Consider the following 288,358-nt stretch of genomic DNA (forward strand, 5'->3'; position numbering starts at 1 on the left):
TAGCCATTCTGACAGGTGTGAGGTGACATCTCATTTTGTTTCTGAATTGCATTTCCCTACTGATTAGTGATGCTGAACATCTTTTCATGTGTCTGTTGGCCATCCATATGTCTTCCTTGGAAAAGATGTCTATTCAAATCCTCTACCCATTTTTTTAATTTGTTTTTTTTTATTTTTTTGATATCAAATTGTTTGAGTTCTCTATATTTTGAATATTAAACCTTTTTCAAATGTATCATTTGTAAATATCTTCTCCCATTCAGTAAGTTGCCTCTTTATTTTGCTGACGATTTCCTTCACTGTGCAAAAGCTTTTTAGTTTGATGTAGCACCATTTGTTTATTTTTTGCTTTTGTTGCCCTTTCCTGAGGAGAACTATGTGCAAAGGGTATTGCTAAGAGTAATGTCAAAGAATATTACTGCCTGTATTTTCTTCTAGGAGTTCTATAATTTCATGTTTTACATTTAAGTTTTCAATCCATTTTGATTTATTTTTGTATATGGTGCCGAAAGTGATCCAGTTTCATTCTTTTGCATGTAGCTGCGTCCAGTTCTGCCAACACCATTTATTGAAGAGGCTTTTTCCCTACTGCATATTTTTAGCCCCTTTGTTGTATATAAGTGTGAGTTTATTTTAGAGCTCTCTATTTTTTTTCCATTGATCTATGTGCCTGTTTTTGTGCCAGTATAATACAGTTTTGATCACTTTAGTTTTGTAGTATACTTTGAAATCAGGGAACATGATACCTCCAGTTTAGTTCTCTTTTAAGATTGCTTTAGCTAGTCAGGGTCTTTGTGGTTCCATACAAATTTTAGAATTATTTGTTACAGTTCTGTGAAAAATGCCATTGGTATTTTGATAGGGATTACATTAAATCTGTAGATTTCTTTGTGTAGAATGGACATTTTAACAATATTAATTTGTTCAGTCCATGAACATGGTATATGGTATATCTTTCCATTTATTTGTGTCATTTTCAATTTCTTTCATCAATGTCTTATAGTTTGCAGAGTACAAGTCTTTCAACTCCTTGGTTAAATTTATTCATAGCTATTTTATTCTTTTTAATGCAATTATAAATGGGATTGTTTTCTTAATTTCTCTTTCTGATAGTTCATTATTAGTGTATAGAAACACTAAAGATTTCTGTGTATTGACTTTGTATTCTGAAACATTACTGAATTCATTTATTAGTTCTAATAGTTTTTAGATGAAGTCTTTAAGGTTTTCTATATATAATATCACGTTATCTGCAAATAGTGACAGTTTTACTTCTTCCCTTCCAATTTGGATGCCTTTTTTTTTTCTTCTCTGATTGCTGTGGCTAGAAATTCCAAATACTGTGTAAAATAGAAGTGGTGAGAGTGGGCATCCTTGTCTTTTTCCTGATCTTAGAGGAAATGCTTCCAGATTTTCTCCATTGAATATGATGTTAGCTGTAGGCTTGTCATATATGACCTTTATTATGTTGAGGTATGTTCTCTCTATACCCACTCTGTGGACAGTTTTTATCATAAATGGGTGTTGAATATTGTCAATTTTTTTTTGTATCTATTAAGATGATCATATATTTTTAGCCTTCATTTTGTTCATGTGGTGATTGTGTTGAAGGATTAACGATATTGAGCCATCCTTGCATCTCTGGAATAAATGTCATTTGATTATAGTATGCAAACTTTTTAATGTATTGTTGAATTCTGTTTGCTAATATTTTGGTGAGGATTTCTGTATCTATATTCATCAAAGATATTGGACTGTAATTTTCTCTCTCTCTCTCTCTTTTTTTTTTTTTTTGTAGTGTTGATCTGGTTTTCCTATCAGTACTGCTGTCCTCATAGAATGAGTTTAAAGGTGTTCCTTACTCTTAAATTTTTTGGAGTTTGAGAAGGATAGGTATTAGCTCTTCTTAAATGTTTGGTGGAATTTTCCTGTGACTCTATCTGGCCCTGAACTTTTGTTTGTCAGACACTTTTTGATCACTGATTCAAGCTCATTACTGGTGATAGGCCTGTTCTGATTTTCTATTTCTTCATAATTCAGTCTTGGATGATTGTATGTTTCTAGGAATTTATCCATTTTTTCTTGGTTGTCCAATTTGTTGGCATATAATTCTTCATATTAATTGCTTATGATCCTTTGTTATTTCTGTGGTGGCAGTTTAACTTCTCCTTTTTTCATTTTTGATTTTATTTATTTGGGCCCACTTTCTTTTTCTTAATGAGTCTGGCTAAAAATTTATAGATTTTGTTTATCTTTTCAAAGAATGAGCTCTAGTTTTATTGATCTTTTCTATTTTAAAAAAGTCTCTATTTTATTTATTTCCACTCTGATCTTTGTTATTTCCTTACTTCTACTAAATTTGGGCTCAGTTTATTCCTCTTTTTCTAGTTTTTTTAGATGTAACCTTAGATTGTTTATTTAAGATTTTTCTTATTTCTTGAGGTAGGCCTGTATTGCTACCAAATTCCCCCTTAGAAGTGCTCTTGCTGCAACCTATAGATTTTGGACGTTGTGTTTTCATTTTCATTTGTCTCAAGGTATTTTTTAAATTTTCGCTTAGATTTCTTCAATGATCCATTAATTGTTCACTAGCATGTTATTTAGCCTCCATGTATTTGTGGTGTTTTCAGTTTTCATCTTGTAATTGATTTTTAGCTTTCATACCACTGAAGTTGAAAAAGATGCTTGATATCACTTAAATCATCTTAAATTTATTGAGACTTGTTTTGTGTCCCAATATGTTGTGTCCTAACTTGTGATCTATTCTGGAGAATATTCCATGTGCATTTGAAATGAATGTGTATTCTGCTGCTTTTGGATGGAATGTTCTGTATTAATCTACTAAGTCTGTCTGATCTAATGTGTTGTTTAAGGCCAGTGTTTTCTTATTGATTTTCTTTAAAAAAAACTTATTAATTTTCTTAACCATTGATGTAAGTAGGGTGTTAAAGTCCCCTACTATTATTGTATTACTGTCAATGTCAATTCTCCCTTTATGTTTGTTAGTATTTCCTTTATGTGTTTAGGTTCTACTATGTTGGGTGCATAGATATTTATTGGATTGATCCCCTTATCATTCTATAATGACCTTCTTTGTCTTTTTTGTAGACTTTATTTTAAAGTCTATTTTGTCTGGTATAAGTATCACTTTCCCAGCTTTCTTTTCATTACCATTTTCATGAAATATGTACTCTCAGTCTGTGTGTCTTTAGATCTGAAATGAGTCTCTTGTAGGCAGAATATAATGAGTCTTTTTTAAAAAATCCATTTAGTTACACTATGTCTTTGATTGGAATATTTAGTCCATTTACACTTAAAGAGATATTGACAGATATGCCCTTCTTGTGACTTTGTTAATTGTTTTATGGTTGTTTTTGTACTTCTTCTCTGTTCCTTTCTTCTTCTCTTCCCTTGTGACTTGATGATTTTCTTTAGTGTTATTTGTGTATTCTTTTATCTTTATTTTTAATTGCATGTTCATAGTTTTTAATTTCTCCTTCTTTCCCCTATGCACAACCATTAGGGCCTTGAGTGGAAGATAGGTTACTCCAAAATCTGTTGCCATAGAAGGTACATACATGCCACAGTCATTAGTTCTTCTTGCACTCTTCTCTCTATTTGCATTTCATCTCACGTTACAATAGTAATACTTTGAGTAATTGGGAAGCTGATCTGGCAGTCAAGACTCTTGGGTAAGTTACTATAATAATTGTTTAATCCAGCTACTTTCTGAGGTGTCCACTTGATCAATGGGATTTTCACAAATATAGAGGGGCTAAATTGCTAAACTTAGAGTGCTATTCTTAAATTTAATCAAAAATGAAAAGGTGAAAATTTAATCTAATTATAAGATATTTTTATTTATTTACCCTGAACTATTTAATAGCAGCAATGGGATCAAATAATTTTAAAATAAACATTTATAAACTATCTGAAATTTTGAACAGCTTGGTCTTATAAAAATAAGTTAAAAAGGAACACAGAAGGTGAGTTAAACAAAACATTTAGTAAGTAAAACATAGTTATACTTAACAGTCTTTCCCATCTCACTCCCAAGGAAAAATGATTCTGGACAACATGGATCATGAGATGATTCAGGCAATGTCTTAAATGTTACTTCCATAGACAAATCTGGGACTCCTTTTAATCATTGTTACAATAAGGTCAACTGGAGATGAATGTCAGGAGGAAGCACTGCTTTCCAGAGTAATGAAAACAGAAACTCAAATCCCAGATGTTTCTGGAAAGCTAGATAAAGATCACAGATTTTGTGGTTACGAAAGTGTTGCTCAGCCTCTGGTTTTGTGCTTTGCTTGTAAAAAGAAGACATCCATGTGTTCAAACATACAACTTTAGTAACTGGCTCCAAATCAAAAGGAAATGTTTTCATTAATATGTGTTCTTACTGAAGGCAAAGATTAGGCCATCTTCTTCGGCTATGAGAATTCTCAAGATACCTAGAATTTCACCCGGAATGTAATGGTTTTTTAATAAATAATGACAGAGTTGATAAGGATGGCAGGTTGAGTAGAGAGATAGTTCTTGGACTTGTACTTGAGGACTTCTAGATAGTTCAAGTGACTGTGCTGACTCCTCATGTTTTCTCTATTATGTGCTTTCCCCTCCTTGTGTTCAGGTTTTTGTGAGGATCATTCATCTCCACCCGGCAAAGGAATTTCAGACACCTTTAAGTCCTTAGCACAAATTAGTTCACAATTATGTCTCTAGACCAGTGAAAGCCTAATAATGCTTGCCCATCCCTCTATCCCATCTACTCCCTTTCTATCAGAACGTATTTAATTCATGTACCCGTATAGTTCCTACTGCCTGTTGCTCATCCTGTTAGTCATGCCTTTCTACTTTCTCACCCACTTAGCATTTTCAATTTGATCTTCTACTTTCCATTATAAACTCTCTAACTCATTAAATGGGCCACAGTGGAGGAAGTTCACAGTCCTGACCTATATAACCTGCTACAGCTTTTATTACCCACTTGATTTGAATTTAAAATGTGTTCATTGAATTCTCTGGTCATTTCTTGACTTCTCTTAGATTTGGATCTGTGACGTGTTACTCCTCTTCCACCTACTTTCTTTATCTTGGCACTTCTCAGACTACCATTTACTAGCTATGTATCTTTGCAAAGCCACTGCAACCTCTGTAGCTTCATCAGTAAAATGGGGACAATAATACCATCTATCTCATAAAATTGTTTTGAGGATTAAATGAGTCAATATATGTAAAATTCTTAGAAAGTTGCTTGCTATAGAGTGCTATATAAATATTAACTACATGTAAAAATTATAAAAAATCATATATGCATACACACACATCTATGTATATATACATAGATGTGCATATGTGTGTATCTGTCTATCATCTATCTATCCATCTACCCTTGTCTTATTTAGCCCCCTCATCTTGGATATTGGGGTTTTTTTCATTCTTTTTTCCCTTTGCATTTCAGTTTAAGAAGTTTCTACTAACATATCTTTAAACTCGCTAATTCTTTCTTTGGCCATGGCTAGCGTAAAGATGAGCCCATTAAAAGCATTCTTCATTTCAGTTATAATGTTTTTAAATTCCAGCATTTCTTTTTTATTCTTTCTTAGAGTTTCCATTTGTGTGCTTCCATTACCTATCTGATCTTGCATGTTGTCTACTTTTTCCATTAGAGCCCTTGACATGTTAATTATAGTTACCTTACATTTCCTGTCCAATAATTCCAAATTTCTGTCATATCTACATCTGGATCTGATGCTTCCTTTGTCTCTTCATACTGTAGTTTTACTTGCCTTTTAGTATGCTTTGTAATTTTTTACTGAAAGCTGGACATGATTGATCAGGTAATATAGTAACTGAGGTAAACAGTCCTTTAATGTGAAGTTTTATGATAATCTGGCCAGAAATTGGGCTGTTTAATTTTTGTTGCAGCTGTAGATGTCTGAGACTTCAAATTGTTCTGGTGTTCTTGTGTTTTATTTCCCCTGTTGTTTTTGAGTTTCTCTAAAAACTCCTCCTTAGGTAATGTCTTGATGCTCTTTTAGCTGTAATCCACTATTATTATAGTAGAGCCTTATTGATGTGGTATAAGGTGTGGGGAAGGGGAAGTGTTCTGGTCTATAATCTTGTAATTCAACCTCAGTCTTTCAGTGGGCCTGTGTCCCTGGGCTGTGACCTCCAGAAGCTTTTTTTTTTTTTATCTCCCCCTCTTCCTTAGAAGAAACATGAAGGCCACAGGGAGCTGGAGTTGGGTAACTAGCCTTCCCCCAGGTGGGATAAGACTCTCATAAAGTCTTTTCCCCTGTATGGTAGGCCTTGATTATGCCAAATGCTATGGGTATATTTCAAATATGGGATTGATTTTCCCCTCCTCTTGCCAGAAACACAAGAGAATTTTTCTTGGATCTTCATCATGAGCTCCTAATGGGATTCCTGTATGTAAAACCCATGAAAATATGTAAGGCCCCTACAACTGTGGCCCCCAGGAGTTTCTCATTCTCACACCAGCTTCTCATTCTCAGCCTCTAACAGTTCAGTAAAATTACCATTAAGGTATTTCTACCAGTTTATACCTCCTGTAGATTTTGCTCCAAGTATACAGATCTCAGCTGTGATCCTTTCTATTCTGTCTCCCCAGATTTCAGGATGGCAGTTTGTGCTGTGATCTCTATTCTCTAGTAGGTACAAGAAAAGACATTGATTTTTGGCTTGTTAATTTTTTACTAGTTGTAGGGACAGGAGTGACAACTTCCAAGCTATTGATGTGTCAGAACTTGGTAAATGAGAATATGATGTCAATAGAGCTTGGAGGGCTCGCTCCCTCCCCTTGTTCTCAGTTTAGTGTTTCAGTCTTTTGTGATCCCTCTTCAATAATAATACCATAGTCAGTCCAACCCAGGTTTGCTTTTTTTTTCCCCCCAGTAAGTATTTACTGAATGTCTACTGCATTCCAGGCACTGTACTAGGTTATGGAGATACAGTGTGAACAAACAGGTGAGATTATCTATTTTTCCTTTCAGTTAGAATTCTTACATAGCCCTGCTCTCTACCAGCTCCTTCAGGTTAAGATCTTGCCACACTGTCACAAAAATATATCACTTGTTCCTATAATCTCCCTCCACCACAGAAGTTCCTTTCCTATAATCATTCCACACAGCCCTTGGTACGCAATTCAAAACCTACATTCTCCAAGAAAACAGAATTTTTCTATTTATACAGGCATGCCTGTTTTATTGCACTTCACTTTATTGCACTTTGCAGGTATAATGTGTTTTATAAATTGAAAGTTTGTGGCAGCCCTGTGTTGTCAGATGATGGTTAGCATTTTTTAGCCATAAGGCATTTTTTTAGTTAAGGAATATATCTTGGGTTTTTTTTCAACATAATGCTATTGCACACTTAATAGACTACAGTATCATGGAAATATGACTTTTATGTGCACTGGAAAACCAAAAAATTTATTGTGATATTTACTTTATTGCAGGGGTCTGGAACCAAATCCACAGTATCTCTGAAGTATACCTGTAGTGACATTTTCCCCCATTGAATTCTTACCACTTTGTGTTTATTTTAAGCACATCAGTGGGGGCAAGGTAGAGGGGTGTTTGTCGATGGCTTAATAACATAATATCTTGAATTGGAAGTTACCTTTTTTTAACATCACCTATATTTCAGTTTTCACATAATTTGTAAGCAATTAGGATGCAAGAACCTGGTTGTCTTGTTCCTTGTTCATTTATCAGTTGACAGCTTTCATTAGTACAGAGGACACGATGGAGTACTACTGAAGAATTCAGTCACATCCATCACTACAACACAAAAAGACCAAAAACGAGAGCAAATACTTGATCTAGTAGGATCTATGCTGCATGCTGATGGGCATAAAATGGTGTAGCCAATTTCTCAAACACATTTGATTTCTCCACAAGCATGAGTCTCTCATTTTTCTTTGAGAGCATGGACTTTTTCAGAAACCAAGTGTAAAAGGTCTTTTTGTGCAATTCCTACTCCTTTGCCACATACAATAAGCAGTTGACGGTGAAGCTATCAGATAATCTGAAAGTGTGGGTTGTGTTACAATCAGTCATTTCATTTGTAAGGCCATTTATGCATCTGCGCTAAACAACTTCAACTCTTTCTTGTTAAAAATAACTGCGTGTTTCATAGGCATTTCTATAAATACATCCAATTTTTACAATGCTTCCTGTAAATAACCAATGTGGTTTCTGCACTATCCACCATGGAGACACATATGTGTCCTATACCATAGGCTTGGATTTGCCAAGAAGTGTTCTTGATGCATGTGTGGAATGCCCTTTTTCCAGAGTCAAACATCTGGTTTTGGCACCAGTTTTCAAGCCAGCTCCATGCTCAGCACAAAAATGGAATGTACTGGATTTGCTTGGGTAGAAGGTGCTCACGCAACCCACATTTCCAAATGCCAAAGCTATTGCAAAATTCATTTAAGTTGATTTTAGGTATGACATGGAATCAAGAAAAACACTCCTTGCTTGCTCTAGATTATTGCTAGTGCTACTATCCCATATAAATCGTTGTGTTACAAGTTTCCGTGTTAAGGGGAAGACCTAGTTTACCAACAATATCAAATAAGGGCTAACCAGTAATTTCCACATCAACAATCAAGAGAATACCTACAGATTAAAAAAATTGCAGCAGCAGCTAAGTTTTAAAGTTGTTATTGTTGACCTGTGTTCAGAGGTAAACAGGCAACATTTGGGGTTTATGCTATAATAGACAATTGTTCACACAAACCCTAACATTATTAAACCTTTGGATTATACTATATTATGGCACTGAACTTGAGTCTCTGGAGGAGAGCTTCTGTCATATTCTAGAGTCCTGCCGTATCCATTAGTGTCATCTCTTTTTTCACAAATATTTATCGAGGACTAACTATATGTCAGTCACTGTAGTAAGTGCTAAGAATATAGCCATGAATAGAAGAAAGCCCTTATAAAAAATGAATAGGAGTGGGTAGAGATGATAAAAAATACATGAACAGATAAATATATAATAAAGAAGTAATGTGAATCAAAATAGAGTGAGAGGATAGTGACAGGTAGGGTGCCTTCTGAGTACACCTCTGAATCAAGTGAGGGAGTGAGCCAGTCATGCAAGTATCTGGTAGAAGTGTGATCTGGATGGAGAAGGGGAGAGAGTGCAGAACAAATGCCCTAAAGCAGAAGCTTGTCCAACCTGTTCCAGCAGAGGCCAGGAGAGCAGTGAGGTTGCAGCAGAGTGAACAGGGGTAAAGGTGGTAATAAAAGAAGCAGCAGTGGTGAGATTCTTTTAGATCAAAGTAAGGCCTTGGATTGTTCCTACGTGTGATGGGAAGATATTTGGGGCTCAATCCCTAGAGCCTGGCAGAGCCTAGCAGAGTCAGCCTCATGGTAAATGTTTGTTGAATGAAAAAAAAAGATGAAAAACTTAATTACACACTGTATTCAATTCAACAATCAACAAAGACTTTAGCAAAACAAAATGAATACGATTATAATATCTCATTCATTGCCCTAAATCCTCTGCATCTATTTTTTTAAACATCTTTATTGGAGTATAATTGCTTTACAATGGTGTGTTAGTTTCTGCTTTATAACAAAGTGAATCAGCTATACATATACATCTATTCCCATATCCCCTCTCTCTTGCTTCTCCCTCCCACCCTCCCTATCCCACCCCTCTAGGTGGACACAAAGCACCGAGCTGATCTCCCTGTGCTATGCGACTGCTTCCCACTAGCTGTTTTATTTTGAATATGTTTTTGCTTCTTTTATATTTCTAGTAATTTTCCTTGTCTGAATAGTCACATTACTTATTCCATCAGCTACAACAGAAGGACGCAGATTTCATCTGTACTCCTCTGACCGATTTGCTATGGAAGAGCTTGGACTCTATTTCCATGTATATGTGCTTGACACTGTCTTGTTGTTTGAGCCCATTACTCCTTGTTGTTCTCTAGGACACAGCAAAAGCTCTCTGGGGTCAAAGAGAGAGCAAGCTGTCCCCTTGCCTAAACCAGAGTGTTTGCCTGTTTCCTTCATGGAATCAAAGTTGGTTTTTGAGCTTTAATTTCATTCTGGGTCTCTGAAACAGAGCAGGTAGCCAAAACATATTTTGACATCCCTACCCAACCTAGAGGGAAAAATGTAGGCTTAGAATTTAGACAGACATAGGCTGTAGTTCTGAATCATGGCCCTGGTGTGTGGGGAGGCAGTAAGTGTGCAGGATCTGCAGTTACACACTGCTGCTTGCTTTATGTGACTTTGGGAGCACTGCTTACATGCTCTGTGCTCTAGCTTCCCTACTGGCAAAACATGGAAAATAAAAGTATTTTCTTCACAGACTTAATGTAATGATTAATGAGCTAATGCTATATATATAAAGTGCTTAGGAAATGCCTGAAATACAGTAAGCACAAAATAAATATTAGTTATTACTCTTATTATACTCACTCTGTGCCTATAGAAATTATTGTGTCTATGACCCTCATCTGAAAATAAAGAATTATTGATACCTACATTACAATAGTCTTAAGAGAAACAAAAGAAATATGTAAAATACCTAGCATAGTACCTGACACATAATGGTAATGGTAATACTGAAATTGTTATTATTTGAGGTGCTTTTTTAGAGACTGATATTCAGGACATGGTTCTTCTGGCTCCATATACAACAGTAAAATTCTTCTGACTTATGATTTCTGCTTTTGAATATGATTAAATACTAGATTCTACAAACCTCACCATGGTCCGTTGTCCCCTTTTAATAACATATATGTTGACACGGTGACCCCCAAAACATTTGTTTGCAATTTTAAAATATCTGTTTCAATAAAAAAGCTATTACCCTCCCCGAATTGGCCATCCACAGGGGAGGTGGGGTTCAGCATTACTGTATTCTCTAGCTAAGGAAATTATCAGAGATTCAGGGTCCTTCTCTGCTCCATTTGAGTTTTTGCCAGATTTGCCCTCAGGTCAGTTATCCTCATGGTTAGAAGAGGTGTCATATCTAGGCCAGGCAATGTCCAGAGGCAAAAAACATAGCTGGGAAATATATCTCAGAAGTCCCCAACAGACTTTCCTTTACATCTCATTGGCTTGAACCAGGTCATATGCCCTCTTATAAACTCAACACTAGCAAAAGGAAAGGGCCCACCTTGACTGGTTTATACCAACCAGGATTTACCTCTGAGGTAAGGGTAGGGTTATTCTCCACTGAGTTCTACGGGGAAGTTGTGAACCCCAGAACAAAACCAGGACTCTGCCCACAAAGAAGAAAGGAGAATAGGATGCAGGGTTGACAACAGTGTCTGCTATAAGTGACCAGCAAACCATGCAAAACTACTTGTACTATCCTCTAAAATGCACTCATGCTTAGATCGTCTGTTTTTATGAGTTCTAAGGACTGACTGACTGCTTGGGCAGTAGCTACACTCATGTTTCTCACCCCAGACTATTACATAAGAGATGGTTTCCAAGCCTTGGATATTTTCAAAACAACCTTGTCTTTTTACATACTCAAAGACAACCAGAAGTTGCAAAAAGTCTCCCATGAACATTTCAAGAGTTCTGGGTCAGAGACTTTCTTATTGCCAGTTGAGTTGAATTTTGCCCTCAAACCAAGTTTCCACATTCCAGGATGCCAGTGGAATGTGGGATGGCCAATGTAGAAGGGAGAATTTGTTCTGAAGCTTGTCCTTTCTGTGTTTGTAGTAATACTGTTACTGCTTTAAGAGGGCAGGAAAATGCTAGCTTTGCTCCTTGTTTATTGAATACAGCCTGCCATAAACTTATTTTATTTTCCTCATAGGTGTGTTTGATTTTCATCTGTTTTGATGCCTCAAATAAATGTTTGGCAGGACCAGCTGGCAAGGATTTGATACCAACAGGAATCACTTTCTAAAAAAGTAGTTGAATGTAGGAGCAATGAAAAAGTTAAAAATTAAACAGCAGGGAACTCTTCTTACTGAAAGTACAAACTGTACCATCAGCACTGACCATGCACTGGCCACAAGGACAGATTTAGCAAGTGAGAGAGAACCTCCAGTTGAAATTTCCATTATAAAATCTTTTACAAAAGGTGTTGACGAAGATGCTGAAGAAAACTCACCTCAAATAAGTGAGTTTGAATACTTAATACTGAAGTATTGAGTAGTGGGTATTGATACTTAATACTTGCTTACATGGACTTAAATTCTGTAAAAGGAGAAACTCATTCTTCCTTATCTACTGTAACTTTTCTTCTGCTATCAACACTCTAGTGTCTCTAAACATCCATTATTCATTACCAAATGTAATAATCCTTTCCCTATTATCTTTCTCAACCTCTCTGTGGTATTTGATTTACTCATTCCATTTGTTAACTATTCTCCCCTCTTGGGATCCAGACTAAATATATTCAAACTAAAAATGTCAACTCTGCATTCTAAATGGAGTGCTGGAGCCAGTGGCCACCAGAAGCGAGTAGAGGGGCAGAAATAAGGGGTAATTGTTAATTTACATATAAGCATAAATAATGTGAGTCTGTCATTGTGTCCATGGTCCTAAGAGACAGACTCTCTTAGCTCAGAGATCTAGGCAGCTGGTCTGGAGTTTTGTTGGGCTCAATCCAGAGAGAAACAAATGGATCAGTGTATGGATCAAGTCACCAGAGGGAAGGGTTGGAGGACGGAGGGAATGAACAGTGTCCACCAAACTGAGACGGCATCTTGAGACCGAAAAACAAGGCAGGCAGCTCCATATAATCAATGGATCAGTTTATTATAGGGTAACGTACAGGGTAGGATGGGTATTGGGCAGACAATGATCCAGAATCATTTGCAGCTGCACTCCACACTTCTGAGGGGCCACTGGGACAATTTTATAGTTACCCTAGTGTATGGGGGGGTAGGTGCTTGGAAACAGGATGTGCATTCCTAAATCAAGATGTACAAATGGGTAACTAGTCTAGTGAGTGCCAGGAATACATCAGGGAAGATTTTCATCATTGGAGACTAACAAGGCATATAAGCTACCTGGTCCTACTGATTATGAAGCAATATCTATTAACTACAAAGCCCCTGATGACAGAGAAGCAATTCATTGTCCAGTATATTGTCCTGGGTAGGGTCAGTGAAAGGACAGGAGAAACTGTTAGGACCCAAGATGGCGCAAGTTATGCTAAAAGCCATATGTGAAGACACAAGAAGGATGAGGAAAGTAGATGAACCAGGGGAACTAGAGGGTAATCAGTAAAAATAGAGAGCTCTCCCTGTGCAACACAGCTAGAAAGAGACATTGGGGAATTATGGTCATAGGCCATTTAATCATCATCATAATTAATTTTCAAGAGCCAGAGCCAGTCTGGTGTTTGAAAGAAAGAAAATCTTCCATGACAGTCCAAGAATGTCCTTTCTGTTTATAAAATTGATAGCTCAGGTGAGTAGGAAAGATCTGAAGAGTCCTCTTCCTGGGAAGCATAACTGATGGAGGAGGGAACAGGCACAGGAGTTGTGCCACAGGGGTCATGGGATACTGACCTCTCCTATTTTACTCTTCTTACCTTTCTTGAGGATTATTCATTTTCTATCTCCTGATTTGTCTCACCTTCTCTCTTCTATGACATAACAGTAGGTCTTTTCCCATCTTCTCTCCTTGGCAATTTCACTCACTTTTCTGATTTCAGATCTACATCTCTGGTCCCAACCTCACACCTAAGCTCCTAAACCACTTGTCAAATATCTCCACTGAACTGTATCTAGATGTCACCAGCATCTCAAGGTGAACCCCCCTTCTTTGTCGGAGCTAAACTTCCTGATTTCCCTTTTCTTTTGTGGGTATTGCCATCTCAGACACTGTGTCTTGAAACCTCACTAGTTTTGGAATATACCTTTATCCTTACTCTTCACGAGATCCTGCTAAATTCTAGACATTCTAACTTTTTCCGTTTTCCGCATCCATTTCCTCCTCCATTCCCATGACCATTATCCTTATTCTGGCCCTTACTTATCATGTAGTCTACTATTCCAGCTTCCATTTGCTTTCCTTTCCATTCTGTCCTATACAGTACTATGATATTAAATTTCCTAAAGTATATTTCTGTTCATTTCCACTACTGTTCAAAAACCTTCACTGTTTCTCCATCACCATTGCCAATACTGTAGTCCAGGCCATCATCAACTTCTCACCTGGATTACTGCAATAGACTTTTGATAGACTATTTACCATTCCAGTTACCCTGCCTCTAATCAAGTTGGTAATGTGTTGCCAGAGTGATTGTTTCTAAAATCAAGTGTGAACTCATTATTTCCCTGCTTATAGCACTTCAGTGGTTCTCTATTCCTTTAAAATTGTTTTGAAGGCCTTTCAAGATCTAGCCCCTGTTTTTATCTCTGATCTCACCTCTTGCTATCAGTTGCCAACCCCTCCACCCCTCTACCCATCTTAGGATACAAAACAAAGTATTAACTAATAGCAGATTTTCCTCTTATCAGACAGGGCAGCTCATGTGGGTAGACACCAGTTTACTTTATAGCAATTGGCTTGAGGCCACTGTGTAAACAAAGCCTGATGCTTTTTTTCCATGATGCCAGAAACCATGTTGGTTGAAAATGAAAAATTCAGTCAATCATCTGGAGGCATCCCAAATACCCAGATGTTTGGCATCATGTAGACAAAATAGTCAGATGATTCAAAAAGAAATGTTCACTCTTCCACTTAGAGTATGTTTTGGTCTCCAGTAGTTATCAAAGGGGCAAACATGCCCAAGTGACTTTCCTGAGAAAATGAATTCCAGGTGGAATTAAAAACACCAAAAGACAAAGGAGGAGTGAGGACCGTGGTTATTGCACTTGTAAGACTCTAAGGACAATAAAATCGTTTGAATTGTTGCAAATTGTTGTTAACAATAATCTACCTTGTTATTACCTGATGCTTCCAACTTTAACTGTGGCAATGGCTTGCTTCCATATCAAGAACTTCCACAGATACTCTGATGTGCATTAGGCACGAGTCCACGTATATTACTCTAAAATGACTTGAGTGCCTTTTGTGTACAGGCCTATTTAGTTACCTGAAAGAATTAGCATTATATTAAGGGTTTTTGTGACTGAAGCTACATTTCTAAAGGTGTACCTCAGAGCCAAGACAACCTGAAGAACGGAAGAAAAACTAATCTAATGGCATAATTAATTATATAGGTTTTTCAGTCAATTGAAGAAGAAAAATAAGCAATGATTTAATTTACCTATCAAATTAATAGTAAAACAAGAGAATGTGCTTCCATTACTCTGAGTATTATAGGGAAGAGGCTTAAAAATTGTATCAAGTGAATTTATCTAGCCCAGAAAACACTGAAAAGTTAAATGTGAACAACCCCAAGGAAAACCAATGAAGACAGTTTAGAATTTGTGTCTGAATCTATTAAAAATAAAGTTCATTTAAAATTTAAGTTTACAAAGTCTGTTGGACATACTATAGATATTTGTTAGTGATTTAATTTTATCTAGGCAAATACACACTCATAAGGGAATCCGTTGTGACTATTTGTGACCTGGAGAACCCTTGGTTTAAAAATGGCTACTGTCTTAGATGCTCTCCAGGCAATGCGTGTGCAATTACTCAATGTTTAAATATGAAAAATTTACATTGCAAAATTTATCACCAGTTGGTTGAAGTTCATGGAGAGATTATTTTTGTCAAGCAGCAAATTGATGGGAAAATTTTCAAGGTAGGAGATTAGTGATGCACATAGTGTTGAAGATCAGCAAACATGACCAGAAGAACCTATATTATAATTGAACAGCAATGATAATAGCAACAACAATGGAAAAAACCTCATCTCAAAGCAGAATATAATCTAAGCAGAAAAGTGGTAACTCATTATATTTTTTCTACGGTATAAATGCTTTATCTTGTTAGGTTGTGTAGTAAGTCACATTATTGTGTTGTTTAAATGAAATTAATATTTATTTCTCTCATAGGAAAATTGGTTGAGCAAAAATATCTTGTGTATTCATTGCACCAATTGAATTTGTAGCAACATCAGTCATCTATCTTTTGGCATTCACCTGGCTAATAACAAAGGACCTTTAGATATTCCTTCAGCTCTAGAATTGCATAATATGATGGAGAATTGTCAGATGTGTCTAGTCAATATATAGGAAAGAGCTAGGCTTCGTGGGAACAGAATCCTTGTTTTTTAAATCATGACAGCCTTGACAGTCTTGAAGAATTTTGTAAATTCTAGGAAACAATATGTGGCTCTGCTTCTTAGAGGCCGATGAGGGTACTTTATTATTTTAGAGGGAAGGCAAAAGTTGATGACTTCCTGTGGGTATAAGTTATTCCTTGAGAATCAGGATGTAACTCAGAGCCCTGTTAATTTCCATAGATATATACATCCTGTCCACTCATGCACATGCATAGGAGTAATTAAGGTTTTGAGTGGAAAACTTTTTACCACATGGGATGAAAATATGATGTTGAGACCAAGGATATGGAATGCACACTCCAACATTTGGTTATGATTAGCCCCAGCTAGTATACAATAAAAATACATTCAAAAAAACTAGGGTGCGTGCTGAGCAGAAGGCTGATAGTTCTTTAAAGTTCTGTCCTATTATTAAATTTCTTCTGCTTTCATATTAAACTTCAGTTAAATAGTCTCATCGGTTCATTGGAGTAGGTTTCCATTCAAAATGAACATTTGTCAACAGATGCATTTATAAACAGCTGTGGTTTTCTTTGGGTATATACAGTGTTATTATCCAGACCATCTGGCCATTTTACTGACGGTGTTTCTTATTTGGGCTCTGTTTCTGACATAATAATTTATTATCTTTAATCTGCTTGATTTCTTCAGAGAGAGCTTTTCCTTCTCTCACACCTCATGAACGAACACCCCCGCAAAGAAAAACCAAAAATTAAAAAAAAAGAAGTAAACTAACAAATGAAAAAGTTTACAGGGAGTGAATAGATCTTTCTAAAGGTCACGGCTTGGCCTAGTTACTTTCTTCTCTCTTTTTACTATAAAATGTAGTCTGATTAGAAAGAAAGATCTATTTAAAAACAATAATGCTACATTAATATTTTAAAAATAAATTTCTTCCAAATATAAATATTTTCTGGGATTTATTTGTTTGATTTATTGTTTCTTTAATTTTAGAAGCTTTGGCCACTTCACAAATGATTAAGAAACAACAGCTTTATTTTTCCAGGGCTTATCATGCTAGCCCATGCTTTTCTTACCAGCATTTTTAGTCAGAACAATATAATCATGGGGAAAAAAAAGAGGAGAATAAATGTGTTTGCTTTAAAATACATGAGCAGCATAGGAGCCTAAAATTATGTACCCTTTTCTTATTCAGGTATAAGACGTAAATTTTAAAAATTCAGAAAGGTATAAGGAAGTGGCACTTTGCATTATGTGAGCCAAATATGTAATGAGTATATTGGTAGTCAAAAAATGTAGAAAAAAATGTAATGCACATTTTTATAATTACCTTATTATAAATATATAAATTATTAACTTTGATATTAAATTCATGTATAAATTTTAGGCAAAACTGTATTGGAAAGAAAAATATTGAATATGGAATAAGAATTTGTAATTTCCAAAGTAAGGACTGAGTCTATCAGTGACCTAGAAAATGCAGCAGGATAGCTTGATATTGTAAAAAAAAAAAAAAAAAAAAAAAAAAATGTAAATAAGAACATTTATTCTCTATAGGCAAATCATTCTCTGACATAAATCACAGTAATGTTTTCTTAGGTCAGTCTCCCAAGGCAATAGAAATAAAAGCAAAAATAAACAAATGGGACCTAATCAAATGTATAAGCTTTTGCACAGCAAAGGCAACCATAAACAAAAGAAAAAGACAACCAGCAGACTGGGAGAAAATATTTGTAAGTGATGCGACCAACAAGGGCTTAATTTCCAAAATAAACAAACAGCTCATACAGCTCAATATCAAAAAAGCAAACAACCCAATCAAAAAAATGGGCAGAAGACTTAAATAGACATTTCTCCAAAGAAGACATACAGATGGCCAATAGGCACATGGAAAGATGCTCAAAAAGTCTACAAATAATAAATACTGAAGAGGGTGTGGAGAAAAGGAAACCATCCTGCGCTGTTGGTGGGAATGTAAATTGGTGCAGCCACTGTGGAAAACAGTACAGAGGTTCCTTAAAAAACTAAAAATAGAGTTACCATATGATCCTGCAATCCCACTCCTGGGCATATATCTGGAGAAAACTCTAATTTGAAAAGATACATGCACCCCAGTGTTCATTGCAGCACTATTTAAAATAGCCAAGACATGGAAGCAACCTAAATGTCCATCAAAAGACGAATGGATAAAGAAGATGTGGTGTATATATACATATATATTTATATTATATATATATATATATATATATATATATATATATATATATATATATATATATATATATAATGGAATACTACTCAGCCATAAAAAAGAATGAAATAATGCCATTTGCAGCAACATGGATGGACTTAGAAATTATCATACTAAGTGAAGTAAGTCAGACAAAGACAAATAACATATGATATCACTTATATGTGGAATCTAAACTATGATACAAATGAGCTTATTTACAAAACAGAAACAGACTTACAGACATAGAAAACAAACTTATGGTTACCAAAGCAGAAAGGGATGGGGAGGGATAAATTAGGAGTTTGGGATTAGCAGATACAAACTACTATATGTAAAATAGATAAAGAAAAAGGTCCTACTGTATAGCACAGGAAACTATATTCAATATTTTGTAATAACCTATAATGTAAAAGAATGTATATATAACTTGAAAAAGAATGTATATATAACTTGGACAAAACCATTTCTTAGAACTGACTGGTGTTAGACTTGTAGGCTGTTTAAGCTGTTTGAGCTGTTTAAGCTGTTTGAGCTGTTTAAGCTGTTTAAATTTTTTTATTTTACACTAGAGAAAAATCTCTAAGAAATGGGATCACACTTATCTAAACATTTTGAGGGTGACTCCCCCCATAACCCCCCTACCCACAGGGACCCTAGCAGATTTTACTGTGTAAGAATGACAGTCCTTCCTCATGAGCATTTCTAACTAAATGGACCAACCTCACCAAAGGCAATTTAGAACATCAATGGCCATTATGGGGAACTTTTGAAATCCCCCAAATTTTACTTTTCTTAAAACTGAATTGGCAGAAGACCTAAATAGACATTTCTCCAAAGAAGACATACAGATGGCCAAAAAGCACATGAAAAGCTGCTCAACATCACTAATTGTTAGGGAAATGCAAATCAAAACTACAATGAAGTATCACCTCACACCAGTTAGAATGGGCATCATCAGAAAACCTACAAACAACAAATGCTGGAGAGGGGGTGGAGAAAAGGGAACCCTCTTGCACTGTTGGTGGGAATGTAAATTGATACAGCCACTATGGAGAACAGTATGGAGGTTCCTTAAAAAACTAAAAATAGAATTACCATATGACCCAGCAATCCCACTACTGGGCATATACCCAGAGAAAACCAGAATTCAAAAAGACACATGCACCCCAATGTTCATTGCAGCACTATTTACAATAGCCAGGTCATGGAACACCCTAAATGCCCATTGACAGATGAATGGATAAGGAAGATGTGGTACATATATATAATGGAATATTACTCAGCCATAAAAAGGAACGAAATTGGGTCATTTGTAGAGACGTGGATGGATCTAGAGAGTGTCATACAGAGTGAAGTAAGTCAGAAAGAGAAAAACAAATATCGTATATTAACGCATGTATGTGGAACCTAGAAAAATGGTACAATGAACTGGTTTGCAGGGCAGAAACAGAGACACAGATGTAGAGAACAAACGTATGGACACCAAGGGGGGAAAGTGGCAGGGGGGGAGGTAGTGTGATGAATTGGGAGATTGGGATGGAAATATATACATTAATATGTATGAAATGGATAACTAATAAGAACCTGCTGTATAAAAAAATAAATTAAATTTAAAAAAAATAAACTGAATTGGAAAATCATAGCTTTAAAATTTCCCAAACTGAATGAAGCACCTATTTCAATTGGTATTTTGAAGTTTCCAAATGTTGTCAGGAGCTTAAAATTACCTCTCTGCAAAATAAGATTTTAAGATTAACTGAGGCAAACAAATGATTAAAGAAAGATAAAATGGCTTCTGAAACCTCACGCTCCTCTTGCCTGTCTTCTTTGTCTCAGGCTCTGCCTCTGGTGCCATCTTCATTGTTTCCTTAGATGCCACCTACACCTTCTTTGTACCCTCAGTTCCCCCATACTAATTCTCTCACCAAACTTACCTTTTTGCCTGAAACTCTCCCCACCTCCTTTTCTTCTATCAGAACCTTGTCCTTTAAAATTAAGCCTTCTGAGTATCCAGAGACTAAACACTTAATTTCTTATATTCCCTGGACTGAACTGTGAGCCACAGTCAAAGATTTTCCCAAACTAACTGAAGATCCTCACAGATTTTCTGAGGAATTGAATGTAGTCATTCAGATTTATCACCTTGGTTTCTCTGACTTACATCAGCTAATTCACATGCATATTGGTGAAGACCAGGCCCAACACTGGATGGAAATCACTAATTGGGAAAAACCTGACAAGTTTTCTAGGATTACAACTGGCCAGCCCAACACCCTATTATATGATCAGGATCTGGGAATCACTAGGTGACTTCATCAGGCAATTCCTAGGGCTTTTCCACAGCCTGTTGATTGGAACAAAATTTAGCCTTCACACAAAAATCTGATGAACCTGTTCATGACTATTACAATCAACTTCAGATTATTTTAAAAGAAAATTCTTGTCTTCTTTGGATATTGATTTCACCCGGGTAGCTTTTAACTCTGTGTTTATTAATGGGCGAATCTGAGACCTTTCTTTTCTAGTAAAAAGGACAAAAATGGAATGGGAAACTATCTCCACGCCAGGTTTGGTTAATCTAGTAAACCAGCTCTCATACTCTAGATGAACCACCTAAAAGGAAGACCGCTAAAATTCTTAACCTTCAACTCTACCAAATGAAGGCCCCTAAATGAAACCAAAACTCTCCTATTTTCTGCTATTATTGCAAAGATCCAGGACATTGGAAAAGAGGTTGTTACAAATTTAAGTGCTTCAGGTGCCTCCAGTGCTCTAACCAGCCTTTCCAACGTCCTCCCAATTCTCAACTACAGAGGCTCTTCCCAATCCTCCCTCTTAATCAGCTGGAGAAACATTTCTCCAGATTGGGGATGAATCTCTTCCAGTCCTAATTGACACTGAAGCCACACTCTCAGTGGTCAACCCCACTACCATAAAGCAGCCCCTGACTCAGAGTACTGAAACAGTTCAAATATTCCCTTTTGTTTATGCCCTTTGAGAGAGACACTTCTGTCCCTAGTTCCTCTGCCCCTGTTCATTTACTAGGTTGAGACTTCTTCGGAAAGTATCATGTCAGAGATTCTTTCTCCCAAAAAGAAATAATTCTAGAATTTGACCATAAATATCAAAGCAGCCAAGCTGGTGAACTAAATGACACTTTGACATCTTTTATTTGCTACATCTCTGATGATACTAGAACCGATTCTGGAAACAGTGAACATTTGTCCATATTGAATCAGGTACCACATTCCTTACAGGCAAAGTCTCCAATTGATATTGGCAAAATTCACAGCATACCTCCCATCAAGATTCAAATAGACCCCTGAAAGCATCTTCCTGGAATTAATCAATGACCTATAAGTAATGGAGCCCTTCAAGGTATAAAGCCCATAATAGAAGATTACAAGGCTCAAGGCTTTGTTATCCCTTGTACTAGTCCCTGTAATACTCCTATTTTACTGATGAGAAAAACCTAAGGTCTTAGGGTGGAGGTTTGTCCTGGGCCTCTGAGCAATAAACAACATTTTTATCCCTCAACATCCTGTTGTTTCCAACCCTCATGTGCCACTAACATCCATTTTCACCAGAAGCAAATTCTTTATTGTAACTGATTTAAGCAGTGCTTTCTTTAGTATTCCAGTTGATGAAGCTAGCCAATACCTTCTGCCTTCACTTGCGAAGAAAAATCACCTGGACAGTACTGCCTCAGGATTTTACTGAGAGTCCTTCTTATTTCTCACAAATCCTGAAGGCTGATCTCATGATGTAAAGTTCCCTACTTTGTCATAATATATGGATCATTTGCTTCTTTGCTCTCCTTCTCAAGCCTCCTCATAGGAAGACAGCATCCACTTGCTAAAACTTTTAGAAATATAGGGTCACCACAGAAAAATTGGAGTTTCCTTAAACACAGCTTCAGTATTTAGGGCATCTGATATTAGACCAAGGGCTACATCTATATTCATATAGGCTTCATGGTGTTCTAAGTTTCCCAAAACCCAAAACTAAGCATCAACTGTGAGGTTTTCTCAAGCTAGCTGGATATTGCCAGCACTGGATTCCAAATTTCTCTCTTATGGCCAAAGTTTTGTATGTTTGACTAAAGAACAACAACCCCAACACAATTTTATGGGAAGAACTGGATGACACAGCTTTTAGTAAGGCCTTAAAGAAGACTTTGATAAACCCACCTACCCTTGGGCATTGCAATGATTGGATTCTCTTTTTCCTTTTTGTATATAAAAAACAAGGGAATGCCCTTGGGGTACTCATCCAAAACATTGGGACCACCGTTGACCCATAGGTAGTTACAGCCAGCAACTGGATCCCCCTTGCCTTAGAGCCATTACTGTCACTGACCTTTTGGTTAAGACCATCAAGAAAATCTATGTGGGATCCTCTTTAACCATTTTTGTACCTCATGAAATAAAAGCCCTCCTGAATTCTGATCTCATTCATCATTTCTCAGTCAGCCACCTCACATCCTATGAAGTTCTTTTGTTAACTGCTCTTCACATAACTTTTTTATGTTGTAATAGACTTAAACCTGCTACTCTTCTCCCCTCCATCTCCAATGACGTCCCTCATGACTGCTTAAGGCTGACAGATCACCTCCTGACTCCTCATAATGATCTGCAGGAAATAGCTTTGGGTAACGCCGACCTCTTATGTTTCATTTCCCAATCTGTGCACTTTCCCTCCAACATGAGACACTACACACAGGAGAGGTCCTTTCTGACGTGGAGGTACAAAAAACAACTGCAACTAGAAAACCTGATTCTTGATCAGTGATGCTTTCAGAGAAAGATCTTGATCAAAAGGGGAAAATGTAAAATATTAATAAGCAGAAACCTCCCTTACATAGAATTGAGAAAACAGAAGGGCAATCTCTCACATTCTTTGATGATAGCAGAGCCCAACGGGAAGTAGAAAGACTCTTCTTCTTTCTTGGCAGACACTCAGCCAATGAGAGACTGTCACAACTGTCACAACTCAGCCAATAGAAAACCAGTATACTTCAAACTCTTAATTCCTCCAATGGAGGAATCTTTGTTTACTATACCCCTTCCTATTTTCTTTTCCCCTCTTTAAAAGATTTCTCCACTCCTGTCTGCGGAGGGAATGGCACATGACTCTTCATGGCTGCAGACCCCAAACTGCAATTCTTTGCTCATTCTGAATAAACCCTTTCTTGCTGGAGAAATAACTGGCAGTCTATTTGTTATAGGTAAACAAAGCAAAAGGGAAACTATAATAAAATTATAAGATAATTGGGTATATAAGGATAATAAGGATTAATTATTTTGTTAGATGCAGTAATAGCATAGTGATTATATATTTTTTAAAAGTCCATTTTTTTTTTATTAAAAAAAAATAAAAAAATCCCACAAGGACTCAGAGGCAAAATATATACAAATCAATTTTCACTGCAAAGTAAAGGAGCTGTTACAGTGGAGGATTACTGGACTGAATGTCAATATTATGACATGGTATGAGTGTGTTTCATGTTTGGTAATTGCAATCATTGTTGCTTTTGTTGTGGTCATCGATTTACAATGCTTGCTGTCAGTTTATCTCTTGTAAAAATAAAATACAGTGTGTGTGTGTGAAAAAAAAATTTTTTTAAAGTCCATATTTTTTAGAGATGCATACTGAAGTATTTAGAGATAAAATAATATGGTGTCTAAAATTTTCTTTAATTTGTGGTGGGGAAGAGATAAAAGAAGATTGGCCATAAGTTGATACTATTCTCTCTACTTTTATATATGGAAGACATTCTCTATAATAAAACATTTTATAAAAAAGAAATGATCAGTCATATAAGAGAAATACTGTTATACCATATGCTCTTCAACACAGAGTATTTTTTTAAAAAAGTAATAATTTAATATACAGTTAGATTGTATTCTATCAAAACAGTATTACATTGTAATTTTAATGACCTTGTAGGAAGAGAATTTGCTCCCTTCCTTAGAAAACCAGTACATGACTTGTCTTCTATGTGCACCACAGTGGTTCAACAACTAAGGCAAATGCCATGAATATGAAAGCTGCAGTTTGCAATATATCACATCTAGAACCCAGGGAAGATAAATTAGACAAAAGTGGTAGTCATTCAATTACACAATCCTGACAAGTTGGTTTGCAGCAACAAAACTGTCCATTTAAGTTTCTTTTTTCATTTTTTTTCTTTAAAAAAAATTTTTAAACATCTTTATTGGAGTATAATTGCTTTACAGTGGTGTGTTCGTTTCTGCTTTATAACAAAGTGAATCAGCTATATTCAGGATATATCCCCATATCTCTTCCCTCTTGTGTCTCCCACCCTCTCTATCCCACCCCTCTAGGTGGTCACAAAGCACCGAGCTGATCTCCCTGTGCTATGCGGCTGCTTCCCACTAGCTATCGGTTTTACATTTGGTAGTGTATATATGTACATGCCACTCTCTCACTTAGGTTCCATGTTGTCTTCAGTCTTTTCATTGTGTTTTGCATGAAATCCATCACAGAATGAGAACTTTGGACCTCCAACAATGTTAGTACAAAGCTTTATCTCCCAAATCCTCCATGTCAAAAGCATGTATTATCTTGGGGTTGTCTTTCTGGATGTGAAGGTTTACCATAGATTTGCTGTGATGATATTTAACATAAAATCCCTTGTAAGTTAGATAACCAACTGCAGCTGTCCCAGCAGCAATGGTCACTGCTGCAATCCATTTTACATGGAAATAATGACAAATACTAAAAATGTAAAAAAAAATAATTGTTTTGTTGTTATTGATGTAAAAAAATTAATAGAAAGTTAACAAAAAGTAAAGTGACATGGAACCAATAGTAATTTAATTATCTTCTATTCAAACAATAAATCTTAAATGGAAGAAAAACTTTTTGCTCACTAAGGCTATAACTCTGTACATAACTGAATCATTCTTGTCAGGTAATGCTCTCTCCTGATATAAGAGGAAATCATGAGCTGAGGAAATGATCTAAAAACTTTTTAAATGTCTCCAGGATGTTTCCATCTAGACTCTTTGTGACATTGTGATTTATAATACAGAATATGTATGTAGTCTTTTCCCATTTCTGGCACAAAACTCCTAAAACCTTTGGAATTTGCAAGTGATGAGAGCAATCAAGGTGTGTTATGTTAATGAGGTGACTTTTGCAAAGCACCTCAGGATGGGTGCCAGTTGCCAGGAGGAAAAAGCTTGTGATTAGAGGGTTGGAACTTTCAGTCCCACGTCCTGATCTCCGGGGAGAGGAGAAGGGGTGAAGATCAAGTTCAATCACAAATGGATGATGATCTAATCAATTTTGTCTGTGTAATGAAGCCTCTACAAAAATCCAAAAGGGAGGGGTTCAGAGAGCTTCTGGGTTGATGAACATGTGGAGATTTGGGAAAAGTGGTGCACTCAAGAGAGAGCATGGAAGCTCTGTGTCCTTTCCCAGTACTTTGCCCTATGCATCATGTCCATCTGGCTGTTCCCAAGTTATACCCTTTTATAATAAACCAGTAATCTAGTGAGTCAATTGGTTTCTTGAGTCCTGTAAACCACTGTAGCAAATTAATTGAACCCAAGGAGGGGCTGTGGGAACCTTTGGTTTATAGCTGGTGGGTCAGAAGCATAGGTGACAGCCTGGGCTTTCAAGTGGCATCTGAAGTAGAGGGCAGGCTTGTGGGACTGAGCCCTTAACCTGGCAGAACCTCCAGGTAGATAGTGTCAGAATGGAGTTGAATTGTAGGTCTCCCAGGTGCTGTCAGAGAAATCTCGGTGGTGTGGGGAACACTCCTGATCAGAACTGGAGTGAGAATCATTACTCCTTAAAGTTCATTTCTAATGCTCCTATTCTATCAATGACACCATCATTCTCTTAGTCCCACACACTTCAAATTGTGCTATAATTTTTCATCCTTTCTTTCTTTCATTGCAGTTGCAGTCAGTTAACAAGTCTTGATGAATCTTGTTTGTCAATGTGTCATGTATTGCCTTCTCCCAACTTTAATTTCCAAGCCTTACATCTGAGTCCTGCTTAATAGCTGAATTTTTATACTACTGACATACTACCTCCTAAACTGCTAATTTTGTCACATCATCCTATACTAAAGAACCTCCAATCGTCCCTTATTATTTGATGTCAACCTTTATTTCTTTGCCTAACAGTCTACATTCTCCTTTGTCCCCACATAATCTATAGCTATTCCTTCCTTCCCACCATGAAGTTTTGCTCTGTACTCCAACTCCATTCTTTAGCTGCCTCCACTCTGTCCTCAAAGACTACCTTACATAATTCCTTGTCCTCTAACTATTAGGCTTGGTCAATAGGGAGTATTATTAAGGGATTTATGGGTTGAATAAAACCTAAAGGAGTTTAAAAGAAAATTTTCTTTAAGATAAAGTGGGAAAAAATCCCAAACAAAATTATTTTCTCTCCATCTTAATCAGAATCACAGTAAATTATATAGAATCTCAGCGTAAAAAGAGATCATAAAATTTATATACTCCAACCCCCTTCCAAAGCCAAAGTATTCTATAGAGTAGTCCCTAGTTTATGTTCCCTCTTTTCCAAGAAATTCTTTCCAGCCTTTGAAAGCTTTCACTTTTAGAAAATTCTTTCTTATATCAAACTTTCTATCTCCTCAGAGTTAACATCCATTGACCCTATCTACTACAATGGACCTTTAAAGATAAACGCCCAGTGTCCATCGATGATAGCACTTCAGCTATTTTATGATAGCTATCACTTTCTCTACTCTTCCCTAAGCTGGAAATTTCCAATTTTAAAAACTGTGCATGAGAGAACATGTTTTTAAGACCCACAGAGCCTGTTAACTAAGTCTTCCTTGTGGCACTCACTACCTTAAGAGAACTCATTTTTGGCAGGCACCTGTGCTACTGTCTTAGATGCCTGACTTTTCTGTCATAGGTGAGCTCCCTAGAATCAGTGGCTGTGTCATATTCATCCTGTGTTCCCAGTGCCTTGCCCAGCTTTACCACTTTCATTTTTAAACAAACAGATAGATGGATTCGCTTATTTCCTTTTTTTTTTTTAAAGATTTATTTATTTTATTTATTGATTGATTGATTGCTATGTTGGGTCTTCGTTTCTGTGCGAGGGCTTTCTCTCGTTGCGGCGAGCGGGGGCCACTCTTCCTCGCGGTGCGCGGGCCTCTCACTATCGCAGCCTCTCTTGTTGCGGAGCACAGGCTCCAGACGCGCAGGCTCAGTAGTTGTGGCTCATGGGCCTAGTTGCTCCGCGGCATGTGGGACCTTCCCAGACCAGGGCTCGAACCCGTGTCCCCTGCATTAGCAGGCAGATTCTCAACCACTGCACCACCAGGGAAGCCCCACTTATTCTCTTTTAATGCTTCAAGTGTGCCTCTCCCTCTCAGAAACAGACTCAACAGTTCAAACGAGGTGTGATTAGTATAGAGAGGATTAAAGCCATACTTGTTCAAATAGAATATCATACTTCCTATAATGCAGCTTGAGATTACATTAGCATCTTTTTTCCCTCAACTATATACACTATTGACTCATATCAAATGCATTTTAAATTAAACTCAAAATTTTTTACATATTACATCCAAATCATATCTTCCTAGCAAGTATTGGTGCAGTACATTTCTTTTCCTTATCTAAATATAAGAATAATGTTTATCCAGTAAACATAATTTATTCTTGCTGAACCTATCAAACTGTACTTTGAGATCATCTGGGATTCTGATACTATCATCCATTATTTTTGTTATCCCTCCTACTTTTTCTTCGCTAATTATGATAATGTCTTCATAGTTCTTTCTTCCAAGTATTGATAAAAGTATCAATTCATTCATTTATTCAATGACTATTAATTGAGCATCTAATAAATGCAAGCACTTATTCTAGGTGCTGGAGATGAAGCTTATATTCTAGGGCAGTGGTTTTCCAAATTTAGCATACATCAGAATAACCGGGAGAGCTTCTTAAAATACAGATTATTTTAATGGTCTCCAACCCCAAAGTTTCTGACTTAATAGGTCTGGTGTATGTGTGGCAGGGGAGAGATTTTGCATCTCTAACAAGTTCCTAGATGATGCTGATGCTGCTGTCCAGGGCCCACACTTTGAGAATCACTCTTATAAGGAGAGACTCACATTTAAATGCTAAGGACTTAATTATAGGCAAATATGAGTTCACAGGACTGAGGCTAGATCCTTGCCTATAGAATACTCCAAGGTTTATTTTATTTTATATGTTGCTTGTAAATATAACAAAACAATAGGTTGACAATTATGGTAAAAGAGATTATCCAATATTTGGGGGATGAGTAAAGAGCATAGTAATAGAAAATCAAGCTGTTCTTTTATAAATTACTCAGTTAATTCAGTTGAAATAAAATATTTAATATCATACTCAGAGTCCGTTTTTAAAATAGTTACTATTACATTATATTAAATAATATTCTCCCAGGTATTTTGTTCAGAAACTAGTAAATTTCTAACGTTCTATTAATATAACTATGAATGAATGAATAAATGATGATCACAATGTTAAGAGATTTTTCAGGTAAGTGATCCATAAACAAGTGGCAGAATCTGGACTTGAACTCAGATCTCCAAAGGGGAACAGAGTCAACAGTATATTTAGAGCAGTAAAAGCTTATTTCTAAGTCAATGTCAATCCCAGATAAATATATGAGTTGCCTAAAGTTTGAGCACTTATTTTCTTGTGTGGTTATGCTTAGGCATCTTGTGAGATTTGGACAATGATTTGTCTGAATCTCTTGGGAATCTCCCCTAATCACAGATCCTTAACTCTTTCCTGGAAGAAAGCCAAAGAATTGTACAAACTATACTGTTAACAGCTGTGATCTGGCAGACTGACTTTAAGGAAAATTCAAGGGCTGGGACCTATTTGCCTATTGAATGTATTTCCCCTCTGAATGTATTGAACCATCCAGGCACTTTAAATTGTCTCAGTTAGTGGTGTAAAATACTCAACATAAAATCGATTGCAGTTCACTTTAGTCTAAATAATATAAAATATGAAGCCTCATGGGACCTATTTGCCCCAGTTGAAATGTGTGCCGAATGCCCAACTGGAATAGGGCATTGAAGGGATGGATCGTGACTTTTAAAGGTTGTAATACAGGGCTCTTCCTATAGCCTGTATCCAGGTGCCCTGATTCCAAAGTGATAACTACACCATAGACCCACTACAATGGTTTGAGCCATCCCTTGTGCTGTTCTGGGAATAAACCTAATAATGTATAAATCATGCTTACTACTGAACTAAAACCTGCCTACACACTGTCAACATTTTTAGCATTTAAAAGCTCATCAGATGGATAGTTCAGCTCTCAAACAGCCAAATGGTTTAGCTTTCATTGTGTCAATGACTCCAAACTTTTTGAGGTAGAAATATCATGTTTGTGTTTGTTTTAGTCTTTGCCTATTACGAGTCCACTAATAGCTCCTACTCTATTATTTTATAGGTATTTACCTACCATGTTAGTCATTAATTTCCACAAGGATAGAGGCTTCATATTTTATATTATTTAAATTAAAGTGAACTGCAATCGATTTTATGTTGAGAATTTTGTACCACTAACTGAGACAATTTAAAGTGTCTGGATGGTTCAATACATTCAAAGGGGAAAGTAATGGTTTATATGCACAGTGACAAAGCAGGCTGCCATGGACTGAATTATGTTCCTTCTAAATTCATATGTTGAAGTCCTATCCCCAATATGGTGGTATTTGGAGATGGGGTCTTTGGAAGATAATTAGGTTTAGAGAAGTTCATGAGGCAGTAGGGGGGTGGCCCTCATGATGAGATTAATCCTTTTATAAATGGAGACACCAAAGAGTTTGCTCTTTCCCTCTCCTTGTCAAGTGAGGACACAGCAAGAAGTTGGCTGTCTACAAGCCAGAAAGGGAGCTCTCACTAAAACCTGACCATGCTGGCACCTCGATCATAGGCTTCTAGCCTCCAGAACTATGAGAATTCAAACTTCTGTTGTTTAAGCCACCCAGTCTGTGATATTTTGTTATGGCAGCCCAAGTTGACTAAGACACACAGTGTTTTAAATGAAACTTTTAAATGAATTAAACCATCGCCACTAATAACACTCAAAATTAGTCTGCAAATGAAACAGACTTAGTTGGAGTTTTTAAAGACTAATTGTACTGGAACTTTGAACATTACGAAGACATGACCTGATTGTTAATTTTCATTGTATATCATTGAAGATATATCCTGTTAGAAAATAACAAGATGACTCTTAAATGACTTTTGATGCAGTGTACAAACTCAGCAGCTATGAAAAAAAAACAGTGGAAAATATGCCTTTCTCCTTTCTTTTGCAAGAATATCATTGACATTCAGAACAATGCCCAGAATCATAACTAATTAACTTGAACATGCCATTCCTGGGGTATATAATTTGAAATGTCACAGGCACCCTCTTGAACTACAACTGAATCTTAATAGAACATGATAGCAGGCTAAGTTGTATAAAAGATTCTGAGGGCTGAAGAGGATACTGATTGGTAGAGAACCAAACAAAGCCATCCTCTGAGTCAGTCAGATGTTCAGATTTCCAGTAAAGGTCCCACAAACAACTACCTCAAGTTCATTGACAGTCAACTGCCAAAACAACAGCTTCTCTGTTTTCCAAAGCAGTACATGTATACGATCCATAAACAAACTGTCAAGGACCTTGTACATCTGGACAACACAGTTGCAAGGTTAATTTTGGTTGGAAGAAAACTGTGCCCCTGGTTTTAATTTGGATGGAATTTTGATGAGGGAAAGAATCCTATTGTGGGCATTTCTGATGTTTCTATGCTATGAGCTGCCAAACATAGAAGATTCTGGTAAATAAAACTAGCACTTTGAGTGAAGTCAAGGAGTGTCTGAAGGCTTTGTCTCATGGACCAGCAACCTGGGCATTCATTATCATATTATAGGCTTGGAATTTCAAGATTCATACTATCAAAATAGCACTAAATAGTGAATAGTGAAAACCACTAAACAGCTTCTCGTGTCTCACAGGACTATGGTGAGTTTCCCACTCTTAGAAAGGGGCACCAATCATCATCAAAATGGTCAAGGTCTTCTTATACCTTCACTTACTCAGAGCATTTGGAGTTGTCTACCCAATTCTTCTCTTATTTCCGATATTACTGAGGTCCATATAAATCCAGTGTTTCTAGGCAGTAATATCAGAGAACCAAGTATCTCTTTTCATCCCAACCTTTTTTAAAATAAGCATATTTGTAATGACAGGACTCATTGGAGAATCTTTGTAAGCACAGGTAAGGAAGAGTGAGTAACTTTCATGATGTTGCATAAGTGAACCCATACAAAAGTCAGATTCTTTTTACCATGCTCTCAATCTTTCCTACTTCTCCCCTGAGTAGGACATGGTCAGCTGCATCATACAGCTGCCTTCTGTTCTGTTGTCACAATGGACTCGTGATAGTTTCCATCTGCGGTTAGGACCACCTCCGAAGTCTACTCAGTTCAGATTACCACTAGAGGAAGAGTCTGAGGAGCATTCAACACTCAACTATCAGGTGTCACCCCTGAACACCTGTCTTAGGAGCTTTCATCACCGTTCTGACAGAAGTGGCCTTCCACTTGCCTGTGACTAGGCTAAAATGTTTTAATAACCTGGGCTTAAGATGTTGGCTTTTTAAATTTAAGAAAAGCCAACATACAAAATTCAAAATTATAAATAGATGCATTTGAGAAACTATTCATTTTTATGAGTCGAAAATTTGGCCAAAGGATTATCACAGTTACCCTAGATAATGACAGTTCTCAGTATTAAATGTACTAGTATATAGAACTTGTTTTACCTGCAACTGCACAGGAACACAAAAATATCATTTTTGTGTCAGTATTTCATACACTCCACGTATTGATTCATATTATCTTAATAACAATTTTATAAACAATATAGAACAAGAATGGTGTCAATTTTGTAGTTGTAGAACCTGAGAGAAATGAAATAAGTATAAGGTCGCATGGATTGGGAATTAAAATCAAAATTCGGATTTCAATTTCAAGCCCCATGTGCTTTCTACACTACAGTGTCTACCTCTGAACCTTTGCACCTAATAGAAACATTCAGGTAGATTAACACATGGTATCTACTGCTATTTAAAGATTAAGGATCAGGAATCTGAAGTATTAAGGATTATGCATATTAATTTATAATCAACAGTAATGGTGCATCTGTGATATACATATTTTTTCAACATCATCATAACTGTTTTTTGACCTCTACATGTCTTCACTATACTTTAAGCATAGGGGCTGGCTCCATCCCCATATAGGAAATATAATAGCCTATAGATTTTATGGTGAATCAGGAGGCAAAATTTGCTGTTAATCTCATATCAACCTGCCACTCATTTCTGATAACTTGGCTTCTTAATATATTCCATTCCTAACCCATGTTCCAAATCTCTTCCCTCTTGCCTCAGTTTCTGTCTTAATTCAATGCCAAGCACTTTGGTTCCTTTGGTTTGAAGGATTTTTCCTGTCCTGATAGGTCTTATTGCTTCAAACAGCACTCATCACCCCATGCCCAAGAACTTTCACTCTTTTAGCAACACTTTCTCAATACTGACGTTAGTCTGCCTTCTGGGATCAGGAGGGCTGCCTGGTGGAGATACCATGGACTTTGAAGTCTGACCGTGATGGGTCTGAATCACTCATTCTTCACTTTTAGCCATTAACTTTAATCTCTGCAACTACTCCATGAAGTCGTTTTTCAATTCCCATTTTATAAATTATAAAACCAAGGCAAGTCACTTAACCTCCTGAAGTCTCAGCTTCAAAATTCATAAAATGTGACCATTACTATTATTACTTAACCAGGGCCTCTCTAATATTGACCAGAAATTGAACTGCCCTCCATCATTGCTTTTCTGGCTTTGTGGATTCCCTACAGACCCTGAAGCATGTGTCAAGGCTCCAGGTCCCCTTTCTTCCTGGTCAGCTCTATTTTATGACAATCTGGGCTTCCAAATACCGCAGGAACAAATACAAATTGACAAAGCAAAGTACTGAAATTTAGATGAACACTTCTTGTTGTGAGTTTAAGACAGCAAGCAGATGTCATATACCATGAAATCTGAAACTATCTGAACTACTCAGTTCAATTCAGATTTCTATGTATCATTGTCCCCCTTTGTACTTGGAACAGTCACATATTCACTTTATCTTGTCTTGTTTTCCCTTCATAATACTAATCCATCTTTGCTCTCTGGTATTATGCTGTAGATCTGTTTGCTTATTGTCAGGTTACTCCTCATGAACAAAGCCTTGTTTTCATGCAAGGAAGGTTGACTATGTTGTTCATGTCTTTTTCTCTAGCACATAGAGGAGTACTTGGCACACAATAGTTCCTCAATAATATTTGTTAATAAGAAAGCAAAAAAGGAAGGAAGGAGGACAAGGAAAGAAGGAAAGAAGGAAGGGAATAAGGGAGGTAGGAAGGAAGGAAGGGAGGGAGGAAGAAGCATACTTGGAGTAAGGTTGGAAAGATAAAAATTTTAATACTTTTGATAATAATATCTAAGACTTATTGAGTGCTTACTCTATGTCCTGTCCTAAGAAGTTGATATGTGTTAATTAATCTACTGGTGCAAATACATATTAAGAAGTAGGTAAGATTAGGAAACTGGGACAAAGAGGTTAAATAACTCATTGATGGCCACAAAGCTCGTAATAGTGGAGTTAGGCTTCAAACCCAGGAAATTTAAGTCCAGATTCTATGCTCTTAATCTCCATGATGTATTGCTTTTTTTTAGAGTGTATAATTGATTCATGGAATAAAAAAATAAGGCTGAACGTTTACTGCTCTTAAAGCAAGTGACTTAAAGAAGGGGCTCTAAGAAGGTTCTCAGTAATTGGTATTAAATTGTGTAAACTAAAAAAAAAAAAAATCCTTCTTACTTAGGCAAATTTACAGCGAACCGTTGAGATAAGAGAACTTGGAGAGAGAGAAGGACCAGACTGGATCACACATTTCTTGTCCAGACCCAGTACAGATTAATAAATCACAAACAATTCAGAGAACATCTTCATGCAATTCCAAAGGTATTTCAAGGAACCTTCCCATCTGGAATCTGTGCTGATTCTTTTCATATTGTATTTCCCTAAGGATGACTCACAGGAAATTGAGGTTTCAGAAATATGTTGTGTTTTTTATGGCATTTCTCTACCTTCACTGCAGAAGTTTTAAAGATAAGTGATTTTGTGGTTGTGTTTTTTCCCATTAAGTTTAAAGAAAGAAACTCACTACTTTTCAACTTTTTTATAATTTCTCTAATCATAATAGCATTTAAGCTTATGTGACAATAGTGATGATAGTGATGAAAATCCTGCTGACTGTGGTACAAATATTCCAGTAAGTGAGGGTATGAAAAGGGTGAAAAAAAAAAAAAACCCTGGATAATATATAAAATTGCAGCCAAAAAATAGTTGTTGGATAACCACTATGTGTATTGAGCTATGCTACATATCATGAGGGGTATGACGATATATGGCCTCATCCCTGCCTCAAAGAATACAGTCTGTTAGAAGTGTCAGAGGTAGACCAAATGTCTCCAGCAGGGGATGAAGGCAGTGTGAAATAGACACAAAATACAATGATCACACATTTACTGGCATATGATTAATTCCACCTGGAGGATCCTTAGAGCCTTGTGGAAGGGTGGTATTTGAAATAGGTCTTGAGAGGTTGTAGAATTTCTTTAAAAACACCATGAAGAGTAAGGAAGAAATTCGTAAAGGTGGAGATGGCAGAGGATGGTGTGGGGAGAAAGCAGCCAACTCAGTGGTCTTTCTTCCTTCTTTTCTCCCTCCCTCCCTCCCTCCCTCTCTCCCTTCCTTCCTTCCTTTCTTCCTTCCAACAGCTACCACCACTAAATAGGTAATAGTCCAGAGTAGAGGTTCACAAATCCTCCCCCAGTATGAGGGGCAATGCCTGATGCATGTGATACTTGATAAATATTATTGAAAAAAATTGGGTATATTGTGTACAAATGGGAGCTCAGATAGGCGAACAATTCTAATTTGCAGATTAAGGAAACAATTTTGTGCTATATCACTTATCACATGGAAGTCAATTTTAAAAACTTGTGAGTGTCTATATGAACCACACATTGTATAACTTCAGGAGAGGTAAAAGAATGAACAAAAATTCAAAGAGTACAGTTAGTTTTCTGACTATCTCTTAATAGACTCTGAGACATCTAGAATGAGAATCATATCTTTATTCATTTAATAGGTATTTTATTTGATACCTATGATGTGTCAGCTGCTGTGTTAAGTATTGTGGTACAAAAATGAAAGATATGGTCCCTGCCAATGCTGTGCTTACAATTGATGGGGGAGAAAGATAGCAAATACAAGGCATATGATGCTGATGATTTTTAGATAATATCTACTGCCAGGCACTATGATGGGCAGTGAGGGCTAATACATTATTTATTTGGTGTACCCACCCTCTTGGGCAGATATTATCTCCATTTTACAGTTGAGGATTTAAAGCTTAGATAGGATAAGTAACTTGCCCGAGGCTACATAGTTGTTGTAAGTGTTAGAGCTGAGATTAAAATGTTCAGACTCCAAAACCTGTGCTGTTATCTGTTTATTACACAACTTTAGGGGTTGGCAGTACAGTTGACCCTTGAACAATGTGGGGATTAATTCACATATAATTTATAGTTGGCCTCAGTAACTGGGGCTCCTCCACATCTATAGATTTAACCAAGTACGGATTGTGTAGTACAGTAGTATTTACGATTGGAAAATATCCGCATATAAGTGGACCCGCACAGTTCAAACCCACGTTGTTCCAGGGTCAACTATAGTCACTTCCCAAATTGGTGTCTATGTTGAGTCTTAGAAAATGATTTTGGATTTGTAAGGAAGAGAAGTGGTGGGGAGAACATTAGAGGCAAGAAAGCAAGTATTTATTAAGACTAGGGCACGTGGTGTATTATGAGAAAGGTGTTGAACATGTGGTTAGAGAAATAGAAACGAGACAGTTTATAAGAAGCACTGGATACTTGGGCAGTAGCTCCCCTTGGCTGAACATTAGAATCAGCTGGGGAATGTTTGAAACATATCAAAGCCTGGACACCTGTCCAGACCAGTTTAAATGAAGCCTTTAGAGGTAGGGGTCAAGCATCTGTATTTTTAAAAGTTCCTCTGGTGATCCTAGCACAGATTTGGGTGACAACCACCAAGCTGAAGGAAACATTGAGGGACTTTACGCAGGGAAGTGGGGTAGATGGATTAGGGTAGAGGCAGGGAAGTGAGTTAGAAGGGGGTATTGAGTAATGATGATCATCTAAATAACGTTAGGGGCAAAACAAAAGAAAGTGAGGGAAGATATGTGAGAGAGAATGATTAGGGAGGAAGTAGAATACACAAATTTTGTTATCCTTCTGGATGCTCAGGCTGGAAAAGATGGGGAATGACTTCAGTTTCTAGCTTGGGTGACGATATAGAAGTTAATGCCATTTATTGAGGCAAATACAGGAGGAAGGGCAGGTTTGGGAAAGATACGGTGAAGCCAAAAGGCTGTGAATGAGGTTTGATAGAAGTCAGAGAAGGCTTAGAAAAACCAGGGGACAGTCATACCACAAAAGTCAGGAGAAGAGGAGCAAGTTGTCAGTAGTACCAAATGCCTCTGGAATAGGGAGCCACGTGATTTATCTACCTTCTAAACAGATTCCTGCTTTGGATTTATAAAGCCAATGGACATAAGAGCAGAACTAGAAGAATCCTGTGTCAGTTACATCATTGTCCTCAGCTCCAGACTCACCCTTCTCTACTCTGCTTTGTGATGCCAGGGCTGAACTCTGCAAACCACACTGGCTTTGCCAGCTACTCCCTATTAAACCCTGCCAAGAAGGGGTGCTAGTGGGAGACTGCAAGGCTGCAGGAGGAACAAGCAACACTCTTTATTGCTCCTGAGGGCAGTAGCTATGAACATCACTTCAGACTTGTTTTTTCAGCCCGTAGCAAGTTTCTTTCTTTCCCATGGCAGCAACTGAAACCAATTCGTAGTTTTTCTTACACTTGCAGAAGCAGCTTCATCATGTCCTCCATCCAGAAACACCAGCAAGAACTGTCTGATGCACCTCCCCTCCAGAGACCTGGGTCCCAAGCCCACAGGTCCCTTTCTCTGAGCTCAGATACACCGGCTCTAGCTGAGCAACATCTCCTCAAATGTCTGCATTTCAGCTCCACAGAGCCCCTATCTAAGTTTTAAGTTTTCATAATTCCACCCTCTTCTCATTGCCACCTCAGCCCTAAGGGTGGCAGCTATTTTCTGCAGCTGGTGTCTTAGATATCTTAGCATTATACTGTTATGCTTTTCTTTATCTATTTAAGAACTTTATAACTAGTTAATCATGATTTATATTAAAATTTTTCAAATAAGTAGTGTCGTGTCCATTTTGAGGCTGAGCCCTTACTTACTTACACAGAAATTACTAGTTCCAGGGGTCATTTTATGACACAGATCCTCAAAGTTATTTTGGGATTAGTTTGGTCATGTTCTTGACCTCCTTGCCAATGGGAAATGAGATTCTAATAACCCATGGCAAGTAGTCTCATTACAATTAATCAAGTTACTACTTACAATCAACCATTATGAAGTATTTACTGAATCAAGGGTCTTAGGGACTCAAGTGGCTACTACACTTGACTGTTGTGGGAATAAGGATGCCTATAAAGACTGTGGTATGGGTTGGGTTTTCATGAATGCATTGGAATGCTTATAGAATGGAAATGACAAATACACATCTTTAAATTTCCAGTTCAAGTCATGGTCTCACTTAGAGAACCATGAATCTTTCATGCCTACCCTAAATGAGTCTCTCTCTCTCTCTTTTTTTTTTTTTTTTTGGTAGGCACAGCACCAATATTTCAAAAAGCTAAACTCAAAATAGTGTGTGTTGCAGAATTACAATATGTGTTGAATTCAAAGCCTCACCAAGTGTCTCACAAGAAAGTTGGGGCCTTCAGGAAGAAGAAGGGCTCAGATATTTGAAATGGACACACCAAGTTAAAGGCAGATGAAGCTGAGAATCTTAGACCCAAGTCACTCTGAGTATCCCTTGTCAGTAGGAGCTGATTGCCTATCTGTGTCTGAAAAGATAAGCCTTCCTTTGCTTGAAAACCTTGCAGACATCTAGCCAGGGGCTGTTGCTTTGCAAGTGGAGTTTACTTTGCTCACGATTAATCTCCACCATCTCTTGTTGCCACTAGGCTTAAACTAGGGTTAGATCTCAGCACGCTCCATAGGTCAAGTACAAAATCTGACCCAGAGGGAAATAGTTTATACACCAAAATAATTGTAAGATTTTGCAAAAAATCTATTGATAGAAACCTAGGCAATATGTGTGGAAGTCAGTTCTAAGGGGGAGTTAGAATAAGGAAAATGGGATATAAAACAATATTAGACCTAACTTACTGATATGAACACAATCTTACATTTAGTTTTTTTAAATTGTTAATATGATTTTTAAAGGTTACACTCCATTTACAGTTATTATAAAATATTGGCTATATTCCCCGTGTTGTACAATACATCCCTGTAGCTTATCTTACACCCAATACTTTGTACCTCCCACTCCACCACCCTTCTATTGCCCCCCACACTGGTAACCACTAGTTTGTTCTCTATATCTCTGAGTCTGCTTCTTTTTTGTTATATTCACTAGTTTCTTGACTCTTTTAGATTCCAAATGTAAGTGATATCATACAGTATTCGTCTTTCTCTGTGTGACTAATTTCACTTAGCATAATGCCCTCCAAGTACATCCATGTTGTTGCAAATGGCAAAATTTCATTCTTTTTTTAATGACTGAGTAGTATTCTATTGTATATATACCACAGCTTCTTTATTCATTCATCTGTTGATGAACACTTAGGTTGATTCCATATCTTGGCAGTTGTAAATAATGCTGCTATGAACATTGGGAGGCATGTATCTTTTCAAATGAGTATTTTTGGATTTTTTGGGTATATACCCAGGAGGGGAATTGCTGGGTCATATGGTAGTTCTATTTTTAGTTTTTTACAAAACTCCATACAGTTTTCCACAGTGGCTGCACCAATTTACATTCCCACCAACAGTGTACGACGGTTCCCTTTTCTCCACATGCTCCCCAACATTTATTATTTGTGTTCTTTTTGATGATAGTCATTCTGACAGGTGTGAGGTGATATCTCATTGTATTATAGTTTTGATTTGCATTTCCCTGATGATTAGTGATGTTGAGCATTTTTTCATGTGCCTGTTGGCCATCTTCATTTCCTCTTTGGAAAAAAATGTCTATTCAGTTCTATTCAGTTCTTCCACCCATTTTTAAATTGGGTTGTTTATTTTTTTGATGTTGAGTTGTATGAGCTGTTTATATATGTTGAATATTAATCCCTTATCGGTCATATCATTTATCGGTCATATCATATTTTATCCCATTCAGTAGGTTGTCTTTTCATTTTCTTGATGGTTTCCTTTGATGTGCAAAAGCTTTTAAGTTTAATTAGGTCCCATTTGTTTATTTTTGCCTTTATTTCCTTTACTTTAGGGATGGACCCAAAAAAATATTGCTGTGATTTATGACAGAGTGTTCTGCCTATGTTTTCTCTAGGAGTTTTATAGTATATGGTCTTACATTTAAGTCTTTAATCTATTTTGAGTTTATTTTGTATATGGTTTTAGAGGATGTTCTAATTTCATTCTTTTACATGTAGCTGTCCAGTTTTCCCAGCACCACTTATTGAAGAGACTGTCTTTTCTCCATTGTATATTCTTGCTTTCTTTGTTGTAGATTAATTGACCATAAGGGCATGGGTTTATTTCTGGGCTTGATATGGGTACAATTTTAAAAGATTCTGGATTTAGTGTGTTAAGCCATAAAGCTAGAACTGATTCTAGCAGTTTTTTTGGTTTGTTGACTGAATTTGAACTTAACAGTGTCATATATAATTAGGTGGAAATGGCAAAACTTTCATGGCAATATGTAGTGGAAGGAATTCAAAGGCTTCCACTACAAAGATGTAGTGGAAGGAATTCAAAGGCTTCCACTACAAAGATGTAGTGGAAGGAATTCAAAGGCTTAGGGAGATATGAATGTTGGAGAAATTATATCATATGCAAACTGTACATCATTACTTTAACAACATCTCACAACAGGGCTCAGAAGACAATCCTTTCACTAAGCTATTAAGAAACACATGCATGTGTAAAGTACCTGTAACTTTGTAAAGCTCTGTGATGACTCTCTTCTGTAAACCAGGTATGAAAATAGGAAATACCATGTTTGAGATGGAATTCCTGATTTCATTGCCACTGATGGCATTTTGCTGATTGGATCTAATTTGCATAAGTAACAAGAATTTGAGATGCTTACTCATATGTGAACATGAGAGTGGCAGATAAACAAAGTGAAATATTGGAGGTGGCAGGTATCGGTATCTGCCACCTCAAGTGAAGTGGTCTGCAGACTATCAAGTTAGCTCTCGACCATGAAAATCAAGCTGCTGCTCTTTGTACACCTACCAGTAAAAATTAAAAGGCACAATGCTTGATGACCTTGTTTGTTTGTTTCGTTTTTGAAGCAACATATATCAAATTTGAGTGTGTTAGTTTGAAGCTTAAAAGGGTGCCTTTTTTGGAGAAGGGACCAGAGTTAAGAGAAGCCTTGGTGCTGTGCAGTGCAAACCAGCTCTTCCACTTTTACCTCATGACCCAGCAGATCCAATGATACTTGAAGAATCAGGGCAAATAGGGATGCTGTATAGAGCCTCTGATAAACACCAATAGGATAATTGCAGTGTTCACCTTAAGGATTTTGTAGAAAATCTGTACCCTCTTTTGCTGATAACTATTTTTCTTTTGAGAAACAGCTTCTGACTTACTACTGAACCAGGGGTAGAGACTGAACATGGAACCATGGGACTCTGAGTGGCCATGCAACCTGAGATCTCCATTATAATGAGGTGCTACTTGACTCACTAAGACATAAGTGAAGCAATCAGTTGGTAATGGCATATATGAGATTGTTCTTGAGCGGGTCCAAAAGACAAGCAAGTTGCATAAGCAGGTGCTTCATGCTTCTTTGACACTGACTTCTGCTGCATTGTCTTCTCATTTAAGGTCCCATAATTTTATAACAGGTGAGTGAGGGAAAAAAAACACTTAGTCCTAGTCTACAGGTAGTTCTACACAATATGCAGACCCCACTGAAAGTGGACAGATGCAGCATTATAGCATCATTCAAGAGGAGCCCTGAAAAACTGACAAAGCATAAACCACATAGTGGTCAAACACTGAGTGGTATATTTGGTTGTCCACTTTCTCTGGACTTAGAGATAATCAGAAGGATGGATCTACACTGATTCATGGACAGTTGCTAATGGTTGAGTTGTATGGTCACAGAACTGAGGGAAAAAACCCCATAAAATTGGAATATGAATGACAAGTCTGGGAAAGATGTCTGTAGATGAACTTCTCAGAATGGGCACAGAGTATAAAAATATTCATGTTACGTGTGACTACTCACCAAAGAACATCTATAACAAAGGTGAACAAAATGATACATTCTATGGATGTCATTCAGCCTCTATCCCAAGGACGTCCATGGATGCACACAGCAGCCAATTAGCCAATTATGGCAATGGTGATAGGGATGGAGACAATGCATGGCCTCAACAACATGGACTTCTCCTCACCAAGGCTAGATGCCTAACCTGCCCAAAGCAGAGACCAGAAGGACTATCTAGCTACCTGATAACACACTCATGACATTTTACTTCTTCCTACATGACTACAGATTTGTCCTCACTGGAACAGATGCATATTCTGAACATTGATTTTCTTTGCTGCACATCATGTTTTTCCCCGAACCACATTTCACGGACTTGCAAAAGGGTTTTTATTTTTTTCATCTGTCATCATATTTCATACAGCATTTCTACAGAAATAAAAATTAATGGAAAATTACTGCAACAACAACAAAAGAAAAACTCACTAAGGATTCAGATCCTTCAGGAATGAATTTGAGGGCCCTAACCAGGTAAATAACCTTGACCAAATGAGCCGAAACAAACAAAAAAATATGGAATGGGTATTGCAAGAAGAAAGTTACATATATATCTTCTGTGGCTTTTGACCAGTTACAAAATTAAAAATAGTAGCCAACATGCATATTTTCTTCTTTGCTTTACTTTGTGTGTATCTATCTATCTATCTATCTATCTATCTATCTTTGTGTGTTTATGTGTTTGTACAGATTAACTATTTTCTTCTCTCTCCTCCATCATTAATTTATACAAGTCTTGTTGGAGGTTAGCTTTACTATTTAGTCTTTAAGTAACAGAATATTTGGACATGATTGTGACTGAATTTAAGGAGTACTATATATAGCCCCAAGATGTATACACTGGTTATTAGACTTTGTAACTCCTCCTTTTTGGAGAGAGGGTGATAATGTCTTCATTTGTGAGGATAGTTGCATCATCTTAGGCGGAAACAGCAGATTTTGTTGTACAAAAGTAAAAATATGAGTAGGAGACCCTGCGTGGATGTTAAGTAGCCAAAGGGGCAGACTCTGCCAGTTATTACATTACTGCTCCCAACTCCAAATACACACTTGTGTAATCTGTTTTGTGATGCTGGGCATGGGCTTCTGTGAACCCCATTTTGGCTTTGCCACCTGGCTCTCTGCTAAGCTCTGCCAATAGAGGGCACCGGAGGTAGATTATACAATTGGATAACGAGATGGAAGAGACTTGCTCCTTCCCATCTGCTTCCTGTGGGCTATTTCTCTGCTTGCCATTTCTGTGAGAGTCACTGCAGCAAAATTCCTTATTTCAGAGAGGGAGTTCCTTCCTAGAGCAGTAGCTGAATGCAGTTTTCAGTTTTCTTGAGACCTGCAGAACTGGTCATTAAACTCTAGCACCTGCCAACCAGCACTTCCTCCTCAGAGGTCAGAGTTTCAACTGCATGGAGCTCCTTCCCTGGGTTTCTAAATTTTAATAATTCCACCATGATCCCTTTTCTATGTCAGTGCTGGAGGAAGAGTGAATTTTTGTGTTTGCTATCTCTACAATATCCTAAAGTTCTCTTTTTACCCTTTCATTTTTTCCTAGTTAACAATTTAAATTCTTTTTGCTCTTGTTTTTTTCTCTTGAGTGGACCTCTACTAATACAAAACCTTAAAAAGTCTGCAGTGAATTCTATTAGGAAGGGCAGGGAACCATTGGAAGAAAAAAAATTAAGATGGGAGAAGCAGAGAGAGAGGAAGAAATGTATTGGGAGAAATTAGGATAGTTGGAAGAGAGAAAGAATTGTAGGCATGGGGGGGGGTGGATGTCATACTGTGATAAAAAGACCTTTGAGGAAGTGGATGAATTTATGTGGTTTTGCTGAATGGCATGACATGAAATTCCTCTCCTTTCCCTGTCACATAAGATTTAAATTGCTTTACATTCATTTTGGACATTTGGGTGTATACTTCCTCTGAATGTAACACTTAGCTGAGACTGAACAGAAGGCACAGCTTTATACTGGTTATATTTTGGAGCTACTACGTGGAAGTTGGACCCCAAGTCTAGTGTCTGTAGCATCCCAGGCACAACAATGACTCCAGAACTGAGCCAAGAGGGAACTTTAACTTTCACTATGACTCTCTGGCTCCTTGCCTTTTGGTGTACGGAATCAAGAATTGACTGGGCATAAAATGGGATGGTCCTCTAAATGCTAGAGGCACATTGTAAAGGCTGAATAATTGCAAGTCAGTGGTTACATGACCCGGTAAGGCTGTACAGAGAATTTGACTTGTTTCGTGTTATGTGTGAGTTCAGGAAATTAATCAACTTTCAAAAGTCTGATATAAATTTTGTGGTTAGTTTTTTCACCCAGGTTCAACAGATTTATCAATTCCTTAAGAAATCAGTCCTCTCTGGAGGGGAAGAGAAGGTTTGTGGCAAACATGTTTCAATTAAGTAATTTTGAGATTATTTTTTCCTTTTTCTACCAATTGAAAATGTATCCCCTTGATTTGTGCAGCTAGTTTAGAGCATGCTATGGATCAAACTTTGGATTCACTGGTAGAGGATACCGGTTACCAACACCTGACAAATGTGGGAGGGATACAACCTGAGATGTAAGCGAAAGATTGAAAAGTTACATAATGGTACTAGAACCATGAGGTTCTATTACCACAGCACTTCAGTGGAGTGTTTCAGTGTCCAGCATTAGGAATTATCTGAGCCTTCAAAGCCATAAAAATCTCTATGTTTGTGGTGGCTGGTATGACTGTCTTTGGAAGAGCCTAGCGCTGAGTAGAGAGTTCATAATTACACGTTGAAAAAGACAGACATGGTCTACAAATTTCTTCCAGCATAAAGGAATTTTGGAGAGGCACATGTAACAGGAAGCCAGTCATGATGGCCAGCATTGTGTAACATGGCCACATCGATGGAATATTCTGATTGGGGGCACAAACACAATCACATGGAATGGGGGAGGAATATTTCTCCAAAGAAAGTTGGGGTGCTGTCATGAGAGGAAGGGTGGGAATGTTGCAGAGCAGACAAAATAATGGATAGCGCCCACAAAATTGCATTAAAGCAATTATAATAGATTCCCAGTTGCCTTGCAACTGACTTTTTCATACAAGCAACAAAGAAAAGTCGTATATTATAGGTTTGTAAGCTTTTTTATTTATTTGTTTAATAAGTCATTAGAGAAGAGTAATTTCCGAAATATTTCTTAACTCAGTTAGTGCTGTATATTTAAAAATATACTTGTTTTACTGTATTCTTAATTGTTCTGACATTTTCTGAATAAATAGTGTATTACCAAAGTAACCCTCTTAGGCACAACAGAACCTAGCCTAGAGTTAACTGTAACTAGTAATTCAGAGTTTTCAGGTGTAACCTTTGGAATAAACAAGAAGAAATCTAATTATTAGAATTTTGTTTATACATTGACTTACGGCAATAGTTTTTAAAAATTCACACTCCTTGAGACCTTTTAAGATTAAACTTGTAAACAGAGTGGTTAAAGATTCCCTAACATCAGGCAGTTTCTGTGAGGAGGCACTCTAACCCGACTGCAGGACACCCGACAGGGCAGAAAATATCCACTAGTGATAACGCTTAAGTATCCAGACACCTTTAGAGAGAGTAACTGTAAAACCAATTAAAGAGGAAACAAGGTGCCAGTAGTAGCCTGTTCACTTTCCAGACTCAGACCTCAAGCTAAACATAATTTGGAAAGAGAATTTGTCTGGAAATCTGGATGTCTGCACACATGCTAACCATAAGACTTCTGAGGTGCTCCAAGATGCAGGAAATAAATGATTATTTGTAAATACATTAAGGTGAGAGAAGAATGTAATACTGGTATCAGAGTTTAATAGTTCATTTCGAGTCTCTATTGAATGTGTAACTGAATGGTCTTTAATTAAGTTATAATCATACATTCAGACAGGTCATATGTATAAAATTGATTTCCTTTCTCCTTGAAGTGCTATATTAAGAAAACAACGATGGCCAAAATACCATTAAATATCAAACATTGTCTACTGAGCCCAAACTGGGGTCCACCCCATGGGGAGACCCTCATTAACAAAGTGTCTCCATTCTTCAGAAGCTACCCTCCTTTGGAGGAACTCCTGGATGGCTATTTATTCTTAAGTCTTTCTCTAATCAGAGTTTGCAGTACATTCTTCCTTAACTGAAGGCCTTATTTGTAAAAAGAAAAATGAGTCATGAGCATAGACAACAGACTTATGGTTGCCAAGGAGAAGGGGGAGCGCAGGAGGGATGGATTGGGAGTTTGAGATTAGCAGATGCAAACTATTATGTATATGTATAACTGAATCACTTTGCTGTACACCAGAAACTAACACAACATTGTAAATCAACTGTATTTCAATAAAATAAAATTTTAAAAAAAGAGAAAAAAATGCTAAAAATGAGTCGTGAGAAAGGGAGCTCCTGTCTTCTGCATACATTCCCCTACCCCAAACATACTACCCACAACTTGTCCTAAAACTTACACTTCACTTAAGGTTGCTACAGTTGCCACCAACAGTGGTCACTAAGTATAATCCCAGGGAACAAAATGATGATATTGACCTCCTACTACACCCATGGAAACTGATGTGCTTTCCTCCAAAGAATCCAATGCAGTTGCCAATGGTGGCACACAGCAATCCTGGACATGGAGCACTTGGAAGTATCTGCAATTCTAGCTCCCAAAAAGTCACATTTAGCTTGGTTCACAAAATACGCTTAGCTTCTGGGTGAGTCAAAGTATTTGGATATGCAAAAATAGATTGGCTCCAAGGTGATCAGAAGGGTGAGTTTGAAGTCACATATATCAGTGTAATAAGGAGAAATTGAGGACAACCTATGACAGAATCAATTACAGAAAACTGGAAAATTGACATCATAATAGAACCAGGGAAGGACCAGACCTTTAAAAAAAAGCATCTCATTAATGCTTCACTCTACATTTCTTCTTCCAGATTACTTAAAAAGTCTAAATTTCAGATAAATATATAATATATATGCATATACAAAATTAATGAGGAATAAAAATGAAGAAATACAATTCTTTTCCTTTTAGCAGAGAAAAGTTGAACAATTCTAACATAGAGATTACTTATACAGTAAGTAGAAACACTAAAACTCCAACAGATAAATGGGGGAAAGCCATTAACCGAGAGTCACAAGAAACTAATGCAATGTAGATAAGAAGTGTGAACTCACGGAGCCAGATTAACCTTTCAAATGTACAAATTTTACACCTTTAAAATGTACCACTTAAAAATGTACAACTGGAAATAATGAGGCTCAGCTCTTCTGGCTGCACCAACCGTCTTCATTGTCGTCATCTCCTTATATCTGTTCACTCTCCATGGATCCCCAAAGAAACGTGTTCCTTCTACTCCTTCTCTGGCTCAATTCCCAACAGCTCTCATTCCTAAGGCTCCACAAGGATGTTCTACTTACCGAATACCATGGCTTTTTTCTTCCTCAGCCTCCTTAGTGAAATACAATTCTTACTAGCCTATGGGTAGTTAGTGGGCATAAAGTTGATTCTTATCTCAACCAATGCTCAAACTATATTTTGTTTGAAACACCGGGGGTAGTGAAAGGAGCACACATCTTACAGTCCAAGGGCACTGGGATAGAATCTCAGTTCTTTCATTTATTATGTATATTACCTTAAGTAAATTAATTAGGGTGACTAAGAGACATAGTTTCTTTATATGCAAAAGGAGAAAAATAAAATCCACCTTCTTGAATTCTCTGGATGTTTAAATGTCAATATTCATAAAGCCTCTGATAATGCCTAATACATAAGTGCCCAATAAAATTTACTGCCTCTCTCTGGGTACAGAGGGAAACAAATAAATCTAACATGTCCCAATCTTTCCAGGCAGCCTATTCACAAATTTTTGCAGTTGGTCAAAGGAGTAAGATTGTATATGTCTGCCAACTCACTGTGAAAACTCTATGTAAATTTGAGTCTTGGCTATAATCTAATTCTTCTATTACATGTGAGCTTCCTCAATATTTTTGGAACATAATTTAAATTTGAGTAAAAATTAAAACACGGGGAAAATGACAATCAAAATGCATTTTCTACAAAATTGTTATCCCTCCTTAGTGTAATTGCTGAGACTGGGACCTGCTGGAAATGCAAGGTTTCAAAATTCAAGCAACTTTCACGTAATAATTACTGTAAGCAAAGCAAATGCCTCACTATCGAGGTTAAACAACATGTAGCTTAGTATGTATACTCTTGAAAAAATATATTTTAATAATTAAGAGGTAACTAGTCACTTCACCTCTATTCAGTAGTTGTTAAAATCTTTCATCTGTTTTGTTTTCACTCATATTTATTCTCTGACAACCATTTGATTACTTGGGTCCAGTAGGGCCTGCAGTCTTTCTTGACTCTAAACTTCTAATCTGCTTCTTAGACACTATGGTTAGAATTGCCTTGGAGACAGATAAATAGCTACTGTATGGGAAATTAGAGGAACAAATGTCCCACTTGGCAGCATGCCAGCATGCTTTCTAAAGCTCTTCTATAGGAAAGTGACAACTAAGACATGTCAAACATGTTTACAATTTCTACTGAATGGAATGCCACTCAAAATAGAACAAAAGTCATGACACCTTTTGTCCCAAATATTAATGATCAGAGTGCCCTGGATTTTTTCTCTCACAGCCTTGAATGGAAGGATCTTGCTGGCCTGAAATAAGGTTGGAAATGAAAATAACTGAGTTCTCTGATGTCAGGATGAACTAAGCACTCATTCCTTCCATGGGTGATAGGAATCCATGCTACTTTTCATCTCTGAATGGCTGAATTGGTCTGCCTTTGGTCCTTCTCCATTTGCATTTCTAATTCTCATCATGAAAGGTAGATCTTAATGACTCAGGAGTTTACAAAAGAAGGCACCTTGACCTTGAAGGCATTATAATATCAGAAACTTTAATCTTAAAGGGATTAGTCAGTCACAGCCCTGTATTTGCAGGATGGGGAAACTGAAGCTCACCTTGCTGGTCATCACATAGTCAGGCAGTGGCAGGATTAAGACTAGAACCAAGACTAGGACACTTTCCATTCCACCATGAATCATTCTTCTTAAGTTTAACTTAAGTACCCATTTTTCTGTGCCAATATCCCATGTGACAAATTTCAGCAAAGACAATCACTAGACAGATTTCCTAGATTAAAAGAAATAGTAACTTTCTAAAGGGCCCTTAATTCAATTCAATTTAATAAACATTGTTTAAAGACCAATATGTCAGGCATAACATACAGAGTCTGGTTCAGAAATGATTACCTTAATTATCTTTGACTAGAGCCACATAAGATAACAGATTGTCTTTGGCCAGTTAAAAGGCCTGGGGGTTGGTTTATTGTGTGCAAAGGGCCAGAACATGTGCTAGCCTCCATTCTGTGTCTTAAAATGGTGATGACATGCTATTATATTTGACTCCTTCAAGCGGTCAGAATACTTCCTAGGTCAGAAGCCTCTCCCAGCTCTTTAGTGTTCAGAAACAATCATCAGTCAAAAGCTGTATAGGAGTCAGCTTGCAGAGCCACCACAGATATGCCTTGTACCTGCACAAAATAAAGAGTTTGCACAAAAATAGAGCAAAGAAGAAACTGCTATATAATTTAGATATTACTTCAACAGCCTTTTAATTTGAGGAGAAAGCTCAGTCATTGTTTTTTTTACAGAAATTCAAGGGTCTGCCTATTCTGGCCTCCAGTATATTTGCTAGAGTGTATTTCTGTTTGGGGGGGGTGGGCGGAAGCTGGGTTGTGGGTGATGATGAGTTTGCAGGAGGAAGGTCACACTTTGCTGCTCCCCAGATACACGTCCTGGTTACTACTATGTCTGGTACCCCGGCTGATAGGTGATGAGATGGATCTGGGATTAAAAGAAAGGATGATCTTAGAGTTCAAGGCTGAGTTGTAAATTGGGCTTCTTCCTTGACCTAGGGCAGAATTAGAAATTGGCAGTAAAGCCACATGATCTGTGTTGAGTGGTCCTTACATATCTGGAAAAGCCAGAGCTACCCTCCAATGTCAGGTAGTACACAGTATGCTAACATAGAAGGAATCTTGGCTCAGAAAGGAGCTGGGTGTTTCCCCAGGATAGTTCCTCTGAGGCATTTTTGTAAGAAAAGTATTGCTGGCATCCACTGAGACTGTAACTTACCACGGCAGCCCTGTGACTCTAGGCAATAGGGCTTCCTAGGATATAGTTTACATAGTGGGAAAACCAGCTGCTGTGGAGTCTGACAGATCTGACTGTGGTATGTGGTTCTCCAGGTATATTTTAAGCATTCAATGGCTGTTATGAATATGATGGTAGCTATTCTAATGATAGAATGTAGTCCTGGGTGAAGAGAGGCAAGATACTCTTCACCCAGGTATGGCTTACCAAGGAACCTCACCTGTAGAATCTGATGCTCATTTGTAAACTGGAGTTTCTGAGAAAATACTAAACCCGGCAGGCACTTGAGGACAACATGGTGCAGACCCCTTCCAAAGCCTCTTAAGTATAACAAAATTACAAACTTGTGTCACAACCTTCTCCTGCCGCATTATTTTTCAAAGTCTGCTCCTCCCTCCCTCCTCTACTTCTTCCACCTGCCTGCCTCCCTCTCTTCCCCGCCCCCCACAAACGTACTTTCCACATGTAAAAGCTTAAGCCACTGTGCATTGTAGATGAACAGAGTGAAATAAAACAAAAATGTACCTGTCTTCAAGGTACAATAATTCCACACCCTAAGAAAATATGTATTATAAAAATGATATATGAACTCCCAAGTAGAGAAAAATATGTTTTCTATGAAAAGATTAGAAGATATTCCTATCTCAGGCCATCACAGGATATATATCAGTAGACCACTATTGTCTCAGATCTTTTTTTTCCTTTCCTCTTTGTGTACCTCGAATAGAAATATCTCTTATTCCCAGCGATCAATGGCTTACACACAGGAAACGCAAGCAGTCTTTTGACTCTGTTCTTGGACAACGTTTGAGGAGTCACTACTAAGTATACTCAGATCTTAAGGCTGCCTCCAGGGCAGTCTGATAAGCACATCTCTTTCACTTGAAGATGGGGTCACTAACACGTAATTCCTATACTTATTTTTAGCTTACCAACTTTTCCGTTCAACAGCCTTGGACCAGCTTTAGGTTTCTCCCTAAATTTTCAAAAAGATTTTAGGAAGTCTTGTAACCCTGAAAATCCATGAACGAAGACGGGTTGTTGCAGTTAATCAGAAGTACGCTTAGGGATTTTTCTCTTACTTTTCCTCTCTGAACATTCATTGGAGATTGTGACCTAAGTCATACCTTTGTGGTTTACTCTAATGTTTGTTTATTAAATATAATTGCATAATTGCCATATGCTGTACAGCTGAGCATATGAGCATACAGGTGTTTTAAGGGAGAAGAGTTAAAGAATTGAGAAGCTCTGAGAGTTTAAATGAGTTCAGAGCAAGCACAAAAGTCAATGTAGTTTTATAAGTTTGCTTTAGCTTCTGAATAAAGCCCCTGGACACTTCATTATGACACTCTAGGAAGAAACAAATATTGAAGCTCGAGTCAACCCAAAGCAAAAGCAAAAGGGAACTAATGTACCCCTGGCACCCTCCTTCCATGAGTCAAGATTTCAGCTGCCCCAGGGTCATACCCCAGTGTGGTCTCCCACCTTGGCCACTGCTCCCCCCGTTCTCTGGACCGGAATTACTTTCCAGGCTCTGAGACCATTTCTGTCTGCCCTCCCTTTCTCTTGGGATCATACTGAACTTTAGTGAACTGTTCAAGTGTCAGTGGGTTACTATACGTTTCTCTCTGCTCCACACAATAATTTTGAGAAGTACATAATTTTTCTTATATATATAATATAGTATAATATAGTATAATATAATATATATGTACAATATATATAATACATATGTACAATGCACTATATATGCTTTTGTATGGCTTGGTTTTTCACATATGCTTATTACTATCATCTTTGGGTATATAAAATGGGATTGCTAAGTAATTTTTTTATACCTAACATTACAGTGTATACATTACCATATTTCCTCATATATTTGCAATGCTTTAATATTTAGCATTTATTATATTCACATTTGACTGAATTTTTCATCTCATAATCTACTGAGAATTCACTTTGTTTCTAGTTTTTTGATAATGGAAATGTAGCAAAGATTTAAATTTGAGCCTCAATTGAAATTTAGATAGATCTAGTCATGTCTTGCTAACTGATATCCCATGCCCAACAGAAGCCTGTCTGGATGGGAACCTGGAAAAGAGGGACAGCGTGATGATTTTAGCATAGCAACAATACACCAAGATCAGAAAGGAATACTGATTTTCAGTTCAGCATGGCGGCTGCCACTCAAAATCCATACGCAGTTCAGCCACATGGACTCATTTCTATATATGGGAGGTAAAGGGCTGTAAGTAGAAACTAACATAATTTTTAAAAAATTCAATTTCTCAGTATTGAATTGAGTACTATTGAGGTCATGAAGCAAAATTGCTTTGGGATACTCTTCATTTTGCCACCATCAGTGGCCGAGATTAAGCAATGGAAGAGTCACAGATTTCTCAGGTGGAGTGTTTCATAAGAGCAGTAGAGGTAACAGCTGATGGGAGAGGCAGTGCCTGGGGGGAGACACAAAGCAAGAATGATGCTCACCAGGAGACTTGTTTGTGGGCATATGGGAGATACTTCCGGGGACTCCTAGGAATACCTGGGGGGAGACCATTTGCCAGAAGGTGAGAAAAAGACCCAAGAACTTCAAGTTCTTACTAACAGTGTGACCCCATCAGTTCTTGTGATCTAATGATAACTGGGGAATCTAGTTGTATAATCAACACTTCTAAAACATCTTCGAATTTATAGATTTTTTTTCCTCCCTATACTTACTTCCTCAGGACAATATCCCAGAAGTGAGAAGGATTTGTAAATACTGGGTAATATTTATATCTCTTTTGAAATTACATTTTATTTCTAATGGGGTTTTCAAGAGACAGTTCCTTTAGGTGACTAGTGGGAAATATATTTGGGGGCAAATGAGACTTCTGAAATCCCTAATACTCCAGGCTATATTAATCTTCATATTCTTCATTCTCAGAGGGCTGACACTAATTAAAGTCTCCCCTTAGTAACTTTAATTGATCAAAGAAAGAAATACTGCTTCCGAATAGATGTAATTGGATATGCTGTAATTATACCAACCCATTTGACATGATTACACCTAATCTAGTTTCAGAGTCATTAGACATATAGATTTGTTTAAAAGGTAAAGGAAGATTTCCTGGTATATTTGGCTTATGGTCAGCGTCATCCCTGGGCTATTCCAGAAACTTTCCTGCCTCTGGGTCAGTCCTGACTTGTACAGTTTTTTGTTTTTTGTTTTTTTTTTCCTTATCTAATTATCTACTCCCTTAAGATCTGAAAGATAAACAATTCCTTTCTTGCAACTGGGCAATGAGATTGAATAGAATATGTTCACCTGGAGAAATGATTTTTGGCACCAGAAGCAAAACTCTACGAATAACACATAGAGCTTTTCACCCAGATGCACTTTAAAAAACAGTAAGTAATGAAAATATTTATATTTTCTTTCATATTTAGTGTTCTTTTAAAAAACAGTAGACATCATTTGTACTTTTACTTCCACAGTGAGAAGCAGTTATGATTTCTTGCCTGTAGTAAAAGGACTCCTTTTCACTGAAACCGTAATTAATATTCCATAACAATTTGTAAACAGAATGAAAGTCCAAGAACCACAGTCTTAAGGTGTCCATGATCTAGCCACAGTTATCTTTAAAACTTACTCACTTTCTTCCTTCATATCAAATTATTCCCTTTGTCACAAATACATTTTGGATCATAGATGTCAAGACAAGAGTCTATATGGGATCAAGACTAAGGCCATGTCAAAATAAAAGTGGGAGAGTCTGGATTTTCTAAGAATGAGAACACAAGTTCTTGTCACCGTATTAACTACATTCAATTCAATAAGTCAGCGAAGATCTGGACAAAACCAAGGAACAAGGAACCATTTGATATCTTTATTGGTGCTTGTCCTCTTGCCCACTTTCCCACTCTCCCAGTTCCCCACAGGGTTTGTAAATTACCTGTGTCTGTCATGGAGGTGCCCCATTTGGATCTCACTTCAAGAAAACCTGCTGCACAGTGTATAGCTGATTGACAGCTTCTAGTTTACACATTTTTGGATCTACCACATAGTTCACTCCACGCTTTGCTTTTGTAGGGCTGCTCCCAGCCAGGAGCTGAAGACAATAGGGCTATTAGGACCAGACCATTCCTGCCTGAAGTGGATTCCTCCAACGGTAGCAATGGTCCAGGGTTTCCTACTCCTACAAATATTCCCAGCCAATAGCTGTACATAGTGGGGTTACTAGAACAAGGTCATTTCTGCCTGAGGTGGGATTTTTTTAATAGCAAACTTTGGGAATTCCCCATCAGCGTGGCCAGAACTTTTTAAAAACTGTATTGTGATTTGAGGTTCTTCCTACCCAATTTGTCCTTCCTCCCTCCTTTCATAGGTATCAGACTCACATTGAAATCAGAAGGCACTCTTTGAACACTCTTGCTCCCTCTCCATTTATATTTCATAAGTGTTGTTATAGGTTGAATTGTGTCCCCTCAAAAGATATGTTGGAGTTCTAACTCCTGGTACCTGTAAATATGATCTTATTTTGAAATTGGGTCTTTGAAGATATAATCAAGTTAGGATGAGGTCATTAGGGTGGGTCCTTAATCCAATAAGACTGCTGTCCTTATAAGAAGAGGGAAATTTGGAAGACAAAGAGGGAAGAAAGTCACATAAAGACAGAAGCAGGGATTGGAGTTATGATACCACAAGCTAAGGAAAGACTGGGGCTACCCGAAGCAGGAAGAGATGAGGAAGGATTCTCCCCTGAAGGCCTTGGAGGAAACATGGCCTTACCAACGCCTTGATTTCAGACTTCTAGCCTTCAGAACTGTGAGACAATGAATATGTTGTTTTAAGCCACCCAGTTTGTGATACTTCAGTATGGGAGTCCTAGGAAACTAACACAAGTATTTCCCCCCAAATAAATGTCTTGCATATCTAGCACTACTTGGGGGCTATATCTGATTCCTGGGGTTCCCTAATTGTGACACATATATTGTTAGGGGATAGAAACAATCTGACATGATGACCCATGGAAGTGGGGGGAGAGGTAAGGGGGAGAAGTGAAAAGACTCCAAAGATTTTCACTTCTCCTTAATGTTAAAACTTGTTCTTCCATGAGGTCTTCTGTGAACCTTGAGGTGAATGAGATCTTACCTCCACCCAATCTAGCCAGTGTCTTTATAACTCTGGAGGCATACACCATTTTATATCTTGAATTTTTTTGTACATATCTTAATGAAATTCCAATTCAAAACTTATACATATTATTTCAAAAGTGATATGTGCTTATGTGAATCAGTAGATCTGATTCTTTAAAATATTTGCTGTAGAATTTAATGTGTGACATCCAGCAAAAGCTAGTTTTATCTGTTTTCAAATAAATGAGAATGGCATTAATATGGGGTTCTGAGATTCTGGGATGATGAGTTGTGAGATCTTGGAACAATCTGTTTTAATTTGTGGTATGATGTAGTGCATTAGATACATTAGGATATGGAGTGATAAATTTATAGATTCTTTAAAATGAAGCATAAGGAATACATAAAATTAATGTTTCTCCCTTATCCAGTCCAGTTACGACTTGTGGTTTTTTATTGAGCTATCTACATTCTCTCACGTCATTTCTTAATTATTTCAAGCAAACATCTTTAAAATGACTGGTGAGGAACACTGGACTGTGCCCGTGAAATAGAGGACAATTCTTTGGCAATTAGGGACATTTGCATTGTCATCATTAGTATGCTTTGCAAGTGAGCAAATTCACCCAAACAAAAATTAGGCTAATCATTCTTGATTTTCTTCTCTCAAAAGTCATTGTCACATATTCACCTGTAACATATACTACTATTTGGATCTACAATAGATTTGTCAGGGTTTTCACTTAAGACACATACTAATGTCATCCAACTCTCACAGGGCAATTGATACCCATTTCTTGTTAGAAATATTGTTCATATGAAAAATATTTTCTGCTAATAAAGTATTTGTATATATTACCATATACCATATAGACATATTATATACCACATATATATAAGCATGTAATAAAGGCATATTTATGTAATGTAATAAAAGCATACTTAATCGTGCATCAAGATGGAATGTACTTCATGTATGGAGAACCAGTATAACCTACATCTCTAATAACCAGTTTTTCTATTTTTTTCAAGATTTACATTTTTAAATATGCAGAATGGATTATGAATTATCTGAGAAATAATGATCTATCCAAAAATTATGTTATTACCTCACATTGTCAAAAAGCTTGAATTCCTATGCAAAACCAAAAATGATTTTCTTAAAAATAGAATGAGCTTCAGCTGGTTTAATCAAAAGTATCAGTATCTAACATATCTGTGCATATGTGAACCTTCTACTTTCATTGTGAAGATTCATGTACTTACAAAGTCTCAACAACTCTTCAAAAGAACACTCCCATAGGCCATAATCATCACTTATCCTTCCTGAAACAGTTATTCTGTGTTGAAGCTGGGGAAATCCTTTGGTACAGAGTGTTGTTTAAACAACAAAAGTGCCTCCAACCATACGTAGAATGAGCATTACAAGTGTATGTGAGGAAAAGGATTGTTTTTGTATTGTGTAATTTTTTTCAGTAATATCAATTAACTTCTCTCTAAAAATGTGCGAGATATATTTGCAAAATTAGAAATGAAAAAGCAAAGATGACACTTTGTCAAATTACCATTTTATGTACATAATTTATACATACAAATATATATATATATCTTTTTTTTTTTTTGGTCCACATTCCTGTGAGTGAAAATAAAAAGTATAATATAGCATGCCCTCAATTATGTTCATTTCTACAGAATTATTAACCATGTTAGTAGGTATTATGGTCAAAGAGACTTCTGTGGTCAAATAAATTAAGAAAATGATGGATCAAACCATTTGATGAGGTGGTGGTTCAAAATAAGTCCATGAATTATTTGATGCTCCCTTCAAAGTGCTCCCTAATTCCCTTTTCTTAGCATGTTAGCTTGACTTAGTGATTCACTTCTAACCTATAGAATAAAAATGGAAGTGACCATGTATGATTTCAAAAACTAGGTCATAAAAAGTACTGTGGCTTCCTGCTTGCTCTCTCTTTTTCATTCTGTGGGGAAAACTGCCATGTCAGGAGGACACTCAGAAGTGCTGTGGAGAGGTATACATGGTAAAGAACTGAGACCTTCTGCCAACAGCCATTTGAGTGAGTCATCTTTGACATAGATCTCCCTGCCCCAGTCAAGCCTTCATATGACTGCAGCCCTGGCCAACAGCTTGACTGCAACCTCACAAAAGACCCTGAGCCAGACCACCCAGCTAAGTCATTCCAGGACTCCTGATCTTTTAAAACTTTGTGAGAGAATAAACGTCTGTTTTATGTAGCTACATTTGGAGGTAATTAACTAATACTGATTTGTTACTACAGGATTTCCTAAAGCCTTTAGCTTGCTGATGTTAGTTGTGGATCTGTAAGGAATAGGATATACTATACAGTGTATCCCCAATTTTTTGACCACAAAATATTCTTTTTTTCCCTGAAAATCCTGAAGGGTAGTGTTTCGCTAAATATTTTGGGGAAGGTTGACATAGAGCCTTGATTCTTCACAGTCACATTAACAAGAGATCAGATCCACCTAATTAGGTAACATTTTCAGAGCAGTCAATGAAGAGAAATTTGGAAAAGCCCAGATGCACTTGGCTAAGTAGGGCACAGAAGTCAAAGCATTCCAAATCTCTGCTCTTTGGTGCATTTCCTGTGCAGAGGGCATTGCAACACTTAATTGGCAGAAGTTTATCAGGATCTGATTAAATAGATATCTTTCTGCTAAGAGCCATTGCCAAAATAATTCAGAAAAATTAGAGTCCCTTGTTGTAATGTTGGTCATGTTCCATAGCTGATCATAAGAAATTAGCAAACTGCAAATGTTAAACCTTTAAAATTCAGCTCTGCCATGGGGAGAGCATTCACACATGAGTAGGAAATGCATTTTTTAATTCCTACACTGAAACTCAAAGATCCTTGTTTTGCTGAAGGAAATTGCTACTGGGATTCAGATGAGAGTAAGACCTTTACAAGGGAGTCTACACCACTGCAGTGGACTTCGTTAGACAACATGTGGAGGAAAGATTCAAAGAGGATTTACATGACTCTCAGGGGAAAAGGGTTTTGAGAAAGGCTTAGTCACAGGCTACTAACCTCCAAAATGCAGACCTAGCTTATGCAGGCTTTGGCAAGCACAGCAGATGGAACTGCTTACCACTTATCTGACCACTTCCCTTGGTTATATTGGCTGCCCATGGATGGGCAATGTGAGAATTTCAGACCACAATGTCAAAATGGTTTTAATTCCGCCTAATCTAAACCTAATCAAGGGAACTTTCTGTTTAGCACTTGAGTCAAGTAGAATCAGAAGGAATTGCAGGCAACTTGGCTAGCCCCCTTCATTCATTGGTTTGAACAAATTTTCAGTCTGAACCAGTTCTCTAACAACATTCCTTAGTTTGTATCTCAACTGCATATATTTAATTAGCTGTCCACCTATTTCTTTTGCTAGAGTATTTCTTTTCCTCTTGGTTGATGTTACTAAACTCCTTACTATAACATATACAACTGTGTAGTTCAGTGATTCTCAATTAGGAGTAATTTTGCCTCCAAGGGGACACCCTGTAACTGGGTAGGAACCTATGGGACCTTTCCAGGACAGACCACCCGCCCCCCCAAGTCTTCCACCTGCCTCTTGTCTGTAGAAAAACTTTAGCCTCCTAGGCCTTCTCTGAGTTCCAAAGAACAATTTTAATGAGAAATGAGAAAATGAAGAAACAAAGGAAAACAGTCAAGCAAGACAAAATAATAGTAGTTTAGCCATTAAACAAAGTCAAGGACTTTTAGTTCCTTCTCAAGGGCTATAGATAATATTCTCAGCCATATCCTTGAGCTATTTTGCAGACACTGAAACACCCAGCAGGTGGAAGAAGTTAACTGCATGCTGACCACAAGCAAGTAGACCCCAGAATGGTTGGAACCAGAAGGTTGATAATGTTGACTCCGATTACCTCACCACTAACCAATCAGAAGAATGTCCACTAGCTGATCATGTACCTGTAACCCTCTACCTCACCCTGTCTTTAAAAACCTTTCCCTGAAAGCCATCGGAGAGTTCAGGTCTTTTGAGCATTTGCCCCCCCGTACTCCTTGCTTGGCCTTGTAATAAAGGCTGCACTTTCCTTCACCACAACCCAGAGAGTGGACCCAAGTTTGGTTTGGTAACAATATGGCAATGTTCAAGGACATTTTTGGTTGTCACAATTTTGGGGATACTACTGGTATCTCGTGGGCAGGGGCCACTGATGCTGCCAAACATCCTACAACGTACAGAATAGCTCCCACAACAAAGAAGCATTCAGTCTAAAATATCAATAGCACAGAAGTTGAGAAACTCTGATCAATTCGAAGCCATATTGTTTTATTTTTCTAAGTTGTTGTGGTATTTAGCTGTTAATCTCTCTCCCTCAATCACAGTTAATATGTGGTTGAACTTCACTAATTTAGCTATTTTATGACTGGCTTACCCAGCTTGCTTCACTTTTCAAACTCTGTTGAAGCTAAAAGAAAAACTTTAAATCTCTCCAGCCTATACCACAGCTATATCACTTCAACACATCTATAATTCTGTGTGTCTTATGTTGCCATTTTATAACTATCCTTTTCAGAATCCTGAAAAAATATTCCAAATGGGATGCAGAAAAGTGATCAAACATGAAGGTGAAACTGGCTCTAGGGAACAGTTCACTATTAATTATAAACTATTAATAAGGAAGATTTTTAAAATTCCTACATGAATTCTTTGCTTTTTCCTGACCACACCTCCACAGAGGATTATCTCATGACCAGACTCCATGTGGGCTATGTCAAACTTGGCTGACTTCATTGTTCTCAAAGAAATTCTATACCTTCATCTGCATATTCAGTCTATAAAGTTTATCAATCCAGACTCAATTTACAATGACACATGCCAGTACTTTGGTCAAATTATCAGAGAATAACACCATGAAATTTTTGCTATCCAATGCTTATTAAAAACTGTGCTGAAATAAATAAAAATTTGGGAAACCATTTCTACCTAGTCTTCTACATTAGTTTCTCAAAGTGTGCATTCTGAACAATGAGCATACATATGAAAGTGCAATTTTCTGGGCTTCACTTTAGACCTACTTTACAAGCTTCCCTAGTGATGGGCCTCAGAAAATTGCCCTTTAATCCAACTGTCTGGTTATTCTTAGAGACACTGAAATTTGTAAAACACTGCTATGGAAATTCAAAATATTACCAAGACAGGTATCAGAAAGATGTGCACTTGAATCATATAATTTTGACTCATGGAGAAGAAATGCTTTCACTAAACTAAAATTGGTGATATTCCATTATCTTATATCTAGAACCAATATGAAAACAGTCGTAGAATCCCCTGCAACTTTTTTGGTTTGAATATTGTGTTCTGTTTCTCCTGCATCTCTCTCTGTTACCTATGTGAAGGCCCATATAAAATGTCTATTTTTAGAACTCAGCGCTGGAAAGTCTTTGTTCTCATGAGATGTGGGTACACTTTCTCATCATGGACAATGGGAAACAAGTCATTGGTTTACTGATAAATGTTTCACTTTTCAATGTGGCTGCCTAGAAAATAGAAGTGGAATACGTGCTCAGAGTTATCATGTCTGTACTAAAAAATTTATTTCTCCCCATCCTGCCCTTACCTTCTACTCCAATATATAACTCCTATAGTTGTCTTCAAAAGAGAACCTGAGGCAAGGATTTGGGTGCACGTGATATTTGGAGACTTGCGCTCAGGAGAAAGGGAGTGAGGAAAATGGGAGCGAATGGAGGAAGGTGCTAAGCAAGGATGTGGTCTCAGCTGGAATCTGGCCTCAGCCTGGCTCCACAGGGAGCTCTGGAGTGTAAGTTGCAGCAGAGTTAAGTGCCACCTGAGGCTAAGACGTCTGTGTTTTGTTTTCCCCATGTCAGTTACTGGCTGTGGGTCACCCATATTGGGGAAGGGCTGGAGCTGCATAAGGCTGAGGTGTCTTCTAGTCTGCATAGGGTTGCGTTGTAGAGAAGTGGGTGGCTGTGAAATGGATCATCCAACACTCAGAGCAGCTGGGGGCGGGGCCACTGGCCCACTAACACCAACGGTGTCCACTAGAGTTGTCATGTATGTTTTTGTTTCTGTTTTTCTATTTTAATGGATGACTTAGTTGTTATACTTCTCCTTTCCAAGAAGAGAAGATGTCCTGGGAACATACATTAAAATTAACAGAACCAAATGAAGTAGTGTAAGCAGGGCTAATATAAAGTACACACACACAAATATATATATATATATATATATATATATATATGCTTTGCTGATGAAAACTGTTTACCACAAAGAAAATGTACACAGTAATTGCTAGAACACCAGCCCACAAGTAATGCTTGATTAACATTTAGGTTGAAAATGTTCTCAGATCTTCTTATTTAACTCATATGAGAGGATTGTTCTCACTTGCATTGAAATACACCTAACCTACGTAACATTTAAAACTGTGTTAATATTTAGAAGGGGAATTTTATTTAACAATATTGACTGTGGTGACATCAACTTCTCATTTTCAACGTGCAGACTTCTAACGTCAGTGATTCCCACATTCATTTCTCTTCCCAGGATCCCTGACCTGACTCATTTGAGTATTCTAACTGCCCATGGAGGGTTTTTCATTTCGGTGACCCAGCAGGTGCCTTCAATTCAAAACCTTCTCCCCCTTCCTCCTAGCCCGCATCTACCCAGTGCCCTCGTGTGGTTCAGACCCAAATCTCTCTCTCAGGGACTTCCTGCCATACTCCTCATCTCATTCCCCTCAGCATCTATTCCACACTTTTGCCAGAGTGATTGTTCTAGAAGTATACATCTATTCACAACGCTCCCTATTTTAAGGTTTGAAATGACTTTCCTATGGCCAAATGCAAAATACTCCTAAAGGGATCACAGTTCTTTCTGAGGAGTCTGGCTCCAGGCCAAAATGCTATGTGTGATCTTTCAGCCCCCAGCATAGGCAATTTCATGGTTTTGTCTGGCAGTTGTCGTCTTGGAAGCTGCCCTTCCCACAGCCAGAGCACTGTAATCTTCTGCAGAGAGTTGTAGTCAAACAGATTCAGGCACCTCTATTCAGAGGCCTCTTTCTTGGGGCCTCAACTGAGGTACTTTTCTCCACTCTGACTCAGTAACTTTCCACTGCTAGCCCTTCTCCCTTCCCTTCTGCCTCAGCCTTCCAGGACCATAAACAGGCAAGAGCCTTTTTGCTCAGGGCTCCTCTGCACCGAGACATTCCCTCCATCTGTGCTGCATGTCCGTGTCCTGCCATCTCCTAGAAAGCAGACATTTAATTGGCTTAGTATTTCTAGTGATTGGCACATTAAAAGCTCTTGAAAAATGTTGACTTGGTAAACCATGAACAGAGTAATATTTTCTTTGCACATACAAAGTAATCACTGAAGAGATTCATACACTTGGCTAATCTGTTTGCATATATCTAGACCTTGGCAATATTAAACTTTCTCAGTGCATGCATAAACTCTTAATTGTTGCACCTGAGAGACAAAATGGGTTAGATAGATACCCTAATAGTATCTTGATGCTATCTTTCCAACTCTAAAATACTTGGGTAATGATAAAATTTGAATCTGCACCAGACATTACCACTTACTAATGCTCATTTAGAATTTTTAATAAAACTCCGAAAACATACAGTCTAATATCAATAACATTTAAAAGTCTAAAATGTTTTTTAAACAAAATAGGTAGTATGATAAAAATTGTCTACACAATACTCTTTCTTAATTGTATAGTGTAGAAACAGATGCCATCTACGAAAGTCAGGCATCAATGGGATAAAAACTAATGTTTACTCTATGAGTTGATTTCAAAATTATACCATGTAAGTGACTAATACTCTCAGTTGGATACAGTTCAAGATGTACCCAATAATGGATTTCTTCCCAGACTGCTTATAAATTTAAGCATGAAAAAGCTGAATTTTATTTGGTAAGGATAATAAATGTGCATTTAGCTTTCTACTAATAAAAGGCACCCATTTCCTAGTATTAGCAAATATGATTTACACTTAATTTCTAAACAAATTTTCAGGATTAGATTATAATTGAAAAGCTTTGATAGTATCTACTGGAAACCAAAATTTGAAAGTGAAAATAATGAAACCCTTGTTTAGAACAAGTAAGAGTGTATAATGACAAACTGCAAGTCTCCTTAGTTGAAGAATTGGTTTTGATTTTTTTATATACAATGAGTAACTAGTACCATCTTGTCAGTTAATAAGAGAAATATTTGTATCCCATTTACTACTAAGCCAGTAGAAGAGGACAGATAAATGTTTGCAGAGCTGAGAAAATGTGGGATATTTATACTTCAGATGTTTACAATACTTCAGATGGTTACAATAGTTAAGTCCCTGTTTTTATCTCCATTCATTTATTCATCATGTATTTTTTGAGCACCTACTATATGTACTTCGCTAGTATTTGGAAATAAAAGTACTTTAGTAAGCGAAAACAAATGAGTTAGATTCTAGTGGGAAAGATAGATAATAAAGAGGAATAGTGACGAATGTAATCATAAACAGGGAAATAAACAGGGTTTTATAGAGTGTATTATAAAGTTACCTGAATTGGAGTCAGGGAAAGCTTATCAGAGAAAGTGATACTTAAGCTGAGTTATGAAGAATGAGGAGGATTTTTGTTAGGTGAAAAAAAGTTGAGGAAAAAGAGCAAGCATTCCAGGCATAACTTCATGGAAAAAGACAAATCCACTGGGGCTAGGATACGGAGAGGTAGAGAGTGATACAATATGAGCTCGGAGAGGATGGTATAAGGGAGGCCAAAAGCAGGCCCATTTGAAGGATTCTGGTCTTATTCCTAAAGAAATGAAGGACAATTAGTGGATTTAAACTGGACAGTAACACAATCAGATTTGCATATGAAAAAGACCACTCTTTCATCTGGAGCAGAGAATGAAACAAAAGCAGTTAGTAGAAGGGGGAGCTATGGCGGTGGCTTGGATAAAGGTTATGGCTGTGTATAAACTCAAGACACATTCAGGGTGCAAGGCAATATGTCTTGGTGATAGGTGGGTATGGGGTTGAAGGAGAGACGATGACATCAAAGATGACTTGCCCAACCAAATGGACGGTGATGCCATTTGCTGAAATAGGTGACACCTAAGGAGGCCCAGGTCTGGGGAAAGATAATGAGAGTCTTAGTTATGCTGAGGTGGTGCCTTTGAGAAATGGAGATATCCAACTGGAGTTAGCTAGATGAATATGAAGCTCAGAGAGAAATCCAATCTGAGAGGGCAAAAGAAAAAGAATAAAGACCAGGCAGTGAGTCTTTGGTGAATGTACAGAAGTACTTTGGAAAAGAATGACAGATAAAAAGAAAACAAGCATAACACAGTGAACATATTTTATAATACTAATCCTAGGAAAATAACAAATGGTTTTATGAATATTAGAAATAGTAAAAACTGGGGCTTAGTGAACAAATGGTGTTGAGTCAAACAAAAGAGCAGAGTCAAAAGTCCTGGTTATTGGAACTAATCCCTGTCTTTTAGGAAGGGGTAGCTGAGATCTGGGAGGGGAAGTATCATGTGTGAAACAAAAGCTGTATAATCCTTTGAGGTGGGTGGGATGAAGGAGGCCCGTGGAGTTATGAAGATTTCCCCTTATTAAGATAGCCACAGTAAGTTACTGCCAAAAGTTTCTACCAAAAGTAACCAGGTTACTCCATGCCATCTCAGAACCAACAGATGAACATGTGCAAGACCAGTAAGTTTCTCTGGAAAAGAACATTTAAGTAAAGTCATGCTGAAGCAGAAATCATATATTAATTTTAATGCAGTTATGAGTATTCAAATAGAGACATCTTTTACTTTACACAAAAGCAAATTTATACTCACACTTTGGTAAGGAATGCAAACCACAAATAAGTTATGATTTCACTAGAACAGCAAACATTTTTTTTTTTAAAGGAAAACAAAAATAGTCCTTAGGCATAAACAGCTATCTCAAGTCTTCAGAATGTCTAAATATTTTTTTCGGTGTTCCATGTAAAATTTCTCTTAGTCTGAACTTCTGGCCTTCAGAATCAGTGAATTCTACAGATTTTTTGATACAAAGTTAGGTGGGATTTAGTCCTCCTTTTATGTCATATGTTCCTTAGAATTTGAGAAAAAGACCAAGCCTTACACCCTTCTCTCATTTTTTTTGACGGCCAAGACAAATTATTCAATTCCTTCTTGGCTTTAGAAGTTTCACTTTTTCCTGTATTGCAAGAGTGAAATAATATTGAAAAAAAAGGCAGTGTGACATGAACTATGGTAGCAAAGTACATAGATTTATGTAATAATAGAACTCCAAAACAGTCATTTTAAATGTACTAGTTGTAAGGTGGATAGAAAGCCTTGACTAGAACCCATGTCTAAGATTCCAGATCGGACAGTTCCTCATCCTTGCTGGGCTTGGTACTTTTTATTTTCCCAAATAGCCTTCAGGGCAAAACTACTCATTCTTAAACTGGTCCATTGAAAAAATAAACTCATAGACTATGTCAAACCTTTGTCAATATTCTCTCCACAAGAGGTAAACAAAATGAAACTTGAGAAAATAAAATTGATATAATACACGCACGTTTCCTTAGATTTTCCCCAATCTTAAGGATAATGCTGGGGATCAGTTTTAGGATATTTACTGAGTATCAAGGTGCCTGGGAATGAATAAATAAATTTATGTACGATACGGACAAGTCCAAATATTTGGGGTACGAGGTTTAGAAGATTAGTTGGCAACTACCTTCTTTAGGCTTCAACACTGCCAGGATGTTTGACTTTTCCTACAAAAAATATTCAGGTGCCCATGTTCGGCATTCCAATTACTTCAGTGTCAAGACAAGGTCTAACAATGATTTAAGATATGGATTGATATAACATAATTTAATAGAAACCATCTTGAATTTATATGCTCTTTAAAATATCATATTTTAAAAGTGAAATTTCAGGATTTTACTTTTGATTAACAGCCACCAAGAAGAACATCTGCATGTATTTAACAAGGGTAGTAATACTGCATCAAAAATATTTCTTGAATACTGTGAACAAAGGAGCCACAAAAACTCAGCATGAAAAGTGAAGTTCTGGAGTTCTGCACAGCCAGAATCAGATCTAAGTCCTCAGCGGCAAGCAGGAGACTCAGAAAATGCCGACTTTAATTACAAACTTTATTTGTCAATACAATTCACAGTTTATACATGGTGCATTCCACCATATGAACTTTCAGAACAGTTATTGAGGAAATGGGTGTAGCTTTCCTTCTAAAAGAGCCTGACTTTCTAAAATTTTGGTTAGAATTTTTTAAGTTTATAAAAGTACCTTCAACAAGTTAACTGAATATTTACATTTCTAGCTTAAATTTAAATTTTGGAAAATAAGCATCTATTAAGTTTTTTTTTTTTAAGATCCTGGGTTTATTTTTTAAGACCCTAATCTGAATGCCACTTATTCAGATACACCCCTGACCCCCAAGAATAAAAGTAATGTTTTTGCCATTATATTTAGGGAAATCATTTTCTTTCTGCATTTTACAAATTATATTTACAATGTACAGCAGATCTGTGTATGAAAATAAAAGAAAGAGTAGCAATCTACTAGGTGCCTTTACTGAATTTCTTCTGAATCTTGAAAACATCCAAAGAGTTGCAAGATATAAAATTAAACTAAAGAGGATTAACAGCCTTTACTATCTTTAAAAAAAAAAAAAACTCTCAAGATTTAAATTGTGCTATAACAGCTTTTTCTCTAATGTCAGAGATGAATTATGCCTGCAATCTGCATTTTTCCATGTGCAAAATCACAGTGGTCCCAGTTTCAACTCCGCTCTCACACCCAGCCGCAACTCCAGAGGTACACCCACAGAAGGCTAGGACTGTGCCCAGCTCTGCCTCCTACATTTCCGCCCCTCATCTGGCGAAAGTCACCCAAGGAAAGAAAATCATATGAGCTTTTCATACATCAAAAAGCCAATAGATGCTGGCAGTACAATGTTTATTAGCAAATGCTTGTAACACATTGTTTTACTATCTTCTTTTCATCCAAATGGCAATTCACACCAACTGTCTAAATTCACCTTCAAGAATATCCATTTTTGTAGTTTTGTCAGATCATTTATGTATATATATGGATATATATATATATATATATATATATATATATATATATATATGGCTTTTCTTCTTCCACCGTTAAAAGATATGTATATATAGTTAGTCAAAAATGATAAATTTTAAATACTGCCAGGAAAAAAGGGACTGATTGAGAGCAGTCAATTTTACTGGCCTGGTAATAATTACACTGTATATATGTACCACTGGTACCTGAGTCAAATAAATACTCAGAGGGGCCGTCTTTGCACCTCATTTCTCTGCAGTGCCTTTAACGCTAGGGTTTCTGAGTGTTGCTTCAATGTCCATCTAATTTGGCATCTATTCCTTCTTCGGGCATCATCACTTCGGTCATTTTACACACTGTTTCCAGCAAGGTATGGTATTCAAACAGGAGTTGTGGGGTAAAGGACTGCGGAGTTGAGCCTAGGGGTGGGGCGGGGAAGGAGAAACCACACATTAGCTAGAGAGGTTCTGTTTCTTCGTAAGATAAGGCACTGACAGAAAATTTCTTAGGTAAAAGGCTGCAAAAGAATTTCTTGCCATTTACAAAAAGAAATGTTGTCATCCATAAATGGTCCATAATCTAGGCTCAGTTAGGTAGACCCTGAAAAGTTAAGGACTGATCCCTCAAAGCTACATTATCACCGGAAACACTTATAATTCATTCTGAGGCCTTTTGGCACACTTGGAAAAGAGAGAGGAAAACAGTCTGGGCACAAAAAGGCATCAGACATTGCTTGTTTTATTCCACCGGTCAAAGAAAGTGGACCATTCAACAAGAATCATCAAAAAGATAGTGCTGGCTCAGAATTCAAATTCTCTTGATGGTAGATGACCATGATAGGTGTATCTATTTTTTTTTTTTTTTCCTTTTTGGAGCTCATGCACAATTTAAAAAACGCTACCAACAACAGTCAAAAAGAGCATATAGAGGTCCTCACCTATGGCTATGCCTAGGGCTCTTCAAAGAGAGGGCTACTTAATGTTCTCAATAACAGCAATTTCCTCGCCTGCACAGTGTGGCGTCAATCCGTTCAAATAGATACTTTCAGTTTTCAGTAAGGGAGGCAAGACGTCCCTCTCGCTGGCGAGGTGGTTCACTGACAGGGTCCTCCTACAGGGAGTCAGCTCCTGGTTGTGGTTCCCAGCCAGTTCTGCAGAGAGCTTCCGCTTTATGGAGGTGGCACGCTGGAACTTGTCGTAAATCTCCACGCTCAGCCGCCTCCTGGTTTCCTTGAATTCGGCCGTGACATTGGCTGTCCACTCAGCAGCATGGGCTCTGAACTCTCCCACCTGGAACGTGCACGCAGAGAAAAGACAGAGAGACACCAACAGGACAGTCAATGTTTTGTGTGCTTTATCTTCTGATCACTGTATTTGGGGGTTCTAAAAAGAAGACCGTAGCCTTTTGTAATATGAGAGATCTGAGAATTGAGGTACTTAGGCAAGTTGTGAGGAACAAGCTTCCATTTTATATAGATATGACTCTAAAAATGAATCTGTGAGCTTAAACTCTATTAACCAAATTATATTAGAGGTACTAGACGCCCTTGTTTTTGGAGACAAATCCTGTCATTGAAACTTCTGATCAAAAGGCAATCTCTAACTTTTTAAAGCTCTGTTTCTTTTTTAATCTGTAATTTAAAGAAGTATTTGAATGTAGAGAAGGCAGTAAGACATAGGAGAAGCAGCAAGACAGAGTAAAACAGCCTGGAGTGTGAACCCAGGTGACCTGGTTGGTTCTCATAGCAGTGATGCTGTTTGCTCAGGATATAAACAGAGATTTTAGAGAGCAGAAATGGTGTGTGCAAGAACTTTGACTCCAACCCCACACTGGTCATTTAGGAATCCTCTATTTACTAAATAAGCAATAAAATATTTTGTTTCTGATTCCAGGGAAAGCAAATAAACAAGGCCTGGCAAGTTCATTTTGAGGCCCATTTGGAGAATGATTAAGTCCAAGGAATAGTTTCTCAATGAATGTTTGTGGAATTAGTGAAGTTAACCTGTCTGAGCTGCCATTTCCTCAGCTGTGGAACAGGCATCTTCACAGCACACACCTAGCAGGATGGCTGGGTAATGCACTTCAACTGCAAGAGCCTATCACTATATAGTTATCATTGTGGCCTTTGTTTGAGGTTGAATAAAAAGACATTGCCAAGTGCTAAGCATTTGCATAATGTTTTCTTCAACCTCTTTAAAATTATATCTGCACTTTAGTGACCTAAAATAGAATAATGACCCATCCCGCAGGAAACTTTATAATCTTTTTCTTAACCAACTAGAATTTAATAATCTAGGATATCTCTTAGAATAATCTCCTAACGTGGAACAAGTCCCCCATTCCCTATTGCTAGCACTTCTGCTCTCGGATTAGGGAGCTCCACGGAACTCAATTTTTAAGTGACATGGGCTCCTTTTAACCTGGCAAGCAAATAACTACTGCTTTGTTTTGTTTTATTTTACCTCTGTCGCTTTTTGTTTTAAATATTGATGTGCGAAATATAACTGATGGTTTCTACTATAGTCTGAACGTTGGTGTCTCCTGAAAATTCATATGTTGAAATACTAACTGCAAAGGTGATTATATTAGTAGGTGGGGCCTTAGGGAGGTGCTTAAGTCATGAAGTAAAGCCTTCATGAATGAGATCAGCACTCTTACAAAAGAGGTTCCAGAGAGATCCCTCACCCCTTCCACCATGTGAGGACACAGTAAGAAGGCTCTGTCTACAAACCAGGAAGAGAGTCCTCACTCTGTCATGCTGGCACTGTGATCTTGAATCTCTAGAACTGTGAGAAATAAATGCTGTTTATAAGATCCCCAGTGTGTGGTATTTTGTTATAGCAGCTTGATCGGACAAAGTCAGGTTCTAAATATTTATACTAAAAATCTGATTTATAAGAGCACATATGTATGTACATCTACTTCAACATGATGTATACATGCACTCGGATGGTCATAGATATAAATTTGTGTGTGTGTATGTGTGTGTATGGAAACTGTTCAAATATCCTTAGAAGGTGGCACATGGCAGACCAACTCTTCCTCATCCATCCATAATCACATACATGCACACATTTGATGATCTACTTTTATTTTATAAAGGTCTTTTACTTCCCACTTGTATTGACCTAGCAAGAAATAATTGCTTGTTTTCTGGGTCTGGTTCTGAAAAAAGCAAACTGGAAAAATGAGAACTTTGTGGCATGCATAACTGGCAAGATCAAGCATTCCTTAATCACTGAGGCAACTTAAAGGGAACTTTCAGGGAAAGAAGAGCTAAATTTATAGTGATTCAGCCTGAAGATTCTTACTGTTCCCATAAGGGACTGTGTCTACTGTACTTAGCTCTAAAAGCAATTATTGAATTTTTAATTCTGCTTTGGGGGGACTCTCTGGTTAGAAAAGTATAGGCAGTATCAATCAGTGGTAAAAAATGCTAAATCACTCCAAATGCACTTATAAATAAACCCTCCAACTGTTGATATTCTTCTTCTATTTACCTAGCTGTCTTTTTGATTAGACTAAGCATTCTTGAGTTCGGAGTCTATACTACATTCATTGGTGTATATAAAACATCTAGCGTCTGGAATAGAGAAGGCACTGAGTAGAAACTTGATGAATTGCATTGAATTAATAAGTAAATACTATCAAGAAAGTTTCGAAATAATATTTTAACATAAACAGTTAAGAGATTCAGTTGTTTCTCTACCAGTTCCAATTTAATTTTAAAGACGGAAAATTGCAGCCTGCTTAAAGATGGTGCACAAACACAAAGAGAAAACCTGATTAATATGGTTTTGAACCATACAGTTAATCATTGTCCAACATGTTATTAAATTCTTCTAGTTTACAGTACAAACAGATAATCCTGAGCCGTGTTAAATTTGCTGTTTAAAGTAAAACAGTAGGAGATCTTCAAGATGGCAGAGGAGTAAGATGTGGAGATCATCTTCTTCCCCACAAGTACATCAGAAATATATCTACATGTGGAACAACTCCTACAGAACACCTACTGAACACTGGCACAAGACCTCAGACTTCCCAAAAGGCAAGAAACTCCCCACATACCTCAGTAGGGCAAAAGAAAAAAGAAAAAACAGAGACAAAAGAATAGGGACGGGACCTGCACCAGTGGGAGGGAGCTGTGAAGGAGGAAAAGTTACCACACACTAGGAAGCCCCTTCACTGGCAGAGACGGGGTGGTGGGAGGAGCTTCAGAGACACAGAGGAGAGCACAGCAACAGGGGTGCAGAGGGCAAATTGGAGAGATTCCTGCACAGAGGATTGGTGTTGACCACCACTCACCAGCCTGAGAGGCTTGTCTGCTCACCCGCCAGGACAGGTGGGGGCTGGGAGCTGAGGCTCAGACTTCAGAGGTCAGATCCCAGGGAGAGGACTGGGGTTGGCTGCGTGAACACAGCCTGAAGGGGGCTAGTACGCCACAGCTAGCCAGCAGGGAGTCCAGAAAAAGTATGGACATGCCTAAGAGGCAAGAGACCATTGTTTCGGTGTGTGCGATGAGAGGGGATTCAGAGCGCTGCCTAAACGAGCTCCAGAGATGGGCACGAGCTGCAATTATCTGCGCAGACACCAGAGGCAGGCATGAGATGCTAAGGCTGCTCCTGCAGCCACCAAGAAACCTGTGTGCAAGCACAGGTCACTATCCACACCTCCCCTCCCAGGAGCCTGTGCAACCCGCCACTGCCAGGGTCCCATGATCCAGAGACAACTTCCCCAGGAGAACACACGGTGGGCCTCAGGCTGGTGCAATGTCACGCCAGCCTCGGCTGCTGCAGGCTCACCCCACATTCCGTACCCCTCCCTCCCCCCTGGCCTGAGTGAGCCAGAGCCCCCTAATCAGCTGTTACTTTAACCCCATCCTGTCTGAGTGAAGAACAGATGCTCTCACGTGACCTACATGCAGAGGCAGGTCCAAATCCAAAGCTGAACCCCGGGAGCTGTGCAAACAAAGAAGAGAAATGGAAATTTCTTCCAGCAGACTCAGGAGCAGAGGATTAAATCTCCACAATCAACTTGATGTACCCTGCATCACTGGAATACCTGAATAGACAACAAATTATCCCAAAATTGAGGTGGTGGACTTTGGGAGCACTGTAGACTTGGGGTTTGCTTTCTGTATCTAATTTGTTTTGGTTTTATGTTTACCTTAGTTTACTATATAGAGTTTATTATCCTTGGTAGATTTGTTTATTGATTTGGTTGCTCTCTTCCTTTTATCTATATATAGATATATATATATTTTTTTTCCCTTTTCTCTTTTTGTGAGTGTGTTTATGTATGCTTCTTTGTGTGATTTTGCCTGTACAGCTTTGCTTTTACCATTTGTCCTAGGATTCTGTCTGTCCGTTTTTGTTTTTCTTTTTGTTTTTCTTTTGTTTTTTAGTATACTTTTTAGCACTGGTTATCATTGGTGGATTTGTTTTTGGTTTGGTTGCTCCTTTCTTTTTTTTTTATTACTTTTTAATTTTTTTTTACTTTTAATAATTTTTTTAATTTAATAACTTAATTTTTTTCTTTCATTTTTTCGTTCATTTTGTCTCATTTTTCTTCTGAGCTGTGTGGCTGACAGGGTCTTGGTGCTCCAGCCAGGTGTCAGGCCTGTGCCACTGGGGTGGGAGAGCCGAGTTCAGGACACTGGTCCACCAGAGACCTCCCAGCTCCACATAATATCAAATGGCAAAAGCTCTCCCAGAGATCTCCATCTCAACGTTAAGACCTAGCTCCACTCAACAACCAGCAAGCTACAGTGCTGGACACCCTATGCCAAACAACTAGCAAGACAGGAACACAAACCCACCCATTAGCAGAGACGCTGCCTAAAATCATAATAAGGTCACAGGCACCCCAAAACACACCACTGGACGCAGTCCTGCCCACCAGAAAGAAAAGATCCAGCCTCATCCACCAGAACACAGGCCCCAGTTCCCTCCACCAGGAAGCCTACACAACCCACTAAACCAACCTTAGGCACTGAGGGCAGACATCATAAACAACGGGAATTACAAAATGGCAGCCTGCGAAAAGGAGACCCCAAACACAGTAAGTTAATCAAAATGAGAAGACAGAGAAAAACACAACAGATGAAGGAGCAAGGTAAAAACCCATCAGACCAAAACAAATGAAGAGGAAATAGGCAGTCCACCTGAAAAAGAATTCAGAGTAATGAGAGTAAAGATGATCCAAAATCTTGGAAATAGAATGGAGAAAATACAAGAAACATTTAACAAGGACCTAGAAGAATTAAAGAGCAAACAAACAATGATGAATAACACAATAAATGAAATTTTAAATTCTCTAGAAGGAATCAATAGCAGAATAAATGAGGCAGAAGAACAGATAAGTGACCTGGAAGATAAAATAGTGGAAATAACTCCTGCAGAACAGAATAAAGAAAAAGAATGAAAAGAATTCAGGACAGCTCAGAGACCTCTGGGACAACATTAAACGCACCAACATTCGAATTATAGGGGTCCCAGAAGAAGAAGAGAAAAAGAAAGGGACTCAGAAGATATTTGAAGAGATTATAGTTGAAAACTTCCATAACATGGGAAAGGAGATAATCAAGCCCAGGAAGCACAGAGAGTTCCATACAGGATAAATCCAAGGAGAAACACGCCGAGACACAAATTAATCAAACTATCAAAAATTAAATACAAAGAAAAAATATTAAATGCAGCAAGGGAAAAGAAAATAATAACATACAAGGGAATTCCCATAAGGTTAACAGCTGATCTTTCAGCAGAAACTCTGCAAGCCAAAAGGGAGTGGCAGGACATATTTAAAGGGATGAAAGGGAAAAACCTACAACCAAGATTACTCTACCCAGCAAGGATCTCCTTCAGATTCGACAGAGAAATTAAAATCTTTACAGACAAGCAAAAGCTAAGAGAATTCAGCACCAACACACCAGCTTACAACAAATGCTGAAGGAACTTCTCTAAGTGGGAAACACAAGAGAAGGAAAAGACCTACCATAACAAACCCAAAACAATTAAGAAAATGGTAATAGGAACATACATATCGATAATTACCTTAAATGTAAATGGATTAAATGCTCCCACCAAAAGACAAAGACTGGCTGAATGGATACAAAAACAAGACCCATACATATGCTGTCTACAAGAGACCCACTTCAGACCTAGGGACACATACAGACTGGAAGTGGGGGGATGGAAAAAGATATTCCATGCAAATGGAAATCAAAAGAAAGCTGGAGTAGCAATTCTCATACCAGAAAAAATAGACTTTAAAACAAAGACTATTACAATAGACAAAGAAGAACACTACATAATGATGAAGGGATCAATCCAAGAAGAAGATATAACAATTTTAAATATTTATGCACCCAACATAGGAGCACCTCAATACCTAAGGCAAATGCTAAGAGTCATAAAAGGGGAAATCAACAGTAACACAATCATAGTAGGGGACTTTAACACCCCACTTTCACCAATGGACAGATCATCCAAATGAAAATAAATAAGGAAACACAAGCTTTAAATGATACATTAAACAAGATGGACTTAATTGATATTTATAGGACATTCCATCCAAAAACAACAGAATACACTTTCTTCTCAAGTGCTCATGGAACATTCTCCAGGATAGATCATATCTTGGGTCACAAATCAAACCTTGCTAAATATAAGAAAATTTAAATCATATCAAGTATCTTTTCCAACCACAACGCTATGAGACTAAATATCAATTACAGGAAAAAATCTGTAAAAAATACAAACACATGGAGACTAAACAACACACTACTAAACAGCCAAGAGATCACTGAAGAAATCAAAGAGGAAATCAAAAAATACCTAGAAACAAATGACAATGAAAACAGGATGACTGAAAACCTATGGGATGCTGCAAAAGCAGTTCTAAAAGGGAAGTTTATAGCAAAACAATCCTACCTCAAGAGACAGGAGACAACTCAAATAAACAACCTAACCTTACACCTAAAGCAATTAGAGAAAGAAGAACCAAAAAAACCCCAAAGTTAAGGAAAGAAATCATAAAGATCAGATCAGAAGTAAATGAAAAAGAAATGAAAGAAATAATAGCAAAGGTCAATAAAACTAAAAGCTGGTTCTTTGAGAAGATAAACAAAATTGATAAACCATTAGCCAGACTCATCAAGAAAAAAAGGGAGAAAACTCAAATCAATAGAATTAGAAATGAAAAAGGAGAAGTAACAACGGACACTGCAGAAATACAACGGATCATGAGCGATTACTACAAGCAACTATATGCCAGTAAAATGGACAACCTGGAAGAAATGGACACATTCTTAGAAAAGCACAACCTTCCGAGACTGAACCAGGAAGAAATAGAAAATATAAACAGACCAATCACAAGCACTGAAATTGAGACTGTGATTAAAAATCTTCCAACAAACAAAAGCCCAGGACCAGATGGCTTCATAGGCGAATTCTATCAAACATTTAGAGAAGAGCTAACACCTATCCTTCTCAAACTCTTCCAAAATATAGCAGAGGGAGGATCACTCCCAAACTCATTCTACGAGGCCACAATCACCCTGATACCAAAACCAGACAAAGATGTCACAAGGAAAGAAAACTACAGGCCAATATCACTGATGAACATAGATGCAAAATTCCTCAACAAAATACTAGCAAACAGAATCCAACAGCACATTAAAAGGATCATACAACATGATCAAGTGGGGTTTATCCCAGGAATGCAAGGATTCTTCAATATACGCAAATCAATCAATATATGCAAATCAATCAATCAACAAATGAAGGAGAAAAACCATATGATCATCTCAATAGATGGAGAAAAAGCTTTCAACAAAATTCAACACCAATTTATGATAAAAACCCTCCAGAAAGTACACATAGAGGGAACTTACCTCAACATAATAAAGGCCATATATGGCAAACCCACAGCCAACATCATTCTCAGTGGTGAAAAACTGAAACCACTTCCTCTAAGATTGGGAACAAGACAAGGTTGTCCACTCTCACCACTAATATTCAACATTGTTTTGGAAGTTTTAGCCAGAGCAATCAGAGAAGAAAAAGGAATAAAAGGAATCCAAATCGGAAAAGAAGTAAAGCTGTCACTGTTTGCAGATAACATGATACTATACATAGAGGATCCTAAAGATGCTACCAGAAAACTACTAGAGCTAATCAATGAATTTGGTAAAGTAGCAGGGTACAAAATTAATGCACAGAAATCTCTTGCATTCCTATACAGTAATGATGAAAAATCTGAAAGAGAAATTAAGGAAACACTCCCATTTACCATTGCAACAGAAAGAATAAAATACCTAGGAATAAATCTACCTAAGGAGACAAAAGACCTGTATGCAGAAAACTATAAGAGACTGATGAAAGAAATTAAAGATGATACAATCAGATGGAGAGATATACCATGTTCTTGGATTGGAAGAATCAACATTGTGAAAATGACTATACTACCCAAAGCAATCTACAGATTCAATGCAATCCCTATCAAACTAACAATGGCATTTTTCACAGAACTAGAACAAAATATTTCGCAATTTGTATGGAAACACAAAAGACCCTGAATAGCCAAAGAAATCTTGAGAAAGAAAAATGGAGCTGGAGGAATCAGGCTCCCAGACTTCAGACTCTAACACAAAGCTACAGTAATCAAGATAGTATGGTACTGGCACAAAAACAGAAATATAGATCAATGGAACAGGAAAGAAAGCCCAGAAATAAACCCACACACATATGGTCACCTTATTTTTGATAAAGGAGGCAAGAATATACCATGGAGAAAAGACAGTCTCTTCAATAAGTGGTGCTGGGAAAACTGGACAGGTACATGTAAAAGAATGAAATTAGAACACTCCCTAACACCATACACAAAAAGAAACTCAAAATGGATTAAGGACCTAAATTTAAGGCCAGACAGTATAAAACTCTTAGAGGAAAACACAGGCAGAATACTCTATGACATAAATCACAGCAAGATCCTTTTTGACCCACCTCCTAGAGAAATGGAAATAAAACCAAAAATAAACAAATGGGCCCTAATGAAACTTAAAAGCTTTTGCACAGCAAAGGAAACCATAAACGAGACAAAAAGACAACCCTCAGAATGGGGCAAAATATTTACAAATGAAGCAAGTGACAAAGGATTAATCTCCAAAATTTACAAGCAGCTCATGCAGCTCAATATCAAAAAAAACAAACAACCCAATCCAAAAATGGGCAGAAGACCTAAACAGACATTTCTCCAAAGAAGATATACACATTGCCAACAAACACATGAAGGGACGCTCAACATCACTAATCATCAGAGAAATGCAAATCAAAACTACAATGAGGTATCACCTCACACCAGTCAGAATGGCCATCACCAAAAAATCTACAAACAATATATGCTGGAGAGGGTGTGGAGAAAAGGGAACCCTCTTGCACTGTTGGTGGGAATGTAAATTGATACAGCCACTATGGAGGACAGTATGGAGGTTCCTTAAAAAACTAAAAATAGACCTACCATATGACCCAGCAATCCCACTCCTGGGCATATACCCTAAGAAAACCATAATTCAAAAAGAGTTCTGTACCATAATGTTCATGGCAGCTCTATTTACAATAGCCAGGACATGGAAGCAACCTAAGTGTTCATCAACAGATGAATGGATAAAGATGTGGCACATATATACAATGGAATATTACTCAGCCATAAAAAGAAACGAAATTGAGTTATTTATAGTGAGATGGATGGACATACAGTCTGTCATACACAGTGAACTAAGTCTGAAAGAGAAAAACAAATACTGTATGCTACCACATGTATATCAATCAAAAAAAAAAAAAGGTTCAGAAGAACCTAGGGGCAGGACCGGAATAAAGATGCAGACATGAAGAATGGACTTTAGCGCACAGGGAGTGGGAAGGGTAAGCTGGGACGAAGTGAGAGTGTGGCATGGACATGTATACACTACCAAATGTAAAATAGGTAGCTAGTGGGAAGCAGCCACATAGCACAGGGAGATCAGCTCGGTGCTTTGTGACCACCTAGAGGGGTGGGATAGGGAGGAGATATGGGGATATATGTATATGTATAGCTGATTCACTTTGTTATAAAGCAGAAACTAACACACCATTGTAAAGCAATTATACTCCAATAAAGATGTTAAAAAAATAAAATAAAATAAAACAGTAATTATTGATGAAAAACTAAACATTTCCTCTGAGTTTTACTCCCACTTTACCAATGATTTTATTAAAGAGGAATTAATCTGTTCCATTTGAGAATTCATAATTTTCTAAGTGTAAAAAGGACAAATACTAATATACTGTTTTCTATGATGAGCTTATCTTAGTAGTAAGGTTAATAGTATAAAGGGAACAGCTAAGAATCTACATTTTTGTTTAAATAAATGTCTGTGAAAAGTATAAGAATCAACTACTATATTCAATCTCCTCCTATATACAAGTGGGTAATGAGAAATAATCACTTACTTAAAGGACATCCATCTGAGTAAGCCCCTCAATCATGCCTCAATTCTGGAGGCACTGTCAGAACTGATGGACCTAAAATTAGGTCTATTATTTTTTTTAATTGATTTTTATTGGTATAGTTGATTTACAATGTTGTTAGTTTCTGCTGTACAGCTAAGTGAATCAGTTATACATATACATATATCCAGTCTTTTTTTAGATTCTTTTCCCATATAGGTCATTACAGAGTACTGAGTAGAGTTCCCTGTGCTACACAGTACGTTCTTATTAGTTATCTGTTTTATATATCATAGTGTGTATATGTCAATTGCAAACTCCCAATTTATCCCTCCCCCCTTCCCCCTTGGTAACCATAAGTTTGTTTTCTACATCTGTGACTCTATTTCTGTTTTGTTAATAATTTCATTTGTACCATTTCTTTAAGATTCCACATATAAGCGAAATCATGTGATATTTGTCTTTCTCTGTTGACTTACTTCACTCAGTACGACAATCTCTAGGTCCATCCATGTTGCTGCAAATGGCATTATTTCATTCTTTTTATGGCTGAGTAATATTCCATTGAATATATGTACCACATCTTCTTTACCCATTCCTCTGTTGATGGACATTTAGGTTGCTTCCACGTCTTGGCTATTGTAAATAGTGCTGCAACGAACACTGGGGTCATGTATTTTTTTGAATTATGGTTTTCTCCACATATATGCCCAGGAGTGGGATTGCTGGATCATATGGTAACTCTATTTTTAGTTTTTCAAGGAACCTCCATACTGTTCTCCATAGTGGCTGCACCAATTTACATTCCCACCAACAGTGTAGGAGGGTTCCCTTTTATCCACACCCTCTCCAGCATTTATTGTTTGTAGATTTTTTGATGATGGCCATTCTGACTGGTGTGAGGTGATACCTCATTGTAGTTTTGATTTGCCTTTCTCTAATAATTAGTGAAGTTGAGCCTCTTTTCATGTGCTTTTTAGCTATCTGTATATCTTCTTTGGAGAAATGTTTCTTTAGGTCTTCTGCCCATTTTTGATTGTGTTGTTTGCTTTTTTGATATTGAGTGCATGAGCTGTTTGTATATTTTGGAGATCAACCACTTGTTGAATTGCTTCCATTAGCTTTGTTTTGGTTACCAAACTTTTACCTCCAGAAAGGCCACTGACCTTCATAGGATCTGCCTCCCCTTTTCTTTGGTAATGGTCTTCTCATATTTTTATCTTAAAAATATCTTATTAGATGTGGTGTGTGTGTGTGTGTGTGTGTGTGTGTGTGTGTGTATACACATATACATATATACACACATATATGTGTACATGTATATACATATATACACACATATATACAATGGAATATTACTCAGCCATAAAAATGAACTAAATAATGCTATTTTCAGCAATATGAATGGACCTAGAGGTTATTATGCTAAGTAAGCCAAAGACAAATATCAAATGATATTGCTTATAAGTGAAATCTTAAAAAATGATACAAATGAACTTATTTACAAAACAGAAATAGACCCATAGACATAGAAAACAAGAAGGTGGGAAGGATAAATTAGGAGTTTGGGATTAACAGATACACACTACTATATATGAAATAGATAACCAACAAGGACTTATTATATAGCACAGGGAATTATACTCAATATTTTATAATAACCTATAAAAGAAAAGAATCTGAAAAAGAATAGATATATATATATATATGTATAACTGGATCACTTTGCTGTACACCTGAAACTAACACAAACATTGTAAATCAACTATACGTCAATAAAAAATCTTCTTATTGTTAATAATAATAGACTTTGCTTATCCAAAATTCAAATGTTAATACATTTATTTGCTAATTTTCTATCTCCTCCAATTAGGATGTAAGTTCTATGAATATCCTCAGCACCTAGACAGTTCCTGGTATGTAGCTGACTTCTAAGACATACCTGTAAAATGAATGAATATATGCCCCCAAATTCATGTTCTCTGTAATCTCACATCTCAATGATAACAATGAGGCACAGTGTAGCACACATACTGCCACTTGTTTTTCTCTGTGCTAACCTTACTTTATTCCTCCTCCATTTTGATGATTATTAATATTTTTGCAAAAATGGTCTTACATTAACCACATTGTTTTGCAAATGGCTTTTTTTCCCACTTAACCAATTTTAGTCATTTTTCCCATTTAGTACTCATTATACTAACTTGTAGTTTCTACCAGCTGCCTAGAATTCCACAGGATGATGTGGCATGCCCGTATTGATGAATATGGATTTGGTTTTTGTTTGTTTGTTTTTGCTACGGAAAATAATACTTCAGTGAACATTCTTATAACCATACCTTTGCTGATGTGTTCAAGTATTACTAGAAGTGGAAACACTGGGTCAAAAGACATGTATATTTTCAGATTTTGAGGACACTTTGAAATTTCCATCTAATCCCTACTGTTTTCAGACTCTGGGCTCCCAGTCACCCCACTATTTCCTCTTTCTGCACACTTAGGGAACCTCTGTCTTTCACAGCAAAAAGCACTAGATCATGGCACCTGCATAGAAAATTCTTTAGAAATTTTAATCATCTCTCTATTGCGATTTGAAATTTAACTGGTCATGATAAATTGGAGGAAGAATGAAAACCTTCCTTAGACTTGATCTGATTTTTCTCCAGACGCAGGTTTCACGAAGTCACCATGATCTCTCAGGTTGCACTAATGACACACACACAGCTTTCTGTAGAGCCAGGTGTTTCCACAAATTAGTGATTCCTGCAAATTAGGAAAAGGCTAAATGCAAGGAAAGCTCAGAATTGTCTTAATCCATAACTCTTTACTTTCTTATCTTTAACTGCACTCAAGCTCTGGCAGAGGCTGGTAGAATACCACTTTTGGGGACATTTTTTTTTTCTAATTTCTCTGGAGTTTCCAAGGGTGGAAAGGCAATCTCTGGAGGTCATAAGGCTGCAGCTGAAAATGTCAGAAAACAGAGGGAAGAGGGGTTAGCAGGAGGTGGGAAGAAGCCTCCAGTTCCAGCTCTGTCACTTACCTGTGTGCCTACAGGCAAGCAATTTAACCTTTTTTGAGTTTCAGATTCCTTATCTATAAAATAAGGTCATAACAATCTATTTCACAGGAGAAACAAGTATTGTGTGTGTGCATGTGTGTGTGCGTGTGTGTGTGTACATGTGTGGGGGTCTGTGTTCTTAAAATATAAAGGACTACACAATTAGTAATTATGATGATGAGGCTGGTGACAATGATATGGCTTGCCAAAGGTACTTAAAGAGCTTACAGGAGAATACCAGATACAGAATAAGTGATATAAAATTGAAAAAATGGGACACTTCTCCCTGGAATATAACTCACAGGTTCTAGGCACCCAGTGGCAGCATGGCCTGAGGTCTCTGAAATTCTCACCAGAAGTGCTACAGATTGCCTAAACTCAGAGTTCTGGAGATCTTTAAAGCATGAGGTGTTTTGAGAATGTTGAAGACATACATAAAAAATACAGCTGAACAATCATCCTGGCCAGATACGTTGAATGATGTATTTCATCAGTCAAATGAAGGTCAACGCAAGACAGTGTTCATGTTTACTCATTATTACAACTGGAATAATACTGTAAAATATAATAATGAATTCATTGTACCACTCAATAAACATATATAACTCATAATAAAAAGGATTCTCATTATTAATACAGGTCTATGTAATGAGACTGAGTAAAATCTTGTATGCATAGATAGTGCCTACTATGTGCTAGGCATTGCTCTTTTAAAAATATTAACTTATTTAATCTTTACAACAACTCTCTGGGGAAGATTCTATTTTTCACAGAAGAAACTGAGACTAGAGAGGTTAAAAAACTTAAGACACACAATGCATATGTGGTAGAGCCAGGAGCCAGGATTCAAACCTGGAGGTTTAACTACGACATATTATTTTTCCTCACCAGTAAAATCTTATTAACTCTAAAGACTAAATATCTTTAGGAGGAGTGCAAGGCAAATTCACATTATGTGGAAATCCACCCTATAGCAGGTTATATTAGGGTGAGGATCCACTGCCATAATTTCCTAAACATACTGGAAAGAATGAAAATTTACTCATAAAAATATGCACTAGGACTACTTATCTAAATCAATAATGCTATCTATTCCCTCTCTATTGTGCCTTATTTTTCTACTATTCTTCATGATACAAGACTTTAAGAACATAGCCACTCAAACTCAAAGCTTGAAAAAAAAAGAAAAAAAAAGAGAAAAATAAAGAAGAGTCCCTCAAAAACTAGACCAAGGCCATCAAAGTAAAGAATTATTTATTCCCATTTCTTAAAAAAATTCATGACCTTAGGGAATTGCCTATACCAATGTAGTCATTATTCATCAAATAGCACATAGTATCCTAAAGTACAGACGCGTATCTTTGAATGGTGATAAAACTGTATATTCAAACTCTGAAGGTGCTTTTTTGTTTTCTAAGGCATTAAAAAATAAGGTCCAGAGAGCATCAAATTTATATAAGTAAATATTTTTCTCAATTGAAACATTAATGCTTGTGGATAATTAAAATGAATCCTTATGCATTAAAACATGTTTGTTTTGTTGGATTTAAAAAAAAAATCTTTCAACAGTTTATTCAAATAGCATGTCATCTCCCTAAAACTAAGCAAATCTACACCACTTAGCAATAACAAAGCTGAGGACACCAAAGTGAGCAGAAATAGCTCCTAAAGGATCACCATGAATGTGATGGTGATAGCTCATGGACTTGACTCAAAGAAGAGGTCTTCCTCTGTATTCCATGTATTCTTAACTTTCACATAATTCTCACAGCCCAGTGATCTGATTTACAAGAAAAGGAAGAAAATGGAGTGCCACAAACAGTCGCTTGCCTTCTAAACACTACTGGAAATGCTCTCGTCCTTGTCACTAAATTCAGTGCACCATTCTCTGTCCTTCTTTTGCCTGATCTTTACAGCTGCAAATGGCATTGATGATGACTCCCAATCAGTCTTTGCTCTTAATTTCCAAATCAGTACATTTTCATGGTGGCTTTTTTTTTTAACCATTCAAGTTAATTATTTTCCATCAACCTCATGGGATCGTTTTCTTTCACCCTCCTCTTCACTACCTTTGTCCCTCAGGCTTCTATTCTTCTCATTTTCCCTGGATAACCATATCCCTTCAATTATTTCTATTACTGTGTATTTGCTGATGACTCTCAAATACATATTTCTAGGTCAAGTCTCCCTACTGAATTCTCTATCTATACAACTGACTGCTTATGAAACATCTTCACTTAAGATGACTCCTGGCCATCTCAAGCTCAGCACTTCTCCAAATGAAATCCTTTAACTTCTTAAACCTATTCTTACTTAATTTTTTTTATCACAATGAATAACACCATTAACCACTAAGTTTCCCAAGTGGAACTTCAGTATAATCCTTTATTCTTCCTCTCACCCAATCTTATCAAATCAACCCAAAGTCTTGCTGATTTACCTTTTTTCTCTCAATTCCTTTCACTTCTCTCCATTCCCATTGCTAAAACTATAGTCCAGTCCACCATTTTGTCTCATCTATATTATTTCAGCAGCTTCCTAACCAGTCTTGCTGACTTAAGTCCATCTCCCGTAAATGCATTCACACAGCAGCCAGAGTGCCCCTTAATAAACATAAATCAATCAAGTATTTTCCACTGCATAAAACTATTCAATTGATTCCCATTTCACTTAGTCCAAACTCTTTAAAGTGGCTCATATGTTCTAGGGCTTACCTACTGTTTCAGCTTCATTTCTAACCCCCAACCCTCTCAAAGTCTACTCTTGGGGCCCATACTGAACATTTCTTTTATTTCCTCAAATACGCCACTTTTTCTTTTCCTTCCTTCCTTCATTAGTTATTATTTGCTCTGTCCAGAATACTGATTCCCTGTCCTTCTCTGGGATATTTTTTACTCATCCTAAATTAGACATCCTTATGGAGCCATTTCCTGATCCCCTAGACAACATCAGGATCACTTGATATTTGTAGCTACGTCATCCTGTACTTCCCTAGCATTACTCTCATCACAAACTTATTACAACGATTAGTTTAAATGTCTTCATGGTAATAGAAAGGATTTGTCTGCCATGTCCCATTCGGTATTCTCAGAACCTAGAAGAGTGTACGTGTGGGAATTCAATAAGCATTTGTTAGACAAATGAATGAATGGCTGGCAAATCAATCATGTTTTGGGTACATACTCCAGTAAAAAGAGTCTGCTTCTTAGTTGACTCTGCTGGGATAATCTTGTTTCTCTCTGGAGGGAGACTTGGCCAGGCCTATTTATAGTAAAGGTTCAAAGTATGTTTCCTCAAGGGTTTTAGTCTTTGCAGAGCCTCCTCAGCATTCTAAGAAGCCTGTGATGCTACTAATGCCTCATCTCACGGTGAAGAACATCATGCCTCTTGTATAGACCCCTTAAATCAAACTTCCTTTTCTTTCCCTTCTCCTTACCAGCTCCTTAACCTTTGCCATTGTTCTTACAACTCTGCATGACAATACCTGAATAGGCTATCCCAGAACCTGGGCTTCCCCATCCTTACTGGATGTAACCTTTTAAAACTTAAAGAAGGTTTAACCCTTTCACTTTAGAAGAATCACTAACATCTTCATCACCAACTAGGAACACTTATTAAGCATCTGATAGCTTTTCAATGTAGCAAAATCTCATGGTTACAGAGGCCCAGTATTTTCCTCCCCAATAGTGATTCCAAACCCAAATTTAAGGCAATTTTCCTTAATCAGATAAGATCAATAGGATGGCCTAAGAAAGATGAAAGTTCACTATCTTAGAAACTTGCAATTTAGGAAGTTTACAGGAAGCTCATTTGTAACCATAAGGAGTATTTATCACTCCATTGATCCACTTAACCAACTACATAGCAGATTCCTTACCGCTAAGGATCAATGCCCAATTTCTTATCAAGCTCACCCTTACTTCCCACCCACTCCACATTGCACAATCTTGGACAGTGCTTTGAGTAGAGTCATTTAATAAAATAAGTTTGGTCTTCCCAACGAGATGGTAATGACAGTGACTATGCATCCTATTTATTTCTTCTCATTAAAGTACCCAACATGGTAATTTGAATAATGTAGATTCCCACATCCTTTCTGACTAACTAATGAGAAATCTGTTACCACTGACTGACAGCACTCTCCCTGCACAAACACTCTCAGGGCCTTTATATGAAGCTGATATTTGCCTAAGTTCTATTTCAGTGTGTTTTGGTATAGCCTGAAGAGAAAGCAATTTATAAATCGATTTTAATAATCACTAAAATGTTCATATCCTCAGATAAAAGTCAGTAATTCATAGAAATTTAACCTGGGAGAGGAGGAGCTTCAAGATGGCGGAAGAGTAAGATGCAGTCCTGCCCACCAGAAAGACAAGATCCACCAGAACACAGGCACGAGTCTCCTCTACTGGGAAGCCTACACAACCCCTGAACCAACCTTAGCCACTGGGGACAGACACCAAAAACAATGGAAAGTACGAATCTGCAGCCTGTGAAAAGGAGACCCCAAACACAGTAAGTTAAGCAAAATGAGAAGACAGAGAAACACACAGCAGATGAAGCGGCAAGGCAAAAACCCACCAGACATAAAAAATGAAGAGGAAATAGGCAGTCTACCTGAAAAAGAATTCAGAATAATAAGAGTAAAGGTGATCCAAAATCGTGGAAATAGAATGGAGAAAATACAAGAAACGTTTAACAAGGACCTAGAAGAACTAAAGAGCAAACAAACAGAGATGAACAACACAATAAATGAAATTAAAAATTCTCTAGAAGGGATCAATAGCAGAATAACTGAGGCAGAAGAACGGATAAGTGACCTGGAAGATAAAATAGTGGAAATGATGACTGCAGAGCAGAGTAAAGAAAAAAGAATGAAAAGAATTGAGGACAGTCTCAGAGACCTCTGGGACAATATTAAACGAACCAACATTTGAATTATAGGGGTCCCAGAATAAGAAGAGAAAAAGAAAGTGACTGAGAAAATATTTGAAGACATTAGAGTTGAAAACTTCCCTAATATGGGAAAGGAAATAGTTAATCAAGTCCAGGAAGCAGAGACAGTCCCATACAAGATAAATCCAAGGAGAAACACGCCAAGACACATATTAATCAAACTATCAAAAATTAAATACAAAGAAAAAATATTAAAAGCAGCAAGGGAAAGAAAATAATAATATACAAGAGAATCCCCATAAGGTTAACAGCTGATATTTCAGCAGAAACTCTGCAAGCCAGAAGGGAGTGGCAGGACATATTTAAAGTGATGAAAGAGAAAAACCTACAACCAAGATTAGTCTACCCAGCAAGGATCTCATTCAGATTTGAGGGAGAAATTAAAAGCTTTACAGACAAGCAAAAGCTAAGAAAATTCAGCACCACCAAACCAGCTTTACAAAAAATGCTAAAGGAACTTCTCTAGGCAGGAAACACAAGAGAAGGAAAAGACCTACAATAATAAACCCAAAACAATTAAGAAAATGGTAATAGGAACATACATATCGATAATTACCTTAAATGTAAATGGATTAAATGCTCCAACCAAAAGACATAGACTGGCTGAATGTATACAAAAACAAGACCCATATATATGCTGTCTACAAGAGACCCACTTCCCACCTAGGGACACATACAGACTGAAAGTGAGGGGATGGAAAAAGATATTCCATGCAAATGGAAATCAAAAGAAAGCTGGGGTAGCAATTCTCATATCAGACAAAATAGACTTTAAAACAAAGACTATTACAAGAGACAAAGAAGGATACTACATAATGATGAAGGGATCAATCCAAGAAGAAGATATAACAATTGTAAATATTTATGCACCCAACATAGGAGCACCTCAATACATAAGGCAAATACTAACAACCATAAAAGGGGAACTCGACAGTAACAGAATCATAGTAGGGGACTATAACACCCCACTTTCACCAATGGACAGATCATCCAAAATGAAAATAAATAAGGAAACACAAGCTTTAAATGATACATTAAACAAGATGGACTTAATTGATATTTATAGGACATTCCATCCCAAAACAACAGAATACACATTCTTCTCAAGTGCTCATGGAACATTCTCCAGGATAGATCATATCTTGGGTCACATATCAAGCCTTGGTAAATTTAAGAAAATTTAAATCGTATCAAGTATCATTTCCAACCACAACGCTGAGACTAGATATCGATTACAGGAAAAAAATCTGTAAGAAATACAAACACATGGAGGCTAAACAACACACTACTTAATAACGAAGAGATGACTGAAGAAATCAAAGAGGAAATAAAAAAATACCTAGAAACAAATGACAATGAAATCACAAGGACCCAAAATCTATGGGATGCAGCAAAAGCAGTTCTAAGAGGGAAGTTTATAGCTATACAAGCCTACCTTAAGAAACAAGAAACATCTCAAATAAACAACCTAACCTTACACCTAAAGCAATTAGAGAAAGAAGAACAAAAAAACCCCAAAGTTAGCAGAAGGAAAGAAATCATAAAGATCAGATCAGAAATAAATGAAAAAGAAATGAAGGAAACAATAGCAAAGATCAATAAAACTAAAAGCTGGTTCTTTGAGAAAATAAACAAAATTGATAAACCATTAGCCAGACTCATCAAGAAAAAAAGGGAGAAGACTCAAATCAATAGAATTAGAAATGAAAAAGGAGAAGTAACAATGGACACGGCAGAAATACAAAGGATCATGAGAGATTACTACAAGCAACTCTATGCCAATAAAATGGACAATCTGGAAGAAATGGACAAATTCTTAGAAATGCACAACCTTCTGAGACTGAACCAGGAAGAAATAGAAAATATGAACAGACCAATCACAAGCACTGAAATTGAAACTGTGATGAAAAATCTTCCAACAAACAAAAGCCCAGGTCCAGATGGCTTCACAGGCGAATTCTGTCAAACATTTAGAGTAGAACTAACACCTATCCTTCTCAAACTCTTCCAAAATATAGCAAAGGGAGGGACACTCCCAAACTCATTGTACAAGGCCATCATCACTCTGAAACCAAATCCAGACAAAGATGTCACAAAGAAAGAAAACTACAGGCCAATATCACTGATGAACATAGATGCAAAAATCCTCAACAAAACATTAGCAAACAGAATCCAACAGCACATTAAAAGGATCATACACTATGATCAAGTGGGGTTTATTCCAGGAATGCAAGGATTCTTGAATATACGCAAATCAATCAACGTGATACACCATATTAACAAATTGAAGGAGAAAAACCATATGATCATCTCAATAGATGCAGAGAAAGCTTTCAAAAAAATTCAATACCCATTTATGATAAAAACCCTCCAGAAAGTAGGCATAGAGGGAACTTAACTCAACATAATAAAGGCCATATATGACAAACCCACAGCCAACATCATTCTCAATGGTGAAAGACTGAAACCATTTCCACTAAGATCCAGAACAAGACAAGGTTGTCCACTCTCACCACTATTATTCAACATAGTTTTGGAAGTTTTAGCCACAGCAATCAGAGAAGAAAAAGAAAAGGAATCCAAATCAGAAAAGAAGAAGTAAAGCTGTCACTGTTTGCAGATGACATGATACTATACATAGAGAATCCAAAAGATGCTATCAGAAAACTACTAGAGCTAATCAATGAATTTGGTAAAGTAGCAGGATACAAAATTAATGCACAGAAATCTCTTGCCTTCCTATACACTAATGATGAAAAATCTGAAAGAGAAATTAAGAAAACACTCCCATTTACCATTGCAACAAAAAGAATAAAATACCTGGGAAAAAACCTACCTAAGGAGACAGGACCTGTATGCAGAAAAATATAAGACACTGATGAAAGAAATTAAAGATGATACAAACAGATGGAGAGATATACCATGTTCTTGGATTGGAAGAATCAACATTGTGGAAATGAGTCTTCTACCCAAAGCAATCTACAGATTCAATGCAATCCCTATCAAACTACCACTGTCATTTTTAACAGAACTAGAACAAAAAAATTCACCATTTGTATGGAAACACAAAAGACCCCGAAGAGCCAAAGCAATCTTGAGACAGAAAAACAGAGCTGGAGGAATCAGGCTCCCTGAATTCAGACTATACTACAAAGCTACAGTAATCAAGACAGTATGGTACTGGCACAAAAACAGAAATATAGATCAATGGAACAGGATAGAAAGCCCAGAGATAAACACACGCACCTATGGTCACCTAATCTTTGATAAAGGAGGCAAGAATATACAGTGGTGAAAAGACAGTCTCTTCAATAAGTGGTGCTGGGAAAACTGGACAGGTACATGTAAAAGTATGAAATTAGAACACTCCCTGACACCATACACAAAAATAAACTCAAAATGGATTAAAGACCTAAATGTAAGGCCAGACACCATCAAACTCTTAGAGGAAAACATAGGCAAAACACTATGACATAAATCACAGCAATATCCTTTTTGACCCACCTCCTAGAGAAATGGAAATAATAACAAAAATAAACAAATGGGACCTAATGAAACTTAAAAGCTTTTGCACAGCAAATGTAACCATAAACAAGATGAAAAGACAAACCTCAGGATGTTAGAAAATATTTTCAAATGAAGCAACTGACAAAGGATTAATCTCCAAAACATACAAGCAACTCATGCAGCTCAATATCAAAAAAACAAACAACCCAATCCAAAAATGGGCAGAAGACCTAAATACACATTTCTCCAAAGATATACAGATTGCCAACAAACACATGAAAGAATGCTCAATATCATTAATCATTAGAGAAATGCAAATCAAAACTACAATGAGATATCATCTCACACCGGTCAGAATGGCCATCATCAAAAAATCTACAAACAATAAATGCTGGAGAGGGTGTGAAGAAAAGGGAACCCTCTTGCACTGTTGGTGGGAATGTAAATTGATACAGCCACTATGGAAAAGAGTATGGAGGGTCCTTAAAACACTAAAGATAGAACTACCATATGACCCAGCAATCCCACTACTGGGCATATACCCTGAGAAAACCATAATTCAAAAAGAGTCATGTAGCAAAATGTTCATTGCAGCTCTATTTACAATAGCCAGGACATGGAAGGAAACTAACTGTCCATCAACAGATAAATGGATAAAGAAGATATGGCACATACATACAATGGAATATTACTCATCCATAAAAGGGAACAAAACTGAGTTATTTGTAGTGAGGTGGATGGACCTAGAGACTGTCATACAGAGTGAAGTAAGTCAGAAAGAGAAAAACAAATACTGTATGCTAACACACATATATGGAATCTAAAAAAAAAAAGAAAAGAAAAGAAAATGGTCAGAAGAACCTAGGGGCAAGACAGGAATAAAGATGCAAACCTACTAGAGAATGGACTTGAGGATATGGGGAGGGGGAAGAGTAAGCTGGGACAAAGTGAGAGAGTGGCATGGACATATATACACTACCAAACGTAAAATAGATAGCTAGTGGGAAGCAGCCGCATAGCACAGGGAGATCAGCTTGGTGCTTTGTGACCGCCTGGAGGGGTGGGATGGGGAGGGTGGGAGGGAGGAGATATGGGGACGTGTGTGTATGTATGGCTGATTCGCTTTGTTGTAGAGCAGAAACTGACACACCGCTGTAAAGCATTTATACTCTAATAAAGATGTTAAACAATGAAAAAAGATAAGAAATTTAACCTGGGCAAGAATTTCTAGCAAAGGAAAAAATCAGTATGAAAGAAGATATTTTCTGAACCATATTTTGAATAGCACAATATTGAGATAAATAAATGTCATTTAAGAAGTCAGTGTTTATGTGAAGTCAGTCAACTCTACTATTATGATTTTGTTAAGTGAAAGAGAAAACAAAGTTGTCTTTATTCTGATTACAACTATATAAAATAATGAATATATATAGGCAAGGATATTAAAGGTAAAATTATGGAAACTGTGGATTTCAACAATCACCTACTGAATATCTACCATGTACCAGACCTTGAGCTTAGTGCTAACTTTCTGGATGTGCAGAAATTTTTAGTTTTTTTCCTTTTAATTCTCCCCTTACTGATGCTATAACATTGCCTGCATAGGTTCAGCATATAGCATACCAGCCTTGAATAAACTTTGTGAGGGCAGAGATCTCTCAGGATTGCTATTTATTTGATAAACACACATGTCAAAATTGGACAGCAATTGCCAGCAGGAACCTTTCTAAATATTATTTAAATATCAAAGTAAAAAATATCTTGAAGGAGTCTAATTTTTTTTTTTTTTAAGAAATTCACGTTCTTTTATTTATTTATTTATTTATTTATGACTGTGTTGAGTCTTCGTCTGTGTGCGAGGGCTTTCTCTAGTTGCGGCAAGTGGGGACCACTCTTCATCGCGGTGCACGGGCCTCTCACCATCGCGGCCTCTCTTGTTGTGGAGCACAGGCTCCAGATGCGCAGGCTCAGTAATTGTGGCTCACGGGCCTAGTTGCTCCGTGGCATGTGGGATCTTCCCAGACCAGGGCTCAAACCCGTGTCCCCTGCATTGGCAGGCAGATTCTCAACCACTGCACCACCAGGGAAGCCCAGGAGTCTAATTTTTAATGTTATAAAGAAAATAAAAAATGATTGAGAATGTTTGAGTCAATATTTCTGAACCATAACTCTGTTTACTAAAGTATAATTTTTTATACCTTACTATACACCGCGGTGTGATGAAGGATAATTCTCTGCCCTGTTTTTCGTATTTGTTAATGATGCCACTTCTGAAAGTATCCTTGTCTTTACGCTTGGTCAGTCTTCATTGGAGTAGTCATTCTTAGTAACGGAAAGTATTGGGTTAGCCAAAAAGTTCATTTGGGTTTTTCATGTTCCGGAAAAACTCGAATGAAGTTTTTGGCCAATCCAATACAACATGAACTTAGAATTTTCAGCGTTCTCAGTGTGAAAAGTATATTTTAAACTGCAGGTCTTTTAAATGCTTGGTCTTTATCAACTGCATTTCTAAGATTATTTTCCTCCAAACAACTCTACAAAATGTCAGCGACATGTTTTTCCAAGAGAGTAAAGCTGATTTGTGAGGAGCAGTACTTCCTTATACTTTCTTTTTTCCCTCTGATCTGTTTCTGAGCCATGCTTCTGTGACAGGAAGTCTTAATCCTCCTCTGACTCTTGATAAGAGAACAGAATCCAGATGCATGTCATCTAAAATCGTTCTCTCCACATGCAAAAGGCACCGTCTCCCCACCAGCTGGGGTTACCTGGAATATCATGGTCGAATATTAGCTAATGTAAAAAAGGCTCTACAATTTTAAGCCATGCTATCCCATGAGTCCTGTTTTCTATAAAATTCAACAATCACCAAGAGGCTGAACATTATTTCATTATTTCATTTTAGATCTGTTGCTTCATTTATCTAGATGAGCCTGTGAAATTCCTCAAATTTAGAACAATTCTAACCCAAATTATTTGTTCATTTACATTAACTCTCTAGTTCACTATGACCTTCAGAACCACCCAAAACCTTGTCCTCTTGAACAAGTCTTTAGCCCTCTGTACACTTCCATTAAATCGGAAAACTCTGTATTTTCTGCTTCAGCTTTCCACCCAAGATCATGACTACCCCACTTTCCCTAACTACTTATTAGCTTTGAAATTCTACAATACTGTTTATAGTTTTGGGTTTTGATCATTAACAGATAAATAATAATCAAAATTTGCTAATATCATAATTGTCCATTTCCAAAGATGAATATCTCAGCAATTATTTGCAGGAAGCTACTTCAGAGTGGAAATTTGTGGTATAATTTGGAAATCTGGCAACAGCAACTCTGCTGGTCCTCCATGGTAAGATGACAATTTGGATTTTCTTTCTCTCAAAGTCCCTCCCACCAATCATTTTCCTTGAATCACTCCCTCCCCATTCTTACTTCATGTACAAGGCCATTTTTTTGCAGAGCTACAGTCTTTTCTAGTGATTTTTCCCTACAGATCTTACCCTGCCTTACCCATATTTTCTATTCTAATAGGCTTTATTTTTTCTTCTCTTGTTCACTCAATTAACTATAGATAATAATCACTCATTACAGGTAAGCCAGTCCCTTTCATGGAGTCATAACGGGATGAGGAATTTTTACCTGAAACACTGTAAGGTTTTTGTAAAGTTTTCACAATTACCAACAGCCAACTCAAGTACTGGATAATACTCAGAAGAGCCTCAACTTTTCTTTAAAGTAAATATTCTATTTACGTGCCGATCTAATCATTGTTTCCAGTGTGGGCAGAGTAACATGGATAGAGAACATTTCCCCAAAGATCTAAAGCAAAGCTGAACATTTAGGATTTAATGGCCATTAAGTAACTTTCTTCACCAGGCATAGGACTACTGAGGTTCTTGTCTTTGACCCCTGCTTTTTCCTGTCCCTTTTGACAGTGGTATTTTAATTTACTCTTCTCAGTATTCAGATGCTTATCTACCTTAATGACTTGAGGAAAGTTAAATATTAAAAGCAGGTAGCAGGAAAAAAAAAAAAAAAAGCAGGTAGCTTAGTTGAAATCATCCCTCTGGTTAAATTTGTGAAAATAATTTGAAGCCTACTTTGCATTCCAATTTCAGAGGTTGCCTAGACTGTAATTTCTGACAATTATCATTAATTCATTTTCTGAAGTATTGCCATTTCGTTGTATTGTTGAACTGAACTATTAAAAGAACAATTCAAATTATTCTCTTTACCGACCAGGTTAAAAAAAAAAACAACTAAAAGGATTACAAAGTGTCACATTATCTTGACAGAAGAGTACATGATGTTTTTCTCTGATTTTCAGGAAAGTATATGTAATATTCATAAGGTCTCCTTAATCTAAACTACTTTTTTTAGTTAGCAATTTCTTCACTTCTTAATACCACACATATTAACATAACTGTGTAAAGATTAAGTACGATAGTGTCAATAAAAACAATATCAAGAAAGATAATATCAATACCATGATTTTAAATATCTTTCATCTAAAATTACAAAAGGATAATATATAATATTAACTACACTAATAATGAGGTGGGGCTGCAAAATCAGACATTCACTTGTAGAGTAAACTCAGCTTCTTAATTTTTGTCATTGTAGTGACATATTGGCTTTGTGTCACTGAGCACCTTTGAAATTCTCCCCTTGGTCTGGGGTCACTTTAACAATCCGTATTATGGAACTTATCCAACTTATACAACAGTTTACTGTGTTGTAAGGATGGGGGTATTAAAATTCATGAAGCAAAATAAATTATACACTTTTTGGGCTTCCCTGGTGGCGCAGTGGTTGAGAATCTGCCTGCCAATGCAGGGAACACGGGTTCGAGCCCTGGTCTGGGAAGATCCCACATGCCGCGGAGCAACTAGGCCCGTGAGCCACAATTACTGAGCCTGCGCGTCTGGACCCTGTGCTCCGCAACAAGAGAGGCCGCGACAGCAAGAGGCCCACGCACCGCGATGAAGAGTGGCCCCCGCTTGCCGCAACTAGAGAAAGCCCTCGCACAGAAACGAAGACCCAACACAGCCATAGATAGATAGATAGATAGATAAATAAATAAACAAATAAATAAATAAATGAGAGTTTGATGATGAAAGAGACAATCATAAACTCTCACAATACCTCCCTACAATATATATATTAATTATGTAGCAAAAAGAGTAACTTCGTAGTGGAGAAGCCTGGCAACCACTACTTTATGTAATTGTGTACCATCTAAGAGGATGCAATGAGGAGAAGTTTTTCATGTGTTATTTAGATTTATGGTGGGTATCAATCACTGTGATATTCCTATTTCACTGGCACATTTTAAAAGATATATAATAGTCGTAGTTAAGTGTCAAGTGTTTCTGTTCACTGATAATTATGTCCTTTGCGATTATTTAACCTAAAATGGAATATTTTAGATTTTAACTTAAAAATAGGCATGGACAGACCTCACTTTTCAAGATACTTTCAGGGAATTCACACACACAATTGTGAAGACCGCTGTTCTGGACCAGTGTTTTGTAACTATGGTATCAGGCAGCAACGAGAAAAGGTTTTCTCCTATAATCCACTCCCTTCCCTTCCTCCAGAGACAGAAGTTGTGGCACACTTCTTTAGTCTCCATTTCACCTTTTTGTCTTTCTCTATCCCAGAGTTTTAGGAAGAGAATGTAAGTATTTTGATTCCCAAGAAGACGACTGATTTAAGAAGTGTCATCCAACTGTGAGCTTCAGGGGCTACATGAACCTCTTAAAACTGTATATACACTGTTAGGATTTGTGCATTTTTCACTGTGAAAGGGGATCAGAGCTCTTAACAAACTCAAAGAGGATGAGACCCAGTAAAGGTCATGGACTCCTGCTATATTAAGTGAATGCAACACTGATGTTTATAAGTGGAGTCTTCCTTTTTAAAAGTGGAAGACCATTCAAAGCAATATATTTCTAAGTTTCATGGTGTGTACTGTTTTATCTCAACTGCCTAGCACAGTACAGGCACACTGTTGACACTTATAAATCTTTGTTGAATAAATGTCCCAGAAGCCAAATGAATTTTAGGGTGTCACAAGGAGGTGGGTAGATAACAGAGAAGAGGATGGTAAAGAGTATTATGGAGAATGCCATAAATTTCAAACAAGGAGTGTCATGAAATAAAGGCCCATTGGAATGGGTTGGGAGAAAAGCTACTGCCCTCTTGGTGCTTCCTGAGTGAGACAGACAAATAACTTCATGAATAAACACATAATTACAAATCATGATTAAGTGCAGTTAAGCCAAAGTAAGACATGCGATGAGCGCATATAAGGAGGAGGAATAATTTAGATTGAAGGGGTCAGATGGGATGTCTGGAGAGATGTGACATTTGACCTGAGATCCAAAGGATCTCTGTGGTCAGCAAGGTGATGGGTATGGAGAAGATCATTCAAGGCCAGGGCATAGAGCATGGGAAGGGAAGGGACCGGTGTAAAAAAGAGCTTGGTGCAATCAGGGACCTGAAAGAAGGCCCATGTAGCATGATTCTAGTGAATCCACAAGATGAGTTTGAGAGGTAGGCAGGGTCCAAATTATGCATGAATACAGAAATCATGGTAATTAAAAGATTTTAAACTTTATTCTCAGAGCAATGGGAGGCAAATGAAGAATGGGCAGCAGAGAATAACTATCAGATTTGGGTTTTAATTTCTGTGCATGCACTACATATGTTGACTCCTGGGAATGCAGAGAAAAGAAACGCAATTCTAGTTTCATTTATTTTTATTAAACTGCCACTAACATTTACTGTATGGAATGACCCTAGTGCCTTCACTTGGTCCCTGTTCTCTAGAGGAATGCTGAGGGAAGAACACGATCTCCACGATGGGCAGGAGGACCGGGGCTCCCTCGTTCCATTGCTGTCAGCATATTCTGGTGCATTAGAATTTATGGGGCTATTGGATATCAGCAATGTGATTACTTTTATAAAACCAAGATCTTTAAATTGTAGAGTTTTTGTAAAAGTAAGTAATAAGATGGGGTGTGGCCATGAAAATCTTAGGCACCAACATACTGGTGGCACATGCTGCATGGTGTAACACTTAAAGATCATCTATGCATTTTTCTGTTTTAAAGTTTGATGACCTGCTTCGTGATGAGAAAGGTTTGCTGTAGGATGCTACTTGGCAGATATTTTGAAACAAACAAACTCATTTAGTCTACCCCTTTAAAGGATATAAGATATATAAGATGGCAACTGCTGTTCAAAAAAAGTTTTTTAATGCGTACAATGGAAGAAAAATTGTAAATGGGTGTTTGCAGATATTGTCACTGTTATATATGTTCCCCCAAATGGGGTGCCACTTATCAAATCACATGTCTTAATACTTAGCAAACTTGGAAGAAGGATTTTACCAACTGTAGAAAAGTCTCCCAAACAAAGGGTTTCGGTGGATATTGAACATGGGCTAACCTTAAAAACAATGGCTTGGCATTAGAGAAGATGGATACTTCCTAACTTAAGAAAATAATTTTCACAACTAGTGAATAATATGTAAAAATGAGTACGATGTTTAAACGGCAAAATTTAAACATGTACTTCTTTCATTTGTGTCTACATGAGTTACCTTTTTCTGACATGACAGCCATCAGATGAAGAATCAAAATAAACTGCACTATGAAGTAGAATTGGGAATTACCATAACATGGAATGTTAAATCCAGATCTGGAAAAGTAATGGGACATACAAATCGTACTGTTCTCATTATTAATAACTTTTAGTGACAGCAAAAAGGTTTTGTATTATCAGTAGGCACAATTAAAACATTTAAAACGACTTCATTTTCATCTTTTAACATTTCTCCCTTTGCATATGTTTTAAATATATATCTAGTATATTGGTACAGGAACACAGTAGTGCGTGTATGTAATTTATAACTAAATATGCATACTGTAGAGGCACATGCTCAAAATGTTTTTACTAATAATGATTCACAGTAAAAATTTTGGAGACCACTAAAGAAAGGCAAGGAATTGGTGGGAGGTGAGGAGGGAAGGAAGACATCTAGTTAGGATGCTAATTGTGATGGATCAGGCAGACTAATACAGTAGTTTTGGGGTGTGGAGACAGAGTGTACACGATAGCGTTTAAACGTGCTTTTGTGACATTATCACTAGAACGTGTGACGTATGCACCATGGAGGTGAGGAAAAGAAAGTATCAAGAATGACTGCAAAGATTTTGGCATGAGCAAATGAATACGTGTTAAGTGACATTTACTGAGGACTGGAGCCTGAGAGGAGGAGAATATTTGGAGGGTGGGGCTATCACCATCCCATGCGGGTCATGTTAAGTTAGAGACGATAAATAGGTGGTTGATTATAAAGTATCCCCTGCACAGCAGCTCCTGCCATCATCTTGGGGGAATTTCCACCTGCACTGAGCACAAGAGCCCCACCAGCCTCTACCTCTAGCATCTCCAGAACTTTAACCTTTGCTGTAGGTCAGCACCCACTCGCATGTCCCAACCCTGGTCTTAATCTCTGACCGTAACTCCATTCTCTCTAGCTCTTTTACTCTTACCACCAATATTCTATACAGAGACTGCACTGAGCGCGTAGGCACTTGGTCCATTAGTGTCTTAGTCCACTGGTCCCTCTCGACTCCTTCCTTCACTATTCTACTCCCCACGAAGCATCACCTCTATACTCTCCCAGCACCCCATAAATTCCCTCAAACACTATTTGCGTACATACTTTGATAGTCATACATTGTATCTTGGCTACTGGTTTACTTCTATTACGTTTCCTATTGGACACTCATCACCAAGGCCTGAGACTGTGTCTAACTGTGTCATCTTTTTATCTCCAGCATCAACCTCATTGCCTGAAACACAGAGGCTGCCCCATAGAGGTTTAAAACGACTGAACTGTGCAGATAAAATTAACTGCTTTTTCTTTCAACCATTTACCTTAAATCTGTCAAAATAGTTAAAGCACACCTATCAATGCTCAAAAACCCAGTTCAGTCGATAAACTAAAGGTGATTGTTTTAAATTTTAAAGCCATTAAATCCAGTTCATATTCATGAAATTTAAGCATACTGGAAATTCTATCCCAAGCAGTGCCAGCTATGTATTCTATTTTTTTCTCTGAAAGTTAAAAAACAAAGTTACTTAGGCTTCCAGGGATAAACCAGTGTCTGATCAGGTGCATTTCCAGAATCAGTGTCAGTGCAAGTTATAGATGAGCAGCTGGAGGGTTTCAGGGTGTGAAAAAGAAGATGAGAAGTGAGTAACAAAGAAGTGAGAGAAGAACAAGTCTTCATTTTTTTGTTGTCTGTTGCTCTTATTTTCAGAGGTTAATGCCTTTATCTCTGAATACAGGCTCTATCAGTTTAAAAATAGCTTTGTCATATTTAAACTTTTCATAAAGGAATGTGAAGACAATAGACAATATGGTCTAAGCAGATAGATCCAGGAAAATCACATTTCCAACTTCATTTTCACAGGGGAAATTGCTTCCAGAAAATCGCTCTTACAAAGTTAACTCTCCCATGTACAACTGCATGGGTGTGGGTGGTCGACATTTACAGCAATCCTTTGAAATAACTGGTGATCCACGTATAGCTAGCTGTTCACCTTGACACATTAGATGAAATGCAGAGGCGGCAACAGTAATCCTAATACTAAGCTAAAGATATTCTCCAAGAACTGCTTCAAATAGGGACAAGAGTAAGGTGAACTGACACGTTTACGTCACTGCCTTTGCAAATTGCCTTTTCCCCTTCTCCTTTCTAAGTCCTTGAAATGATATCAATTAAGGACAATAAAATTTCTAGAAAGAAAAACACAATCTATATCATTAGCACAGAAGAAGCAGCTCTGTTTTAAAACAGGTTATTGCCAGAGATGCTTAGTCTATATTCTATAATATAGGCTACAGTCTATATTCTCATCTTACTCTATAGCTGTGCTATCCACTTCAGTGGCAACTGTCATTCTGGCTATTGGACACTTTAAACGTGGTCGGTCTGATTTGAGATACACTGTAAGTATAAAATACATGCCGGATAATGAAATTTTATTACAAAGACTATAAAGTATCTCACTTTTAAGTTTTCTATTTTCAACACTTACATATCAAAATGACAGTAGTTGAATATATTAGGTTAACTGAAATGTATTATTAAAATTAATTTCATCTGTTTCTTTTTACTTTTGTAAAGAGGTTATGAGAAAATTTAAAGTTACATATGTGGCTTGCATCTGTGCTTTGCATTATATTTCTATATGGCAGCACTGGTTCACAGAATGCCCTTCCACTGCCATCTTTAAATTGGACTCAAAAAATCATGCTTTTATTCTTTTATGAATGTATAAAAAAACTTTCAGAAAAAAAGTAAAATCGGTCATGTACTTTTAGAAAATAATACAAAATCAGAAATGTCCCCCCACTCTCTTACAACAAGTAAAAGTAGCAGAGAAGGTCTGATAATGCAGTGTTCACTGCACACGAAACCAGTGTTCACAGCTGCTTTTCCTAAACCGACTGTAGCGCTGCCAAGATGGTCCTACGGACAGGCTGCTCACTGTGTGGGACAGGCCCTGTCTCACAAGCATACCACTGCATTCTGATTAAGTTGGCCAAACTGTGATGAGGCTGCCTAAGAAACAGGAAGGAAATACAGAAAATTAAAGACGGGCCAATGGAAATACTGAGGATGGGACAGCAAGACACAGCTAGTTTTCTGCCCCAGCAGAGTGCAGGGGATTTCCCTGGGTGATGTATATACATCAGAAATGCCATGAACCTATGTCCCCATCTGTGTCTACTGATGGCTTATGGATTTAGAATTTAGGGAAAAACAATGCTACTGAACGTAAGGATAAAACATAGGAAAGCCTCCATTGTGAAAGAAAAACCAACAAGCAATATATCAATCTTCCTTCAATAGATGCTTCTAAATAATATCTGGAAAGGCAGCACGATGGACACGCACGCTCCTTGCCTGTGGCAGTCAGAGCGTCCAAAGCATCTACTCATACCACACAAATAGTAAAGAATTCTACCGAGAGAGAATAAAATGGAACCTCTTCACTTTCGCCGCTAACCTCCTCCAGGCTGACTTTCCTGTATAGCACGTATGATATCACTTCATGCTTTTGAGAACACGATTTGACCTATTTTTGCTTGTATCCATTTAACAGAGAGCTGTGTTATAGTGGGTCTCTATTATACTTTGGTCTGGTTATTTTATGAAGCTTGTATTACATCAAGTCCTAAAGGGGCAAGGAATATTCAGGAATGTGAGAAAAGGCAGGAAGAAGCAAGGACAAATCCAAATGTCTCTCCAGGTATCATGCCAGAGTTACCTATTGTTTTTGATTTGATACTGACTAAATAAACCCAGATTCATTATCTTTCAGATTTGAGATCCAGCTTTAGTGTATTACTATTTAACAATAGCCATCATTTCTAATAATTCTATACCTTAAGATGATTGTAAAATTGGGGAGAACTTTTTTATAAGCTTAAATCTGCTTATTTAAAATAAGAAGAGTGTTCTAACTTGTTCATATTTCATTTCATTAAGCCTCCTTCAATAAAACATGGATGATGCCATCTCCCTCCACTACATGAAAAGAACTCCATGAACAGGGACTTCCCTGGAGGTCCAGCGGTTAAGACTTCGCCTTCCAATACGGGGGTGCGGGTTCGATCCTTGGTCGGGGAGCTAAGATCCCACATGCCTCGCGGCCAAAAAACCAAAACAAAAGCAATATTGTAACAAATTCAATAAAGACTTTAAAAATGGTCCACATCAAAAAAAAAAAAAAAAGAACTCCATGAAGCATGTGAGCTTTCCCATTGGTCAAATGTAGGAAAACAAAACTTTTGTCTATCTTGGATATAAGACTATATAAAATATTTTCACTTTTGATAGGCTTTAAACTACAAGACATCTCAAGCCAGGAATGCTTTTCTTCCAGCCAAGCATAAGCATCCCCATATGTTTCCCCCTCAAATTATGAAAAGCATAGAGACTTTATTTTATATATAGTCATTAATGTAGCACAAATATAGATTATCTAATTTAGCATTTAAGTGCTAAATGTTCCGAGGATCTTTAGTGTGTAAATTGGTCAAGGGGAGGGGAGATAGTACAACTTCTTTCCCTAAACTGCTCATTCAGAATTCGCAAGGAGATCTAACTGAATCTCAGACACACCATTCCCAATAAAGGACACTCCTGCTAAGCGCCAGAGGGAGAAGAAAACCTGTACTATTTGAAATTAACAACTATTGTGAAATCAGCATTTCTGAGCAAAAGATCTCTAATTAAAAAAACAAGCAGCAGATTATTCAGCATTCTGTGTTGGAGGTAACTATATTTTCTAATTGGAGATCTTGGAAAAATACTGACTCTTCATTTGGAATTTCATACAGATTTAATTTCACATTAAGAAAACAACTTCTCTAAACCCCCTTCCTTACTTTACCCAATACTATTATTATGTGTACTGTTCTTTAGAAACAGGTCAGTTATATACAAGTCACCCTTCCTGCCTGCATTTTTCTTCTCTCATGCAAACATTCTACTTTTCAAATCAAATAAGTGTCCTTCAAATTAGAAAATGTGCAATTTTACAGAGCCTAGAAAGATTAAAAGCATTAAAACCTTCTGGAAAATGTTTTTAATGCTTAAAATAGTATCAGCTGCCACAAACAATATTTCACATGGGGCGTGGAGGTATACTCTTTAACATAGCAGCAAGGAATAATAAGAACCAATTATTTTATTTTTAAAATAAAACAAAACAAAAATATTAAAATTGTCAAGAAATCAGCACATCAGAAATAAAAATGAAAATTTCCTGACATTTGGTTGTGAGAGACTAACTTTTGAATTAGCTTCTAGCTTGATGGTATCAAATTTCATACTACGTCTTACAGTAATGACTCAAGTTTTTTTAATTGAAACATGAATTGTTTTAGCCTATGGAAAATTCTAACCAGCTTAAATGTCAAGCTATTTCATTATGAAATTAGTCATCTCTTAAATATTAATTATAATTTATTTTGTATCTGTAAGCAATAATAGAATGAATAAAAGCCACCAAAGTAAGTACCCTTGAGTTCTACTGAAAACGTTAAAAAAATGAACAAAATTAAAATCATCTCTCTGATTTGACAGAGAGGAAAACTACCCCTTTCTTTCCTCTTTTATCACCGAAGAAATACAAGATACACTAAAATTGAAAATCAGCATGAGAAGTAACTCCCTATGTTATTTTAGATCTCTCCAAATTTTTCCAAATTCCAAATTATACCCCTTCCTCTGAATTCTGAATCATTTTATCTCTACACTTTTTCATTCATTCAGCTCAGCAAGCATTTATTGAGTGTCTATTATATGCCAAGGACTGTTTTACTTCATTTCGATAGAGTAAAATAGCAAAAATCCATTCCTTATGAACAATACCTTCTGGAAAGAGAAATAAGCAATAAACAATGAAACGATCAATGAATAAACCACATAGAATGTTAGAAGTTGGCAGGTATGATGAAAAACTAAAGCAGGGCAAGGAGAATCAAGACCGCTGTGGGGAGAGGGGTTTCAACTTTAAATAGGATGGTCAGATGTGGCCTCACTGACGAAATGGCAGGTGCCGAGGATGTTCTCCTCCACACGGGTCACTGCAGCAGCACTTTTAATGTAAAAGAAGGAAAGCCACTACAAAGATTTTTAAAAAATCATTGTACAAATTCTTATGGTTAAATTAAACTGTCAAGCTCTGCTGTAAAACTGTTTCTCTTCAATATGTGATGGTACAGGAAAGATGTTGAATGGAGGGGTAGAACTGCAGGGGAGCACTTTAAACTGAAGAAGTAAAAACTTATACTATTTATAATTTTGATGAGTTTGTTTTTATAGAGAAGAGTTTTCTCCCCTAAAGTTGTTTCTGAAATGGCAAATCATTTTCACTATTAAAAATTAAAATTGTTTTTTTAAAAAAGACTAGAAAATATTAGGAAGTGAGTCAGGCAGATAGATAACCTGCAAAAGAGTATTCCTGATGCAGGAAACCATCAGTGCAAAGGCACTGGAACGGGTGTGCCTAGTGTGGGGAGGAATAGTAAGAGAAGAGGTCATGATAACGGGGACTAGATCATATAGAACCTTTTCTGCTATTTTACAGACTTTAATTTTTACTCTGAGAACAATGGGGAGACACTGGGAAACTTCTAAGCAGAGAAATTACGATATGACTTGTTTCAAAGGATTACTCTGGCATCTTGGTTGAGTATAAACTTTACAGAGAGCAAAGGTGGAAGCAGGGAGACTGGTTAGGAGGCTTTTGGAATAATCCAGGTGTGAGCTAATGACGGCCCAGGAAAGGATGATGAGAAAGTGAGAAGTGGTTTGAGTCTGGGTATGTTTTCAGATCAATCCCATAGGACTGAATGTAAAATGGGAAAGAAAGAGAGGTCAAGGATATCACCTTCTTTATGTAATTTTCTCCAATTCACCCAACTAGATTTAGTAATTCTGTTTCTGTACACCATTGAACACAAAGCATCTCTTTTATATCTCTATCATAGTTCCTACCCTGGAGTAATTATTAGTAGTTATATACCCCCACTTACCTGGAAATTTCTCCTTGAGGGCAAATGCTATCTCTTTTTTATGCCTCTCTTCCCAATACCCACACCACGGACAATCAAAACATGTTTGATGAACAAACTAGTTAATGAGTCCTTGTGGAACGAAGCCACTTGTGCTACGCATCTTTTGTGGGGTGGCATAACAGTCCCCAACTTGCATATTAGAAGCACTACTCAGTGAGATCCTTATTTCCCCTCTACTCAGACTCTACTGCCTTTTGATCACGTCACATTTATGACAAAGTTTGCATGTTGCTGTCCATGTGGCTTCAAAATACGAAAGTAATTTTTATCCTGCCCTGCTTATATATGTCCTTGCAGACTTTATTGCTCCTTTGGAAATGCATATGGAATGCAAAACAGTAATCCTTAAACTGAACTTATATTTAAGCAAAATCTGTCCAGCAGGCTCTGAAAGCACGGTAGAAATGGCACAAATTGGAGTAAAGATGAATATATAATATATATATTGTATCCATATATTTTTGTATAAAGATGAATACAGACGTGTATATATAAAGCACTGGATAACATAAAAATACCCGCACTAACAGAAATGCTTTAGCTTCTCACAAATAGGCACCAGGAAACTGAAGGGGCCACCAACATATTCCAAGTTGTGGCAATTATGAGAAAGACCATGAAAAAGTCGTCATATTTATACACATAGCTTCCAATTTTGGAAATAAATTGCTTTGTATAGTAAGATTTCCCAACATGATTGATTTTCTACCTAGAAAGAAAACTAAGTGCTTGTTGATATGGAGAGATTATGAAACAGTAAAACCAGAGTGGTTATGAAAAACTAGGTGTAGTAGTGATAAACAGCTATAAGATGTGAGAAGCTTTTTGTTTTGTTTTGTTTTAATTCTAAAGGTGAAAAAACAGACATTTCAGAGATCATGTGCAGCCTGATATTCTGGAGCTAGAGTTTATCCTTGTAGTGGGACCTCCTTCATTATAAACGTGACTATTTTGGTGACCATGTCTGTTTGTTTGTTTGGTTTGTTCAATCACAGAAATGTAAGTTAAGTACACATCCACAGTTACTAAGAACAACCTTACCTGAAGAGGCAATCCAAATGGAGTTGCTTTAGACTGAGATATCCAGTATCACGTTTAAGAATTTAAACAGCCATCTCCATTTGTGGGAGAGTATATTTGCATATATTGTGTGTGTACATGTATATGTCTATATACCTTTACATCTATACATCTATATGTGTATAGCATATATTGTATTATTATTGTGTCAACTTGTCTTCTGCTGGTTTGGTCCCTGCACTCAGGATAAGGAACACCCAATAGAATGAACGGGTCTAGAGTGATAAGCAGACCCCAGCAATATGCTACAGAGCCAGGGGTTGAGGAGTAAGATCACCAAGAGGGGACCCTTTGAGAAGATGACCAATGAATTCTACGAGCAATATTGTCTAATTGCCCAAGCATAAATTTTTCCCTTTTCTGCTCTGTAATTCCCTTAAGTTATCCTCAAGCTTTCCTCAAAGTTTTATAAATTGTGTCAGCCTCATATTAGCTGCCTTATGGGAAATAAATTGAGGAGTTTATAACTATGAATGCAGTTAAGTAGCCCCAGTGAGAGCTTCCGCAGTTATGACATGGCTGGGTGAGAAAAGAAGAGGGAAATCCAGAGCTACAGTTTGGAGTGACAAGTGACAAGTGACAGGGATAGATTTGTGAAACATTCAAGTACAACAAATTAGTCTGTCTTTGAGTTGAGATGAGATAATCAGTCTATAGTCTACACATAATAAAACAGACTTTGGAAAAGTTCTAGCCAAGTACTGAATAAAGAAAGTATACCAGAAATGTCTAGCCATATATGATTTTGCATAATGTACAGGTCATAATGTAATGATAGATTATAATATGAAAATTATATTATTTGTAGAAACTGCTTTGTAAATATAGTTAAATATTAGAATATTAGGTTCAACCATATGAAATTGTAATTCTTAAGGTCAAAACTAGTTGAATGGCAACAATTTCATACAGTTCAACCTAATAAATTGCAAAAATAATATTATATAAGGAGACCCTGCTCTTTTATATCTGTGATTACTCTGGTATTATGCATTGGTTTTATGAAACTTAACATCAGTTCAAATTTCTTTATTTCAGAAAGTTTACATATACAACAGATTTAATATCATTGGACCCAATTTTGAATGGGTATATAATCCCGAATGAGTGGAGAGACTGCTTTTTTATAGGAACAGGAATATTTGGTCTCTGGACAATTTAAAGCCCATCTATACTTTCTTTAAAAAGCAGGTTGCTCTATTTTACTTCAACTCTTACCTTGATGCTTGTATTTTAATAAAACCATTAGCGAGTCTTAAATAAGATAAATACAGATAATGTATCTTAAATAATATAAATGCAGATAATAAATCTAATCCTATCCGAGATTTGGAAACTAATACAAAACTCACCAAATACGAGTATGGCACATAACATTTAAATCTTCTAAATTATTATTGTTAGTTTAACTCTTTCCTCAAGTTAGAGCAAGTGCATTTTACTGGATTAGTCAGGACAGAGGAGGTTATAACGTAGAACAAACAGCTCCTTAATATCAGTGGCTTAGAGCAACAAAGGTTAATGCCTCACTCGTGCTGAATGCCCATGACACGTCAGAAGCAGCTCTGCTCATTGTGGTTACTCAGGGACCCAGGCTGACACAGCACCGTGATCTTTATGGTCACTGAGCCAGAGGCAAGTAAGCACTTGAGGGGTTCACAGGTGCAATTAAATCTTCTTCCCATTCTGCCCACAACTGGTGGCCAGAACTATTCCTATGGCTCGCCACCCACAAGGGAAAGAGAAAGTGCAATCCTACCATATGTCTGGATGGAGAGACAAATGAAAATATTTGTATAATAAATAATGTATAATATTTGTGTAATAAATGAATAGCACTGATGACTAACTCTTTTACTGGAGGAAAAACAGGGGTTCTTCCTTGTTCAGAAACAGGAGATTTTGTGTATCTGTGTACGCACATACGCACACATATCATTAATTGGAAACCATTCTTTTGGTTCAAATCAAGATTGAGGCAGGAAGATGAAATTCCCTTACTAAAATTAGGGTGCCATCCACTAAACACTGAACAATTCACCATATTTTGTTGCTAAAGATGATTGAATAATCCCTGATTAAACTTCAAAGTGTTCTACCTACTCTCAACTCTGACTGACCACAAACTAATATTCTTTCAGAAAGCCATCTACAGAGGAAATTTTAAAAATTATTTGTGTCAATCCATCTTTGAAAACACACTTGCTTGTGTTTTCAGAAAACACAGGTTTGATTTTTTGTAAAATGTGATTGATTTTAGCCCTGAATACAGGCGAGCACAATACTTTGGTTTGATGAAGAAAGTCCGAAAACAATTTTGAAAGCCAAGTTCATGGCGGTCACTTTTCCTAACACAAATTCTCAGAACAGATGACATTATCAAAACAGTCAAAAGAGATAGATAATATTACATCTGGATGCATTAAATCCCCATAATGTGCTCTCTAACTAAAGAATACTAAATTACTTATAAAGTGCTTTGAGGCAAAAACTATTATCTTAAGTTATTTTCCTATTGTGTACAAATGAATAGAAAAAAGTACTCTGAATTTCCATTACCACATGACATTCTGTGAAATACCTGAAGCAAAAAGAAGTTACAGAAATAGTGAGGGTTCAATCTAAAATCTAAAACAGAAAAAGAGGAATCTTCCTTCATGTTTTTATTTTTTAATGTAACAGTTGAGCTACTCACTCTCGGTTTAATAAAAGGAAAAATAAAGGTGGATTCTACCTCAGTCCACACATCAGGACACCAGAAAATCTGTGGCTCTAAATCAAGAGAGGAATTAAGATAACAGTGATCTAGGTACATTAAAGGAACATTTAATGCAAAAACTAGTTTTCAAATCCATAGAACCTCCAACATACTTGAAATCCTTGAACCCACTTTTTTTCCTAGGCTATTTTGGACCCTGGGTTTATGATCAAATTCTAGCAATGTACATAATCTTAATGTTGTCTTGTTTATCTTTTCTTTTGTGTTTATTTATCATTTCAACCAGATAAGACGTTTAGACATATAAGCACGCACAGCATATTATATTCTATGTAGAACAATATATGATGACATATAGATGATAGTCTTAGAACTTTACAGGTCATTTGATTTGGGACAATATTTTGATACTAATTCCTTCCGAAAACCCATGAGGAAAAGAACAAGCATTCAGTAAGCATTTAGCCACATCCCACACTACCCACTGAATCTTTACAGCAGCCTCATAAAGGAGGTTAAATCTCACTTTATAAGAAAATGGAGACTCAGAGATGAGGTATTTTGGTGAAGTCTGCAGAGCCAGAGCTAGTAAATAGTTAAGATAGAATTAAACCTCAGTTTTAAGGGTTCCAAAGCCCATGAACTTTTCAGAAACGATACAAATCATTTCCACTCATTTAAAAGAACGTCAAAACTTTAGATTTCAAGATTTCATTGATCTATACCATAACACAACCAGTGACCAAACTAAATTCACAAAGCTCTTTTTTGTAGCTACAGATGGGTATCCGTTCTTTGTAGTAACAGAAGGGTCAGATTTGGGTACTTATTTCTAATGTGTCGCTATTACCTACATATAAAATAATAAGAAAAAAAGAAAAGTAACAAAAATACATAACCAACCCTTGAGCACTTGGGAGGCAGCAGAGGAAAAAAAGTTAGTTTAACAAAAAGGCTGGGTGGGCCATGTAGTCAAGCCATCTGGGTTGACTGCTGATTCTATCACGTACTAGCTGTATAACCTTAAGTAAGTCACCTTACCTCCCTGTGTTTCAGTTTCCTTATTAGCAATTCTTATTTGACAGCTGAACACTTTATCTCATTTAAGATTTAAAAAAGACATAAAGCATATTCTAGAAGCAAAGTATTTCCATTTTCACCACACTCAAACCCTGTTTTGGTTTTAACATATATTTTGCCTTCTAAGAACTTCCTAACATTAAGACTCACAAAGGTTCACGGTATGCAACACAATACTGAGATGATACACAGACACAATTTGGGGTGTGGGTTCTACAGGAATGACTGTCCATAAAATTGATTTAGAAACTAGACATATCCCATTGTGTGAGAGTTACTACTGTCTCAAAACATAATTTAAGTCATATTGTTATTCGTTCTTTTCTTCTCCTTTCCAATTGCCTATTTACTAAATAAGTAATAATTTGCTGAGCTGAGGGTGGGACTAAAAAAGAGAAGGAACTTCCTTTCTCCTTGGCACTACTAGGCAAAGTGAAATATAAACCAGCAGACAAAGCTCGAAGTCTGCTCTGATCTTTTCCCCAAAGCAATAGCGAGGGACACTGCCTTCCCCATGGGACGGAAAACAAGGGCCCTTTAAATATGCCTTATTTTAACAACACATTGTGATACTGCTTCTATTTTATTCTATTCCTACCCTTTAGTCAAAGAAGAGCTACATGCATTAAAAAATAAACCTGAGAAGTCTTATGATCATTGTATACTGTGCCCGTAGTCCAACTTCAGTCATTCATAACTACTTTAGCACCTCAACAGAGGAAAACAAAAATATACCACCCCTCCCCCAAATATGTTAGAAATCAAAGCAACAACTACAAAGTCTGATAGGCTGTCTGAGGATTAAAGGAAGGAAAGGAGAGAAGAAGGGAAGGAGGAAGAGAAAAGAAAAAAAGTAAAAGTAGGCTATTTTGAGAAGTAATCAAAGACTAGGTGCCTCCTTTTTCAAAATTCCTTTTTCCATCTCTAGAAGAAGAAAAGTAAAAGCATTATAAAGAAACATTATAAAAAGCATTATAAAGAAACATTATAAAGATCAATAAGGGAATGCACCACCTATGGAATCTTCCCAATAAAGAGATCAGCCTCAAACTCCCACAGACGGAAAGTTACTCCCAGAACCTAATATAGTGCTCATCAGATAGTACTTAGTAAATCTGTTTTTTTCATGAATGAATGATTTAGGAGTGAATTAGACAGTAAATAGTCTCCTAACTGGCCTCCGTGAGATCAGCTTTCCTTTTCCTGCCACCTGACACCGCCATTCCACAGTTCACCTGCCGCGCCACCACTGTCCACATTTAGCACGTATGCGTGCCCAGCAGCACCCAGGATCGGGGCTGCACGCTGCTCAGGCTCCGGGGACACTATTCATGCAGGGTTTTGTTTTGTTTTAATTACTTGTGCTCCAAGGGTCCCATTTTCATAAAATATTCTGTGACTATTACCCTTTGGAATTGTGCTTGATGTGCCCCAAGAACTATCTTAGGATATACCCAGTGTATTGCACAATTCCAGGGGGCAATATTTACATTTTGTGCTACAGGAGTGGCACCCTTGGAGCACAACCTTATAGAGAATTCTAGTTAATTTATTTATCTATTTTATGTTAGTGTGTCAATCTTTCCTTGGATTCCTTTTCTTCCCCGTTGTCTTTAGCCAGTCTGATCCATCATTTGGTTTTGTTTTTTTTTTTACCTTTAAAAAAAATATTTATTTCTTTATAGGTTCTATTGAACAGCCATAGAAAATTTTATTTATTATTGAATTTATTATTTTCCTTTGAGTTTTTTAAATTAATTTTTATTGGAGTATAGTTGCTTTATGATGTTGCATTAGTTTCTACTGTACAGCAAAATGCATCTGCTATACATATACATATATCCCCTCTTTTTTGGATTTCCTTCCAATTTAGGTCACCACAGTGCATTAGGTAGAGTTCCCTGTGCTATACAGCATGTTCTCATTAGTTATCTATTTTATACATAGTATCAATAGTGTATATATATCAATCCCAATCTCCCAATTCCTCCCACCCATCCCTTCCCCCTTGGTATCCACACATTTGTTCTCTACGTCTGTGTCTCTATTTCTGCTTTGCAAATAAGATCATCTGTACCATTTTTCTAGATTCCACATATATGCATTAATATACAATATTTGTTTTTCTCTTTCTGACTTACTTCACTCTGTATGACACTCTCTAGGTCCATCCACATCTCTACAAATGACCCAATTTTGTTCCTTTTTATGGCTGAGTAATATTCCATTGTATATAGGTACCACATCTTCTTTATTCATTCCTCTGCTGATGGACATTTAGGTCGCTTCCATGTCTTGGCTATTGTAAATAGTGCTGCAATGAACATTGGGGTGCATGTGTCTTTTTGGATTATAGTTTTCTCTGGGTATATGCCCAGTAGTGGGATTGCTGGCTCATATGGTACTTCTATTTTTAGTTTTTTAAGGAACCTCCATACTGTTCTCCATAGTGGCTGTATCAGTTTACATTCCTACCAACAGTGCATGAGGGTTCCCTTTTCTCCATACCCTCTCCAGCATTTATTTGTAGATTTTTTGATGATGCCCATTCTGACTGGTGTGAGGTGATACCTCATTGTAGTTCTAATTTGCATTTATCTAATAATAAGTGATGTTGAGCATCTTTTCATGTGTTTGTTGGTCATCTGTATGTCTTCTTTGGAGAAATGTCTATTTAGGTCTTCTGCCCATCTTTTGATTGGGTTGTCTGTTTTTTTGATATTGAGCTGCATGAGCTGTTTGTATATTTTGGAGATTAATCCTATGTCAGTTGCTTCGTTTGCAAATATTTTTTCCTATTCTGAGGGTTGTCTTTTCATCTTGTTTATCCATAATTTGGACCATCCTCTCTTCAAAACCTCAACGTCTTTGCCCTTCCATGAATCAGTTTCTTTGACTATATTATTTGCTTTCCAGTCCTTTACAGTCTCTATGCCCACCCCCTAAAATGTGTTACTCTGGGTTCCATTGTTAGCTTTATTGTTGGCTTACTTTACAAATCTTCACTAGGTGAATTCATCTATACTCACAACTTCCATTGTCATGTATGTTGTGATGTGCACCCCCCCACCCCGCCACTCTCTCTCCAGCTCCCATCCTTCCTAAATTCCAGGCTTGCATATCCAATTATCTACACTTGAATTAGCCACCTGGATATCCAACACAGCCCTCAATCACAATATGTCCAAAATGACATTCTCATTCCTTCTGTCAACTCAGAGTCTCTTATTCTCCTGTGTTTTGTAATCCCATCCAAAGCTAGAATCATGAATGTCATCCTCTCTTTCTCTTTATTGCCCATGGCTAAAGGGTTACCTATCTCTTCTATGCCCCAAATCATTTTGAAATCCATACTTTGAACTCTAGTCCACTGCCACCATAGACTTCATTCTGTATTACCTGGATTCCTGCAATAATCTCTCCCAACTGATTTCCCAGCATCAGGCTTTGTTTCTAATCCATCTTCCTCACTGTTGACAAGATATTTCATTCCACTTTTTTAAAACTCTTCAATGGCTCCCTGAGGTTTTCAGAATAAAGGCTAAACTGTTTCAAAAGGAATATAAAACCTTTCATATTAAAAGTACTTCTCCCTTAAGAAATAGTGATAATGTACTCTACTGTAACCTTTCCAGGGCTCAGGCTGCAACTGCTCTTTAATGCCCCATCTCCAGACAAGATAAAGAGCCATTAAGTCCCAGCTCTTTTCACTAAAGGGAGGAATTGCCACCCTGAGTGAAGTTCAGAGAAGAACAAATGCTCTTCCCAGGTCATCAGCAGAAGAAAACTATGTATCTCCATATTCTCAGGTCCCTGCACAATGCTGGGGCCAAATACAAGTTCCAGGGACAATCTTTCAAGGTTTCTAGACACTAGAAATCAAAGGGAGTTTTCTTAATATGATGTAAGGCCAACTTACTAAAGTGAACATCTCCATTTGCATGAATACCTTCAGAGGCTAAAGAAATTATACTGGTAAAGAAGTGATGCTTGGTTATCCACTCATTGTGGTCAGCTGTAGTGCCACATGGCCTGAGAACACTGGGATGCTGATGTAGGGGCTGAGGTAGTGTTTGTCTCACATATGGACAGGAACACCCCAAACACTGTGGTACATGTACATTGATACAAGAACTATATAGAAATCACAGGTCTTTCAAACTCAAGGAATGTCAACAATAGCAAAATGAACTATGTCTGTACATAATAAGGATGCACTACTCCCTGCTTGCTTAGGAATTTACTTTCTGAATTCTGTGGTCACATCTTATTTTTATTCTACCTGCCTCAGATATCAGTATTGTTGTATTATTTAGAATACATAAATAATATTTATTTTCTAAATGGAAACATCATTTCCTCAGAAGAGGGTACGTGGCTTCATAGAAAAAGATAATTAGTCATATCAATTCTTAATATTGAAAATGTGTTATTCTCCATTAGAGCTTAAAAAATAATGAAACAAATAAATGCTTTTACAGAAGCTCATATGGCTCCATGGAAAAATTATTAAGGTCATTATTCTTTTCCTTGAGGGATGCAGATCAACTCTAATTATATGTGACATTTCTGAAACTATGCAGTGTTGCTCCAACTAACCCTTTCCTTTCAAATATTTCAGATAGATTAGCTATACCAACATGTTTTATTTCAGCATGTTCATCAAAAACTATTCTTCTTACTCCAAAACATAATATTTTCATTGAAATCAGTCTTCATTGGAAACAGAATAGACTTTAACATGAAAAACAGAAATAAGGCCACATATGATTAGAGCTCTATGTTTACACTTAACCAATATCATTTAAGAAGATTTGTTTTTGAAAAAATAATGTAAGACTGGAACTTACTATTAGCCAGAATCTTTTCTTTGGGGGAAATCTTGTGTTTTTGTATCATCACTTGGAAATTTGATACTATATATTACTTTGTATTTTTTATATTTTGTACTACTTACACTTTTAATAGTGAGAATTCCAAGTTATCAAAAAAATTTAGCATTTTTATGGAATTGAGAACTAGAAATATTCTTGTTGCTTCTGAACATTCAGGTAGTTTTTAAAAGTTGGAGTATCTGGAATGGTTTAGGTACAAAAGGTAAGGAATATATTGTGAACAGTCATACACCATGGTTCATGTGTGTAAAGATGACAACCAGAATGTATTTAGTTGGTTTTTATTTAATTATGTCCTTTAGTAAGTTATTTCAAGACTAAAATGATCAAATAATTTTTTTTCCCACTGCTGTTGAAATGTTAGTAGAATTTCATTTATAAAAATTTTGGCCCTATTAATCTATAGATAAATTACAAATTGTCTTTCCCTTTCTTTCTTCACGTTCTCTGTTGAATTTGTGACCCAATTTTGTCATTTCCCTAAACTGCATTATAAATTAGAAAATACACATCTGCTCAAAGTGACAGTTCCATTGTAACTGGCTCAACTGTCTGGAGCAGCTGCAGCTCCAGAGGGTTCCCATAAACTTGCTCATGGCCTTTACTCACATGAGCTTTCCCCAGATGCAGTCACCAGAAAGTACATGTCACACAAAAGGCTAGGGAGGACACAGCCGCCAAAGTATCCAGCACAGCGTTTCTATGCTGGGAACGCTAATCCAACATGTTCAGTGCAAGACTTCTGCACGTGGCTTCTACAGACAGGTTAAACTAGACTAAGCACAGAAGAAGGTAGACCTTATCACCTAGATTCCATTGTATTTTTCCTGGGGACCCCGGGGGCTTTGCCAGTGACACCATGGATGCTACGGATTTTCCTCTTTCTCACTGCCCTTGACTCAGCAGAGAGGAACTGGAACACCATAATGACATCTATTGTCACACCATCTTCCTCTGGACTGTGACACACAACAGAAAGCCACGTGGCTGACAGGGTCTTGGTGTTCCAGCTAGGTGTCAGGCCTGTGCGTCGGAGGTGGGAGAGCCGAGTTCAGGACATTGGTCCACCAGAGACCTCCCAGCTCCACATAATATCAAATGGCAAAAGCTCTCCCAGAGATCTCCATCTCAACGCTAAGACCCAGCTCCACTCAACGACCAGCAAACGACAGTGCTGGACACCCTATGCCAAACAACTAGCAAGACAGGAACACAACCCACCCATTAGCAGAGAGGCTGCCTAAAATCATAATAAGGTCAGAGACACCCCAACACACACCACCAGATGCAGTCCTGCCAACTGGAAAGACAAGATCCAGCCTCATCCACCAGAAAACAGGCACTAGTCCCCTCCACCAGGAAGCCTACACAGCGCACTAAACCAAGCTTAGGCACTGGGGGTAGGCAGCAAAAACAATGGGAACTATGAACCTGCAGCCTGCGAAAAGGACATGCCAAACACAGTAAGTTAAGCAAAATGAGAAGACAGAGAAACACACAGCACATGAAGGAGCAAGGTAAAAACCCATCAGACCAAACAAATGAAGAGGAAATAGGCAGTCTACCTGAAAAAGAACTCAGAGTAATGATAGTAAAGATGATCCAAAATCGTGGAAATAGAATGGAGAAAATATAAGAAATGTTTAACAAGGACCTAGAAGAACTAAAGAGCAAACAAACAATGATGAACAACACAATGAATGAAATTTAGAATTCTCTAGAAGGAATCAATAGCAGAATAACTGAGGCAGAAGAATGGAAAAGTGACCTGGAAGATAAAATAGTAGAAATAATGATGGCAGAGCAGAATAAAGAAAAAAAAAATGAAAAGAATTGAGGACAGTCTTAGAGCCCTCTGGGACAACATTAAACGCACCAACATTCGAATTACAGGGGTCCCAGAAGAAGAAGAGAAAAAGAAAGGGACTGAGAAAGTATTTGAAGAGATTATAGTTGAAAACTTCCCTAATATGGGAAAGGAAAAGGTCAATCAAGTCCAGGGAGCACAGAGAGTCCCATACGGGATAAATCCAAGGAGAAACACGCCAAGGACACATATTAATCAAACTATCAAAAATTAAATACAAACAAAAAATATTAAAAGAAGCAAGGGAAAAACAACAAATAACATACAAGGGAATCCCCACAAGGTTAACAGCTGATCCTTCAGCACAAACTCTGCAAGCCAGAAGGGAGTGGCAAGACATATTTAAGGTGATGAAAGGGAAAAACCTACAACCAAGATTACTCTACCCAGCAAGGATCTCATTCAGATTCGACAGAGAAATTAAAACCTTTACAGAGAAGCAAAAGCTAAGAGAATTCAGCACCACCAAACCTGCTTTACAAAAAATGCTAAAGGAACTTCTCTAGGCAGGAAACACAAGAGAAGGAAAAGACCTACAATAACAAATCCAAAACAATTAAGAAAATGGTAATAGGAACATACATATCGATAATTACCTTAAATGTAAATGGATTAAATGCTCCCACCAAAAGACAAAGATTGGCTGAATGGATACAAAAACAAGACCCATACATATGCTGTCTACAAGAGACCCACTTCAGACCTAGGGACACATACAGACTGGAAGTTGGGGGATGGAAAAAGATATTCCATGCAAATGGAAATCAAAAGAAAGCTGGAGTAGCAGTTCTCATACCAGAAAAAATAGACTTTAAAACAAAGACTATTACAAGAGACAAAGAAGGACACTTCATAATGATCAAGGGATCAATCCAAGAAGAAGATATAACAATTGTAAATATTTATGCACCCAACATAGGAGCACCTCAATACATAAGGCAAATGCTAACAGCCCTAAAAGGGGAAATCGACAGTAACACAATCATAGTAGGGGACTTTAACACCCCACTTTCACCAATGGACAGATCATCCAAAATGAAAATAAATAAGGAAACACAAGCTTTAAATGATACATTAAACAAGATGGACTTAATCGATATTTATAGGACATTCCATCCAAAATAAACAGAATACACTTTCTTCTCAAGTGTTCATGGAACATTCTCCAAGATAGAGCATATCTTGGGTCACAAATCAAGCCTTGGTAAATTTAAGAAAATTTAAATCATATCAAGTATCTTTTCCAACCACAACACTATGAGACTAGATATCAATTACAGGAAAAAAATCTGTAAAAAATACAAACACATGGAGACTAAACAACACACTACTAAATAGCCAAGAGATGACTGAAGAAATCAAAGAGGAAATCAAAAAATACCTAGAAACAAATGACAATGAAACAAATGACAATGAAAACACGACGACCCAAAACCTATGGGATGCAGCAAAAGCAGTTCTAAGAGGGAAGTTTATAGCAATACAATCCTACCTCAAGAAACAAGAAACAACTCAAATAAACCACCTAACCTTACACCTAAAGCAATTAGAGAAAGAAGAACAAAAAACACCCAAGTTAGCAGAAGGAAAGAAATCATAAAGATCAGATCAGAAATAAATGAAAAAGAAATGAAGGAAACAATAGCAAAGGTCAATAAAACTAAAAGCTGGTTCTTTGAGAAGATAAACAAAATTGATAAACCCTTAGCCAGACTCATCAAGAAAAAGAGGGAGAAGACTCAAATCAACAATTAGAAATGAAAAAGAAGTAACAACTGAGTGCAGAAATACAAAGGATCATGAGAGATTACTACAAGCAACTACATGCCAATAAAATGGACAACCTGGAAGAAATGGACAAATTTTTAGAAAAGCACAACCTTCCGAGACCAAAGCAGGAAGAAATAGAAAATATAACTGATCAATCACAAGCACTGAAATTGAGACTGTCATTAAAAATCTTCCAAAAAAAAAAACACCCAGGACCAGATGGCTTCACAGGTGAATTCTATCAAACATTTAGAGAAAAGCTAACACCCATCCTTCTCAAACTCTTCCAAAATATACCAGAGGGAGGAACACTCCCAAACTCATTCTATGAGGCCACGATCACCCTGATACCAAAACCAGACAAAGATGTCACAGAGAAAGAAAACTACAGGCCAATATCACTGATGAACATAGATGCAAAAATCCTCAACAAAATACTAGCAAACAGAATCCAACAGCACATTAAAAGGATCATACACCATGATCAAGTAGAGTTTATCCCAGGAAGGCAAGGATTCTTAAATATATGCAAATCAATCAATGTGATAAACAATATGAACAAATGAAGGAGATAAACCTTATGATCATCTCAATAGATGCAGAAAAAGCGTTTGACAAAATTCAACACCCACTTATGATAAAAACCCTCCAGAAAGCAGGCATAGAGGGAACTTACCTCAACATAATAAAGGCCATATATGACAAACCCACAGCCAACATCCTTCTCAATGGTGAAAAACTGAAACCATTTCCTCTAAGATCAGGAACAAGACAAGGGTGTCCACTCTGACCACTATTATTCAACATAGTTTTGGAAGTTTTAGCCACAGCAATCAGAGAAGAAAGAGAAATAAAAATGGGAAAAGAAGAAGTAAAGCTGTCACTGTTTGCAGATGACATGATACTATACATAGAGAACCCTAAAGATGCTACCAGAAAACTACTAGAGCTAATCAATGAATTTGGTAAAGTAGCAGGATACAAAATTAATGCACAGAAATCTCTTGCATTCCTATGCACTAATGATGATAAATCGGAAAGAGAAAATAAGGAAACACTCCCATTTACCATTGCAACAAAAAGGATAAAATACCTAGGAATAAACCTACCTAAGGAGACCAAAGACCTGTATGCAGAAAACTATAAGACACTGATGAAAGAAATTAAAGATGATACAAACAGATGGAGAGATATACCATTTTCTAGGATTGGAAGAATCAACATTGTGAAAATGACTGTACTACCCAAAGCAATCTACAGATTCAGTGCAATCCCTATCAAACTACCAATGGCATTTTTCACAGAACTAGAACAAAATATTTCACAGTTTGTATGGAAAAATGAAAGATCCCAAATAACCAAAACAATCTCAAGAAAGAAATATGGAGCTGGAGGAATCAGGCTCCCTGATTTCAGACTCTACTATAAAGCTGCAGCAATCAAGACAGTATGGTACTGGCACAAAAACAGAAATATAGATCAATGGAACAGGATAGAAAGCCCAGAGATAAACCCATGCACATATGGTGACCTTATCTTTGGCAAAGGAGGCAAGAATATACAGTGGAGAAAAGACAGCCTCTTCAATAAGTGGAGCTGGGAAAACTAGACAGCTACATGTAAAAGAATGAAAGCAGAACACTTCCTAACACCATACACAAAAAGAAACTCAAAATGGATTAAAGACCTAAATTTAAGGCCAGACACTATAAAACTCTTAGAGGAAAACATAGGCAGAACACTCTATGACATAAATCACAGCAAGATCCTTTTTGACCCACCTCCTAGAGAAATGGAAATAAAAATAAACAAATGGGACCTAATATAACTTAAAAGCTTTTGCACAGCAAAGGAAACCATAAGCAAGACGAAAAGACAACCCTCAGAATGGGAGACAATATTTGCAAATGAAGCAACTGACAAGGGATTAATCTCCAAAATTTACAAGCAGCTTATGCAGCTCAATATCAAAAAAACAAACAACCCAATCCAAAATGGGCAGAAGACCTAAATAGACATTTCTCCCAAGAAGATATACAGATTGCCAACAAACACATGAAAGGATGCTCAACATCACTAATCATTAGAGAAATGCAAATCAAAACTACAATGAGGTATCACCTCACACCGGTCAGAATGGCCATCATCAAAAAAATCTACAAACAAAAAATGCTGGAGAGCGTGTGGAGAAAAGGGAACCCTCTTGCACTGTTGGTGGAAATGTAAAGTGATACAGCCACTATGGAGAACAGTATGGAGGTTCCTTAAAGAATTGAAAATAGAATTACCATATGACCCAGCAATTCCACTACTGGGCATATACCCTGAGAAAACCATAATTCAAAAAGAGCCATGCACCACAATGTTCATTGCAGCTCTATTTACAATAGCCAGGACGTGGAAGCAACCTAAGTGTCCATCAACAGATGAATGGATAAAGAAAATGTGGCACATATATACAACGGAGTATTACTCAGCCATAAAAAGAAACGAAATTGAGTTATTTGTAGTGAGGTGGATGGACCCAGAGACTGTCATACAGAGTGAAGTAAGTCAGAAAGAGAAAAATAAATACCATATGCTAACACATATATATGGAATCTAAAAAAAAAAAAAAAAAAAAGGTTCTGATGAACCTAGGGGCAGGACCGGAATAAATACGCAGATGTAGAGAATGGACTTGAGGACATGGGGAGGGGGAAGCGTAAGCTGGGACAAAGTGAGATAGTGGCATGGACTTATATACACTACCAAATATAAAATAGATAGCTAGTGGGAAGCAGCCGCATAGCATAGGGAGATCAGCTCCGTGCTTTGTGACCACCTAGAGGGGTGGGATAGGGAGGGTGGGAGGGAGATGCAAGAGGGAGGGTATATGGGGATATATGTATGCGTATAGCTGACTCACTTTGTTATACAGCAGAAACTAACACACCTTTGTAAATCAATTACACTCCAATAAAGATGTTTAAAAAAAAAAATGGGCTAGGGAGAAGCCGAAAGACTTATGTTAGGAAAAAAGAATAGCTTTCTACTTTTCAGTGTTGAAAACACAATGATACATCTCATATTTGGCTAAGAATCACGAAGATCGCTCATAAGCAGGCAAACAAACTTGTTTTTCATATTAAATAAGCCAGTTAATGTAGAAATTTAAATTTTTGAAAGGATTCAATTATAGCCTGCATTGGGTCCTCCAACAAGTCATATGTTGAAGCCCTAATCCCCATTATGACTTTATTTGGAGATAGAGCCTTTAAGGAGATAATTAAGGTTAAATGAAGTCATAACGGTCAAGCCCTAATCCAATAGGACCGGTGTCCCTATAAGAGGAAGGGCCTAGAGTCCCCCCTCTCTCCGGGCACATGTGCAGATACAAGGCCCTGTGAAGACACAGCAAGAAGGCACCATCTACAAGCCAAAGAGAGAGACCTCATCAGAAACCAGTGCCTTAATCTGGTACTTCCAGCTTCCTGAATTGTGAGAAAATAAATTCCTGTTGTTTAAGTCACCCAGTCTATGGTATTTTGTTATGGCAGTCCAAGCAGACAGATGTTTATCTCACTGCTCTGGAAAAAATGTGCTAGTGCTTTGTACAAGTTAATCCTATCAAAAAAGCACTGGTTTTTAACAATACAAGTTTTTAAACTTTAATCAAATATATTATATCAACGGCATAAAGATAAAATTTCCCCCTGTTCTATATATGCCTTGGTTGCTTTCAAACTTTTGGACTGTGACCCATAATAATATTAGTATATATATGCACATATGTATATAATATATATTTATTGTATATATGTGGGTGGAAATATATATATATTTCCACAAAACAACACTTTTTAAACTATCTAACAGCGATGTGCTCTGTTCAATTCTATTTTACTTAAAAAAAAAATGGTCTGTGTGTGTTTTTAACATGCATTTCAATGCCAGTTTATGGCTGGAAGTTTGAGAAGTTCCCTTTTCAGCTATGTTATCCAGAATATTTCCTAGTTACAATTTCCTTTGTTCCCCTTAGCATCTCCAGACCCTTAAAAGTACACTGAAGTTAAAATAACCATAATTCTCTCCCTCCCCTACCTCATTCTCTCCCTGTCTCTGTCTCTGTCTCTGTCACACACACACACACACACACACACACACACACACACACAAACACACACACAAAATGAGCCTAACTAAGACTGGGGCAAATCAGTTGAAGTCCTATTCAAAGCAGTACTTTTCACATGATTTAAACTAGAATGTCAAGCATATTGTCTTGCTGATTTGTTTATAATAATGTTTTTGGTTTTATGGTATAACTAAGATATAGATTAATACACACAAACTGAATATATGAATTACTAGTTGAGAAATAGGGTATCGATGAAGAGAAATGTTGGATAACTTACACTCCTAATTACCATAGGCATCTTGGGTATTAATAAGAAATTATATGGCTTGATGTGTTTCAAAGAAAATATTTGTTTGTAGAGCGAAATTAATTTTATCATTTCCTATCTTATTCTATTTCATTTGGGTGTATGTTTAAAGAATCATGCTTGTTGTATCAATCAAAGATTTTGACACTGATGTCTCTTGGTGTATGAACACCAGATAATGAAATGGAGGGATAATTAAAGGAAGATAGTGGGTACTATAGTTGCAGGTCTTACAGATTTGCTGTGCTCTGAAAAAAATTAGTAAAGTTGGCTAAGACCCAGAAGCAAAAAACACAGAAATCATAATAAAACACTACTTTGTCACACTCAAACTAAAAGTACTTCTGGATCCTTCTATATGAAATCAAAAGTTAATTTCTAAACTATAAAAAATTTCAAAATCAAGATTTAAATTTCAAACTTTCCAAAATTTCATGAGTCAAAATTCTAATGGTCATTTCTGTATATACAGTTGCACAAAATAGATAACAAGATATCTTTTTGAACAGCCAAAGTCAGTACACAGGGAAATTGGTCATAATGCAAACTAGCTTTGGGGAATACATGCATGTGTATACTTGTGCACTTGCACACACTTATACAGACCTAAGAAAAAAGAAAATAATTGAATACAATAAAAATTCAATATTATATAATACATTCACTTTTTCATGCTACTGGTATCTTGACACAAATATTTCCTATTGTCTCTTTATGGAATAAAATTTACTCTGTGTCCTTGAGGAAATAAAGAAATAAAAGAAAAAAAGTAAAAGAAATAATGAAGAAAATGTTTTTAATTGCATCTTTTTTCATTACAAATTACCCTCAGCACAAAGATATCATCTGGCATGTAGAGATACTTAGTAAGCTTTGGTTAAATCAATAAATTATACCTCATATGATTGATAGCCTCATACAGCAAATTCATGCCAAACATAAACATTAAAAATTTTAAGTAATGTTTAAATATTTTAAAAAATAAATGTTAAAAAAAACGTTTAAAAATAACCTTTACTGAATTAGCTAAATAACATTGTTTTTGCACACTTCTTATTTCTCACCTCTTCTTTTGTCTTTTTTGATATCACTCGGAGCCAGTCTCCAATCATGCTCAGGACAGCAGCAAAGTAAGCAAGCCCTACAAGGATCCAAAACCATACGACAGGCTTATAGAAGTCTAGATATTCAATATCTGATCCACCTGTGAGAGAAAAACAAAGTAGGACAAAATAAGTTCATATTCATACAAGTAAATAACACAGATTCCTGCTAAAATTATCAACTAAATTTTGGCTTTCTAAACACAGAAATCTTCTTGTCAGTTGATCCATGTTATTTTGTTCATATGGAATTCCTTGTTTTCACTCAATTAATCCTTATCTATTTTTCAAGAACCAGTTAATTCTTTTTTAAATTGAAGTACAGTTGATTTACAGTATTTTATTAGTTTCAGGTATTAGTAAGTTCTTAATAAGACCTTTCATTACTTCTCCAGATAATAACAATTTTTCCTTGTCCCATGTTTCTTTTTTATTATAACTGATCTCAACTAGTGTAGCACTTAATTATTCCATGTGTATTAGTTTCTCTTTCCACCTCTATTGCAACAAATGGGAAACAGAGATGACACTTTTTTTGGTATGCATTTAACTTTGTATCTTTATCTTATTGCCCATCAAGTCATGCTAACCAATCAATACATGCAAACCAATCAATTCGAAGTCAACTTGGACAGAAAGTAGTTCTTATTTTAAAACATCAATACAATGGATTGATAACAAATGCCAGAGACAATGCCTTGGTGGGTCTACTTTGAATAAATAGTAACTTGCAGGTGATATTGCCATTCATTATTCTCTGACTTTTCAGAGGAATTCCCATGTTTGTCATAAATTTAAATCCGTAGCTCTCAAGAAAAAAATTGGCAAAGGAGTTCTTTCGCTTTAATCTATGTTACTTCTCCATTCGTTTGGTATAGTAACTGCACCTACGAGAATCTGAATACATTTCAATACATCCCCAACTTTAGCACATATTAATAGGGCACTTAAATTAAGTTTCAAATACTGAAACAGTTGTGTTTTTTTCACAATAGAGGGAAGCATGTCTCTCTCTTGAGAAATTCATAATTTAGCCTGAGAAAGCCTCACATAGACAATTAACCACAATGGGGTATATCAAGTGATAGGGAAAAATAATAAAAAGTTCTATGAGAGGACATAGAAGAAATGATTTTTACTTCTGGAAGGGTGAAAATGAGAAGACAGAAGGTGAATCTTAAATAATGAGGATCAAAACAGAAAAGTTCAGTGTGAAAATATTTGATATATTCCAAGGACTGTTAGTATCGACTAAAGCTACATTTGGAAGGGGGTCAAGGGAGCAGACAGGTAGAAGAGGGGAACCTAGAAAAAATCAGTTGTATCAGGTTGTAAAGACTTGCTCCTGAAGTAATGGGGAGTAGGTAAAAGTTTATAGGCAGATTCGTGTTTGACTATATGCACAGAAAGATCTAGTGGCAGAGAGAGGAGGAGTGACAGAGAAGCCCCATGAGAAACTTTGTTCTGAACTAGCTAAGCAACGATTGTGCCTGAGTTAGACTGGGATGGAGAGAAGGGACATTTGAGGCAGAATTGTCAGGGATTGACAACTAGATAGTTGGTGTGATAAGTGAAAGGAAGGGGTCTAGGATGACCAGAGACCACAGACCCTCATTGGGAGATGGTACCAGCAACTGAACAGGAAACACAGGGGAAGGAACAGTGACAATAAAAGGAAAAGTCATTCAAACTGGGACATCATAAATTTGAAGTGCTTGAGGTACCAACAAGCAAGATAGCCAGCAGGATCCTTAAATACTAATCTAACACTTAATAGGGCAGAGCAGGAGATAAGATTTTAGGATCAACAGCACAGAGACTAGGGCTGCTTAAACAGGGGTGGTGGACACACTCAATTCACAAAATTTAACCTGTACATTCAGAAGAACAGCTAATAAACAGCACATACACATTAAAAATCAAATATAAAATTTGGAATGTAACATTACTCTCTAATTATAAATTGGACTGTGAATTGCCCACAATGACATTTTCAAATACTAAAGGGTCAGAGTAAAAAGAGAACCTTTTTCTGTGAGGCAAATAATATGAACAGATACAAGTTCAGCTTGCTTTTGGGACAAAGAATAATTTTCAAGATTCAGTTTATAAAGTCAGTAATATTACCCTCAAAATATTGTAAAAATTTTTACCTTGTGCAGCATTTATTAAAATGTAATTTCTGGGAAGGATTGCAAAGGTTAAATGCATCTTGTGATGGTTAAGACTTGGCCCATGGGGGATGCAGCTCTACAAATTCACAAAGTGACTTAAGAAATGTGTGTGGAAATTTGTTATATGATAGGCTCACTAGCGAATTCCATTTTTAAAATGTTTCCATTTCAATGAAACCAAAATGACATTTTTTCCCAAGTACTTTCTCTTTCAAAACCAGAAAATCCTCATCCAAATAGTTGTGACTCACTTAACACATAAGTTCACCAAAATGTTGATTTTAGAAGTTAGTTCATGCTCAAGATGACTTTTTATAAGTCTTCTTTCTTATAAACAGGATGTCACAGTTTGAAAACAGTAAATTAACTTAATCACAAAAAGGTCTATATTTGGGTAAAATGTTCATCCCACAAGTTTTAGCGGATTCTAAGCCTGGGGAGGGGTGGGATGGGGGATGTTTTCCCATTCTTAATTGCCACTCTTAAGATGAAATACTGGCAGTCAAGTGATCCAGGAAAAGCTAATGTATATAAATAGAAGTATTATCCAACAACTCACAAATTCTTTTCACTTTCTGATATCTAAGATTTATGAATTAATTTTCACATTATTCATTTGATTCAAGAGTCTTAACCAAATTAAAATATCTGTAATGTTAAGATAACTTACTAAAAAGTTATTAGTTTTATTTTTAAATTAGGAAGTATTTTTTAAATGCATTGGTTATTATAAGCATTACTCTTAGTCTAGCACATTCAAGAAACCTGTGCATGGGTCTCTTACTTGTTAAAAACCTAGGGCAATTTCTCTGTCCTGGATTCCCTCCCTATATGCCCCCTAACCCCATACGAGGCTTTATACTCATTGCAGCTGATTTACAAAATGTTCAAACTCTGATGGAGAGAGAAGAGTGAAAGCTAAGACTTACTGATGGCCTACCTAAATGAAATCATGCCATCCTAAAGCCCTGAGGGGGTAGGTGTTGAGGGGAGTTGTATTCCTACTCCTCATATTTCCATTGATTTAGGACAAGACTATTAGCAAGACCATTTGGTCATAGAGTTAAGCCGTATCTCCAGCTGCCTTTATCAGACGCCTTTTAAGCTGACATTTCAATTGCCATCATTCTTACAGCCTGTTCAGAACTCATGGGTGAAAGACTGGTATTGGCTCCCTGAAATCCCAAGAGTAAATATCCCCATTTTACAATAGAGAAACCATACTCTCAGTAGGTAAAATAACAGTTGTCTGGTTACACAGGAAAGAGGGCATCAGAGCTAGAATTCAAAGCCAGGCCTGCCTAGCTTCAGATCACAGGCTCTTTTCATTGAACCAGGCTGTCTATGTCACCTATGATCTCAGCTGATGTCCTTCCCATCATTTATCCACTATCCATTTTTTGTCCATACTGTATGGTAGACACATAGCTAGGGCTGGAAACACTAAGTCAAAGTGTTCCTCTTCCCTTCAAGGTTCCTACCTAGAAATCAGGTGGGTCTGAAGGTCAGCACTGTTTTACCAGGAGCCTCCTTACCTTGCTTATGTCCTCATTCCAACAGTTTCCAGAAGTTGGTCCTATTATGCTCTATAGAACTTGAATATACAATGCCCTCTCCTCCTTAAATTTAATTTTCTTTCTCTTGATGCTGCTGAACCACAGAATATTTATAAAGAAAAAAAAGATATAACCTGGATTTAAAGAATCATCTAGCCATTTTGGACTAAACTTACCAACTCAATGCCCCTCTTCTGGTTTTCTAAAATGTGTATTATAGAATACACATATACATAAATGTGTATACACATACAACTTTGTTCTAAAGAAAATAAAGGTCATTTCTTTACATGGGTCTGTAACTATTTTAGTTTAGATATCAAATGTGGATTTCAATTTTTTTTCGTTTGACTTTCTTTTTATTAATGAAAGCTATTCTGTCTTAATGTGATGGGGAAAAATATATTTTGCTTTAGTATATTTTTCTTTTTTTATAGTAAAGCAATTTAACTGAATGAAGTGTTTTGGGTTTTTTTTTTAACATCTTTATTGGAGTATAATTGCTTTACAATGGTGTGTTAGTTTCTGCTTTATAACAAAGTGAATCAGCTATACATATACATACATCCCCATATCTCTTCCCTCTTGCATCTCCCTCCCTCCCACCCTCCCTATCCCACCCCTCTAGGTAGTCACAAAGCACCAAGCTGATCTCCCTGTGCTATGCAGCTGCTTCCCACTAGCTATCAGTTTTACATTTGGTAGTGTATATATGTCCATGCCACTCTCTCACTTCGTCCCAGCTTACTCTTCCCCCTCCCCAGGTCCTCAACTCCATTCTCTAGTAGGTCTGCATCTTTATTCCTGTCCTGCCCCTAGGTTCTTCAGAACCATTTTTTTTTTTTTTAGATTCCATATATATGTGTTAGCATACGGTATTTGTTTTTCTCTTTCTGACTTACTTCACTCTGTCTGACAGACTCTAGGTCCATCCACCTCACTACAAATAACTCAATTTCATTTCTTTTTATGGCCGAGTAATAGTCCATTGTATATACGTGCCACATCTTCTTTATCCATTCATCTGTCGATGGACACTTAGGTTGCTTCCATGTCCTGCCTATTGTGAAGAGTGCTGCAGAAACTAACACAACATTGTAAATCAATTATACTCCAATAAAGATGTTTAAAAAAAAAAAAAGAAGTAGTTGTCCACTTCCTGCCAGGTACTTGGTCTAAGATTAGGAAAACTGCCATTGGAAGAAGGGCAGTCTCAATGATCATAAAGAAAGAAAGATCAACACATTGTCTTGCTCATCCTTTACAAGGATGGAAATCTATAGGATATAGGATGTACATTATTGTTACCCTTAGAAATTACCTTTAAGTCTCAATATAGAGTAATTCGGAGTCTTTTTCATTAAACTTAGTACAATTTACTGCCTGCCTCACTGACTTAACTGTCAATCACTAAATGTTTTCCTTGTCATTTTTTTCTCCACGTGCTTCTACAATTCTTCTATATATCCATTCTGAATCCTAGAATTTAAATAACTTCTTGGTTTGCCCACAGTCCCTAGGACTTCTGAACAGTTTGGGTCAAATCCCATTTAATTAATTACACAGATAACTCTCAGTTTTCTGATGAGTTCTCTGAGAGTCACCAGCTGAATCAGGGGGTGACCAGATGCCTTGCAGAATTTTCCCATATTAACACAGAACCATCAAGAAGAGAAGACAATTTCCTATTTAATTTAATTGTTACTCCTGGATTTCAAACATTCTGTCCCATAGGAACAGGAACTAGAGCAATCATTATCACTAAGTGCTAAGCACAGTATGTATTATAAAATATGTGCTCACTAAACAACAGAATGAATGAACATATGAATGATGAATATAAGACATCTCCCTAACAGTCACATAAACACTCTCTTTTCAATCAAAGCAATTTTTCTGAGCCATTGTGGTGGTGGTGGTAATGATTGTTCTTCAGTTCACCTCACTTCTTTCTCATCAGGTAGTTTCCTTGTTATTTGTTAAATTCCTGGCAAGTTTTTGCACAGTGATCAGCTCAATAATAGCAATTTTAATACCTGGCCTTTGACATAGTTGCAAAATTTAGGCCACATCAGGAACTGTTTCCTCCAGGTGCTCTATAAGGACAAATTGCTTTGAACAAAAAAAAACTTGCCATGGTATTTCAATGAAGATTTATATGTTTTCATGATAAAATCTCCTTCCATTAAGCAAGCTCTGAGCACTCCATGACTAAATGAGTCAGGGCTTTGGTTATAAGAGAAAGCAATAGTTTGGTTACTAAAAACTGCATTTCCGTTAATGACTATGAAAACATAACTCCAAGAAAACTTAATTCCTTTTTAAAAATTAATTTATTTATTTATTTTTGGCTGAGTGGGGTCTTTGTTGCTGCGTGCGGGCTTCCTCTAGTTGCAGCGAGCGGGGGCTACTCTTCGTTGCAGTGCACAGGCTTCTTATTGTAGTGGCTTCTCTTGTTGCAGAGCATGGGCTCTAGGTGTGCCAGCTTCAGTAGTTGTGGCTCGCAGGCTCTAGAGCGCAGGCTCAGTAGTTGTGGCGCACAGGCCTAGTTGCTCCACAGCATGTGGGATCTTCCCGGACCAAGGCTCGAACCCATGTCCCCTGCATTGGCAGGCAGATTCTTAACCACTGCACCACCAGAGAAACCCGAAAACTTAATTCTTAATATGAGATATACAAAAATGTTTTTTCTCAAGTCAAAAAATGTGAAGACAAATGATTCTACAAGTGTGAAAACCGTAAAAGTTTAGTAAACATACCAGAAGGGGAATTTATTCTGTTCAAAGTCCCAAATTATATTTTCTATATAGAGGAGCATAAGGCATTAAGCGTAAAGCCTGACTAACCCAGTCAGTATTCAAAATTACATGTGAGATGAAGAAAATTTCATTATTGAACTAAATATACTAAATTTCACTGATCGAAATTCCAAGAAGATATATTTGGATGGCAAAGTAAATTTATGCTCAGAAGGAAAATGTGTTTTCATAATATCAATCATAAGGGTTTCTCAGAATACATCCAAACTTTTGGCTAAAAGTTTTGGTTTTTATTAAAAAAGTAGGTAATGTGAGAACACTGCTTTGTGAAACTATATATTTGTACCTGGCTTTCACTCAATCATATTATCTCTTATGAACTAACCTGGTTTACAAAAAGGAGTGTTTCTAAAGACTTCTTTGGGCAGCTTCTAAACAATGACTCACTGTAATCCTAACAGTATATATATATATTTTGTTTGCTAGTATTTTGTTGAGGATTTTTGCATCTATATTCATCAGTGATATTGGTCTGTAATTTTCTTTTTTTCTAGTATCTTTTTCTGGTTTTGGTATCAGGGTGATGGTGGCCTCATAGAATGAGTGTGGGAGTGTTCCTTCCTCTGCAATTTTTTGGAAGAGTTTGAGAAGGATGGGTGTTAGCTCTTCTCTAAATGTTTGATAGAATTCACCTGTGAAGCCATCTGGTCCTGGGCTTTTGTTTGTTGGAAGATTTTTATCGCAGTTTCAATTTCATTACTTGTGATTGGCCTGTTCATATTCTCTATTTCTTCCTGCTTCAGTCTTATTGGCACAAAGTTTCTTGTAGTAGTCTCTTAGCATGCTTTGTATTTCTGTGGTGTCTGTTGTAACTTTTCCTTTTTCATTTCTAATTTTATTGATGTGAGTCCTCTCCTTTTTCTTTATGAGTCTGACTAATGGTTTATCAATTTTGTTTATCTTCTCAAAGAACCAGCTTTTAGTTTTATTGATCTTTGCTATTGTTTTCTTTGTTTCTATTTCATTTATTTCTGCTCTGAGCTTTATGATTTCTTTCCTTCTGCTAACTTTGGGTTTTGTTTGTTCTTCTTTCTCTAGTTCCTTTAGGTGTAACGTTAGATTGTTTATTTGAGGTTTTTTTGTTTCTTGAGGTAGGCTTGTATAGCTATAAACTTCCCTCTTAGAACTGCTTTTGCTGCATCCCATAGGTTTTGGATTGTCGTGTTTTCATTGTCATTTGTCTCTAGGTATTTTTTGATTTCCTCTTTGATTTCTTCAGTGATCTCTTGGTTATTTAATAATGTATCGTTTGGCCTCCATGTGTTTGTGCTTTTTATGTTTTCTTTCCCTGTAATTCATTTCTAATCTCATAGCATTGTGGTCAAAAAAGATTCTTGATATGATTTCAATTTTCTTAAATTTACTGAGGCTTGATTTGTGACCCAAGATGTGCTCTATCCTGGCGAACGTTCCATGCACACTTGAGAAGAAAGGGTAATCTGCTGTTTTTGGATGGAATGTCCTATAAATATCAATTAAATCTATCTGGTCTCTTGTGTCTTTTAAAGCTTCTGTTTCCTTACTAATTTTCTGTTTGTATGATCTGTCCATTAGTGTAAGTGAGGTGTTAAAGTCCCCCACTATTATTGTGTTACTGTCAATTTCCTCTTTTATAGCTGTTAGCAGTTGCCTTATGTATTGAGGTGCTCCTATGTTGGGTGCATATATATTTATAATTGTTATATCTTCTTCTTGGATTGATCCCTTGATCATTATGTAGTGTCCTTCCTTGTCTCTTGTAACATTCTTTATTTTAAAGTCTATTTTATCTGATATGAGTTTAGCTACTCCAGCTTTCTTTTGATTTCCATTTGCATGGAATATCTTTTTCCATCCCCTCACTTCCAGTCTGTATGTGTCCCTAGGTCTGAAGTGGGTCTCTTGTAGACAGCATATATATGGGTCTTGCTTTTGTATCCATTCAGCAAGCCTATGTCTTTTGGTTGGAGCATTTAATCCATTCACGTTTAAGGTAATTATCGATATTTATGTTCCTATGACCATTTTCTTAACTGTTTTGGGTTTGTTTTTGTAGGCCCTTTTCTTCTCTTGTGTTTCCCACTTGGAGAAGTTCCTTCAGCATTTGTTGTAGAGCTGGTTTGGTGGTGCTGAATTCTCTTAGCTTTTGCTTGTCTGTAAAGCTTTTGATTTCTCCATCGAATCTGAATGAGATCCTTGCTGGGTAGAGTAATCTTAGTTGTAGGTTCTTCCCTTTCATCACTTTAAGTATATCATGTCACTCCCTTCTGGCTTGTAGAGTTTCTGCTGAGAAACCAGCTGTTAACCTTATGGGAGTTCCCTTGTATGTTATTTGTCGTTTTTCCCTTACTGTTTTCAATAATTTTTCTTTGTCTTTAATTTTTGCCAATTTTATTACTATGTGTCTCATCGTGTGTCTCCTTGGGTTTATCCTGTATGGGACTCTCTGTGCTTCCTGGACTTGGGTGGCTATTTCCTTTCCCATGTTAGGGAAGTTTTCGACTATAATCTCTTCAAATATTTTCTCTGGTCCTTTCTGTGTCTCTTCTCCTCCTGGGACCCCTATAATGCAAATGTTGTTGCATTTAATGTTGTCCCAGAGGTCTCTTAGGCTGTCTTCATTTATTTTCATTCTTTTTTCTTTATTCTGTTCCGCAACAGTGAATTCCACCATTCTGTCTTCCAGGTCACTTATCCGTTCTTCTGCCTCAGTTATTCTGCTATTGATTCCTTCTAGTGTATTTTTCATTTCAGTTATTGTATTGTTCATCTCTGTTTGTTTGTTCCTTAATTCTTCTAGGTCTTTGTTAAACATTTCTTGCATCTTCTCGATCTTTGCCTCCATTCTTTTTCCGAGGTCCTGGATCATCTTCACTATCATTATTCTGAATTCTTTTTCTGGAAGTTTGCCCATCTCCACTTCATTTGGTTGTTTTTCCGGGGTTTTATCTTGTTCCTTCATCTGGTACATAGCCCTCTGCCTTTTCATCTTGTCTATCTTTCTGTGAATGTGGTTTTTGTTCCACAGGCTGCAGGATTGTAGTTCTTCTTGCTTCTGATGTCTGCCCTCTCCTAACAGTATATATTAAAGAGGACACTAACTTTGAAAAATAATGTTAAACTGTGTTAAATTAAGTAATTATTTGACTTCACTTCTGAAGAATCATCAACTAATTCTTTTTATTGACGTATAACTGACATATGTAACATTAGTTTCAGGTGTACAATATAGTGATTCGACATTTATATATATTACGAGATGATCACCACAGTAAGTCTAGTTACCATCTGTCACTATTTAAAGTTATAAAATATTAATGACTATATTCCCTATTCTGTACATTGTATCCCCATGACTTATTTATTTTATAACTGGAGGTTTGTGCCTCAATCCCCTTCACCTATTTTGCCCATCCCCCCAACCCCTAGTAATTTTTTTAAAGCATGGATTTAGAAGACTAGTTTTAAAAGCAAGCCTAAATAAGTAGAACTCAATCTTTCACACACTTCCATATAATTAATATAGCTTCTTAGATTTTAATGAAGAAGGACTGATCTAGCTCTCAGCCTATAATAGCAAGCATGATTTAACAATTTATCAAGTCAGACTTCTTATCAAATAAAAAATAAAATGACAAAAGTTAAGAAACAAAACATAGGAAGCCAGCAGTAAATTGTCAAATATAACTTTTACCGTTAACTTTAACTTACCGCTACAAATTTGACTATAAATTATTATAGGCATTGCTAAAATCAAGTAAATGAACTTTGCTAAATAGTTTACTTTCTCTTCTCACCTCTGTGTGAACCACAGTTAGCAATAGGGGGTCTGTTTATTCATATGTAAAATAAAAGTGCTCCAGGGCTTCCCTGGTGGCGCAGTGGTTGGGAGTCTGCCTGCCAGTGCAGGGGACACGGGTTCGAGCCCTGGTCTGGGAAGATCCCACATGCCGCGGAGCAACTAGGCCCGTGAGCCACAACTACTGAGCCTGCGTGTCTGGAGCCTGTGCTCCGCAACAAGAGAGGCCGCAACAGTGAGAGGCCCGCGCACAGCGATGAAGAGTGGCCCCCACTCGCCACAACTAGAGAAAGCCCTCGCACAGAAACGAAGACTCAACACAGCTAAAAATAAATAAATAAATAAATAAAAATTAAAAAAAAAAAGGGAACAGTAATAGCAGTAGCTGCCTCATAGAATGTGTTGAGGATTAAAAAAAAAAAAAAAAAAGTTCTCCAGTGGACCTGTGGCTCCCAGGCCTTTTTTAGCTCTAGAACACTGAGCACTGGTAAAAGAACAAAAAGGGCCATCAGGAAGGAGTACATAAGAATTACTAAGGTAACCAACCAGCCAGTAAAACATATCCTTTGCATAAATATAAATAAAAAACTAAAATTTGCTGGGAGAGCTCTTCCTGCCAAAAAACTACTAAATGTTGAATTCTTATGTTCAGTCACATACACAGAGAAACCTGAACCCTTGTACCTATTTGTCTTTACAAATCTGTCTCTAAATGCTTTTGATCCAATATTGCCAACAGTGAAAAGGATTTGCTCATACAAATGTAAATTTATATTTATTTATGAGTTAGAAATCTATTATGCTCTAATATATTATATCATGAACATTATGACATATAAAAACAAAAAGTAAGAAATGAGGTTTAAAAATACAAAGCAACAAGGGTTGTCCTGTTTTCTTCCTATGGCAGAAGGTTCACCTGCATGGATTGTCTTGCTCATTCCCTGGGGATGAGCACACTGCTTCAGAGTTCTGGTCTAAACTACCACATCATCACTTGCTGCTTTTGAGATGCTCCTAATAATTACACCAAGGTTACAACCTGTGTCCTAAACATTTATATATCACTTTCCAAAATTTACTCCTTTTCCTTTAATAACACCACAGTTTGAAGAACATGTCTTTCAATTTGTCTTCAAAGAAGTTCAGTACAGCAGTGTAACTGAACTCTAATCCCATTCAGAGTAGGGTTTGCAGGCTTGAGAATGGCATCAGGCAATGAGTGTCTATTATGGGAAGTGCATCTCTCTTTTCTTTGGAGATTTATAGCCTAATAGAAAGATGAGAAAGTTCAAGCTAGAGCAGTGCCTCTTGCTCTTCCCTGGCAAAAATATCAAAATTAAGTGAGAATACTATCTGTCAGGACATCTAATAGCAAGAGAGAAAGTTCTAAAAAATAAACAACTGATATTTCCCAGATGGGGTAGTCGTCTTAACTTAGTGGCTAATTTTTACTTTATTGTCACAAGGTACCCAGAGGGAAAGACTACTTTTATGTACTCTACTTAACTATAAGAGGCAGTTATTTTCTAAGATCCTTAAAAAAAAACCCTCATAATTTTTGTTTTTCCAAAGACTCTTGCAAAGGGCATGCATTTCCTAGCCAGCCTTTGCCACATCTGCCCCCTTGTTCACATTTTCATTCCAAAAATGCTCCCTGGCCACAAAGATCTAGCATGTAAAGACTATCGTACTAGGAATAGGGTTCTACAGTTTCACAAAGACCAAAACAGCTACAAAATGCATAAATTAAGGAGAGAAAGATGAGTCAACAAAAGTGGTATCCATCTGCTTCTCTAATTTTCTCAGCATTTGTCGCTTTGAACACATCAAATTCCTTTGCAAGTTATTAGCAAAGTGTATTTCTACCATTTTTCATTATTCCTCTGTAAAACACAAATACAATTAAAATAATGGGTTTAAAGAGAGGTATAATAAAAATAAAATCCTAGTAATAATAAAGATGTTTATTAGACTACACTTAATGCCACGCAAATATTTTGTTTCCCTGTTCCCCTACAGTACTGTGACCATGACTCTGTATTGAGGGTCCCTACTGATATACAAGATATTTTCATTGAACTTAACTGCTCAGGCAGCTGAGAGTGGCTACTAATAGACTCACATAATCTAACCAGTGTCAGAGTGTGGATCTCCTAAAGGAAATTAAAAAAGAAATTTTTTTTTCTTCATCTACAAAACCATAAGTAAAACTATTTGTTCGTTTTTTTCTAAGCCAGTTTATACTGTGGTCAAAAATAAACACTATTTTAAGATTCCACCCACTTTTTTTTAATTTATAATTTCTGTTTTTTTAGAGAGTCTCAGATTATGAGGGTCACACACTAGACTGACACGTATTTAAAATAACATGCACTGTATTATATCATTGAAATTTGCTAAGATAAAAGAACGTAAATGTTCTCACTAAACAAACAAATAAATGAATAAAGTGAGGTAAGGGATATATTAATTAATTGGATCCTTTCACAATGTATATGTCTATGAAAACACCACAGTGTGCATTTTAAATATCTTACAATTTTGTTTGTCAACTGTACCTCAATAAAGCCGAAAAATAAATACATTAATAAATAAACATACCTATGCATTACCATAAAACATTAAAAATTAAATTGAATACAATAACATGTGTAATACAAGGCTGTTGGCCTGAAAATGGAAGACTCGTCACCTAATACTTATATATTCCACAGTAATTATAAGACCTTGTTAATTATATTTATAAAGTGGTACAACAGCCTAAGACTAACATGCCACAGTATACATTTTGTTATCATCACTGTGTCTCACTTTCTGCTACATTAAATTACTTTCAACTTCTACTTAAGCGAATTATATCTATGTTGTCAATGAAAGGTAGAAAAATGGGTATTTTAGGACAGAAGCTTATCGTCCTACATGGAGCTGCAAATCTCTGAGATTCTTCTCTCTGCATTTTGCTAATTAGAAAACTAAAAAATCTCCATCAGCATGATGTACCCTCCTTTCTCAGGGCCTCCATCCAGCACAGAGATGTGTACGTAGTGTTTTTGACCCAAAGCAAAGCTTCGCTTGTAAAAATATCCCCATCTTCAAGGGTATTATACATTCCCCAGAAAGAAGGGCTTTGCCAGGTTAAACTGTAATTAACAAATAATAAAAACAGATGCCTTCTCTGAGATTTTTATAAAACTACACAACATACTTTCTTTTCTGATAATATTTAAGTAAGAAGTTTGAGTCAAGAAAGAACAGTAAACAACCAGAAAGTATAAAACCCTCAAAACTGAATTAGCCTAGTGAGTTTATTCTGGGAAATTTAATAGCACATTCCTACTATAATGTTTATTAGCATGTTTTTGTAACACTTCAAACTGATTTTTTTTTTTTAAAAAAAAGAATGGTTTAGATTTTCAGGAGCTGGTCAAACTGATTCATGTTAGAGCATTATTATATTACTTTTACCACTATTACCACAATTTGTTTAATATTGGAGTTAGAACAGTAATAATAATTGGATAACATAACCAGAAAAGAGAGAGGTGAACTGACAGGAATGTAAGACCTAAGAGATACAACAATAAAGCAAACAGCAACTGAAATAACATATATAGAGAAGGAGAAATTTTTTAAAAACCATATATTTAAAAATGTGGACAAAATATTAAAAAGGTCAGAACATTGACATTAGAATTGAAAATTAAAGGAGAGAAATATCTTAGAGAAGAAGGTTTTAAGTAGCTAAGAACATCTTCTAAAGTTTGCACGTGTTTCTAAAACTAAAGCATAAGAGAGTGATGTCACCAAGATGGTGACATAGCTTGTTCCTGACTTTGCTCCCCCTCATGAGAAGAACAACTAACAACTATTCGAGGGCAAGACACAACTGACAGAATCCTAGGACGTGGAAGTGAGGCTGAAGCACCCTCGGCACCCCAGAGATCAAGGCAGACTGCATTAGAAGAATGGATGTTACCTGAACCTATTATGGTAATCATTTCATTTCATGATCAAACCATCCTGCTGTACACCTTAAACCTATGCAGTGATGTATGTCAATTATTTCTCAATAAAACTGGGGGAAAAAAACTAAGACATGAAAAGGCCTAGTAAAAAGAGCAAAGATGGTTTAAACTTGAATTCTTGTACCACTAAAAAATAAATAAATAAGAGGCAGATAAATGGTTTCTGAAATTAGGGTGGGACTATAAATTCTGAACAACCAGCAATTTAAATTTCTTTCATAGAATGAAAAATAAATATTCAACTGTACCTTTTTGCTTACCTTCACTGTCATGGAATGACTCCCCCCCCCCTTTTTTTTTTTGGCTCTGTCACTGCTATGGATGAAATTGTGTTTTCCAAAAATATGGGTCGAAGTCCCTGGTACCTTGGAACATAACCTTATTTGGAATAAGGCCCTTGCAGATGTAATTAGTTAAGATGAATTCATACCGGAGTAGAGTGGGCTTTTAATTCAATATGACTGGTGTCTTTATAAGAAGAGGGAAATTTGGGCACAGCAACAGGAAAACAGGGAGAATGCCATGTGATGACAGAAACAGAGATGGGAATGACACAGCTGCAAGCCAAGGACCAGCAAGGACTGATGGTCTCCTCCTCCAGAAGCTGGGAAGAAGCAAGGAAGGATTCTACCAGTCTCAGAAGGATCCTGCCCTTGCTGGCATCTTGATTTTGAACTTCTATGAGAGAATGACTTTCTTTTGTTTAAAGCCACCCAGTTTGTGGTACTTTGTTACGACAGCCCTGGGAAACAAAGACAGTCACTGTGTTGTCCTGCAAACCCAAGAGAAAAGTCTAACTAAAGGAGAAGGGTTAGGAGAGCAGTGTTAGTACCAGCAAAAACTTACCTGCAACGTAGTCGCCAAAACCAATGGTTGTTAAAGTGATAACCACAAAATAAATGGCGTCCAGGGCACTCCAGCCTTCTATGTGCTTGAATATGATTGCAGGCAGAGCAACAAAGAGTACACAGCCAAACAGTATAAATATGATTGTTGAGATGATTCGAATCTTGGTTTGACTAACATTCCACTTCTAAGGATGAGAGAGAGAGAGAGGGAGAAATCGATTGAGATAGATTATCAGTGTACCTGTGAAGTTGACCTATATATCAATACACTGTTATTAGCAAATTAGTAAATGAGAATGGTATTTTATTCCCTCTTATAATTAATTTTAATTGTTTTTACTTACAAATATTGGGTATAACATGAATAACTGAAAACAACCAATGCTAATAATGATGCTACTTTACCCTTACATAGCTTTACAACAGGTAAATTACTTTCTAAAGTAAATTACATTTGCTCTGAGAATAAAATTTCAGATTTACATTGTTCTTTGTTTACCCGAACTACTTTTGAAATATTTCTATTCTATAGGCATACAACTCATTGCATGCCAAAGATAATCTAGAAATATATGAAATGGAGAAAACTAAACCATGAATTAAATATCTACTGTTGATAATTGATAAAATTATTAATTTCATGAAGACTTTTCCCTCTCACTCCTACCACATTTTCCTAGCATTCTTCAATTGGTTAAAGTGAAATACTAACAGACTTAAAGTCCACAGTTGATTCCCATGTGAACCAGATGAACTACCTCTCTGTTCTATGGCCTTAAGCTGTACAACTAAATATACCAGACATGGTATGTAGGCAAGGACAAGTCTTCAGCACCCCTAAGCTACAGCTGCCCTCAGAGGACCCATATTTTTTCACTCCTTCCCTTCTCAGAAATCTCTACAGCATAACATAGTAAGTGAAGTATGTACATACAGCCATTTATCTCCATATCTCTTTTTGTCATTATCACTATATATTTTCATCTCCCTGGATCTGTCTTATCTACCATGACAATTATATGTCACATCCCCACCATATAAAAATCACTGAATTTTAGAGCTTGAACATTTTCTAGAGATAAAGATCTATAAAACCATCAAATGGAAAGTGGAAATAAAAGTTTCTCTAGTCTATCACCCTTATCATATACATGAGAGTTAAATGAATTCATGTTTGTAAAGTTCTCAGAACAGAGCTTAGTACTAAATGTTGAACCTTGACTACTGGGATGTATTCACTACCAGAGCATGGGATTTATTTTATGCACTGATGTGGATACAGCATGAAAAACATTCTCCAGCATCCTGTAGTCACTCAAACATCTGTTGAATGAATGAATGAAGAACAATTCAGCATTATCAAGTTCATGCCACTAACCTGCCCTCTAAGTTAATGTAATACAAGATACTTTTAATATCAATATAAGAAAAGTATAACACCCAAAAAAGGATAAAACAACTAGTTTGGAAGAACCATGCCTTCTTTACTCTAACAGTAAAAATATTTGAGAATGAACTTTGAACTTAATATGAAACATATCTAATGCTAAAACTGGAGTTATAATTTAAATTGAAAAACTAATACTCAGTGGTCTTATTTCATCAATAGAGTTAAATACTTTGTCGAATTTTTTATGAAAAGATAAATTATTGAATAATAAATAAAATGTATTGTAATAGTAGTGACAGTACTAACAAACCATTTATAATCTCAGTCTCTAACACAATTATTTTCTTTATTCATAATTTATTTTCAAGAGTAGAAGCCTGTCATCATGATACTATTTTTCATTTAAAATCTAATTAGAGCATTTTCATTTTTTCTATTGAATATAATATACCCATGAACATCTTCATGTGTATCACTTTTGGTTCTACTAAATTACATCCCTTAGTTAAATCTCTATCAATAACATTATTAAATTAAGTTATATGATCCCCTTTATCGTGTTTGCTATGTATTATTTGATCCTTCACAAAAGGGCTATTTGAAGTTTACTAGCTATGTTAGGCTTTCACTTATAATATCTCTAACTCTCAGAGTAATGCCTCATCATCAGTACCACTGTTCACATTATATAAATGGCAAAATGGAGATTAAAGGGTAAAATAACTAGCTTAAGTGAATATAGCTAGGAGACAATACATCTGGAATTTGAACCCAGGACTGCCAGATTTCTACTTCTTTTCCATATATTTTGCTTTTTCTCATTCATTAATGAGAAAGTATAAAAATTCTTCATTTGAAGAAGTATAAAAATAACTATACAGTGAGTTACTTACAAATAGAGGTACATATAAATTGTTATAGAAAACCCAGTAACTGAACATCTAACTGTATCTGAGGTGAACAGAAAAGTTATAATATTTTTAAAATTTAAATGATTAACATATGTAGTTAAAAGGCTATTGTACTCACAATAAATGTATCTTCCACTTTTGCAATTCCTTTTCCAAATATGGTTCCTAGTTGATCTCCAACTCCAGCCAACAGAAAACCAAAGAGGGGAATTCCCAGTAAGGCATAGATGATACAGAATATTTTTCCCCCTTCTGTGCGTGGTGAGATGTTTCCAAATCCTAAAAAACACAAAGAAGAAGAAGAATTCAGCTGTTTATAAATGAGTAAATGAGTACTCATGAGTAAATGTTTATAAATGAGTAGTTTAAAACATATGACCTCAAGATTGATTCAGAAATTCCCAAATATTATAAGACATCAATCCTAGATTTCAACTAATTAAGAATCGCTTTATACCACATAAGCTTTTAATGTAAAATCCTCTTATAAACAAATATTTTAACAATCTACAAAATATAGCTAATGCTCCAATTAAACTAGATGATGAAAACTGAGGGAGTAACACATGTAATAAAGTCAATGTTTTCATTAAATTTACCTCTACCTCTCTATACTGCTAATCCTGTTGACTACAAAGTTTTCGTTGCCATTTACTAAGAGTGTATTGCCTTCATTTAAGAGTATTCAAATATGCTTAAATTATTTAGTTTAAAGTTTAATAACAACTTTTAAATTTTGTTTCCATTCAAGTACCTACCAAAAAGCAATAAATAAAAACTTAAAATTATCAAACCTTTTTAAAGTTCTGAGGATTCTGAAGGCTTTTCAATTTTGTGCAAGGATGGCTCTACTTGTTATGATTAAATCAGCTCAACTTTATTCCCCCCCTTTTTAAGAACAAAAGCAATGTCTACAAACATGTTTGAGGTAAAGAATGCATGTTCTCTAGAAGTACATAGAGTATCTTTTTTGATACGTAATCCTCTCATTGTCTTTCACATTAAATTAATCTGGAATTTTAGTTTTAATTTCCTCTTTTACTCAAGAATGTGGATCGGGATTTTAAGATTGGCATTTTGTTGCTACTTTCTAGTTTTACGACTATTACTGTCAAAGAGTATGGCCTGTATGATTTTTACTTTTTGGAATCTATTGAGATTTTCTTTGTGGCCTTATAATGGCCAATTTTTGTATTTGTTTCATTGTTTTTTGAAAATAATCTGGATGTTCTATTTGTTGGAAACAAAAAGGGCATATATTATCAAAGGGATTCATATCATCCCCCCAAATCCAGTCCTAATGTGGTTCCCTCACAAAACTTGCCCTGGGGGAGGAGAGGATGGGCTAATATTTGGTTATTTTAGTGCATACATTTTTCTCCCCATAATATTTCCATCTTTCTCTTCTTCCTACTCAGTCAATTTGGTATTCATTGCTAGTCAATTCATCTATTGAGGGTTGTGGTTTTTTTCAAATGTATCTAATTTTCAAGAACTTTGCCTGTTTTCATTAGTTGGTTCTTATGCCATGAAAATAATAATTACATTCATTTCTTTGTTTTAACAATGTTGTACCATATATTAACTCTATTCCTTGAGAGAAATCCTATACTTCCTTTATTTAGGTGACTTTCTTCAAGTGTCTGAGAATTCCTGGTCATATTTTCATACTTGTAAGCACAGTATAATAGTAGTTTGGTTAGTTTTTGTGGCTGAAATGTATTTCCCAGCCTCAGGGAGAATCGTGGTTGATCTGGTGGTGCACGTAAGATTCTCTTCAAAGGAGTGTGGTTCAAGTAGTGTTGGTCGGAAAGAAGGGGGCTGGCGTCTGATTGGCCTTTCACATAGATGTGCACCTCACAGAACTTGATAGCAGGGTTTCCTAACTCCTCATGGCAGCCTCCAGTTCACAGCTGCCTTTCTGCTTCTCAGACCTGCTGACTGCTTGGGGAACATGATGTAAGCTGTCTACACATTTAACTCATTTACCTTCCATCTGCTCTTATCTACTAATGCCTTGGAACGCTGAACATCAGGGCAATATGTACAAAGGTCCATCCAGGGCAAGTGTGAAAAAGGCCGAGAAGTCTTGTATCAAGGTAACTTGAAGAAGAAAAAGCCCATCACAAAGGTTAGACAGAATGCTTAAACTGGACTATTTGGGACGGTGCACCATTTCTGTACACTATCCAAGATGGAACTCAACAATTTCAACCCTGTCCTCTATTCTAGCATCAATAAGCAGAATACCAATAACAAGAGAGCCTTGCTAAATCAGCAGTGTGGACTGTTTGTTTGTTTTTTTTAATTAATTAATTTATTTATTTATTTATTTTTGGCTGTGTTGGGTCTTCATTTCTGTGCGAGGGCTTTCTCTAGTTGTGGCAAGCGGGGGCCACTCTTCATCGTGGTGCGCGGGCCTCTCACTATCGCGGCCTCTCTTGTTGCGGAGCACAGGCTCCAGACACGCGCAGGCTCAGTAGTTGTGGCTCACGGGCCTAGTTGTTCCGCGGCATGTGGGATCTTCCCAGACCAGGGCTTGAACCCATGTCCCCTGCATTGGCAGGCAGATTCTCAACCACTGCGCCACCAGGGAAGCCCCCAGTGTGGACTGTTTTGACCTGCGTTCTCTGATTATTCCAGAGAGTCCTGCTAAGATCCAACACTATTTTATTGCCTCTCCAGATGAATAACCATGTGACCTGAAGTAGGGCAGGCATCTGAGTTATCCCATACCATCCCATTTTCTCTTTTTGCATAAGAGGACGAATGTCTTCAAAGTTATATCCATAAGAAGTAACCTACTTCCAGAAAGGGTCAAGGATCAAAAAGAAAAGATACAACGTTTTTTTTTATACTGACTGTGGCATTGCTATAAATAGGCTCTGCAGTTTGTTTAAAAAATAAAAGCCTAAGTATCAGAGGGCTCAATTTGATCTGCCCCACACAAGTTAAAAGGGTATAGGAAAAAAGGGCTCCAACTTTTCATCCATCACTGACTCAGATTTGGCCCAGAAGCCACTGGAACATCTTCAGAAAAGGGGACAGAGGATTTCCTCAGAAAGTCTGTTTATATCACAAATGAAATGGCCCCAAATCCAAAGAATTCTAGATGTAAGGAAAGCCAATCACCTTTCATGGATCAAAAAACAGAGACCAGTTCCTTGTGGCATCTCTGTACTTCCTCTTTATCATCTCCAAAGTTAGCAGAAGGGAGAATGAAGGGAGTAGGGTTGAAGGATCCTGATATGATTCTTCTCTGAGTCTCTTCCTGCTTCACCTTCCAAATGTTTCTCTCGACACCGTTACGCTGAGCTCTCCAGCTGACTCTGTGCCTCAGAGGTCGCTGCCCTCACACAGTCATCCAGTGCACACACACAAAGTCACCTAGCCATTTTCTGACATAAAGGGCATGCCAACGACACCCTAAACATCTGCCCAGGTGAGAGGATCACGTGGTTGTTCAGGGGATGTTCCTCACGTTTTCTCCTCTTCCCTGCGTAAAATAAGAGTGGTCTTCTCTCCACGGATACACCACAGGGTCTAACCCAAGAACAGACCCTGGTTAAATGACTTGATGTTATTAATGGACTTACAAAAAGTGTCCATTGACTCTAAGCCATACAGTATGCCAAGCTTTTAAAATATTAATCTTAGTGGTTGTCTGGACTTCCTGACCCTTCCCCGTGGCTAGTCAGCAGCACCTTCCTTGCCTCAGGGTGAAACAGACTGTTTTGGCAAGAAGAAAACAGAAAAGAAACAATATTAAATTTTGTTTTCTTTTAACTCCTAAATTAAGGTGTTCACACTCAAAATGCTTCGCCTGAGGAGAGCAGCTGTCAGTTTATAGCATCGCATATGCGTGGCAAAAAAGTTATAAGAGCGGCAGTCAATCCAGCTTCCAAAGAGCTTAAGGGAACAGACAAGACTGAAGATGGATGGGGCCTGACCTTGGAGGAGGCGGGGTGAGGCAGAAACCAGAGGATAGGACCTGGGAGGAGGAGGGGGTTTCAAAGATACCCTGAAGCTGTCTTGAGAGATCAGTGGTTAAATTCTCAGGAATTCTGCAAGTCAGCTGACTTCACATTGATAGTTTGAAATCAACTGTAGTAGGAATACTTACACCTCAGAAATTGGCAAGCGCTACAGTTTAGGGCTCCCCCCCACCCCCAGCTACCTAATATTGGCCAATACACTACAGAATAAGACAGGGTCAAATTTGAGAGACCGTACATAGTCTGTGCTAGACATCTGGAAGGAAGCCTGTAGGCCAACCCGTGACATTTATATAAATACAGCACCAGAATAGCTATCATCTCGTCTTCACATCACTTAAGGGAAGGGCTTTCCGTGGAAAGCTATTGCAGGTCCATTGTAAGTGGATTACCTAGCAGGAGGCCCATACATGTCACCCCATCTGAACAGCCCCAAGTGGACAGGTCACTTTTCTGCCAGAATTTATTAATACTACAAATAAATAATACCCCTTCAAACACTGTGCACACTTGCAATTATTTAATTATTTGCAACAATTGATTTAATACCTATATTCCTCACTTGACTATGAGTCCCATGAGTGTAGAGATGGATTTATTGTTTACTTATATGTTGTTAAAACTATAACTCCAAAACCTTACTGGCTTATTAATTAGTGCATTAATTGACAATCAATAAATATTTCTTGACTGGTTGACTGACATATAAACCTAAAAAATTCACAAAACTTTAGAAAGAGGGTAGAGAAAAATAAAAGCATACAGAGAAATACAATGTTTCTGTATAAGAACTCATAAAAAAACTAAAATTCTCTCCCACTAGTTACTAAATTTACTATCTTTGCAATCAAAATTCCATAGTTTTTAAAATATTTACAACCTAATGAAATGATCCTAAAATTCATCTGGGATAAAATTAACAATAACAGTCAATAAATATTTAAAAGCATGACTAACATGAGGCAAAATTTACTTCCAAATTAAAACTACATTATCTATAGTTTTAATAATTAAAACTATGTGGAAAATTAATGAATGAAAACAACAGAAAGCATAGAAAAGACCCAGCATATAACTGAATGTACTGTTTGATAAATATGACATTTCATATCAATGTAGAGTTAGAGAATCAATTAGAATTGATTATTAAGTAAACAATGATGGGGTAAATAGTAAGCCACTTAGTAATAAATTATGTCCTTGCCTCATGGTATACACTAAATACTACCAGATAGATTAAATAATCAAATATAAAGAAAATGTGACCATAAAATATACATGAAAGGACAGGAGAATGATTCTCTAAATATAACTCCTAGGACAGAACCATAAAGAAATGAAGGATAAATACAACTACACAACAATATAACGATGCTGTATGTCAAAAGAAGAACACAAATTCTATGTAGAGGCAAAGTGTTTTTATCGAGAGGCAGTGCAGAAAAGACCCAATCGCCTCTGCTACTGGTCCTGCCAGGGTTCTTCTTGATCAAACAGGCAAACTTTCACTTCACTTTCAGGGCTGAAGTTGTCCTGAACCTATCATGTCTGCATTTGTGATCTGAGATGTTCAAATTTAGACTTCTGCCTTTCGTCTCCAGCCTTAATATGTAGACCTTGGATTGTTACTTACAAATATACCTGTTACTGGGAAATATCAAATATCCATAATGATACATTGATAAACCCCAAATACATTATTGGTTATGAGTACTTGGAATATTTACTGAAAGACAGTCAAGTGGCCAACTTTCACAAATAAGTTCACTTCTACTGAAAAACGTCAGGCTAAACCTGTAATAAGCAATACTATTGGATAATAGCAGCCTTTCTACCCTCTGCCTCAGACTGCCTGAAATTAAGTAACATAGTTAAACTGTTTAGACTTGTTGGCTGCAGCATACATACTCTAGATTTAAGAGCACTATTTGACTAATAGGCAGTTCATGCAGATCTTTAATCTCTTAGTCAGCTTCCAATGTGGAAACAGTAGTTTATGATTACATTTACTGACAATAGCAAGGATAAAAGCAACAATAAATTGAAATTGCATTCATATAGTCCATTCTAAAGTTAAATCCAGCTTAAAATACACATCTAAGTAATTCTGACCAAAAATTTAGGAAGTAGGTTCTATTACCCCAATCTCACGGAGAAGAAATTTAGATAAGAAAAAATGCATTACTATTATTTTACTTTTGATCAATTTTATATCATAAGGTAGCAAGCTCTACACAGAAATCAAATATCACCACAGCAATAAGTATGATTTAATTCTGTCTGATGAAAAAGTATTCAATAAATATTACATGCCAAGCACTGTGCAAGATACTGCAGACACAAAAATGAAGAAAGCACTGCTTCAAAAAATTCCAAGTTATGAATAAAATCAACTAAATACGATATCTACCAACTTTTCTTTAAACATTAATGAAGGTACACAAATAGACAAAGATTTGCTACACTGAAAACCAAAATAGCAATGTGTGTGTGAGGAATACTCCCATTAAAACACTGCACTTATGCTGGGTTAGCATAAGTTTGGTCCCATATTTTACTTGGATCTCTGTAATATAAGAACAAGCCAGCTAGGAAGTGGCTAAGCTAGGTCTATCCAAATACTAAATCTACTCAGAGGCCACAGGTACTCTCAATATGCAGCATTTAAGCACTGGTAGTAGGACAGACCCAAGAAAAGCCTCGAAATAGTCTATACTGAGACATAAAATGTTAATGTCATGTGTCAGGAAATTCTGCAAGGACCCGTAGATAAATAAAGAGTGAGAAGTAAAAGGAGAGTGAAAAAGAGTAGAATATAAACCACTCAACATAAGCCTCTAAACAAAAGTCTATGAATAATGCAAATGCTAAGAAACAAAAACACAAACAACCACTAAAGCAGTAATTTATCTAAATGAGAATAATTTCATGGGACAGTCTGAACTTAAATTTTGAAAGAGGTATATTAGAATATCCAGAGATAAAAACAAAATTTTTAGTGAAATTATGCAATAAAAAGGTATAAAGATATGAATAGACAGATAAGAAAGGGGATGTGTAAGAAATCTTGGAAATGAAACATACTAATTTTTAAAGAAATAAAATAGATGAAATAGACTGATAGAAGTGAAGAAAGAATTAATGAATTTGAAGGTGATGTTGAATAATTCATGAAGAACACAACTCAGAAAGGAAAGGGGACTTAAAATTAAAAACATGAAGGAGGCCTTTAGAGACAGAAAATTTACAACATGAAGGAGGCCTTTAGAGACAGAGACATGAGAATTACAATCATGTAAGTCCAGAAGAAGAAAATGGAATGACTAAGATGGAAACAGTATTTAAACTGAGAATTTTCAAGAATTGAAGATCTGTGGATCCATATTGAAAGTGCACTCAGTATTGAATATGGTAAATAAATGTAAAATCCACACCTAGACACGTAATAGAGAAACCAAAGAATATAGGAATCAAGGTAAAATCCAAAAAGCTATCAGCCACATAACAGAGAAACCAAAGAATACAGGAATCAAGATAAAATCCAAAAAGCTATCAGCTAGAAGGAGGGAAAAGATTACTTAAAAAGGAACAATACATGAGCAATAATAGTCATTGTAAAATAATGGAGTAACATCTTCAAAGTGCTGATAAAACATAACCATCATCCTGAAAATTTCTATTTAGCTAAACTATCAAAAAATAATGAGGGACCTATTTTAGCAATTTTCAGACATACAAAATCCAAGAAACCTTACCATCCAGGGAACTCCTACTAAAATAACTATCTAGGTGTGCTTGAGAAATTGTATACTTCAGAAAAAAGAAAGGAGCCTAGCAGGAAAACATAGCATAGGAGAAACAAAAGTGGGCAGAGAAATGGGAAAAAAAGTCAAAAATTTAGTCAACTACTAACTGCAAAACATGTGCACACACAGAAACACACACATGCAAACACTAAAAGTAAACAATGGACAACAGTAAACACAATGGATGGGAAAATAGAGGTTCAATAAGTAAGTTAACTGTTGTTTGGCTAACATATAGAATTAAAAGTATTAGCTAAAAATGTGTTAAAGAATAATAGCAACCACTATCAATACAACAAAAGGTAGAAAAATAGGGAAAGAAGAAACAAAGAAAGAGGATGACATAAAGTAACATGAATAGAAGAAAACCCAAATATATCAACAATCACAATTTATGTAAATAGACTAAAGGCAAAGACAGGGATTATTAGAGTTTATAAAAATATCACAGTTCAGATAAAAACAAAGGGATAGAAAAAGATTTGTTAGCAAATTCTTATCCAAAGAAAATCAGCATAGCAATATTAATATCGATCAAATAGATTTAAAGGCTACACATATTTCTAGTAATAATGAGAGTGACTATGTACTCTAATAGTAGAGATGTTATAGTAATCATGATTCTGTATGTGCCAAATACCATAACTTTGTAAACTATTAAGCAAAAGCTGACAAAATTATAAGAAAGTGACAAACCTACATTCATTCAACATCAGAAAAGCAGCTAAAGCAATATACCACATTTGCAGATTGAAAGGGAAAACAATATGACAATCTCAACAGATTCACTCATTCAACTTATTCAAGTAATATTTATTGACTGCAATGCGTTAATCATTATAAATACAATAAGTGAACAAAAGAAGAAAGTCTTCTTTGTTCAAATGGAGCTACTCTAGTTTTGGACAGTAAAGAAAATAAACAGAATAAATTGTAATTGTTAGAAATCATTACATGGTGTAACAAATAGAAAAGAATGGGAGTTATTAGGAATATGGCATGTAGGATTGTAATTTTAAATGGTGTGGTCAGAGTGGGCTCCACAGAGAAGGTGACAGTTGAGGAAAGATTTGAAAGAGGTGAAGGGAGAGGTCCATGGAAATATCTGGGGAAAGAGAGGAATGAGCTGGTGCAAAGGACCTGAGGCAGAAGTGAGCCTGGCACATGTGAGGGAGACTGAGGAGGCAGGTGAGGCTTGAATGACAGGGGACGGTGGTAGGACCTGCCAGGGTCTGATTATAGGGGTCTAGTGTAACCTCGAAGGCCTCATAGGTATAAGGATGCAGAAAAGCATTTGATAAAATTGATCACTCTAAAACAAACCTAGAAACTAGAAACGGAAGGAAATTTATTAACCTGGTTTTTGTTTTTAAACTCATTTATTTTTTGGCCACACCACGCAGCATATGGGATCTTAGTTCCCCGACCAGGGATCGAACCTGCGCCCCCTGCAGTGGAAGCATGAAGTCTTAACCACTGAGCCGCCAGAGAAGTCCTTAACCTGGTTTTTAATCAAAAAACTAATAGCCAACATATACTTAAGGTGAAACTTCCAGGCATTGGGTTTAAGATCAGGAACATGAAAAATACATCATCATTATGACTTCTCCACTGTATTGTATTGTAAGTCAATGCTATAGAATTACGGAAAAAAAGGTATAAAATGAGAAAGTACAAGTTGAAGCTATTACTATTTTTTGTACAACATGCTTGTCTATGTAATAAAGCCAAGAACAGGTATACTGGATTCAAAGTCAAGAAAACAACAACCCAATAATAATAAATGCTCATATGTGCTTATTATGTGCCAGGCACTCTTACAATCAATTAAACATATTGATTTGTTTACTTCTCACAATAACCAAATAACATATGTACTCCTATTCTCATTTTTCAAATGGAGTAACTGAAGCACAGAGAGGTTAAATAATTTTCCCAAGATTACACAGCTAATAAAGTAGGGGAGGTGGGATTTAAACCCAGGTATTTTAGGTCCAGTATCTGGCCTTTTATCATCCACATCACAACATTCCTATACCCCCAGAAAAACCAACCAGCAAATGCAATGCAAAATCAAAAGATCTCAATAACAATATTAATAAATATATCTAAGAATAAATATAATAATTAATATATAAGTATTTTCTAGATAAAATTATCTAAAAAGTTACAAAATGAATGACATAAAAGGCCTGAAGAAATGAAGAGAGCTACAGATATCAGCTTTACCAAGTGTATGTTAAGTATAAGGCAACTGCAATAAATATTTTGAAGGATTTTCAGTGCAAGTTGATGGAATTTTATAAAAGTAATAAAAGAAAGTAAAGGACCAATAGCTAAGAATATTTGGGGAAAAAGTGAGGTGGGAAGATTTGCTCTACATGATATCAAGACTTACTATAGCTATTAAAAAGCAATCTGATTAACCATCTGTACCATTTATTATAGTTCTTAAAAGCTAGAAACAGAAAATTACTGTCTTATCATGACAAAGAATATCTATCTCAAAACATTTAATATCATACTTAGTATTAAAGGTCAACAAGAAGAATCTCCTTAAAATCAGGGGAAAAAAGATATCCATTTTACAACTATTATTTTTTATTATTCTGAAAGTTCTAGCAGGTTTAACGGCAGTGAACATATAAAAGGAATAATTATTATAAAGAAGACAAATATTCGTTGTGTATGGAATTAAATTTTTTGTAAATACAGGAGAATATTGAAAATTGTCGAATAGAGAAAAGCTCAGCCAAACAGCTGAATGCATGATAAATATGCAGAAACCAACAGCATTATTCTGTTTTAGCACAATCTCAAATGTGCTAAATGAAATGGAAAAATACCTTATTTTCAATATTTAGGGAAATATGAAATACCTAAAAGTAATCTTATCAAGACATATGGAAGAGCTTTAGAGAACAGCTTGGGCTAGTGTAGAATGGGATGTAACAAAACATAAAAGAACAAGAAAGACTAGAATATTCTTTTTTTTTTTTAAAGCATCATGAATAAGTTAGAAATTGAATAATTATGCAATTAATAATGCTGAGCAAATTGGTTACTATTATGAAGAAAAAAATTCACACTATGTGAAAAGTAAGTACCATGTAAATGAAAGATACAAATAAATTAACCAAACTACTTCCTTATTGATCCCCTCTGATTATGTTTCGTCCTTTACCTCAAATGCACACCCTCCCCCTCCCACCACTCTTCACCTGGCTGATCCCTAAAATTCCATCATTACTTAGGTTAGAAATTAATTTCTCCAACAAGCCTTCCTTGAGCCCTCACTACATACCCCAAAGATTGGGCTTGGTCCCCCTCCTGTGTACACATTTCCTTTAACCTAAGACTTACCTCACTAGATTGTAATCATCAGTTCTACAATTAGAAGTTCTGTGAGGGACCATGTTTTAGTTCTCACTGTAGCCCTAGTGCATTTCCATTGGACATCTAAATAAATATATTCTTTTTGAAACTCCCGTTCTACTCTCTGCCCCTCACTGTAGCCCTCTCTCCATTCTACTGAGGCAGTTTCTCATTTTTTAAGTGTGGAGGATTTCAAGAGTACCTGATTCGCTTTTAGAGCTTGGACCTAAAATGTTTTCAAACAGCTGGTTCGTTGTGGCTCTCGTGAAACCGTGGGGTTATGGAAAGATGCTCATAAAGGTATCCCTCTACTAACTCTCTTGTTATCCATAAAAATCTCTTCTGTGCACAGGTTGTGATTTGAGGTTTCTCTTTATTGTGTTGACTTCTGAATAGTACTTTTCCTTTTGAAATAATCAGATTAGCATATTTCATCTCCCTCCATCCAGTAATTCAGGATTTTGTTCTTAGTGGAAGACTAGCAGGTAACTATCATGTTAATTCACTTTGTCTTGCCACTCTTTTTTAGTGACCTTTTTCTTGAATAACTTATGGATTGTCTGATAAAGACTTTCTTTAAGGAGCATTTTTTCACAGAAGCCTGCCCCTTCCCCAGCCCTGACATCCCCATATCAGGTGTGCTGAGGAGGCTCCTGAACTCTGTGTCATGGGGACAATACCCTGACCCAACACGTACGGCCTCACCACCATCTGGTTAGATTTCAATCAGTCACCAAAGGGCCAGAGTCCTCAAGTCTCCCTCAAGCCCAGATCCCAAAGCCGTATGGCTCTGCAGGCAATGAAGCAGATCCCCTCTCCATCACAACCCTTCCATTCTCCTTCTCTGCTTCTCAGTGGTTACAATGCCACTACTTCAGGGCATCAAAATAGACTGACTGTGGTCTTTTCTCACCCAAATCCATCTCATCACAGTCTATTCTCCCTAAAGCACTGTTTCAGTCTTTATACTCCATAGTTTGTAAAACCCTTAGGTGTTCCAAGGCCTTTACTTGCAAACCACCATTCCTACTTCCCCAAAACTCCCTGTTATGCAATTGTTCTATCAATACCTTCTGGTTACACCAGAGTCATCATTACTCACTGAAAAAAATAAACTAGACTCTTCTGATTCCTTACATTTTTTATGTTGTGTGCTCCTTCTAACTGGTACACATGTGGCCCTTCAATTGTCATTTGCAATCGTTTCTGTCCTTTCTGCCCCCACCCCATACACCACTTTAAACACACAGTCATTCCTTTCCCTTTCAACCAGCTGTGATCTTGCCTTCTTTCCACACACATAGTACTTTCTATTTCCTTTGGAGGGATTATGTATGACCCTGACATGAATTCTTACCATTTGGTTACATGCTTTTTTCTCTCTTCTGGATGACAAATTTCTTGGGAGCAAAGACACTGTTTTAGTCATTTTTCTTTCCTCTACATACAATGTGTGGTGTTTTGCTCGTAGCAGATGTTCAAGAAAATAAGTTGAATTAAAAAGAAATGCCTACGGATTTTATTAATATCCTACATTTTATTTAATAGACATGCTCAGATCTAAATGGTTCTGCTATACTAATTTTTTTACTCCTTTTAATTTTATTCAGGACTGACAAGAAAAAAGAAAGTTATTGATTTGTGCAAATTTTATTTAAAAAAAACCCTAAAAGTAACAATCAAAATATTTTAATATAAAACAATTGAAATTACTTTAGAGGCAGAAAAACATTAATACTGTAGGGCATAAGAATAAAATGTTGGAGGTGGGGTGAGGAGAACAACATAAGTTCAGAGTGTACTCTGTTAGCAACCTAAGAAAAAGAGGCAGCTGTTCAGAAAACATAGTGAAATGATAATCACACCTGGTCTTTTTTAAAAAGCTAGTCAAACCCACATCTCTGCCATATAAGCAAAGAAGCTAATCGAACACTGAAGAAGAAATATAGTTCCAGAAAAGTATGATTCTAATTAAGAGACAACTAAACAATGTCTTGATAAAAAGATGCAACCATTTCAGAACTTTCACAAAGTAGTGTATTGTTCTTCTAGATCACTGGTTTTAAACCAAGGGTACACATCAGAATCACATAGGAAATTTTAAAAATCCACCCCGGAACACCAAAATTATTGTCTTTCACTGGGAGAGGAGGGGAATGTGCATATGTATTTTAAAATATCTACAGAAGTGATTCTGATTTACACCCTGTGACAGAAGTAGGGTTTTACGGGTCTAAAGCTATACAATATGGGGGGAGAGTCTCTTCAGGAGAAAAGAATACAAAATTAGGAAGCAAACTGTATGTAGGATGACCTTGATTAGAGTTCCTCTTTTATCCCAGCTATGGTATTACTTTATTACTATATTTTCATTACCAAAAAAAAAAAATAAGATAATTGTCATTACCAATAATAAAAATAATGGCCAACACTATTATTTATTGAACATTGTCTCTCTCTGTCTCTCTCTCACTACATGACAGATACAATGCTAGTCCCTTCATATGTATGCTTAATTCAACTTTCACAACCCTATGAGATGAAGTACAACTAATTACCTTCACTCTGAATGTTGAAACTGTTTATTGAAGCAATGTGTTCAAGGTTAAACACTTATTAAACATTAAGGCTGAGATTTAAACTGTTAACTCAATCACTAAGAGCACGTACTTGGGATCAAGGCTACAAATACCATTCCTCAAACTTATGGGCTCAGTTGTTGAATAACCTGAGTACGAACTATACACTGGACATACTATTCTGCAGGTACTTGCTGTTGTACCTAGTCAGGCTGGGAAAGAATGTATAGGTGCATCAAAACAAACATGTCAGTTAAAGGAATTAAATCAAAGGGTTGTTCTGACCTTTTGTTTCACCATTAACATCACCAGCCTTCCTCTTGGCCCAGAAGCCACTGGCCTGCAGTTCAAACAGTATTTCACAAGATGGCTCCCTTGCTATCTTTAGCTGCGACTTACATCATAAAATCCTACATCACGGTTGAATAATGGCAAATCTATAGGAAGTTACATATTTCTTAAGTTGCTTTTTGATTTTTTTTTGTTCACAAGATATAGTTATAAAATCTACAACTGCAGCTACATGTTGAAGGAAAATTCTCTCACAAAAGAATTGTGCCAAAGAACAACAATAATAATCTACCTGCATATTGTTTCCAGCTTCTTATTTAATACATTGGAACTGCGTCCTATCCTCTTTTCACCTATGCAAACATGTGTGAGGAAGGAGAGAGACCCAGTGAGGGAAGCAGGAGTAAGAGAGCGCATTTAAGTAGCACTAGAGCCTCACCCACCATCCCCCTGGTGAGAACATCCTAGAGTGCACAGGACAAGGTAAAACAGCTCATTTCAAAGTCCTTCTCAGTCCCCACATGCCTCTCACAGTGAGAGCATCTAACTGTTCTGGACTGGATTCTAAGTGTTTAAGATGTGCATTTTGATAAAACATGACCACTAAATGTTGGCCAACTATTTCATCTGAAGCTCAAGCCAATAAACAGAAATCTGTTCAAGGTGTAATGAAATGATGTTTCTATAAATGGCAGCAAATTCATGTGCCATTTAACTGCCTCTTATTATCTGGTTCTCCTCTTATCCCAAGAGGGGAGAAAAATGATCCAACAGCATCAAGGAAGTAGGGAACTATTTCTTAGCAAGAAATCTGGATAACTTACATTTTCCCACATAGAGAGAGAGATTATAATCAGGGATCTGAACTGTGATAATGCATTTTCTGGAAATCACACCTTAAAGGTTATTGTTAAAAGAATCTTCCTATAAGAACTTCAGTATAATTTGATCTTATCTTCCTGATCATACATGACATCAAACAATAAAACAGCAATAAAGAAAAGCAATAAAGAAAACCATACTACCTACTGGAAAACACTCTGTCTTTGACCAAACTTTGGTCCGGCTCTTCTGAGCTCCTGCTTTGACTGAGCCTTGGGTTCCCGTGTCCTTTTTTGTAAAGTCCAGTTCTAGTAAGAATCCTGTTGAGTCAGTTTAGCCAGAATCCCCCATCCTCAGTATTTGATCACCCTCGATATCTGATCAGTTTCCTTATCCTCCTATCATCGTCGCCCAGGTGATATCTGATTACCTCTGATAGGCCTTTAGCAAGAATCCTGTTAGGTCGGTTTGGCTAAAATCACCCCTTACTCCCTGCGTTTCCTTTCAGTAATTTTCTATCCACTGATTCCCCACCCTGCTCCTTGGCTATAAATCCCTACTTTGCCTTGTTGTATTCAGAGTTAAGTCCAATCTCTCTCCCCCACTACGAAACTCTATTGCAGTGGTTCCTACACCTATCACAGTGGCCCTGAATAAAGTCTGCCTTACTATTCTTTAATGAGGGTCATTAATTTTTTTCTTTAACACTGTAAACAGTCAAATGATAAAACTATACAATCCCTCTAAAAGGAATATATTAGACATAATAAATGCAAATTTTTTTTCTTTTTTCATTTTAGAAAGTTGGATCTTGGAGGACATTCATAATCTGAATTGCCAAGAAAGCTACACTATCTTTGATATGCAATAATTTTCCTCAATTGCAAACAGACTTACTCAAATCTACCTTCAAGGATACTGAGGGTGGTATAGCATAGTGACTAAAACTGTAGGCTCTAGAGCCCAAATATCTGGGATTGAATCCTAACTTTGCCACTCTGTCACCGAGAAAACTACTAAAACCAAACAAAAAACTCTCTGTGCCTCAGTTTCCCCATTTGTAAAGAGTAATGAGGATTATGTGATATACTACACATAAAGGACATGGTATGGTGCTTGGCACATGGCAAGTAGTCAGTGAGTATCCGCCGGCTAATGTTACTTTTCCGGCCATAAAGCATGGCTCAGGTACTGCCAGTGGTGCTCTGAAGAAATGTCCACTGTTGATGAAAACAATGGTGGTAAAGATGGTGAAGCTCATGCTGACACTACTTTTCCCACTGAAACACGTTTAGAGTAAGGAGGAGTTGAGCCAATATTCTTTTTCACGCATTTCACTGCGCAGATTATGCCATGGAACAAAAACAGCTATTTGATACCAATCAAATAATAGACAAAGCACTCTATGTTACTGCAATTCACCGTTTACTGTCACAGCCAAGCAGGCACTGGCAGCTATTGGATATTTCATCCTTCATTAGCAAGTGGTAAACATAATAATTGTATCATGGCAAAGCCTGTTATTTTGGAGGAACTACTTCAACATCTCTCACAGGATTGATGGAAAGTATCTTGTCCGAGATGGCCTAGTATTTTTCCATATTCACAGTATAAACAACCACAAATTGAGAGGGAAAAGGCACCTGAAGTTTTTAAACAAAATTATAAAATGTAAGAATTGAAATGGCCAATAGAATTCTAACCCCATCATTTCACAAATATGGAAAGCTGAGACTAAGAAAATTGAAGTATTGGTAGTAATTAGGTAGCAGAGGTTGAAGAGACAAAATGCAAAGTTTTCAAGTGTTGAGTGTCCATATTTAATACAATTTAACATGAAATTATGGTGTAAGGAACTATGCTTGTCTTGGCTATTACCTTGGGGCAGTAATTCAAAACTCATCAACTACTGTCAGTGTCAGAAAGGAAAAGAGAGAGAATGTGACAGCCAACCTACCTGAAAGATGTATAATTATCCAGATACTGAACTTGAGTGACGACAGCTGAAGTTGGGTCATTTAGATGAAAGAATACATCACCCAAACCATTAAGGGACATTGGTTAAACTCAATTTAAATTTAACATCCAACATCTTTTAAGATTCACCTCAAATATGAGATTAGATTTCCATGCGTTCTTTGATTTTGACAAATTAAGTATCTTCAAACTAACTTATTTGTGTATCTTAGTTTTTAAAAAATACACTAAAAAAGAAAATTAAGGAGGTACATTTTCATGTTTAAAAGCTTCATATCCTCAACATCAAGACAGTAAGGCCATTCAGTCTAAATATCATACAAGGTTTTCTCACACATGGTAAAGGTATACCTTGCTCAAGATATACCTTGCTCAATTCAATATTTACAAGTAAAAAGTGTTGGAGGATCCATCAGAGCCCAGTGCTTTTCAAGCTGATTTTCTGCAAATTACTTGTACATTTTCCAAAGGTAATAACGGCATCATCCTTTCACCTAGAAAGGTAGAGTCTTGAAACTAAGTCCTTAACCATTAGGAGGGAGAGATGAACAAATACCATCAGTACACAAAAAATTTATGGTAAAACACATATACCTTGCTTTTCTCAACATATGACACAATACAGGTCAGAGGGTATGAATGCTGACCTTGCAGCCACGCTCTGTGGGTTTAAAACCCCACTAATGCCACGTACTCACTGCATGACTCAGGCATGTTATTTAAACTTCTCAATGCCTCCCTTTGCTTATCCCAAAATGGGAAGAATGACAGTAACTCCCTTATAGGGTCGTGGCAAGGATGACAATGTTTGAATACGTACATAAAGTACTGAAAACAGTACCTGGTACATACTAAATGTTATTTTTTTTGCTATTATTATATTATTACACAAGGGACCATACAAAAGACAAATCTTTCAGTCCGATGCCACAATTTTCCTGACTTCTCAATGTCTCTTGGGTTTTATAGGTCTTACCAATCTATACCTCTTACATATTTCTGTCAAGGAAAGAACCATCAGAAGCTCAAAGAATCCACCTAATAATAGTTGGTGACTCACTGATCATGTGCTATTAATTTTTATTGGTTCTGTCCTACCTAATGGAAATCTTTGCTTTATGTGGGTAATTTCCTTTGCTGTCTAGAATTTATTTTCCACAATTTCCCACAGATAGTAGAATATGTGCTCTAAGCCTTGGGACTAGGAGAAGATGGTGGGGAAAAGTCCATCCCCCAAACTCTGGGAACGTTTGAACTGGAAAGATGTGTAAAAGGAAATTAACACTGACTGAGAATCTACTATAAGGGCAGGACTGTGGTATCCTAGGCACTTTGGGTATATTTTCCTCAATTAATTCCCAAAGTAAAAATCCTGGAAAAGATGTCTCAAAACTTATTTATACTAAGGCTCGGAAATGTTAAAACACACGTGAGCAATTGAAAGTGACACAGTCAGCGTTTAAATGCACACCTATCTGACCTCCAAGCCTTGTCCTACTATGGAAACAGGCTGCCTGCTCTTGGATACATCCCACTACCCCTGCCCCACCACGGACAGACACGTACACGCACAAATAGTTCCATTTTCTGTTTTATATATTTGACATTCATAAGGTTTAATTTAAATGAAGGATTTCTGGGGTGAGGGACAGGGAAGGAGTACGAACGTCACTGTTCCACACTACCTTGTATCCTTACTTAATTTCTTACACAGTCTCATTTGAGCTTGAAGTGAAACACGAACACAAAAAAAGAAAATTACGAGAAGGCCTGATCGTGCCCTAAATGTGAACCCTTAATACATTTTTCTCTTTTCTGTGATCTCTTCACAGCTATGAAGACTATCTCTGATTAAGTCCTTTACCCTAAATTCAGCCTATTAGAAAACCTAATCCTGGAATGCAAGTAAGAAATCAACAAGACACTCCTAAAGATAGCTCAGGACAACAGCTATAAAAATATTGTTTCCTTGTTTCCATAACAATCCAGAGCCTATAGATAGAGAATATGGGAGGATTTTCCACTCAGTAGAAGGAAGTGAACTGAAATGTACTAACTGGTAGCTAACTATACTTATGTTATCCTGCTACTAAGCCTGCCCACGTTGAATTAAGTGGAAAGAACTTCTGAGGCCCCCATTCACACTGTATGTTCACAGTTTAGAAACACAAATCCAAAGTGAAAACAAGTAATATAAAAAACTGGAAAAGAAATATCATCTTTTAAACTCCTTTAAAATTGTGCCTTCCCATTCCCAGCCTATTTTCCTGGTCTAGTTTTTTTTTTTTTTCCTTTATCCAGTACTACTTTTTAAATTCTTATACTTACATTTGCATGCTTTTCTTGTTTTTGTCCTGTTTAATTTTTATTGAAATATAGTTGATTTACAATGTTGTGTTAGTTTCAGGTATACAGCAAAGTGACTCAGTTATACGTGTGTGTGTGTGTATGTGTGTGTGTGTATATATATATATACACACATATATATGTATGTGTGTGTGTGTATGTGTGTGTGTGTGTGTATATATATATATATATATATATATATATAGTCTTTTCCAGATTCTGGCTTTGCAGGCCATATAACCTCTGTTGTACTATTCAACTCTGACATTATAGCGTGAAGGTAGCCAAAGACAATACTAAAACAAATTGATGTAGCTATATTCTAATAATTATATAATAGGAGCAAGACTGAATTTTTAAAACCCAGAATGTCAGGAATGGGGATGGTAATACTCTAGTTTTCTAAAACGTAACATTTCTTATCATGTTTACAGAAAACAATTCAGAATCTGCAGGAGTTTGGAAGAACTGAAAATATTTGACACTATAATATCACTCAGAGCTCAGCAGGAACATAAGATTTTCTTATTTTTAGAAATGTATTTTCACATGGTTTCTTTCTGAGCACTATACTCAGTTCTCTAAGCAGTTAGTTGGCCAGCATCTACATGAGCATATTGCTATGATGTTTCTAATATGGTATTTTTTTCTCAATTTTTGAAGTGCTACAAAATGTTACTTTCTATAAGTCTGAAAATTAAAACAGAAATTATTCAAGCCAATGGCTTTAAACCTTTTTGAGAATGACAGGCCATTTTGAGAATCCGATATACATTATGGGCCCTCTCTCCAGAAAACAAGATTATAAGCCCTTGAGGGTTACCCTTTCAGAGGTTCATAGGAATTGAGTCACAAAGCTCACTTCAATCTTTATTGGACAATGAGGAAAAATGGAGAAATACAGAATATTCTTTTAAAATGATCAATTTTAACTGCACAGTAGTTAATTAAGCATTATGAAATATATTATCCTTTGAGTTTTCATAAAATCCTGGGAGATGGCAAGCACAACTATTATTATTCACCTACTAGGAAGTCATTTGGACTATTCACATGAGGAAATAATTCAGAGAAGTTCAATGATCTGGTCAAAATCACACAGTGAATAATGTTAGAATCAAGACAAATCCAGGTCTTCTATTTACAAATTGTATTTTTTTCCTTGCTTTACACTCTTTTCTTTAGTCCAGTGGTTGGCAAACTTCTTCTGTAAAGGGCCAGATAGTAAAAATTTCAGCTTTGCACGCCATATAACCTCTGTTGTACTATTCAGCTCTGCCATTATAGCATGAAGGTAGCCAAAGACGATACTAAAATAAATGGACGTAGCTGTGTTCTAATAATTATACAACAGAAAGAAGGCGGGATTTTGCCCACAGGGTCATAGTTTGCTGACCCCTGCATTATTTTGCTTCTACATCAAAAGTAAACTCAGTCGTTTAACTTACTTTCCTAAACGGTTTGACTGTTTTTGTATCATCATGATAAGTGATCACTACTAAAATGCAGTTGGCCCTCCATATCCTTGGTTTCCATATCAGTAGATTCAACCAACCATGGATCAAAAATACTCAAAAGAAAAATTCCAGAAAGTTCCAAAAAGCAAAACTTGAATTTGCCACATGCTGGCAACTATTTCCATACCATTTACGTTGTATTTACAATTATTTCCATAGCATTTACATTGCATTAGGTATTATAATTAATCTAGAGATGATTTAAAGTAAATGGGAAGACATTCGTAGGTTATATACAATCACTGTGCCATTTTATTTTTTTTAACATCTTTATTGGAGTATAATTGCTTTACAATGGTGTGTTAGTTTCTGCTTTATAACAAAGTGAATCAGCTATACATATACATATATCCCTATACCTCTTCCCTCTTGCGTCTCCCTCACACTATGCCATTTTTTATGACTTGAGCAACCATGGATTTGGATATCTGTGAGGGTTCTGGAATCAATTCGCCCTTGGATATCAAGGGGTGACTTTACTCTAAATGCTAATGGAATCCCTATATAGTATCACCAGTGACAGCAAAATCTCTGCCAAGAAGCTAAAATTAGAATTTTACATATTGATTTTTATTTTCATTTTGAGATAGTTTCACTGATGAAACCACTGTATAGGGAGATAATTTTGGAACACAATCTCCTTCACTAGCACTATATTAGATGTGAAAAATGAAAATCCTATTGCAGTGCTGGAGTTAAGGAGACATAGTTTGAGAAAGCAAATTAAAATATAAACTATTTTATTTTATTATAATGTTTAATTTATATTATATGTTGCCCTAAAATATAAATTATATGTTGCCTTAAAAATATAACATATATATTCCACAAAATATTATATTTTATTATTATGTTAATTACTTATTTTATTATAATGTTTAATTACTTTGTATATCAAAGAACATTCAAGGAGGTATCTAATTAGTATATTTGTTTATGGAAGTTATTAGAGCTGTCACAAAATATCCTGGTTCTCCTGAGCATAAGGTAGGATAGCATTTCCCCACCTACACTCTTGAAGTTGGTCTGGCCAATGTCACGTGAGTAAAAACAATGTGTGCACGTATATGAAGTATGATTAGCCAGTGTTCAATTTCCCATGGTCTCCTTCTTATGAGCAAGAACAATGGGCAGGGCCCTCCTGTTGACCCACACAGGACATACAATGTGATCAGGAAATAAACTTTTTATTTTGTAAAATCACCAAGATGTGAGGATTGTTTACTACAGAAAATAACTTAGCAGATCCTAATATAGAGGCATGGATTTTTTTAAAAATCATATAGAAAAAAGATTTATAAAAATATTAATTTTTATTCTACTCAACTAAGAGTAACACCTTGTTTCATTATATGTCATTCTGATGATCACATTTTGGATTATCTAGATATCATTAAAATCAACTTGTTTCATTAGATCAAAACAAATTAACTAGATGAAGAAACTAGTCAAATCTAACACTTTGCATTGTGAGAATAACTGGTTTGAGCAAACCTTAATTATGTGAAGGCAACATTATATATATTATAAGAATTAAAATGTGTGGATTAAAGCTTTAGGAAAGAATGTATTTTCTTTCTTTGTTAACATTAGTAATAGAAATAAATGTAGTATAAATTTTAATAAAAATTACTTTAGTAACAAAATTAGCTTACTTTAAATTAGTATACTGCCATTCAGTGTACAAGCTCTTTTTACATACATTATTTAACCTCCACAACAGTTCTGATTGTGAGAAACACTAGCCCCATGTGACAAATAAGAAAATTAAGGATAATAGAAGAACTGTGATTTGCTCAAGAATATAACCCTAGCTAGTAGCAAAGGCAGAAACCTAAACTTAAATTTTGTGAAATGAAATCTGATGTTCCTTCTACTGACTCACTCCTTTGAAAAAAATAAGGAGCAATATTTTCATTCTAAGCTGTACTATGTAAGTACAACTAGGTTAAGTGTCTGCATGAATATGTACAGCACTTTATTTACTTGCAGTATAATATTTATTAGGAGGTCATGTCTACATCTATTTTTTTATGCATCAAATGATATTAAAACAGAGTTTCCCAAGAGTTAAAAAGATGATGCATGACATCTTTGTTAGTTTTATTAAGTAAGTAGGACATGCGCTGATCTCACAGAAAAGGATTTACCATGAGAAGGAATTGTTAGTACAAATGAATTATAATACTCACTATTTTATATTCATGTACATTCCATTGAGTGAATGGACCATAATTTACTAAAGCATAGCCTTTATGTGGGAGAGTTTGAGTGGTTTCCATTTTTATATAGTATAAATTACACTGGGATAAACATTGTCAAGTATATGGTATTTTTTAATATTTTGGATTATTTCCTTAGGATAGATTCCCAGAAGTAGAATTACTAGGTTAAAGGGTATGAACATTTTTATGACTCTTGAAACACATTGCCAAATTGCTTTCCAAAAAAAGGTTATATCAATTTACAATGCCACCAGCAATATAGGAAAGTGCCCTTCTTATAATATTCTCACAAGTATTTGGCATCATACAGCTTTTAGATTCGTAAATTTTGTAGAATAATATATATCTTAGATTTTTAAGGCAACATATAGTTTAAATAACCTCCAATTTCTAATCTGTCCTTTAACTGTCTATGATGATTTGATATTTTTATAAGTCTATTTAGAATTATATGTGATGTATATTAATCTTTTTTCATAGTACAAACTGCTTTGTCTATTTTGATGTTTCAGCTTGGTGACTGCATGTGTATGTGTGTCAGGAAGCATATGGAGGGTTCAATTTTTGTACCTGGTCATATACATATTTTCTTCTGTGATTTTTTTTTCTGTTGGTTTTTAGCTTACCAGGGGTAGCTTATCATAACTCATCTCTATCTATATTAAGTAATCAAATTATTCTAACTTTCCCAAGGAGTGATTTTTTAAAAACTTAACTCTTGAATTCAACTGTAATTTATGTTGTTGTATAAGGCATGGTTCTAAGTGATCTTCTCCATATTGGGAACTAGTTACCTCAATATCATTAATTGAATAATCCTTCATTTTTCTACGTTTTAGATTAAGTCTCACTTGTTATATATTAAATCACCTAATTCTTATTCAAAAAAACAAACAAACAAAGAACAAAAAACAGAGTTTTCATTAAGTTATCTACAGGTACCACTGAAATTACCTATTAAAACCTGCACTCTTTAAACAGGAGCTACTTAGGCTGATTATGATTTATTCCATACCCTTTCTTTCTTTTTCCTTCTCCTGCTGCTTGCCTTTGGGGATTTCACTCTTTGTTAGCATCTCCAGTAAGGGAAACTTAAGCTTAAAGAGGAGAGGTACAACACATCAACCAAATTTGCCCACATGTTTGCTGTTTTTGCTTCAAAAATAAAGTTAGAAGGGGAAGGAGTTTAAGATTAGTAATTAACTTGCATTTTTTGCTGACTTGTGACTTTCAAAAGTTCATAATATCAATATTTCCCCCAGTGGTACTTTAGAACCAAGAGATGGCTGCATGGAATTCCTTTGTGTTCAGAATTAGTCATTATCTGCATCGTACCTTATGTGCACACAAACCGCAATACTTACACATGGACCTCATTTGGCACAGGTACTTCTTTTGTAAATACCATGTTATTTTTACAGTACCACATAAATAACAATGCCAATTTTCCAAGAGTAAGATTGCACAAGTCTAGATTTTTTTTTCAAAGGATTGGGAAGAAAACAAATATGTAGCATAATTACTAGCTTAAAGTAGACAGGCCCAGACAAATGTTATTATGTTTGTTCCCTATCAAATGCAATACTTGAGACAATTACAAAAATATTTTTCTGATAATCATCTCACCTAGTTTTAATCACATTCCGAGCAATACTTGCATACCTAGTGGTCAATCAGATGCTCTGTAAAATCTATAATCTATGACAAGCGTGCTACATTTCATATAGTGGTTGGGAAGGGGGAAATGACAAGATTAAAAATAGACTCTGTATTTATTCAGGGCATGAACTTCATGACAATTCTTTGCTTCCAATTTTGGGGTAATTTCACGATCACATCATTTGACAGTGACTGATTTCCCGAAGATTAAAAATACGTTATCGCAAACTTTTCAAAAGTAGGCAAAAATATCTAAAAGCATATTTTGTTACAGAATGCAAGCAATTCCTGCCTTGAACACACCCAAGATACGGATGACTACTATGCAGATACCATAGCCAGCCCTCCTCTCACTGGCACTTCCGGTTTCTTTTATATCTATACTTTCTTGCTCTGTGTTCTACTACCAAATAATAATAATAATAATAATAAAAACACTGCCTCACTCCTGGGAAGATTACATCCTTAATGCTCCCAAATCCCTGTCCAACTAGCACAGGATTCTGAGTACCTAGGTGTTCTGAATTAAACCTCTTTGTGCTGATTAACATACATACATAATGAGAAAAGATTTGGAGTCTATAATACTATTTATGCAATAATTCTGCTTTATTGCCTATCAAATATAGTTTTGCACTCTGCAATCTTAACTACCGTTCAGAAGGCATTTTCTCTGAAGAATAAATGCATTTTAACTTAGAAAATAAACCTATGTGAAGGTTCTGAATGGTAGGAATTTATGTTAATATCCTGAGATAGGTTTTATTTTCATTAATTTTAGTGGATGGGAAGAGAAACAGCGTATCAAAGACCCAAAACAATTTCTTAATTTCAACTTCTGTATTTCAACTGCACAACACCAGAATTACAGATTTTGGAAAAAGAATTATCTACTTTAACAAACTGACATAAAGAAAAATGCAACGAGATTATGGAGTCAGAGCTGGAAGTCACCTTGCAAGATTATCTGCCTTTTAAGCTGCCTGAAGGAAGCTCAACTTTCCTTTAAAATGTGTTTCCAAAATCCAATATGCAGTTCTCAGAGAACAGCCAAGAGACTAGTGAAATGCCACAGAATTATGAGTGTACCAAATTAATAAGCTAGCACCCAACACCCAAACCTGCAATGACATCATCCCCTGGGAAAATGCTGACTGTCAAATTCTACACCACTGCTTCAAGTCTGTTCATGTCCAAGTTCAGGCAGTGGTTTCATGAGATTACAAAATTGAACAAAAAAGATCTTACACCTTTTCCCTCACCTTTTAAGTTATAGCTTTTTTACTGACAGAAAGGTCCTAGACTCTCTGCTAAAGATATGCATAGGCTTTACAGTTTTCAGTACAGTCTTGGCATTTCCAAAATTGACCTCTTCTTTTTATCTGGAACTGTTTGTTAAAACTTTAATTTGTTTCCCTGTTTTTTTCTAATCTTTCTTTAATTTTTTCCCCTGTTTTCTAATGCATAATTAAGCATTATGCTAAACAGGTGAAATAAGAGTTGGCAGAAAATCTGTGACCATTGTCGTAACAGCTTCAGCAATTCAATAATTCAATCTAGGTAAAAGGAAACTGAAAGTCCCAGTGGCTGGTTCAAAATACAGAAAAACTAAACACAGAAACTATATACCTGAATCCAATCTCTATAACTCAAGGAGTGGAAAACAAGAGTGCTTTGTAAATACGAGAAATGTTACTCCAAGGAAGTTTTCCATAAGACCTAACATGATGCTTTGGGATCTTAAAGTTGCTGTAGACCACAGCGGTGTCTTGTTATTTGCATTCTGACACTCAGAGATCAGGATGATTCAGTGATAAGCTTGGGCAAATCCGGTCCCTGGCATTCCGATTTACTATCCACTGGGGAAAATTTTATTATATTTTAATGCCTTCAGGGAAGAAAATCACCTTACATCTTATTCTAATCTTTAAATTGACCTCAAAATAGAATACAGTTTTCCATTACATCATTTTTGCCAACAGCCTTTCCTAGAGTTTAAGTGATTTCTTATTATTCTTTAAAATAAAATTTAAAACACTAACCCCACCCCCACCCATGGCCCCATTCTCAGAGATAAGTGTATCTCCATCCATAAACTGTCTTTTTAAGATCATGCATCCGTCCACTTTTCATCTTCACTGCCACCTCCATAGTTCAAGTGAACATCTTCTCTCATATGGAGTAATGCAATAACCTTCTCATTCGCCTTCCTGCTTTCCCTTTTGCCCTCTGAACTGCAGCCTGAGTCACATCAGGACTCCCTTCTGCTTAAATCTTTCAATGGTTTCTCACTGAATTGAGGCTACTGTCATGACCTACCAAGTCCTACATCCGCTGGCCCCTGTTCATCTTGCTAATCTCGCTTCTTCTTTGCCATGCTGTGCCCCCTGCCTGAACTCATCTTTGCACTCTTCTTTCCCTGGCTGATTTCTTTTCATCCCTTAGGCTTCCACTTAACTGTCACCTGCTCTGAGAGCTCTTGAATTAGTCTGCTTTAGAGCACCTGCCACTCCCTGCTCCGGCTCCACTACCTACTCTTGATCACGCACATGAACTTCTTGTAGAGCATTTACTGCCATTGATAATGGTCTTGTTTTTAAGTGCACTGACTGATTGTTGGGTCTCCTCAAACCCAATGTGAGCTCCGGAGGGAGCCTGTCCACCTTGTCTTTCTAGTCTGTCTGAATCAAAGAATAAACCAACAAATAAAAATTGAGGTGGGAAAACAACTAAAATGAAGCTTCCTAATATAACACCATGTATAAAATCTTGGCCATTTTTTTAAACTCCTTTTTCTTCACAGGATCAACTAGGACTGCTTATGAAATACCAGCCTGCTGCCTAGATATTCATTTCATTTCAATAGTCAACATTTAGATGCCTCTCTCTTTGTTGTATTAGTCACCAAGGCCTGTTGATTCCCGCATCTAATTATTTCAACCTTTTGTCCTAATCTCATCTTTCAACACCAACTCCAATCCTCCCAGTCAACACTCTCACTTCCCTTCCGTGGATCACAGAAATGGTCTCCTAACTGTTCCCTCACTGTCAGTCTCCACGTATCCTCTTCCTGACAGATGCATCTTCTAATGTCACTTTTAACCTGTCAGTTCGCTTTCCAAAAAATCCATGTTCTTAGTACAGTAGATCCAAAATTCTCAAAAACCAAATTATATTCAACTGTATTCTTCCCATGTGAATCAGTCAGTAATATTTCCCATTACTCCTTTAAACAATTCCTCTGGTCTACTCAAATACTTACGTTTCTATCCTTGAAATAAGTCAGGCTCATTCTCTCTTGGTGTTTTTGCTTAGCTATCTCACAGACTGGGGAGCTTTTTCCCCTCCATCAATCTAAACCAAAACAATTTCTTCAAAGCATAGTTCAAATCCAACTTCTCTAATTAAGCCTTTCCTCCCCATTCCAGCCCACATGTTCTTTCCTTTTTCTCAATTCTTATAGCACTGAAACCATTGTTCCATGTAATATTTGATTATACAAGACCTATTTTTGTTATTATTCCATTATTTCCTAATTGTAAATTTTATCTCCCAAATTTGATTGCAAATTGTGTTCTTATTTCCTTTTACACTCCCAGCAGTGGCAAAAGTAGCATAGATCCAATAGGAGCTACTACGTTGACTTAATGATTTACATGGTTCTAAAGATGAATCCCTTCAACTACAAACAACAATTTTAGATGACCTGTAATTCCTAAACAGACCATATTCTCTCTTACCCCTAATCTTTCCCACATGAACTCCTGATGCCTGGAATGCTCCCATTCTACCTTTATTCATCTGGGAAATTCCTAATTCTTTTTCCAATCTCAAATAGGACATTTATCAAGGAAAGGGAAGTATTCCCTGCTCCCTTTTTACCCACCCACCTACCCCAGTATCTATGTACAGTGTCACTCCTATACATTCTCACTGAATGCTCTTAAGCCATAGCACCTGGCATGCTATATTGTAAATGACTATCTGCCCACGGGCCTCCCTGACTGGTCTGTGTGCCACCTGGGCTCAAGTAATTTATCTTTTATCTTTATAGTAGCAGACTGATCATGTTTTATTATTTTTTGAATAAGTAAATGAACAAACAAAAAAAGTTAGTAATGAAGCCTGTTTAAAGACCTAAGAATTTAGTGTAATAAGTTATCCATTTAGTGTTATGTAATTTCCAACAAGGTGCAGTTCATATCATTTAGAATCCCCATTTGTTTTTAATTCCAAAAATAATTATTAAGCACCCACTATGTGTCAGGCACTGAGGATACAGAAAAGACTCAAACACATAAGAATCCCAGAACTTGCATCTTTTTTTTTTTTTTTAAGGATTTTTTTTTTAAGATTTACTCATTTTTATTTATGGCTGTGTTGGGTCTTCGTTTCTGTGCGAGGGCTTTCTCTAATTGTGGCAAGTGGGGACCACTCTTCATCACAGTGCGCGGGCCTCTCACTTTCGCGGCCTCTCCTGTTGCGGAGCACAGGCTCCAGACACGCAGGCTCAGTAATTGTGGCTCACGGGCCCAGCTGCTCCGCAGCATGTGGGATCTTCCCAGACCAGGGCTTGAACCCGTGTCCCCTGCACTGGCAGGCAGATTCTCAACCACTGCGCCACCAGGGAAGCCCAGAACTTGCATCTTATTAGGTGCGATAAGCAGTGGGGTATGGTGTTTGCTCTGAATGAGTTGGAATCCAGAGAATATTTCTTAGAAGAAGGTTTCTTTCTACATGGATGCTGGCACTGAGATGATGCTGGCTTGGACCAAAATGGTGGCAGTTTGAATGGTGAGCAGTAGTTACATTATAGATCTACTGTAAAGGCAGAGCCAACAGGACTGACTGATGAACTGGAAGCAAGGAATGAGAGAAAAAGAATAGTCAGGAATGGATGTTAGTCTGTGCAACTGTGAAATGGAATTTGTGAAGGGCTTGGAAGGGTATGGTTTTGAAAACAGTGTGTAGATATATGAAGAGATTCTCTAAAATTAGGTCTTAAATTTTAATATTCTATTTTGTATAACTGAACTTCTCTTGGGCATATTTCTAATGAATAATAAGGGTCACTTTGGCTTCTTAGACAAACTGTTAACACTGAGTAGAAAATTCTGGGACAGTTCAGCCAATGCAGCTCCATGAAGCACTGCCTGTATCAGACACCCTACAAGAGCAACTGCAACTTTTTCTCCCAGACTGTCTCAAGTTCTGTTTTTTAAACAGCTAATACAGTGTAGCTTAGTGCTAGAGGTTACAATTTCTATGATTTCTAAAAACCACTTCAAAGATCACACAATTATTATCATTAGCAATATTAATAATTACACTTTGAATTTTATTAAATAATGACTTGGATATCTCTCAAATGGAGACTTATGAAAGAGGCCAAAATTTTTACCTTGCCCTAGACCATAATCTAGTCCAAGGTCAGAGGAGATGGCCTTGACCTAGGAGTAGAAGATCATGGAGTAAATGTCAGTGACCTAGAATGACTTAATCCACCTAAGACTGAGATAGAACAGTAAGAGATTTGGGCTGTCAGGCAGCTACCTAAACAACCTAAATAATCAGCTACTGTGCTTAATGGCTGTAATTTGGGGGTAAGGCTGGTAATAAGTTTATTTTTTTCATGTGTTGAAGTATATGTCTGCAAAACTTACTGAATTTGGGATTCAAAATATGAGACTGTTTATAAACATAGGATGCAACACTAAGTCTGTATAATGACTAAGTCTCTTGGAGAATAATTTAGTGGTGGTCATGATGAGTTATAACGTGGACATTTGAGTTTTCATTGGGCAGAAACAAACCATTCTCACTCAGTCTGTGAGCTTTCTTTTCCTTCCAGACTCTAAGTAGTTTACACAATAAACAGTTATTTCCATAGTAGAAATGGCCAAGATGTCTAAGCTCCAAAGTTAACCTGTTATTATGGTTAGATATCAAGGTTGCCATTCTTCCAGATTTTCGCAGCCACACAACTTTTGACCTAGCTGATGGAGATGTAAGAGTAAACATAGCTCTTTGACTTCTTAACAAAGGCAAAAATCAACATGCTAAGGTATTTATTTCACTGGCAAGTGTTCCAGCACAAAGAGGCATTACAGTGGATTCACATAATGACAGGACACTACAAATTCCTCTCAAAGGAAAATTCTAAGCAAGAGTTCATCCATAAATTGTCCATGTTCACTTATTTAGGACTTTGATATAAGGTACTCATTTGAAAACTGTATACACTTCATAATCTATCAATGACATCGAAGAATAAAATTAAAACTTTTAGAATCTTAATTCACACACCCAAATCAGAGGTCAAGCCCATGAGAGGAAATCTCATCACAAGCATGTGTGGAAGGGGAGAATTCCCTTTGCACACATATTTTCTTCATAACTGTGATGAGTCAATTTCCTTCTCTTTATTGAAAATTATGCTTTAAACCCACCTCCTTCCATGAAACAAGACAGCTGTAATTCCTCCCAATCCTCACAGCATGGCAAGCATGGCTTTCACTATGGGGTCTGCATTTATATCCTCTGGATATTTCTTGGGCACTGAAGGACTAACTAACAGAAGAGAAGTCATCTACATGTACCCATTCTGCTGCCTAGTGGGTGCTGACTGGATGCACAGTCAATCCCAAAAAAGAGACCATGTTCCACTGTGACCCTTTTTAACAGTATGACATACAATGTGATTAAAAGGTAAAAGGGCAAGGGCTTAAACTTTCATTTTTTTGTAATCTTAATATTTCAGTGTTAATTTTTTATACATTTGTGTTATTAGAAAAACATAATGCATGAAAAAGGCCAGAAATAATCATAATAGACAAGCATATAAGAATAGGAACAATCTGTTCAAATGTTAAATTTTACAAGTTGAAGAACGTGATATCAAATAAGAACTTCATGAAAAGAATGTCAAAATTGTACTCAAATCGTTTCTTTCTGTACTAAAGAATCAAAGATGCAGGAAAATTTTAAACTACTTGTCCCCCCAAAAAATCATCATTTCAAGCTATTTCTTGATGTTCTTATCCTTTAGTCAAATGACTCAAATGAACTGCTCTTGAGTTTCACATGGATTTTAAACAACTCAGTATTCTGAAACAATAACTAATTCATTTCCATCATTCCTTTGTTCAAACCTTTAAACTCTCTTTTCAAAATCAATTTACTAAAATCTAGTTTTCTACCTTAAGTAGACCATTTTGACCAACTGTAAAAAAATTCAAACAAGTGAATTTTAGCTCACAAGCTGTACCAAAATTAAAAAACAAAATAAGTTGTCTCCTACCTATGGTTGTAATAACAGTGCCAGCAAAGAAGAAGGAACTTCCCAAATCCCAGTGACTGATTTGATTGGAGGTGTTTCCTAAAGGTATAATCCCTGCATTTATTGCTGCCACTATTTGCTGCAAGTTTAAAAAGAAATTTATCAGTACACATGAATCACATGGAGGCATCAAACAGCATATATTCCACCCCAGATGACCAATTAGACAAAGAGCATCAACTCTGAGGTTTGCTTTTCCATTTAAAGTATACAATATAGATTAAAACTTTACACTAAAGAATTTAATACATTAAATTATAAGAAAATTATATTCGATATCGAGTGAATGAATCTGCATAAAGCTTATCATATTGTGTTATGATATGCATTCATATCATCATCCAGTACCATATTTAGCAACTTATTTGAATTAACAACTAAATATAGCAATAATTTTTAGTAAGCACCACAGAGTTAAAATATCAGATTGCAAACTACAATTTAAATACTATATAATAGCTTCATCAAAAAAACAAGTATTTCCAAAGTGCTAGTCATTTTGAATGGTAAACACAGGTATCTAAGCCTGGGTTGTGTATAGCAGTAGAGAGTATAATATCAGTAAGGGCCAACAAAACAGGCTAAAATGACAAGGAACAGACAACAGCACTTCATCATCAAGCTTGAGTCAGTTCATTTATATCGAGATTCTTAGAATCTCTACAGATTTTTATAAATTCTATGACAATGAGTATCATCAATGACCTGTAGATGACAGTCAACAATATTCATATAGGAACACTAGAATCTGGATGCTGCTTTGAGTAGTACTGGGAGACAGGCAGAAAGATGATATTATAATCCCTTCTCAATCATCAGATGTTAGGAAGGGAAGAGGGAGCTCCAGAAACACAAACATAGAAGAGAATAAGTTAGGAGAAAATGTGTAGTAAAAGAGAGACATATATATGGTGGCAAAAGACATTTCTGTTGGAAATACAGTTTTTAAATCTTTATCACTTAATTTCCAGATTTTAAAATTGGAAGGACCTTCATTTGATAGGCAAGGAAATTAAAGACCAAGAAAGGTAAAGTGACTTGTTTAAAGTTATATAGTTTATTAGCAAATACACAAAAACTACACTGTGAAAATGGAGGCACTATCTGAAGTTAATGACAGGTAAATGACATGTAAGTTAATGACAGTACCTATCTGAAGTTACTGTCAGATGTAAAAGAACAGGTAATCCAGAGCTGAAATGCAATATAAAATCTGTTGTCTGACTCGTCTTAAACTATAAATTGAAACTTCAACAGTTAATTGAATTGTAATGTTTTTATTTACTTTAACAATGATATATATTCATTATTTTAAAAACTTAGGAAAATACAGCAAGGCATAAAGAGGATAATAAAAATTTTTCATAATTCCAGAATTCAGAGACAACCACTGTTAATGTATTAAGGTATCTGCTCCTGGCATTCCGCTACACATTTTACATAGCTGGATTTATGAACCATATGAAATGTATTCTCTATTTTTATTTAATATTATTCTATATGCGGTTTTCCTTGTCATTACCATATTTACTTAATCATTGCCCAATATGTAGACATAAATGCTGTTCTAAAATTTGTCTTATTATAAAAAGTGCTGCTATGAACACATTTGCATATAAATATTTTTTCATTTCTGAATATTTTTGTGGGAGAGATTGCTAGAAATAAATTTGCCACATTGAAGATTATGAATATTTTAAAGCACTTGATGTATAGTAGCAAGTAGCTATCCAAGAAGGTTGTTACAATTTATAATTGCCCCCCAGCAATTTACAAATGCTTAGCAATACTATTACCTCTGATATTAATATTTTATCTTTACTAAACTGATAAGAATTGTTTACATTTACGTATCCTTTAGTGAGTGAAGTTGAACACTAATGTTTCCTTTATCATATATTAAATGCACACAAATACACATATATACACATATATGCACAACACACAATGAAGCTGGTTTTGAGATAACTGATTATTTGACTCTCTACTGTAAATATAATATCAGATAAGGCAGGTCTCCCTGATTATCCTTCTTTGAAAAATGTTTTTTTGCAGTTACTAACCTATTATTCTTGCATAAACTTAGGAATCATTTAGTTAAATTTTATAGAAATTTTCATTTTCACAGGTTTAATATATTTCTGTTGTTTGGATATATGTGAAATCTATAAATTAATTAAGAAAAATGAGCACTATTATAATAGTGAAACTTCCCATCAAAGAACATGGTGTGAATCTCCATTTACTGAGTCTCCTTTCATATTCTGAAATAGACCATTTTTTGTTATACTCCACATAGGACTGTAAGGTTATTTTTAGATATTTTACTTTTTTTCCATTTTATATTATAACTGGTTATTGCTGTTGTATACACAAGTATATATTGCCCATTCTTTGAGCCAGCAACTTTCAAATTTTTTTATCTCAGAACCACTTTATGGTCTCAAAAATTATTGTAGACATCAAGGAGCATTGGAATGTGAGTTGTAACTATGGTTATTTATATTTTTGAATTTCTAACTTTCAAAATGTTTTGATTAATTCATGTAAAAATTACAATAAGCCCATTATATGTTAAAATAAATTAACATACTTTTATGAAAAATAATTATGTTTCCAAGGCAAAGATTTAGTGAGAAGAGAGGCATTGTTTTAGAATTTTATAAATCTCTTAAATGCCAGGCTTAATAGGAAACAGATTCTAATATATGCTTCTGCAACCAATCTGGAAAAACAGTATGGCGAGTCCTCAAAAAATTAAAAACAGAACTACCATACAATCCAGCAACTCCACTTCTTGGTATTTATCCAAAGAACATGAAAAACATTAATTCAAAAAGATACGTACCCCTATGTTCAGTGCTACATTATTTACAATAGCCAAGACATGGAAGCAACCTAAGGATCCATCAACAGATGGATACATATATAATGGAATATTGCTCAGCCATCAAAAAGAATGAAATATTGCCATTTGTAACATGAATGGACCTAAAGGGTATTATGTTAAGTGAAATAAGTCAGACAGAAAAAGACAAAAACCATATGATTTCACTTATATATGAAGTCTAAAAAACAAAACAAACAAAGCAAAACATAAACTCATAGATACAGAGAACAAACTAGTGGTTGTCAGAGGGGAAAGGGAAGGCAGCTGGGTGAAATAAATAAAGGAGATTAAGAGTACAAACTTCCTCATAAAATAAATAAGTCATAGGGATGTGATATATGGCAAAAGGAATATAGTCAATAACACTGTAATAATTTTGTATGGTACAGAAGGTTACTAGATTTATCATGATGATTATTCTGTAATGTATTTAAATGTTGAATCACTATGTTGTATACCTGAAAATTACATAATACTGTATGCCAACTGTACTTTAATTTAAAAGTATATTTTTATATTTTATAGACATTTCTTCAACACATTCATTTATTCAAAAAAATATTTATCAAGTTTTTATGGTGCTAGACAATGGGGAAACAACAGAGAAGTGAAAACATGGATGGTACAGATGAGAAAAGATAAGGCATGTCTTTAGACTCCACCCAATTAAGTAAAATTATTTTATTTAGTAGAAGCAAGCTAATTCCTCCAACAATTGACCTAATATAGCCTCCATAGCCAGCATCATCATTTTAGCCTATTCTTTTGCTTGTCAGTGACGAGGTTCAGCATTACCCAGACATTTGGATAAGTTCCACAAATTATTTAAACCCAAAAGAAGCAAATGTAGACTTAGAGACAGTAATGTCTGGCAATGTGTGGGTTGTAAATAGTTATCACAGAGCTGTGATTATTGCAACACAGGCTTGAGATGGAACCAGGAATATGTCAAATCACTATGAGAATGAGTCTACCGTGAGGTCCTTTCTCTGGAAGATTCTTGTAAATTTCTATTTTTAAAGAGGATTATTTATTTATTTATTTATCTATCTATCTATCTATTTATTTATTTATTTGGCTGCGTTGGGTCTTCGTTGCTGTATGCAGGTTTTTCTCTAGTTGCGGAGAGCGGGGGCTACTCTTCATTGTGGTGCGCGGGCTTCTCATTGCGGTGGCTTCTCTTGTTGTGGAGCACGGGCTCTAGGCACGTGGGCTTCAGTAGTTGAGGCACGTGGGCTCAGTAGTTGTGGCTCACGGGCTCTAGAGCACAGGCTCAGTAGTTGTGGCACACGGGCTTAGTTGCTCCACGGCATGTGGGATCTTCCCAGACCAGGGCTCAAACCTGTGTCCCATGCATTGGCAGGTGGATTCTTAACCACTGTGCCACCAGGGAAGCCCTATTTTATATTTTTGTATTAGGTCCCCTGGTCAACATCCACAGGAAATTGGATGCCCTTGACAAGTGCACTGACATATCTAAGAGTCCCTACAATTTCAATGTCAATTCAGGCCATCAGAGCACTTAACAAATGTCTTCATGAGAACTGTTTCTGTATGTGCCATATTATGTGATTAAAGTAACAATCACTTCATCTGTAATAAAAATGCACTTTTTCACTAACTGCAACTTTTTTGGACAATCAAGTCATGTTCATAATTTATGAATAAGTTGAATTTTTTATGTTAGGGTAAAGAGAATGTGGGATCCTAGGCATTTAATCCTGAAGTATTGATTAAGGGAGGACTTCCAAATTTAACATACAATAGAAATAGTATAAAATAACCTTGATTGGATTCACACTCAATTTTTGCTTTTCAGTTAATTGACAATCATAGAATGTACATTAAGGAAAGGCAATTGGATACACGATTCTAGTCAAGAATAGGAGTTTAAACTTAAGAAATAGAGCTCTGAGAGGCTTATAGTTCTAGAGAGGATAAAGGATAAATTACTCATAAAAGTAATTATAAAAAATCTTGGTTTCCATGACAATGATGGCTTTAGAATCAAAGTTCACTGAGTTCTAATGTGAATTTGTGTATTCTTGAATTGTAGGAAGTTTCTGTCTCGATGTCATCTAGTGTTTTGGAACTATATCGAGTTTTAACACCGAACAACAATAAGACACACTTATTTGTAATTGTAAGAGACTAGTATAGCCTTGGAACTCAAGACAATCAATGACAATCATTAAAATTTTCCTGTGTGTCCAATGCCTCGGAACAACTTTAGCATGTGTTATAAAGTACTTGACTAGCTATTTTTTCATTGAAGGAAAAGATATTATAAAGTAAGTAACCCCGGGGAAGGCCTGAAGAATATATTATTTTCAGAGTAGGTTATATTGTGGATCTTAAAATACAAGTTCTGATTTCATGGGTTTTTTTCCCTTTGCTCAGATGCTCAGATGTTCATGTTCACCAGAACAATACAGACTGTTCTGAATTGCTTCCATGAATTCCTCCTGTTAACATCATAACCAAGATTTCATTAAAATATGCTATCATACCTATAATCCTAAAAGTAGGGTCACATTAATAATTTGAAATTTTTAAGTGATATAAGAATTCTAAACTTCAGGTACAAGGCACTGGCATCTAACAGGGCTACATCAAAGATGTATGTGTAACTGGTTCAATGACAACTTCTTTTAACTGGATATTTAAGATTGATCTCATTTCTTCTCCTCTGAAAAAGGACATTATTTCAAATAAATTGATATAGTAGCTAAATCCAATTATAATTATACTGATATCTGTATAATTATACAGTTCCTCAAAGGGGAACAAGTATTCTCTTGCCAAATTTCTGTAAGACACAATTTTATATCTTTTTTGGTCACTATTTCCTTGTGGAAGAACTAATTTCATCCTGAGTGGAGGCTAGCCTTTAGGAAAGAAGTCAAATCACACATTCACAACACTGCATCTGACCATTTCAACCATATAAACAAGACTATCTTGACGTGAAGAATGCATAATAAGGAAAGCAAAATAATGATGCTCTTATTGCCAAATGACTTTGTGGGAAGATGTTATGTAGGTATCACTGCTATTTATTGTTACACCACAAAAAATCATCATCAACTGTCAATAATATGCAGCAATGTTTGAAGACTGTTGCTAAAGGCTGCAGGGTCCTTATGCATCTTATCCTTAACCTTCTGGCTATGCAGCAACATCATGATTACCTAATGCCAGATGATGTGAACTGCTCTGAAAAGTGCTGCTAATAAAACCAGAGAGTGTCTCAAGATGGCCCTTACTCTTACAGGCTCAGAATTCAAATACAGCACTGGGAGATCCTAGGCAACCTCGATCAGCATATTTGAATCAATGAGTAGTCACATTTGTTTATCCATTTCCTAGGTGCTTTTCAGAAAATCTTTATTAGCCGAACATATTTGTCTTAAATGTTATTTATAGACATCTTTTGCAGAAGAAGCTTCTCTTCTAATGTCAGTGACATATTGTAGTCCTAATCACTGGGGCTGCTTCTTGGGCCATTATACCTATTAAGTTCAGCCAAGAAGTAGCATTATAGGGCTTCATTGCAAACTTACATACAAAGGCAGCCCATAACATCCTTTGTACCACTGAGAAAAATCCCCAGAAACCAAAACCATCTTCTTCACATTTGTGTCCTTTCTTGGTATTCTGGAGACTAAAGCAGTGCTATAGGCTTCCCTGCATGAGATAATATTTCTGTCAAATACTTCTGTCAGAGTATCAACTGGGACTGTTAACAATCCAACGAGGAAGCAAACAACTTCCTAAAAACCATACCATATTAGCATACTGCCCCACAAAAATATTCCAGTAGTAGCTCTCAGCTAATAATACTGGTTGAACCATGTAAAATTGCCAATATCCAAGCAGTTTTTGGCCTATAAAATATCAATTCCATATTAGCATACAAGAGAATGGTATTTATGTTTTCATTAACAGTGTGTAAAAACATGCTTTCACTGAGTGCAACACTTATTACTGCAGAATTAAAGTTAATATGAGGAGGACCTTCAAGATGGAGGAGGAGTAAGACGTGGAGATCAACTTCCTCCCCACAAATACATCAAAAATACATCTACATGGGGAACAACTCCTACAGAACACCTACTGAACGCTGGCAGAAGACCTCAGACTTCCCAAAAGGCAAGAAACTCCCCACGTACCTTGGTAGGGCAAAAGAAAAAAGAAAAAATAGGGACGGGACCTGCACCTCTGGGAGGGAGCTGTGAAGGAGGAAAAGTTTCCACACACTAGGAAGCCCCTTCACTGGTAGAGATGGGGGGTGGCGGGGGGGAAGCTTCAGAGCTACGGAGGAGAGCGCAGCAACAGGGGTGCAGAGGGCAAAGTGGAGAGATTCCCGCACAGAGGATCGGTGCCAACCAGCACTCACCAGCCTGAGAGGCCTGTCTGCTCACCAGCTGGGGCGGGTGGGGGCTGGGAGCTGAGGCTCGGGCTTCAGAGATCAGAGCCCAGGGAGAGGACTGGGGTTGGCTAGGTGAACACAGCCTGAAGGGGGCTAGTGCACCACAGCTAGCCAGGAGGGAGTCCGGGAAAAAGTTTGGAACTGCCTAAGAGGCAAGAGACCATTGTTTCGGGTTGCGTGAAGAGAGGGGATTCAGAGCACCGCCTAAATGAGCTCCGGAGACAGGCGCGAGCCGCAGCTATCAGCGCAGACACCAGAGATGAGCATGAGATGCTAAGGCTGCTGCTGCAGGCACCAAGAAGCCTGTGTGCAAGCACAGGTCACTATCCACACCTCCCCTCCCAGGAGCCTGTGCAGCCCACCCCTGCCAGGGTCCCGTGATCCAGGGACAACTTCCCCGGGAGAACACACGGCGCCCCTCAGGTTGTTGCAACGTCACACTGGCCTCTGTGGCCGCAGACTCACCCTGCATTCCGTACCCCTCCCTCCCCCCGGCCTGAGTGAGCCAGAGTCCCCTAATCAGCTGCTCCTTTAAGCCCCTCCTTTCTGGGCAAAGAAGAGATGCCAGAGGGTGATCTATATGCAGAAGCAGGGCCAAATCCAAAGCTGAACCACAGGAGATGTACAAACAAAGAAGAGAAAGAGAAATTTCTCTTTGCAGCCTCAGGAGCAGTGGATTAAATCTCCACAATTAACTTGATGTACCCTGCACCTGTGGAATACCTGAAGAGACAACGAATCATCCCAAAATTGCTGCAGTGAACTTTGGGAGCAACTGTAGACTTGGGGTTTGCTGTATGCGACTGACTAGTTTCGATTTTTAAATTAATCTTAGTATAGTTTTTAGCACTTCTTATCATTGGTGTATTTGCTTATTGGTTTAGTTGCTCTCTTCTGTTTTTTTAATTACTTTAAAATTTTTTTATTAAATAATTTTTTAATATTTTAATCACTTTATTATTTAATTTTATTTTATTTATTTTTCTTTCTTTCTATTTCTCCATTTTGTTCTGAACCGTGTAGCCACACATTCTTTGCAAGTGCACATGGAACATTCCACAGGAGGGATCACATACAAGGCCACAAAACAAGCCTCGGTATATTTAAGAAAACTGAAATTATATCAAGTATCTTTTCTGACCACAATGCTATGAGACTAGATATTAATTACAGTAAAAAAACTGTAAAAAATACAAACACATGGAGGCTAAACAATACGCTACTAAATAACCAAGAGATCACTGAAGAAATCAAAGAGGAAATCAAAAAATACCTAGAAACAAATGACAGTGAAAACACAATGACCCAAAACCTATGCGATGCAGCAAAAGCAGTTCTAAGAGGGACATTTATAGCAATACAATCCTACCTCAAGAAACAAGAAACATTGCAAATAAACAACCGAACTTTACACCTCAATCAATTAGATAAAGAAGAACAAAAAAAAACCCCAAAGTTAGCAGAAGAAAAGGAATCATAAAGATCAGATCAGAGGGGGCTTCCCTGGTGGCGCAGTGGTTGAGAATCTGCCTGCTAATGCAGGGGACACGGGTTCGAGCCCTGGTCTGGGAGGATCCCACATGCCGTGGAGCAACTGGGCCCGTGAACCACAACTGCTGAGCCTGCGCGTCTGGAGCCTGTGCTCCGCAACAAGAGAGGCCGCGATAGTGAGAGGCCCGCGCACCGCGATGAAGAGTGGCCCCCACTTGCCGCAGCTAGAGAAAGCCCTCGCACAGAAACGAAGACCCAACATAGCAATCAATCAATCAATCAATCAATAAATCTTTAAAAAAAAAAAAGAAAGCAGGTGGATTCTTCTTAAGCCGCTGCCCTTTTAAAAATATCAGATCAGAAATAAGTGAAAAAGAAATGAAGGAAATGATAGCAAAGATCAATAACGCTAAAAGCTGGTTCTATGAGAAGAAAAACAAAATTGACAGACCATTAGCCAGACTCACCAAGAAAAAAAAGGAGAAGACTCAAATCAACAGAATTAGAAATGAAAAAGGAGAAGTAACAACTGACACTGCAGAAATACAAAGGCTCATGAGAGATTACTACAAGCAACTATATGCCAATAAAATGGACAACCTGGAAGAAATGGACAAATTCTTAGAAAAGCACAACCTTCTGAGACTGAACCGGGAAGAAATAGAAAATATAAATTGACCAATCACAAGCACTGAAATTGAGACTGTCATTAAAAATCTTCCAACAAACAAAAGCCCAGGACCAGATGGTTTCACAGGCGAATTCTATCAAACATTTAGAGAAGAGCTAACACCTATCCTTCTCAAACTCTTCCAAAATATAGCAGAGAGAGGAATACTTCCAAACTCATTCTACAAGGCCACCATCACCCTGATACCAAAACCAGACAAAGATGTCACAAGGAAAGAAAACTACAGGCCAATATCACTGATGAACATAGATGCAAAAATCCTCAACAAAATACTAGCAAACAGAATCCAACAGCACATTAAAAGGATCATACACCATGATCAAGTGAGGTTAATCCCAGGAATGCAAGGATTCTTCAATATATGCAAATCAATCAATGTGATTAACAAATTGAAGGATAAACACCATATGATCATCTCAATAGATGCAGAAAAAGCTTTCAACAAAATTCAACACCCATTTATGTTAAAAACCCTCCAGAAAGTAGGCATAGAGGGAACTTACCTCAACATAATAAAGGCCGTATATGACAAACCCACAGACAACATCGTTCTCAATGGTGAAAAACTGAAACCATTTCCTCCAAGATCAGGAACAAGACAAGGTTGTCCACTCTCACCGCTATTATTCAACATAGTTTTGGAAGTTTTAGCCACAGCAATCAGAGAAGAAAAAGAAATAAAAGGAATACAAATTGGAAAAGAAGAAGTAAAGCTGTCACTGTTTGCAGATGACATGATCCTATACACAGAGAATCCTAAAGATGCTACCAGAAAACTATTAGAGCTAATCAATGAAGTTGGTAAAGTAGCAGGGTACAAAATTAATGCACAGAAATCTCCTGCATTCCTATACACTAATGATGAAAAATCTGAAAGATAAATTAAGGAAACACTCCCATTTACCACTGCAACAAAAAGAATAAAATACCTAGGCATAAACCTACCTAAGGAGACAAAAGACCTGTATGCAGAAAACTATAAGACACTTATGAAAGAAATTAAAGATGACGCAAACAGATGGAGAGATATACCATGTTCCTGGATTGGAAGAATCAACATTGTGAAAATGACTATACTACCCAAAGCAATCTACAGATTCAGTGCAATACCTATCAAACTACCAATGGCATTTTTCACAGAACTAGAACAAAAATTTTCACAATTTGTACGGAAACACAAAAGACCCTGAATAGCCAAAGCAATCTTGAGAAAGAAAAATGGAGCTGGAGGAATTAGGCTCCCTATTCCTCCAGTTCCCTGACTTCAGACTATACTACAAAGCTACAGTAATCAAGACAGTATGGTACTGGCACAAAAACAGAAATATAGACCAATGGAACAGGATAGAAAGCCCAGAGATAAAGCCACGTACATATGGTCACCTCATCTTTGATAAAGGAGGCAAGAATATACAATGGAGAAAAGACAGCCTCTTCAATAAGTGGTGCTTATTGGGAAACTGGACAGCTACATGTAAAAGAATGAAATTAGAACACTCCCCAACACCATACACAAAAAGAAACTCAAAATGTATTAAAGATCTAAATGTGAGGTCAGACACTATAATACTCTGAGAGGAAAACATAGGCAGAACACTCTATGACATAAATCACAGCAAGATCCTTTTTGACCCACCTCCTAGAGAAATGGAAATAAAAACAAAAATAAACAAATGGGACCTAATGAAACTTAAAAGCTTTTGCACAGCAAAGGAAAACATAAACAAGACAAAAAGATCACCCTCAGAATGGGAGAAAATATTTGCAGACGAAGCAACTGACAAAGGATTAATCTCCAAAATATACAAGCAGCTCATGCAGCTCAATATCAGAAAAACAAACAACCCAATCCAAAAATGGGCAGAAGATGTAAATAGACATTTCTCCCAAGAAGATATACAGATTGCCAACAAACATATGAAAGGATGCTCAACATCACTAATCATTAGAGAAATGCAAATCAAAACTACAATGAGGTATTGCCTCACACTGGTCAGAATGGCCATCATCAAAAAATCTACAAACAACAAATGCTGGAGAGAGTGTGGAGAAAAGGGAACCCTCTTGCACTGTTGGTGGGAATGTAAATTGATACAGCCACTATGGAGAACAGTATGGAGCTTCCTTAAAAAACTAAAAACAGAACTAACATACGACCCAGCAATCCCACTACTGGGCATATACCCTGAGAAAACCATAATTCAAAAAGAGTCATGTACCACAATGTTCATTGCAGCACTATTTCCAATAGCCAGGACATGGAAGCAACCTAAGTGTCCATCGACAGATGAATGGATAAAGAAGATGTGGCACATATATACAATGGAATATTACTCAGCCATAAAAAAAATGAAATTGAGTTTTTTGTAGTGAGGTAGATGGACCTAGAGTCTGTCATACAGAGTGAAGTAAGTCAGAAAGAGAAAAACAAATGCCGTATGCTAACACATATATATGGAATCTAAAAAAAGAAAACAATGGTTCTGAAGAACCTAGGGGCAAGAGAGGAATAAAGATGCATACGTAACGAATGGACTTGAGGACACGGGGAGGGGCAAGGGTAAGCTGGGATGAAGTGAGAGAGTGGCATGGACATATATACACTACCAAATGTAAAACAGATAGCTAGTGGGAAGCAGCCGCATAGCACAGGGAGATCAGCTCAGTGCTTTGTGACCCCCTAGAGGGGTGGGATAGGGAGGGTGAGAGGGAGACGCAAGAGGGAGGGGATATGGGGATATATGTATACGTATAAGTGATTCACTTTGCTATACAGCAGAAACTAACACAACATTGTAAAGAGATTATACTCCAATAAAGATGTTAAAAAGAGTAATAAAATTAAAAAAATAAAGTTAATGCCCATAAACAGGAAACTATTAATAGCAAATTAATCTACTATGGTCTTGCTTACAGTGAAGGATATATATGTTTTAGTTTAAGTAAAACCCTGTATGTTTGAGATCGCTTTTGTGAGAAAACATGGACTAACCACTGCGTCCTTATTGGAAATTCAAGTTATGTCCAACATTTGCACGTATCTCAGAAATCAAGGGCTATTATCTACTATTTAAGATGATTACATTTCGTAGAAGTAAATTTGTATATTCATCATTTGATATCCAATATTTCATACATTCTAGCCTCCAGTTTGATAAATGAACTTAGTTTTTCAGAAATTCTATAGTTATACAGAGATGGCATTTTTTTTTTTTTTGGTTATTTTTTTTGTCTAGGAAAATTAGAGGCACCTACATAAATCCAAAATAAAAAAATAAATCCCCAAATTTTATTCCACAATTAAATGAACTGTAATAAGTATTGACAAAGGTCAGATTTCTAAATCTAACATCAATAATCTTTTCCTTTTTAAAAGATATATTTCTGATTTCATGTGTAGAAAAATGATGGAGCAGTACATTTGCATATTTTATACAGAACACAGGTGATTACATCATTCTATATTTAGAGTCTGGTAAAGAAGGAAGTTTTCAAGGTTTCCCCAGAGTATATCTTTTAAGTCAGAAAGGTAATATGCAGTACATTTTTAATGTTTTGTCTTTGTTGGAAACAATTTGAATGAAAACACATTTCCTATCTTAAATAGGCTTTCAAAGTCCTTAGCGTGTGTTTCCAAATAATGCATTACCTAAGTTTAACCACACATTAATTAGAAACTTCTTATAAAGAAGAGTCCTTTTTGTAAAAAACACAAAAAGCTTAATTCTTATAGCTTAGAAAGGATAGTATTACCTACAGGAAGCAGTTTCCACAAACCAGATTTTAGAAAGCACCTCTAAAAGTAAACATCTCGCTTACCTTCCCAAGACTTCCCTTCTATTTAGGGATAATGCCATGGCATGTCAAAACTATTTTTATACAGAGTAATGAAGTGTACAGCTTTTTTCTTGCTCTATTGAAAGTGTAAATTTATTTCCTATCAGTAGAAACAAAAGCTTAAAATCCAAAGTCGGAACCAACAGAGAGCTGGAGGTGGATGTTATCACCAGGGCCAGAAGCAAGAGACACACCGCAGGGTATGAGGGTCATCTTCCTTGTTTTATCCACTCTGGAAGCTTTTATTAATCATAAAAGTAATATATATATATATTACTGAACATTTGGAAAAATAAGAATTAAAAAAATCACTCGCAGTTCCTAAAACAGTTTTTACAACATGCATATATTCAATTTTTGGTTTTAATAGTTATCATAACAAATGTGCTTTCAACTATTTTCATCTAACATAAGCATGTCCTAAGGCATTTTGAAGTCATCAATATCTCGCTGAGTAGCTACATGTAAAATAGTTTACATACCACTCTTCTATCATTAAATGAATTTGTATAAGAGAATCCAAGATCAAGTAACCATTTGCAAGGTGATTATAGAGATGATTTATACATCAGACAAGGATTGAACTGGAAACAGTGAAATTCTGTTATTCTTTGTGGTCTGTATGAAACGACACTGCACTGTAGAAAGGATAAAACATGGTCAAGACCACTGAGTCCTTGCAACTCAGAAGGAGCCAAAAAAAATACATGTAAAGCAAGCAGACTGAAACCTGCACTCCCCCAGCTGTGCTATTTTCCATGAATTTTCCTAAGTTCCATATTATTACATTGTGTATTAATATTCTATCAGAATGTCAATTTCTATCCATCCCCCTTCCACCTCATCTCAGCATAAGTCGGGGGTGGGGAGAGGTTAATAAAAGTAAAGGAAACTTTGGAGAGAGAAGGAGATAGAACAAGAAGTCAGAAAGAAACAAAAGGGCAAGTAGAAGAGAATAAAGATAAAGGCTGTTTAGATAACAAAGAGACAGTTCTGGAAGAATAAGATAGGAACTTAGCGAGTTACAGTCACTCTGTCTAGGAAGTTCTTTTGAAAGAAGTTACCCTTAAAATAGGATTTGAGTAGGTGCAAGAGTGAGATCAAGGAGACATAGCACTAGGCAATATTTTTACACCAGTTTGCCCAGGCACACCACACTAACCAACATTTATTCATGCTCTGTTTTTAAGGCCTGAAGTTCTAAACTGATGAGAAAACAAAATAGCCCAAAACAGAACAAAGGGAGTTTTACAGTGTCACTTACACGCATCCATAGAATTCCCAAATTTGGAGATTCTGTTGGCCTTTTTAATAGAATGTCACTGGTTTCTATTCATTTGATTTTCCAATACACTTAAGTGTATACTTCCATAACAGATACCAGTTTAAACAAAAATATGCTTTATACCAATATAAAATTAATCATAGGGGAAACAGGGAAACTATTCAGGTTTCCACAGAAAGGCAATCTCGTTTTTATTAGAGGTTTTGAAAACAAGTGAATTTTTTTTCCTGCCCTTCCTGAATATATAGTAAAAGATCATGACAAGGATTGAAAATCTTAAGGTCTGTATACACACTCACAACCAACAAAGTAAGCTGTTAACCCAACTTGTATTGAAGGTAAACCAAACTTCCCACACCCCAAATTAGTCACCAATAAAGGCAAAATATCACAATACTAAAACATTCCAATAATATTCTGATAAACAGTTCCTCTGTTTCAGGCCCCGTAAAATTTACGTATTTCTCACTGCAGCTGAATTGACTCATTGCCATTAATAAATCTACAAGAAATGTCTGTGCTTTTGGGATCCAGGTAAAATTTCTTAATACACTGCAGAGTAAATTTACTAATGACTTGCTAACATTATGCAGAGAAAAGGAAGTCATGCAAAACTGCTTAATATGTTTATATTTCTTGGCTCTTTAGGTCACAGAATCAAGACAGAAAAAACAATATATGAATAACTTCCCAAAGTGTAGTGATTCGTACTCATCCTGTCTTAGCTTCTTAGCTTTTAAAACTCCAAGTTTCCCCCATCTTTCTCAATTACACACCCATATACTTACCAGTTACAGCAAATTTGAACTGGTTGAAATCCATTTTGTTGAAAAATAGAAACCTGAATTTCTTATACTTTTTCAAGCCAACTGGAATGATTGAGCTACCGTTTGACACCTGTCCAGTAGTTACTGCACAAAAATGCAATTAAATCCTTCCCTTGGGCACTTCTCAGCCTGACTTAAGAGTGTCACACCACACTTCAGCACTGAAAACGAGCCTGGCATCTCTCCTCATGTTTTCTACATTCGTCATTCACATATGCAGCATTGTTCATCTTCATTCACACAAAGATACCAATCCCAAGAGCATTTCAGAGCACAACAACCTATGAAAGGAAAGATGCCCCAAAATCTACATGATAAGCACAAGACTAGAGGATCTCCTCTGTTCAGAGGCCCAAAATGTGAAGATGCCATTAGCAGGGCAGTCTTTGCCAGAGGATGGGTCTAATGCCTGGAAAGGTACCAAGTTGGGCTAAACATCCTTAGTGATCTTCACTTCTCCTGCCCCCAAACTCCCTCAAATCAAGAATGTGTTTATGCTGGTAGAATGAGCAGGATAGGCTATGTTTAAACTGGGCAGAGAGAGAGAAAGGAATGAAAAGTCACAGTAAAACAACACAGAGTCTCTTGAGGATTCAGAGGGGGCATGGGAGGGGCAAGAGTGCTGGCATCAAGAGATGACTGAATACAGCTGAGCCTCACTCACTTTTTCATTTTTAATCACCTGCTGTGCATCTATTGTACGTCCTCTAGACAGCTACCTCTCCTTAAGTAACTACTGGGAACCAGCAGTGCAAGACCTGAGATGCTTCACCATCTCACAAAAATAACCCTGTGACCACTATCAGTAATGGTATCATTTGACAGGAATCAGATACATATAATTTATCTTCCACAAAAGCTGAGGCATAGAGAATCTAAATGGATCACTAGTTCAAAGTAAAAACAATAATAAAATAACCTGGAAAATCAGTCACAGGTCTTGGTGTTACTGTTTAGCTGTATTACATCTTTGGTTGCCTAGCTTCAGACATAGTTATCATTTATAATATTATTTCTATGTGATAACTTTGAAAGTTCCAAGTAGCAAATATATTTATAAATGAATTTTTTGAAAAAATAGTCCATTCATAAGTTTGAAGCTGGGTGAACATCTTGTTTATTTTGTCCACATGTATATAATGTATCCCAAATGATCATCAGGCCTTGTCTTATATCTTTGTGTCACATATGGCCTATATGTCTAGCATAATGCTAACTGCTCAAGAATTATTTGTGGCATATGCTGTGCTTACTGATTTCTAAGTACATATAAAATCACTAACATGAGCTGACTGACTAGAGTACTAATTGCACATTACAGGTCATGGTAAAGAGAGTAAGACTTTGCAGTAGCATTTGACACAGCTAATCTCTCCCCACTGGCAACATGTCTTAGCTCACAGAACACCACACTCTAGCTTTCCTCCAGTCTCCCTGACTGCTGTCTCATCCCCCTCACCTTTGAGCCCATGGTTCTGTTCTCTACCCATCCACACTCTTAGGTGATTTTATTTAAACTCAAGGCTTTAAATATTGTCAATATGCTGGTAACTCCCAAAGGTATTCTTCATCCTGGACTGTTCCCTGCTTGGATGTCTGGAAGGCAGTTCAAACCAATCATATGCCAAATTGAACTCCTAAGCTCCTTCCTGAAACTGTTCCACATGAGTTCTTCCCATCTCAATAGTTGGCAACTTTATTTTTCTACTTCTTCAGGCCCCAAACCTATGAATCATTCTCGACTTCTTTCTCTCACAACTCACATCAAATTCTGTTAGCTTTACCCTCAAAAGATCCCAATTTGACCACATCTCATCACATTCACTGCTTCTGTCCTCACCCAGGCCACCACTATCTCCCTACTGGGCTCTTGCAGTGGATTCTCAACTTCATCCACCTACATTCTCCTCCTCACAGGGCAACCGCAGTGATCCCTTTAAGTTACAAGTCAGATCATGTCCCTGCTCTGCTCCAAGTCCTTTCATGGTCCTGCAACTCACTCTGAGTAAAATCTAAGATCCCAAACACCAATTTACAAGGCCCAATTGGATCTGAGCCCCTGTTACTCCTCTAACCCTTTTAAATATAAATTTCCCCTTCATTCATCCCCTGTAACCAGATGGCCTCTCTGCCAAGAATGTGCCTACCTCTGGGCCTTTGCTTTTGCTCTCCTCTCTACCTGGAATGCCTTCCTCCAGTTATTCACGTGTCTATGTATAGCTATTTATTACCTTCCAGATACATGCTAAAATATCTGAGTTCCCTGATCTGCCAATTTAATTAGCCCAGGCAGCGACTCTCTATTTTTTCAAAACACTTAGAATTATGGTTTTTCATTTGTAATTACCTTATATGTTTATTAGTTTACTTATTTATTGCTGCTATAATTATAAAAATCTTACTTGAGTTGTTCATGGCTTTAAAGTCCATGGCTTTAAGTGGGGTGACATCAGCAAAATGGTGAAATAGAAATCTCAAGACCCTCTCCCCCTCCCCCAGAAAGAGGTACCAATTCAACAATGCACAGACTAGTTCCCTTAGTGAGAAATCCAGAAATCAGTTAAGAGGCTCCTAAACCTCAAATGAGCATGAAACCAACCACATCAAAGCTCGTAGAAAATTTCATGGCACTCGCCAGTTCAGTGTGGTGCAACTGGAAGAAAACCAGCCTCTGGCTTCTCCTTAGAGAGGAAAGAAACTGGAACATGCATCATCTAATGTTCTGGATTTTGGGGTACCACCCAAGGGACAGGTTTCTGTCTTGCCTATCTTAGAGCACTTACAGGACTCCGTACACTCTAGATGCCTGGAGGACACTGAGAACCAAAGTGAGCTGGGCAGCTTGCAGCTTGCTTATGCCCCAAAGGATGCATAATACAGGTGACAGAGTCTATTACAGCTTAACGCTCTCTCCCTCAGGGGACAGAAAAGAGTGGAGCATGTGTCTGACACTCCAGCTTTTTGGGACTGGCTACCCAAAGGACTGGTTTCTATCTCATCCAACTCAAAGCACTGATGGGATGCAGCATATTCTAGAAACATTAGGACCACTGAGAATAAAAGAGACCTGGAAGCCTTGCAATAGCTCTAGAAAACCTGCAGTACTAGACTCCAGAAGTAGCAAGAGATTACAAACAGACAAATCCATCTAATTGGAAATTTATATGCACAAGTCCAGAGACTATGCAACCACAGAAAAGGTTTGAGAGGCCGACCAAATCTCATGCTGGGCAGACTGGTGAAAGTCTTTTCCTGTACATAATCAGTCTGTAAAGAATGAGAGAGGTGGCTGTTTTTTCAAATGTGTAGATCACAACACAAAGTAACACCACACACAAAGAAACAGGGAAGCATGGCTCAATCAACGGAACAACATAAATCCCCAGAAACAAATATTAAAGAAACAAATGTATATGAATTACCTCAAGGAATATGAAATAGCTATCATAAAGATGATCAGTGAGCTCAGGAAAACAATGCATGAACAAAATGAGAATGTGCACAAAAAGAAAGTATAAAAAAAAGAACCAAACAGAAATTTTGGAGCTGAAGAATACAATAACTGAATGGAAAATTCTCTAGAAGCATTCAACAGCAGACCCAATCAAGCAGAAAAAAAGAATCAGGGAATAGAAAGACATGAGATTTGAAATTATCCAGTCAGAGGAACAAAAAGAAAAAGAATGAAAAAGAGTAAAGAGAGGGAATTCTCTGGTGGCCCAGGGGTTACTACTTGGTGCTTTCACTGCTGGGGCCTGGGTTCAATCCCTGGTCAGGGAACTAAGATCCTGCAAGCTGTGCAATGTGGCAAAAAAAAAAAAAAAAAAAAAAAGAGTAAAGAGAACCTAAGGGATTTAGGGACCACCATCAAGCAGACCAGTATACATCCAAAGACCCAGAAGTAGAAGAAAGAAAGAGGCAGAGAGCTTATTTGAATAAATAATGGCCAAAAAATCCCAATTCTGGGGAAGACAATAAACATACAGATTCAAGAAGCCCAAAAGATTCTCAATAGGGTGAATCCAAAGAAGTCCCCACCCAGAGACATATAATCCAATTGTCAAAAGTCAAAGACAAAGGGAGAATTTTGAAAGCAGCAAGAGAAAAGTAACTCATCACATACAAGGGAACACACATAAGACTATTAGTAGATTTCTCAGCAGAAAACCTGCAGGGCAGAAAAATATATTCAAAGTGCTAAAAGAAAAAAATGCCACCCAGGTACACTATATCTGGTAAAACTGTCCTTCAAAAATGAAAGATAAATAAAGACTTTGCCAGATTAAACAAAAATTAATGAAGTTCATTACCACTCAGGCTGCCTTACAAGAAACGTTAAGGGAGTCTTTCACGTTGAAATGAAAGGACGTTAGAGAGCAACAAGAGAGCACATAAAAGTATAAACTTCACTCTTAAAGGTAAATATATAAACAAATATAGAATATTTGAAGGTGGTGCATAATTATTTTAATTCTGATATAGAAGTTAAAATACAAGAGTATAAAAATAACTATAACCACAAAAACGTTAATGCATACAAGATAAAAAAGATGTAATTTGTGACATCAATATATAAAGCATGTGTTTGTGAGTACTGGTACACAATTGAGGTTGTTATCACCCTGAAATAGACTATTATAGCTGTAAGATGTTTTGTACAAGCCCCATAGAAACTACAAAGAAAATATGTATAGAAGATATACAAAAGAAAAAGAGAAAGAAATCAAAACATATCATCACAAAAAATCAGCAAAAAGAAAAGAAGACAGCAAAGAGGAAAGAGTGAAAAAAAGCTATAAGATAAACAGAAAGCAATGAACAAAACAGTAACAGTAAGTTCTCGCCTAAGATGTAGAGTGGCTGAATTGTTTTTTTTTAAAAAAGGGATCCAACAATATGCTGTCTACAAGAAACTAGTTTAGATTTAAGGTGATACATAGACTGAAAAATAAAAGAAGAGAAAAATATTCTCACGTGAATGGTAAAGATTGTAGGGGTGGCCATACTTGTATAGAAAAATAGACTTTAAGTCAAAAACTGTCACAAGAGACAAATAAGGGTATTATATAATGATAAAAGGGTTAATTCACCAGTAAGATATAACAATTATAAGTATGTATGAATCTAACATCAGAGCATCCAAATACATGAAACAAACACTGACGTAACTAAAGGGAGAAATAAACAGCAACCATAATTATAGTAGTAGAGTTCAATGCCCCACTTTCAATAACTGATTGAGCATCCAGACAGAAGATCAATAAGGAAACAAAGGACATGAACAACACTATAAACCAAAGACCCTAACAGACATGCCCCTCAATTGCAGCAGAATACATATTTTTCTCAAGTGCCCACAGAACCTTCTCCAGGAAAGAGCACACGTTAGGTCACAAAAAAGGTTTTAACAAAATTTAAGAAGGCTGAAATCATACCAAGTATCTTTGCCAACTAAAATGGAATGAAACTAGAGATCAGTAGCAGAAAAAAAACTAGAAAATTCACAAATTGTGGAAATTAAACAACATACTCCCGAACAATGAATGGTTCAAGGAAGAATCAAAAGGGAAATCAGAAAATATCTTGAGCCAAATAAAAATGAAAACACACATAACAAAGCATATGGAATGCAGCAAAAGCAGTACTAAGAGGGAAGTCAATAGTGGTAAGCACCTTTATTAAAAAAGAAAGCTCTCAAATAAAGAACCTAACTTTATACCTCAAGGAACTAGAAAAAAACAAACTAAGTTCGACATTAGCAGAAGGACAGAAATAATAAAGATCAGAGCAGAAATAAGCAAAATAGAGAACAGAAAAACAGAAAAAATCAGCAAAAATAAGAGTTGGTGTTTTGAAAAGATAAACAAAATTGACAAACCTTTAGCTAATTGATTAAGAAAAAAAGTAAGAAGCCTCAAATAAATAAAATCAGAAATGAAAGAGGAGACATTACAACCAACGCCACAGAAACAAAAATGATTATAAGAGACTATGATAAACAATTATACCCAACAAATTGGATAACCTAAAAGAAATGAATAAATTCTTAGAAACAATCTACAAAGACTGAGTCATGAAAAAACAGAAAATTAAACATACCTAAACTAGTAAGGAGATTGAATCAGTAATTGAAAACCTCCCAACAAAGAAAAGCCCAGGCCCAGAGGATTCACTGATGAATGCTACCAAACATTTAAAGAAGAATTAACACCAATCTTTCCCAACCGCTTCCAAAAAATTGAAAAGGACATTTCCAAACTTATTTTACAGAGTCCGCATTACCCTGATATCAAAGCCAGAAAAAGATACTACAATAAAAGAAAATTATACACCAATATCTGTGATGAATATAGATGCAAAAGTCATCAACAAAATACTAGCAAACTGAATTTAATAGCACATTAAATGGATCATACACATGACCAAGTGAGATTTATCCCTGGGATGCAAGGATGATTCAATAAACAAAAATTAATCAACATGATAACATTAAGAGAACAAGGAATAAAAATCATATATTCATCTCAATAGATAAAGAAAAACCATTTGAAAAATTCAACACCCTGTCATGACAAAAAGTTTTCAGCAAACTAGAAATAGAAGGAAATTACTTCAACATAATAAAGGCCATATATGAAAAACCCACTGCTAGCATCATATTCAACAATGAAAAAAAAGTTTTTCCTCAAAGATCAGGAGCAAGGCAAGGATGCTCACTCTCACCACTTCTATTCAACATAGTACTGGAAGTCCTAAATAAAGCAATTAAGCAACAAAGAGAAATAAAGGCATCCAAATTGAAAAGAAAGAAGTAAAAGTATTTCTGTCCAGATTACATGACCTTATATGTAGAAAATCCTAAAGATTACACACACAAAAAAACTGTTAGTACTAATAAACAAATACAACAAAGTGGCAGAATACAAAATCAACAGAAGAAACAGTTGTGTTTCTACACTAACTGAACAATCAAAAAAATTAAGAAAACATTCTCATTTATAATAGCATCAAAAATGAATAAATACCTAGAAATAAACTTAACCAAGGAGGTGAATGACTTGTATAATGAAAAATACAAAATTTGCTGAAAGAAATTAAAGAAAACAGAAATAAATGGAAACATGTCCTGTGTTCATATATTGGAAGACTTAATATCATTGAAATGTCCATACTACTCAAAATGATATGCTGAGTCAATGAAATCCCTATTGAACTCTGAATGTTATACTTTGCAGAAATAAAAAACAATTCTAAAATTCGTATGTTATTACTCTAGGAGGTGGGTCAAAAAGGATCTTGCTGCGATTTATGTCAAAGAGTGTTCTGCCTATGTTTTCTTCTAAGTTTTACAGTGTCTGGCCTTACATTTAGGTTTTTAATCCATTTTGAGTTTATTTTTGTGTATGGTGTTAGGAAGTGTTCTAATTTCATTCTTTTACATGTAGCTGTCCAGTTTTCCCAGCACCACTTATTGAAGAGACTGTCGTTTCCCCAGTGTATATTCTTGCCTCCTTTGTCCAAGATAAGGTGACTAATGAAAATAAAAACAAAAATAGATAAATGGGACTTAATTAAACTTAAAAGCTTTTGCACAGCAAAGGAAACCATAAATAAGCCAAAAAGACAACCCTCAGAATGGGAGAAAATATTTGCAAACGAAGCAACTGACAAAGGATTAATCTCCAAAATATACAAGCAGCTCATGCAGCTCAATATCAAAAAAACAAACAATCCAATCAAAAAATGGGCAGAAGACCTAAATAGACATTTCTCCAGTGAAGACATAAAGATGGCCGACAACACATGAAAAGATGCTCAACATCACTAATTATTAGAGAAATGCAAATCAAAACTACAATGAGGTATCACCTCACACTGGTCAGAATGGCCATAATCAAAAAGTCTACAAACAATAAATGCTGGAGAGGGTGTAGACAAAAGGAAACCCCCTTGCACTGTTGGTGGGAATGTAAATTGATACAACCACTTTGGAGAACAGTATGGAGGTTCCTTAAAAAACTAAAAATAGAACTACCATATGACCCAGCAATCCCACTACTGGGCACATACCTTGAGAAAGACATAATTCAAAAAGATACGTGTACCCCAGTGTTCATTGCAGCACAATTTACAATAGCCAGGACATGGAAGCAACCTAAATGGCCATCGACAGATGAATAGATAAAGAAGATGTGGTACATATATACAATGGAATATTACTCAGCCATAAAAAGGAACAAAATTGGGTCATTTGTAGTGATGTGGATGAACCTAGAGTCTGTCATACAGAATGAAGTAAGTCAGAAAGAGAAAAACAAATATCATATATTAATGCATATATATGGAATCTAGAAAAATGGTACTGATGAACCTATTTGCAGGGCAGGAAAAGAGACACAGACATAGAGAACATACTTGTGGACACCGTGGGGGAAGGGGAGGGTGGGACGAAGTGAGAGAGTAGCATTGACATATATACACTACCATGTGTAAAACAGATAGCTAGTGGGAAGGTGCTGTATGGCACAAGGAGCTCAGCTCGGTGCTCTGTGATGACCTACAGGGGTGGGATGGGGGGTTGGGAGGGAGGCTCAAGACGGAGGGGATATATGTATACATACAGCTGATTCACTTCACTGTACAGCAGAAACTAACACAACATTGTAAAGCAATTATACTCCAATAAAAAAATAATTCGTATGGAACTACAAAGGACCCCGCATAGCCAAAACAATTTTGAGAAAGAACAAAGCTGGAGGTCTCACACTTCCTAACTTCAAAACATATTACAAAGCTGCATTAATCAAAACAGTATGGTGCTCTGAAGGGGGAGGAGAAAAGATGGCGGAAGAGTAAGACGCGGAGATCACCTTCCTTCCCACAGATACAGTAGAAATACATCTACACGTGGAACTGCTCCTACAGAACACCCACTGAACGCTGGCAGAAAACGTCAGACCTCCCAAAAGGCAAGAAACTCCCCCCGTACTTGGGTAGGGCAAAAGAAAAAAGAAATAACAGAGACAAAAGAATAGGGACGGCACCTGCACCAGTGGGAGGGAGCTGTGAAGGAGGAAAGATTTCCACGCACTAGGAGCCCCTTCGCGGGCAGAGACTGCGGGTGGCAGAGGGGGGAAGCTTCGGAGCCACGGAGGAGAGCGCAGCCACAGGGGTGTGGAGGGCAAAGCGGAGAGATTCCCGCACTTCCCGCACGGAGGCTCGGCGCTGACCAGCACTCACCAGCCCGAGAGGCTTGTCTGCTCAGCCGCCGGGGCGGGCAGGGCTGGGAGCTGAGGCTCGGGCTTCGGTCGCAGGGAGAGGACTGGGGTTGGCGGCGTGAACACAGCCTGAAGGGGTTAGTGCACCACAGCTAGCCGGGAGGGAGTCCGGGAAAAAGTCTGCAGCTGCCGAAGAGGCAAGAGACTTTTTCTTCCCTGTTTCCTGGTGCGCGAGGAGAGGGGATTCAGAGCGCCGCCTAAACGAACTTCAGAGACGGGCGCGAGCCGCAGCTAACAGCGCGGATCCCATAGCAACAGGGGCGCAGAGGGAAAAACGGAGAGACTCCCGCACAGAGGCTCGGCGCCGAGCAGCGCTCACCAGCCCGAGAGGCTTGTCTGCTCCCCCGCCGGGGCGGGTGGGGCTGGGAGCGGAGGCTCGGGCTTCGGTCGGATCGCAGGGAGAGGACTGGGGTTGGCGGCGTGAACACAGCCTGAAGGGGTTAGCGCACCACAGCTGGCTGGGAGGGAGACCGGGAAAAAGTCTGCAGCTGCCGAAGAGGCAAGAGACTTTTTCTTGCCTCTTTGTTTCGCGGCGCGCAAGGAGAGGGGATTCAGAGCGCCGCCTAAACGAACTCCAGAAACTGGCGCGAGCCGCGGCTATCAGCGCAGACCCCAGAGACGGGCGTGAGACGCTGGGGCTGCTGCTGCCGCCTCCAAGAAGCCTGTGTGCGAGCACAGGTCACTCTCCACACCGCCCCTCCCGGGAGCCCGTGCAGCCCGCCACTGCCAGGGTCCCGTGATCCAGGGACAACATCCCCCGGGAGAACGCACTGCGCGCCTCAGGCTGCTGCAACGTCACGCCGGCCTCTGACGCCGCAGGCTCGCCCCGCCTCCTCTGTACCCCTCCCTCCCCGCGGCCTGGGTGAGCCAGAGTCCCCGAAGCAGCTGCTCCTTTAACCCCGTCCTGTCTGGGCGGGGAACAGACGCCCTCAGGCGACCTACACGCAGAGGCGGGTCCAAATCCAAAGCTGATCCCCAGGAGCTGTGCGAACAGAGAAGAGGAGGGGAAATCTGTCCCAGCAGCCTCAGAAGAAGCGGATTAAAACTCCACAAACAACTTGATGTGCCTGCATCTGTTGAATACCTGAATAGAAAACGAATCATCCCAAATTCAGGAGGTGGACTTTGGGAGCAGGATATATTAATTTTTCCCCTTTTCCTTTTTTTTTTGTGAGTGTATATGTATATGCTTCTGGGGGAGATTTTGTCTGTATAGCTTTGCTTTACAATAGCTTTATTTTACTTCACTATATTATAGCTTCTTTCTTTCTTTTCTTTCTTTCTTTCTTTCTTTCCTTCCTTCCTTCCTTCCTTCTTCCTTCCTTCCTTCCTTCCTTCCTTCCTTCCTTTCTTTCTTTCTTTCTATTTTTTCTCCCTTTTACTCTGAGCCGTGTGGACGAAAGGCTCTTGGTGCTTCAGCCAGGCATCAGGGCCGTACCTCGGAGGTGGGAGAGCCAACTTCAGGACACGGGTCCACAAGAGACCTCCCAGCTCCACGTAATACCAAACGGCAAAAATCTCTCAGAGATCTCCATCTCAACATCAAGACCCAGCATCACTCAATGACCAGCAAGCTACAGTGCTGAACACCCTATGCCAAACAACTAGCAAGACAGGAACACAGCCCCATCCATTAGCAGAGAGGCTGCCTAAAATCATAATAAGGCCACAGACACCCCAAAATACACCACCAGACGTGGACGTGCCCACCAGAAAGACAAGATCCAGCCTCATCCACCAGAGCTCAGGCACTAGTTCCCTCCACCAGGAAGCCTACACAACCCACTGAACCAACCTTAGCCACTGGGGACAGATACCAAAAACAACGGGAACTACGAACCTGCAACCTGTGATAAGGAGACCCCAAACACAGTAAGATAAGCAAAATGAGATGACAGAAAAACACACAGCAGATGAAGGAGCAGGGTCAAAACACACTAGACTTAACAACTGAAGAGGAAATAGGTAGTCTACCTGAAAAAGAATTCAGAATAATGATAGTAAGGATGATCCAAAATCTTGGAAATAGAATAGACAAAATGCAAGAAGCATTTAACAAGGACGTAGAAGAACTAAAGAGGAATCAAGCAATGATGAAAAACACAATAAATGAAATTAAAAATACTCTAGATGGGATCAATAGCAGAATAACTGAGGCAGAAGAAAGGATAAGTGACCTGGAAGATAAAATGGTGGAAATAACTACTGCAGAGCAGGATAAAGAAAAAAGAATGAAAAGAACTGAGGACAGTCTCAGAGACCTCTGGGACAGCATTAAACGCACCAACATTCGAATTATAGGGGTCCCAGAAGAAGAAGAGAAAAAGAAAGGGACTGAGAAAATATTTGAAGAGATTATAGTTGAAAACTTCCCTAATATGGGAAAGGAAATAGTTAATCAAGTCCTGGAAGCACAGAGAGTCCCATACAGGATAAACCCAAGGAGAAACACGCCAAGACACATATTAATCAAACTGTCAAAAATTAAATATAAGGAAAACATATTAAAGGCAGCAAGGGAAAAAAAACAAATAACACACAAGGGAATCCCCATAAGGTTAACATCTGATCTTTCAGCAGAAACTCTGCAAGCCAGAAGGGAGTGGCAGGATATACTTAAAGTGATGAAGGAGAAGAACCTACAACCAAGATTACTCTACCCAGCAAGGATCTCATTCAAATGTGATGGAGAAATTAAAACCTTTACAGACAAGCAAAAGCTGAGAGAGTTCAGCACTACCAAACCAGCTTTACAACAAATGCTAAAGGAACTTCTCTAGGCAAGAAACACAAGAGAAGGAAAACACCTACAATAACAAACCCAAAACATTTAAGAAAATGGGAATAGGAACATACATATCGATAATTACCTTGAATGTAAATGGATTAAATGCTCCCACCAAAAGACACAGGCTGGCTGAATGGATACAAAAACAAGACCCATATATATGCTGTCTACAAGAGACCCACTTCAGACCTAGAGACACATACAGACTGAAAGTGAGGGGATGGAAAAAGATATTCCATGCAAATGGAAATCAAAAGAAAGCTGGAGTAGCAATTCTCATATCAGACAAAATAGACTTTAAAATAAAGACTATTACAAGAGACAAAGAAGGACACTATATAATGATCAAGGGATCGATCCAAGAGGAAAGTATAACAATTGTAAATATTTATGCACCCAACATAGGAGCACCTCAATACATAAGGCAAGTACTAACAGCCATAAAAGGGGAAATCGACAGCAACACAATCATAGTAGGGGACTTTAACACCCCACTTTCACCAATGGACAGATCATCCAAAATGAAAATAAATAAGGAAACACAAGCTTTAAATGATACATTAAACAAGATGGACTTAATTGATATTTATAGGACATTCCACCCAAAAACAACAGAATACACATTTTTCTCAAGTGCTCATGGAACATTCTCCAGGATAGATCATATCTTGGGTCACAAATCAAACCTTGGTAAATTTAAGAAAATTGAAATCGTATCAAGTATCTTTTCCGACCACAACGCTATGAGACTAGATATCAATTACAGGAAAAGATCTGTAAAAAATACAAACACATGGAGGCTACACAATACATTACTTAATAATGAAGTGATTACTGAAGAAATCAAAGGGGAAATCAAAAAATACCTAGAAATAAATGACAATGGAGATACGACGACCCAAAACCTATGGGACGCAGCAAAAGCAGTGCTAAGAGGGAAGTTTATAGCAATACAAGCCTACCTCAAGAAACAGGAAACATCTCGAATAAACAACCTAACCTTGCACCTAAAGCAATTAGAGAAAGAAGAACAAAAAAACCCCAAAGCCAGCAGAAGGAAAGAAATTATAAAGATCAGGTCAGAAATAAATGAAAAAGAAATGAAGGAAACAATAGCAAAAATCAATGAAACTAAAAGCTGGTTCTTTGAGAAGATAAACAAAATTGATAAACCTTTAGCCAGACTCATCAAGAGAAAAAGGGAGAAGACTCAGATCAATAGAATTAGAAATGAAAAAGGAGAAATAACCACTGACACTGCAGAAATACAAAAGATCATGAGAGATTACTACAAGCAACTCTATGCCAATAAAATGGACAACCTGGAAGAAATGGACAGATTCTTAGAAATGCACAAACTGCCGAGACTGAACCAGGAAGAAATAGAAAATATGAACAGACCAATCACAAGCACTGAAATTGAAACTGTGATTAAAAACCTTCCAACAAACAAAAGCCCAGGACCAGATGGCTTCACAGGTGAATTCTATCAAACATTTAGAGAAGAGCTAACACCTATCCTTCTCAAACTCTTCCAAAATATTGCAGAGGGAGGAACACTCCCAAACTCATTCTACGAGGCCACCATCACCCTGATACCAAAACCAGACAAAGATGTCACAAAGAAAGAAAACTACAGGCCAATATCACTGATAACATAGATGCAAAAATCCTCAACAAAATACTCGCAAACAGAATCCAACAGCACATTAAAAGGATCATACACCATGATCAAGTGGGGTTTATCCCAGGAATGCAAGGATTCTTCAATATATGCAAATCAATCAATGTGATACACCATATTAACAAATTGAAGGAGAAAAACCATATGATCATCTCAATAGATGCAGAGAAAGCTTTCGACAAAATTCAACACCCATTTATGATAAAAGCCCTGCAGAAAGTAGGCATAGAGGGAACTTTCCTCAACATAATAAAGGCCATATATGACAAACCCACAGCCAACATCGTCCTCAGTGGTGAAAAACTGAAACCATTTCCACTAAGATCAGGAACAAGACAAGGTTGCCCACTCTCACCACTATTATTCAACATAGTTTTGGAAGTGTTAGCCACAGCAATCAGAGAAGACAAAGAAATAAAAGGAATCCAAATCGGAAAAGAAGAAGTAAAGCTGTCACTATTTGCAGATGACATGATACTATACATAGAGAATCCTAAAGAGGCTACCAGAAAACTCCTAGAGCTAATCAATGAATTTGGTAAAGTAGCAGGATACAAAATTAATGCACAGAAATCGCTTGCATTTCTATACACTAATGACGAAAAATCTGAAAGTCAAATTAAGAAAACACTCCCATTTACCATTGCAACAAAAAGAATAAGATATCTAGGAATAAACCTACCTAAGGAGACAAAAGACCTGTATGCAGAAAATTATAAGACACTGATGAAAGAAATTAAAGATGATACAAATAGATGGAGAGATATACCATGTTCCTGGATTGGAAGAATCAACATTGTGAAAATGACTCTACTACCCAAAGCAATCTACAGATTCAATGCAATTCCTATCAAACTACCACTGGCATTTTTCACAGAACTAGAACAAAAAATTTCACAATTTGTATGGAAACACAAAAGACCCCGAATAGCCAAAGCAATCTTGAGAACGAAAAATGGAGCTGGGGGAATCAGGCTCCCTGACTTCAGACTGTACTACAAAGCTTCAGTAATCAAGACAGTTTGGTACTGGCACAAAAACAGAAATATAGACCAATGGAACAGGATAGAAAGCCCAGAGATAAACCCACACACATATGGTCACCTTATCTTTGATAAAGGAGGCAAGCATATACAGTGGAGAAAAGACAGCCTCTTCAATAAGTGGTGCTGGGAAAATTGGACAGGTACATGTAAAAGTATGAAATTAGAACACTCCCTGACACCATGCACAAAAATAAACTCCAAATGGATTAAAGACCTAAGTGTAAGGCCAGACACTATCAAACTCTTAGAGGAAAACATAGGCAGAACACTCTATGACATACATCACAGCAAGATTCTTTTTGACCCAGCTCCCAGAGAAATGGAAATAAGAACACAAATAAACAAATGGGACCTAATGAAACTTAAAAGCTTTTGCACAGCAAAGGAAACCATAAACAAGACCAAAAGACAACCCTTAGAATGGGAGAAAATATTTGCAAATGAAGCAACTGACAAAGGATTAATCTCCAAGATTTACAAGCAGCTCATGCAGCTCAATAACAAAAAAAACGAACAACCCAATCCAAAAATGGGCAGAAGACCTAAATAGACATTTCTCCAAAGAAGATATACAGATGGCCTACAGACACATGAAAGAATGCTCAACATCATTAATCATTAGAGAAATGCAAATCAAAACTACAATGAGATATCATCTCACACCGGTCAGAATGGCCATCATCAAAAAATCTACAAACAACAAATGCTGGAGAGGATGTGGAGGAAAGGGAACACTCTTGCACTGTTGGTGGGAATGTAAATTGATACAGCCACTATGGAGAACAGTATGGAGCTTCCTTAAAAAACTACAAATAGAACTACCATACGACCCAGCAATCCCACTACTGGGCATATACCCTGAGAAAACCATAGGTCAAAAAGTGTCATGTACCACAATGTTCATTGCAGCTCTATTTACAATAGCCAGGACCTGGAAGCAACCTAAATGTCCATCGACAGATGAATGGATAAAGAAGATGTGGCACATATATACAATGGAATATTACTCAGCCATAAAAAGAAATGAAATGGAGGTATTTGTAATGAGGTGGATGGAGTTAGAGTCTGTCATACAGAGTGAAGTAAGTCAGAAAGAGAAAAACAAATACAGTATGCTAACACATATATACGGAATCTAAGGAAAAAAAAAAAAAGGCCATGAAGAACCTAGTGGCAAGACGGGAATAAAGACACAGACCTACTAGAGAATGGACTTGAGGATATGGGGAGGGGGTGGGGTGAGATGTGACAGGGTAAGAGAGTGTCATGCACATATATACACTACCAAATGTAAAATAGATAGCTAGTGGGAAGCAGCCGCATAGCACAGGGAGATCAGCTCGGTGCTTTGGGACCACCTAGAGGAGTGGGATGGGGAGGGTGGGAGGGAGGGAGATGCAAGAGGGAAGAGAAATGGGAACATATTGTATATGTATAACTGATTCACTTTGTTATAAAGCAGAAGCTAACACACTATTGTAAGGCAATTATACTTCAATAAAGATGTTTAAAAAAAACAAAAAAAAACAAAAAAAAAACAGTATGGTATTGGCACCTAGACAGACATATAGACAATGAAAGAGAAGAGAGAGCCCAGAAATAAAACTATGCATAGATGATCAAATGATCTTCAACAAGAGTATCAAGATCACAAAATCACAAACAGGGAAAATACAGTCTCTTCAACAAATGATGTGGAAAACCGACAACCACATGCAAAAGAATGAAAGTGAACCCTCATCTTACATCATACACAAAAATCAACTTGAAATGGATTAAAGACTTAAACATAAGATCTGAAACTATAAAACTGTTAGAAGAAAACATAGGAGACAAACTTCATAAACCTGGTCTTGGCAATGATTTCTTGGAAATGTTGTCAAAAGCACTGGCAACAAAACAAAAATAGACAAGTGGGACTTCATCAAACTAAAAATCTTCTCCACAGCAAAGGAAACAATCAACAGAGTGAAAAGGCAACCTACAGAATGGGAGAAAATAACGGAAAACCATATATCTGATAAGGGGTTAATATCCAAAATACATAAGGAACTCCTACAAATCAACAGCAAAAAAAGTTAATAAATTTAAATTTTTTTAAATGAGCAAAAGACTTAAATAGACATTTATTCAAAAATGATATACAAATGCCCAACAGGTACATGAAAAATGCTCACCATCACTAATCATGGAAATGCAAATCAAAACCACAATGAAATATAACCTCACATCATTAGGGTGGCCATTATAAAAACAAAACAAAACAAAAAAACAAAAAATAGAACATAACAAGTGTTGCCAATGATGTGGAGAAATTTGAACGCTTGGGCACTTTGGTGGGAATGTAAAATGGTGCAGCCACTATAGGAAATAGTATGGATGGTCCTCAAAAATTAAAGATAGAACCAGCTATTCCATCTCTGAATATTTAACCAAAAGAATCAAAAACAGATTCTCAAAGAAATATCTACATTCTATGATCACTGCAGCATTGTTCACATTAGTCAAGAGGTGAAAACAATCTAAATGTCAATCAATGGAGGAATGGATAGAGAAAAAAGCGGTATATGCATACAATGAAATATTTTTCAGCCTTAAAAAAAAAAGGCATCCTTGTCACATGCTACAACTTGAATGAACCTTGAGGACATTATGCTAAGTGAAATAAGCTAGTCACAGAAGGTCAAATACTTCATGATTCCATTTACATGTGGTATCTAAAGTGGTCAAACTCAACAGAAGCAGAAAGTAGAATGGTGGTTACCAGGGTTTGGATGGGGGCAGGGAAGTGCAGTTGCTTTCTCAATGGATATAGAGCCTCAGTCATGCAAGATGCAAAAGTTCAAGAGATCTGCTGTACAACATTGTGCTTACAGTTAACAATACTGCACTTCACACCTAAGAATTTGTTAACAGGGTTGATCTCATGCTATGCACTTTTTACCGCAATAAAAAAATAATAATAAAAGGTTAAGTCCCTGACATAGGAGAATAGTCTTAAAAGACTATGGTATATCCATAAAATGACATACTATAAAGCCATTAAAAAGGATTTCATAAATCTATAGTTAAAGATATAGATATAGATTCATAATATATTGTGAAGTGAGACAATTAGGATATAAAATAATATGTATTATAAAGTACAGTTTTGAGAGAAAAAGAAACCATAGTCTCATACAGTGCCAGGTACATAATAGGCATTCAATAAATATTCACTTAACATGTAAACATTCATGGAATTTTCTTTCATTTATCAGATAAAATTTTTTAAAATTCTAAGTTGTCTCACTTCTCCTTCCTAGTTCATTTTGATTTATCATCCCCTAATTAAAAGGATTAATCCTTTTAAAAATCTATTTATAACTTTATCTGGTAATTTTGGTGGCAAGAACCTTCAAAAGGACACTACTCACTTTAATTTTTCTCAAGATTCAGAAGGATTCTCCGTAATCCTAAAATTCTGAGATTTTTTTTCATTCATTCATCCATCCATCCATCCAGCCAGCCAGCCATTCACTCATTCACCATAAGAGGCAGCAAGCAATGGACAGATGCAAAATAATGAGTCATCTATATGGGTATACAGACTGTATACAGACTGAAGCTCTGGAGGGCAGAAAACAAAATATCTGCACTACTTACTTCAACAAAATAAAAAATGTTAGAATGCATCTCTGATCTTGGAAAGATGTTTATATTTATAAGAGAAAGAAAAAGGAGAAATTGGGAGGTGGGGGATAAGGTGTAGGGAGCTAGAACTCACGGATCCAATAGTGTTCTTTTACTAACTGGTAGCAGGCTCTTAGAAAAATTACTGAACTGTTTATTTTCTTAGCTCTAAAATGACAGAGTTTGACTAGGCACTGTAGATTCCAAGTTCCAAATTCAATTAGTTTATTCCTTAAAATGTTGTATGCAATTAATACAAAATACATTATGATAAAATTTTGCTGACACTTTTCAGAAATTCCCTGATTTTCAGATATAGTTACCACTTTTGCTTGCTCTTTGCATTTTCTTTGAGACTCAAAGACACATATCACAGTTCAGTTTATATATGAGATTAACTTATTTTTTTCTTTTCCCTCAAGAAAGGAATCTCATTAGGTCCCTAACAAGAAGGCTATCTGAAACAATTTAATCCTGCATAAGGAAAGGATTACAGAGGCTAAAACACAGACACAAACACACAAACATACACACAAGTTCTCTATGGATCAAGAAATAAGGCTATGAGGTACTGACTAAAGAGAATAAAGCAGCATGTCTTGTCCTATCAAAAAATAGTTTTGCATTATTTTTTGCATAATAGCACCATACAGCTGTCCATGAAAAATATGCCTCAGGAATGATATCATTATCATAAAATAAGATTATTTTAATTAAGCCAACTTATTTAAAACTAGCCTCATGTAATAGATCTTTCAGGCCTGCTCAAATCAAGAGCCAAATGTCATCATCTGATAAAACATCTTCCAGAAATGAACACTGCTGTGAAGCTTTGGAACTTGTTAACCAGAGAGAAAAAAAAGGAAATCGTTATTTATCAAGGAAAAACTAATTACACAATTATTTATGGTGACATGTAAGCTGTAATATGCCTAGAAATATTGCTATTGTGGAAGATTTTAAATAAAAAATAATTTTTAAAGGTAATAAAATATACATCTTGTATCCTAAAATGGATACTAGAATGTATTTTGATAAAATAAAAATAAAATAAAGGGCTTCTGCCACACAGAGCCCGTGCAAATCATCTAGCAATTATCTATGCTCATTAAAATGATCTTCTTTTCAATGAATCTTAGACACATTAAGTTGACTATCTAGTATCAGCTTCAGAACACTCAGCCATCTCCCCTCTCCCTTATATTTCCCTCAAAAGTACACACATTTCCAGGATCATCGCCCTTGAGCACATCTTCCTGAAGGGCTCCTATCCTACTAGCCCAAACCCTGTTTGTCCCCCCTTATTTAAAATTCTTCACAAAATCAACTTTCATTAAAATTTCTCCAACTAATCTTTCTAATCCCCCTAAGTCACCACATTATTTGCCTAGCACAATTATGATATAATTATGTTTGTTTCTTTCTAAACTTTCTATTTGTCAATTTCCATTGCATGCAAAACCTAGACCACTAATGAAGACCTATGAGGCTTTGGCCTGTTTCCCTCAACTCACGAATGATGGGCCAACCACACCGATGTTTGCATAGGCCCTAGGACACACCAAGAATGCTCCCACCTTTGCATTTGCTGCCTACTCCTCCTCAAACGCTTCCTCCCAAGATCTCTACATGACTGACTCCCTCATTCAAACCTCATCCCAAGGTCACCAGCTCAGAGAAAACACAGCCCTTCTAGAGGAGCCCTGCTCCCATCATTCCATCTCACTGGGTCATTCTTTAGTCTTCGGAACATTTGTACTTCCTGAAATTATCTTGTTCAGCTACTTCTTAGTTTATTTTTAGTCACTTCCCACTAGGATAGAAGCTTCATGAGAGCAGGACTCTGTCAGTATAGTTCTATGTTGATGACTCCCCTTGCTTAAAACTACACCTCTTAAAAAACATTACATACAGAATGAATAAATGACTGAATGTGCATTTTAACTACCTCTTCCTTTAGATGAGTAGGTCTTTACACCGTCTTACCTCAGGTCTCTCTAATAGCTGATATGCTACCTGAATGTGATAGATGAATGCAAAAATGTTTCTGAGTGAGGATGCAGAAAGAGAACTCAGGATGGCCAGTGTGTGTCCAAATGTCCAAAAAAATTCAGATTCACAAAACTATGCTGCAAATCAATTTTGTTTTCCTGTATGAGTGATAAGTTACTTTGACTTATCAACATGTAATTTTGTCTTATAAAATTTTATTTAATAAAAACTGGGAATAAATCATTTGATGATTTGTTCATGGACTAGGACAAATGGAAAATAGCAGCAGCCTGCCTACCTCCTGAGAAGCAAGAGAAAAACAGGTGTTCAAAGAAACCCTCACTAACCCCTCCCTCATGCAACAGGAATTCAGAACTGCACCCAGCAACATATAAATTTCCTTACAGACTGGTAGGTAATTAACATTGTAAATTCTACTTTACCAGATAAAAGCACAAGCGCTAGAGCAAGCTTTAAAGTCAAAGCTAAGAAGACTTCTGCCATATTCACTAGCTTCTTCTTTGCTCAACAAACACCTGGGTCCCGATCATCTGAGATGCTGCTATGTGAAAATATGCTGCCCACTAAAGAACATAATTTGTATGCATCTCCGTGGCTATTTTAAGGAAAATAAGACCTTCCCTTTACTTCCCCTGCAAAATAAAAGATAAGAATCCTAAATCCATCTAATAAGGATGTTTCTCCTTTCTAGTCCATTTGGGCTTGCCTTGCTTGGAAATCTGTTAGTGAATCCTGACCACACTATCACTCTGTTGGAAACACACAGCACCACAGACCCATGGGGTGGTGACTCTTGGGTTAACAGAAAACCTCCCTAAGGTCTCCCCTTCAAATATGGAGGAGAAGTGAGGTACCTCTGCTCTCGGGGTTAACACCAAAACGTCTAAATGGACACCAACCAGTGTCTCTTCACCCATAAATCTCAGAATCTGCTTCCCTGGTACCATTAGTTTCACTCTTGTGCTGATCACACATATGTCCAAGGACAGTGGAGTTCATTTTATTGTACCTGTCACTTAAACAAACGTTTTCAAATCACCCTCTATAGTATATGAATAACAGTGACAGGAAAGGAGAACTTTTCATTTGCCCAAAAGGAACATGTCCTGTTTTAGCAATTACGAGTTTCTGATGACTCCCCATACTCCTCTAAGTGAGTTTTAGCAAAATAAGAAGAGATGCATAACTGTAGAAAAGGGACTTTACAACAGCCAAGAAACTATTTTGGGACCCTAAAAATGGAAAATTTAAGAATTAAAGATTCTTTTTCCTGAAATATGCATCACTGCAACCCATGTGGCCATGTAACGGTGTCTACTGAGATTCTTCTCCCTTTTCACAGTACTCACATTCATTGCTTTACTTATTTCCCAAAGTCCCCTGAATTGCTACATCACTAGAGAACACATTTTACTTCTACAAGCCTCTGGTAAATTTTGATTCCTTAGGTACCCCTAAAAAAATACATACTTTTAACAATCTGCCAATATTGGCACTTTCACTTAACATTACTATAAACCAAGGACTAATTACAGACTAATTGGAGCTCTCTCACTTATACGTAACAGTAAGTTCTAAATAAACTGGAGTTTTCTGAGAAAAACTAAAAGCAAAACAGAGTGAAAGCACATAAAGAATATTTCTGAACACATATGCAAGTTAACTAATCACGGGGTAAAAATAAAGCAGTACTGTATAGAGAAAGTATGCTTCGCCGATCCAAAAGCTATTATGAGGGAGTACGTAAGGACATAGAGAAAAATTAATTAGCAAAATGTAAGTAGTCATAAATAGAAAAGTATGTACTAAAGACTGAGAAAAAATGTTCTTTATAAAAATGGGAAAATAAAAAAAAATGGGTATGTTTGGTTACAGGTCTAAAAGAAAAGGTTTTAATAGTTTAAAAATTGTAGGTATAATAAATATATATTTGAAGGGATAAATGTAAATCTAAGTATCTGTTCTGCAGTTTTAATTTTACACTAAAAAGGAAATATCAAAGTGTGGAAATACTACCATGATCTGTGAAATGCCTGATGTTCAATTAAATTTTTAAAATCTCACATGCCTGGGTAAAGAGGCACACAAATGAGAACTGAGGGTCATCTTTGTCAAGTGAAAACTAATGGATTTGGGAGAAAATAACCCAGGCTACCCTTTTCAAATAGTGTTTTCAGTAACCTACAAGAAGCCTCAAGTCACTGCAATTCTTTGCCTGAGGACATCATTCAACAACAACAACATACGAAACACTAGGCATCATCAGAGAGGTAATAGAAATAAAACAGGGGGAAAAAAGGACAAGGAAAGAATTAAAACAGAAAGCCACTTTTGTGCTACATTATGATTCCTCCTCTTCTGGAATACTGCCCACAGCTCTAATTGACACTTCTCAAAATGTTAACTGAGCAGAAAGCAGTTCAAAAAAGGATAAGTAAAATAATCAAGAAGACACTGTAAGTGCTAAGGAAGAGATGAAAAAACAAGACTACCAGAAAGGCAAAGACCCAAGACACACAATATCACGGATTACAAAAGCATACAGAGTTGAGGAAGAATGAATTCTACATGCGGTAGGGGATGAAGATAAAAAAGACAGTGTCCCTCTCCGTAGAAGGGAATTTCATGACTTTGCTAAATTCGCTAAGCAAATGGCTTAAAACTTAAAGGAGGTAATTTTACAAAAGAGCAAATAAAAAGAAAAACTTTATTGAGTAGAATGTAAGACGCTTATCTCAAGAGAAGGTACAAGGTGAAATGTGGTTATATTCAAACAGTTTAGATAAATTAAGCTTATGAATATTAGATCCATGACAGATTTTTCATAATGTCATGAGGCACTGGGTACAGCTGTCCTTTCTAAAGCTGGCTTTATAAAGGGAACTGAGGCACTGTTTTTATATGTTCCTTAGATAGTTAAGAGTAAGAAATACTAAGCTAGATGAACTACTATTCTTGATTCAGCCAAGATATTCAAATGTTCATAAAAATGAAAGGCAGGGAAATAGCTGAAAAAGTTAGAAAACATCATCTCATTCCCTTACTGAAAAGGATATTACCTAACCTATGTGAATACTTAATAAATAACAAAATAGGAGGATCCCAATAGCACGACTGAAAGGAACCATCATTTATTTCCTGAAATGAAAACATTTCAGGATGTAGCAGTTCTACTACTACAAGATCTACAAGTAGATGAGCAGTTCTCCTCTTTTGCAATGCCACAGGTTCTATTCTTCTATACTCTTCAATACTCCATACTTGAACTCTTCAGTCAATACTTCGGTTTCTTCTATTCATCACTTATTAAGAGAATGAAGCTTTTTGACCAAAGGACCATAAGGGAATCTAAATCCCCCACCACAAGGGATGTGGGGAGTGGTAGTACTCTGTGTCAGGTCCTCTATGTCAAAACCCTTCAGACAATAGCTAACATGAAGACTTGGAATATTCCTGAATCATCCCCTACACAATGGTGAGCAAAAACTGGAGATGGCAAAATGGCATGCATATGTGATCCCATGTGTGTACAATTCTGTGTGGACAGATGCATATGTGTGTGTATACACCAACACACACACACACCCTTCAGTCTATTCCATTTGTGTATAATGCCTAAAGAGAGGTCTTGGCCAACTCTGGAGGGAAGGATTTCAGATCTTACTTTCTTCTTGATACCTTCTGGTATCACCTGGATTTTGTACAAGATACTATTAATACTTTGTGAATGTTAGAAACCAAGAAAGGAGTAAAAGTGCTATAATCCTATAGATAGAATGTTAACTTAGTGTGTTCTTATAACTATTTCCCTCTGCTCTTTCTCTTTCCACTCCTGTCCACCTCTTCCATTCAGGTAAGAATCCTCCAGCTTGAAATCACCTTCCCTGACCTCACCTGCTCAGGCTTTCCTCCCCTGCTCAGGCTTCAGCATGACTAGTGTCCAACCACACACGTTTCTGCATAATATTTTAGTTGCTCATTGTGGCCTTATAATTGTACTCTCATTCTCCACAAGTATATATTTTGCCTTCACATTTACAGACCTGCTGCGTCTTCTGCTGCTGGTCTTTGCTACTACAGCATGGATGTGCCAGATGTACCAGCAACTTAAAATGAAGCAAGTGTACCCTAGGTGCACAAGTCAGAAATCTGACTTAGTTTGTGGGGTTAGATAAAAGGGGATCCCAGGGAGAAAACACAACAAAATAATGTCACTCCTAAAAAGGCCTTCTGGAACAATGGAAACGAGCTATAGAGTCACCTGAACGACAGCTCTGCAACTGTAATGCTCGCTGTGCCACTTTCAGCATCTCAAGCCAAAAAAGGCTGAGTGACCTGGGGTTAAACATTCTGTGCCTCAGTTCGCTTATCTACAAAAGGGGGATGATGAAGAATAACCTCTCTGTTTCCTGACCAAACAAAATAGAATACATATATAAGTACTTTTTAAAGAGATATAGCCTTGAACTAAATATTTATTGGGTATTTACTATCACTAGACATTGTGGTACACACATTCCTGTGTTAAGTATCTAAGCAAAAGGTCCTGGAGATGGAGTCACAAGGAAGAATCATCTAATCAAGGTACCATTCTGTCTCTTTCTGAACTGCAAGGCACCTAATCTGTCTGTGCCTCAGTTTCCTCACTTTGCAAATGTGAATTAATATATACATGTCAGGGGATGTGTGAATTAAATAATATAATATACCTTACCATGCAAAACGGTATTCAAATATATGATAAAATGAAAATATGGAATGTACAACTCTAAGAATTTTAGAGCCACCATCATAATAGCTATGGACAGATCTATACTAGTCAAACTTCACTCTAATACTATTTGACTGAGCTTTACATTTGTCATGTTTTAAGTTTAGACCAAAGAAATTGTCAGCCAAAAAATATTTTTAAATGTATTACAATGTATATGCAGAATAATTTTGCTCACTCTGCAATAACCATTCCAGCTATCAAATAATGTCCTAGCCATTATTTTAAAATAATATTCCTTTTTAATCATATCAGTTTGGGTGATATTTTATTGATATATAATATTCATATAGCACTTTACTATTTTTTTTACCAATATTAACTAGTTAAGTTTCATATATCCTTTGGAGATAAAATCATTTTCTGACAACTACTTTTATGTTTTATAATAAAAACCTAAGTATAATTAGAAAACAGTGAATGAAACTATCTCAATTGTTACTGGATGTACTTACAAATGGAAAAAGTGTTTCCCTTTTCATTCTTTCACTCTGAAAGTCAAGATAGCATGAAAATAGAGGCTGGGATGGGAGGCAAACATAAATTATCCCACTAAGAAAGTAGCAAATGGGAGAGTCCCAGGAAAACTGGAAACTGACAAGGTTTTCTTTAAGACTTCTGTATCACCCTTGATACCTAACTCCCTCTTCTAACTATGAAAACAGCACTCTTGAGTAATCCTCACCCTTGTAGCCCAGTCCTTTAAGTGACTCCCAGATAAACTGCTAAAATAATCCAAGCTACTTGAAGTTTACACATTACGCCATCTAAAAATGCTTTTTCCAGAGATTAACCCAAAGGACGTAAAGTATTTATGGGATGTTTAAATATTTTTCAGGCAATTTTTTTGTTAGAATCGGGTTCCTAAAGTCTAAATTCATCCAAAATATTGAACAGGAAAAGTAAAATCACTGATAACAAAAGACAGCCCTTTTAGATGCTTTCTGGACAACATGATTTTGTGTCCATAAATAAAATGATCGAAGATGAACATACGCTTTCCAAAAGTGAAGCCAAATATTTAATATACCTGGATGCTTATACAAACTAGAATAACAGCCACCAAACCATTGTATACAGAATCAAATAGTATCACTCACCACCATATACAATCAGTTCTAAGCACGCTTTTCATATGCTAAACCATCCCATTTGCCATTAAGAGAGCCATAATCCAAAACATAATTGGGCTCCCCTATTCAAACACTTTCAGTGGCTCCCATGCCTAGAGACATACTTTTTAAATGTTTCTTTTAAAGGGTTCCTACAGGCAAAGAAAAAAGAAACCTTAAGAGGTCTGGGGGCATAGGGTGATACAGCTTGCTAAAACAAGAGGAACATCCTTGAAATCTTAGGTTGTAAATCAGTCATTCACGCAGACTTTGGATCTGTTCCTCAGCAACCTCTACATGTTGAAGTGCTCCTGGGGTCATACTAGAATCTCTGCTCATCTCAACCTGCACTCATTCTCCAGGTGATTTCATCCAACGTCTTGACTTTAAATGCTTTTGGTATAATGATGACTTCCAAAAGTATATCTTTAGCCTGACCCCTCCCCCAAAGACCAAACTCGCATTTCCAGCATCCTACTCAACATCTACCCTTGGATGTCCTCACAGGCATTTCAAATTTAACTTGACTGTGCTGGCCTGGAATTGGCCTGAGCCGTTGGGCTAAAGTACCCACACAACACTGTCCCTTGGTAAAGGCATGAGACACTCTGATCAAGAGTATTGTTTTATAACCATGACCTGAGGAGCTTCAGGGAGGTTAGCACCAGCTTGTCAGCGTTATTTATGGATAACATTGTGGTGGATGATTTGCACCTGGTCTCAGAGAGACTCCTGGAAAGCTCTGCCACTGAGGCTGGTTATGTAGCAAGAAAATGCCTATGTGACTGGCGGGGGATCAGAAACTCCAGCCAAGATGCCATTTTGGTCTCCCTGGCCCACAATGTTCTGTGCACACACTGGTGGTTCTTGATCCAAGAGAGGAGTATGGCCTGGCATGGCCTTACAGAGGGAGGACAAATCCAGCTGGCTCCTGGCCCCGCCAGACCCCATGCTGCAATATGACCCTTGCCTGTGGTGCAGATCCTTATTTGGGTGCTGTTGTTGTACTGCACCATGTTCCTACATTATGCTATAGATCTGTAAGCACTGTTATGTGGGGTCCTGTGAATCTTCTTCAATAATCAAAGCCCGTCTAATGGACACGATTAGTGCCCCAAACTAAGCTCCTGACATCACCCCCAATCCAGGTCCCCCTGCACTCCTCCTCATCTCAGAAAAATGGGAACTGTATTCTTTCAGTTTCTTAGGACAAAAATGTTGGGCTTATCTTTGACTCCTCACCTTTGCCCCGCCCATCCTGTCCGTCAGTAAGTCTCATTGGCTCTCCTGCCAAGATACATCCAGAATCTGACCATATCTCACAACTTTCTCTACAACAACCTTACTTCAAGCTCCCCTTATCCATCACCAGGATTATTACAACAGCCTCATAACTGCTCCCTCTGTTTCTGCCTGTGGCCTCCTGCAGTCTATTCTGAATTCAGCAGCCAGAGTGACCCTGGTGAAACATAAGCCAGAATAGAACACTCATCTGTACTAAAAAGCCAAACTCCTGATTCTCACTTACAAGGCCCTACAGGACTTGGCCCTCATTACCTGCCTGACATCATCTTCCACCACGCCCTCCCAGCATCCTTGCTGTTCCTCTGCAGGCCAGGAATGCTCTCATCTTTGGGATATGCTGGGCCCTCTGCTGCGTGTTATTCCCCAGACAGCCCCTTGGCTAATTCCCTCACGCCCTTCACTTAAAAGTCACCTTATCAGTGACCTTATCTAAAATTAATCACCAAGACCATCCAACATTTCCAACCCCTCTTCACTACTTTATTTTTTTCTCCTGAGACTTATCACTAACATACCATCTTCCCCCAGTAAAATGCAAGCTCGCCAAGGGCAAGAATTTTCATGTGTTTTATTCTCTACTGTATTTCAGTGCTTGTGACAACACACATGGAATTCAACAAGAATTCAATAAATATCTATGAATGAATACATGCTTATAGAATTAGTATAAAACAATGTTTTTCTTTTTTTCTTTAAAAAAGTCTAGTTCATTGGCATTCTAGGAAGGCATGTAGCTCCAAGTATCCCATGGTATACAACCAATGCCCTCAATGGTGCATCTACTCCAGCTGGAGGGGAATAGGCCTAGGGTAAAGCCCACCTCCTTCCTGTGGAATAAGAGGCCTTTCTCTACTCTGTTAGACTTGCTCATGCCGCTGCCCCTCACACCCAGACAATTCAGTTACACCCAGACAATTCAGTTGCACCATGCCCTCTGCCTAGAACATCTACTGATTCCAATTTTTCCTCCAGAGAGCACTGATTCCACACTTAAAATCCAGTTTCCCTTTCACCTCTTCTTCTGTGTCTTCCCAACTCTCACTGGGTGGTTAATTTCTTCCTCAGTAGCCCAGCTCCAATCTGCAAGTAGTTCTATTATAACTAAGTTTATAGCAGTCTCCTGCATTGACTCTGAAGGAGAGAGTACCTTAAGAGAAGCCAAGTTTTTCCCCATCATTTTACTTGGCTCAATATCCAGCACAAAGGTCAACACACCGGAAGTGCTCAATAAATGCCACTGAATGAAGCAGTAAGAACAAAATTGAGAAGAGGGAACAGTGCAGAGAATATAATCCCCTCAACTGGAAGACTCCAAAGATCTCGACCTGAGGCCACCACATGACCTTGTGAAATGTGTCAGTTTCTTCACCCAAAAAGTGGATAGAATACCTTCCCTACCTACCTCACAGGGGCGTAGAGCTCAAACGATAAAACAAAAGTCAAATCTCCCATAAGATGTTTTTATTATCAATGTATAGATCATAGATTTTTGCCCCGTTTTTTAATCTCAGAATTGACTCAGCAAACATGGAAATAACTAGATTAAAACCAGGTATATCTAATATAACCATGCCTCTACTGGTTTACGACATTCAAACAGGAGAAAACCAGGAAGTGTTGTCCAAAAAGAATATTAAAATCCAGGTTATATACTCTCCATATATATGGAGAGAGATATGTTATATAATGTAAATCACGATGTACAGAGGACTATAATTTGATATTCATTACACTCTAATATACAGAATAATAGGGAACTTGACAGCAAACTTTAATGTTTATTAAATTTTTTTAGAGGCAGTAAATATAGGAGCTAAAATCATAAGCTCTGGAGTCTGTCCATTTAGCTTTGAATAACAGTGCACTCTACCTTTTGGAAAATTAGCTCCCTCTCAGTTTCCACCTAAGTTAAATATAGATAATAAGGCACATACCTCATAGGGTTGTTTAAGAGAATTAAAGGAGCTAATACATGGAAAGGGGATTAAAATAGTGCCTCGCACATAGTAAGTGCTCATTAAAATTTGGCTATTGTTAATGGTATTCATGACTCTTGAAACTTAAAAAGGTTTCCATATATTTTTCTGTACTGGAATCACACTAACAAATGTAATGGAAGTTGAAAAGTCAAAGTTTTCAAAATATTTCATCCCAGAAAAGATCTCTTTGTCTTGATATCTCTGCCACCACCTCAATCTTGCCTTAGAGGGTCTTTGTCAAAAACAGCACTTAGGGACTTCCCTGGCAGTCCAGTGGTTAAGACTCCATGCTCCCAAAGCAGGGGGCCCGGGTTCAATCCCTGGTCAGGGAACTAGATCCCATGTGCCGCAACTAAGAGCCCACATGCCGCAACAAAGATCCCGCATGCCGCAACTAAGACCGGTGCAACCAAATAAATAAATAAATATTTTAAAAAACCAAACAGCACTTAGATCGAACACACACGATGGGACTCGATAGCAGAAAAGGAAGTTGCTCTCATGTGCCTTAATGCTCCATTTCCCAATCTCCCCCCACACCCCGCCCACCCTGCCCCCAAGCCTAGGCTACCCTGTGATACAACCACAGCATGGAATGAGGTTACCATCACCCACCCAGAGGTGTAATTAATAACTGGAGGCCAGATTAGGTTAACTGTACCTGACGTTGGCCTTACTGCCTGACTACCCACTTCCTCCTCTTTGCCCACTATTCACAAAAGGAATCCAGAATTCCTTCTCCACCAACACAAGGACTGAACTTCTAACTTCTCCAACTATTTTCCCCTCAGCACTGAAAGCCCTGGAAGAGTGGAGACTCCTAGGAATAAAGCCAGACCAAGATTCTGAAGACCTGAACTCTCATCCTAAAGATACTATCTGGGGTAAATCATTTGGTTTCTTAGCCTCCTAATCCTTAATGCTGCGATATTTCTAACTAAAATACCCGCTCATGAGGTTTTAAGGGAGGATTAAAAGGGAAAATAAACACAGGAAAAACACTTGGAAATTTATGAGAACCATACAAATGAAATGTAATTCTAATATATGAATCCTGGCTCATTTGCTTTCCTCCCTATTTAGACACTGAGCTTGATCCTTGGAGCCATGCCACTATAAAGACTTCTTTTACAAGAAGAAATTATGTTCAAAGAGAAAAAAATAATTTATTAAAACCATAGGGTTATAAAGGTGAGTGATATGACAATAAATAACAGGCAAACCTCTGCATTTAAAAACACTCAATAAGCACCAAAATCCTTAAGATTTTTTAAGAAGCAAAGATCCTCAATCGGCAATGAATATTAATAAAGCTAAAATGGATTGCCTGTGTAGAGCAAAAAGAAAAATAATTAGGTCATATATTGAGCTCTGTTTGTGTTCACTCCAAAAACAATGTAGCATTTTTTTTCCTGCCCAAGACAAACAACCTCACTTGAGAAGGTAAGTATGCAATTACCTGAATCAGATGCTTCCACCCAATTAAGAGGTAAGCAGAGAAGGAAAAATAACAAAAACAGCAAATAAACCTAACACTTCTTGAGCACCTAAATGCCTTCCACGGATTATCTCTTTACTCTTTACAGCAACCTTACTTGATAGGTATTCTTCCCTCACTCTAGATAGATCTAAAGCTTAGAGAGGAAAATTACTTGTTCAAGATGACAACTCTAGGAAAGTACTCAAATGGAATTTAAAACGTCCTATCCGATCCCACAGTTTAGGCTTTTACCACGACTCCATGCTCCCTCCACCAAAATAACATAGAGCTCTTCTTCTAAAACCCAAGGGAAGTGGGGACTCTTTAAAGATTTTCTGTACCTCTAAGGATGATGGGCACAAATCAAGAGTGAAGTGGAAGTGATCTTATGCAGGAACAGACAATGCGGTGGCTGGACTGATAATATTATTTGGCAGGTTCACTGTCAATACTGAAAATGGCACCATCATCTACAAATAGTAGGGAATTCAGTATCTAATTATCTGAAGAACCTTTCCAAAATTTAATCAAATAGGTGAGATGCAGAAGTGTCTGAATGTGGTACGAGCTAAATGAGGATCAGAGAGTACTAGCTTTGATAGCTTTCAATAAAACTTGAACGAGAACTTGTATTCTATAAATAGAGAGGGCTATGGAGGACAGAGGTAGCATTTGGGGATCCATGGCAAGAGGGAATAAAAGAGGAAAGGTCATAGAACAAGAAACTGGATAAAAATCAATAATAATTTCTTCCCTCAATCGACTATTCCAACTCACTCAAATGATGTAAAACCAAACATAAGATGAGGAAGAAACTGCCCAGTTGATGACTCACAGATGGTTTTCAATCCCATTTGACATAAACCTGGTAAGAAAAATAGGCTCTATAGGAAAATGAATATATGTACAATTAAAATGTTTTCATCAGTCAGATCTCTCCTTGAAAGAAAATTCTAGGGCTTTCTTCTTGACCAAGATTCTTGGTTGGACCAATGATTTGTTTTAAACAAAAGAAATCTACAACAAAAATATAGCCATCTCGAAAGAGCCTAACTGAAATTTTAAAATCATTTTGGGATTAAATTTCTTTTAAAAAACGTTTTTCCATAAGGATACTGTTCTGCTATTATAGAGTAAATTAAAACTAAATTAGTTTTTATTCAAAAACTCCATTTTTCCGTGTTGCTAGTAAATTGCTTTTAGTTGGGGTTTAGAGAAGCAATGATTAATCACTTCTCCCCAGACACCTAAAAAAGGCAGTTATCAGAGTTATACTTTGGCTAGATTAAAGAAGTGAGCTATGGCCTGTTAGCCATGAGATGTATCCACCACAAACTCATCTCTTCTATCTTATGATAGCCACTGCCATGATTACTGCACTTTTTCTGCCTTATATTTTCCCCTTATTTGCCACAGCAAAGTTTCTCAGTCGGCAATGGTTCTCTAACCCTGAGGGCCTCCAGCAAGGTAACCCTGTGTTCACAGAACTGTCCACTGGCAGTTCTAAGACAAGACAAAGGAAAAGAAAGCAGGGTGACAACAGGACAGAAATAGAGAAACACAAGAGCAGAAGAGGATGAGAAGGAGCAGGGAGCGGGAGAAATAAAGGAAAAGGAGAAGAAAAGATGGCCGAAGTAATAAAAGAGGGAGGGAGTGCAATAAAGAGAAAAAGAAACTGTGGCCAAGAGGTCTACACTAAGGAGAAAAGTGGGAGACGACCCCACAGGCACATCGGAGGGCCTGGTACTGAGTTATTGCCTCTTATTCTTACTTGTCTTTGCCCACAGAGGAAACGGAATAACAACTCCTGGGTGCCAGTTACCTGGATGAGTTCGTCCAGCTCAGTCGAATTGACACAGGAGTGCTGGGAAATGAACGTCTGCTTCTGGATCACAATGGTGGTCCTCTGGGAAATCTCGTGAGGCTGCTCCAACGCTTTGAACACTGTGGCTCCGATGATCAGATAGAGGACGACCACCAGGAAAATCGTGGAGACCGTCTTCCATTTCATAACATTAATGGTCGTGTCAGTCTCCACCCGGGAAGCAAGCACGGTGGGTTTCGTGGAGAACGAGAGCCTCGGTTTAGAGTTCTGAGCGGCAGATTTAGGATCCAGCAAGTCAGGGGCCGCCACTGCCAACAATAGAGAATGGAGGTTAGGTTGAAGGAGGTTAGAGGGGATGGCTCGGCTTCTTTCAGGGGTCAGCAAAGGTGGACTGAACTCCGCTTGCTCTCCTGGTGGAAGCTCCGGAGCCTAAACCAGAAGTATATAAGGGTTCAAGGAAAAGGGGCTGGGTCTTAGCCCTCTGCTGCTATTGGGGTTTCCGATGGGAGGAAAAAAACAGGAAGCAGACTAAGAACCTTAAAAAAAAAAGAATGCCTGAGGACTTCCTAATTAATTTCAAAATTTATATCTGTCCAACGTGCTAGTCAACACATTTACAGAACTCCTAAGAGTTGATGGTACTAAGCTAGATATTTGAGTGCTCATAAAGAAGGCTAATGGATTATTCCTGTTCTCAAGAACTTAACACTCTATACCACAAGCAATCAGTGTAAAGAACGTTATCTATTTTTATTTAAAAATTCATTATAATAAAGGAATTGTAAGTGAATTTGCGATCCAAACATTGTTGCTCGAAGCAGAACGTTAGTAATTATCTGATAAAACATGATGGCAAATAAACCACTCAATAGCTCAATCATTTCTTTTTGCTGTCCTCCAAAGTGGGCTCATGATTAATCATTCTCTGTATTTTGTTATTCAATCTCGGACATCTTTTAAAAAAACAAAAGTATTGCTACCCATTCTGGCACACAATCATAGGTGCAGCCAAGAGATGACAAGTTCCTTCAACAGTGAACATTATCAAGAAAAAAAATTAAAAACATCGTCTCACACCTTAGACCCTACATGCTCTGTACAGAGCTAATTGCTCCATTAGAGTGGATTTATGTGTTCTCTTACAAATTCCCATATATTCTGAGGTGACTCTAAATCCATTTATTATTCATCTCAGCTGTTCAAAAATATCATTAATGGATTTCCTTTTAGAAAATTCAAGAGATACTAGACTTCCACTTGCTAAGGGGAAAATATGCCATCTACTACAGAATATTTGATTGGAAAGGCAACACTGAACCAAAAGGGGTAATAGAATGGCTGAAAGATGGGAGATTTTAAAAAAAAATCAACTCAACCATAATAATCAACTTAACATCCGTAACTGTTAGAGATATAAGTAAAATTAGTTTAGAATACAGGTTTAATAAAATGATAACCTAATCTAAAAGACACTTTTAAGTAAGTATACAAGAAATAATCTGTGAAATTGCACCCAAATACCCTACAGGAACCTGAAATTACTCGAAAATAAGAAGTGTCAATTTTCACATGGCTACATACCCTGCCCTCTTGACTACCACAGCTGGAGTTCATAAATCATCTGTTGCCCATCAGAAAGTAGCTTTGCAAGCAAAGCTATGTGAAGCACCATACCTAAGTAAGCAGTGTTGTATAATGATGACAGATAACAGAGGGCTCCTCAATCAGCAAAACTCTGAATGGTTCTGACTTTGAGGAGAAGTTGGAGCTCTGATGACTTAACTGTACCCCTGGCTCCAAGTGGAGATTCCACATACGTACAACTCATTTCAGCAGTTTCCAATGGTTCAACCTGCTATAACAGGTATGTACACATTTTCCTCCTGATACAGTCAGCTGCTCCAAATAAAGCCACAAACTAGCAGACGCCTTTAACATGTGATATTCATAAAGGCAACTTCACCCAAAATTAGCACTGGATACGTGTTTAATGTTTTAATTTTTTGAAACATTTTAACAGAAATGTTGATAACAGCTAAAATCACTGTCATCTGCTGTCTAGCCACTCCACCCCACCTGCAAGCTGCTTAGTGAGTCTCAGTGAAAAATAAAGGTCATAATCTAAAATTAAGCCATCTTTGGAATAAAAATAACAGAAAATCACATAGAAGCTCCATATTATCTCTCTGAAGGAAGCTTTCCAAGTCCTTCCTCCCCAGTTCTCTGGGCTCTCATATTTCTGATTTTTCACATCACTGGTTTCTGGTCTGCAGAACTGGAAAACACCAAGACTGTTTACCTTGATGCTCCCAAATCCTACTCCTAGATTGCAGTGCTAAACTAAGGTATTAACATGCTTTGGGGGAAAGGGGACAGATTTTTTTTTAAAAGATTGTGTCTGTGTGTTATTAAGCTAATACATTTCCTGATGGATTTTAATTCTTTTAAGCTATTGCCTTATTTTTTAATTAGCAGAAATATATATAATGCACATTTGGCAGGCAGAATGGGCAGAAACTAGTGAAATACCAAAATAAAAAACAACAGCCTTTCCCCTCGGTCTAATATGGGGAAACCTCTGGGTTTCCATCTCCACGTCGTTTGATGTATGATCATGAAGAGAAGCTCATTAGAACAAGGAATCAAAGATTCACCCCTTCCACACACTCTCCCGGCACCATCATTACCTCCCTTCTCTGCCCCCAGCACCTCACAGCGTCCTCTTAATCCTGGTCTCCCATCCTCACCCAGGTATGTCTTCTTCGCTCCCGGCCACAACTGACGACTCAATACCAGGAGAAATGAGCTTTTTTCAGCACCACTGCCTATACCACCACGCAACGGGCAACAAGTGTGACCAGGGTCACCATGCGTCCTGCCCGTCGGCTACTCCCAAGAGCTGACCCTCCTCCTCCTTCGGAAACTCCCCCAAGTGTCCCAAACCCATACCCAAAGCAGATGCAAAACCCCCAGGCACCAGCGGGAGAGTGGGGAGAAGCAGCCAGGAGAGGATCCGGGGATAGATTTGCCTCCAACCCCAGATTATGACCCAACACCTTGGACGGGAAACGAAGGTGGAAACGTCCGCTTGCTGCCGGCGGGGCTTTTGCAGCCCTCCCCGGACTGGCTGGGGCTGAAAGCCCGCGGCGGGAGGTGGGGAAGGGGGCACCTGGGGGTCTCACCTTCTCCTGCTCTATGGCCGGGTCTCTCCTGCGAGGCGCTGGGAAGCATGAGGCATGCAGCATTCACAATGTTTTTGGTTTTTTTGTTTTTGTTTTTGTTTTTTGGTTTTTTTGTTTTTGAAAAAGACGGACTTGAAGCTTTTACAAACACGCCATTGTACTCACTTCTTATTCAGAGACTGGCTGCGCGCTCCGAGCTGCACGGGCAGGCATTTTCCCCGGCTTTGTTTTACAAGGTGGGGAGAGCGGGGCTGGACGCGGGAGGGAGGGTGGGGGGAGCGTGAGAAGAAACGGAATCGCGGGAAGGAGGGGACACCGGCGGGCCGGGCAGAGGGCGAGGCCGAGGCCAAGTTGGGCTGGGGCGCCGCCGCCCCCGCGCGCGCCTGCGGCCGAGCCCGGGTCACCAGGAGAGCGCCGGCGACCCGGGTCCCGCGCCGGCCAGCAGCCGCCGCCGCCGCCGCCGCCGCAGCGCTCTCCTCCCCGGGCTCCGCGCTGGCCGGGCCCCTGCGCTGCGCGGCGCGGGGGTGGTGGGTGCAGCCCGAGCCGCAGTGCGCCCCGGCGTCTTTGTGCGCGAGCCTCGCTCAGCCCCTCTTCGCATGTCTTTGTGCGTCTCCCAGGCAGAGCCCTCCGTGCCCCGGGGGTGGAGGTGGGGTGGAGGTGGCACGGTCTCAGCGCGCCCGGCGCCCTCCAGCCCGCAGCTCGGCCGCCCCCCGCCGCTCTCCCTTCCAGGCTCGCTCCTCTCGCCCCTCGCTAGTTCCTTTCCCTCCTTTCGGAACTCCCTCCCCTTCGCACCCCTCCCACCCCCCACCCCGTCTCACCGCCTGGGCCCTCCTCGCCGCACCCCCTGCGAGCCCAACCCTCGCCTGCGTCTCCCCCGCCTCTTCCAAAGTACCCCTCAAGCCGCCTCCCCGCCTCGGGGCATAGCCCTTGGATTCACCTGCAGTCTCTCCTCCTTTCAGCCGCTTCCACTAACCCTGCCCCTCCCTAGATCCTCACTCACGTTATCGGGCACAACGGGCTCCAGCCCATCTCCTTCCAAGTCGGGTCGCGGGGGTGTGGGACCGAGCTTTGGGGAGCGGGGACCCCAGCACGTGGGCATCCTGCCCTCCCTGCGCCCCCCCCCCCGTCCCAGGGTTGTACAGAGACGTACACCTGAAACCCTTGGAGTGAGGGCGGTAATAAGGATGCTGATTTCTTCCAAGGATAAGGGTTATCAAGTCACCACCAACCACCACCCCATCTCCAAGGGTGCTCGACCTAGGCAGCTAGCTCTGATGGGCAGAGTGCTGCACGAATGGGGAAAGCACCGGGCGCCAGGGTGAAGACATTTAGGTAGGCAAAGGGAACGGAATAAAAAGTCTATTCGGTCCCAGGGCAAGACCCCTTTTGCTGGGAACAGAGGTTGCGAATGTGGTCGGTAAAGCAGCGGGGTGGGAGACCTCAGACCTCAGTCTGAACTCGGCGCTCCCCGCACACCTCCGCATCAGGATCCCAGCTTGGCAGGTACCAGACCCCGCCCAGGCTAGCAGACGGCCGCGCGGGGACAGCTGAACTCCTGGCGACCCCGGTGCGGGAACCGAACCCGCAGAGGAAAGGGAGAAAGCGCACAGAGGACGGGCTGCAGCTGTAATGAGCGAGTCTTCTCACCGCACACATGATGTAGTGGAACTTCAGCTGGTTTGTAAACTCTTTTCTTCCTTCCCACTTTCGCAGCGGGAATCCCCTGCTGACCTCCACCCTCCCACCTCCACCGCTGTGTGAGTTTATCTTCCAGAACCACTGCTCGGTCAGATTGGAGTATTTCCCCACTTACCAGGAGAATTTCGTAGCGAAAGCTATAGACGTGAAGGAGGTAAGGTAGAACAGAAAGACTGTCGATTGTAAAAAGAACGTTGTAAACCTTTCGCGAGGCTGTGGCCGTCTACGATTTGAAATGCCAAATTACTTTTTAAATTCCAGAATAGATTCAGCCGGCTGTCTCCTTCTTTCTCCTATTAAAAATGTCCTCCTTATTAGGAATTCCTTCCTGCTGGCATTGAAACATGTTTTTCTCGACTTCTGCTCTCAATAATAGTATAATCGGATGTCCTTTCTAAAATGTGAATCTGATCCTCTCACTTGCTGACTTAAAACCCTTTTAGACTCTCTGGGTCACAGGTAATGTGCTTCCTGATCTGGCTTCTCTTTTTCATTCCTGGCCTCCCTGGCTACTGTCATCTTCCCTCGCACACCTTCCGCAGTCCTCTCCCCAACTTTACGTGACTAAGACACTGCATCCGTAGAGTTCTCCAGAGAAACAGAACAGATAAGATGTATTCGTGTGTATATACATTTTATTTTAAGGAATAGGCTCACACAACCATAGGGGCTGTCAAGTCCATCTGAAATCCCTAGGGTAGTTCTGGAAAATCAGGCAACAGTTAATGCTTCAGTCTTGAACTTCTTTTCTGGGAAACCTCAGTTTTTGTTCATAAGACCTCCAACTGATTATATGTGCCCAACTGATTATATGTGCCCTACCCACATCATCAAGGGTAATCTTTCCTTAAAGTCTGATTGTAGATGTTAACCACATCTACAAAATACCTCCACAGCAACACCTAGGTAAGTGTCTGATTAGATAATTGGGTGCTATAGCCTAGCCAAGTTGACACATCAAACTAACCATCACAGGTATTATCTTCCAGATCACCCAGCAGTTAAAGTTTCTCCTGAATCCTAGTCAGGTGTCTCACTATTTGCTTCCCAGGACAATTTATGCTTCTATTTTTGCACTTGTCACATTGTGTTGTGCTTCTTTAAACTAGACTGTAAGCTCAGGGCATAAACCATGTCTTTCTGTTCCCCATAGTATCCACAGTAACCAGTGACTGGCGCTAAATAGATGTTTGATAAACATCTGAATGAAAGTGCGATTGCAGACATCATTTATCTGGCCTCCTTCTAGATATTTGGAACTAGGTATCTTACATTTATAGGAAATGAGATAAATCCACCACTTACAGAATCATTTTCTACCCTATCACAGGCTTTTTGTTCTCCGAGTAAAATGATCCCAAACACTTTGAGTATTCTTTTTTTTTTTACTTTTCCCCTTTTGCTCGGTGATTCTTTTTTGTTCCATCTGGGTCTTTTGCAAATTTAGCCACACCTTGCTAAGCACTGGTCCTCTGTCCAACTGGCTAATACTTACTGAAGTGTGGGATTAACTCATAGTTTAAATATGCCTGTGTAGTGCATCCCTTCCTCATGGGATGTAAGACTCACCACCAATCCCAAATGCTGATTTGCCATTTTCCCTCCTTTTCTCTATCAAGTCACGTGCGGCAGTGGTCCTCCATGTTCCCCTTGCATTATTCTCACATTAGGCACACATATATGTAGAGGGCTGAGGGTAGGGGGCCACGGATTTACTTTACAGAGACATTAAAATAAGATTTGAAAAAGAAACAAACAAAATTCCAAACTGTAGCATTAGCAGGAATCATTCCAGCAAGCTAGCCTCAACCTCACAAATTATTCAAAAGAACCAAGAAACTAGTCCCCACACTGACTCTAGCCCTGCTTTCTACTGCAGCCCCTCACAGCCCCCTCAGTTAAAGACCCCTACCCCTTTAAGAGCCACCTTGCGCTTACTCACTGTGTTTGAAGTAAGAGGGAAGAAAGGGGATAGACTAGTTTGTGTATCGTTGCAACTGGAGAAACAAGGAAATGGGATGGTTTATCCTGTTTAATTTTATGTCTGCATTTCTCATACATATAAATCCCACCAAACTGTCATAGAAAAACTAGATGGACTCTTATTTCTTTCATGCTGCCAGACCCAGGCTACTCAACACCTATTAACTTTATTTTAATGGACAGGAAAACCTGAAATATGTAATACAAAGATTTAGCGCCCCCAAATTCTATACTCCCCTCCTTCCAGTGCTTTCAGAGTTGCTGTTATGCTCCAACTAGCAGCAAGAAACCTACAGGACTTCACTTTCATGTTCAGTTTCTTTTTTGACCTTGGCCTACTCATAGTTAAAACAAAAAGTAAAGAAAAAAAGAGCATGCCACTGTCTTTTCCATAATTCCATTCACACCTAGAATTTTGGAGTTAAGGTGACTTCCGTGGGTATCCTAACTCTGCCATTTGTGGACAATGTGAGTTTGAGGGAGTCCCTTTGTCTCTCTGACCATCAGTTTCCTCATCTACAAAATAGGGATACTACACTGAACCCACAAGAGATTGCTGTATGAATTAAACACATATATGTGTTTAACATTGTAGGTCCTCAAAAGAATTTCATTCTCTCTTGTGCTTGACCTAACCCAACGAACCAGGGGGCTTCCGGCCTAGCAAGACCACCAACAAATTCCAACTCTATAATAAATCTTGGCATTTATTTAATCTTCTGGATAACACAATTGCACAGGTCTAAGATGAGGAAGAATGAATCACTTTTGTCAAATATCTATTGAGTGCCTACCCAGTACCAAACAGGAGCTCTGTGGATATAGCAAGGTTGCTGCCTTCATTAAGCTTATGGTCTAGAGAGGGAAGGTGCTAAGCAAACCTAAAATTAAAATTCTGATCAATGCAATAAGTAGAAGGTACAGAGTACAAGAGTATATAATGTTGGAGGGTCCGGAAGGCCTGTCAAAAGAAGTGACATTACAGTTGAGCCCTGAAGATGAGCATGGGTGGAGAGGAAGAGGCATAATGTAAGGAAAGAGCTTCCTCAGGAGAAGGAAGAATGTGTGGCAGGAAGAAGCTTGGAGAATTTGGGGAGCTCAGAGAGTGAGGATTGGTGATAGACAGTGATCAAGCTAGAAAGGCAGGCAGAGACCAGGTCATAAGGCCTTGGATTTTAGTTAATGGGACTTGGATGAATTTTCAGCAGAGCACTAACTTCATCAGATGACATTTAAAAGAAATCACTCTGGTTGCTACATGGAGAACAGACACAAGGTGAACACAAATGAAAGCATGTAGACAGCGAGTTTAGATGCTATTGCTTTAGTCCAGGTGAGAGATTCATGGTGACTTGTATGGGAGTGGAAGAGAGGATATGAGAGATGGCAGCGGTAGATCAACAGGCCTCTGTGATCCAGCGGGTGTGGGGAGTGAATGCTGAGGGAGAGGGTGGGCATTTTCCAAGAGGTTCTAGTTCATGCAAACTTAGAGAAGACAACAGTATAGGCAGTACTTCAGTGAAATGCCTGCCTGATGTGGTCCCTCCAGGGACACTTACCTTCCCCTCTTATGGCTGTTATGTTTCTTGTGGGACTCATCCCTGATTGTCGGTGTCATGTGTGTCCTGGGTCTCAGCCAAGACCTGAAGGTCTTGGAGACTATTATGACAATAAGAGAAGAGAAGCTACCTGAGAATGGAGCCAGTACAGAGCAAATAGAACCAAAATGACCAGTTCTTTGTGACTACATTTTATCAATCACCTGTATCAAACTACACCATAAGCCATACAAATTTTCTTTTTGTATAAGCCAAATTTGTCTTGAGATTTCTGATACTAGGAAGTCCTAATCAAAACATTACAAAGCAAGGAACTGGAGAAAGTGAGAAATGATTTACCTATATGGGGTCTCTAAGTTGACCTCCAATGATTCTTGCCCCCTGGTATTCATGCCCTGTGTTATGAAACCCTCCAGCCCCCTTGAATGTGAGCTGCTAATGAACAGAATACATCACAAGCAATGGGATGTCCCTTCCAAGGTTAGGTTATAAAAAGACTGTGGCTTCCCTCTGGTGTGTGCTCTCTCACTCTCTCTTGGATCTCTCGCTCTGGTGGCAGCCAGCTGCCATGTCATAAGGCAGCCTTGAGGAGAGGCCCAGGTGAACCTGGATCTCCTGAGGTCTTCTAACAGCCATGTAAGTGGGCTTGGAGGTTTCCTTCCTCATTCGAGCCATGAGATCACTATAGTCCTAGATAACACCTTGAGTGCAGCCTCTTGAGAGACCCTGAGCCAAAACCACCCAAGTAAGTTCCTTCCAAATTCTTGAGCCTCAAAAACTGTGAAATCACCTGGAGGAAAACATAGGCAGAACACTCTTTGACATAAATCGTAGCAGTATTTTTTTGGATCCATCTCCTAGAGTAACGGAAATAAAAACAATAATAAACAAATGGTACCTAATTAAACTTAAAAGCTTTTGAATAACAAAGGAAACCATAAACAAAATGAAAAAACAACCTGCAGAATGGGAGAAAATATTTGCAAAACAATGCAACCAACAAGGGATTAGTTTCCAAAATATACAGACAGCTCATACAACTCAATATCAAAAAAACAAACAACCCAATCAAAAAATGGGCGGAAGACCTAAATAGACATTTCTCCAGGGAAGACATACATATGGCCAACAAACACATGAAAAGATGCTCAACATTGCTAATTATTAGAGAAATGCAAATCAAAACTATAATGAGGTATCACCTCACTCTGGTCAGAATGGCCATCATCAAAAGTCTACAAATAATAAATGCTGGAGAGGGTGTGGAGAAAAGAGACCCTCCTACACTGTTCCTGGGAATATAAACTGGTGCAGCCACTATGGAGAACAGTATGAAGGGTCCTCAAAAGGCTAAAAATAGAGCTACCATATGATCCAGCAATCCCATTCCTGGGCATATATCTGGAAAAGATGAAAACTCTAATTCAAAAAACTACATACACCCCAGTGTTCACTACAGCACTATTTACAGTAGCCAAGCTAGAGAAGCAACTTACATGTCCATGAACAGATGAATGGATAAAGAAAATGTGGTGTATATATACACAATGGAATACTACTCAGCCATAAAAAAGAGTGAAATAATGCCATTTGCAGCAACATGGATGGACCTAGAGGTTATCATACTAAGTGAAGTAAGTCAGAGAAAGACAAATATCATATGATATCACTTATATATGGAATCTAAAAAAAGTGATACAAATGAATTTATTTATATAATAGAAATAGACTCACGGACATAGAAAGCAAATTTATGGTTACCAAAGGGGAAAGGTGAGGAGGAATAAATTAGGAGTTTGGGATTAACAGATACACACTGCTATATATAAAATGATAAACAACAAGGACCTATTGTATAGCACAGGGAAATATATTCAATATCTTGTAATAACCTATAATAGAAAAGAATCTGAAAATAACTGAATCACTTTGCTGTACACCTGAAACTAATGCAACATTGTAAATCAACTGTACTTCAATTTAAAAAAATTAAAAATTAAAAAAAAAACTGTGAGACCAAAAATGTTTCTTGTTTTCAGGTGCTAAGTTTTGGGGTAATTTGCTATGCAGCAATAGATAATAACACAACCTCTAAGAGTTAAATTCAAAGTAAGCTTAGAAAGTGTCAGTCAGACCTGAGTTATGCAAGTTACTTTAAGAAGGCAATTCCTCAAAGGCCAAAATGCATTCATTCTGAAGTAGTCATCAACCTAAAATTAGAATATGTCCATCAGAAGGGAAGATGGACATCATTAGAAGAAGAGCAAAGGAAGCAAAGAGGTAGGTGTTAGAAGTGCCCGTACAAGCATTGTCTCAAGCAGTAGGTCTCAAGCTTGAGTGTGCATCAGAATTGTGTGGCGTGCTTATAGGACATAGGTTGTTGAGCCCAGTGCCAGAGTTTCTGAGGCATTACGTCTGGGGTGAGGCCTAAGAACTGGCATGAATAACAAGTTCCCAGGTGATGCTAATGCCGTTAGTCCAGGGAGCACACTTTACGAATCCTGGAGGAAAAGCAGAATTTGGGTTCACTCTGCTCTGATAGCTCACAGTCACAGAGGCGGTTTTTGCAGTGGTAAGAGATTGGGCTAGATGACAGCTCAGGCCCTCTGCCACCGTGGTTGGCAATCACAGCAGGCACTGGTACATATTACCATTCACTCTCACTATTAAGCACCTTCTGTGTATCAGAAAGGCATTTTTCTAGCCTTTGGGGATATACAGTGGCAAAGAAGACACACCAAATCTTTGTAATCATGGAGTTAAAATAAGGAAAGAATGACACTAGTAAAACCATGTGCATGTCTATTTGTAAAACATCATTGAGTTACTGAGAAGGTTTCAGATTAAAGTACCTCACCCTGAAACATTTTTTTAAATGTCATTTTTTTTCATAAAACTTTGCAAAATCAATCAAACTCAAGAGGTTCATTTTGTGAAAATTAAAGTCACTCTAAAGTATATAACACTCAGCAATATCTTTTTTAATGGCTTTATATATTTGCTTACTTTAAAGTAAACACATATATACAAAAATATGAAGATAAGATTTTTAAATGTAAATAAGAATCTCTTTTATAATGGTAATTCTTAGTCCCATGTGATTTCTTTTCAGTTTTATAAATTTATGTAAGTCAAAACACCCAACTTTTGCATATAAACATCAGTTCTTTCATCAGTGTACACTTAAGTGTTAATTATTAAAGTAAGCTAATATTCATATATAATTTTGCTCAGCAGGGAACAAGATTGACTAAGGGTGATGTAAAGTAAAGAAATTCTTATAAAATGGTACTCTGTTATAATTAAATTCAGAAAACATTAGAATTTACTTAGTTTACAAAGAGGAAATTCTACTCCAGATTTTCTTTCTCCTTTCAAAGCTGAGTATCATAAACTATCACTAGGAAATGAACATTTTGCTAATATGTATCTAGACTAACAATGAATTCATTAGATAATTTTTTAAGTCTGCCAGTATTAGGCAAACAAATTATATCAAATGTGGTGCTTTTTATTAAAATCAGGCATAAAATCCAGAGAGAACTAGAATTAAAATTTTTATTGATGGCTTTCATTACCTCCTGAATTTTCAGCACATCCAGTACTTTATTTAAAACTTATATTTGTTGTGAAGGTTTGCCAATCCAGCATTTTGCCTTCACCTGAGACTACAAATTCTGACACCAATGAAGAAGAAATCAATTTCTCTTCTAAAATTAAGTCACAAGACATAAAGGCAATAAAAAAGCAAATAGAGAATGTGAGGATTTGGAATCTCCTAAAGATATTTGTTAATGTGTTCAATAACCAAAGATCTTAACTTCACCATTTATGTATAGAATCTAGCTTTCCCTCATACCTTTTTGTGTCTATGATTAAATGAGCACATCCAAGCCCCTCGCTCAAGGCCATCTACTAAGTTTATGGAAGAATTGAGATTAAAAACACATGCATCACCCAAGGCATGTTTGTTCTATAAGAAAGTGCTAAAACAAAGAAGAAAGCAGCTTTTGGTAGAATTTTTTGAATTGCTAGGATGATTGTGTGATCTCTCTAAATTCTACAAAGTGATCAAGGCGAGAAGACCACCACCACCACCACCCGTCCCCAGGACCTTCACCAGTGGCCTCAACTCTGATCCAATCTCCATCCTGCAGCCAGATGAAGCTTTTAAAATAAAATCTGGTTAAACGGAAGCCCTGATTAAAAGCATACACTACCTTCCCACTGCCTTCACCATAGAGACTAATAGGCTAAGGGCATTCCCAGGGCCTCAAAAATCCTTGCCCTGTGAATAATAACAGTAACAATAAGAACAGGAATCATAACAATAGGTAACATCTAACGAGGCATTTGTGCCAGCCCTTCTTTCAAGACCATTTCATTTACTACTTCGTTTACTCCTCATAACAATCATAAGAGGTTATTATCCTCGGAGAAGTTAAAGTAACTTCCCCACGGTAACACAGCTGGTAAATCAATACAACTACTATATATGGCCCAGCTCACCAGCTTTTCTTCTCATTTCCAGTTTCTGGAGTATCCCCTACTCCTTCTTTCCTTAGAGCCTTAACACCAGTCCTTCTAGCCTAGACTGTGCCTGTTTCCCTCACTACTAGAAAATAACTTATACTATTTCTCTAGACCTCAGCTAAAGCATACCTTCCTTAGAAAATGTTCCATCACCTCCTAACAAGATCAGCCCACCACCCCAACATATACGCTCTCATAGCACTCTGTACTCTCCCCTCATTGTCCTGGTCACAATTGTTATTAAACTACTTCTTCGGATTATTATTTAGTCACTGCCTATATTAGTTTTCTAGGGCTGCCGTGACAATGTTCCAAAAACTTGGGTGGCTAAGAACACCAGAAATTTTGATCTCAGTTCTTGAGGCTAGAAATCAGAAATCAAGGTGTCAGCAGGGCCATGCCCCCTCTGACAGAACTAGGGGAGAATCCTTCCTTGCTGCTTCTAGCTTCTGGTATTTGCCGGTGATCCTTGGCATTCCCCGGCTTGTGTATACATCACCAATCCCATGGCCGTCTTCTCCTTGTATGTCTTCACATTGTTTTCCCTGTTTATGTCTGTCTCTCTGTCCCAATTTCTCCTTTTTTCAAAGGACACCTGTCATACTGGATTAGGGCCCATCCTAATAACCTCATTTCAACTTAATTACCTCTGTAAAGACCCCTTTTCCCAATAATGTCACATTCTCAGGTACTGGGGTTAGGACTTCAATATACCTTTTGATGGAGATGCAATTCGACCCATAACATTGCCTATGAGACTAAAACAAGTTCCAAGAGAGAAGGGATCTTGTCATCTTATTCCTTAGCACAATATCTTACATATAGTAGGCACAACAATCAATACTGATTAAATGAATGAAAGCCCATTATTAAGAGGTATTATTGAAAGAATCCTGCAGTTAATTAGGGCTCAGAATCGCTATGCCTATAGCATCAGGCAGGAACATACATGCACGAAGTGGGTCTAGTGAACCAGTGAACTGGAGGAGATATTCTAGTCATCTTTAGTTGATTACTGCCATGAAAGAACATAGATCCAGTGTGTTAGACCTTCCAATTTTCCAAGAGAAGTCAGATATCCAAATTGTTTTAGAAGAAACCTTTCAATTTCAAAATGGGGGCCACTAAATCAATTTTCAAAAATAAACAGTGATAATGGCAAATAAAACATATCTGTAGGCTGCACACGGTCCTGAGGCTCTCTGATTTCAGCCTCTGGGTTCAGGTAACATTAGATGCCCTGTGAGGTCATATCTGCAATGAAATGCAATGATTCCACTTTCTAGGCTATGGTAAGTGTTGAAACATCTCACTTCAATTGTAGTCATGTGGGGCTGGCACTAGGGTAAGGCTAGTGAGGCACTCCCCTGGGGCACAAAATTTAAAGGGGCATCAAAAACACAGCTAAATAATATTTTAATACAATAGTTTTAAAAATCAATGTTAATGTGAAAAATTCATGGTGAACAAAAAGTTCAAAATTTTAAATAAAGAGGATCCAACCCTGCACTGGCACAAGCTGGCCTCACTAGCCTCACCCTAGTCCTGGCTCCGCTGCCTTGTTTCACTGATACTTGCCCTCCCTGCTAGATCACACATGGGAATTCTCTTCTGTTGCATAAGCTCCCCTTTCCTGGAGCTCCAGGGACTATGCTATATTACAGAAGAAGCAACCCCTCACTCACCCAAAATTCTGTGCCCAAACATGCATGATTGCACTGCACGTAAGATGAAGTAACTTACACTTCCTGTGGATTCTCCAGTTTATCTCCTTCTTTCGAAAGAATGTATCTTGAACGCTGTTGTTTCTTCTCCTCTGAGATGGTGTAACTCATTTCTGATGAAATTTCCTTAATTATACTTTTCTCTCAGGTTTCAGCTTAATACCTGTTTACTTCTGCCACATGGCTAGATGCTTCAGATGGGGATCTGGCTCTGGCCCTACAACAGCTTGCTAGTGGAGTCCAACAGATGCAGGTTAGTTACCATGGAATGTTCTTATGTTGGTTCAGCTTTCAGCTTGGAAATCACATCGGAAATGTTTTAAAGCTAGACAATACAGAGAGCACCGTGACCTTTCCTAAGCAGCCACTCAGAATACAGACCTTCTCATCCATCATCACCACAAACCCCTCCATGAGATAATTAATGTGCACAATTGCGTAATAACTGAGGGCAAAATGTTAATTCCGGGTTGTCACAATCTCTATAAAGCTTTTCTCAAACCTTGAGAGTCACATGTCAACATCACACCAGGACTAACACAGCCAATTATGCAAATATATTTATGAGCTGTCAAAGCGCCCATTGGGAAAACAATTGGAGCCAGCATAGAAACTTCACTACTACATAGTCCCTGTAACTATAATTTGAATATGAACAAGATATGATGAAGTCCCAAGTTCCTGTGAAATCTGGGTCTTTAGATATTAGAAAATAAAAAATATAGTTAGACAATTAATCTAATTTGATCAGGACAGTTGCCTAATCGTATACCCTGACTATTCTCCTCTGTGAAAACTTCCCTGTTCTTTACCTCTGATAAATTTGATCACAATTGCCTATGGATCCTTATACAAATTCATAGCACCTTTTACTCTTGTGTATACATTTGTCTCTATGTCCTGCTTTCTCTACTAGACTAACGGTTCTCTGAAGACAACTATCTCATCTGAATTCTTTTTGATTTCTTAGAACACACAGTAGGTATGCAAATGTTTTTTGAATCGGTATGAATAAAAGACCACCGCCATCCCAACACACACAAAATCACCAGCTCTTATGACTTTCAAAGAAGGATTTCACAACTGTGACATTTATCATCAAAAAGCATTTAATTCACATGAAGGTATTTTCAGTACCTTGAAAGTCACTGTATTTCTTCCATGTCCTTTATTATCCCATATAATTCTATTATCACACAGATTCACATGAAGGTCAGCGTAGTCACTGGTAAAGACTGTGAGCTGCCTAGTTTCAAGTCCAGGCCCAGCCACTTATTAGCCGTGCCTTATTTCCTCATCTGTGAAATGGGGGTGAAAAGTAGTCATCCTCAACTTGTTAATGAGACCTAAAAGAGTTAATGCTTGAAAAGTATTTAGAACAGTGCCCTAAATAGAGTAAGAACTCAGTAAACAATGATCGCTATTAATAGTATTATTCCCAGTGATAGCACTAAATCATGGAGAGAGGGAAAGAAGATGGATCTGAGGTAAGAAGTGAAACAAAAAGGAAGAGGTCATTAATCTTCTGGGGCTTGGCAGCAAACACCTGGAAGCTGGCTTTTAGGAACTAAATGAGCAAATGGGATTCAGGAAGGAAAAGACAGCTGCAAAAGATGGAGTCAAATTCCAGCACTTCTGTTCTAGAAAGAAGAGAACTCTGCAACTCAGGCAGCTTCTTCCCAGGCAGGAAGCCTTTCCCATTCCACCTGATGGGAGAGAAGTCCGTACCAGGATGTAGCCAACAAAGGTGGATAAGTGAGATCCAGTTGGATTAGGAAGGGAATAGTAGGTGGGTTCACAAGGCTGTACTGGGAGCCCAGAAACAGACTTAAAGGTCTCTTCTCATCGTTATAGATGTGGTGTTGCCACTTTCTTTATCATGCACATACTCAGATCTCCCTTTGGCTATGGCCCCAACGTTTTGGACTGTTGCTATCTGAAACTGGCCCTTAAATTGTGTTGACTTTACTTTCTATCTCCTTAGCAACTATGATTGCTTTAAATGCTTCCAGGTTTGCCTGATTTTTTTTTTCCCTTTCATTGTTATCAATGTTGTTTTCTGGACAGATAAAACTCTTCTTTTCCACAAACAGGTTTTTGGTTCAGGTACAACTTTTGGAACCCCAAGTTGTTTGGTTGCTAAGGGGACCAATGTATGCAAATAACATATAAATACAATAAGGGTCCTAGGAATGGAGTTTGCTATTGAGCCAACAGGTGTCATGTGTATTTACTCCTGTGACTCAGATATTGTACCTGTTCCCTCTGCAAATTTATCAGGGATCTCTCTTATTTTTCTCACCCTGGTATCATGTTACGCTCATTTTAATTAAAATTGAGATGTCAAATATTTACTGTTCTATTTTTAACAATTTTTGATGAAAATCTGTTAGTCACCAAGCACAGCTATGAATAGAACAAACTGCCTTTTTTCCTGTTTTTATATCTACCCCAACAGTAGAATGCTGTTTTGTGGTAGTTTTTCTTTGGATGAAAGTTGGGTAGAAAAAAACTTTATTGTTTTCCATTAATATTTTCTCAAGAAGGGGAACCAATAGTGTGCTGTTCAGATTCCAAAATGCCTTGCCAACCTTCTTGGTAATTAACTATAGTGTTTCCTTTGCCTGAAGTGATGGATGTCATTTGCACCATCTTCATATGTGGCATTACATTCTTCATATACTGTATCCACATATTTTGGGCAATATAGATTTTAACTCCCCATGTCTTTCCTGCTACCCTTGACCCTGAATTCTGAGTTCAGGGTTAAGTACTCTTTTACTATGCTCCTGTAACATACAGTAGGCATTCAATAAAAATTGAACCATTGTTATTGTTTATATAGGGTTATACTTAAAGCTCTAGCGATTGGATGGTAAAAATACAAAAACCTCTCTGTAGAGATTTATCTAGCTAGGAAAACAACATTTCCATGAAAAAAAATGAATCATAAAGACAGACCTAGAAGGGAATACAAAGGAAACATCTGCTAAGGTACATAATAAATATTTATTTAAATATTGGCTTGGCCAAAAAGTTCGTTCAGGTTTTTCCATAAGACGTTATGGAAAAACCTGAACGAACTTTTTGGCCAACCCAATAAATTACATGGGAGCATATGCCAGTTATAGTTGAGGACCTCTCTTTGAGAATATTTTGTTAGCAATCCATTTGAAATATTAAATATGAAAATAAGTTATTTTTAAATTCAATTCATCATGGTTTTTTTTTTCTGTCATTAACCTGGTCTAGATTTTCTCAACGTTCAGCTAGTAAAGTCATCTCAGAGTCAGTCATCCCACTTAGAAACCATTATGTATAACATGATTGTGATTACCACAGATTTTTGTGGGTATTTATTACATCTCTCTTTCTCCCTTGCCAGTGAGTTCCTTAGGGTAGGGACTGAGTCATCCTCATGTCACCCTCTCTAATGCCTAATAGATAGTAGATTCTCAATAAAGGCTTGTTAAAATGAACTCCAGTACTTCAGCAACCTCAGAGACATTTTATTTATAAAAAATTTGCAAATTTTTAAGTATTAAATATTCCAAGAGAACCTAAAATAGCATGAACCTGGATTTTAAAAGTACTAACATTTTGCCATATATGCTTCCGATATATTTTTCTCCTTTTTTGAAGAAAAACAGATTACAACCACAGTCCCAATTCACCCCAGCCCACTCCGTTCCTTTCTTCTTTCTCCTTCCCTTAAAATAACTGCCTTCCTGGAGTTGGTGCTCATCCTTCTTGTGACTGTAAATGTATCCTTCTCATGTGCCTACGTAGCCATAAAAATATAAAGTATTTTAAAACTTACATAATTGGTATCGTATTAAATGAATTCTCTTCAACTGGCTTTTTTTTTTTCATTTAAAACTTACATTGACAAGATTTATCCATGTTGAGATATGCAGTGCTTTTTCAGAATGATCCATTTTCCCTGATCAAATTTAGAGTAAAATTCTTTATCATTTAAAATCTAATATTTGCCTTAGGTTATAAAAATGAAAGAAAGTCTTATGAATATGAAGCAAAGAGTCTCTTTGATGTCTTTTCACTCTGTCCGACTACCTTGGCCAGCCCTCTCTACTGACTGCTTTGTCAACGCAAAAAATCCTGAGTTAAGAGCCAGGGATTAGAAATAATAAGCAAGGCATGAACTGTGCACACTGACCCAAAGATCCGCTCCAAAAACTGCCCAGCAGCAGTCACCAAATTCATACCCAGTTTAGAGCACTGGCAAGAAAAGGAGGTGGGGATTTCTCTTTTGAAATTTCAGAAGAGATATCTTTCTTTCCTTTCCTCTCAATTTTTCTTTCAAAGACATATAACTTATTAATAGCCAGACATGGCTATTAACTCAGGACATGGGTTGCTAATGCAAGCTGTCCAAATTTTCCCATCAAATAAGGATGTATAGAGTTTGTGAAAACAGAGCAGTGGCTTAGAAGAGACTTGCTAGTTAATTACATGCACTATTTCCTAAAAGCATTTTCTAGACAAAGTCCCTTTAATCATTTGGCTCCTGGGTACTTAATTCTCATTTAATATGAAACTGAAACATTGAGTCATAATTTACCTCTAGTCAATAACCAGATGACTACTGTTAAGGAAAGAACTTTAGTTTTGAGGTCCTAAATGTTCCAATAAATATATTTAATATATCTCAATTCAGGAATTAGATGCTTGAGTTCATTTCTCACTTTTCATTCTTTTTTTTCCCTCTAAAAATCTAGCTATGACTAAGGACCAATAAAAAGTCTTTTGGAAAAAACTTAAAGGACACACTAAGTTTCTGTGTAACTTCTGGTTCATAGGTATGTGTACTTGAAGATACCCAAGTACAAAATCCAAACTTTGAAGACAGATAAAATAAATGGCAGCCCCTGGCTTTGTAAGAGGATTTATCTGAGCGCCTCTTCAAATTAGAGTACCTCTAAAAATCTTGTTCCATTTTCAAAGTTCTGTTTATACAAAATTTTAAAAATACTTGCTTAAAGCATTAGATAAATCTCTATGGGTAAGAATGCAAAGCCTTGATAATATAATGTCTAATCCCCCAATTTAAAACTACTTTAAATAAGTGGTATATTGCAATACCTGCAAATTTGTAATCCTTTATCACCTTTCATTTCCAAAGTTTCCCCACATCAAATAATAACCTAATCTGTTTGATAAAACACAGCTAATATTTAAACACTGAACCACAATACTGACAACCCACAAACACAATAAATAAAGAGGGTATATGGGGGGCGAGCAATAGCAGAAAGAGGAAGATAGAACTTTTCTATTTGAAATTGCAAAGGAATTTAAATATAAGTAATACAATTACCAGAGATAGACTTCAGCCTGAACTCTTGAATATTTAACAACCCTGCCCCCAATGAAGCTTGGCCTTCATGTTTAAGAAAAGCAAAGTGGCCTCTGTTTTCCAGCTCCTGGAAGACCAGACTCAGCAGTAGTTTTGTTCTTCTTCCCTGACCCAAGTTCCAGTTGTACCTAGAGCAAGCCATGGCTTTCCCAGTTACCTGCACCCCTTTATGGAGCAGCTCAGTATCTGAGCAGTGAGGTCCCTAGAAGATGGTGAGCAAGTCCAAGCCTGTTGGAATCACCCAGGGAAGCAAACACTGTTCTAGACATTGGATTCTGCAGCCTCATCACCAAGGCGATGCAGCCAAACATACTGTGTCTAGGACTTGGGCAGTTTCTGAATTTTCTGAACTATGTGAAATCCAGTTATTTATTTTCTTTGTTTGGATCCATCCATATTAAATACATACATAAGCTTTTAAAAATGCAAACTTGACACTTTTGTCTAATTTATCAGGATAGTTCAGGTATTTCAGATAAATGTGGTATTTTAACTCTAATGATTCATGTAGAATCTCATTTCTCTAATTCTCTTTGCATGAGCACATGTGAATCTACATAGCTTACTTAGATTACCAAAAAAATGCTTAATAACATGATAGACAGAGATAGATAGATAGATGATAGATAGATAGATGATCGATAGATAATAGATAGATAGATGATAGACAGAAGATAGATAGATGATAGATAGATAGATAACAATGATTTTTTTTTCTCAGTCATGTTACCCCCACATCATGTTACTTTTCCTACTTTAGTACTCTGCTCAAAGGGACTTATCCATAAAACCTCCCTAGATACATTCTATGGGGCTCCTGCCACTCTGGTTACTTTTAAATTCTTACTTTTACAGATCCAACCAGCTGTTAATTTTGCTTTTCCCCTGAAAATATTGTGAAGGGAGGATTTTCCTAGTGGCTCTGTTTCTTTGTGTTCTTTCTCCATTTCCACATGGCACCCTATCCCCCAGGTTCCTAATGCATCCCAGGACCCTCAGTTACGATACTCCATTAGGGAAATGAAGGCTAGTATACCATTATATATGTTTCCTCTACTCTCTTCCCAATCAAAAGAGACCTGTTCTGCACGCCATTCTTTCAGAGGATCCGGATTAAGAGATGACTAGCTAACATGATATTTTAATTGATGATGGGTAATTCTTTCGGGCAATATAGGTGCATCTAAAGGAAGTTTTCTACACAGACCTTAATGGTAAAAATTTCGGTCATTATGGCAAGTTAGCAAAATAATTTCACCATCTGTAAAGATGATTTTTAGAGTCTTACAAATTTTAAAGTATATGGTGACAGTCATAGTTTATAGGATTGGTCCAAATGTTTACTAATTGTTCATGAAGAAAAGTCGCACTAATCCCAACAAATTGGGAGGAAATACAAAACAAATTAAAGAAGAGCCAGTACTATTTTTCAGATAGTTTGAAGAAATGCTCCCTTCCCTTACTTAGCTCTCAGAATGGTGACAGCAGGCTTAAGTCACTGCCCCAGGCCAAGGATTAGGTAATTCCTCTATGGAGAAGTTGACACGCCCAAGAAGAAAAGTCTGTAGCTCACTGCCTGCCTCATCCCTAAAGTAAGGCTCCCACTCAGAAACTCACCACTCCACAGGCACTCCCCACCCCACACACATTGTTATCAGTTCTCATAAATACAAATGGACCATCAGGGATCATCAAACATAAGAGGAAATCCTTTAACACAAAAAAGAGCAGAACAATTTTTAAAAATCTCAGGCAAACAGAGATAATCCAGAGACCAAAAGAAAATTTCAGAGAAACTGTAAGTATTATTCTGAGAGCTAAGAGAAGTAACTAGGTGAGGTAACGGATGTGATAATTAGCTTGATTGTGGTAATCATTTCCAATATACACTTATATAAAATCATGATTTTATACACCTTAAATATATACAATTTTTATTCATCAATTATACCTCAATAAAATAAAATAAAGAAATAAACCTACCTTTTTAAGTGAAAATTCAATAAAATTAGTTATTCATCAAAAAAAGGTAAGATTGCATCCACAAAATAACAGGAGGTTATAAAAAAGGAACATTCAGAGAACAAAAAGAAACTCTTGGAAATCAAAATCAAAATCAACTCTTGGAAAGCAGAAATTAAAAACTGCACAGAAGTTTGAGCAGATACATTTGAGGATATTCCCTGGAAAGTATAACCAAAAAAACACAAAGAATAGAAAAGAGGAAAGAAAATATAAGATAGAGGATTAGTTCAGGGGTTCTAGTGTTAAAATAATAGTAGTTCCAGAAAAAGAGACTAGATAAAATTTTAACAGAGAAAATTGTCAGGGAAATAATAGAAGAAAAATTTCCAGAACTGAAGATCAAAAGTCATCAAACTGAAATACCTCACAGAGTATATACAGCTCAATAAATGAAAAAAAAACTAGAAACTGCCAGAGCAATGGAGATAAAAACAAGACCCATAACACTTCAAAAAAGAGAAAATAGGTCACTTACCACAAATCAGGATTTAGAGTAATTTTGGATGTATGACTATTAACACCAGAATTTGAAGACATTTTAGCAATAACTGCAAATTTCTAAGTAAAAATGATGTCCAAATGAGAATTCCATGCCTACCAAACTAATCCTATGTGGTATAGAATACAGTTATTTTCAGACATGTAAATTCTCAAAATATTTACCTCCTGTGCTGACATGAAATTCAAAACATTTAAAATCAATCAGGACAGAAGACCAGCATCAGAATGCATGTCTATCATTAACATGTGGGGCATAATGTAAACTCTGCCCAGTTTCCATGAACTTTCTCAGCAACTGTGGGATAATATGCTCCAACAAAGCTAAGAAATAGAATAAGAAATTGGCAGACATGTGATACAGGATATAGAAGTGAGGCAAAAGCAAGTCATAGGAAGATGGTAAAGGGAAGTCCCAGGATTTCAGAGATCAGACAACCTTAAAGAGCAAATAGTCTGATTTGGAGCGGATGTAAGGAAGGCTGGAGAGATGTCTGCAAGTAAAAAATGAACTTGAGAGATTTCCTCATGGGTGATGCAGTGAGAAAAGATTTATATTTCTGTCAGAGACTTGAGGAACAAAATAATGATAGGTACATGGGAAACAGCAAATTAAAAAATAAGGCAATTATTAATCCCAGAGAAAAGACAAGTAGTACTAGAAAGGAGATACAGTCACATTTCCCTATATAGGTCACAGTGAATGATATTTTTTAATCTAAATAATGTAAACATTGAGTATTGACAACCAATAATTATGGTATAACACCCTTGTGCCTGTTCTCTTCCTAACCCAATACATTTAGTCAACAAATCCCACAAATTCTAATTTGTGAATAGTTTACACCCTTTCTTCTCCATCCCACTGTTTATGCAGCCAAGTTTTACCTGGAGGCTGGTGACCCCAGCTGAGGGGTCAACCCAGGGTCCTGCCAGGGTCGAGTCTAGGTGCAGTAACTAAAACACTTGTGGGTGTGGGTGACTGAAAGCTCACTAAGCCAAAACAAAATCAAAATATAACTGAGGGGAGTAATCAGGACAAAGGAGAGAAATTAACCAAATAATTATGTTATTGAAGACAGTAATGAGAGCAAATTGGTCAAAAACAGACTGAAAAAAGTTTCTGTCACTTATTTGCTTTGTGACTGCCTTATTCTTTTTTTTTTTTTCTGTAAAATGGAGATAATGATAGTACTTTCCTCACAGGGCTGTTCTGAGAATTATATCATTTGTGACCTGTAAAGGTGTAGAATTGTCTGACACACAGTAAGAACTCAATAGGTATTAGTTACTATCATTAGCATAGTTACTCTCTGAAGAGTCAGGAAAAGCATCTTTCAAGTGTGAGAGCATGCGTGGAGATATGGACGGGGAAGGGTTAAGCAAGATGGACCCGTTACCTCATCATTTTGCACCTGGATCCCTGCTGTAGGCTGTGAGTTGGTGCCCTTGCCTCCACCATATCTCTTTCTAATCTTTTCTCCCTGCTGTGGTCAGAATCTAACCCTCCTGAAAACCTTCCAGTGGCTTCCCACAGCTTCCCACAGCCTTCAGAATGAAATTCCAGCAACTGGCAAGATATAGAGGCTCTTCAATTGCATGTTTCTTCAGGTTCATGTTCTATCTTGCTTCCACATTTTATGAGTCTAGTTCCCAGCCTTTTACTTCCGTGTTCCCCCAAACAGGGCAAGCTCTCCAATGCTGCCATCTCTTTGCACAAGATCTTGCTCCCTGACCCAAGTCCGTCTGGCTAACTTCCACTCATCCTTCAGAACTCCTTCCAAGACTGAGCATTACCTTCTCTCTCTTTTCTACTCTCAGAGGAACATCTCTGGACTCCTTCCAGCACCAAGTTCATCCTTTTATAATTCTTATTTCACTGTATTACACTCATTGGTTTTCTGGCATGTTCATTCTCCTTTGAAATCAGGGTCTATATCTTTCACTTCCTAGATCCCAAAGTTTTGGACCATGTCCCAACATATAGCAGATGTTTTAATAAATGTTTGAAGAATACATAAATGAGTTTGGGATCAGCAAACTTTACTCCTAAAAACACTAAAAGATTTTCAAAGCAGGCCTTTGGTGTAAACAAGCTTTCTGTGATCTTATTTGCACAGATACCCAACTAGCTATCACTTAATAGTGCTGAACCAAACTTCCGCCCATCCCACATCTAAGGATCATGAGTACTGGCTTAAAGATTTTATTTTGTATTTCAGGCTTAGGGTTCTTGTAGATTCTATGTTTGTCCTCCCTTCCTTCTTAGAGTTGGCCTTTTTGAAGCTTGATACCATATTTATTTTCCCACTGTGTTCCACCTACAGGTAAATACCGGATGTTGTAGAGTTGCTAAGGTACTAGCCACACAATTCAGTGAGTTTGGCTCATGAGCTGATCACGTGTCTTGTTTATAACTCAAAGGGTTTAAACTGATCTGAAGTGGTACTTAAAAAAAAAAAGGCTGTAGCTTTTAAAACCAATAAGAGTATCTTTGTTTATTGCACAGGACTCATCTCTCCTCTTTAAAGTCCACACTCTTATCTGTGTCTTTGGTTTCCAGCATAATGCTTTGATTCCCTGAGAGAAATTTCTAGCCTTTTGAACGGGCTTAGAGAATTAACTCTGTCAGAGACCTGTGTAGTACTTAATGAAAGCCACGTATTGGCTAGAGCAGAAAGGAAGAATGTTACCATTAAAATCATAATATCCTGTTGAAGATTGTTAGCATCTATTATTATACTGTAAAATTACTTTAAACTGCCTAATAATTTATAAATAATTTTTTAGAGTTTAAAATCAGTGTTTACAAAGTGAATCAGCTACATGTATTCTAACACACAATGTAAAGCAATTATACTCCAATAAAGATGTTAAAAAAAAAATCAGTGTTTACTTAAAGCTTCTATAACCTTAAGATTATTTTCTTCTAAAAATAAAACAAACACTAATAAATCCTTCTTTATCCCAACTATCCCTTGACTATTTCCTAAATAATATGTCCTCAGAGAAACAGGCTGAGCCACTGTTAGTTAATTACTTAAAACTAATTACAAGGACAACTATTTTTTATTAGAGAAAGATAGTACTTCTGGAAGATTTTTAAAGAAATCCACTTTCCTTTTAAATCCACTCAGTTATCCAAACTAACTCTTAAAATATTTTTTTGAAGGCCTCAAGATTTAATGTCAGTGAATTAATTAACTTTTAATCCACAGACTATTTGCATATTTGACAGACTATCATAAATTTTTTTAAGCTGCATGAATGGTTTTCAAATCCCACATCAATAATACAATTAAAAAACTTGTTCTTTGGAGGTTTTTTCTTTTAAAAGGGACATTGAAACTTAATTTGAAAAATAAACTATATAAACACTCGAGAGACTCATTTAAAACTAATTTCAAATTTTAAAGTATGTCAAATCTCATTCATTTTACATGGATGCTTAAAGCAGATGCTTCAAAACATTTTGAGAATATGCAAAGGCCATATTGTTTGAAGGTGATAACAGATGAATCCATTAATAGTAAACTTTCACTCTCATACAAGCTAGTTAACATGTTACCACATCTTCAATGACTGGGTGATATACACAAAGTTTTATGTATAAACAGAATTATTTCTAACAGAAGAAATAAGTTTATTGCCCATCATTAGAGCTGTGGTATAATAAATCATAATATATATGCATTGTTGAATATTACATACAAATTAAAAACAGTTTTTGAAGATATTTTAATGGTATGGTAAAATGTTCTCAATCTGATTAATGAATATTTAAAGGGCTTAGAAATTGAGCATGGTACATAGCATGATATACAAATCAGCTACTATAATATCAATGTTTTAAAAGATGATAAATCAGAATATACAACATGCTTCCGATTTTGTACTAGATCTATTTCTATTAATATATGGTTGTGTGATCCAAATTTTCCTAATATTCATGTCTTCTGTAATCAGAAAACTTATTTAGAATTTAAAAAAAAATTTTATATCTACAAATCTATCACCTTCTAGTTGCACAATCATATATTCTTAAACTTAATATTTAGCTTAAATAGCTAAATGTCTCTCTAAATTTATTCCTTCGTATTTTTATATCCTCACAAATAGTGATAAACTTAAGAAATCAGATTCTGTGTTAATATTATTAGCCTCAGATTGATCAGGTAATTTGTATTCAGTAAACATCTAAGGCATCAGAATGAAGAATGAGTTTCCATTTAACATGGTAGAATGGGTTACAAAAGCAACTTACATGACACGTCTGTAGAGAAAATGTACATTCATAATTTTGTCTAAAACTGCTCTAATCTTCCTCAAATCCCTTACCTGCTACATGGCATGAGAAAAAAGAAGGAAGGAAAGGGGGAAGGAAGGAAGAAAGGAAGGAAGGAAGGGAGGGAGAGAGGGAGGGAGGGAGAGAGGGAGGAATGAATTGAGTTCAAGTCAGTTTAAGAGTCCACCTGAGCCAATAATTTATACCAGACACCTAGATATTACTGGGCCTTTGGGAATATTTGCTCTGTCCTTCAGACACTTATCTTCTCCTTGCTTCTTTCAGAGATGGTGTCTAGGGCACAGGAAAATGTCTACCTCATCTCTTGGTTTGGGAGGAAGGAGGCCATGGAGGAGGGCAGGCTCCTCCTTTGTTGTGGATTAGTTGATCCCCTGAAGTATCATTAGGCTGGTCTCTACCAGAGCATTCTGCTGCTATCAACTCTTGACTCCTCTGGTCAATACACCTAGAGTCTCTATTCTTTCTGTCAGTTGGGGCCCAGGCCCTGCCTGCTTACTCAGCCTCACCTCAGCTCTGGCTGGCTGGCACTGCAGACCCTCTGAGTCTTGGCCAAGTCTCCAGGCCCCAGGCTGGGTCTGCCGGCTCTCACCTCAGGGAAACTGAAGCCAGGCTGTACCCTGCAATCTATATAAATATCTAGATTACAGAGTCCCAAGGCACACTGATCACACTGATTTGGCCTGTCAACTGTGTTGGGCCCTAAGCCCACCTCTCCGTGTTGCCTCAGCACCTCCGTGCATGAGGATCAGCCTATCACAGAAGGGGAGCAGGCCCAGAGAACGAACGTCTGCCGCGGGTGTTCCCTAGGCCTCTGCAGCACACACCCCTGCAAGCCCCACGGTTCAGACCAAAAGGGTGCATTTCTGACTTTCTACCTCCCATATCTTCTTACTATTTTTCTTCCCCTTCTCTAGGGCTAGATTAGATGGATTTTTCTTCTACTTCATCTTTTGTCTATCACAGATTGCCTATATATAAAATTCTGTGATCTAGTTTGGCCAGGCCTGGCATTTTGGACTGTTAAATGGGAGTTGTAGACATTTAGAGAATCCTTTTTCTTTCAACAGCCTCTGGCTTTTAAAGCCACTGATTTGCTGCGACTCTGTTTTGAAAGTCATAAAATAAATGATATTTTTTTTCTTTCCTTAATAATCTTAATCCTCACTTCACCCCAAGGCAGGTAGATGCCTTGAGTTTTTTGTACATTGAAAGTAAAACATAAAATAAAATCATATTAATTTTTTTCTAAGTAGTATTTCTTATTATTTTTATCACTACTGACTTAGCAAATTTTACTCATTATTAACTTATCAAGTTAGAAGAGGGATGGAAAAGCTTTCTGAATTAACAGCTTGATTGGAATGCTGATTACCTGTAAAGAGTTTCAAATACTGGCAAGGATTCTGTATTCAGAGGCTGAATCATTAATTTAACAGATTATGAACTGAGTTCCTATTATATACTAGACATAACTCTTGGCACCAGGAGAGATTTTGTAAACAAGACAGGCATGGCCTCTGTACTCTTGGAGCTGAAATTCTTGAGACAAGGAGACATACATATATAAATACATGATACATACATACACACACAAACCAGAAAAACAGAAGTGAGAAGGGCCTATGTGAAGAAATAAAGTAGTGTACTGTGACCCAAGAGACTGGGTGACTTTTACGTGGAGTGGCAATCTAAAGCTGCTCAGAGAGTGACTTTTAAGCAAAAATCAGAATGACAAGAAGAAGTCTGGCAAATGAAGATAAGAAAGAAAAGACAGAGCCATTTGAAAGGCCCTAAAGGGGAAAAATCACAACTTGGCAAGTTCAAGAAACAGGGAGAAAAACATCTTCAGTGTGGCTTGAGGGTAAATGGCAAGGAGAAAAATAGAATGAAAATTGGAATGCTCAATGGAGGCGATTATGTAGGGTTTTGTAAACAAGGAGAAAGGATTTGGATTTTATACATGCACAAAGGGAGGCCATCAGATGGTTTTAATGGGGAGAATGATTTTATCTTTGGAGAAAGATTGAGGGAGGCAAAAGCGGAAGCAAAGCTTATTTTAGAAAACCTGGTGATTGCCAAAGGTGGCTCGGGCTACTGAGAAATAGTAGTATAAATACTACTATAGTATTACTAAAGTAGTAGTATTACTAAAGTATAGCATTACTGAAGTACTACTAAAGTAGTAGTCTTTATACTACTATACTTGGGCTAGTAGTATAAAGAAAGTGGATGAATTTAGTACAAGTTTTGGAGGTAAAATTAACAGGACTTATTGATGAATGAGAGAAAGAGGAATCAAGAATAATTTCTTTGCTTTTGGCATTTTCTGAAAAGATACATAGAGTGAGCATGTATCCATTCCCAATCTGCATAACTAATGGTCCTGAATTCTGTCTTTAGTTCAGTTAAGTAAGATGCAATTCTGTCCCTCCTAGAAGGGAAAGAAGGTGGTAAGTATCACAGACGTGAGGAATGAGTACCTCTGGCAGCCTGTGAATAGGTAAATGACAAGTATCTATCTGGTGGAGGGGCAAGGAGGCCATCATGGGGAAGAGAAAGAGATGCTGTTCCTTGAAGAGGGTTGGAGCAAAGCTTCAACTGAGTCCACCTGGCATTTGAAAAATCAATCTCTTTCATGTTTGCTTTTTCCCTTTTTACTCCCCATGTTCTATTTTCCTATTCCCCAGGCTTCTTCTCCATCTCTTTATTTTTCTTACTTCTTAAACTTTGCTAATTTTGCCCTTCATCATCATCATCATATCGTAATCATCATCATCACCATCACTGCCAGCATTATTTATTATTAAACCAGCACACATTTATGATCTGAATTACTCCTTGAAACCTCCCTGGGGGAGATGTGATAGCCCCCTTGACAGGTACCCTGGGCTTGGCAAGACAAAGCAGTTTGCACAAGGCTAGGTTACCAGGCCAGGAAGTGGCAGAGCCGAGTGTGAAAACAGGTTTGTCTGCCTCTGTGTCCTCGGCCTGAGCTCTCTTGCTCTGTGGCTCCTCCCTCTTTCCTTCACACTCACTGCCCTTTCTCTCCTGTCCCTCTCTCCATCTCTTTCTCCCATTCCGCTTGTCATCCCCTGGCCTTCCCCTGGCCTGTTTGTCTCCCTTTCTTCTGTCTCCTCTCCTGTTTCCTTCTTCTACTCTAGGCAGACTGCCTTGCCTATTCCCTCTGTCCTATCTGGCTATTACTAATCTGAAATTTGGTATTATTACAAATAGAAAATAGAAGTCGAGGACTATTAGAGCTGAGAGAACTTCAGGAGCAGAGCCAAGACTTCAAAGCAGGTCAATGTAGCTTCTATTCCACAACACCACTGCTCCTAACACGTACAGGCCGAGGCAGGCGCCATCTTTTTTCATTGTCACCTGTGTGGGTCCTGCCTTGGCTCTCACACCCAGGGTCGTGCCATTTGTGGAGACTATTCTCTCTGCCCTGATCTCTAGTCCAGTCCCTCTGCACGTGTGGGACCTTTGTCACATACCCAACCAGGGTTATAAGCTCTTAAAAGTTCACTTTTCATCTCACCCACCATGTATAATTCAAAATGAGAATAATACTAAGCCAAAAAGAAAGGGCAAGAATGTTCAAAAAATTGTGATTATCCTATAATATTTCTATGCTTAAATACACAAAGCTCAAATTCACTCCAAAAAATATTTGTACCTCTGGTTTGCTATTGCCCCAGGCACAGGCTTATTCAGACTATGGGGTAATCCAACTACATAATGCAGATAGCTGGCTAAGAACAGGTTAGGAAATGAGCAACAGTGTAGAAATCCAAAAAGGAGTAATATAGACAAGTAACGAACTTATTTATCACCCGCTCTGTGCTAGACAAGTGATAAGCTGTTTACATTCAGTTCTTCCAGCAAACATTTTAGATAATTACTAATATGATTCCTATTCTACTGATGAGTCTCTAGGATAGCAAGTTTTCCAGGAGTTGGATCTGGTTCTATTGACTCCACAGCCTGAGTGAGAGTTTAAGGCACATCCTGCATTACAAACCTAGTACGGATGCTTCTTGCTTACTAATGTTTATGCATTAAAACATTAAAATAACTATGGTATTATCTTAACCTCCTTCTCTTTTTCTAAACAAACTTTCAGAGGATCATTATGTCAGCACTTCATCTCAAGTCAGCACTTTGGATACACACTAGTAATAAATATAGTTGCTATGAAACAACTATTCTAGATATCCTTACGCTCCTAGCTTTCCATGTTTTTTTTAGTATTTGATAAGCCAGTCCTTCAGGTAATATGACACATTTTAAGAAATTAAACACAGAGTAATTTATCTTTGATGTGGTCTTAGGCTTTAAATGCATGCTTTAGGATTTGCAACCCGTAAGCCATTGTATATAAAACAGAAATTTCTAGTAATTTGCTATGCCACCAGACAGGAATCCTTCAAGGACAGTGCAATGTATGATCACTGAATTTACAGTTCCATGGGAATGGACTGTAGCCATTCCTCAGCTAGGTCAGTAGGTCAATGAAGGTGACAAGAACGCCTACTATAGGCCCAATGAACATTCCTACCAGACACAGAAATCCAGCCAGAAAGTAGTTTAAACCACAATGAAGGGAGGATGGGAGGGAAGTTTGGAGAGAAGAAAGGCTAGAAATCTTGTCTGTCTTCCCCATTCAAGTGAGGAAAAGTAAGACCCAAAAGAAATAGGAAACTGCAGAGGGCATTCTGGGAGCCTGTTTTTACTTCCTCATAATAAAATCAAAGCTCTTCAAATAGTAACTGTAAGAGCATGTCCCTTTCCTCTGCTGTCCCACCCAAGCTTCTGAGAATATCCCTGTAACTATGGAAGCAGTTCTTTAGGAATGCCTTCTTGTATCTTGTTGAAAACCAATGAGCAGTGCAATATTCATTTGTTAGTCCTTTTTCATGGCTTGTGGAAATATGTGTCTTATTCTCTCTGAAATGGGAAGATATTCTGAGCACGTAGTGAGTATTTCTAATCCCAGACAGTTATTGGGAAATATAAAACACTTGTCTGAAGGTAGTATAAAGACACCCAGACACTGACAAATCTTAAGTCTTTTGTTCTTCTGTTTACTCAGGAATAATGGTAATATTCTTTAAGAGACAGAGGGCCATAGACATTTCTTAACATAATATGAACTAATTATTCAAGGTCAAACTTGCAGAATTCTGATGTATTTTAAATTTAATGATAAATTAGGATATTCACATAATATGCTGAAATAAGCAGTTCATCCAATCCAATTACCATGAAATTTCAATTCTATGTTCATTGTTTAAAAGAGTGATCTTACACTTGAATCGTGCACTCAACATTCAAATTAGTGCTTTCAAGATATGATTTCATGAACAGTCATAGTATTTGGTAAAGACAAGTAAAAACAAACCTAGAGCAAAGAACACACTAGAAAAAATGAAAAATGGTTTAAAGTACGTGTGCACTGAGAATCATCTTTCTGAGCAAGTTTTGATTGGTTTATATGGAAAAAGGCTAAAAAGCCCTCTCTTATAACTCAAAAAATGTCCCCAGTCAGGCAATAGTTTGTCTTTGCATATTTTTGTGGTTTGCATTATCACTTGCTATTATAGAAAGACATGCTAGTGACCTTGACACAAAACTTGCAGACTTTTCCTGGTGCACAATAACTCATGGTTGGTGCCTTCTTGGCCCCGGCAAATCTCAGAACACTGGGTGTGCAATGTAGCCTATAGCGGAACCAACCATCTCCAGTGGGCATTTGGTACATATCTGGGGAAGCTAAGTTACACTGAACAGAATATAGCACATTTTATACTCATGTGATGAATTACGGTTTCCTGGTGGAGGGATGGTGCCGAAAACAAAGCAGCTTTTGAGACCTCTCAAAAGTATTTCAAATTGGCCTGGGGGTTTCAGCAGTCAGAGCTAAAAATAAGAAGCTGTGTATAAGCCTTTCTGACCTGGAGGAGAAAGACTCAAAACTCCCTTGAACAGTCTCCTAACTATCCAGTTCCCCTCCACCAAGGAAAGTGACATTGACAACTCTTATTAAGGGAAATCTCAGCAACCACTGAGTTCTTTAATCATGGAATTAATACTAACAAATTGAAAAGCTCAAAAAATATAATTGCAGCTAACAAATTATAGATTTTATGGTATCTATGCTATCATTTATTTAAGGTGGAGGGCCATTTTGATTTACTAAGGAAAGACAGCTTTGAAAAGTAGCAATAAAACAAAGAAATCAAAGCACAACAGCCAGGGTTGTACTTAGTTCACAAATATCTATCTAACACTTTATTTCTACTTTTGTAATCTAGAAGCACAATGAAGAAGAGAGAAAGTATTCATTTATATTTCCATTGCCTCTTTACCAGAATTTCCTAGTTGTAATTGTGATTTGAGTTCAAGCATGGAAACATCACTTTTTCAGGTGAATTTCTGTCCAAAAAAAAGTACATTGAACATCTTCCACAAGTTGTTATAATTTGCCTTGTCCACTTAATCTCTTCCTGCTTGTTTGTTCATTCATTCACTGCTCATTCAACAAACTTCCCAATGTCTAACCTCACATCCTCATCCACACTAGGACCTCAAATATTTTTCAGCTGATTGATTTCTGATACCCTCCTACCTATTTCAGGAGACAGGCAGCGAGCATCCTGCCTGAGAGGAATTTAGTTTTCCACGTCTCTCCATGGATATATTCTTCATTCCTCCGTTGTATAGATGGGAGCCTCAAGCTCATCATTAAATGGCTAAACCCAGAAATACAAACATCAAAAACCCTGCAAGTGAAAACATGAGAAGCTCGCATCCCTCTGGGTTGGGAGGAAACAAGTAACCTATCACTCATTTCTTGCATCTACCCAGCCGACTATAACATACCTACCATTTACAGAAAAGAGAGGAATCTAGCACATTGGCAAAAACTCAGAGAAATACCTACACTACAGTATGCTACTTAATTCTACGTGATGGTCACAATGCAAAACTGTTCCTCCTCCCTTCCTTCTCATCACAAAACTAATGACTAATGAACACCATTCATGGTTGATGCCCCAAACCTAGGAATCATCATTGATTCCTCTCCCACAACATCTAATCCAGGATTTCTCAGCCTTGGCCCCAATGACATTTTGGGTTGAATAAGTCCTGTTGTGGGGTTGCTGTCCTGTTCACGGCAGGATATTTAGAGCATCCCTGGCCTCTACATGCTAATAGCACTTCCCCAGCCATCACAAACAAAAATGTCCCCAAACATTTTCAAATATCCCCTGGGAGAGGGGTGTGAAAATCATTCCCAATTGGGCACCACTGAACCTAAAAGCAAATCCTGAAAGCTGAAATTCCAAAATTTATCTTGAATCTAAATCTACCATCTGACCCAGATCTAAGCTCTCACCACTCACCTGGACCACTGCAATAGCTTTTCACTGCAACCTCTTCAGTCCATTTTCTGCTCTATTGTCAGCATCATCTTTTTAAAATCTCAATCACATTATATCGTTTCTCTTCTTAAAATCTTCTAATGGCTTCTCACCATTCTGGGAACTGCTCACCATATTATCTCTCAGCACTCTCCCCTTATTCATGGTTCTCTAGTTTCATTGGCTTTTATACTATTTTTCAAACCTGCCAGGTTTTCCCACTTCGGGACATTTATATACTCTCCTTGGAATGCTGACTCTTTCATAGTATTCAAGGGTTTGTTCAAATATCATTTCTCAGCGAGTTCTTCCAGAACCATTCTATGTAAATAAACTCCCCTCTCCCCCAAATACTATATACCATTACCCTATATTAATTGTATTATAGTCACATCTATCATTTTTATTTGGATTTATATTATTTTTCATTTTTTACTTTTCATTTATATTACTTTTCATGTTCATTTTACATATTTAAAATAATGTATGATTTTTATATTATTAAATCTACTCAAAGCAATCCAAAGGTTTCTTATCTCACCCAGAGTTAAAGCAAAAGCCCTTCCAGTTACCTGCAAGACCCTGAATGATCTGGACCACTACTACCTACCCGACGTGATTTCCTAACATTCGCCTCTCAAAACTTGACCCACACGCTGGCCTTCCTTCTGTTCCCAAACATGCCCAGCACATGCCCACTTTAGAGCCTTTGCACTGGCTGCTTTCCAGCCTGTATCCCAGATGTCCCATGACTCTCTCTCACATCTGCTAGGTTTCTGGTCAAGTGTCCTCTCGTTAGAAGGGCTGGTCTTGACTACATTACACAAAATAGTAAGAAAGAAAAAGCAGCCCTTGTGTACCATCAGCTTGGAGCTATCCTAGCTCTAACAGCCAGGCAAATATATTTTCCTCTTGAATTATAAACAATTTTACAGAACACCAACATTAGACAAGGCTACTCTGTGATGTGATGGATCAAGACAAAAACAAGTGCACCCTGTAACTGTGTGTGAGTGGAGACCGCGAGAGAGAGAGAGAGAGAGAGAGAGAAGAGAGAGAGAGAAAGAGAGAGAGAGAGGAACACTGTCAAACACTCTCCTTTCTCCTAACATGAGTGACTGCTCCATCTTTATCAATTTCAGCCATAGCTCCACTTTGTCCCCCCCCCACCTTACATATAAAGTTATTAAGATTATTAAGCAAATCATAGAATTGCTTTGACTTTCTAAAAGTACCCAATCAAGAGCAAAGCCCCACTTCCTTGAAAGTTCTCCAAAATCACCTAACACAACCTCAAGTCCAGTAATAAACCCTTCTTAACAACCTCTTGAGACATTCCACAGTTCCCTATGGTGTGCAGTCTCCCTCACTGCTACGAGTTAATAAACACAACATTGTTCAACTACAGGTGTGTTTATGTTGGATTTTGCCTGGAGAGCATCAACAATAACATCACCCAACCCCAACAAGCATACTCCATGACTTTAAGTAAAATGTCAATATACACCAGTTTGCTGGGAGAATCCAAGTGTACACTTCTTGTTTATGTATGCCACTTGGTCAGTGCCATCTGTCACCCTCAAAGATGTCCCAGTTTGGAAGATAAATTATACAGTCAGCATATCTTTAATCTGTACTATTTTTCACAATAACCCTTATCTCCATCTAGAACATGATACATTTACTTTTTATTTGCTTCCTCTCCACCCCCTCTCTCTCTCCCCTCCTACTCCCCAACTAGAACTTAAGTCCCATAGTACAGAAACTTTATCTACTTTTTAAGTGTTCTATCCTCATCATTTAGAACAGTTCTTGGCACACAGAAGGCTCCCAGTAAATATCTGTTGAATGAATTAACTAATGAAAAGATATAATGCTACAAGAGGTCTTTGAACTATGAACAACTTTAAAAATATCCTCCCAACCATAAAAATCAGTCACATTTCTATATACTAACCTGTAGAAACAAATCAAAATATAGCACCACTTATTCTGGCTCCAAAGCAAATTAAATGCTTAGATTTACAGAATCTAAGGATCTGAACATGCAGGATCTATATGTTGAAAATTACAAAATGCTACTGAAAGAAATCAAAGACAAAAAATGGAAGTTCATAAGCTGGAAGATTCAGCATAGTAAAGATGTCAATTCTCCCCCAAATTGAGCTACCAGCTTAATAAAATTCCTATAAAAATCTTTGCAAGGTTTTTATAGACATAGACAAGCTTATTTTAAAATTTATATGGAAAGGTACAGGCTCTAGAATAGCTAAAACAAGTAAGAATAAAGTAGAAGGAATCACTCTGATATTAAGGTCTACTGTACAGCTATAGAAATAAAGACAGTGTAGTATTAATGGAGGAATAAACACATAGATCCAACGACCAGAATAGATAATCCAGAGACAGAGTCACACATTTATGCCCAATTGATTTTTTACAAAGGTGTAAAGTAATTTAAAGGAAGGAAGATAACTTTTTCATCAAATGGTGCCAGAGTGATTGGACTTCCACAGGCAAAAAAAATGAACCTAAACCTAAACATCACACCTTATTCAAAAACTAACTCAAAATTAAGCATGTACTTCAATGTAAAACATAAAGCTATACAACTTTTAGAAAAAATAAAATAAAGTCTTTGGGATCTAGGGCTATGCAAAGAGTTCTCAGGCTGAATATCAAAGGAAGACTTGATAACTCAGACCCCATCAAAATTAGAAACATTTGTTCTGCAAAAGATCCTGTTAAGAGGATGAAAAGCTACAGAGTGAGAGAACATACCACGTATTCAACAGTAGACTGTTATCTAGATATATAAGTTCTCTCAGAGCAACAGTTTTTAAAAAATCCAATTTGAAAATGGGCAAAAGACATGAAGAGAACTTTCACTGAAGAGGATGGACAGATGTCAAATAAGCACATGAAAATATGATTAACCTTGGTAGCTATAAGGAAAATGCACATTAAAAACACAACACCACAATGAGACATCACTATACACCCATCAAAACAGCTAAAGTACAACCTAGTGACAACCTCAAATGCTGGCAAGGAAAAACTCGAACGAACCTTTTGGCCAACCCAATGTATATCATGTTCGTGGCAGCTTTATTCATAATAACCAAACAGTAGAAGCAACCCAGATGCTTTTAATAGGATAATGGTTAAACAAACCCTGGTACATCATGGAATACTACTCAGCAATAAAAAGGTATAAACTATTGATACACACAAAACTTGAATGCATCTCCAGACTTGGAGGAATTCTTCCTGGATGACACAGCTTGACCAAGACATGGGGTCTGGTGAACCAGCAAGGTGGATTTCACTCCCCTCCCTGCCCCTTTGGTTGGGTGCTCAATGGTAAGTCATAGCCCTAGCAAAGAAGGGAATACAATTTACTCTGGGTATTATCTGTCTAAAACAGTAGGGCCCATTTGAGTTGAGAAAAAAATTTGAATTGAAAAACCATGCAAGCCTTTTTAAAAACAAAGAATGTGAGGGACTATATTTTATTTGTTGTTATTGTTTGTTTTGTTGCAAAGCATGAGTCTCTGCAGTGCATATGATCAGCCAGTATGAGAAATATATTCAGAAAACCACAAAGTCTACGGAAATTTCATAAGAATCTTCCCTTTCAATCACTAAGCATTAAAAACAAAAACAAAACGAACAAACAAAACACCTCACATCACTGGAAATTCTCATGAAGGCTGTAGTGTGAACGCTGCTACTCACACTTTGCCTGGAAAGGAAACACAAAAGACTTTTCATAATATTTCTTCTTCAACTCTAGGTTAAGTGCTAAACTGATGACTTAGAGTCGATACCAAACTCAAAATTTACAAAAGAAAAAAGTATCGCCCCCTCTTGCAAGTAGTGGTATGTATCTGCTGAAGAATCATTGTGCTCAGCTATTTGTTCATTCCTGGTATAGAGGAATAAGTACTATCTTCTCGATCCAGGAAGATCACTATGAGAGCCTGGCAGTATCTTTGAAGATTTGTCAAAATTATTTAAAGTGAATAAACTGAATTGGAAAAAATATTGTTGGAATGTTCACGGATATTACTCCAGAAATTCTAGGTTTGTGATCAATATTCTTGGTGTAATTCAATGAAGAAAACAGTGTTGTGGAGGATTTCTTTGCGTTTTCATCTGCAAACAGTGGCCTCTAAAACTTGCACAGTGTATGAAACATCAGCTTATTTGCCTTCCTTGATACACATCTACCATTGTTCACAAAATTTCCCTGTCAATCTGGATAAAGAATATCTTTTTCTAACCTTTTTTAAATTGAAGTATAGTTAATTTACAATGTTGTATTAGCTTCAGTTGTACAGCAAAGTGATTCAGTTATGCATATATATATATATATATATATATATATATATATATTGCAGATATATATACTGCAGATTCTTTTCCCATATAGATGATTACAGAATATTGAGTAGAGTTCCTTGTGCTATACCGTAGGTCTTTATTGATTATCTATTTTATATATAGTAGTGTGTATATGTTAATCCCAACCTCCTAATTTATCCCTCCCCTCCAGCTTTCCCCCTTTGGTAACCATAAGTTTGTTTTCAAAGTCTGTGAGTCTGTTTCTGTTTTGTAAATAAGTTCATTTGTATCATTTTTATAGCTTCCACATATAAGCAATATCATATGATACTTTTTCTCTGTCTGACTTACTTCGCTTAATATGATAATCTCTAGGTCCAACCATGTTGCTGCAAATGGCATTATTTCATTCTTTTTTACAGCTGAGTAACGTTCCATTGTCTATATTATATATAATATATACGAATATTATACATAATATATACAATGGAATATTACTGTTGTTACTATAATACTAACATTACTATTACTGTGGAATATATATATACCACATCTTCTTTATCCATTTATCTGTCAATGGACACTTAGGTTGCTTCCATGTCTTAGCTATTGTAAATAGTTCTGCTACGTATGTTAAGGTGTATGTATCTTTTTGAATTATAGTTTCCTCTGGATATATGCCCAAGAGTGGAATCACAGGATCAAAGGGTAGATCTTTTTAAGGAACCTCCATACTGTTCTCCATAGTGGCTGTACAAATTTATATTCTCACCAACAGTGTAGGAGGGTTCATTTTTCTCCACACCCTCTCCAGCATTTATTATCTGTAGACATTTTAATGATGGCCATTCTGACACCTCATTGTATAGGTATAAAGAATGTCTTGATTTTAACTCTGTGTAGAAATTGCTAAAGAAAATATGCTTGATTGGTTCTGTGACAAAAGCTATAGTTTCTGCATTGTTAAAACAAGGGAGAAAGTTTACTCCAAAATGTAAAAAATAATTTTCAGAAGATTTTGGCAAATTTTCTAGAGCTATTTTGTTTTAATGCAGTAATAGAGGGAGCAAACACCATACCACTGCTTAATAGTATTGATCATGTATGTTGTGAAGTTGTGATCAAGATTAAGGACTTAAGAATAAAAGAGCTCTACATTCAAATCTAGGTTGTATCATTTGCTAGGTGTGTGATCTTGGGCAGTTACTTAATCTCTCTAATCCCACGTCCTATACTTCGCTCAACTTCATCTCTAAAATGAAGATAATAATCCTATTTCATCCAGTTGTTCTGATAATTAAATTAGAAAATCCAAAGAAGCCAAAGTTCTGTATCTTTCAAAATTAATGCAAAATGCTTAGCACAATGGGCATATGGTAAGTGTTCAAAAAGGTGTTACCTTTACTAATAGTGTCCAAACCAACTATCACTATAGGAATTGGTGCTAATATATCTTACCTGTCCATATTCTGTGAAAAATCTTCTCAAGGAGAACATTAAATTGTATTTAATTTTTCTGGAAATTGAATCCAGACAATATTTTCCTGTCATGATGCTGAAATTTCCCATTTTGAATGCTATGAGGAACCATATTCTTAATCAGTTTCAATCTGTTCCAGGGTCTACCTAAGAAGTTTTGAAATCAAGTGCAACTTGATCATTTTAGACAATTGCTAGAAAATCACTACAGAGAGAGAGATTAGCTTCTCTTTTCCCACAAACTTAACACTGAAATTGATCTACACTCTGTTCACATTTCAATACTTCCTTGGATAGAAAATCTTGTAACAAGCAAGCAAAGTCAAGCCTCAAATTTATATCACGTGATAAAGTCAAGAAATAAATCTTTTGATGTAAAGTTTATTTTACCATTATCTTAATTTTTAAGTCATGTTATATATATATTTTTAAATTTTCTATAATATAAAAGAAGGACATAACATTTTGTTTATATAAAAGAGTACAGGTTTAGAAAGCCTGAGAAAACTGATCTGAGCCTATGAATACGGTAATATTCAGCACAATCTGAATCTGTTTATTATAAGGACAACTTTCTTCTAACTGTGGTAAATGTAGTTTTTTGCCTGTGACTTTTCAAAGTTGAAAGCACAAGCATCAGAATGAGTATTCTATATCAGAAAATGAAGCCTTCCTAAATTCCATACTCTTACAGATCAAATTTGACCTTGGTCAAATATAGTTCCCAACCATATTCACAACACCTGGAAAATATTAAACTGATATAGCACTAAAAATTAAAGTGCATGAATATATATATATATATTTAATCCTTTAATTTTTTTCTGACATATTCTTTTTTTTTTTGCCAAGGGCCATCTCTATAAAATGTAGAGCTGTTGTATTTCTCAAACCATGTTTTCCAAATCAAAACCATTTTTTTACAGAGATTTCTATTCACCCCAAGGGGCAATTCCATTAAGCTCTATTTTCCTGGCTATGACCTAGAATTTACAAATCTGAGTATAGCTTAAGATCTAAATATTTGTGAATCACTCCTGTATTGTAAACAATTTTTGCATACTAGATTTTCCCATGATTACTTGAACTATTAAGATGTGTAATCCATCACACAGAAAGCTGTAGAATTCTACTTGTTAACATTCTGGAGCCATTTTTACAATATAATGGATTTTTGTGTTTTGCCAATGGTGAGTCCTTTAACAAGGTAATTACTACAAATTGTACCATTATTAGCATCAAGGGACATATTCATGGAACACACATCAACCCTCTTATAGAAGTCATGCATTTGTTAGCATGGCAAAATGAGGGACAATGGAATGGAAAATCTATTTATAGGTGAGAGCCCAGGAAAACCTCTTGGGAACACATATACCACTTTGGATAACTATTCAAGGGCATTTTTTATTTAAAAAATTGTACAAGGTCAAAAATATATAGATCGAAGAACAGGACTTTCAGATAATAATTCAAGGACAGAATTTCAGATGCAGTCTATCAAATTAAGCAAAGGTTATATGCATATTTGAGTTATTTTATATGCATTTGGGAAAAATCCAAGATTTGCATAATCCTTAAAATTTCTTATCTCAAGTATTACTCACAAGGTCATCTTTTGATGAACTGCAATGAGCAAGATTACAGTTCTCTTTGAATTTTAGTTTGCAAACGAAAACTGTCACATTCAGAAAGAGGTTAGATCTCTCCAGCAGCTCATACAGGGACATAACCAATGGTACAAAGACCCAGACAAATTACTCCCCCAGGCCAGTATTGGGTTTTATATGAGATCACCACGGTTTATTTTACTGGTAGGAGTAGTTACTGGGTCATAGTTTAGCTAATTCCAAATTTGTTTTTAACTCCATCTGTTAAGAAATTCTTGCCAACTCATCATCAACACACACACACACACACACACACACCCACATGCTAACCCCCAGGTATCTAGTTATAGAACACCACTCTGGTCAATCAGGATCCCCAATTATGACCCAATCTTCATATCTCCCCATCAAATTGTGTCCTTTTGTAGTCCTACTCTATTAGGATACTACTTTTTATTATATGTGTATGCCAATAGGTGGTAATCAATTAATTAAATCAACTAATGGGTTACTTTGCCAAGCAACCGTAACTTCTAGTATTCAATCTTATGAAACAGATATTATTATTATTATGCTCACTTCATAATTGAGAAAACTGAGACTCAGAAAAATGGCACTCAAACCCAGGTCTTCCAACTAAAGAAATCCTATGTACTTTCAATTACATAATCGTGTTTTAGAATATAATAGATGTTTTGTTCAAATAAATTAGGAAAATGCTGGGTTAGATAAAAATTAACAGTTTTTCCACCATAGGGATTCTCAGAACTAGTGAGTTTTACAAATATCTATGGAGGATAATATATATACTAGTTCCAAAATGTATTAAATGTAGTTACCCTTTCTCTCCACTCAGACTATCATATAGGACTAGTATTCTCCTGAATGTACTTTGGGAAAAACTGCACCAAAACATATGTTTTTCTGTTTAATTAATTTATTGTACTTAAAGAGCCTGTACATTTTGCAGACTGATGTTCTTCCTCAGTTCAGTAAAATTTTCTTCTATTATATCTTATTTATTATCTTTGTCTTATCCTTCTATTCTCTACATACAGTATTTTGGGAATTCTTATTATATATTTATCTTTTCTCTCATCTTTTTCATCGTGATAATATTTTTTGGCATCATCTATGGATTTCACCTACCTCACTAACTCAATTTTGGGGGAGTATATAACTTGCTAGTTATTACCCAATATTTATTTTATTTTATTTTTATTGTGGTAAAATATATACACCATTTACTATTTTAACCATTTTTAAGTGTATTAAGTCTATGGTATTAAGTACATTCACACTGCTGTGCAGCTATCACCATGATCCATCTCCAGAACTTTTTCCATCTTCCCAAACTGAAACTCTGTATACTTCAAACACTAACTCTCCATTCCCTCCTTCCCAGCCTCTGGAAACCTCCATTTCACTTTATGTCTCTGTGAATTTGACTGCTCTACTGCCTCATATAACTAGAAGCATAGAGCATTTGTCCTTTTGTGAGTGGTTATTTTACTTAGCAAAATGCTTTCAAGGTTCACCCACATTGTAGCATGTGTCAGAATTTCCTTCCTTTTTAATGCTAAATAGTATTCCATTGTATACATATATACCCTATTTTGTTTATCATTGATCCATTAGTGGACATTTGGGTTGCTTTCCTGCTGTGCTATTTTCCACAGCAGCTACAACACTTACATTCCCACTAATGGTGCACAAAGATTCCAATTTCTCGACAACCTCTCCAACACCTGTTATTTTCTTTCTTTTTTGTTGTTTGTTTCTAATAGCCACCTTAATGGGTGTGAAGTGATTTATGTTTTAAGGAATGATTCAAATACTGATTTTGTAGCCCCATTAGGGCACAGACTGGTTTACCATACGATCGTGGGTACCTAGGAGAGCATGTGATACGTACTGGATGCTTAGTAAGCATTTAGTATATAGTAAGAGAGAAGATTAGATTCAAGAAGAAAGCCTAGAAGGGAAAGATGAGTTTGTATTTTGTCCAGTGGTGAAGTGGGAGCCATTGTAAATTCAGAAAAAGTAAATATTTGAGGTGAGAAGTGGGCATTCGTTTGGGGAAAATTTTTCTGGAGGTGAGTCCATAAAGGAAACAGCAAGACCAGTCAAGAATTCCTGAGAGAATAAAGTAGAGTAAAATCAACCCAAAAGGGTTTGATAAAAGAGAAGAAATAAAATGTGACTCTAAGTTTAGCATCTTGGATAATTGTCTAGCAAGAGAGCCACTGACAGAAATTTTTAAATTGAACGTAAAGACAATGCACTTTCTATTCTCCTGCTATTATTCTTAGGCAAATTAGCTCAGTAATCCCTTGGTCCATCCATTCTACTTCTGCTAATGCCCTTTCCCAAAGTTATATTGGGACATGAATGTGCTGGGTTTTGTTTTCACAAATTGGCAGGCCCTTTTGACTCCATCACTGACCCAGCTTATAAAACTCTAGCTTCTACAGGAACCTTCTCAAATTTCTTTTCCTATCCATTTTATCTAAAGCAGTGCCTCCAATAAAATATCCTCTTTGGGCAAGCCATGCCCACAAATGCAAGTAAATGATTTCTTCAGTACTTGTTCATTTGTTACATCCTCTCTATGACTTTCTTCATAAATATTGTTTGTGAAACTGTGAACTCCCACAGAAAAAAAGACCATTCTTAGCATGCTTTCGAAAAGCCTCAAACCTGATACCCTAGACAAAACCATGTTTAACAGGCTGTGCCCTTCCTGATTAAGTTACACACCTCAGAATACACTTGTAAACTCCTTGATTCACCTGAAATAATCAATAGTGGGCATTCTGAATCTCCCCAGGCATATATAAACTTAAGAATTCATCACACAGTTTTGAGGACAAATACCTGAGCTTAAAACCCAACATTTTCAGCAAAATAATAATATCAAAATTTGACTATATATGATTTGCTTGATTATCCATATTAACGGTAGACAGAGACAATATGAACCACAGAAAATTTCCAAATCGTATTTTAGGGAAAAAAAAGTTGGCCTTTTCTATCACCTTGAATCAGAGTTATAAGAAATCAGATTTATACACTCAAGTTTTATCTCATTTCATATCCTCAGAGCTCTTCTCACCAGCTAACTAACTACCAGTTAGTGCACACTGTGAGCAGGTACTCTGTTCAGCACTTTATATGCACTATCGTATTTAACTTTTGGAAATGGTTCCTATTATCCTCAGTTCACAGCTTTAAAAAAAACTGAGGCTTAGTGAGAAAAATAATTTACTCAAAATAAATTCCTGAGAAGTGGCAGAGCCACTCCAAAAATATATAACAAAATAGAAAAATCAAATGAAGCATAATTTTCTGAGTATTCGGTTCCTAAAACATTGACCGCTATTGCTGAATATCTAATGGTTTTTCTTAGTCCAACTGGAAATGGGATGGTAGACGAGAAGGGGAGTGAAACGTAAGAATGCAAAGTTTAAAAGGAAGATAAGTACTAGGTCAGAGGTCCCTGCCTTGTTCAGACCTGTTTTGCTTGGCTGGCTCTGAGTCAAAAGGGATTTGCAGAGCGGTCCACACAGAACACAGTCCCATCTTGTATACAGAGCACAGATACTATGCAATCAGCAGTTTTGTGTCAAATATATTATATGATACTCCAACAGCCTTTAGAGGTTGACTTGTCTGATGGATATTATTCTCACCTGGTGTAGTGCTGGTGGGCACTGAAAACTGATAGTGACTGAATCCCAATCAGACTTGAGAAAACTAGTTTCTTTGCCCAAGACCTCACAGCTAGCAAGGAGCTACACTGTATCTAAAACCCCAAACAGCTTCCTACTACATCATGCCAATTCACTTCTAGTGACAGCAACTTCCTCAATTCATAAGCAGAGACTCCCATTAAGTGGGTCAGTGTTTCTGTTTATATTAACCTCCTGTTCTCATTAGTCACACAGTTGTGTAAGGAAGCCTCTGAAAGGTTAACTCTCCAGTTACTTTTCCAGTACCATGCAGTTATTTAGAAGCAGATTCGCATCTGGTATAATTATAAAGAATAATGTCTTTAAAAGCAAACAGGCCTAGGTTCAGATTCTGATCTTACCATTGAACTAGGAGTGTGACTTAGGGCAAGCTATGGAACCTCTCTAACCATCTGCTTTGTCATCTGTAAAATGGAAGTAGTAACAGTGCTTTCTTTATAGGTTTAAGAATTAAAGGTAATTGCAAATATTATGTAGCCCTGATTACGTGCCCTGCAACAAGCCTCACAGGTGGACAGAGTACTATTTTCCTAACACATAAGAGTAAAAGGCAGAGATAGGTTAAATAACTTGCCCAACATCCCATAACAGTAAGCGGGGAGTTCAGATTCAACCACAGACTACCTGGCTCAGAAGCCTATTACCACTACATTACTGTAATATAAATTATTTAGCATAGGAACAGAATATATTAAACACTCAACTCAGAGCTCTTTCAATTACACCATGCTTATTCTTCCCCATTTCTAGAAGTGCCAAAAGAATGACATCCCATAATGTTTTGCAAAGTGGCACAGCCAGATTGCTCAGTCCCTAGTTAATTTCAACGTGCTGCATAAAATCAACTCTTCTGGTAGGAAACAAACAATGATAGAAAAAGTCTTCATTCATTCCTCCTTTGTCCGAAACACCCCAATCTCAGGAGGCTCAGAGTAGCTGAGTCCTCCAGAGGATAAATTTTAAAATTATTAGAAAGCAAATTATATGGCATGGCAAGGATCCAAGTACTGAACTATGCATAGCTTAAAGGGAGAAAAATACTTGTAGAAAGAGAACTTAAAGAGAAAATTTTCAAATAGTCCATTAAATATAATTGTGTTTGCTTTCTGACAATAATTTTTAAAATATCTTGAAGTCATAAATTTTCCCTACTATGCCTCAACTTCAAGTTAAATTTTGTAATTTACCTTTCCATTTAAATTGAGTGTCTCGGACTTTCCTGGTGGTGCAGTGGTTAAGAATCCGCCTGCCAATGCAGGGGACACAGGTTCGAGCCCTGGTCTGGGAAGATCTCACATGCCGCGGAGCAACTAAGCCCGTGCGCCACAACTACTGAGCCTGCACTCTACAGCCTGCGAGCCACAACTACTGAAGCCCGCGCGCCTAGAGCCCTTGTTTCACAAGAGAAGCCACCACAATGAGAAGCCCGTGCACCGCAATGAAGACTAGACCTGGCTCTCCGCAACTAGAGAAAAGCCCGAGTGCAGCAATGAAGACCCAACGCAGCCAAAAATAAATAATAAAATAAATTTTTAAAAAAATCTATGCATTTAAAAAATAAATAAATAAATAAATAGAGTGTCTCTTCAATTTTCAAAATAGCTTACCTTCAAGTTACTTCTCTTTAATATCCAAATACTACCTTCTTTGACAGTATTTATAATTTGGAAGATAATGAAGACATAACAAGCATGGATGAGTTTTATTGCAAAAATAGGAAAAAAGAGTCTCCCAAGCAGAGACTCTAAGGAAATTACTGTATAACTCAGTGGCTTCTATGATGAATGGCTGATCAAACTAGTCTTCACTTTTCAAGATTAATTTTGTTTTTTAGTGAGAAGTTTTATGAACAGATGGAATTGTCCCTGCCTTGCTAGAAGGACCATGGTGTAAGTTATGGGTTAGCTTGTTAAAACAGAAGTATATTCAAGTTAGAGTAAGTTTTTGTGTGACCCAATGCAGTTGACAAAGATTAAAGACCAATCAAGACACAGAATGACACTCTTTAGCTTTATTGTATGGGCAAAATGCACACATTTGGCTCCAAATTTGATTTTACATTCTTGGGATAATCTTAAAGCAAAATGACTAATTACTATCTAATTTATACCTTGTTTTCCTTTGGGTACAAATACTAGGCACCTTTTCATTTCTTCAACATTATCTGTCCAACCTAATTTCTACCCTAACTGAAATCTTAATTCTCTTCTTTGATAGCATAATTGCTTCCATGGAAATAATAAAAGATGTGAGAGTATTCTCTGCTACAGGTGAAAATAATCACAACATATTGATAAGCCATCTTAAAATACCATTTTCATGTAAATGACCTTATAGCTGAAGAGAGAAAGGAGAGAAATAGAAGCAAACAAAGTGGCATTCAGAAAGCAGAAGTGCTTGAAATAAAACATTTTTCAATGGTTTCAGTGATGTTAAGGAAGGGTCAAATTGAGAATGTCAGATATCCATGCCTCTTGATTAGAATTTGTAAATAAATAATATTTCTTTAAAATTTACTGAGGAAGAAAGGAAAAGAGTTCCCTATTCCAGGAATACAATTAATTGATTTGGTTTCTGTGTCCCTTTGCAAATTCTTCAGGGACAAAATGAGATATATGGAGTTAAAAATAAGAAGTGATTCTGGAGCTTGTCTATAGTACTAGAAATGCTATGTGAATTTTTAGACAGAGTCTTCTAGACAATGTTTACAAACTTAAATTTAAGGAATAAAATTTGGACCCTGAGACGGAAGGGGTTATCACCTTAACATATACCAACTCCATTCACTTTCAACTCCTATGTTACCATACATCTCCTGAGGGCCCAGCAGCTGTTGTTACCAGCAAGCAAAATATACTTGGAGGGCATGAGTCAATGAATTATAAATCAGCTCCATTTGGGGCCTGACTCAGAGGACATCATTGATGGGCCCTATGGCAAGGAACTAAGTGAGGTGGATCGCAGAGAAGGCTTGCCTTCAGAGATCCTTAAGCCCCTGTAAGGGGTGGGTGGGTCTATGATATCCCTAGTGAGATGCAGGGTCTCTCTGGTCTCTAAGATTTACAGAAGAGATGATATGTGGATTGAGGTTTCTAGGCAAACAAGGAGAATGGGCAGCTAGAAGCTTCCCTCCCATATCTTAAAAGAGCATTGACAACCTACCTGTTGCTATAACACACATAACTACTTCTTACCACTGTGGGTATCTCTCAAAAAAAAAAAAAAAAAAAAAGAGAAAACACAATGACCAATATCAGAAATGAAAGAGATCACTACAGATTCTACAAACCTTAAAAGGAAATAGGGCATATTAAAAAAATATGATGCCAATAAATTTGATAATGTAGATGAAACTGACAAATACCCTGAATGACACAAATTATCAAAACTGACTTAGGACAAAATAGATTATCATAATATTAATATCTAAATATTAAATACTAACCACCAAGTAACTGAACTCATAACTTAAAACCTTCCTACAAAGAAAACTGTAGGCTTGGGTAACTTCATTGGTGAATTCATGCAAACACTTATAGATGAAATAATACAATCTTACACAAGTCTTTCCAAATATAGTGGAGAATGGAATACTTTATAACATTATACAAGGTCAACAAGCACAACTCATATGAAAATCTGACAAGGATATTACAAAAAAAGAAAATTGCAAACCAATATCCTGTATGAATTTGGACCTGGAAATCCTTAATAAAACTAATAAGTCAAACCCAGTGATATGTAAAAAGTCAATTCATCATAAGCAATTAGAGTTTATGTTAGGAACATGAGATTGGCTTTTTATTTGAAAATCAATCAGCATAATTCACCACATTAAAATAGTAAAGGAAAAAATTAAAATGTGATTATTACAGTAAATATGGAAAAACCATTTAACAAAATTCTATACCCATTCATGATAAAAAGAAAAAGTTCTTAGCAACTTGGGAATAAATGGTAACTTTCTCAACCTGATAAAAGTTGTCTACCAAAACACCCAAAATGCTACAGTTGCTAGCATATTTAACAATGAAACACTGAATGCTTTGCCTTCCGAAGATCAGAAACAAAGTAAGGATATACATTCCCACCACTTCTATTCAATATTGAACTGGCATTCTATGGAGTGCAACAAGGCAAGAAAAAGAATAAAAAACATAAGGACTGAAAAGGAAAAAGTAAAGTAACCTCTATTCACAGATGATATGATTATTCATTTAGTAAATCTTAAGCGTCTATGAAGCAAATATGAGAACAAATAGATGAATTTATTAAGGTTGCAGGATATAAGGTCAATACACAAAGTCAACTGAATTCTTGTATATCAGCAACAAACAACTGGAAAATGAAATCAAGGAAATGATACCATATACAATAACATCAAAAAACCTGAAATACTAAGGGATAAATTTAATAAAAGATCTCAAGATCTGTACACTAAATACTACAAAATATTGTTGAAAGAAATTAAAGACAATTTAAGTAAATAAAGTGTTATAGTATGTTGAAGGATTCAATCTTGCAAAGATGCAAATTCTCCCTCAAATAATCTATAGATTCAAGACAAATCAATTCAAACCTAAACAGGTATTTTGAAGAAATTGATAAACTGATTCTAAAAATTTGACAATAGAAAATAGTTAAAGCAATGTGGAAAAGGAAGAACAAAGTTGGAAGACTTATACTAGCGTTTCGATACTTTCTATAAAACTATTTTTATTAAGACAGTGTGATATTGATGTAGATATAGCAAAATAGATCAATGGAACAGAATAGACAGTCCAGATATAGATCCATAATTATGGAGACAACTGGTTTTCAGTAAACATACCAAAGCATTTCAATGGAGGAAAGGAATGTCTTTTCAACAAATGGTGCTGGAACAACTGGATATCCATATGGAAAACAAATGGACCTTATCATGATGCTTATCTTACCATACACAAAAATTAATTTTAGATGGATTACAGATTAAAAGTGAATGTTAAAATTATAAAATTTCTAGGAAAAAACATAGGAGAGTATTCACAAACTTGAAGTAGGCAAAAATTTCTTACATAGTTCACAGAAAGCACTACCCATAAAAAATTACTAAGTTGGAATTCATGAAAATTAAAAATTTATTATCAAAAGACATTGCTAAGAAAATGAAGAGACAAGAAGTGAACTAGGAAAAATATTTGTTATGCATGTATCTGACAAAAGGACCAGTGTCCAGAATATGTAAAGAATTCTGTAAACCAATCAAAAAGCTGACGACACCAAATGCTGATGAGGATGCAGAGCAATGGAAACCCTGATTCACTGCTTCTGGGAAGCAGAATGCACAGCCACTTTAAACAGTAATTTGACATTTTCTTATAAACATATACTTACCATATAAATCAGCAATTCTACTCATAAGTATTTATACAGGGGAGTTGAAAATTTTGGTTCAGACAAAAACCTGTACACCAACGTCTATAGTAGCTTTATTCATTATTGTCAAAAACTGGAAACAACAAGATGTCATTCAACAGGTGAATGGATAAACAAACTGTGGTATATCTATGCAATGAATCACTACTCAAGTGATTCATACAATAAGATGGGTGAAACAAGTGTATTTTGCTAAAGAAAAGAAGCCAGACCAAAAGTCTACATATATAAGCTTTCAACTATATGACATGAAAAAAGCAAAACTATAAGAATGAAAGACAGATAGTGGTTTCTAGGAGTTGGGAAGTTGAGAAGAAATAGACAATAAAGCTACATAAAGGAATTTTAGGGTGATGGAACTATTCTGTATGGTACTGGGGTAATGGATTCATGACCCTATGCGTCTGTCAAATCCCCATTGAACTGTATAACACAAAAAGTAACTTCACCATATGCAAATATTGAAAATGCAACCATATGTCAGGTGATTACTGGAGGGAACACAAACTGTGATAAATGAGTCTAACTGTATTAAATACATATGACATAACATCACTAAAGGGGATGTACATAAAAAGTTGTTGACCTAAATGACTTTGGAAAACTGTGCATTTGCTAGACAGTTTAAGTACAAAAACAAAATGATTTATAAGCAAATACTAACTCTAGTTGGCAAATTTGTTTCTTACAGGGGTGTAGGTTAGCAATTGTGAAACTGCATGTATATTAGATTTGAAAAATTAGTAAATAAATTGTGATAACAGGATTCAGGTTTCTTACTGTTTGAGAGAGAAGTTAGAAATAAGCAAGTGACAGGGGTTGGAGCAGGGAGGATTAGAATGAATTCTGTGACGCTGGATTAGAATCATCAATGTCAACATGAATTCATGTGTATTTTTAAGTACATACAAATAGATAAATATAAATATATGGATGCATATTTGTCCAGATCTTGCTTTCTAATACCTTTGTCCAATAAAAGGAACCAGGGTTCCTTGAGGCAAAGGTTGAATTTAGGGCTGGTTCAAGGAAAATACAAGATGACCCTGGAGCATTTTATGCTAGAAAATAATAAAGCACAAAAAAGAAAAACAGTAACAAAGAGAAAAAGAAGATGGAAAAGAAAAAAATGTTGAATATCCAAAGGATGTAGGAGTCAACTTAAAAGAGTTCTCGGTGGCTAAAGCTGGAATAATTTGAGCAAAATAACAACAACAGTATTAGATTATAATCCAAAGAAAAGAAATATCTACAAATCCATACAGATATAAATAAATGTCAGTAATAAATGGGGGAGAAGGAACAAATCTTTCTCACAGAAAATTTCAAATAATGTATGTAGATACTTCCTCTTTCAGGAGGTGGAGCTTAATTTCCCTCCCCCTGAATGTGAGATGGACTTAGTGAATGGATTCTGAAAAATAGAGTTTGGAAAAAGAAAAAGAGTAAATTTACAGTGGAAACTGGGCACACTAACTTAAACAAGTGATCAAGGCTAACATCACCAGTAAGTCATGTTGAGATCATTTGTCATCAGACATGATGTGAAGAGAAGGGAGCTTCATCTGTGTGATAGCCTTCCAAAAATCCACAACTCTAGTCTAATCATCTAATCATGAGCAAACACCAGATGAGCTCAAACTCAGGAACATGTTACAAAATACATGCCCAGTAGTACTTTTCAAACTATCAAGGTCATGAAAAACAAAAACAGAAACAAAATGATTGAGAAACTGTCACATATCAAAGGAGACTAAAGAGACATGACAACTCAATGCAATGTGGTGTTCTGGATTTGGTCCTAGAACAGAAAAACACAGTGAGTCAAAACTAGAGAAATCTGAATAAAGTACAGACTTTAATGAATAATAAGGTATAAATATAGGTTCATTAATTGCAGCAACTGATGAATTTGAATAAAGTCTGCAGTGTAGTTACTAGGATTGCACCAGTGTTAACTTTTTAGTTTTGACAAATATACCGTGGTTATGTAAGATGTTAACATTAAGGGAAGCTGGGAGAAGGACTCAAGCTGTAGGGGAACTCGATGGTATCTTTGCAACTTTTATGTAAATCAAAAATTATCCCAAAATAAAATTTAAAATACACAAACAACTCCCCCCCAAATTGGCAGAAGACGCCACAGTTACCTCACAAAAGAAGAGACAGAATGAAGCAAATGAGAAGTACTTAATTTTTTTAACATCATTAGTTGGCAAGGAACTGCAAATTAAAACCACACTGAGCTATCATTTCACAAACACTAGAATGGCTTGAATTACAGAGACTGACAGTAGAAAGTATTGCAAGCATGTGAAATAACCAGAACTTTCACACATTCTGGCTATACTGTAAAATGATAAAAACTCTTCAGAAAACTGGAAGTTACTTATAAAGTTAAGTGTAAACTTAGGATAGGACTCAGCAATTCCACTCTTGGTATTTAATCAAGAGAAATAAATAAACAGAACAGAAAAAGACTTGTATAAAATATTCATAGCAGCTTTATTCATACTAGTAAAGAAAATGGAAACAATACAAATATCAATCATCTGTGAAGAGTATAAACAAATTATGGTATATCTATGCAATGGATTGCTACTTAGCAATGAAAAGTATTGAATAATGGTATATGTAAAAATATGAATGAATTTTAAAATATTATTCTAAATAAAATAAATCAGACATTAAAATGAATCATTAAATTATTCAATTTATATGAAGGCCCACAAGAGCAAGATTAGTTTGTAGTGACAGAAATCAGAGCAATGGTTGCCTAGGTGTTGGAAGGAATTTACCGGAAAGGGACATGAGTGAGCTTTCTGGGGTAATGGAAGTGCTCTAAAATCATCCCTTGGATATCAAAACCCACAGATGCTCAAGTAATACAGTCGGCCCCCTGTATCCATGGATTCCACAACCAAGGATATGGAGGGCCTATTATATACTTATTGAAAAAAATTTGGGTATAAGTGGACTTGCAGAGTTCAAAACCATGCTGTTCAGAGGTGGACTATATATCTTAATAGGGGTGTGAGTCATATGCTGAATGCATTTGTCAAAACTCTTTGAGGGCTTCCCTGGTGGCACAGTGGTTAAGAATCCACCTGCCAATGCAGGGGACACGGGTTCAAGCCCTGGTTTGGGAAGATCCCACATGCTGTGGAGCAACTAAGCATGTGCACCACAACTACTGAGCCTGTGCTCTAGACCCCGCGAGCCACAAACTCTGAGCCCACATGCCACAACTATTGAAGCCTGCACGCCTAGAGCCTGTGCTCAACAAGAGAAGCCACCACAATGAGAAGCCATGCAATGCAACGAAGAGTAGGCTCCGCTCACCGCAACTAGAGAAAGCCCACGCGCAGCAACAAAGACCCAACGCAGCCCAAACTTAATTAATTAATTAACTAAAAAAAAAACCTCTTTGAACTGTACACTTAGGATCTATGCACTTCACCAAATGTAATATACCACAATTTTGAAAAATGCAAAAACCTATGGGAAAGAGTGAAAATTTTACCCAAAGGAAAATGCATAGTTTAAATGTCTCTGCTATTAAAGAAGGGCTAAAATGACTTTAGCTTAGTATAATTCCTGAGAATTAGAATGACAATGACAAAACAGAACAAAAAAAGGTAGAAAAGAGGAAATCAAGATGATACTGAAATTAAAGGTACAGACATATAAAAAAATAAAATTAAGACAGAATTATAAAAGCTGTTTTTAAAAAGCCGTTAAATCGTATAACTTCTAGTAAGCTTGGTTAAGAAAAAAAGAGAAAATTTTTATAATATTAGTTTTCTTAGGAATGAGACATGAGACAACCTCAATTGCAGAAGGAATTAAAAGAATTATAAGGACATATTGCACACAAATCTATGACAATTAATTTGAAAAGCCAGTCAGAGGGGATAATTTTTAGCAAAATACAAAAGTTATTAACATTAACCAAAGTAAAGAAGGAAACTTTTATTGGCCAATTTCTATAGAAGTGAATGAAAGGCAAGTAAGATCCATCAGATATTTTCATAGCTGAGGTCTATCAGACTTTCAAAGAATATAATTTATACTATTCCAGACCACAGAAAATCTGGACAGCATCCCAATTTTATATAAAGTTAGTATAAATTAAATACCAAAACTTGATTGAAATAGATCAATTTTACTTAAGAGAGTAATTGCAAATATTCTAAATAAAATTTCAACAAATAGAATACGGCTACATATCAACAAAAACCTGAAGCTAACTGAGTAGGGTATATTGTAGGTGTGCAAGAAGAGGTTCGAACTAGAAAATCTATCATCGTAATTTAGTGTTTCAGCAAATTGAAGGAAAACAACACATATGACCCTATTAATAGATGTTGAAATGACATTTGATAATATTTAACAGCCAATCCCAGTAAAAAATCTTTAGGTAAGATAGGAAAAGGGAACCACTAAAATATTTACTAAAACCAAGAGTCAAAAGTATTCTCAATGTCAAAATAATTGAAAGAACCCAGTAAAATTCAGGAATCAAGCAGAGATCTTATCACTACATTTATTCAATATTAGCCTGAAGAGTCTAGTGAAAACAATGAGATAAGAAAAATTAAATAGTTGGTAGAAATATTGAAAATGAAGAGGTAAAACTATTTTGCTGATGGCATGATTGTGTACTTAAAAATCTAAGAGACTAAAAGAGAAAACCTATGAGCATTGATAAGAGAATTTATGGAATGACTGCATACCAGGTAAGCAGACTGAAATCAATAGATTTTCTCTTCTCTAGTAACATATACCGTTAGAAAAAGAAAAAGCAGAAAACATTCCCTTTAAAATAACAGTATAAACTGAATTGAATGAGAAAGGCATGGAACCTATGAAATCTATGAATCATATTGATCTTCTTAATACTTGATGAGGGTGTAATGCAATTTGGTGGAGAAAAAAATGTCTATTTAACAAAATTTCTCCCCAAACTGGGTACCCGTCCTGAAAAAATTAAAGTAATAATCCTAGCTCATGTCATATATAAAAAAACAGGTAAAGTAGTAAATATAACTATAATTTTAATATTTTATTAGGACTCCTGGGGAAGACATAAAAGCTAATAAAGAACTGTGGTGTGGCAGAAGACACTATAAATAAAGACAGTAAACAAATAACAGACTTAGAAAACATGTTTGCAATGCAGATGACAAATAAGGGTTTAAAAGCTATAATTATATAAAGAGAGCTTTAAAAATCGGCAAGAAACAGGCAACAGCCTAAGAGGAAAATGAGCAACAGATATAAATAGGCAATTCACAGATGAGCAAATCCAAATGGCCAATAAATACATATAAATATGTTGTTTAAATTCACTAATAGGGAAATTGAAAACTGAGTTAACAACAGACCATCACTTTAAACCTATCAGACTGGCAAAAATTTTAAATAATGATATCATTGTCAGTGGAAAAAAGTATTTTCTGCGTTGCTGGTGGAAATGCAAATGGGTACAGCTTCTTCAGAAAGCAATCTGACATTTATTAAAGTTAAAAATACATAAACCTTTTGACCCAGCAATGTATCTCCTGGATATATGTCCCATAGCAATATAACCACCAGTAAATAAAGATATGTGAGCCCAGATGTTTATTACAGTACTCTTTGTAGTGGCAAAAAAATGTGTACACAGGGAAATAAGTTATGGTAATCCACAGGACACAATATTACTGTTCGTGTCTGCTAACCTGGAGGGACTCCCAAAAGCAACTCATGCATGAGAAAAGATGCCCCCCAAAATGTATATAATATGGTCTCACTTTTGCAGTGCAAACAATGACAAAAACATATGCACATAGGTGTGTATATGTGCACATATGTATGTTATATGTATATGTATAAATGTGAGATCTGGTTCGATAATCATCAGGGACTTTACAGAAGAATTCATGTAAGACTACACTAGTTAGGGGGGGTTTATACTTGCTCACGTTGATATTATTTCAAGTGGTTGGAGCAAGAGAGGCAATTATGGGAAGAAGAAGAAAGACAGTAGGGACTAAAAGGAAAAACAAAAAGGAAATATTGTACTGCAATGAAAGCATTCTGATAACCTCATTTACATAAAAATGTGTTTGTGTGTATATGCATATTTTCTGACCCATACGGACAAGGTGTAACTACATGCATTGAGTGTGCTCTTGTAAGCACTTTATGTGGACTAACTTACTTAACTGTCACAACAACCCCATGAGGTACATATTATTATTATTTTCATTTAACAAATGAGAAAACTAGAGCTTAAATAACTTTCCCAAAGTTACATGATTACTTAGCTGCTGGGCTTGGATTTGAACCCAAGCAGTGTGACCCTGAAGCCTTGGCTCTTAACCACTAGACATACTTGCTTGTAACCAATTTATGTCCAGGCCATATTATTAAGCTAAACACACAACTGAAATGTAATGTGTATAAAATAATTTTATTTCAGTAAAAAGATAAACTCCTAGAGATATGTATGTTTGTTTGAGCAAGAAAAACGTTGTAGGAGTCTGTTGGGCTGTAGGCTGTTAATTTATTAGCTCTTGTAGGTGGGGATGGCTATAAAGACTTTTATATCACTAATACATGTCTGATCAGCAGCCAGATGGTCTCCTACATAGTGAAAACAATTCATGAATCACTGAGGGTTTTTTTTTTTTTTTCCTCATTTAGGGCTCTTTAACATTTAAGGAACATTTGTTCAGTGGGAATTTCAGACATGAAAAGCTTTATGAAGGAGGAGGAATTTAGTGCACAGGTAAGATTTTGAGAAGTCATGGGAATAGTGTGAGAAAAAATTAGGGCAGAAAATTGCAAGTCATCTTCAAAACCTATATTGCTATAGGAACCGTGGCCAGCACAAGTGTCTTTGCATGAAAGCAGTGTTGATAAACCTAGAAGAGAGCATAGGTTTACACAGTCTCAAATGCCAGGATATTCTCTGGGCAGGTAGACCAGGCACCTGCAACCCTGAGCCTCTTAACGTTGTGAACCAACGCTGTGAGAAGATGACAGGGATGCTGTGTGGACACCTGACACAGCCCCAGCCTTGGTTCCAGCCTGCAAGTCCTCAACCAAATACTGGCCCCATCCAGAGATTGCTTTAGTCCATGTGGCTTATGAGTCCAGAGGGTGTCAGGGCAGAGCTGCGCCTGGCAGAAGCATTCACCGCATCAGGTCCCTACACCTGCTTCAGGAACCTCATGCCACCACTACTTTGCCAGAAGCAAAATAAATGTCCCCATCCACAAAGGGGACACATGTCCTTTCTCCTGCCCACTTCTTGGCAGCGGCTTTACTTCTGCCCTCCATGGATTTACTCACACTGGCGAGGGGGTGGGGGGATCCCCAACGCTGGGTATGCAGATTTGGCCCTTCTCTTCTGTGTCCTAATGACAAAACATCAAAGACATCAGGGTATAGTGGTGGGAGACAAAACAAAACAAAACAGAGCATAATGTAAAATTTAGGGTCGGTTATTTGGGGTCAAACATAATCACTACAATAGACCAACCTAGCTCTTTTTTTTTTTTTTTAATTTTTAATTAATTAATTAATTAATTAATTAATTATGGCTGTGTTGGGTCTTCGTTTCTGTGCAAGGGCTTTCTCTAGTTGCAGCAAGCGGGAGCCACTCTTCATCGCGGTGCGCGGGCCTCTTACTATCGCGGCCTCTCCTGTTGCAGAGCACAAGCTCCAGACGCGCAGGCTCAGTAGTTGTGGCGCATGGGCCTAGTTGCTCCGTGGCATGTGGGATCTTCCCAGACCAGGGCTCAAACCCATGTCCCCTGCATTGGCAGGCAGATTCTCAACCACTGCGCCACCAAGGAAGCCCCAACCTAGCTTTAAGCAACTTCTCTCATCCAAATTTTCTCACCTGGAAAAGAGTGTCTTATAAACTAAAAATTATTTTTTTAAATGTATAATTGTTTTGCATCACTCCCATTGTTAGTGAATGTTAATGTCAAAATAAATCTGGAATTTGGGGCTTACTGAAAGACGTCTGCTGATGGATGGACTTTAGCTATAATATGTATCCTTAGATGCTAAATCTGTTTGCAACATGCCCAGGCTCACTAACTAGGGCACTCAACTATTGACTATAATTGTTGGGGAGTTATTTAAAGTAAGATACTGCCATGTCTTTCCAGTCTCAAAATGTTTCAATGTAACTCAAGTCAAACTATAAAATAATATTGAAGTGACATACTTATATGGCCAGGGGGTAGATATTAAAAGGAGATTCATTAAAGAGTCACTGAACTGACAAGTTCAGTTATGCACAGCTGGATAATACAGCAGGAATTCTCTTTGTCAAACAGAGGTACACAGAAAGATGTCTTTGTAATAGAGTTGGCTGGAGCCCAAAGAGCCCATGTATTTCCAAGACTAAATTTCTTTCCTAATTTAACTGTACAGGAAAAAAAAAAATGCAACAACAAAAAACAAAGCCTTAGAGAAAGTTCCTAAAAGGCAAGATTGGTCAGTTGAAAGGGATTTACACAGCTGTTTCACAGTAGCAATAGCTCCATTAAAATGGAAGTCTCATATTTTAGGGTTACTTCCTTCAGTTTAAAAATCTGTAGGCTGTGGAAAGCCATGTGTAAACAACCATACTCTTCATACTTGGATATTATATAACTGGGCTGTCTCTTTTCATTCCTAGTAATTTCTTTTTACTCATGTGATTCTACCCCCACTGATAAAGCCAATTCTAGATTTACAGGCTCTGGGAAGGAAAGAACAAAGGAGCAAATCACTAACTTCTGAGTTTTAAAAGCCAAAGTCTTTATATAAACATTAAAGTTGGAAAAATCATGATGTATGAAATTAAAGGTTTATTCTCTTCTATTTCAGAGAATGTAAAGATTATCTGCGCTGGGAAAAGGAGAGAAATAGCAGAGAGAGAAAGAGAGATTAGACGCTCCTAAATCCTTGGGAAGAGGCCTTGTACCCTCCCCCGATGCTAGGCCAAGTCACGCAGAGGGAGAATGCACCTCCTCAGTCAGGTTTGGGGAATCCCAGAGGAGCCTGTGACCTGGAACTTACTTTGCAGATCTCAGTAAAGCAGAGCATTTCTGTAAAATGCACTATGCCCTGCTCGGCATGGTACCATTTGAGTAGCAATGGCTGCATAAGGTTTCCAGCCAAAGGGGGATGGAGATGGCATCAGAGAGCCCCTGTGGACCCAGGATAGCACAAGGGAACAGCCACACATTTCTCATGTCTCCTGAGAGGGGCTCAGAAGTTGTCAAACAGACTTGATGAGTCCTGATGTTTAGGACAAGGAGGATAAAACTTGTGAGGACTCAATAACCAGATATGGCACAACTAGTGCTACCAAGGTAGATGTCAAAATATCCATGCCAAGGACTTGGACCTCTGAAAGCTCCCAGACCTAGAAGCAAACCTGGGATTTGAGAAGAACCTGAATTGACTGAAAAGACCCTGAAACAATGGAAGAAACTCCAAATTAACCCAAGATTAAATTTCTCCCAAGTAAAATAGGGAACGTGAAATAAAAGTTAAGTTCACTTCATAGGAAAGTCAAATTATATTTCTTAAACATTTGAGTTTATAGGCAGAGAATCATAAGTACTTTACATGACTACCTCAAGCATAATTTTCTCACTGTCCAAAAATAGAAGATAATTACTGTAAAGTTAAAATAAATGTTCTTAATATCCAGTATCCAGGTATCATCTATCAATGAAAATATACATTCTGTGATTCTTTTTAACTTGGATCATTTAAAATTATTGAAATGACTAAATCTTCTCATCACTATTGAAATGTGTTTGATTATTAGAGTAAAGGCAGACCAGGAGTCTTATAAAATGAAATTAAAAGGTGATATCCTATGTATGACATTTTAGTTGGAGAGTCTTTAATCCCAATTATTTGTTTGAGAGTACGTGATGGGAACAAAGAATAAAGCATAAGGAAACTTTTTAGAATTCATACATCCAAATGATTACCATCCTGAAATATTCACCCTGGAAAACCATTGAGATCTAAAGGTATTGATGCTGAAAATATTTCTGGAATCCTCTTTTGAAATTGGCTTCTGAGATGGTGTATGAGCCCCACAAGAAAATAGGTGTTGTCACTAGAGTTTAACCAATTTACAGGACATTCAAGAAAGGTAGGGCTTCCCTGGTGGCGCAGTGGTTGAGAATCTGCCTGCCGATGCAGGGGACACGGGTTCGAGCCCTGGTCTGGGAAGATCCCACATGCCGCGGAGCAACTAGGCCCGTGAGCCACAACTACTGAGCCTGTGCATCTGGAGCCTGTGCTCCGCAACAAGAGAGGCCGCGATAGTGAGGCCCGTGCACCGCGATGAAGAGTGGCCCCCGCTTGCCACAACTAGAGAAAGCCCTCGCACAGAAACGAAGACCCAACACAGCCAAAAATAAATAAATAAATAAATAAATAATTAAAAAAAAAAAAACTCACAAAAAAAAAAAAAAAAAGAAAGGTAGTCTAAAAGTCTTTGTAGTCAGACTTTATCTTTGATTATTAATAATATTTCCAAGCTTGATACACTTATTCAATAAATTGGTCCCAATTCAATAAATTGGTCCCAGTATTAACGGAGTTCACAGCACAAAACTATCCTTAAAGAATGCCCCCACTGATAATATCCAAAACATCACACATCTAAAAGACACCTATTGAGCTACCAAAGGATTGGCATAAATGGTAGAAAATGCACACTCATTCAACAAGGGAGGAAAAGACAGTTAATACTATGAACTTTGACCAATAGATCTATGACGACTCCTGTTGAACTAAATCCTCTTAACTTTTTCTTTTCTTAATAAAATATGGTCAGAAATTGTGGTCTCTTTTTTAAAAGCAAAAAAATAATATCACATGAAAGAAAGGAAGAAAAGAATAACAGAGGCAAACCAGCTGGAGTATTCTCCATGGAGAATAACCAAGCATTCTGAAAAATTGACAGTGTAAGAAGAGATGACCTACAACATCTCTAAACTAAATCTCTCTAACAGTCTTCCCTCCCTGCCACCCAAAAGGAACGCTTTGGTATGTCTGAACGCTGCCTACCCTCAACCTCTAATTCCAACCATACAGAAGATGAATTAATTGAAATATGTTCCAAATGAAAATTTTAAATATTATGTTAATATTCATGAGCAGAGTGTTTAATATTTAACAAACATTAATGCATCAGCACCGACCAATTAGAAAAGATTCGGCAATTAACAGGCACTAACCATTAACAACTGACATTGTCATACTGGACACCTTATCTGAGCCCTGCTCATGGCTGTTTCTTAAGGAAAGAAATAACTCCTTTTTACATAGAAATAGATGTTTTTTCTTTATGTGAACTCAGTAAGAAACACAGTCTCTAACTGTATCTTATTTTTTGAAAAGTCTATATTTTGCTTCAGAAAAGGTAAAATCAAAATGTAAAAGTAGGTAATTTTATACATTCAGAAGACTTTAAAAGCAAAGTGATATCGCTCTATCAGACAGAAAAGGGCTTCCTAATTTTTTTTCTTTTTTTTTTATTGAAGTATAGTTGATGTATAAGTTACAGGTGTATAATATAGTGATTCACAATTTTTAAAAGTTATATTCCATTTATAGTTATTATAAAATATTGGCTATATTCCCTGTGTTGTACAATATATCCCTGTAGCTTATTTTATACATAATAGTTTGTACCTCTTAATTTCCTAACCCTATATTACCGCCCCCCCTTCCTTCTTCCCATTGGTAACCACTAGTTTGTTCTCTATATCTGTGTTTGTTTCTTTTTTTTTTTTTAAATAAATTTATTTATTTATTTATTTATTTTTGGCTGTGTTGGGTCTTCGTTGCTGTGCGAGGGCTTTCTCTAGTTGTGGCAAGTGGGGGCCACTCTTCATCGCGGTGCGCGGGCCTCTCACTGTCGCGGCCTCTCTTGTTGTGGAGCTCAGGCTCCAGACGCGCAGGCTCAGTAGTTGTGACACACGGGCCTAGTTGCTCCGCGGCATGTGGGATCTTCCCAGACCAGGGCTCGAACCCGTGTCCCCTGCATCAGCAGGCAGACTTTCAACCACTGCACCACCAGGGAAGCCCTATTTCTTTTTTATTATAAAAATTACATGGAGTCTAGGTTCTGTTGGAGGAAACCATACTAAACCAGTTATTGATACTAGTGGAATAAGGATAAAAGGGTTCATTTTATCAGGTACTTAGGATGTAGAAGATTATAAAATACCCAAAGAGCGACGAGTATTTCTTAGATTCCTTTTTTTCATGTTGAAAGAGAATTGCATTCCATGGGTGCTTACCAGACCTAGCCAGCTTCATCTCTCACTTGCAGTGGCTCCTAACACTCTCTGTCTTTCTTTCTCTCTCTCTTTCTCTCTCTCTCTCTCTCTCTGATTTTGCTCTTAACTCCTCCAATTCATTGGCCATGTAGCAGTCAGAGCGATCTTTTAAAGCTGTAAGTCTGATTATGCCCCTTCCCTACATAAAACTTTTCAAGAAGTTTCTATTGCTTTTAAAATGAAAGATGAACTCCTAAGCTTGACTACATGGCCCTGAATGATTGGTCCTGTATATTTCTCCAATCTCATTTTGAATCTCTCTCCCTTTCACTCACTGTCTTCCTGCCACACAGGACAAAGTTCTTCCCGTCCTCTGGCTGTGCACGTATATTCCTTCCATTGTCTTCACTAGCTCTTTCCTACTTATCCCTCAATTTCAGCTAAACTGTCACTTTTAAAAGGCCTTCCCTGAATCTCCAGTTAATTTTTCTTATCATTATGAACTCATGGATTTAAACATTTGATGGATTTAGTTCATTGCAATTATTATCCTGTTCAAATTGTCTCATTTTTAGCTAATAGTAGCCTTTTAAAATTGGTTTCATATTCATGAATCAATGATATAGCCCTATTAGCCTTAAGGGCCTTTTCACTATATGATATAAGATGTTCCATGTTCATCTTCTGCATATCTTGATCCACACTTGGACCCACCACACATTTCCCAAAGCTGTCTTAGCTTCTGTAGTGGGAAAACAGTATATCAAGACCACAATTTTGGTGCTAAAGATTCTCATTGTTATTGGGTGCTTGGTAATTTTTTCAAAGCCCTTCCAGTGGACACAGCTGGGAAATATATTTATAACTGTATCTACATCATACATACTATATTACATACCTACTCTATTACATATGTTCTCAACTGCATATATATAATATATATTATATATGTGTGTATATTAAATACCTTATAAGTTAATACTGATATTTCCAATTCAAATTCAGTACTAAAAAGTTTATGCTTAACTTCTTCCATATCATCTGTATCTCATTTCTTCCATAAGAATCCTGCTTCTCAAGGTCACAAGAGATGATAAAATTAGAGTATACCATAATTACTCATTTGTTTTATTCATGTTACATGTAGAATAATCTCAAAATAACAACATTAATATTACCAGCAATATGATTACTGACTACATTTAAAATTTTTTTGGCCCACATGACCATATCAATAGATGCAGAATAAGGATTTGAAAAAAATTAAAATCCACCCATAATAAAAATTCTTAGCAAACTGCATCATATATTATAATGATTATAATAGAAAGAAACTTATTTAACCTGATAAAGGATATCTACAAAAAGTCCTATAGCTAACACCATATCTAATGATGAAGATTCAATATTTTCCACCTAAGATCAGGAACAAGTCAAAGATGTTTGTTCTCACCACTCCTACTCAACGTAGTACTGAAAGCCCTAGCCAGTACAATAAGGCAAGTAAAAGAAATAAAAGGCGCATGTATTGGAAAGAAAAAAAATAAATAAAACTGTCTCTATTCCTACACTGTATGATCTACATAAAAAAATCTAAAAAACGTCCAGGTAAAGCTCCTAGAACTAAGAAATGAGCTTAGCAAATTTGCAAGATAAATGGCAATACACAAAAACAATCTAACATACACCTATATACCAGCAATAAAAATAAGAAATATAATTTTTAAAGTACCACTTATAATTGCTCCTAAAAATGAAATACCTAGGTATGAGTCTAACAAAAAAATGTAGTCTACATGATAAAAAATAAAAAATACTGATGAAAGAAATCAAGAGCTAAGTGGATTAAATGGCTCAAATATCATTAAGATGTCAATGTTCCCAAAATTTATCTATAGAGTTACCTCTTATCCCAATCAAACTTGCAGCAAGATTTTTATAGGTATTGTCAAGTTGAGTCAAAATTTTATATAGAAAGACAAAGGATGTAGAAAACAACTTTGAGAAAGAAGAACAAATTTAGAGGCCTCAAATTATCTGGTTTTATGACTTACTGTAAAGTTATACTAATTAAGACAGTATGGTATTAGTGAAAGTATACACACATAAATTAATGGCACAAAATAGATTCTAGAAATAGACCTACAAAAATACAGTCAACTGAGTTTTGATACAAGTACAAAGGCAATTCTATGGATAAAAGATAGGTGTTTTCCACAAACAGTGCTGAAACAATTGGACATTCGTATGCAAAAATATATGCCTCAAGCCACTCTTCATAACTTATAAAAAAAAATTAAAGTGGATCATAGACCTAGATGTAAAACATAAAATTACAAATCTTCTGACAAAAGAAAACACAGGAGAAAATGCTCATGAGTTTGGTTTAGGAATAGAATTCTTAGACATAACACTGAGAGCTTTATCCATAAGAGAAAAAAAATAGATCAGTTATATCTCATCATAACTAAAACAGCTTTCTCTATAAAAGATGGTTAAGAAAGTGAAAGGCAAACTACAGGAAATATCTTCAAATTACAAATCCAACAAAGGATTTATACCCATAATTTTAAAAGAACTCTCAAAATAACAAAAAGAAAACAAATATCCAACGAAAAATGGACAAGAGATTTGAACATTTCACCAAACAAGATATTCAGATCACAAATAAGCACGTGAAAAAATGCTCACCAACTAAAAACCATAATGAGATGCCATTACGCACTTCTTAGAATGGAAGAAATAAAAACAACAAAACAAACAATAAACTGACTGATAATGCCAAGTGCTGACAAGGAGGCCAAGAAACTAGAACTCTTATATATTGCTGGTCGGAATGCAAATTGGTAAAGTCGGTTTGGAAGACAGTTTGGCAGTTTCTTATAAAGTTAAATGTACATTTACAACATTCTGCAATCCCATTCCTAGGAATTCATTTACCATAGAAAAATGAAAACTTACATTCACACAAAAACCTGCATTTACAGTGTATCACGTTTAGAGCAGCATTGTTTATAATCACCAAAATCTGGAAACAGCCTGAATGTTCTTCATCGGTGAATAAACCAACAAACTCTGGTACAATAAAATATTGCTTAGCAATAAAAAGAAACAAACTATTGATAGACATGGATGAGTCACAAATGCATTCTGCTAAGTGAAAGAAACCAGACTCAGAAGGTGCAAACTGTATTATTTCACTTA

General features: G+C 37.1%; 1 protein-coding gene across 1 annotated transcript; it reads right to left on the reverse strand.

The window, feature by feature from the left end:
* Positions 1-68,440: 68,440 nt before the first annotated feature.
* Positions 68,441-225,165, reverse strand: KCNK2 (potassium two pore domain channel subfamily K member 2). The gene is made up of 7 exons (XM_059904240.1): positions 225,117-225,165; positions 221,932-222,242; positions 173,490-173,607; positions 141,716-141,876; positions 139,295-139,481; positions 124,055-124,194; positions 68,441-68,758 (listed from the first exon to the last, which is right to left on the reverse strand). Exons 1-7 carry the CDS (start codon positions 225,163-225,165, stop codon positions 68,441-68,443), a joined length of 1,284 nt encoding a protein of 427 aa, XP_059760223.1.
* Positions 225,166-288,358: the final 63,193 nt, after the last annotated feature.

The sequence above is a fragment of the Balaenoptera ricei genome, chromosome 1, assembly GCF_028023285.1.
Source record: "Balaenoptera ricei isolate mBalRic1 chromosome 1, mBalRic1.hap2, whole genome shotgun sequence".
Taxonomy (NCBI): domain Eukaryota; kingdom Metazoa; phylum Chordata; class Mammalia; order Artiodactyla; family Balaenopteridae; genus Balaenoptera; species Balaenoptera ricei.

What these genes read in the sequence shown, in the direction of transcription:
- KCNK2 (XM_059904240.1), bottom strand. Translation starts at nt 225,165, where the DNA reads ATGCTTCCCAGCGCCTCGCAGGAGAGACCCGGCCATAGAGCAGGAGAA. An exon ending in AGCTGGACGAACTCATCCAG is followed by an intron (nt 173,608 to 221,931) that starts GTAACTGGCACC and finishes TTAAACTTGCAG; the next exon opens with CAAATAGTGGCAGCAATAAA. An exon ending in TTTTGGCGACTACGTTGCAG is followed by an intron (nt 124,195 to 139,294) that starts GTAAGTTTTTGC and finishes TTTCTCTCACAG; the next exon opens with GTGGATCAGATATTGAATAT.